The sequence below is a fragment of the Simochromis diagramma genome, unplaced genomic scaffold (genome assembly GCF_900408965.1).
Source record: "Simochromis diagramma unplaced genomic scaffold, fSimDia1.1 OVJJ01000344.1, whole genome shotgun sequence".
In the NCBI taxonomy this organism is placed as follows: Eukaryota; Metazoa; Chordata; class Actinopteri; order Cichliformes; family Cichlidae; genus Simochromis; species Simochromis diagramma.
In genome coordinates, this window is record NW_024387375.1 from 6,195,493 (window position 1) to 6,465,668 (window position 270,176).

General features: G+C 39.7%; 13 protein-coding genes and 1 long non-coding RNA gene across 32 annotated transcripts; 6 read left to right on the forward strand and 8 right to left on the reverse strand.

The window, feature by feature from the left end:
- Window positions 1-3,457: 3,457 nt before the first annotated feature.
- gpr184 (G protein-coupled receptor 184) lies at window positions 3,458-10,931 on the forward strand. Of its 8 annotated transcripts, none has more exons than XM_040009215.1 (4): window positions 3,458-3,957; window positions 4,055-4,094; window positions 4,174-4,275; window positions 8,229-10,931. In XM_040009215.1, exon 4 carries the CDS (start codon window positions 8,272-8,274, stop codon window positions 9,307-9,309), a length of 1,038 nt encoding a protein of 345 aa, XP_039865149.1. In that variant the 5' UTR covers window positions 3,458-3,957; window positions 4,055-4,094; window positions 4,174-4,275; window positions 8,229-8,271; the 3' UTR covers window positions 9,310-10,931. The 8 variants fall into 8 exon arrangements, with proteins under 8 accessions (XP_039865149.1, XP_039865150.1, XP_039865151.1 ...); XM_040009216.1 differs by having other exon boundaries at window positions 4,055-4,089; XM_040009217.1 differs by having other exon boundaries at window positions 3,458-3,860.
- Window positions 10,932-12,107: 1,176 nt separating this feature from the next.
- Window positions 12,108-13,185, forward strand: LOC120719425. The gene is made up of 2 exons (XR_005692686.1): window positions 12,108-12,409; window positions 12,487-13,185. It is a non-coding gene; the product is annotated as an uncharacterized LOC120719425 (long non-coding RNA).
- A 4,355-nt stretch (window positions 13,186-17,540) lies between these two features.
- Window positions 17,541-33,582, reverse strand: si:dkey-202l22.3 (7 transmembrane receptor domain-containing protein). 2 transcript variants are annotated; one of them, XM_040009640.1, is made up of 4 exons: window positions 32,862-33,582; window positions 19,924-20,402; window positions 19,249-19,646; window positions 17,541-18,424 (listed from the first exon to the last, which is right to left on the reverse strand). In XM_040009640.1, the coding sequence occupies exons 2-4, from the start codon at window positions 20,384-20,386 to the stop codon at window positions 18,206-18,208; spliced, it is 1,080 nt and encodes a 359-aa protein (XP_039865574.1). In that variant the 5' UTR covers window positions 20,387-20,402; window positions 32,862-33,582; the 3' UTR covers window positions 17,541-18,205. The 2 variants fall into 2 exon arrangements, with proteins under 2 accessions (XP_039865574.1, XP_039865575.1); XM_040009641.1 differs by lacking the exon at window positions 32,862-33,582 and having other exon boundaries at window positions 19,924-20,419.
- On the forward strand, window positions 24,689-62,158 carry LOC120720041. Of its 2 annotated transcripts, none has more exons than XM_040009644.1 (5): window positions 24,689-31,705; window positions 59,407-59,513; window positions 59,910-60,023; window positions 61,297-61,339; window positions 61,518-62,158. In XM_040009644.1, exons 1-5 carry the CDS (start codon window positions 31,681-31,683, stop codon window positions 61,715-61,717), a joined length of 489 nt encoding a protein of 162 aa, XP_039865578.1. In that variant the 5' UTR covers window positions 24,689-31,680; the 3' UTR covers window positions 61,718-62,158. The 2 variants fall into 2 exon arrangements, with proteins under 2 accessions (XP_039865578.1, XP_039865579.1); XM_040009645.1 differs by having other exon boundaries at window positions 61,581-62,158.
- si:dkey-202l22.6 (interferon-induced very large GTPase 1) lies at window positions 46,977-57,944 on the reverse strand. The gene is made up of 4 exons (XM_040009637.1): window positions 57,841-57,944; window positions 56,658-56,794; window positions 49,573-54,475; window positions 46,977-49,484 (listed from the first exon to the last, which is right to left on the reverse strand). Exons 2-4 carry the CDS (start codon window positions 56,698-56,700, stop codon window positions 49,340-49,342), a joined length of 5,091 nt encoding a protein of 1,696 aa, XP_039865571.1. The 5' UTR covers window positions 56,701-56,794; window positions 57,841-57,944; the 3' UTR covers window positions 46,977-49,339.
- A 2,579-nt stretch (window positions 62,159-64,737) lies between the features above and the next one.
- On the reverse strand, window positions 64,738-163,832 carry LOC120720036 (Down syndrome cell adhesion molecule-like protein 1 homolog). Of its 2 annotated transcripts, XM_040009635.1 has the most exons (35): window positions 163,077-163,823; window positions 152,467-152,787; window positions 144,402-144,548; window positions 104,435-104,581; window positions 104,046-104,324; window positions 102,746-103,021; window positions 100,375-100,674; window positions 97,858-98,000; window positions 97,097-97,226; window positions 95,002-95,280; window positions 94,164-94,292; window positions 93,815-93,994; window positions 92,228-92,433; window positions 90,969-91,065; window positions 90,671-90,799; window positions 90,278-90,445; window positions 89,928-89,998; window positions 89,505-89,745; window positions 83,832-83,978; window positions 83,579-83,734; window positions 81,305-81,444; window positions 77,635-77,788; window positions 75,689-75,806; window positions 74,853-75,016; window positions 74,608-74,706; window positions 72,814-73,002; window positions 71,855-71,983; window positions 71,545-71,703; window positions 71,263-71,418; window positions 71,095-71,125; window positions 70,832-70,950; window positions 70,538-70,690; window positions 70,087-70,281; window positions 69,608-69,916; window positions 64,738-69,324 (listed from the first exon to the last, which is right to left on the reverse strand). In XM_040009635.1, the coding sequence occupies exons 1-35, from the start codon at window positions 163,117-163,119 to the stop codon at window positions 68,735-68,737; spliced, it is 6,294 nt and encodes a 2,097-aa protein (XP_039865569.1). In that variant the 5' UTR covers window positions 163,120-163,823; the 3' UTR covers window positions 64,738-68,734. The 2 variants fall into 2 exon arrangements, with proteins under 2 accessions (XP_039865569.1, XP_039865570.1); XM_040009636.1 differs by lacking the exons at window positions 64,738-69,324; window positions 69,608-69,916; window positions 70,087-70,281; ... (22 more) ...; window positions 95,002-95,280; window positions 97,097-97,226 and having other exon boundaries at window positions 97,864-98,000; window positions 100,382-100,674; window positions 163,077-163,832.
- Window positions 163,833-164,973: 1,141 nt separating this feature from the next.
- Window positions 164,974-166,792, reverse strand: LOC120720040 (piggyBac transposable element-derived protein 3-like). The gene is made up of 2 exons (XM_040009643.1): window positions 165,637-166,792; window positions 164,974-165,397 (listed from the first exon to the last, which is right to left on the reverse strand). The coding sequence occupies exons 1-2, from the start codon at window positions 166,206-166,208 to the stop codon at window positions 165,115-165,117; spliced, it is 855 nt and encodes a 284-aa protein (XP_039865577.1). The 5' UTR covers window positions 166,209-166,792; the 3' UTR covers window positions 164,974-165,114.
- A 13,409-nt stretch (window positions 166,793-180,201) lies between these two features.
- On the reverse strand, window positions 180,202-193,245 carry fxyd6 (FXYD domain containing ion transport regulator 6). 3 transcript variants are annotated; one of them, XM_040009648.1, is made up of 8 exons: window positions 193,057-193,245; window positions 185,544-185,597; window positions 185,182-185,208; window positions 183,396-183,428; window positions 183,151-183,225; window positions 182,885-182,921; window positions 182,713-182,762; window positions 180,202-181,452 (listed from the first exon to the last, which is right to left on the reverse strand). In XM_040009648.1, the coding sequence occupies exons 2-8, from the start codon at window positions 185,590-185,592 to the stop codon at window positions 181,415-181,417; spliced, it is 309 nt and encodes a 102-aa protein (XP_039865582.1). In that variant the 5' UTR covers window positions 185,593-185,597; window positions 193,057-193,245; the 3' UTR covers window positions 180,202-181,414. The 3 variants fall into 3 exon arrangements, with proteins under 3 accessions (XP_039865582.1, XP_039865581.1, XP_039865580.1); XM_040009647.1 differs by having other exon boundaries at window positions 185,544-185,600; XM_040009646.1 differs by lacking the exon at window positions 193,057-193,245 and adding an exon at window positions 192,315-193,050.
- A 119-nt stretch (window positions 193,246-193,364) lies between these two features.
- On the reverse strand, window positions 193,365-206,025 carry tmprss13a (transmembrane serine protease 13a). Of its 2 annotated transcripts, none has more exons than XM_040009638.1 (13): window positions 205,849-206,025; window positions 200,988-201,162; window positions 200,735-200,842; window positions 200,020-200,190; window positions 199,524-199,650; window positions 198,835-198,930; window positions 198,702-198,745; window positions 196,931-197,093; window positions 196,498-196,691; window positions 195,741-195,839; window positions 194,369-194,511; window positions 194,099-194,251; window positions 193,365-194,016 (listed from the first exon to the last, which is right to left on the reverse strand). In XM_040009638.1, the coding sequence occupies exons 1-13, from the start codon at window positions 205,864-205,866 to the stop codon at window positions 194,002-194,004; spliced, it is 1,506 nt and encodes a 501-aa protein (XP_039865572.1). In that variant the 5' UTR covers window positions 205,867-206,025; the 3' UTR covers window positions 193,365-194,001. The 2 variants fall into 2 exon arrangements, with proteins under 2 accessions (XP_039865572.1, XP_039865573.1); XM_040009639.1 differs by having other exon boundaries at window positions 196,498-196,673; window positions 205,849-206,024.
- Window positions 206,026-211,386: 5,361 nt separating this feature from the next.
- il10ra (interleukin 10 receptor, alpha) lies at window positions 211,387-216,951 on the forward strand. The gene is made up of 7 exons (XM_040009134.1): window positions 211,387-211,722; window positions 212,236-212,359; window positions 212,571-212,740; window positions 212,846-212,991; window positions 213,147-213,312; window positions 213,614-213,732; window positions 213,888-216,951. The coding sequence occupies exons 1-7, from the start codon at window positions 211,635-211,637 to the stop codon at window positions 214,797-214,799; spliced, it is 1,725 nt and encodes a 574-aa protein (XP_039865068.1). The 5' UTR covers window positions 211,387-211,634; the 3' UTR covers window positions 214,800-216,951.
- An 8,810-nt stretch (window positions 216,952-225,761) lies between these two features.
- tmprss4a (transmembrane serine protease 4a) lies at window positions 225,762-240,969 on the forward strand. Of its 5 annotated transcripts, none has more exons than XM_040008918.1 (13): window positions 225,762-225,854; window positions 236,094-236,148; window positions 236,447-236,587; window positions 236,696-236,848; window positions 236,932-237,058; window positions 237,169-237,288; window positions 237,874-237,917; window positions 238,184-238,346; window positions 238,480-238,646; window positions 238,863-238,958; window positions 239,071-239,213; window positions 239,323-239,475; window positions 239,618-240,969. In XM_040008918.1, exons 3-13 carry the CDS (start codon window positions 236,476-236,478, stop codon window positions 239,627-239,629), a joined length of 1,290 nt encoding a protein of 429 aa, XP_039864852.1. In that variant the 5' UTR covers window positions 225,762-225,854; window positions 236,094-236,148; window positions 236,447-236,475; the 3' UTR covers window positions 239,630-240,969. The 5 variants fall into 5 exon arrangements, with proteins under 5 accessions (XP_039864852.1, XP_039864849.1, XP_039864850.1 ...); XM_040008915.1 differs by lacking the exon at window positions 225,762-225,854 and adding an exon at window positions 228,126-228,518; XM_040008916.1 differs by lacking the exon at window positions 225,762-225,854 and adding an exon at window positions 235,626-235,978.
- mre11a (MRE11 homolog A, double strand break repair nuclease) lies at window positions 240,378-252,369 on the reverse strand. The gene is made up of 19 exons (XM_040008913.1): window positions 252,243-252,369; window positions 251,721-251,784; window positions 251,497-251,629; window positions 251,241-251,401; window positions 250,031-250,118; window positions 249,419-249,560; window positions 249,186-249,300; window positions 247,696-247,881; window positions 247,352-247,604; window positions 247,148-247,274; window positions 246,926-247,026; window positions 246,665-246,835; window positions 246,525-246,584; window positions 246,284-246,455; window positions 245,017-245,103; window positions 244,820-244,881; window positions 244,655-244,716; window positions 244,463-244,559; window positions 240,378-242,589 (listed from the first exon to the last, which is right to left on the reverse strand). Exons 2-19 carry the CDS (start codon window positions 251,738-251,740, stop codon window positions 242,557-242,559), a joined length of 2,070 nt encoding a protein of 689 aa, XP_039864847.1. The 5' UTR covers window positions 251,741-251,784; window positions 252,243-252,369; the 3' UTR covers window positions 240,378-242,556.
- Window positions 252,370-252,416: 47 nt separating this feature from the next.
- On the forward strand, window positions 252,417-258,928 carry cep57 (centrosomal protein 57). Of its 2 annotated transcripts, XM_040008919.1 has the most exons (12): window positions 252,417-252,427; window positions 252,569-252,771; window positions 253,127-253,316; window positions 253,595-253,795; window positions 253,928-254,049; window positions 255,700-255,828; window positions 256,614-256,691; window positions 256,772-256,867; window positions 257,074-257,151; window positions 257,251-257,480; window positions 257,586-257,730; window positions 257,841-258,928. In XM_040008919.1, exons 2-12 carry the CDS (start codon window positions 252,724-252,726, stop codon window positions 258,024-258,026), a joined length of 1,503 nt encoding a protein of 500 aa, XP_039864853.1. In that variant the 5' UTR covers window positions 252,417-252,427; window positions 252,569-252,723; the 3' UTR covers window positions 258,027-258,928. The 2 variants fall into 2 exon arrangements, with proteins under 2 accessions (XP_039864853.1, XP_039864854.1); XM_040008920.1 differs by lacking the exons at window positions 252,417-252,427; window positions 257,074-257,151 and having other exon boundaries at window positions 252,496-252,771.
- Window positions 258,929-264,020: 5,092 nt separating this feature from the next.
- LOC120720031 lies at window positions 264,021-268,144 on the reverse strand. The gene is made up of 3 exons (XM_040009629.1): window positions 265,547-268,144; window positions 264,925-265,147; window positions 264,021-264,718 (listed from the first exon to the last, which is right to left on the reverse strand). The coding sequence occupies exons 1-3, from the start codon at window positions 265,875-265,877 to the stop codon at window positions 264,589-264,591; spliced, it is 684 nt and encodes a 227-aa protein (XP_039865563.1). The 5' UTR covers window positions 265,878-268,144; the 3' UTR covers window positions 264,021-264,588.
- Between the last annotated feature and the right edge of the window lie 2,032 nt (window positions 268,145-270,176).

Consider the following 270,176-nt stretch of genomic DNA (forward strand, 5'->3'; position numbering starts at 1 on the left):
AGTAACTCATATGACTGCTCATTGTAGAAAAGGTATGCCGAACAGAATCTGACATGCACCTTAAATGCACCTTATGAAACTTAAAACAGAAGACCACACCGAGTACCACTCCTATTAGCTAAGAACAGTAAACTGATGCTACAATTCACACTTCTTACCAAAACTGAATAATAAAAGATTGGAAAATGTGCCTGCTTATGAGACTTTCTGCAGCAACATTCAAATGGTAGGGTCAGAATTGGGTATAAATGGCATGAAAGCATGGATCCATCCCTCCTTTTATCAATTGGTCAGATTGCTAGTGGTGGTGAGGATATTTTCTTTGCTCACTTTAGGTCCCTCAGTACCAAATTCACATTTTTTTTTTAAACTACCTGAGTGCTATTGTCCACCATGCTGATTCATATATGACCACAGTGTATCATTTAGGAATGTATATTTCCCACCAACTGATGGCTGCCTCCAGCAGGATAACATACTGTCATAAAACTCAAATAATCTCAAACTGGGTTCTCATGATGGGTTCTCTGTACTCAAATGGCCTCTACAATCACCAGATTTGCATCCAGCAGAGCATCTTTGGAATGTGGTGGAACAGGAGATTCACATCATTGTTTGATGCTATCATGTCTGTATGGCTCGGAATTTCGGAGGAAAAATTCTAGCACAGTGTTAAATCTTTTATGGGGGCTTTGAAGGCAAAAGGGGGGCCAGTGCAGTGCTAGAAAATGTACCTAATAAGCTCAATGAGGGTATGTGACTGTTGTAAACAGTACATTCAGGAGGGATTTTTTTTTCTGCTGTAGATTAATATAACACAAAATTGTCTGTCCATGTTTTGGTTGTGAATTAACATAACGTGTTCTCATTAGTGTGCTCTTTTGTCTTTACCACAGACAGTTTTCTTTAGAATTAGTTTGTGGTGCGATAGAGACACGGAGGGTCCAGAGAGTGGCGTAATAAAGAAGCCATCTTTAAATACACACTCATCACACCACAACTCTTCTCTACCCCTGCTTCCCCGTGTTTTTAAACACGGTGGGCGTGATTGCGGATGCCGTGCCGGTGCTTCCGCCTGGCACCGCCGACCACGCCTCACCACATAGTTCTTTTTGATTTTGTTTTTTTTAAACTAAGAAATATATTAACAATAATCACAACTTGATACTTTAATAAAGTACTCAGAAGTGTAATGTGATCTTTGAACTTGTATTATATTAGTGTCGCTTCCATACGGAAAGAGCTACTGATTACTTATTTCCATAGAACGTTTTGTCATCTAAACCTCTGAGACCTCCCAGTGCTCATTTCTTGTCAGCTTTAGTGGAGTCTGTTTTGTTCTGCAGCTCTGCTTGGGGTGCATGCACACGCATGCCAATTGATTTTAGCCAGTGGGTGCAATTCCATTTTCTCTCGGGCTTGTTCAGAAGTTATCTGTATTAATGAAGTATGTGGGAGAAAGTGCTGTTTTTCCACAAAATTCAATTGGCCGTGTGCTCAAAAGGTTACCAGGAGTGTTCATAACTCAAAGAGTGTCATCTTATTTGAACTGCAACTACTCCTAGAACAATTGCAATTTGCACTCTCAGTTTATAGCTGCACCTTATCTGGAAAACACATCAGCTTTTCATTAAATACAAAAGAAAGTAGTGCACGCATGTGGAATTTCTAGATAATGCTACCCAATCAAAATAAGAACTGAATCCCAGAGTTTTCAGTCATTTCCACTTTCTTGTTATTTCGTGCTTCTCGAGATAACGATCTGTGTAAACACTGAGCACAAAGCCCACAAACCATCATCAGCTCTGGAAATGTTTTGTTTGTGATTGTGTAACATGATCACAAATTCTGATTGCACTTTCCTCCACTTGGTATGACTGCACAACCGATGACCTCCAGCTTGGCCATCAAGTACATTAAACGGCTATACCAGCTGCTGAGTTTGCCCCTGCACTTAGGCGTAATGCATTTTGAAAGGCAATAGATCAACTGTGTAGAGCAATTTGCAAAATTACAGAAAATTGCAGAGCATTTCCGGTTGTCATGTAGATGCATGACCGAAAAGGTACTAAATCTCTTTCTATATCACACCACTGTGTGATGCAAAAAAGCTAAACCCTAAGGTAAACCAACAAAATGATTTATTTTAAGGTGATGGAGGTGAAGCACACTATCATGCGAGGAAACAGTTACAAGAAACTGAAATGCACCAAACATATGCCCACTGCCTTGTCTTGTTCTCTTTTGCCAAAATAGCAAAGAATTTTCCATATATCAGTGTCATACTAAGGAATGAAAAAGGGAAGTTGACAAATTTAATATCCACACACTTTTAAAAAATATTCACAGCACTTAAACTTTTTGGCATCACATTATTGGCACCTTGAGGTAGTCGTTAAAAAAAGTGTAAAAGCCACAGCAGAAGTGACAGATAAACTTGTTCTGTATTTGAGTTTAAAAAATAGGTTAGTAGCATAGATAGGTAAAATAATACATCACCAACATGGCCTTAAAAAGTATTTAGACACAATTAATGTGGTTGCTAAGTGATGTAAGCTCTGTAAGACTACATTACAGACGAAAAGCTGGATCTGTTAGAAATGACAGACAATAAAAGCCTGAATTCAACAGAAAAATGTATACATTCATGTAATGTTATTTAATCATTTGTTTATTAGAGAAGAAGAAAATTAAAAGAAAGAATACCAATAAAAAGAAAATTACTCATTCTTACTCATATTCTGCTGAAATGCAGTGATAAAAAGCTGAACTTATTGAACAAGTGTGTGACATCAAAGCATTACAGAGGAAAGAAGAAACAATGCTTCAGGTGGCGGAAAATCAGAGTATCTGGAAATTCCCTTTTTGAGTATTTTATTTCCATACATTTATCGTTTCCTTTTCAATAATCGTCTACTTTCCCTTTCCTTTTTCTTAACGTCATGCAAGGAATGTGTTCTTGCCGTCAACATTCACATCTGTACACTGATGGTTACTCAACACATAACCAGAGCAACCTCAAGGTTTCATCACAGACTCCATTTATAAACATGTGAACAGCCTCGACTGACACCTACACGGTGCTGATACCCAGTGTTAACATCATCTGAAACAGAGCAACGTTCTTTATCTTCTTCGTGTTTTACAGTGATGTGATTGACACATTTTGGTTTTCTCGTACTGAACCAGACTGAAAGTGATCAGCCAAACTGAAAAAGACATTTAGACCAAAAAAAGGAGTGAATGACCCACCCATTAAGAACTACAACTACAATGATGCTATTTAAACACTCACTGTGATGTAAAAGGGGAAGACAGGAGCTATGCAGCTCTCGACCCATAAAGTTACAAATTTCCCTTAAATGGGAGAGGAGGGGGAGGGGACTTTTTTCTGGTCTCATAAGAGCATTAACGCATGATTCATTTCTTTTCTATAACCGTTTAATTTTTGCCCAGCCCTGAACACTTCCTGCACGCACGTGTGCAGAAGCAAACCTCCCTCCTCCTACGTGTGTCTTCCCCTTTCTGTACTTCGCCCTTCCACACTTCTTACTGACATTTCAGCTGTGGCTGTCAACGGGAACTAGCAACGAGAGCAAACTACACAGAACAGAGAAAAACAACCTCTTGCATCTGTAGCTATTGAACTGGCTGTTAATGATCTGGTTCATTTGAGATTATGAGGAACTGCAGTGGCTTGGCTGCATGTCAGCAGCTCTGAAAAGTCTCTTCTGAAGCTTTTTTTCTGATCTTCCTGGACTGAACTCTGCTGAACCTGAAGCAGGTCTGGAATGCGTCTAACACTCTTCACCCACTGGACAGCTTTCTACAAGATACAACTTTCTATCAACAAACAACAGGTGAGGTCATTCATTACTGACTGGAGTTCTGGAAACCAGATGCGGGAATTTATGTAAAACTTTTTATAAACTGCCCTAGAAAAGGACAAGTTCAAAGGTAACTTTTATTATGTTTGCCAAGTTCTTAAATGTAGTAAAGGTATTCATTTATTTTGAAACCGCACTTCATATGCTGGGTTTCTTTTTGTCCCCAGTGGACTGTTGTCAAGGAAAAGATGGAATGCTTGAGGTGATGTGAGTAACCACTGCAAAAATAATTAGGTTTGAAATGTTGATTCTCTGGAGGGTTGAATGTTTTCTGTGATTCTCCCAGCGGTGGTCACCACAGCACGCTGGAGAGGGCAACAGAAAACTGCTCTGCAAGAAGAAACTGTGGACTGCTTTACCTTTGAAACACCACTTTGGTATGAGGGAGGCAAGTTAAAACGCATATTTCTTCTTTTTGTTTTAAAAGGGGGGCATCTGGCAATCACCACATCCCCCCTCTTTAGAGATAAGGCTAAAATGCTGCTCTCTTAACAATTCATAATGACAACCAGATTTACTTCAGCACATAATGCTAACAAACACATAGTTGGCTCAGATGGAAAAAAATGAGTGAAACAAGCTCTGGCCAGCTGTGCAAAGTAGTCGTTTGTTTGGATTTGAAATGTACTGATAGATACAGCAAAAGAACAAAAAGATGTATGCAAGAGGAAAAAAGAAAAAAATATTGTTTTTAAGAAGGACCTGAACAGGACAAATGAACCATTACAGGCATTAGAGGTAAACTCTATTTTTGTAATAGGGGAATATCTGTTTGTTGTTAGTCATGGTATCCTAAGTGGTGACTAACAACTGAAATATTTTAGAAAAGTTTTGATTTATGAGGAAAACTTTCCTATAATGCAGTCATGATAAGTCTCCCTTTTTTTTTTTTTTTTTAAATTTTATGAATAATCCATTAAATCAAACCCATTTCAAACACACCTGCACACAGGCACATGTGCAGACACACATTATCGTTCTCTGAAGACGATCTGTCTCCAAATGGCTTCTCTATTATTGAGTTTTCTGGACGTTAATAGCATTAGATGCTTCCTGAGCCTATAAACACACCAGGGTCAAGCCTGGAAGAGAGAGAGGGAACAAAACAAAGAGAGGAAACAAATATCAGCAAAAGCCACAGAAATAACGAGCAAAGTTTGATCTCCTAATGATAACCATGGGTTCCCATTACCTGGTAAAGTAGTACAGTTTTTTTAATGTGGGTTTTTTCCAGTGAAACACAAACTAAACGTTAACCCCTTAATCGTCACAATGAATGGGTGTATAAGATTGTACTGATGGTGTAAATATGAATAAATACTTTGGTTATTAACTGAAACCAGAGGACATTTTCAAAAAATTCTGTTGTGATAAACTGAAATTTTAAAAAATGTTCAAGGCTGATGACACATTTTCACAGACCAATAGAAAGCCTATAAACAGTCTGAAAGGAAAACCATAACACAACCAGTTGAACTTTGTAACAGTTCCTCTGAAACAACATTCCTAATTATGTAACATTCATGTGTGAGTTCTTTTATACAATCAGGTTCTGGCCTTAGTTAGCCTGTCATAGTTTCGTTGAATTAGTTTTGAACCAAGCTGAACTCTTGCACGGTCTGCCCAGAAATATCCTTCTCAGTCAGAATCTTAACATGTCTGTTTAACCGCACTGTTAGCATCTGTAGTCAAAACATGGCCATGCTGCAGGAAATCCAAATTTACCCCGAATAAACCACTAAACTGTTTTAACTGTGCAGCATCTTTTGTATTTTTAATGCATTAGTCGTCAATTATGACTATATATTCCAAACCATTTTTAGGTTTCATATTATTTATCAATGTGTCAGAATTTAAAACATTAACAAGAACGCGTGAATAGCCTTCTTCTGTAACAGTTAAGCATGTCACTCTTTAACTTTTACATTAAACAGAGTAGATTAAAACAGGGGGACAAAAAGCCAAAAGCTGTGCATTACTAGAAAACAATTAGGTCTGTTATGTTAAGAGATGGTCATGTCCCGTATGAAATGTGTAGGATTTCATTGAAAACAACTGGACTTTAAAAAGTGAAAGTTTAGTGAACTCTATTTATTAGTACTTTGATGAGATGTATAATTGAGTAAAACATATAAAAATATTTATCATTTATACACATTAATGTGTTGCAAGCCCTATGATGTAAGTCATTTTCTGTTAAGCCTGCAACGTGCTGCACAAAATTCATGCGACTCGCCTGTAATGTAACTGATCGTTATGCCTGCACGATAAAATGTATGGGATATATAAACGTCATAAAGAATTAACTTTATTAAATGTTAATAATAATGTTTTGCTAAGTTATGCACTTTTATGGACACTACCTAATTCAAACAAAGTTGACAACTTCATACATCACATATTGACATGAAGAAAGACAATTAGTGTCATGTGATCATCTACATGTGTGCTCCAAATAATATATATTTTTTTAAATCTAGAAAATCTGTATTTCAAAAAAGTCCTTCTGCCGTTCAAAAGGCATTGTTTGCACCCCTTACTTGTCTTAGTCTGCAAAATAGGTATATTTTATTATCTTTTCTGGACATAAAAAACTGAAAGAGCAGGAAATGCAAATGTGATCCATCATCATTTCAATTATATTTTCAGTCATAGAGCCTTTTATTTTTTTCCCCCAGGAGGTAGCTAACATGGCCTTCAGTAAGAACTGGAACCTGTTCATGGCCTTTGCATTGAATTATACTTCTTCTCTACCAAGCTAGTTAGTGAGCCAGCATTACCATTATAATAACAACAACAACAACAACAACAACAACAACAACAACAACAATAATACATTTTATTTAGGAAAGTGCCTTTCAAGGACACTGTACACAGCAGAATAGAGACAAGCAATAACAACAACAAACATAACAATTTACAAATTTATAAGGATAAAACATAAAGCAAATAAAGAAAAGAAATTATGTGATAATGCATATTATGGGAAATAAAATGCAGCTCACATGTTACAAGTCACAGTAAGCTACAACAGATTGTTTGCAGTTATGCTAGCTTGGCCAAAAAACCTCACTCATCAGTGTATTACAAAGAATACCCAACAAAGAGCGCAGAGGTTCTCTCAGATGCCTTGCCCACTGACCTTGTCGTTATACCACAAATCTCTCACCTTTTAAATGTCCAAGTTCAGTCGAATAGTTTCGTAATCTCTCTGAAACTGCACTGCTAGCTTTACTCTCATGGAAAAGAAGACTTCTTCAAAGAGGAAAGATTCATGTCAAAATAACAAAATCAGTCTCACAGCGGATTATTTGACCTGCTCTTTGTCTTTTATCTTTTTGAAACAGAAAGTATTACTGGATTATTATTAAATTCATTTTGAAATTCTTGTCTCTGCTGGGTTACGCTAATCTTTAAGATGTATCTGGCGTGAATTACACTCAGAGCTCTGTGATGGACCAGGTGTGATGGTTCAAATCAGGGAGAGAATTAACTGATTCATTTGTGCATGAGTTTCACATTACTCATTCTTGAAGCTGCAGTAAACAACTACCTTCGTCACATCTGCATTTGTTTGTAACGTCACATTTAAATTGGAAATAACTGGTCCAACTCACTATATGACTGCCAACTTTTTTGTCCCCCAGAATGCAATTCTGTGGGAGCCTGCAAGGCTCTTATTGTGCTGAGAAACAAAAAGTAACCTGTAATTTGTGATTGCTGTAAAATGCAAATAATCAGTTTGCCTGTACATTCTGTGCGATCCTCGCCTGCAACTTAGACCACGCAGGAGAATAAATGCAGCAATTTATAGATAATTTAATAAAAAGTAGCATTAACAACAAGTAATGTTGATCGAGTGCTCAGGTGATCGAGTGCGGAAGGTTCTACATCAAGTTAATCTAAAAGGTATCAGTTCCTTAATGCTGTCTGTTTCCACAACAACGACAGCTTACCTTATGACATGTGTTCTCCATACAGTGCAGCTGAGGCAGGGACTTTTGGCAATTTCACTTTCTATTAAAACCGTGGGTGCAAACTGTTATCATCAAGCAGCATGACTAAACCCATACTAGGAAGCGGAGGACTCCCATCAACACTATGCCTGAACACCATATAGTGTGCAGAATCAAACTATCTCACATTGAGAAACATCAGGACAACCAAATTATTTTTTTTTATCTCTTGAGCTCAGTCAACCATGAAATAGAATAGGGGATACAAAATATCTAAGCTATATTATATGTTTTTAAAGTATTACGGTGAAGTCGTGTTACCATACAAATTGTTACTGTATTTATTTTAATTTCAGGGATTTAATGATGTATTTTTGTCTTGCAGGTGATTTTTTTAATCAGAGGAGTTACAGCTAACTAAAGGAACCATGAACTCCACTTTTAAACCAGAAACAGGCAACAACTCAACATGCGTTAACATTGGAGAGAGTGTTGTCAGTGACTTGCTGATGTCTGTTTACATACTGGCCTTTGTTTTTGGTTTGATCTTCAATGTACTGACCCTGGGCCCCATCATTCAACAAGTGAGGCAAAAAAATGTCCTGGGAATCTTCCTGCTCAACCTGTCTATCTCTGACTTCCTTTTCATCATCACTATGCCCCTTTGGATAAATTATTACCGGTTTAACCACCGCTGGATGCTAGGTTCTGGGTCCTGCAGTGTAGCTGGCTTTATCTACTACTCTAATATGTATATCAGCATCTACCTGCTTTGCTGCATCTCTGTAGACCGCTGTCTGGTGGTCAGCTACCCACTCCGCTTCAAGACACACCGAACTTCTTGCTACGCCTGGATGCAGTGTATCGTAGTTTATGTGGTAGTGGTGGTGATACACATCATAATGCTGGTCTATGATAATCTCACAGATGCCCATGATGAGAACAACAATAATGACCGTTGTTATGAGACCTACCCCATGGAGAAGCCTATTGCTCTATTCAACTTGCTCAGAGTAGGCTTGGGCTTCCTGCTACCCCTGCTAGTGCTGGCAGTGAGCTACTGGAGGGTGTTAGCCACTGTGGGCCGAAGTCCCGGCCTGAGCGCCCAGGTTAAGAGGAAGGTCCGTCTTCTCTCCTTTGGAGTCATTGGGATCTTCTCAGTTTGCTTTGCTCCATATCATATTATTTTGCTCATACGCTCACTAGTATTTTATAATAACAATTTTGATAAGAGTCACAATGGGAGTTACTGCAAGTTTGAAGAACAAATGCACTTCTTCTTCTCCTGTACGCTTGCACTGTCCAGTTTGAATGCTGTGGTGGACCCAGTGCTGTATGTGTTGGTGAGTAATGGAGTCTGGGAGCAGATGAAACTAACCTGGAGATGCCGCAGACGGACAGAACAAGAAGACTGTGCACTAACTGCTTACAAAGGAGGAAAAGCTGCCACTACTAATTTAATATGAATAATAAGCTATATGTGATAGACATGTGTACAATTATATGTGTGTGAGTGTGTATTGACATATTATAGGATTTTGCATGGCAGTTTTTTCAAGTAAAGTCTTCCTCTCATGAGTTAAGTAACGGGATTATTTCCATCCCACTTGTGTATGTTGTTTTGTGTATGTATAAAACAAAAATCTTTGTTGTTACATTTGTATGTTATATCGTGCACAGTGTAAGAAGGAAGCTGAATAATGTATGCATCTCAGTCCTGGTTAATGTGATATTAGTCTCGGGTTCTGCTCTCCCACGAGTTCTTCAGTGTAAGCCACTTCTGGTTTTGTTGTTAGACACTGTTGCCGCAACTTTAGAGCCACTGTATTTTTTTTTTTGTCCAATCTATGCAATCATAGCGTGACTGAGCAACCCTGATATATTTAAATATGCATTACCTCCAATGCATGCCATACAAAGCCTTTGTTAGCATAACTTTGTGTGCCCAGTGTCTGACATATTTAACAAGAAATAAATCAGTATTATGTCCAGGTGCTCAGAGGTTTTTTCACGCAGACAGTATGCAACAATTAACCCATACACCCAGTCTCTTAGTCTTCGCCATTAAACATATAGATAATTATAAATGCAACATAGCTGTGTGCTTCACAAGTGTCAAGTTGAAAAGGAAGGCAATAATGATGGATGTATATAAGTGTGTGTCAGGGGTGTGAGACAGAAATGGAGAAAAAGAATAATAAAGTGAAAGAAAGACAGCAAAAAGACTGAAAGAGGAAGCGTTTGAATCAACATTATGTCTGTTACTTGGTTCATAATTTATACAGCAGCTTCCTCATGCGTCAGCAGAGCTTTTTTTTTAGTAAACATCATTACAATCCAAGATGAACATTGACTGCATAGTATAAACCCTGAATAAAACCAGTTTTGTTTAATTAAAGGTCTATACTGCTGATTTCCTGAATTGTACAATCATGTATATCCTTCCATAAGAAGCAGTTTTGGAGGTTTGCTACTCTGGAGAATTCTGGTATCTGTTCATATGATGCCATGATCTTCCCATCAAATTCACCCTACCATGGAGCTATGCTCATAGAAACTACAAAAACCCCAAGAGCAACATTTCAGACTCTACAGGTCTCAGTTAACCTATGACAAATTGGCCAAAAAAGGGAAGGAAACAAGTGTTACAATAGCCCAATGTCCAGACCTCAAGTCAACTGAAATGCTGCAACAGGAACACAAATAGCTGTGCATAAAAGAATGGCCGCAAACCTCAATCAACTTAGTCAATTTTATAGAGAAGAGTTCACCAAAATTCTTCCACAATAATGTCAGAGAATAATAAATGAATACAGAATGACTCCTTTAGATATTGCTGCTTTGGGTCTAGCAAATTGTTTTGTTTTTTTAAAATAAAAGGATAAAGATAAAGCCAGGCTTTTTTCCTCTGAAGTACAGAAATGTTCTGGTTTCTAAACCTTACTTTATTTTTAAACCCTCAGACACATCATGTTTAGATGCTTGAAAAGCTCTGTTGGCAAAAAAAGAAAGCATGTATCTATTTTTGAATGGAAGTCACAACTGGTGATGCTGAAGCTGCCCCATCAACTTCTTTTCAGATGGAAAAGAAAGAAAAACCCATGTTCTTTTCACCACAGTTTTAAAGCTTGCAGCATTTTGAAGAAGCGTTAGTAAATGAATCAGGTTTAAAGAAATTAATGTTGCAGTCAATCATCTTGTGGCATTAGCTCCAACATCTTAAAGATCCATTTTCTCCAGACTGAGCTTTTAATGAGCTAACTCAGGTTGTAGCCAGACTCATAGGAAAATCAATGCGACTCCATTGATTAGCTGTTATGACTCATAGCATTGTAATGCAGGCTTGGTCTTAATGGACTATACCAACAAGCTATACTTAGATCTTATTTTAAGCATTTGGAGTCTTTGGACATATACAACGTATACAATTTCCTTTTACCCTAATGAGCTGATTAATAATTAATATTTCTACTGAAACGCAGCAGACGTCCTGCTAGTTATGTTTTGTATTTCATAAGAAGGAAGCTCTCATAATGAAACTCTCTCTTTTTTTTTTTACAGTGTCTTTGTGTTTTTGTTTTCTTTTTTAAAAACTATTTCTGCTTATTAAAGAGTGGACCTTAAAGAAAAAAGAACATAATTGAAATAATTTAGAAAAGGAAGACAGCAAAGTTATTAATTGTACAATAAAGAGTTTGCGATTTACTTGTGCTGCATCACATCCACTGAAGCATATTAAATTGAATGACACTTAGGAGGGTTTGTCTCATCAGAGACTTGTTCATGTATATTTGTGTGAAGCAGTGTTGCCAACTTAGCGACTTTGTCGCTATATTTAGCGGGTTTTCAGACCCCTTAGCGACTTTTTTTTCTAAAGAAAGTCGCTAAAAAAAGACATGAAAGCGCGTATCGCTTTTACTCTCAACATGCAGCGGGTGCTGTAACGCAGTCAGTTCTTCTTTTACTCTTTTACTCTTATGCTGTTTTGTGGATCACAAGGTTTAAAACTACTTATAAACACACACACACAAAGTAACTCCACCAGAGCGCCTATTTCGGGTCACTTGCCGGTCCAAGCCCGGGTAAAGGAGCAGGGTTGGAATTGTGACATTAAAAAAAACAATAATTGCTAAAAGAAATTTAATTTGTAGTTCTAAATAAACTCTAAATGCATTTAGGACATCTTTTACTCACTTTATGTCTCTACCACGATGTTATTTCTCTCTCCAACAACGTAGGTTACAATTAGATTAGCATGATCAATTATGCAAATTAGGCGATGACGTCATTTAGCGACTTCTAGCGACTTTTAGGACAACCAATAGCGATTTTCCTTACTGAGGAGTTGGCAACACTGGTGTGAAGCCATTGTCCATATCTTAACTGTAACAACAAGGGTCCGAAAAATTGAAGCACAGCCAGAGATCATACAGGAAATCAGATAAAAGCCAAGCATCCAAACTTTTACATGCAAGCAAAAACATCTTACTTGAGTATTAGTCAGAAGAGCAATTTACACAAGAGAAGAGGCAAAAATGCCCACAAAGGCTAGTTATACATAACAGCGTACAACACCGGCATCATTTTATACACAAGGAACAAGGAAAAGTTTGAAAGTTGAGTGGAAGAATCTGAAAACACAGCCATGCCAGAAGCTGTCTGGGCATACCACTGAAGATGATCTTTAAGGGCTCATTCGAAGAACTTTTTGGTCACACATTGTATACACAGCAGACTGACACTGGTTAATAAGACACAATTAACAGAATAAAAGCAGTTAAAAGATCCTACATACATATGTTCCCAGTCACACAGGTCTAGAAATGGTGTGTTACCACAGTTGCAATGGAAAAATGTGAATTCCCTGACCTGTTGGCAAATGGTTGCTAATGGTTGTCACTAGATAAAATTAATCGGAAAGAGGTACAGGATACTGCAACAAAAAAGTCCTTGAAATTGTTTGGTTTCTAGTGGGTTGCCATAAAATCCCTGTAATTACATGGAAGATACGTCAACTTCTCACTGAGCAGTAGTGAAACAATAGCATTTTTCTTTTTTTAAATGTTGAGGCGAGCAACCTCGTTTTACAGTTTAAACCACACGATTCAGTTTCACTAACGTTCAGAGAGAAGCTGGCAAGAGCTTGCAGATAAGTTGGCCTCTTCCATGCAAACTATGTGCTGCTAACAACAAAAGCAATCACAAGAAGGATTTACTGCACTTCCTTCTTGGCAACCAGTTTAACAAGGTGACCAGCTGGTTGGGGACTACACAGTTAGAACCAGAATTACCCTACAACTTCTCTTTACCCTGTGTGACTGTGGCCTACGGTAAATGATTTAGAAAAACAAAACATAACAGATGACTACATAGATGAGGAAGATGAAAGTCGTGCTGCGAAAAGTGAGAGGTGGAAAGAATTCTTCTTTGACACCAGGAGGCAGTTGTAGGGTTAGTCACATGTGAGTGTGCACAAGAGAGTTTCTCTGGCTTAATACAGTCACATAAATAATGTCCACTTGGCTGCCTGGGAGCTGGGTCTCTTGACACAGTAGATATATTCCAGACTCCTCAGACCAAAAAAGGTTGCCTTGCACCCTCCAGTGCTTTCAATCTTCCAAAGCCAGCACGATAGCTAACAGCTTCCATTTCCTAAAGTCACAGTTACTCTCTGTGGGTGCCAGTTTTCTGCAAATAAAGGCTAACAGATTAATCTTGTTGTCAGCATTAAAACACTGGGGTAGCACTACCCCAACCCACACATTCAAGCATCGACCATGTTGCGTAATTGCTTAGGAAGATTTGAGGATGACAGAAGGGCAAAATCCATGTTTGATAATCTTAAACGCGTGCTCTGTGGCTTTTGTCCAGTCTAAACAGTGCAGCAGAGCAACGCAACAGAGCAGCGGTGATGTATAAGTTAACTGTAACTGTATAATTTAGCAAAGCCCAGTAACGTTTTTTAGTGCACTAACACTATGTGCACTATGTTGTAGCCGATTAGGATGTGCATTGAACTTAGAATTACCTATGCCTCATGAGACAGAAAGACCGAAAAGAGGAACTGTGAATTATTTAACTACAATTTATCTGTTTGTCTAATCTACTGATTAACTAATGTGACACAGATGTTACGAGACAGTGATGAGAAAAATAGCCCAAATCAGCAAGTCAACAACTGTGGATACATGGCGTAAGAGATGTATAAGTAAAAGAGGAAACAACAGCAAAGTCTAAGTGGCAGTGCGGTAATGGAGAAACATTAGAACTCAGTGAAAGTTTTAAGTGCCCAATTGTCATTCTGAAGGAAAAGGGACTTTCTCTAAATCACATCATGGCTAGACTGAAAGTTTCCCAAGTGTCACTACACGGGATGCTAAAATGTTTTGCAGAAACTGGATTAATTATGTCCAACCACAGTGACGCACAACAAAAATGACCACACCAACAGAAGATCAATACACAAAGCTTTGTTCACTGAGACACAGAAAAACAACTTGGTCACATACAGAGAACTTACGAAAGAAAACAATACGTGATGTCAGTTAGCAAAAGTATTCACAAAAGAACACTCTAGTAGCAGTGTCAGTGGATGAAAAGACAAAAAGTAGAAATTTGTGTAAAGGTAGAGTACATGGCAGAGGTCTAGGACTGGTGCCCATGAGCTTGTTGTATGTGTACCTAAGAAAACATCAAGCGTGTACGATCATGTGAAAAAGGGACAGGAGAAAGCACATGCAAATTTAAGACATTTATTAAACTTCACTTCAAGTTGCTGCAAATGAGGTTCTGCAAGATATTGAATCATGGGGTATACTTAGTTTTTGACAGGAGTCTTTTGCAGTAAGTATAAAAATAGTCATACAAAAAATGCACATTTTTTAATGACTAACTATACTTACTAAAAAATACACACTTTTACCATATTTTCCGCACTGTAAGGCGCTCTTAAAATCCTTTAATTTTCTCAAAAATCGACACTGTGTCTTATAAACTGGTACACCTTATGTATGAATTCTGGTTGTACTTATTGACCTCGAACCGATTTTATGTGGTACACGGGCTCAAAAATCTGTCAAAAAATGTTTTAGTACAACTTTGGTAAGGTATGAAGCCGCACCGCTTAATGGATTCTTGGAGCATTACGGCTGCAGTAGTCAGGAGCCTCGCCGAGTAATCTGGGTCCAAAACTCCGTCCTTTTCAGGTCCCAAAGTCAAACAAACACTGCGGCATCACTGAGAGTTACAAACTGTCTAAATTCTTTCATCTTTAATAAAATGATTAGTGTAGCTGCTTTACCAGGTGTAACAATTACGTTTAACATCCAGGCCTTCATGAAAACAGAATTTTTTTAATTTAACGGAGTTAGAAGTTAGCAGGAAGTTAGCTCGCTAGTTTCCACCTAAACATGATATGCCTTGTTCTGACTGAGAGATTTCTGAAAAAATTAAAACGTACAGCTCTGCTATCACTTCCAACATAAATGAATACAGAAAACTAAACAGCAGTGACTTTTTTAGGGTTACTGAAGTTGGGTTAGCTGGTATATAATGATGTGCTACGTGATCAATAGCGACACAGCTATGTTAGCATAACATAAACAGTGAAACTGGAGGATGAACGCTAACCTTTAAAAGTTCCTGATGGTTATGGACAAATGCAATCTCATGGCAGGATGCTGTAAACGGACCAAACTTCAGTCAGGAGAACAACTGAGATAATCCATCCACAATACGAGGTTAGTCATTAATATACTGCAACAACATGGGAATAGAGCAGCTGCGAGAGAATTCAAGATTAATGAATTAATGGTACGGAAGTGGAGGAAACAAGAAGAATAAGTTGAGTAAAGTTTGACTTATCTGACTGTTTTGTTTCGCTTAATGCGCCTTATAACTCGGTGCGCCTTAGGGTCTGAAAAATATGGTCAAATGTGTGTGTGTGTGTCTTCTTAAACACAAATTAATATTACTGTCAGTTCTAATGTATTGATTCTATGAACAAACAAACATCATCCAATGAGCCTTACCATAGTTCACCGCATTTCAGGCTGTTATTTTATAATGTACAACATGTTGAAGTACATAGTTGTGAGAAATGGCACAGAAATTGTCCTTTTTTAAAAATTCAACAATAGCAAAAAACAACAACCATAACATGGAATTTTTGAAATTGGCTTAAATACATAAGACCTGGTTTTCCACCCATTACTCCGCTTGCACATACATGGTTGTTCAGTAAATGAAATGAACATATAAAGCCACAGTTCAGTGTCTTTTTTTCTTCATTGACTTAGTCACAGATAAATAAAGTGGAAATGTTAGCAGCTTTTGCACACTCATAGCTTACCAGCATAATTTACAGTTTACAAGAGAATACTTGAAATGACTCATACTATTCACACTTTCACACTGGTACGTCATGAAGGTATCTTTATGGTTGGCAAGGGTATATTTTTTAATATTCTTTTGTTGTGGAACACTCATTAAAATAATAGATTTTTAGTGGGGAAACCCATGTCCACATCTGATGAAGTACTGTCTTATCATCTATATAACCAAAGTTTACATTGACAATGACGTAAATACATTCAGGTAAGGAACATTGCTGCCATCAACACACAGAGTGGGGGTGGGATCTGCAAGTGTCTATTGTGTGTAGCGGTAGGGCATTTGGCGGAAAGAGATGAAATTCAGTTTAAAAAATACAAACAAGCAAACAAACAAACAAAATCACTTTTAACAACAATAACTATTTTAAACCCTTTCAGAAAAAAGCATCAGGACAAAAATCCAATTGAGTAGGGGTGAATGCAGTCTCAAGGTTTACTTAGAGAGAAAAGCCAACCAAGCTGCCAAGCAACAGACAGCAAAGTAATTTGATTGTTAAAAGGTGACAGTTGGCATCAGCGAGCATTAGCTGGGGAGCTGTGGCTCATTAGTTTGCACTAAAGGTTCACTGGATATGTTTGAGCAAATGGTGTTTGCTATTTTTGAATGGGCTGATTAGATTTGTTGATGGACATTTTACCCTGCACTCTGATGCATTTATTGCATTTGATGCACTCTATCTATCTATCTATCTATCTATCTATCTATCTATCTATCTATCTATCTATCTATCTATCTATCTATCTATCTCATCTTTATTCTATCTATCTGTTTATTCATTTATCTGTCCAAATAGAGAGCTCTAGACAGATCTACATAGACAGAAATTAGCATCAATGAAAATTTTAGCTTTCTAATTAACCGAATGAACCAAATTAATTCTGCTTGCTTGCAATTTAGAGCACATTAGTATGTCCTCTGGTGAGTCTTCATACCCAGCCTATGAAAGCATTAATCATACTTGACGGCAAGTCAATGAGAACGGCATCAGCAGAGTAATGCTTTACAGTTATTGTTTTTGTCTGTGCTTTAATTATCTAATAATTAATTATTGTGCCAGTCTCTTTTGTCAGGTAGAGCCAGAGCACTTAACATTTAACTATGAGCTCTCACTCAAGTAAATCCTTTATTAATTTGGTATTGATAAGATGTAATTGAAGACGATTTCCAATACTGCTGCAAGGTGTCATATACAGTAAGATGCATTTTTATCATTATTGCATATACTGTGGTTTTGACCTGCAGAAAATGAAGAGACTGCATACAGCATGTATGCAAAAACACAAATATATATTTAATTACACATACAACACACTTAGACTGTACCACCTAATTACGTTTAATAAACCTAAAAATAGCCAGCAATTTGTTATCCAATAATATATGTAAATAATTGAATGACATTCAGTTCTGTGGACAACATAAAACCATCATATGTATTTTCCTGATCCACGTCTGGTTTGAGGAGTTCACTGTACGGTCAGCTCCCTGAAGTCAAGTGTTCAATGTTTAAGCAAACCGGTCCATGTAACCAGAGTTAACACCCTATGATCTCAGCCTCAAGCATAAGTCTGCTACAGCTGAATACTGTTTATACCCCCGCTGGCCTTTTCAAAGCTGCAGCGTCTGCTTAGCCTCTGCAGCACTGCCATCTAAGCACAACACAGGGATCCCAGTGGACTCTTCACTGGTCTTCTTTTTCTTTACCATCATTGGATTTTTTTGTAAGCAGTGTTTTTTAGTTGTTTTTTTTTAGCACTGCCTTTGGAGATGCTACAAGAAAGGACTAAATGCCATGACGTCACAACATGCTGGTAAAGCATGAAGAAAATGGTTTAAATAAATTTTGAACAGCCTCATTGTATTCTCCTGGATGTCTCAGACATTAACGCTCATGCTGGGGTGCAGGTGCTAGCTTGCGGATAAGAATGGGCTCTGCATATCAACAGCTGCTACAGTCGCATTGTGGGTTCAACTGGATCTCTCCACCATCCTTCTCTGGTGGTTGTGGCAAGGACAGAGATAACCTTTGAGGTGCATTCGCACCTTGCTGTGCAGTGAGGCATAAATGAAAGGGTTGTAACATGCAGAACTCATAGCCACTAAGTGGCAACATACTTGTAAGACATTTATGTAGCGCTTGCCCATAATATGGAAGTCCGGGTCCAAGTCCAGCAACAGGTTCAGCACCTACAAAACACAATGGAAATAGTTGTTATTGCATCGAATCAGCACTGACTTCTTAAACTATTAGGAACATTTTTGAAAAGTCTGACCAAGCTGCTCCTCTCTTTCTGCCTAGAAAATCACACATTAGAAGGCAGCTTGAACTGTGGTAATGGATTTCATAAATGTGAAATTTGCCAGCATAATTAGATTTGGTTGAATGCTAATACTAAATCATTCCATGTCACAAGTTAAGTTTCGGTGTTTAGCAGCAGGATTTGCAACATGCCAACTGCAATTTATAAAACCAGATCATTTCACTTTTGACTCATTTGGACACGTTTCACTAGCCATGACAAATACCCTTCTCCTAAGTCATGAAGGAGCCTTGCAGAAGCCATGAATTTATCTGCAATTTGCATGCAACATTGACTTTAGAAATGCGACTCTACCAACACTTACGATCTGCATTTAAGCAGTGCATGCAAAGTGCTTTTAGTGAAACAAGGCTCTGAGTGTTTGCAGCCATATTGCAGTGTCAACTTTTCCTTCCAGTTCAATAATGTGACAATGAAATCCTAATCTGTTAGCCTTTTACATGGCTCATTGTGGACATAATATTGGCTTTGTGGACACAAATATCTGATGTTGGGTTTCCATAGTTAATGATGCATAAAATTGAATCATCCTAATAGTAGTTAAACCTGCAGTTTTGCATCATTTTGCTGCTATTGAGGTTATGAGTTTCGAACAGATACATATATAGAAAAATGTTACTTTCTTTGTCTAATGCCTATAGATAAGGATTAATGGAGTAATGGTTAGAATTCATCAATGTCTTGAATCACCTGGAGAGGCAGCCAACACAGGGCAAAGGCCAGCACTGAGGCCACCAGCAGAGAGAACGTCTTCTTCCTCCTTTGGCTCCAGCGCTGCTGACTGTTTGATGGCTCCCCAGGCACTGAATAGCGCTTCAAACTGATAGTAATGGCACAGTAGGATACGCTAACTGACAGCAGTGGGATCATATACGAGGTTATTAAAATGAAGCAAGAGTAGAGAAGCCGCAGATTGCCACTATTTGGCCAGAATTCTTCACACACTACCAGGTCAATGCCCGTGGGCCGCAGGTCCAGGTAGTCTGTGTAGTACGATGGAGGTGCGGCCAGGGCCAAAGATAAAAGCCAGACACCCAAAGTCACTGCACCACAACCCCACACAGAAATCCTCCTCCGTACTGGATGAGCTGAGACAAGGAAAAAATACAGATATAGTATATATTAGGTAAAAACAATAAGGATGTTATTTCATACCGAAATTAAAGTGGCCATGTATAGAAGTGTGTAAAAATTAGAGAAGTCTCTAATTATTTTAGCTCGGTCATCTCAGTATCAGGAGACTAAATCTGTGTGGTCAATTTGCATTTCGCATTACAGAAAACACATTTTGGAATATAGTAAGATTAACTTTTGAACGTACAGTAAATTACTGCTAATCAGTAATGGTAATGTCAAGTCCCTTACCTACAACAATATAGCGGTCCACAGCAATAGCAGTGAGTGAAAGCACTGATGCAAAGACTGTGGCACACTGCAGCAAGGGAACCAAATGGCAGAAAGGTCTTCCAAAAGCCCAGCCATGGCTGTCGAAGGCGTAAGACACTGTCAGCGGAACACAAGTCAAACACATCAACAGGTCACCTGCTGCTAAGTTACCGATGAAAAAGTTGGTGGCATTGTGGAGTTTCTTGTCAGCCAGGATGCAAGCCAAAAGGAAGGAGTTTCCAACAACAGCTACTACCACTACAAGGCAGTACAGAGGCAGGAAGAGAGGCTTGTATCGCTGAAGGAGCTCTATGCCTATGAACATGTCCAAGGGGTCGCTGTGGTTGAGTCCTTGGTCTTTGTTTCCTTCTATTCTTGCTCGTGATGTTTCATGACTTGTGTTGCCAGTCATACTGAAATCCTTATCCATGAAGACATCCATGTCTCTGCACGCCAGCCTTAAAAAAGACACCATCAACAGTTATCCAATAAATACTGCATGGAAAATCAGCCATTGATTTTTGTAGTCTTCAGGGATCCAGTAGACTGACAACATAATAACGCTGAAGTGACAGAATTCGATTATGAGTAAAAATTCATTAACCTAAATAACTTTATGTTTGCAGCAAATTTATAGGAACAATTTCTCCAGTGGCGAAGTATGTGTAATATAAATAGTGTTCATAGAGAGTTTTTTCAATGCTGAAAAGAAGGCACCAGGACTCCTGTACATTTGTGAAGATGTTTCACTTCTCATCCAAGAGGTTTGTTCAGCTCTAAAAACAAATAGTGGAGAATCCCACGTAACCCTGAACACAGAATGTAGATATCTGTACTCTGCATGTTAGTAAGCTAGATGACCTTGTTGCATACTGAATCTTTAATGTGAATGAGCTATGTCTTGTGGCTTTTCAGCTTCTCATTTCACCACATTGACTAATATGTTGTTTTGATCCAAAAGTCACCTGTTAGTGATGGATCTTGATCTAACGTGTACTCCTGTATATTATCTCTTAGTTCTAAGTGCCACGAAGGTGCTTATCTGTGACAGCAGTTAAAAATGGTGGATCTGATTCACCTTAGCAAATATGTCATCAGACTCATAGTTCATGATCTTCATGCCAGTGCAGAGATTTGATTTATTTTGTGCATGAATCAGGATACTAAAAACTCACCTGCATAATTCTTCTGAAACTGTTATAGGAAGAAATGAATAATGTCTAAGTTACTTTCTTGTGTATGAGGTTTGAGAATAAATGGCTTCTTTTGAGAAATGATTTAAAAGATTTACTGAGTTATCCAGTGAGCCACTTTTTTTTCCATCACCTTGGATTTTTTTCCATGTAATGTATCATGCGCTAGAATATTATACACCTTCCTTTCCCTTCGAATAACTGACAACTCCCAGTTCTAGGCACCGCTAGCCCAAATGCAGTCATTAGAAGCGGATTATCCACAGACCAAAAAGATCATAAAGAAGAAATGACTATGTACACCTCTAAAACTTTATTTTGCATGAATTTTATGTCTTAGATAAATCATTAATCTGTGATTGTTATGGATAGATGAGTGGTAATATGTGTTTTTAATCTAATAACAATTTACTACACAACAGGGTGCACGGACATGCCCACACATCTCGGGACTGGTTTCAGGAATATGTCACTCAAGGTATGATCATCATTCAGGGTAATAATAACATATATAATACTGGGTATTACAACTGTGCTTAACGGTCTTTTCACCTTGGGATTCTGTGTATGTGTGTATGCATTCATGACAAACCTTAACATCCTAGGACCTGGCGTCCACATATGTGGACATCACATTTTGGGATGTCTAGACCAAAATAATAAATTCTGCTCTACAAGGGAGGGATATCCACTTACAAGGACATCATGCTGCCACCGTTCTATCGAAATTTTAAACATATGTTCTCATATGTGGATCAAATTTTTCTCAGAAACAAAAAACAGGTAAAAAAAAAAAAAAAATCTGGAAATTTTTTGTTTTTACATTCATCAGGTCCCAACATGCCCAAATATCAAAGAGAAATTAAAAATGCATGCCATGGAAGAGTTCGGGTCTTAGGAGGTTAATCGTGGAGATAATTACTGGAGTGAATGCTAGCAAAAGCGCAAGTGTTTTTTTTTATTTTTTTTTATGTCTGACAGTTTACTCAACACAGTAGTGTCACATTGTTGCTAACTAATTTTAGACCGCACCTTGCCTTGGGGCTTGCATTTTCCTAAGAATGAGGAAGTACATGAATGGACAGTACTGTGCAAAAGTCTTCCCTTATTTCTTTATATTTTGCTTCCAAGCAACCTGAAACTCTTGTATTTTTTTAAAAAAATGGTCTTGATCAGTTGTTTTCCAAGATTTCTGAAGGTCTTTCAGCAATTTGTTTTTTTCTGTTTTTGTTTTTTTTGGTTTTACATTGGCTATTTTTTTCTCAGTCCAGTTCTTATACCTGTTCATTTATAGAGGAATGTTTTTGTGTGTGTGTTAAGCCACTTAACACTGATCTTTGAATGATTCAAACATTACATAAAAAAGGCCTAACCAAACAAGGGAACTAGTGTTGTGTCTACACATAATGAAAACTTATCAAAAAGCCAATTTTTAATTATATCTTTACGCCCTTTGTTACTGCTAAAACACAATTTGTTTCAGTTTCTTTTTGTTTCTTTGATTTTAGAAATAATAACACAGTTTGACATGTGTAAAAGAATATTATTACACAAACAAGGAGACTGCCAAAGAGCAATTGAACAGTACATTAAATTTATTTCATGAAGAAACAGGAAAAATCCATCAAAGAATTTAACACAGGACTTGAAACATGCATCTAGCCTTTAAATTGAGCCATCTACTGTTCACCAAAGCCTCATCAGAAATGGTCTCAGAGCACCTGTGGCTTTTAAGAAGCCATTCTTGAAGAAGGGAAACAGGGAGAAAAGGCTGAAGTCTACCAAATTAAAAAAGAATTAGAGTGAAAGTCAGTGGTAACAGGTCTTATAGGTTGAATACAAATTTGAAATTATTGGTTCAGATTGTTTTTGGTATGCAGGAAGGAGGTCAGGGGAGGTCAACAGTGAGTGTCTACAGCCATCTGTAAAGCATGGTGGAGGCTCTGTCATGGTTTGTGACTGCATTTCAGTCAGTGGTGTTGAGGATCTTGTCAAAATGAAAGGGATTATGAATGTGGAAAAGTAACATCAGCTTTTGATCCACCATGCAATAACATTTGGAAAGCTAGCTTCATTGTTCAGCATGAAAATTATCCCAAATGCTTTTGAAAATGATCCAGGTATGCTTTTATTGCCAATACCATAAAAGCATACCTGGACAGAAAAACTCTCAGTGAACACTATTAGTCATAGATTGGCCTCCCCTGAGACCTCAACATTTTTGAAGCAGTGTGGGGTGGGATCAGGTTGACAGAAAACACAACAAAATGTATCCAACATCCAACGAAGAGCTTTGGATGCCCTTCAAGAAGCCTGGAGACTACTTAAATAAATTAGAAGAAGCCTGAATTGGATTATTGGCATTTTGTTTTTATTGTGTCTCTGTCAACACAATTTCAGAATATGACTTTCTCCACAACCTGCAGATCACATTCTCATGCAGTACCAGGCTGAAATAGCTGCTCCTCATCATCGTGTGGCCTTTTAGCTTTGGCAATTAATAAAATAGCAAACTGCTACTACAGCTCAGACTAAACCACTGCCCGCACTTGAAATAATTTTCAGATGTCTGTGAATCATTTCTGTTAATGTCAGCTTCTCTTTCTTTTGAAATCAAAATTGCGACCTTTATCCACAGATCAGTATTCACTATATTTATACTGACGGTCAAATGGATTTCCTTTCAACCAAAGGATTTTTTTGCTACATTTTTGTTTTTTTCTCCCTCAAATAATACCAGATGCAGCTAAAGCACACATTAATATAAGAAAAGAAATCAATAGATAATTCACATGGAGTTCTATACATTGCCAATCTACTGGACTTCAAGAATTCAAATAGGCAACTTGCTACTTTCAGAAGTTGCAGCTTCCCGTGAGCACATGGTCAACCTAAAAATATGATTTATTCTTGCCTGTAAATATATTTTGGGCCCAATCAACTGGTCTAATGCACTGTGAGAACAGTCAGATTTCTAAGTGAGAATAGATATGGAAAATAATGCTGAAAATCATTTAAAGTTGAAATACTGAATGTCTATAAGCTTATATAGTCTGTAATTTTCTCCTTAGCATATTGCCAGTCTTGATATAACTTAATACAGTGAATTCACAAGTTGTTTAATTTTTTTCAGAGTAATTTCCTCAGTGGCAGAGTGAACTGTCGTGTCTGGACAGGCTTGTATTACAGCATGTCTTATCAGTTACATTACTTTTTCTCTAAAAGACTATCAGGCTACACTGAATGAGACTCAACACTTCCTCCAGAACTTTAACTTTTGACATTTAACTGTCTTGTTTTTGCCATTGGAGTAAGAAGTAAAGTACTGATTTAAATTGATCTGAAAAAAATACCTTAGGACAGCAGAAAGATGAGTATAGCATGTTTTGTCCTGATTAAACTGGAGCTGTGGAAACCACCATCATATCTAATGTGCTATTTGAATTGGCATTTTCAGTCACCATTTATAAAGGCTTTGTGTTGGCTGCGTCCTTGGCTATCATGGAAACTTATCCATGCGTTACATATGAGAATTTACAATATAACGCTGACATTTGACTTTAAAGATATTTTCTTGAACTAATCGGTGTTTAAAAATACAAATTATACTTAATCATCAAAGGGATATCAATCAGTCCAGTTAGGAATCTGACTTCATTTCACCTGCTGTGATGAATTAAATGTGAGAATTGGTGCACAGGAGGGTAAGAACAAGAAAATGCCCCAAAACATATAGATTTTAGCGGGTGGTGGCCACAGATCATTGCTCTCTCTTTATCCATCTCTGGGTCTGTTTTTTTTCTTGTTAGTATGCATTGCAGTAAAGGTAGCATAAGATGGTACTGCAGCCCATTCTGATTGCACATTTTGCCCAGTTGGCCAAGAATGGCACATCCATACATGCTGTAACACAAACATTTTCTTTGTCACCCAGGTCACTCTCAAGCCTGGCAGGAAAAAACCACGAGACAAGGCTTTGCACAAGAAGAGCTGGAAGGGATTGTACATGGGGACTGTGTCAGCAGTGGAACAATAGCTCATCTACATCTAAATCTGGATGCAGGTTGCAGTGTGACCACAGTGCTCTTACAGGTGTCACAGGGGAAGAGGACCTGTGTGACTATGATACCCGATCAGAGGCCTCCTCCTTTATAATAATAGCTCTTTCTTTGTACAGCGAGGAAGAGAGCAAATATTGCCAGAGACCTACAAAATGACCTCCAGTAGGCTGCTCTTGTGGATGCTTCTTACCAAAATTAGACTCCGTTAGGGTGGCATGAAGGCCCATCATCCTTTAGTGTGATAGTCTAGCACCATGTAGTCTGAATGGCAGAGCCATTTGCCAGAGAACACCAGAACTGGCACCTCTGATGCCCCACAGATGGGAGCAGGTCCACACTGAACACAGCTATAAAAGAATCTGGAGACACCGTGGTAAACCTTACACCACATGTGTGGCACCTGTAAAGTGTGTTTTCTTTTACGCCCAAATCTCTGCCAATGTACTTTTTCGTATAAAGCTTTATTTGTTTATTTATTATCCTGTTTACACATTATTTTAGTTGCCGTGAGGGGCCAAAATAAGCTGTCAACGACACATTACTGCCAATTCTGCAGAAGAAGCGAGTGAAGTAGACAGAGCAAGGTGTGGGAGTTAAAGAGAGTCTGTGCAGCTTTACCGACAGCGCACATGGCAACAACTGACTAATGTGTGCATGGACCAAGTAAGTAGTGTAACTTCCTCATCCATGTGGTTGATCTGTGTCAGAAAGTTCTGTTTGCACGTCAGCGTGCCCAGTCTGCTCTGAAAGTATATTAACGACTTAGTTCAAAGCCAGGACCTCCACTCCATCACGGCAAGCTTGTCAAATGATGATGTCAGGGCTGAGATGAGGGTGGAGCTGCAGAATGAGAGCAGTAGTGCTGGATTACTGTTGCTTTGTACAATGAAAGTGAGAGGGCTCTAAAGATTAAAGCCACATACAAAGAACTACGGAGCAAGTTTGAAAATATGGCACAGAGTAAAAAGAAAATAATTTTCTAATGAAACCTGTTTAGATAACTAACTAAATAAAACTGGGTATTTACAAAAAAGAGGAAGGTAATATTGCAGTCAGGGAGTTTACAGATCACTGTTGCAAATATCCAGTGTGAGAGAAAATCCAAAGAAAACTAAGGTGCCTTTAAGGAGGTCTGTCAGCAGGAACAAATTGATCATATTTGGTGGTGATGTACACTAGGTAAAAAGGTACAGAGAAGGATACAGAACCTGTCGGGTAGCTGAAAGACTTTATGAATAAGGGACATGTCATGACCTCAAAAAAAAAAAGCAAAAAAGTCCCAAAATGACCCAAAACCAAGGCTTAGCTCCCCCAGCACTCATGTAAGTCCCCACAAAGTGAGAGAAGGAGTATTAAAAAATCCCCAGTCACAAAACAAAGGGAACGACTGTCTAAATCATACAAGCCTTACACGAAACACAAATGGTACAGCTGAAAATGCCTTGTTTGTAAAGAAGAGTTGCTGGATATGAAAGCTGCCAGTGGGTGAGAAATCCCCTTATCAGTGTGTATCAAGACTAACCTTAAACTTTATGATCCAAAGGCTAAAATAATAGGGCTGATGAGATTCCAGTTCCAGTAATAGTGAGTATGTACATAGTACAAAAACCAGTATTAGTGTCTATGAGGAGATATTGAATGAAACAGAAAAATGACTCGTGATTTTGAAGGCTTAGCCAAAGAACTAGTGGACAATGCTATGGCTAATTCTCCCATTTGTAACATTGAATGACCAAAATTTACAAAATCAATTATATTTTTATTCAGTGTGAAAAGAAAAACAGACTAAGACTATGGATTTGGCAGCAGTGCAATTACAGAGGTCAAGAAAGGAGGCTATTTTCCCATGAACTTGTATAGGACCAGCAGCCTTTTTTCCATTACAGCTATTGCCATCTGGTATTTCTAGCACTCACATGGGCCGTTACAGACAGTTTAGAGGCAGTGATAATAACTCTGTCACTTATGTGTTGAGCACAGCTAAACTGAAGTCACAGGGCATCACTGGTTGACCGAGCTGTGTGATTTTAACAGAACTCTGACATTCTGTACAGATGCAGACTTCCTGTCCTGTAAATCTGTGAGTATGGGCTGTGCATGTAAAGAACAGTGCTCCCCTGAAGTATTAGGTTCCATACTTAGTGCAGTTTAGACTCAAAAGCACTTGGACTTGATCTCAGCTATTACAGCTATTAGCCTACACATTCAAGAGATAACTGCACAAAGCGAGCCAGATATAAAAATAACACAGACTGAGTTCTTGCAAGTGCAGTTTCAGGACCCTGCCATATCCCATGTCCCCCACCTGAAGATGTCTGGGTGGAAACCATACAAGGATTTATGATTGATATGTTCTCCCTTTTTTCTTTATCCTTTGGCTTTCCTGCTAAAAAAAAGACTAGATGGTGAAGAATTTGAGAACCAGCTATTCGGGCAGGTGCAGAAAGATTAAAGCATTGCAAATTAACAAACAACTTCTTATCACTCAGAGTGGAACGCAACAGAAAGATTTAATTGGATCTTGCTATCAATGACGTGGACTTTGTATAAGGAAAAAAGGGAAATTGCAGTGGCTATGTAAACAAAGTTGTACACACCCATAACTGCACCACCAGTGAAGCGCCTGAGTACTCTCCCTTTTATTTGCTTTATGATACAAATCACCATCTGCCAGTTGATCTTATTTTTTGCGATTAATGATGCGGAAGAGTGTAACTCTCAACTGCAATATCCTCAAAAGTGGCAACAACAAATGAAAGCAGATTATGACATTGCATCCAAAAATATCCAAAGGTCTACAGCAAGAGTAAAACTTACATACTGTGATCAAAGGAGCTAGAGTACAGTTCTTTAACCTTTTGACATAGTCCTCATGTCAGAGCATTGTGGGTTTGGCAAAAGGCACTTGTACTGGGGAGATCTAATGCATATTGTGATCTTGCGAATGGGAGAAAATGTGCAGTAAAGGCTTAACATAGCAGAGAGAGAATCTGAGGCCTCCATTGCAACATGAGCTTTTGAGGAACAATTACAGAGTACTATGTACTATGTTGAGCAAAAGAAAGCACATTATGCCAAATTAAATTAAATACCAGAGGACCCTGCGAGCTCAGATGAAACGAAGCATTACTAAGCAGAGGATCAGAGGTTTGGTGTTAGCTTTTTTGGGGTGATTTTGAATCTTGCTCTCAAAAGGTTGATGATTTTGTATTTCCAGTGACATCTTATTGCTCTCAATAAATTACATTGTCTTTTATCAGTAAAGATTTTCAACTTGACTATTTCTTTCTTTAAAATGTGACATATGAGTCAATTGTTCCCTTAAGTTTTTTTAAGCAGATCATGACTTGTAATAGACTGGTCTTCATCTACTAACAAAAACAACATGCCCAGTTCCAACTTAATTGTTTGCTGTGGATACTGAGTGCAAAGTGTTCCAGGAGACAATGCACACCAGTCAGGACAGAGCTTTCACAGAGGAACAAAAACAAAGCATCAGCCTCCTTCTGTGTTTTGTACAGGGAAACACATTACCATTCAGAACACTAACCCAAATATTTATGTGTCATACATTTTATTTGTTTTCCAGGAAGGTGCCTGGATAAACTTAAGGTTTTCCCTAAACAAGACGGAAGTTTAAACATCTGGTAGCTGAATTCTACTCAGTAATCTATGAATAATGCATTTTTCAGTCTTTTATTCTTACTGTAGTCTGCAGCAACTGCATTTAAACAGTATATATGGGGGTAAAACATTTAGCATTTAGCATACTTTTATCTATTGTTCCTTTCCTAACTCTGTGTTCACACATAATGTAATGCAAATTTGTGAGGCATGTTATGGACTTGCACTTAAAGAACACTTAAGACTTGCTGACCACTCACAGCGAGATGAGTGAGTGAGAAAGTGAATGGAGCAATGCAATCAGGAGCAACTTAAAAATAGAATTCACTTCATCCACCGAAAGACATTCATCTCAAGTTCAGTGGCAGCCCATCCAATAGTTTTGGAGAGACTTCCCAAACATGATGGTAACACAAAAGGAAAATTTAAAATTGGAGTACAAAATTCATGGCAATCCAGACTAGTAGCACTGACATCCCCAGAAGCAAACATATCAAATGCTAGTTCTTGCAGTGCAGTTTGTGCAGCTGAATGGGTTGATGCGTTCCAGTCAATAGGTGTCAGACCAATTCAATATGAGCAGAAGATTATAGGCTGACATGTGTGACCTTTCCAGAGCATGTATTACTTGTACCAGCTTTAAAAAAATTTTGCAAAAATTCTTATTTCTGCAGTGCACACACATCCATAAGTAAAAGAATCACCATCACAGCCAAAAGAAATCACAATTTATGAGTCACTTTTTGCCACTGATATTAAATCCTGTCTGACAATTTTTCAAAGGGTCATGATCCCAGTCAGGCTGAAATTAAGCCCATGGCGAAGCTGCTGTAGAATGCTAAGATCCTCAAGATGGAATCTGCCTCTCAGGCTTTTGTATAAAGAATAAAGAACACAATAAAATATCAGTATTTTAATTAAGGCCGAGCTCTGAAAGGTGGGAGCACATCTGAGCTATCTGTCCCTTCGCACAGAGAACAAATGTTTCAGACTGTTGATACAATCGTTAGTAGAAAGATCCACTCTAGTGAATCAGTCAGCTCACTCAGCATGTTTGACAATTTTCCATGTTAAATTCAGAACCTGTTAGTACCATCACTTGCTTAGCAGCATTCGCCACTTTGGAGCTTGCTAGACTCGCTGGCAGACCGCTCTGTGTTACATTTACAAATTTGTTCTGCACGTTCCAATAATCAAGAGCAGGAATATGTTTTCTCATCCCATCTGGCCTCACTCTATCTACCTTATCTGACAGCTTGAAAGAAATCTACCCTTGCCTAGTAACACTGTTGCCATGGCCTTTGTGGAAGCCATCCAGACCCTGCAGCTAATTTGTGAAGCGTGATGGGAATTGAGAACCCTCAAAATGCAAAACAGGAAGAGCAACTCCTTTAGACTCTCTCGCACCCCAGTTTGTCTGCTGTCTTGTCCTTATTTTTCTTTACGTTGACCTTTTTGTGGCCTCTCTGGTTCTACTGACATTTCCTAACCCGGCAAAACTGATAAAACTCTTGTATTTCTGTCATTCTGAGGCTGCTGAGGCATCCTGAGAGAAAAAGAGGCAGAGGTTGGACAAATATGAGACACAAATGAGGTCAAGGTTCAGTCTATGAAATTCTGATGAGGTAGCTTAATGGTGTCCCTCATTATTTGAATTAAGAATGTAGGCTTGCTCCTGGACGACATTATTGCCTGCTGATGATTCCAGTGCAGACCCCTCAGCGCCTGCTGGACTAACAACTTTGGATGGCATATTTTTGTCTCTACACACAAGACGTTCTGTGTGAACTGGTGCTGTTGTGAAAGTCCAAGCTAGATCCTATCTTAAAACATCCTCAAGACAGTAACAGTGGAATTATAAACAGCAGCATTACTGTCTTTCTTAGTATGCAGGGCTAATGATTGACTCCTAAATGTTTATGACCTTCTGACCCTTTAATTAAGAGAGGTCAGAGCCTGCCTAATAGTATTGGCTCTGTCTAGGAACAACTTAAGACTTGTCCAGACCCACACATATAAACATTCAGTGATTGCAAGGGGCAGAAAAATTAACACTTATACCTATGGGTAAGATGAATTAAAACTAAAAGATGTAACCATTTCTTTCCAGTTAAGAAGATCTTTTTAGAAGAAAGCATTTAGAGCATGTTATAGCCAACAAAACAGATTCTTCCTATCTGGCTATTTTATTGCCACATTCATGCAAGGACTTTCAGCAGTTTAATTTCCCAATTTTGTGGTCTTGTTTGCGATCACGTAGTAGTGTTCAGCTCAGCATTTTTTATTTTTCCAAAATCCACACATTGTGAAATTCTTTATCCAGGCTCATATTGGCTGTTTCCACATTCACGCAAGAAGAATTTTAGTTCCTGATTTTGTGGTCTTGTTTGCGATCATGTGTGTGCGCACATGCGTGTGTTTTAACCTAAAAATCTAGTACTGTTCAGTATTTGGCTAGGTAATTGTGGCAGTGTGCACCAACCACTCTGCATCTCTATTCAATTAGACATGCACAGAGACGTGCTGCAGATGCCATGGAGTACCAGATTTTTTTCCCCACAGATTGTGAATTTATGTGCCTACACTCATGTTTAGAGAACGCCAGTGCTGATGAAGTTTTTTTTTTCATCTAATTTTTATTATTTATTTAGTTTTTTTGTTGCAAAAAATTTATTCCTCTGTTTTGCTCTGGATACATACGAGCATTATGCAAACTTGAATGAATACAAATTCAGTAGTGTGAGCTGGATTCCCAAAACAAGCAACACAAAAATGAAGTCACATCACTGAAAAATTCAGTACAGTACATTTTTTACCTCTTCACCCACGACGATGACACTTGCTGCACAGCAATCAGCATGTATTGGAAGATGTCGATGTTTGGTAAGTAGGTGCATCTCTAATTTAATATCTTCAGTTTTTTACTTTGATTGACCATAAATGACATATCTTGTATTCTATGGTTAAAGATATACACATACCTATTTTTTGTGTGTTTTATCCAGAAAGTTTGTAATTGTATTTCTGCAAGTTATCATCATCGTAAATTTGTCATGCCCAAGAGAAATGAGTTTGATTCCGTAGCAGTTCAAAATTATAGTTGGCTCTAAATCTTTATTGGTGTTTTGCACGAGTACATTCAATATGAGACCCTAGACTGTGTGTTTTTGTGTTATGTGGATAATTTCTATCTTTGTTTTGTAAAAATCCCTTGATGTAAAATCAATAAGTAATAATAACGTCATAAGTAAATTCATAGAAATGTCATCAAAACTCTTGTATTTTATAAAATGGAAACATTTCTAGTTTGCACCTGAACACCCTTAAATGATTACTAAATAGAGCACAGACACATTGTTCTAACATGTGTATGCAGTCAGAAGTATGAAATACACCAAGTACCCCACAGCCTGCAGAAATAGTGCGCATGATGAAAAATATACCAGATTATACAATAATGATTCAGATTTGATGGCTGGCTTTCAGGACTAATAAGCACTGATGCGCCTTGTCACAGATGCCTTCCCTCTATGCCTTGCAATTCGCCTCATTCTCCCCTATAAACACTGTTTGCCAGACTTCTTTCAAACCTGACCAATGGTCTTAATTGCGATCATCCTAAAGAGACCCACTTTAATGACAGCGTTATTAAGTGACTACGTTAGTACAGCATTTGAGCCCCTTTTCACAGAGAGTTCCTATGACTTTGTCCAGTATGTTCCCTCTGTGATGACTAGCTTCATGAAGATATTTATAAAATATATATGCTAATAAAATCTAAAAAAAAAATTAAATGACAGCAAACAACTATTAGAATTAGAAGTTCTGATTTTTAGCAAATAAGACTAAGACACATTATATTTATACGCACTCCTTAATTAAAAACAATCAAAAATAAATCTAATAAAAAATAAACATTTCTATAAACATTAGTAAAAAAAACACTATATGTTTTTGTCCGTTTCTTTACTTGTGTGAATCTGTATTTGTAAATGTCAGTGCATGCAACAAGAGAGTGGATAGAGATAAAGCATCTTACCTGTGCAAATTGGAGGCACTTAGAAAATCCTTGTGTGGTATCTCTTCACTTGAGCAAATTAGGTTATTTTCTAGCTATCACCGTTACCCTTTTTCCCCCCCGCTTCACGCCTTTTCTTTCTTGCCACAGCTCTTAAATCTCTAGTAACAAATGTCGTATTGCAACCTACACAGAAGCCCACACTGGTATGAAGAGTCAGGCAGAGAGATGGTGTTTCTCACTCAGTCTGAGAGAGAGTGACAGAAAGAGGGAGAGAGTAAAAGGGACCTACATAACCTATCTCCCTCAAATCCTCAGAAAAAGAAGTGCCCCCTCCCATGTATTCTCCTTTATTGTGTCTGGCTCCACACTCACTTCGCATGTGCACACTTTGCACGCACAAATGTATCCCTTGCAACATGCTGTGAAGACGTGTGTAGCAAGTTTTTATTTAGCCTCAGGGGTGAGGACAGCCTATTCTTTCTGCTTTATGTGCTCTATAAAAGCCTTGATTGCTGACAGAAACTCCGACACCTAAAAGGGAACAAGAAAGAAAATTAGCACCAGTGTAAAAAAAGAAAAGAAAAAAGGGGGGGGGGGGGGGGGGGGATATTTACTGTTTGGTGTTCAGGGAAATGAAGAAGACTCGGTGTCCAGCTGCAATTCTATATATTCAGTATAACCAGATAAGCAACTGAGTTTGATGTAAACTCACATACACTTGCTGCTTCTGCACAGTTTGCCAAACAATCATAAATTCATCCATCTATTGTTTTTTATGCCAAATTGACCCTAAACAAAATTAAAAGATTAAAAGTATTAATACTTCTAAAGTCATGTGCTGTAACTCAATTACCAATTCATCTTGCTTTTGCCTTTTGTGATGCAATGTCACCTCAGAGAACTACCTGCTGACACACCAACATAAAAAACATCAAGTAATCATTTGCTGCCTTTTCTCTTCCTTCATTTCCTGCTCTCTCTCACTCTTACACACGCTCACTCTATATTTCTCTTTTAAAAGCAGCTCTTTATCACTATTGTTGGGTGTGTGATGAGTATCTAACACTTGAGTACTGACCATTTCTCGCTACATCAATTGAGGGCATCAATTCAATACCAGATGGGGGCACTCAGTAGAACAAACTATTCTGACAAACCTATTGAGAGGTCTCACTATAAAAGATTAAAAAAAAAATAGCAGAGTAAAAAGAGACATATAAGGGAAAGCCGTAGATATGGATTGCTATATTTCAGAGGGACTTTATGCAACAGGTCTTTTTGAAGGTGTTGGTAAGAAACAATCCCTGCTTGTTTGGTCTGAGCCACAGCTCTGAAAGCTTGCAAAGAAACAGAAAGGGGAAAAATAAACATAGAGCATCACAAAAAGATAAATGCAAGTTTAGCTGATAAAATGCCAAACATGTAGTTCTTAAAAAGTTTGACAGTTTTGGTTTGCCAGCTCCTAAACGTAACATCTTTCATATGTGGTCATGCATGGCTTTATAATATACTGCTCTGGTTTCTTAGACTAAGTAATTATAGATGCTTCTGTTCTCCACTGATATATGAATAAGCTTTCAGTATTCAGGCTCTGAGGACATAAGCACACATTTATTTAACCTTGTTATCGGTGTGTCCCAGCTGTCTGTGTAATTGAAAGATTGCCTGTGTGTGAAATTACTTTGTTGTAGAGCCATATTGATGTGTCAAGGATTGTATACACATGTAAAATTCATTGTGTGTATACAGTAAACTTTGCTAGCCTATATAACAAGTTTAGCTTTAGGACATGTGGATTTGTCTAATTATAATAATGTTTTCTGCTTCTCAGCTCTGTGAAAAAAGATAGACAATGTTGTTAATTTTAAATGTTGTTAATTGATTTGTTCAAAGTAATTCAGTCACTTTGCCGTAAATGAAGTAGATGGAGATGGTTGAGCATGTGATCCATTGATGACCTGCCTATGGTGTAACCTGCCTATAGTGCAATGTCAGGTGGCTTATGTGCCAGTCTAGTCCAACCTTGTATTGGCTGAGAGGTTAAGAAAATGAATAGATGAATAATATTAATACAACAATTCACGCATCGGTAAAATAAGTGTCATGTATTTGCTCAAGTATGTCCACTGTCTTTATTCCTTTAGCAGAGATTTATTCATTTATTCATCGAGGTTTATTCTCGATGAAGTTGTCCTTGCACTTCCCTACAAAAAGGTCAAGTATGTGACATTGGCGGCCTGATGAATGCATTGACTCAGCATGCTTGCGCAGTGGTCAGGAAGAAAGAAAAAGGAAGTGCAATTACAGTAGGAAAGCAATAATCATTATTTTTCTTTTATGGCTCAAAATGGTTTTATTTTGGAAGTTAACTACACAGAAATGGCAAAAGAAAATACTTAAATCACTATCCCAATATGAATGTAGTTGAAATATCAGTATACTGAACACCAGTTAAGATATTGCTGAATCGATCATATATTAACAAGATTTAACCTTGCAATAGTAAGTAGGGGAAAGTACACAGATTGCACTGTATAGCCTAGAAAAGTGTAAGTGAGAAAATGTACATCTAAACTTTCTTAAATACAAGCTGTAATATAATCCCAGGATTTGCAATTTGTATAAAATTGAAATGTAGTTATTGCCCTGAACAGTATACTCTTAATATGAACGCATCTGTTAATGTTACATCTGTAGTGACACTGGAACAGATTTGAACTTCTCAAAGTAAAATCTTCTTTTCAGTAGGAACTGTGGAGGAACTCTGACATTATTTAGGAGAAAGAAAGCACAGAAAACACGAAAACAAAACAAAATAGCATTACTTCAGGTAACCTAATGGATAAAAAAAAATACAAAAGTGAAAGTACAACAAGGGCGAAGGGAAAAAAAGACTTAAATGCACTCAAATATAAAACTGAACATTTTTCCTAACATGACGCTGCGCTTTGCAGAAATAAAGAGGACATATTTCTGTGATTGGACGGGCTGATGTCAGTTCCCGTTGTTTTCATTTGTGTATCATATAAGCTAATTATGAGAGGATGAAAGAAAAGAATGTGCTAACCATTCTGCCCTATTTTCAACGTAAGACACTAAAAAACTTTGCTTTAGTTTAAGAGGAAGTCAGCCGAGTACTGTGCATATGCGACTGTGGGATTGTGTCATGAGACAGGAAGTGGTCGTTCACCACTGAGAACTTTCCAAAAGTTGTTTTTTTTTGTTGTTATTTTTTGTGTTCTTGTGGTGCAACAATTTTTTTTTTTTGGGGGGGGGGGGGGGGGGGGGGTTATGTTTCTTTGAATTGCTGCTGTGTTTTGTTAAGTACTGTGGTGGTTTTCTTGTAGTTGTTGAGTCTGATGGGTTTATGTTTAGCACTTTGGGGTCCCTGTACTTTACTCATGACAAAGTGTGCTACAGGGAGACACTAAATTGACACCAAATTGTCCACAACAGGAAGTATGTGTGCCTCGCATGACAACTTGGTTGGTAATGGTGTCTGTGTGAAATGTGTGTGTGCTGAAAGAGAAAGACATTGTGAAGCTCTTTGTGGAAGTTTAAAAAGTGCTGTTGAACTGCAGTGTGTTAGTCTGGGCTTCACGCAATTATTTAAATAAAGCCACTTGGGAAGATTGATGGTGAAATCACTTTTCAATTAAACTTCTTTCTCAAACATTTGAAATGTGACAGTGGTCCCCGAGTATAAAAGCTGACCATGGTTGATAATCTCTTTTAATGTGTTGTTTTACATAATTTGTAGGTGTATTTTTAAACTAAATATCATGATCTTGGAAAATTTGTTGAAACGTGGGAAACACATAGGTAAAGCAGCATTTCATAGAAAAATGAGATCCCTGCTCAAGAGATAAATGCTGATTTTCACATTTACAGCTACATTGCCGCTGAACTACAATGTTTCGAGGGTGTAGCAGTGAAGCATGTCTGCCTTGCTAAATGTCACGGACAGTCTAATTTCGATTCAGTTCCCCTTGAGGACACGTTTTGTAACAAACAGTCATGGCAGATAAAATTGTCTTTCATGACCTGTCTCGGTTCTGAACTCTGTATGTCTGTATTCACACTCCACTGAAGAAGCACTAAAGATATGCATCAGGGAAGGAGATTTTAACACATAACTCTTGTGGTTTGTTAGACTGCACCAAATAGGACTGTTTGCCCATCATTATTATTACTGATAGCCCACTGCCTATAAATTAATGTTGCCTCCTGCTGATTTTGTCTTAAAACAAGTCAATGCTGGAGGCTTGGGGACAGAATGAGCAGTGACCTGCCAGGACAAATGAGAATATCATAGTTGGATTTTTGAGAACTGTTGTGGTTTGAAATGCTTTTGTTAGCTCAGGCACTATTTGCTGCTGTTTACTCTTATCTGGGATGGCAGTAGCTGGATGGGAGCTCTCATTTACAAGGACACAAAGCTAATGCCTTATCACACTGGCCATTTTTGACTGACGCTGGAACTGCCTTGTAGTGCCTTATTGCTTTGTAAGTGCAACAAGCTGGCCATCATTATTGCATTTAAAATAATGTGAGACTGCAGATATTTTAATTGTGCTTTGACCTTCGTTTGACCTTTAGAACATGCACAAATTTTGGATGCTTCGGAGTATTCAGAGTGTTTGTGTTTTGGTGTCCATCCATCCATCCATCCATCCATCTTCATCCGCTTTATCCGAGGCCGGGTCGCGGGGGCAGCAGCCTAAGCAAAGAGGCCCAGACCTCCCTCTCCCCAGCCACCTCCTCCAGCTTATCCGGGGGAACACCAAGGCGTTCCCAGGCCAGCCAAGAGATATAATCTCTCCAGCGTGTCCTGGGTCTGCCCCGGGGCCTCCTCCCGGTGGGACATGCCTGGAACACCTCACCCAGGAGGCGCCCAGGGGGAATCCTTGTCAGATGCCCGAACCACCTCAGCTGGCTCCTTTCGATGTGGAGCAGCAGCAGCTGCTCTACTCTGAGCCCCTCCCGGATGGCCGAACTTCTCACCCTATCTCTAAGGGAGAGGCCAGCCACCTTTCGGAGGAAGCTCATTTCTGCCGCTTGTATCCGCGATCTCGTTCTTTCGGTCACTACCCACAGCTCATGGCCATAGGTGAGGGTAGGGACGTAGATCGACCGGTAAATTGAGAGCTTCGCTTTTACACTCAGCTCCCTCTTCACCACGACGGACCGGTGCAGCGTCTGCATTACTGCAGCTGCAGCCCCAATCCGTCTGTCGATCTCCGGCTCCCTTCTCCCATCACTCGCGAACAAGACCCCGAGATACTTGAACTCCTCCACTTGGGGCAGGAACTCATCCCCGACCCGGAGTGGGCACTCCACCCTTTTCCGGCTGAGAACCATGGCCTCAGATTTGGAGGTGCTGATCCTCATTCCCGCTGCTTCACACGAACCGTTCCAGTGCGAGCTGGAGGCCCTCACCCGATGAAGCCAACAGAACCACATCATCCACAAAAATCAGAGATGAGATTCTGAGGCCACCAAAGCGAAAGCCCTCCGCCACTTGGCTGCGCCTAGAAATCCTGTCCATAAAAATTATGAACAGAACCGGAGACAAAGGGCAGCCCTGGCGGAGCCCATCACCCACCGGGAACCAGTCCGACTTATTGCCGGCAATGCGAACCAAGCTCTTGCAACGGTTGTATAGGGATCGAATGGCCCGTAGCAATGGGCCAGACACCCCATACTCCCGCAACACCTCCCACAGGACACCCCGAGGGACACGGTCGAATGCCTTCTCCAAGTCCACAAAACACATGTAGACTGGTTGGGCAAACTCCCATGCACCCTCAAGTATCCTCGAGAGGATAAAGAGCTGGTCCAGTGTTCCGCGACCAGGACGAAAACCGCATTGTTCCTCCTGTATCCGAGGTTCGACTAGCGGACGAACTCTCCCTTCCAGCACCCTGGCATAGACTTTCCCAGGGAGGCTGAGGAGTGTGATCCCCCTGTAGTTGGAACACACCCTCCGGTCCCCCTTCTTAAAGATGGGGACCACCACCCCGGTCTGCCAGTCCACAGGTACTGCCCCTGATCTCCACGCAACATTGCAGAGGCGTGTCAACCAGGACAGCCCTACAACATCCAGAGCCTTCAGGAACTCGGGGTGGACCTCATCAACACCAGGGGCTCTGCCACCAAGGAGTTGTTTAACTGCCTCAGTGACCTCGCCCCCGGAAATTGGCGGGTCATTCCCCTCATCCCCAGACTCTGCTTCCTCCTCGGAAGACGTGTCAGTGGGATTAAGGAGGTCCTCGAAGTATTCCTTCCACCGCCTGACAATTTTCTCAGTCGACGTCAGCAGCGCTCCGCCAGCACTATACACAGTGCAGGTAGAGCACCGCTTTCCCCTCCTGAGACGCCTGACGGTTTGCCAGAATCTCTTCGAGGCAGTCTGAAAGTCTTTTTCCATGGCCTCTCCGAACTCCTCCCACACCCGAGTTTTTGCTTCAGCCACTGCCCAAGCCGCATTCCGCTTGGCCTGTCGATACCTGTCGGCTGCCTCCGGAGTCCCACAGGCTAACCAAGCCCGATAGGACTCCTTCTTCAGCCTGGTGGCTCCCTTCACCTCTGGTGTCCACCATTTGGTTCGGGGATTACCACCACGGCAGGCACCAACCACCTTGCGGCCGCAGCTCAATGCAGCAGCTTCGGCAATGGAGACGCTGAACATGGTCCATTCGGACTCAATGTCCCCAGTCTCCCTCGGAATGCTGTTGAAGCTCTGCCGGAGGTGTGCGTTGAAGATCTTGCGGACTGGGGCCTCTGCTAGATGTTCCCAGCACACCCTCACTACGCGTTTAGGTGCACCAGGTCTGTCGAGCATCCTCCCCCGCCACCTGATCCAACTCACCACCAGGTGGTGATCAGTTGACAGCTCAGCCCCTCTCTTTACCCGAGTGTCCAGAACATATGGTCGCAGGTCTGGTGATACGATTACAAAATCGATCATCGGCCTACGGCCTAGAGCGTCCTGGTGCCACGTGCACTTATGGACACTCTTATGTTCGAACAGGGTGTTCGTTATGGCCAAACTGTGATTAGCACAGAAGTCCAATAACAAAGCACCGCTCGGGTTCAGATCAGGGAGGCCGTTCCTCCCAATCACGCCCCTCCAGGTCTCGCTGTCGTTACCCATGTGAGCATTGAAGTCTCCCAGCAGGACAACAGAGTCTCCAGGTGGAGCACCTTCCAGCACCCCCCCCCCCCCCCCCCCAGGGACTCTAAGAAGGCTGGGTACTCCGAACTGCCACTCGGCGCATAAGCGCAGATGACAGTCAGGACCCGTTCCCCGACCCTAAGGCGCAGGGAACAAACCCTCTCGTCCACCGGGAAAAACCCCAACGTACCGGCAGCAAGCCAAGGGGATATTAGAATACCCACCCCAGCCCGCCGCCTCTCACCAGGGGCAACTCCAGACTGAGACAGAGTCCAGCCCCTCTCCAGGAGACTGGTTCCAGAGCCCAAGCCACGCGTAGAGGTGAGCCCGACTATATCTAGCCGGTACCTCTCAACCTCACGCACTAACTCAGGCTCCTTCCCCACCAGAGAGGTGACATTCCATGTCCCTATTGCCAGTCTTGGCAGCCGGGGGTCAGTCCGCCAGGGCCTCCGCTCCTGGCCGCCACCCGGCACACAATGCACCCGACCCCTATGGCGCCTCCTGTGGGTGGTGGGCCTGCGGGAGGATGGGCCCATGTCTCCTCTTCGAGCTGTGCACGGCCGGGCCCCATGGACTAAGGCCCGGCCACCAGACGCTCGCCCTCGGGCACCCTCCCCGGGCCTGGCTCCAGGGCGGGGCCCCGGTAACCCTATCCCGGGCAGGGTAAACTGTTCCCTCGATATTCTTTTCATAAGGGTCTTCTGAATCGCTCTTTGTCTGGTCCCTCACCCAGGACCAATTTGCCATGGGAGACCCTACCAGGGGGCAAAAGCCCCCAGACAACATAGCCCCTGGGATCCCTGGGACACACAAACCCCTCCACCACGATAAGGTAGCGATTCAAGGAGGAGCCATTGTCATTTTATATTATTATGGTTTATGTTTTAGTTACATTAGCAGTCTTTAGGTTAGTCTGACTTGAGTTTCTCTGTGTGTTCTTGTGTCTTGTTTCCCTTTTCTGTTCCCATGTTCCCTTCCTTGTACCATGTTTATCCATGTTTCCCCAGCCCATCATGTCTGTCATGTGCTCCCTCTCGTCTGCCTTTCTTCCACTCCTGTGTCAAGTGCATGTATCAGCTTTGTGTTCCATATTTTTCCTGTTTTATTGTGAAAGTCTTATGTTCCATGTTCAGTGTGTTTAGTTCTACTTCCCCTGTCAAGTCTGTCTAATTTGTCTCAGCTGTGTTGCCTGTGTACTTCCTGTTCCCTCATCATTCCTTGGCTGTATCCCAATTCAGGGTCTGCAGCCTTAAAGTACGCAGCCTCAACGGTCCTCAAGGGCCGCGTACTCAAAGACCGCTAAGGCCGGAAGTGTGAGGCTTGTGAAATGGGACGGTCTAACCTCCGTCACCCTGCCCAGGTTGCCTAGCAACCATGATAGCTGGAAACGTGTGGTTGACAGAAATGAAGGAGAACATGTTTTGTTCATTTGTTTGTTTGTTTCTACACGAGCTTTGTGTGATTTAATAAGTATCTGAGGCTGAGACCACAGGACTGTAAAACATGATTGTTGGGCTTCATATCTGTACTGAACAGTCATTTAAGATTAGCTAGTAAATAACAAATAGTTAATGTTGTTCATGAGACTAAAGTCAGTGTAAATATGAGATGGCCAATATTATAGTTATTATATTAATCATTATTAGTTATTACCAGAGATGGGCAGTAACGTGTTACTTGTAACGCGTTACTGTAATCTGATTACTTTTTTCAGGTAACGAGTAAAGTAAGGGATTACTATTGCAAAAACGGTAATTAGATTACCGTTACTTTCCCGTAGGAACGCTGCGTTACTGCGTTACTAAAACCGTGATTTTTTTGCGAGAATATCTCATGACAGTGACGTAAGCGAGTGCGACGTTCGTGACAACAGCTGTGTGCAGATCAACAGTGCATCATATATCGAGTGCGGGAGAGAGTATGAGCGTGCAGCGTTTAAAGCGTGGAAGTACTGACCTTACTTTGAGTTTGATTCCATAAAAAGTGACAAAAACATTAGTGTCCATTGTGCGTGGGAAGAAAACGTCTTTTTAAAGCGAAAACCCCCCCCCTAAACTTCCAAGCAAGCACCGGGAATGCGCTACCACGTAATGGGAAACTCACAGAGAAACTCACGGATTCTTCCACTGACCGCTGCGGCACACCTGCACCAGAGCACACCTCCGCCTACCCTACTCCTGCTTTACAGGTGAAAATAGAGCAACAGGACCGCTAGTCTTTGATGTTATTTATTTTCTGCTGTGTTTTACTTGCATCTATTTGAAAGAGTGAGTGTAAACACACACAAAAAAATATTTTATGTGCTGGAATGTGCAGAAAATAAATTTAAATGTTAAACAAATTTCTTCCAGTCAGAGAATGTTGCATATAATTAAATTTTTTGCTTGATGCATAAAGTTAAAACTAATAAAACAAGTTTTAAAAAGATACTTTTCCATTTGATTACATTTTGTATGATGGATTATGCAGAAAAAGTAGAATTGGGCTGAAAGATCTATCGCTTTATCACCTATTCAGGTTGTAAATCGTGTTTTTAAAAAGTAACTAAGAAACTAAGTAATTAATTACTTTTGAAAATAAGTAATCAGAAAAGTAACGGGATTACTTTTTTGGGGGAGTAATCGGTAATTAGTTACTGATTACTTTTTTCAAGTAACTTGACCAACACTGGTTATTACAGCAGTGAGTTTGAACTCACAAATCAAATCACTTCTATTGTCACATCACATGTGCAGGTACACTGGTACAGCACATGTGAGTGAAATTCATGTGAGTGAACTCTGTGTCAAATACTGAGCTTCAGTAAAGATCCAAGTTGCAGCTATTCATATGTCCTATCACCTTAAATCTTCACTCAAAGACACTCAAGTATCCTTGACAGTGTATATATAGATGTATTATATATAAGAGACAAATGTTGTTCCTTCAGTATGTTGGCATTACTAAATTTGGCTCAATACTTACATATATGTGTAAAAAGCAAATGTACGAGCTGTGATAACTGTGTCTGATAGAATGAAGAGTAGACTGATATATTAAATATTCCTTTATTGGGTGAGAAAATCAGACCATGTCAAAACTGCTTTAAGTCATACAGAATAGATATCAGAGCCTTAAACAGGCTGACTTCTGCTAAATGGGTCAAACTGGGCAGAAAGTAAACAAACACATAACATCCTTATAGAATATGATGTAACACTAGATCAACTTAGCTCAGAATATATAAAGCATATAAACAATTACAGCAATATGATGCAACAAACACAGCAGTGCTACTGATCCAAAATACTCAAAGCTTCATAGAACTGGAACAAACATTTATTTTTAGGTCCATTCTGCTGCTGATACATACTTTAGGTTTCTGAACATTAAACTTGTTGCTGCCTTTCATAGTGTGTAACTTGAAGGCCCTGAGTACTTTCTCCCACACTGAAAACACTGGAATGATCAAATTATTTGAACATTACCTAATAAGACTGATTCAGGACAGACAGTTAGTTATTCTAAACTTTCCTAGCAGTCCTTCACAAACAGGGAACAGTCTGTCTATTCTCTCCATCTGTCAGCTGCTGCTGGCTCTTCCGCCTCCTCTTCCTCACACACTGCTGAGTTTGTCCTGGTGGATCATCAGGGGTGCAAAGCCTCACAGATGATGTGCAGCAGTGGGTCCCTCAGTCTGTCCTCACTCTGGACACTTGCAGTTGTCACACATGGAAATCAAATGTGTGATAAGCTGCAGGATTCAAACACAAGTTTAAGTTATAAATACATGTTCATACTTTTATTACACAATCAGAGAGAAAGAAACAGAGAGAGAGTGCAGGACAGACAGACAGGTGACAGTCTCAGGTGTATACACTGCTACAAAACAGCACAAGAGAAGGAGGATTTAGTGTTTGTGTTATTACGAGTGCTAAACAAGAAGAGTTCCCAGATGGTACAGTGGACACATGTGTGACTCCTGTGATTAAAGCATCTTTCTTTCAGCTTAACGAGTGAACCGCCAGCTCGTTCAAACACACGTTAAAGTCCGTTTGGCTTGACACCACCGAACAGAGGCAGCAATATAACATAGCTAACATTAACAGTGCAGTGAATCCTGCTTGTGCCGTGATATTCAGGACTGCAAACCGAGCAGCATCAATGACTTTCAGCCTGTTGTGTTTGTGGATATATGACTGACTTTAATTATCCACAAAATCACCACATTCTCTGTAAGATTAAGGTCGACTATTGTATTATTATATTTTAAAGGCTTTGAAAGCAAGTAAAAGCTGAACGTACAAACATCGCTAATGGCAAATAAGTTTGCCGACATGTGGCCAACAGTAATGTTTTAATGTTCCTCATTATTAAACATTTGCACATAAATAAGTGACATAATATTTAGTACTTACTTTTCACAGTTTACTCTTCGGCCGCTCTGCTTCTGCCGTCTGCGGCAAAATTATCCACACTGACTGCCGCGCTATGAATTGTGGGATATGTTGGGCCACGAAGTCTACACTGCCACAGCCTTAAAATTCAGGGAAATGAAGGATGCATTTGAGGGCCGCATTTCGAGCAGCCTTTGAATTGGGACAGCCTTCGGCGCGCCACTGTGACGTAATCGGCCTTAAAATGCGGCCTTTAAGGCTGTAGACCCTGAATTGGGATACAGCCCTTGTGTATTCAAGGCCTCTGTTTCCCTTTGTCCAGTGTTGTGATCTCCCTCATGGCTGTGTGTTTAGTTTCCTGTAAGTTCCAGTTTAGCTTGTAATTTCTCTGTTCCATCACTAAGGCTGAGTTTGAATTTATTTTTACCAGTGAAACCCTGTTTAGGTCCTATCCTGCTTGCTTTACATGGCTATCCATGACAGAAATACACAGATTCGGCATACTGCTACAATGCTTTGTGTAATGGCGGTGACAATTTTTCAGGCCACATTTGTTTTCATTTATTTTCAGTTTAGTGTAAAAAATCAGCTGGCTGCTACTTTTGTCATTGCTATTCTCAGGTTGGTAGACACTGTTCTGTCATCAGTTAGTCTGTTCACTGTTGACTAAAAAGGTTAAAACTTGTGTGTCACAGGCAGTTTGCGGTCACAGTTGTCAGACAGCTATTTGCAACAAAGTCAAGGGTGAAAATCTGTCAGCCCCATCAACACCATGAGAGGCCTCATATCGATGTCACTTCTTAACCTATTTGAGGTGTCAGCGTGGCAATTAAGATAACTCTAAGTTCCACATCAAAGCTTTTGCAAGTGTTAACAAGAACAACAGTATTGTTAATAAGCCCTAGATTATGCACCTTGCTACTAGCCATTATACTTTAAAAGCATATAACACAAATGACTTAACAGGTAGTTTGTAAGAATTTAGTGAAACAGCATTACACAACCTTATTTCTTTAACACAAATAAATTGCAGATTGGAAAATAAGATGGGTTGCTTTGTAGTCCTTAGTGTATGCTCAGTTTTCACTCCATTATCTCTGGATGTTTGTGTGTACCTCCCTTTTCCTGTTTATGTGTGTATGTGCAAACAGGGATTTAAAATGGCTAAAGCAAGCTTCCACTAAGAATTTTCAGCACTGTTTGGATGATGTAAGATATAAATCTGTAAGCGACAGTGAGGTCTGCTTTCTCTCTCTCTCTTCAAACTCACCCTCGCTGCAGATCTGTATTGCTGAAATATATTTGGAGAAAAAAAAGCTACACACACAACTCCCCCCCCCCCCCCCCCCCCCCCCCATTACCACATTATTTGCAATTCCCTCGGGCTTGTTACCATTTAGTATATGTGCCTAATTATTTATGTGTCTGATTTGGATTCTCCTTTATTACCTTTTCTATTATCTCAGCCTCCTCAGATGTTGTCCCTTTATCCATTTGGATCATGCTAGATAAGGCGCATCTAGGGGAAATTTTAAATCCTGGTTTTGTTTAGTTTCTTCTGGGTTTGACAAGACACCAAACAGAAGGCTTAATCGATCTGGCAGGTAGAACAGAAAAAAAAAAGTTCTCCTGCTGGTCTACAAATTTGCTGCGCTTGGCATGCAGCTGAGTGTAAAGCTTTGTTTTCTCCATCTGGCTGCAAGGCAGATCAGACCATACTGTGATTATTCATCAAACAGGCACAGCTGGAGGAGGTCATTCACTGGCAAAAATAAACCATGATGGCAGTTGGATGTTTATATGTCTGCTGTAAATAATTTGCATGAAAAGAGAGTTTAGATTATGGCCCCTTGCTAGGTATCTGTGTGTATTATAAATCCACACAGAGTTGGGTTTTTATGAAAATCCATTAATTGATGCCATAACTGAGAATATTGTTCATGCTGTTGCATGTGGGTGTTATGATGTTTGTATATACTAAGTTTGAGTGAAAAAAATCTGCTGTGTTTTTATTCAAGGATGAAACAATTTTGACATTTAAAGAAGTTGGGGAATAATTAGTGAAACGTGAAAATTACTTCATCTGTGCTACACCTAAATGTATACAGATGTACAGCATATGAAAAAGAAACCTTTCCCTGTATCAGCTAATCTGTTTCTAACAGGGTTTCTGATACGCTCGTCTTTACAGTGTCGTTTCAGAGGTTTGCAGGCAGCACATCACAGGGTTGTGGTCTGCTCTTTGAATGGACCATTGCAACCATTTAATCAACATTATTGTCCCGTGGCTAGACAATGATTGTTGATTAATTTTAACCAAGGTTTAGCTCTCAGACAGATGAGACCATCTGACATCTGCCTAACTCTAGAACACTTTGGTATCTGCAAGGTGTCCTTGAGTCCTGCGGCATTAAAATGGGCCCAAATAATCATCCCTCCACCAACGTGCTTGACAGTTTGGACAGTTTGTGGTTGTGCTGTTATTCTGTGTTTGGTTTTGTCAAACCTGTTTGTTAGAGCCAGAAATCTCCACTTTGGTCTCATCTGTCCAAAGGTTCAAGGTTCAAGGTTCTTTATTTGTCACATGCAAAGGAGGTTGTTCAAGAAATCTTGTGGTTTGTTTAGGTGCAACTTTGCAAACTTAATGAACTTTACATTATAGCCCTCAGTTAGCATGTTTAGAGTCTGAGATGTTGCACTTGGGTGTTTTGCAATTTCTCTGAGCATTGTGTGGTCTCATCTTGGGCTGAATTTGCTGGAATGTTCATTCCTGTGAAGACTGTACATTGTGTTAACACACAACTGATTATGCAAACTGCCAAAACCGCTGCTTCTATGGAGGCGGTCCTACTTGATGATCAGCTGATCAACTGGATTTGATTAAAGGCACCTGACTGCTACTTACCCAATTAATACCTATGGAAGTAGCAAAGGTGTACTTAGCTTTTTTTTTTTTTTCATATGGCTATAGGCACAGTTTAAAGTGGGTGCCAGGTGGGGGAACCCTAAAATCAGGTGAAAAGAATCACTTATAAATAAGTCACACAATAATTTATTTTGTGAGGCTATGATTAGCTAACATGTGCTGCTACTCTGTTATTCACTGGTATTTGTGGGATCAGCCAGAATTCAGCAAGATATAAGCAGATGTTTCATGGGCTGTATGGCTGATTTCCAACCCTTAGACACTATGGCGTTAGTATAAAAGCTGTAGGTGCATGAAACTCATCAGCATCATCACCTTAAATATAAATTGGTGTCTGCTACCCTTAATGTAACCTAACACTGACCACAAACATGTCTGCTATGGAGTCCAGTATATAGTGAATCACTGGGAACTTGACTGCAACATTGCAAACTAGCCAGTTAAATTGCACTTTACTGTCCCAAACTGCTTACTATGCCCACAGTACTTTCCTCCTGTTTGATTAACAGAAAAATTGTGTGAAATGATTTAGGACACAATTCCTAAATTTCTAGTTTAGCAAATGTCACTTGCTGAGCAGTCAGTGTTATTAAAAATAATCTCTAATCTCCCGCTACTATCCCAATCTTACACCTTTCTCCATCTCTCAGAGTCCATCTCACTCTCCCTGAGAAATACGGTGCGTTTAGCTAACTAGCAGACACTTTTTGTGACAAACTGTGCAGAAAGAATTGTCTGTTTGGTGATATTTGTTGAGCTGCTTGAAAAAAAATGAAATTACCTCCCACTCAAAAAAAAAAAGGTGCCCTGTTTATGCTTGCTCATCTTCTGCAGGGCTAGTTACTTGCATTATGTCTGCGCCTTGAATGCATCACAGGAACGAGGAGAAAAAAAAAACATGGCTTGAGGGTGTATATACATTAACAATATCATGCATTAACCTTTCTATCTGATTTAGCTGAAGGTGCAGGAAAGCTGTTACAGACAGCCCACTTCAAATCCCAGACTGTAGTGGTCATCACCACACATTCTTTACAATGTATTGAGGAGAATATGCAGCAGGTATGTAAAATTAAGAATGAAATATGTTGTTGGATTCCCAGGTTTTAAAGTTTGAACCAAAACATTGTGAAAATTGTTTAAATCTCAGATTGGATTCCTCCATCCTATATTGCCCTCTTGTGGATTTCACCATTTCACGTATCTCTCCATACAATTTTCCCCTTGTGATTCATGTTACCGATAAACAGTAGGGTGTGTACTACACGTTTTTTCTTGAATAGCCAAGAAGGAAGCTGCAAACATTAGTGTCACTAGAGCTTCTCCATGTGCGTCCAGACAAAGAGATAGTGTATGTAGCCTTTGAGATATAGTGCTTGTAAAATTTCACCTGCTAACACTTTACCAGATGACAAAATATTTTAAAATTCAGATGGAGGAATCTACTTATGGGATGCACATGACTAAATTGGGCAAATATCAGCAGGTGCTACCAAAGAGACATTAATTGTTTTTAATTTTTAGTTTAATTTTACATGACATTTCACAAGTTAGACTTTTGTCAGTTACGCTTCACTGTGGTGTGACATAATAATTGACATATCTGCATATTATTTTTATACTTCAAAATATAGGATAAAAAAAAAGTAATAATGGAAAATATATTTGATTTAGGTTGATGATTTTATATGTAAGTATAAAAGTACATTAATAATGTGCTTCCTTTTCAAAATAATGAAAAAAAATTAAAAAGTGTTTTCCTGTTGTTATAATGTTTATACAGAAATGCTATTTACAATATTATATATATATTTCAAAGTGTATTTTTTTAAAGTAATATTGAGTTGAACCTGTTAAAAACAATAAATAACATTCAGCACAGAGCAGTCCTTCTTCTGCATCTATTTCAAATCAGGTGGGAAACCTTAAAACCCAGCATCTAAATTCCATGGTTGAATTATGGTTTTTCACATATGAACAAATGTTCTTTCTTAGCTGAACTGAATGCAGTATTTTAAACACTTGTTCTGGTGAGGAACACCTCCTTCAGACTGTTTAAGGCCTGCTCCTGAGTGATTTTCCTCCATTCCTCAGGAATCTTTGTCGGCTCTCGTTTAAACTCCTGTGCAAACCTCTCATTGAACTTCACCAGCACATACCTGTAACGAAGAATTTGTTCATTTAATAAATTAAATTTAATCTAATACTGTCATTTCTACAATAAAGAGTGTTTAAGTCACACAGTACCTCCAGTAATCACTGGCCTTTGAGCTGTTTGGGTTGTCAGGAGAGAAGCTCCAGTCTGGGTAAAGTGAATGGAGAACACTGCTTGTTGTGGATGTATCATGTGTGTCCTTGTCCTCGCTCATGCTTTCAGGGCAACTGATGCAGGATACAGAACTAGAGGCATAAGGCTGCATGCCTTTAGGTCGATGGAACAAGGCATTGTGACCCTCATGCTCCAAATCCTCCTCCTCACACGGGGCTCTGCAGAGAGGACATTGCTTGTCACAGCCTTTCACTTTTTTGAAGAGGTAATCTTGGGGCTGAACTGGAAGACAGTTAAGAAATTGGGTGGTATCCACATTTTTGGAGAACTCTTGATCAAGGTCCATCTGCATTGCAGTCACTGACTCCAGTAAACATTTAGCAAAACGGTTCCATTCTACAGTGATGCTAAACAGGGGTCCAGTCAGACAGGTCCTGATCACATTAACATCCCCTTTCTCTAAAGTGAGACACACTCTCTCCAGCAGTGGCTTTGTATCATTCAGGACTCCACTGATACCTTCTGTGGATTCATTCACTGCTTCTTCAATTTTTCCTACAATCTCACAGAGTCTCTGATGTCTCCATTGTCCCAGGTTGGTTGATTCAGTGAGGTGAGCTGTCACTGTTTCCTGGATCTTCCTGAGTCTGAAGTTGTCATAGAAGAGCAGATATTCCAGGAAGACTTCAAATTGATCTTCTTTAATCATCTCTTCCAGCAAGCTTTGGTGGAAGGCCTGTGAGGAGTGATACTGCTGAGCTTTCCCTTGGATCTCCTCTGCAATAGATATCCCCAGGGGTCTGTTGATGTAATCCAAGACTGTGGGCTTGATGACCATGGAGATGAATGCTTGGGCCACCCTTTGACACTGGTCTCTTTTCCTGAAGTCATAGATAAACTCTGCCAAGTCCATACTTTTTCTTTTAGTGATACGTGTCAAGAGTTCTGCGTCTTTGGCATAGCGGTTATGCAGGTTTTGAAAGTCTTGGCAAGAAGCATTACAGAGATATACTTTCAGATCCACTTCAAAAGCTGACCTAGTTTCCACAGATTTTTCATTTAAAGATTTTTCAATATTTTGTAACAGCTCTGTAATGTAACCGTCAGAGAAATCTGCTGTTTTGTTACACTTATCTGCTATATACTGTTTGCATTCCTCTATGATATTGTTTGCTACCTGCTGAGCTTCTGCCTTGTGTTGTTTGTTGTTGTCTTCAAACATTTGCTTTAATCTGCTGCGGTATCCAAAATGCTCATCGCAAACTTGGAAGTCAGAGTTCTGGTTCTGGCCAATCATTTCAAGCTTTTTCATGTGTTTCTGGAGGCCACGGCTGATTAGATTCTGTCTCAGAATATCTTCTACTCTTGGAGTTATATCTTCTGTTTCTGAAGGCCTGAACTCAAAGTTGGACAATATCTTATCCCACACAGCCTCAAATTCATCCTCTATCTCTGCATCTTGCAGAAGAATTTTTGTTGTCTTGCTTTTTTCTACTAGTGCATCTACCTTGGATTCTTGCTCTTCTCCCAGTAATGCTTTAAATTTTTTAAGCTGTGTGGAAGAGTAATGGCTCTCATAGACTGCCTCCAACCTTTCTGTCATCTCTTCAGTTACTCTGTCCTGTAGGTTGTCAATATTGCTCATTAGGATTGGCATGAATTTGTCAGATCTCATTTTGAGAGTTTCCTCTTTCATCACATATGTCTCTGCTATTGACCTGAGTTTGTTCACCTCTGCTTTGACTTCCTCACTGGCTTCCTTCTTTAACTCACTGAGAAGGTCATTTTGAATAGATGCATCCAAAGCTTCTCCCTTTGTGGTAAAGTTTTTTTTTGTTGCACCCGTTAGCCAACTTTTCATGTTATCCAGTAAATTGTTTTCCCAGTAGAAAAATTCTGTGCACAACAAAGAAAATGCCAAAGCTATATCAGTGTTTTGGAGACCAATGGAGAATGATTCCTCTTTGATCGCATCCCAAACAGAACACAAACGCCTCATAAATTCAGGCAAAACTGGGGCTTCTGCCTCAGCGGCACTCCTCTTCAATGCTTCAAAAAGGATTTCTTTAAACTTTAAAACATCCCCACTATAATCTGTATCAACTGGTTCAGAGAGGGACATTTTGTTCCATGGTCCTTTGACAGAGACTGTGCAGCTTGTGGTCTTTCCATCTTTATCAATATTGCTAGTTTGCAAAAGCACCTGAGAAACGTACCTTAATTGTGACGCTTGTAATTTGCTATTTACGTTTTCGTTCTGGACAAAGAATTGACAAAATGGCATGGAGCCATATTCTTTGATTCGCAGGAGAGCATTGACTCTGACACTGAGGTTTGTTTCAAAATCAGAACCAGGGTGTGAAGACATGCTGTGCATTAAAAAGTCACTCAGTCCTGTTGCAAAGGTAGCCATTTCATTGTCATCGCCCAGTATATTTCTTTTGCTGTCCAGTGAGACTGAGCAGAGACCTCTGACCTCAATTAGCAACAAAACATCACACTTCATGTCCTTTCTGAGGTTTTCAGGAAGACACAGGGCAACCATGTACACCCCTCTTGAGGTTTGTTTCTTCCATTCAGGGAATTTCACTCCAAATAATGCAGAAAGAATCTCTGCATTCCTTGCATTATAGTCGCCAAGATTTGTCAGCACTCTTGTCCTACACTGTTCTTGTGGTATGCGACGTTTGAGCTCTCCAAAGACACAGCCCAGCCACTGGATGGGGATATTTGAGGCATCTCCATCCATTAGTTCAAGTGGAATCCCATAAAGAAGAAGATCTGTAGCTAAGCTAGGGAGACGTAACACATTTTGGCTTCCGCTGCTGGGGCTGATGTATGCTAGCTCAAAGATTAGCCCTATCTCACGCAGAAAGTGCTCAGGACCTAATGCGCATGAATCAGGTTCATAAGAGGGATCAGCACAATCATCAAGGCTCATTTGTTGCGTGCCAGAAGTTGAATCGTCCGTAGTGAGTGTTAGCTCTGATTCATTTGGTTTTTTCTCTTTGAAGCACAACGTGCTATTTTCTCCTGACCCTAAAAGACAGCTTTGGTCTTCAGAGGCCGAATTTAATTCATTTTCTTTTTCATTTAAAGTGATGGATGTCTCCTGCGCCATGTTTGCGTCATGTTGATGGTCTGTCTGTTGTGACAGTGGTTCTGTGGTCATTTCTTTGGATTCTGAAACATTAAGTTGATGGCTTCCTTCAGACTGTTGCTCAGAAAGTTGCAAATTTAGACCTGCAGATTGTATTTCTGTTCCCTCTTGAAATATTGAACCAGTGTCTCCAGGGGTGTCTTTGACTCTTTGTTCAAGTTTATCCAAATCTACCAGCATGCTGTCTTTCTTTACTGTCTGTAGATTTGTGAGCAGATCTTGCGTCTTGTTTTGTTTTGTAGTTTTCTTAAGTCTTAGAGTGAGCCAGCTAAGAAAGTAAGCTCTCTTCACTTTATCTTTGGTAAAGAGAGCATCTGTAAAGATCTTCATAGCTGGGGTCATTTTGTAGCTCCTCAACTCAGCCATAATGTCATTCTTTTCTTTTTGTAGCTGGGGGTTAATTTCTGTTCTTTCTTTTCTCTGCTTACTCTCTGCTTTTTCTAGCTCTGCTAATTTGCTCCACAAAGGCCCCTGCAGAGGAAGCTGTTTACGCCTATATTCATCAGACCCCTCATCTAAACCCTTCAACACTTCCTCCACTGAGGCCATGGCTTTTTGACAAATGGGTCCTTCGTCCACATTTAGGCCTATATCCGCTGCAAATTGTGCTGCTTCCTCAAGCGTAATAAGTTTCAGTCTGTCTGGTAGCAGATGTTTTAGAGTATCACATAGCTTACTAGCCAGTGCGTCCTCACTCAGACCTCTGCCCTGAATCACAGATTCTTCAGGAAGCCCCATGTACTTTTCAAGGTTCTCATCAACAAAACCAACAACTCTGCTCTCATTTCTCTCGGTGTCTAAAAGGTCAATGAGTATTAGTTTGCTGTTTGTATCCTTACAGGAAGCAAGAAGTAGTTTTTCCTTCTCCTTAAGATTTCCACAGAAAACAATTATAGCTGAAGATGCCTTGCATAAAAAGGTAAGGCATTTCTCATGCGCACTGGCATCACCCCGCAGGTTGGAGAAGACCAAAGGGACTGGGAAGACATCTTTGGTGCTATCTCCAGTGGGTAGATGCCATCCAATTTCTACCAGGCCACCCGAAAGCCTTTTGGGCAGCTGCCCTCCTTCCATCCCCCTGTGGAGAAATGTCTGACAGGAAGATGTGACTCCATGTAACATATGGTTTAGCACCTGTGACTTGGACACACTGCAACAACCAAGCCTGACAAATGAAACTAATGGCATGCATGTGGTTGCCAAATCCCCCTCTTGGATTCGCCTGTATTTATTTAGGGGGTGAGATCTCCACTGGCCCACAATCCCTCTTAAAGGCCAAAGAAGGAAGCAACTAGGCTCTTCCGGATCTTTGTTTGGAAGGACCAGTGGTATAGAAAATTGGCACTGCATCATCCGTTTGGAGATCTCTTGCTGAAGGAAAGTACTAGCAGACATATAGACAGCTGTGATTAGATCAAGCGGGTTGATGGCACCCTGGCTATCTCCTTTAAAACTACTGAGCACCTTCCCGGTAGAATTGTTGTCATCGTTTGTAACAAGATTATGAAGAGACTCACACCAAGGAGTCCGGGCATCTTGCCTGAGCAGCCAAAGGCACTGGAGGAAAGCTTTTGGTAGATCAGAGGGTTCTAGAGGAGATTGGTTCCCCAGAGTCCAAGTTATAATGTCTAGCATTGATGAGACATCCAGTGGTATAGTCTGGTAGGCCTCCAAGCCGAGCTCATGCAGAACCTCTGCCTGGAGATTATCCTTTGGAGATTCTAGTTTAAAAAACAACAACCCAAAAACACAGCTTTATCCATTTAAGTGCGACACAGACTTTGATAAAATAAGTAAGACAGAAAATAGCTACAAAAAACTAGTCCAATTACACAAAAATTTCAAGTACTGTGCAAATGCTCTTCTTTTTTGCTTTTATTTCTATTTAATTTTAAGTTCTTTACATTTATTTTTATTGTTTTCTTTTCTTTTAACAGGAAAAGAACATTATCCTTCAATCTCACTTTTCATTTCATTTGAGCTTGAAAACAGAAAAACAGTGTTATCCGTAAACTGGGCATCCCTTGGTGCAATTAACATCAGAATTTACACTTGCAAACAAAAAGCCAATTATCATTATTAACTAAACATATTGGAAAAAAAATGCTGTGCTTTTTATAATAGCACATTAACTCCTACCCAGTAAATTTTAGCTCATATTGTTTGCAAAGTCTGAACAATAGGAGCCTTCTGCAACAGTCAGAACTCACGTTAATGTAAGACAGCTTTTAATCATACCTCTGAAGATAAAACTTGACAGATTCTTTTTCAAATTATTATGTTTGTTATGAGCACCATTTAACTTTGGCAACTGAGAAAAAATGAGGGTTCAATAACAGTTTTCTATTATTATTATTTTTCACATTTATATAGCGCTTTTCAATTCCACTATTCATTCACTCTCACATTCACACACTGGTGGAGGCAAGCTACAGTTGTAGCCACAGCTGCCCTGGGGCAGACTGACAGAAGCGAGGCTGCCATATCGCACCATCGGCCCCTCTGGCCAACACCAGTAGGTGGTAGGTGAAGTGTCTTGCCCAAGAACACAACGACCGAAACTGTCCAAGCTAGGGCTCGAACCGGCAACCTTCCGATTACAGGACGAACTGCCAACTCTTGAGCCACGAGTTTTTTGCAACAGTATCTCCAAAATCATTGTAGCCCCATACTATTTTAGGTCACCAAATGTGGTTACCAAAGGTTATCAGACTGTACTAATACTTTTATGTCTGTTTGTGGGACTCATAATAATTGTAATAAGAGGTATGCATTCTTATTAATTTAAATTTTACTCAAGAGGGCTCTGGTTATTTACATCAAAACACAAGATTATGCACAGTATTGGGCAAAAGTCTTGTGTCATCCTTCGTTTCTTTACATTTTCTTCCAAGAAACCACACTTAAATTTTTTAAGCTGTCTTGGGCAATACTTGTCCAGGCTTTCTGAAGGTACTTCAAGGGTTTTCTGTAGACAATGACTGCTTTTCCACTTATTTTCAGTCCAGTCCTTGTCCTTTACCATTTTCAAAGGAATGATTTGTTTGTGTGTTAGCCACTTAACAATGACCTATGAATCATTCAAGCATAAAAGAGCAACTAATTCAAGTGCTGTTTTATACATAACAGACAACTTAGCAAAGATTCAATTTCATGATACTTTAGACATTTTGTTACTAGGAGAATGTTTACAAAATGATAATCATCTGTTCCAATATTTTACCTGAAACTAAAATATTGGCAGGCATAAAATGTTATTTTTGCACCAACAAGGTAATTCCCAACATGCTATAATAACTCAACACTTGTCATATCTCAGCATGATGTACATAAAAGAAAACTGAAGAAACTGGAGGACAGGAATCCTGGAGATCTATTCCTGATGACTTCTTCAAAAAATTACAAAAACACTTGCCTAAGAGAGTTCAAGCTGTTTTTGAACACTAAAGGCAGTCATTCCGAACATTGACTTTCAAACTAATCAGAAGTGTACAAAGTCTATTTTTACCTTATATGCTGCTTTTCCATGTAAGTGTGCATATTTTTTTAATAAATCATTGCACCCTGTTTGCCATTTTCCAATCAAAATACAAAGAAACTAGTCCTTTGTTTAACCAGGTAAAAATCTCAATGAGATTTACATCTAATTTTCAAGGGGGACCTGACATCATGTCAGCGAATGACACGTGACTGAGTTCAGTAGTGTAGTTACAAAAAAAGTCTTTGTAGAACATAGGCATTTCTTTGGCGATTGTGCTCACTCACTGACTTTCAATATAGCTACACAATACCCACAGCATGTTCAAGTATTGTAAGTATGAAAAACAATGTTCAGAATGAAACGCATGATAATGATGCACAAACCCCAGACAAACAAAACAGAAGAACAAAAAGGAAACATACTTTTCTTCTTGCTGCTCAGTCTTTTATGACGCTTGAGCGACATGATTGAAACTGATGAGGCTGCTCTCTGCTCTCTTTTAAATGAGTTTTTCTTCAATGGTTCACCACATCACCACGTATTGGTATTGGCTGGAACCCTGTGAACAAAACAAGCAACAAACAATAACAGCAAAAATCATTACTGGTATGTAACCTGCAATGCAACATCTATATGGTCTAATACCGCAAATACCACACGAATAGGCATTGTAAAAAGCTTTGTTGTCCTAGCAACAATACGAGGGAAAATCTCAAAAGATGGATCATTTTGATCAGAATGAATGTGGTTTGTCATGATTTCTATCTCCCTGAAATGCTTCACTGAAGCAAGACTCTCTTCCCTGTTTCATTTTTTCATTTTACTATGATAAAATCTGAACCTTGCCAAACTAAATGTGATAAACTGATATAATGGCTCCGCCTCAGACAGATCTGTACAGTGTCAGGAAGATAAAGCATACTGCTCATAGCTCTTCACTGCGAGATTATTGTAAAAAGCTTACAACATTAAGCTCACAACTCTTTAGATTTTGATCAGTTTAAGTTTGAGCTACCTTGCACATCTGAGAGCTTGAATGGCAGCAGAATAATGGTGATATAAGATTAATAACAAACTAAGGTAATATAGTATAGCCTGCTACATAACATATACCAAGTGACTGCTAAGACTAATAATCGATTACCAAGAACAATTGATAATGAATTATTATATAAGCATGCCATCATCTGTTACTAAGTTTGTGATTTACATATGAGATATATATATATCAGTTACACACGGGTAAGTAAATACAGATTTTTAAAGAGTTGTCACTCGACAGAGCATTTAGCAATATGTTAACTCATCACTGATTTACACATTCATTCTGATTCTTTGAATGCTGAATCAGCTGTAAGCTCTCATCAGAGAAAAAAGATTTAAGTAACAGAAGAGGAATATATGAAATACATTTTGGATGTAGTTGCTGCTCTTCAGCTGCACTCTTGCTATTCTCAACAGCCTAGATCCAGTTTTGTAATGCTGCTCTTCTTCCTTTATTGCTCTTCGTGCAGTAAGTATGCTTTTTTAATATGTAATCCCTCTTAAAGCAGGAAATATAAAGAAGTCTTTTGTTAAAGTTGCGAGAAATCCTAATTTTCTTACCAATTTCTCGTCACACGACTGCCTCTGTCCTGTAGATGTGATGTGTAACCAGTTTGTCAGTGTCAGGAGCGCTCTTATACCCGTCTGTTCAGTGGTAATACACAGTGATAACACATTCCTGCACCTTTATGTAATTCCACTACTACAAACTGAACATTCGTTTTCATTCAGGCTCATGCGACACGTCGCCAAGTGTAAACAAAGGGCAGATAGTTATTAGTGATATAAAAATTCTTTACACGACAAGGTTGACACTTGATCTTGATAATAGCAGTGTCTTTCACAGTGCAGGGCCAGGTGAAATGTATTCACAGACACATGCCTAAAGGATTATCACTGGCCTTCAGGGGTTAGAGGCGACACTCCAGACAGTGACGCACACAGACCTTAGTCATGTGTGATCTCACAGATAGGTCTATCTCATTAAGATAACCGCATAACTGGCATACTGATGCATCCGTTTATTTGTAGAAAAACCACAGTTTCTGAATTTTAGTGTCGACGTCCTATCAGAAATCTCTGCCTGATGTACAAACAGTGCAACAATCAGTAGAGGATGGAGGCGATCAGCATTTTGAGTTTAATATTTTTTTTCCCATTTTTAAAAGATTGTTTAGGTTTGTTGTTTTTACAATAAAAGCACAACTGATCAACTTGATCTTGATAGCAAGTAAGTAAAACCAGACATTTCATATATTTACCGATCTTGTTAGTAACACTGTCCAGGATTCTGGATTAAAGTTGAAGCTGAATGAATGACTTGCAAGTCAATAAAGTAAATCTGCTTGGCATCTTTCTTGGCCTTCAGACAACAATTCTGATGGCTAAAGATCCAAACGGGACAGGCAAAAAAAAAAAAAACAACAACCCAAAAAACAATAATAATAATAATAATAATAATAATAATAATAATAATAATAATAATAATAATAATAATAATAATAATAATAATAATAATAGGTTTTGATTACCAATCTAACTGATTGATTGCTTAATTTTATTATTGCTCTTCGTTCTACAATGTATTAAGCATTAATTAAAAGATTACCTACATAAGAACATTATAATCATGTAAATAGGACAAATACCAGGAAGGGGATTCATCCCAAGAAGGTCAGATATGATCTTTTTATTTTTTTTTTTGTTTAACACAATTTCATAACATTTATTAAAGCAATTTGCTATAAAGTATAAACCTTTCTTTAAAAAATACCTCATTAGGAGGTAACTCTAGTATGTCTCAGTATTAAGTTGTTGTTGTTCGGCTTATTAATAAGATTGCTACACACTTAACTAGAGGCTAAATTAAATTGTATGCATCCTAAATTATCAATAGCCTTTTTCTTTATTGATAAATAAATGCACGTCTGCTACTGGAAAGGTGCAATGCACACCTGAGGGATAAGTGTTGTGCATAGGAAAAGATTACTGCTTCTCTATTTCTGTCCTGCAAAGCTCTTTAGCAGTCTTACCCTTATGTGTCAGAGACTGAGACAGTGAATTGAGTGTGTTTGTTCCTGATTGCTCAGACCTGTGCCTGTGTGGATTTTTATTTTTGTTCAACAGAACTGAAGACAGCAACTGTAAACGAAGAAGGTCCTAAAGGAATAGCGATCAAGATGTTGATAACCATGCTAACAGCTATGTATATGGTGGTCAAAGTGGTAGAAACGGTAAGGTGATTATAATGGTAGCACTCTACTGTTCAGATCAGAACAACAAGAATGATGACGTTGATTATTAGCACAAAGTAAGATGCCTTTTTTTTCATTTATGGAGGATATCAGATATAGTATAGTAAGTGTTTGTAGGTAAATGGCATTGACAATAGCTTTATAAACTAAGAATGTACATGTGGATCGTGCTGCAACAGCTGGTTAGTGTAAACCACATTTATATTTACAACTTCTAGATGTATTCAGGCAAGTTATGTTAGAGCCAACTGGTAAATGCTGCCCTGTCATTGTTCTCTGTTTTCTCGTTATTCAGTGTTCACATTTAGAGCTGAGCCAGTTGTTGACCTTTGACCCATATTCATATGTCTAAGCAAAACGTCTTTTTATTTTCAGATAGGGGCGCGATTTACGCGGGAACAGGATCCTTTGCCTTATGTGGTGTCTCAGCCTTTGCCTTGGCAGGTTCACTCAGTGTCTCTCAGCCGGAGGAGCAGCAAAGCAGATGAGGTTAGTTATAGCAAGATCGATACTGCAGATCATAATTTACATTATAAACCACATCAGTTCTGTTCATATAGCTTCATTCTCTGTATGAGAAAACTGTTGGGTAAAACTACATCCTCTATTCTTAGTATTTCTAGCCTGTATAAATATCGTCATAAGATTATTATGATCTCATGTACATTAATAGTAGTAGTATTTTTTTAATCATCAATACTCATAAATGATCTTTTCTTATTCTTTGGTAATTAGTAGAAAGAAAGTCCAGAAGCACAGGACATAGAAGCAGAGGAATGTGTCTTAAAAAGGCAGAGATGGTTTGCCTCTATACTCAGAAAGTAGCAGCAAAATAATATATTTTTAAAAATAAAGATGACTTTTGCATTAGACTCAGTTAGAGAACACCCTTTTGGTCCTTGATGAATCAATGTCTGTGAATCAATTGATTCTAGTAGAGAGATAAACCGCCTCTACATCTTCACAGTTCACATTTGATGTCTCCTGAAGGTTTCAATATGTATCCCCGAATAAAGGAGCACATTTCAGCCCAAGTTGAAAGTGCGCACATCTTTCTGTAAAAGTGAAATTTTGGTTGACAGGCTTGCATTTTTCTTGTACCTTTTCTATAGTTACTTCTGTCTAAAACCTTTATACAACTGAAACTTACAAATGCATCGAGGAGAAATAGCTGGAGTGCTTAATGTGAGCACAAGTACTTAAATGAAAAGGTGCAACAGTCATACTCAACAAGCAGCTCTATACCCTTATGTGCTTAGACTGGCTACAGTTTAAATTTACCTTAGCTTGTCTGGTGAAAGGAGGGAGCAGACCTCATAGACAGGGTTATAAAGCCAACACATGAGACTGAACATAGGCACGAAACACACAGTCAAATTGGCAGGTAAGCATGATAAGCTGGTCCTCAGACTCTGGATTCCCTGCCGCTGCTCCGTTTGAGCTATAATCCCAATCAAGGGGATTTGTGTTTGAGGTCATTACTGTGAATGTATATAGAAAGAAAGCACAGTCATAGACACACATGTACTTTGGCCATTAGTTCCTTAAGTGTGGAACATACATTGCAGTTTAGTATTTTAGTAGTTTTGCATATGTTTAACTCTGAATGTCAGCCAGAGAAGATGGCACTACTGATTATTCTTACACATAATCTGTATGTGTTACATCTTGTGCACTAAACCGATACTTACTCTCCTTCCTGTGTGTGCCTGCACATCTATTAAGAGTTTTATAACACAAGGCTGTTCTGTTTCATTTACAGTATGATGGCCTCAGGAGAAACAGCATAGGCGTGTATAGAAAGAGTAAGTAACATTTGTAGGTAAATATTTTAAATGCAGGCTATTATTCTGATGAGTGGCCCTGGAAAAGTTGTTCTGAATAACTATGAAATCCAATTTAAAAAGATTTTTTTTCAGAAAAATAGCCTGCTTCAATAAAGGCTAATATATAAAATGTGCTTGAACTCAATCATTGCTACAGAATTTCTCTACATGGCTATTTCCTCTACTTCCCTGGCTATTCCCTGTGTCCTGTCGTGTTCAGACTCCAATGCCAGTAACGGGACATGCACAGCGCCTGCTGTTCCTCCGCTCAGCCCTGTTGAAGTTGAGAAGGCCGCCTCTACCATCCAGAACCATTTCAGGAAATTCCAGCAGAAGAAACACAAGAACGGCAAGTAGATGGACCAGGAGAGTCTTACTACTCCAGCAAGTCTGAGAGACAATAGCAAGCAAGCTGTGATTTCATGTGATTTCATCAAAGGCTAGATGAACGCTGTGATGTCATGATTAAATTCATATGAACACTTATATTTAAATATACATACATTTAAACTTAGTAGAGGTCCCAAGATTAGTAATCCAGATTAACATACAGCAGCCTACATCTCACACAATGCTTATAAGACCATATTTTAATTTCTATGTGAACAATAAATCTTAATATTCTGTAATTCTGAATGAACAGATTTGCTGTGCTGTGATGATTGATGTGATTTTAAGAGTGCGTGAGTGAGTGTGATTCTCTAATTTGTATATGACTGTTGTTTCCTGTATATAAATGTGTGGAAAAACACTGATGTCTCTTAAGAAGAAAAAAAACCCCCAGTCCATTTCAATAAACTCATCATCAGATTATGTTGTTTCACTGCCCTCTAGTGTTTAGAGGAATTTCTGCCTCACAAGTTGTATGAATTTTAAGGTGCTTATTTAATTTGATGTTTTTAAAGGTTTTAAAATATTGTAAAAGTTTGCAAAACACAATTAAAGTTATCAACAGTTATTATATGTAGTAATGTGAAAATGTTCAAATTCATCAAACTGAATGTTCACTTCAGGTTCAAAGTGATCTTCAGGCCAGCGATGCTGCCAGTTGCCCAGTCCACTCCTGATTGTGTTGAAGGTGTATGATCTGACACAACAATGGAGCCAGAACATATGTTAATGCAACCAATTTATATCAAAAGATGGTGTGACGAGTCGATGTGCAGTCAAACCTGAGTCCCACATTAGAAGAAGAGGAAATCCTGATAGAGAAGCAGAGGAATCGCCAATTCTTCTGTGGAAAGACAGGTGGTTATTCTGGTATTCATCGGTATTGGACAATGGCTAAAGCACCTGGAAACCAAATCCTGTCAACACCACTAACAACTCTCAAAAACAACATAAAACATGTTCCCTTTCAATGAGAAACAGGAGCAAAACAGGAGCTTTATTCTGGTGTAAATAGCACTTGTAGAAAAATGTGCCACAGGCTGTTGCATCCAGCAAAAGGCTAAGTTGTTGTCAAAGAGATAGTTTAAGTCAATGAAAGCAGACACTAATGTGATGAGCTTCTGTCAGCGTGGCTGCCCTGAGGTGAACTTAACCTTAGTGTGATTGCTTTTCTGCTCATGAGATGTGATTATATGCGGTTTCTGTGTGTCTCCTGGAGAAATTTTGGCTTTAAGGCGGAAGTGCATTGCACTGCCCATCTACCCGCAGAGAGCGTCTGTTGTAAGATTGGGGCAATGTCAAAAATATGTGGTTTAGCTCGTCTTTCGACTCTTGCTTGTGCTCTTGTCGGCCCATCCGCAAGCTGTGGAGAGGACCTGTAAGTTATAACATGCAAAAAGCTGAAGTGAAACCAAGTGTTAAAAACAATGAAAAGTATCTACGGTCTGTGCTTTTCATACTGTATTTTTTATCTTTGTGGGGTTTTTTTGTTTTGTTTTGTCAATCCCTTCTCTGCTCTGGCCAATCAGCATTCGACCAACGTACAGCATCATAGACATTGAGAAGTCAAATACCTCCACAAATGTGGAAGTGCAATAACATAAATAAAACGTGAAGGAATCAGTGACAATGCTGAATATTAGGCTGGTCAGTTTCCCAGGTCTGAAACCTACAGGTCAGTTTTCTACCACAGAGACAACCCAGAGAGACAACTATGAATAAATCCTTCTGGTTGGATGGTGCTTACATTTATTATTAACATGAAAACACTAAAATGTTTCAAATCTGTCAAAAACTTGTTGAAAAACTTATATAAAAAATGATATTGTTATTTATTAGGCAAACAAACAGAATTTATGTTTTTATATTCAAATTTGAGCCTGCTCGCTTTAAATTAAGCATCTTAATAAAAAAATAATAATGTAATTGACTATATTTTTAATCATATTTTTATTTAAGATTAAATATGACAATTCATAGATAAGAACAAAAATTATATTTCAGTATCAAAAATATCATTTTGATTAAAGAGCTTGAGCGTACTGGAGGATTAATGATTACATAATTTAAAAGAAAATAATTTTTAATGATCAGATTTTAATTGTGTGGCATAAATCTTACATTGGGTAAGGTATAAGGTATATCTTGTAAATTTTTTAAGCACTACACAAAGTGCAGTACTAGCTGTAAAAGCTAACATGCATGACTCCATATAGTTTAAAGTGGCTGTATGGAGATGCTGACGAAAATAAGCATTTAAGTACACTTAGATATCATGAAAGTAATTACTCAGGAACTGCAAAATATTCCAAATATTAATAATTACTTGTTCAGAGCAACGTAAAAGCCAATCATATTACCTTGCTGTGTTTTTTTTTTTTTAAATAAAGTTAGCTGAAAAAAGTGAAGCAAGATGATTAAACAATTTGGGCAGTCTTAAAAAATATTTTATAGGTTATATTTTGTCTATAATAAAAAAAATGTACTTTTTACCTCATTTCAAACTCCTTGGTTCTCTGAAGAGTTGAAGACAATTTACAATTTACAGTAAAGTTTCTACTACTAGTTTGAGATGAGACAAAAGAGCACAGATTTCTCCAGGCTTGGTTCACATTTGACCTTTTTCACACGTCTTGGGGCTTTGCAAAGGTTAAATTTGGCTTTTAACCTCCTCTATCCACAACAGCATACATGTCCCCATGGCTGAAAAATTCACACTTCTTATGATTTTTCATTAAACAGAAGAAATAGTTAAGATTCAACATTCAACAGCAAGTCGCCAATAAACAATATCATCACAGTTTATAAAAAGATAGCTTTATTGCACAAGGTGTTGAGTACTCTTTTTTTCCCATTTTTGTTTTGTTTTCATAGAAAAGAAAATGTAGAGTTAAACGCAAGCAATTGCAAATTGAAGCAATGTTTCCCCATAAAAGTTTAAGGAACAACCTCTAAATTTTGAAAATGGTTTCAGTAATCCCCTTTTAAATTGGTCAATTCACCAATTTCCTTTTTCTTTTATAACCAGCAAAATTTTCAGTACATGCAATGCTGCTCCCCTCCCACAAATGTGGATTAATAATTTATTAATGATTTTTAAAAAAGCAAACTCTAAATTTTGTGACAAAGTAAAAACAAACTAAATTACAATAATATTAAAAAATCAACAAAACAAAAAAAAAAAAGGAGACAACTCAACCAAATGCCCTGTAAAAGAAGAAAACAATATATTTTTTTTAATTATGCATGGTCCACTCTGACACGTTTTAACTGGTCCATAAATCAAGATAAAGCGGTGTCTGTATAATTTTATAGTCTTGCCGTTAAGTCCTCTTCTGTTTCATTACAATAGCTTCAGTTCAAAGTTTACATTGTGCCCTGGTTTCTAGTGAAGATGTCGAAAATAGTACTCATTTATACAAAACACTTTCCTATGTACACAAGTCTTCTATTATGGAGTAAAACATAAGCTGTATAAGTGGACAACGGGGAACAGTGGGGGTGGAGACGGGGTTCTGATTGATTGGCAGGTGGGGAAAACGTTGGGGAAGTGGAACGTGTGAAGTTGGCCTTACAAACACAGGCAAAGTCAGTTTGAAAGTATGTTGTTGTATTTTAAGGAAAAATCCACCCCAGATGTTTCGTAAGCTGAAAAGCTGTCCAAATATAATAAGAGAAATAAGAATAAAATATGAGGACCACTTTATCCAGTGGATTGTTTTTTTCCCTTAATAAATGTTAGTGATTTTATCTTTTCTATACTCGCTATTTGGTACATAAACTTCTAAAACTGATGTATTATCATTAATATTAAAATGGAAATTTGAGTATGATTAGCATTTTCCTTATTATGTGAGTATGCTTTGTTAAATGCATTGAAAGCAATTCAGTGTTCATATGTTTGGGTGGACAAAAAAATAAAGAACATCTGCTATGAAGTATCAAAATAAGCTAAATGTTAAAACGCATATTATATGTAATGGCAAAATGTTACAAGGACATTTATGGCCTACTAGAATTCTGGAAATGTTTGGAGGGTGGAATTTTCTTTAAAGACAGACATTACATTTACTTTAAGCAAACTGACAGAGGATCGGTGTTATACGGTAGAAGCAACTTCACTGAAGAACTGGGGAAAGCAGGTTGGACAGAACTTTATTTCATCATTCCAACCAATATCCATACAACTGGAGTAAGGAAGCCCCTTGTTGTGAAAGCAGGCCTGCCCCATTCCCAAACTCTTGTTTTTCTGAAGACAAGTATTTGCATAACTTGAAATGTAAAAGCTAAAAGAAAAGGCATCGAAACCATTAGCAACAAAAAGCAAAAATACATATCTCTCCTGGCTAGTTTTCAAACGAAAGGGAGCATGGATACATTTAGAAGCAGTTTTTAAACGCCACTGTGTGGTATGCTCATTGGACTGCACTCCTGGAGTTTGGGAATGACTTGCTGTGACACAGATAGGAAACAGAAATACTTGTTGGTTGTTTGTTGTCATTAATTATAATTATAGGTAATGGCATTGAGTTTGTGAACACACCTTCAGAAGGTACAATACAACATAATACAAGATTCTCACTGTATAGACTGTCCTCATTATACTGTTTTCTTTTTCAACACCACACTTTCTGCACTGAGCCATAAACCACAGTTAACCAGCGACACAATCTCACACTATAATTTGACTTTACTGTGCTTGTCCTTTCAGCTGCTACCTGCTGCACAGGCGGTACAGCTTTGAACATTTACAAAATCACAAGGGGTTCAAACCTCAGTTTCACCACTTAATTTTCTTTCACACAACTTCCTTTCGCTCTAAGATCTTCTGCCCATGGTTGTGCTACCCGTTTAAACTTCCCTCTTCTTTTTCCTTCTTCTCTTCTGGCAATTTTTTTTTCACTCTGAGCGATTGTCTTGTGATCTTTTATATATATTTTCAATTAGAACGGCTTTTATATTTCTCTGCATTTTTTTCAATATTCATATATTTGCTATATATTTGAATAGAAATATATATGTACATACTTTTGAAAACAAACATATATCTTTTTCTTTTTTCTATTGCGAGAGCCCTGATGTTATGTTCGACCACTGAAAAACATGTGGAGCAACTCTTCTTTTTTTTTGGAACGATCTTTGTCATGGGATTAAGCTTTGGGAGAAGAACTAATAGTAATAATAAAAAAAAGATACAGTACCATGCATAAAGCTAAAAATAATTTCAGCAAGGTGGAGGGACTTGAAAATACTCCTTTTAGTTTCAAAGACCACTTATTTTTGAAGAAAAATCTCTCTGCTACTTCACATTATATTGACGCTCGATCCCTCTGATTATACTCTTAAACATTACTGTCTGTTTATAAATTCAAGATTATGCAAATATGATTTTTCTTCATAAATCTCCATAAATCTGCTGCGACTTGCTTCTCATTCAAGCTGACACTACACATCAAATAGCATTTCTGCCCGTCTGTGCATATTAGACCTCTTCTCTCAGTCAGTCTGTCTCTTTGACCTGCCAGTAAGCTAGCAGTAGATCACAGTGACACTGTATGGATATGATGATGGACCGGGTGGGTAAAGGTGAAAGTGGGAAAGGACAGAAAGGGAGGAAAAGGGCACAGGTAAAATGGCTTAAAACAAAAAACATAATGGATATTGTGGCGCCATGATGAATCATATAATGGTCGCTTCCTTCTTGAAGAAGTTTAAGAGAAAAAGAGGGACCTAGTTCTTATAATCTGTAATAGCTCTCTTCTGAATCCACTTCTTTTCCTGTGTTTTTCATTTCCTAAGCCATGTCGTCAATCACAAAACAAAGTTCAAAATGCTGGACCAAATTAGGGTCGTTGCGTTACATCATCAGCATTGACCCATTATCCCCTTTCACAGGTACAAAATGAACATTTGTCAGTTTTGACACAGATGTCTGCCCAAGAGGTCAGCATACAGACTGATTTTAAAAAGGTCCATCGTTGGTGTGCCTGCCACATGCATACATTTATATACACACATATACACCCGCGCAAACACGCTTGCACGCGCGCGCACACACACACGCACGCACGCAGGCTGTCGAAGGTTTCTTTTACTTGGATCCATTCTAATTTTCTCTTAGTGCACATGAGATTATATTTCCATCATCTGAAAATAAAGAGAAAACTGATTTAAAAGAAAAAGTTTGGATTCATCTTGCACTTCATGATGCTTGAATTTTTTTCCCCATCTTCTCTGCTTTGAGTCTGTTTAGAAAAGCATCAATTAAGACCACTATGCTGTATCATCCATTGCATGTATATGAAAATCCCTTTGTCTCAAATCTGATATTGAGACGACGGTCCATCCATTGCCTCTAATGTACGAATCCACGATGGAGTAATCTTTCAGAGCCAGTGTAACACCAAGGTTGGTGGTTAATGCATACAATAAAGCATCCTGCCATGGCACAATGCTGTGATATGAGCTCCTTTCCATCAGAGGCCAAAAAAGCAACATTTTTAAAAACCTAAAAATCTTAATACACATCTCTGTGAAACTCAAGCAACCTGGTTCATTCTACAGCTGTCTTGATCCAGAAAACAAGACAGTGCACGTGGAAAGCATTTTGTGCATAAGTACTGTGTCTTTGCCAGAAAATCAAAATATAGAGTTAACAAATGTGAATAAATCATCTATGTTTTGGCAAAGGTGTTTCCCAGGGTGATGAAGTAAGAGATAAAAATGACACAATAATAACAGAAAGCAATCAGGCAGAAAGAAAGGCAAACCCCTGTGCTGTGGAGACCCAACTCTGACCCCATCATATAATATTGTCAGTGGGAACCCAACCAGCCCCCTGCAGCCTGGCACAGCACAGGCACTGACAGGTAAGCTGTGCATCTGTATGTTTCTCACCCCAATTTTTCATAGAGGCTCTAGGCAAGCGATGGCTTGACCAGCATTCAATGAAGAGTTACAGTGACAGGCCGCAGTGATGACAGGCTACACCAGTGTGTAGGACTTGGAGTAGGCCCCCGCCCCTCCATCCCTTTGCTTCTGTAGTCTGCCTAAGCCCGAAGAGCTGCTCTCCAGGAGAGAGTCTCTGGATCCTCCCATCTTGGAGGAAGATGAAGATGCACCTCCAGGGGTCCCTCCTGTGGCCCCTACTGCCCCACCTCCACCGGAGGATGATGATGCCCCAGAAGCCGCAGCAGAAGCAGCAGCTGCCGCTGCACTCTGGGCTCCTGCAGCAGAGGAGCCAGGCATTGTGAGAGTCCTCTGGGGAAGTGTGGAGCTGCTAGAGCTAGCAGATGCCCCTCCACTCCCACTGCCACAACCACCGCCTCCTGTTGCCCCTCCCGAGGAAGCCCCAGAGGATGTGAGATTGGACAGACCAGAGTGGCCCATGGTTAGGGCCTGCTGTTTTGCAGAGTCCATAGTCACATGACGGCCCTGGGTGTGGTATGCACGTTGGGCCAGGCCACGAATAGAGGCTTCACGTGGTGGGACCACTGGACACGGGTCATGACGCTCTGCCTGCTTTCGAAAAAAGGGATCTGACTTCATGTAGAGGGGTAGGTTGCAGTAGTCACCTGGAAGGGAAAAGTAAAATTTATCATCACTGCACAAGCTTATAGGATATAATGGATAGTATACTGTGCACCACAATAATTGCTATAAACTCATCTATTAATCAGAATACATGCATACTATCTACAGTCTACAATGTTTGAGTTATTTAAAGAAAACATTTACTTACATGAAGTCTGATTTTCACAATACAATTTTAAGCCTTTGGCCATACTTTTTAAATTTGTTTTCAAATTAAAAATCCTAACAGACAAAAAAGAATCATGCTTAGAGGTGACGACTCACTCTTGGCACGATGCGGAATGGGAACAGCTACATTCTTGCCACGGTCATAGTCTTGGGGTTTAGGTGGCGAGGCAGTAAAACGGCAGATGCCGGGCTCTGACGGTGTGCTCATGGACGTCATGCTGTCTGCATTGTCGTTGGTACCTGTAGTCATCTGATCAGATGAGCTGTCAGAAATAAAGCACTCTGTAATCTCAAATTTAGCATGTTGCAGGTGTTCCTCCAGCTTGGCATGCTCATATGCTCTTGCCAGCTCCTCGTAGGTGGAGGAGGCACTCTCTGTTGACACCATGCTGTTGCGCCCTTTATCTGTTCAAAAAAATAAGGAAAGGATATGAAGGCAAGCCCCTTTCATCCAGGTTTATAAACGCTGCTGAGATGTAGCCTACTGCAAAATCACATTTGCTTCCTGCAGATAAATAGCCTTAATTGTATGTACATGCTAATGGCTGTAAGTGTCATTTCACCCATGTACTAACCTGTGTCCTGCGAGAGGCTGGCACTGTAGCTGTCACTCTCTGTGACAGTGATGCCATGCTGGGAGCCAACTGTGCGCCAGTCTGAGGTGAGAGTACGGGCTGGCGTAGAGGCCTGGCACTTGGTCAGAGTCCACTGACTAGAGTAGCGGTTCCTGATGCTGTGGGCTGACTTAACACTCTTCCTTGACACTGGATCTGATGGTAAATGGATGAAGAAATAAGAAGGGTTGGCATATGCACACAGGATGTTCACAGCCGGAAAAAATCAACAAGAATTTAAAAATAAGAAAGATTGGTCTTCATATTTTGGTCCAGAGAACATTTGAATCATTCATGAAAAAAATAATACTAATAACTCAATTGAACTGAGCAGAAATTGTTGCATTTAATGAACATATTCAAGGTTAAACATTTAATGATATAATGGAGAGTGAGGAGTAAAAGCACATACTGGTTCCTGGCCGGATGTCAGACATGTCAATCAAAGGGCCAGTGTTCTGAATGAGGGCAGGATGATGGACAGACACACCAGTGCAAAAGCTCTGAGGGTTCCCAGTTTGGTTAAACTCTGTGTCTGTCACAGGGATAGTGGCCTTGTCCTCACCTATGACAGGCAGAAATATTGTGTGTCAACAAAATAACAAATAGCCTAACACCGCATTTCATGTAACGGTCATCGATCCGGTCCTCGGCATAGTTGTGTGAACATATGCGACAAGTCTGTCTTTCTCTCTCCTCCTCTCACCGATTTGCTTGATGCCTTCTTTGTCCTCAATTAGCAGCTGCACTCTGGGGATGTCGATGTGCAGCCGTGGGCCCTGAGGAGGCCCTTTAACCGGGGTGTCGAAACTGCGGTTGTTTTTACTAATTCATAGATACAAGACGAGCACACACACAAACATGCATAGTTTGAAGAAAATGGGAAAAAAAGTTGATTTTTGAGTGGATTTTAGGTTACGCTTAATAATATTTCAAGCTTAATTTGCTGAGAATACATTCCAGTCTTACCTGATCAGCATCTCTGCTAAGCTTTTGGCATCTAACGAGAACAGAGGATATAATTAATTTTTCATTTTTTTTTGACAAACAAGTATTCTTAGAATAAATGCTCTGCAGGCTGAATGTAATATTCTCTCTCATTTTCACCACTTATCTCCTCTCTTCTTCTTGTCTCACCTCTCAGTCTCTTTAGTCTCTTTTCTTTGCGTTTCTTGCGAATGATGAAGAGCAACGCAACACCAAGTGTGACCAAGATCACAGGACAGCCAATAGAAAACAGCTTCTTGACATCGTCGTTCTTCTCCAGAGGGGATTTAATTGGCGGTATTGTGCCTGTAGAGATCAGTTTAATGTGCTTTCATAAGACAATATCATAAGGTACCCATTTTAATGGATTTCTCATTAAAACAATGCCATTTATCCAAAGTAAATGGCAAATGAAGATCATCTTGTACTCACTGCCATCATAGTCTAGAGTGGCAAACTGGGAGCTCTGGTTACCACAGCCAGCACTGTTACAAGCTTTCATCTTTAACTCATACCAGGTGGCCTCACGCAGCTCTGCCAGGAACACATCTGTGGTGGCGTTGGTGCGCACGTTCTGCCATGTCCAAGTGCCTGCACGAGTGCACACGACTCTTAATTATGATCATGTTTTTTCAAGCAAAAATAATATACATGTCTAAGTTTGGTCACTTTTTCCATTGAATTTATATCAGGACATCTCCAATATTACCAAAAAATGAAAAATGAAAAAGGAACCACTCACCTTTCGGTCTAAATTCTAGCGTGACAGCTGTGATCGGACAGCCTCCACTGGCCCAGCCTTGCAAGTTGAGGCGAGCATGGCTGGAGTTAATGTGGGTGAAGACAGGCTGGTCTTTGTTGAACTGGGGTTCTGTAAAGGCAGCAACGGTTTGATGCAGAATATGCTCAGAATATTAAAACAATATTTGGAATGGCATTTCACAGGTAATATGGTTAACACAGATCATCAGCAGCAGACCTGCACAAAACATTCAGTTAAATAAACTAAATAATATATTGATGCAGTTACAGCAAAAACTGAAGCAGCAAAGTTTAGTATTGTATGTAATATGTTTGTATAATCTCTGAGAGGTTAAATATGCATTTTGTAATGACTACCAAATTTGAAACTGGACTGCACTATAAGAAGTTTAATGACAGCATAAACAAAATATGTTCAGATAGTATACAGCACACCATCCCGCTGGTCAGTCATATCACTGACCATAAAACAAACCTTTCCCACTGCATTTTGAGAGCAGTGTACATTAATTTAAAGCCTTACTAATGACACGTAACCTTGCTTTGGAGCCATTTGTAAATGAAAAAGCATTAAATGTATCAAATGTTTTAATTCTGATATTTAATATTGAAACTAATTTGATATCATTTGAATAGACTGAAGCATAGATGAAAGAAAATAACCCTCCTGTAATAAAACACATGATCTATTCGTATATCATCTATTCATTCACATTTTTCAAAAGTCAATTCAAATTTTGAGATTGCGGAAAAGATACATTTAAAGGTGCATTAAACACTTTCAGTTGACGTTTTTTGTTGACCTCCTCACATGTGACCTGCTGTATTTTCTGAGTGTTATCCAGAACCCCTTTTCAAAAATAATTCCATTGTGTAAATTTTTTTTTTTACTTGTCTGCTGTATATATTGTTTAAAGTCCTTTTCTGCCAGCTTCTCACCTCGCCCGTGAGTCTTTGCCTCAATGATCTCACTGATACGGCCGGCACCAACGCTGTTCTTGGCAGCCAGCTTGACTTTGTACCAGGTCCCACAGCGCAGGTTGTCCAATTTGAAAGAGCGCTCGCTAGAACTGATGAAAACATCTTTCCATTCCTCTGTGTTGTCTACAGAGTACTGCAGAACAAAACCTGCATAAGAAATGAGACATGCACAAAATAATAATTCGTTTTTTCTCAGTTTGATGCAAATCCCACACTAATATTAAGTTTACTGAACTTTCAGACATTGGTACCACTGCTGGCCACTAGATGGCAATGTATGATTGCACTTCCCTTGTCCAGTTAAGCCTCAATTGGAGGATGGTGTAGCTGCTCTCTGTCTATGCCGCCATTAGTTACCTACAAACCCCAAGACTGGGATGGCGCTGACTGAGCATCTATGCAAATGAGGGCATGCAATATGGTGACTGTTTTTATAATCAGCTGCCTTGAAGAGCCAACTCCCTCCCACTCTGAGACACCTTCCATCTAATCCTCTGTCTGTCTTTCCTTCTGCCTGTATATGATTACGCATATATGACTGTCTCACTCTGAGTGTTTCCTTGTACTCTTTGTACCATCTTCATTTCCTTACTCTCTCTCTTTCTCTAACAGATGGTGCGATGGAGTCCAAAACGTTAAAAAGGGTTAACATGCAGATCGAGCAGTGTCTGTAAGTTTTATAGTCACCCTCGGTCTGTCACAGAACAGAAGAGGACACAGCAGAACATAACAGAAGATAGCACAGTGAACAGTACAGAACAGCACAACAACAGGCTGGAAGAACACTATGACTGACTGCTGTTGTATAGAATATAAGATTCTCAGTGTATAGGATCAGTCTGCAACATTTGGCGATTTGTCTATTTAGAAATTATTTTATTTTTGAACAAACTGGAAAAAAGTCCTCATTACCAGCTGAAAATGGCTCTATTAGTGCACACTAGCATGCTTTTTCTGAAAGGGAATCATATACAGACATCGGGGCAGTGATACTGCAAAACAGGTGCGTGACAAGGAACTATTGCTGACAATGAGCCGATGGCTTTAGCGACGGGACCTTCCGCTATCACACAACTTCTACAGAAAAGATTTATGGACACATAAGACTAGATGCTGTATGCAAATACTGGCACATCCCTATTTGAATACTAAGCTGCACATCCAGTAGAGGCTGTTTAAGTTTATGCATTATATCCTGTTTCAGTTTTGCATAATGCATGCACGCAAGTCTTTCTTGGGTCATCTTGGCAGCACGGTTTCCAAAAGGAGTATATTCTATTCAGTTTTGGAGGCCTTCATGTGCTGATTGCAAGAAGCTATTACTAAATGTCGTCTACTGAAATTTCTCTGGTTTTATTTGTTTGTTTTCATTGTCATTTATTCTGTAATCACATAAGGTAGAATAGCGGCTTTACCAAAACCATATATGGTGCTTGAGTGTGTCATATAGAGCAGTAATAAGTTAAACTGCCACAGCCTGACCAAAGGGAGAGACCCAGTCACGCACACTGTGGCCATCTTCACATACAGATCATCAATAATCAGCTAATCAAACAGACACACGATTAACAGGGAAACATAAAACCAAGACACCATTCAATAAACTAATAGGTCAATAGAGACACTACCAATAATGCCAGGCAGGAGACAAGCTGAGGCAAGACAAACATGTCAGCTATAGACAAGAGGAAAGTAATGTGAGTACACAAGAGGAGAGACAGATATACGGCTTTCCTCTGAAAAATTACGCACCTCTTATAGAGCTGCCGCCATTGTCTCCTGGTATCCAAGCCAGAGTGATGGAGGAGGTGGAGGTGGTAGAGACGGTTAGACGTGGCTGGTCTGGAGGTACTGAGGACGAGGCACAGAATCTTATAATACCATGACTTATATTATCAAAGACATACTTTTGATGAGTTATGTATTCATTTTGGCAAATCTTAATGTTTATTACGTAAAAAAAGTTTGCTAGTGTGTCATTATAGCCATTCGCTTACCTTGCACCAAAAGGTTGACTATAATAGTGTCAAAGCCAAGCGTGTTTGTGGCTGTGCAGGTGTAGTAACCAGAATCCTCAGCTTTGACAGAGCGCAGCACCAGAGTCCCATTAGCCAAAATGAGACGCTGTCCATCTAGAGAAACTGGTATGGCTGTGTCCTCACTATTGAAGAGAAAGAGACACTGATAAGAGGACCTTCAGTCTATTATTAGGGTTAATTAAGTATCAGCAGCCACTTTGAAACACCTATGGTCATAAAAAATATTTAATATAATAAAAGATTAATAAAATTGAATTAATTCTAATCTATTTCTCTGATTAACAATGTTAATGATTTATTAATTTTTGCTATATCGTTATATGTTCTTTTGTCTTAGTTTTACTCATGAGGATGGACTCCAAGGGGACACAAGAGAAACTGGGACTTTTGTGGAGAGCTGCAGCAATAAGACAAACTCAGTTCTGTTCAATATTAACTTTATCTCATTATACTGGTGGGCCCTCCACAACAGTCCCAGCTTCTCTCGTGGCCCCTGGAGAAAATGAATTGCCCACTCCTGGTTAAGGTGGATCACTTGCGTTAAGATGTAAGTTAGGATCTGACTTGGTGTTTTGCATAGTTTCTAGTCTGAAGGTTTTCATAATAATTTTTAATGGCTCATCCAACCAGGACTGCAATGAAGCTGGAGGCTATCCCAAATGAAATTGGCAAGAAGTGAGGTACACTGTCTGCACATTACCTTAGCATGTGCACTTAATTGTCTGTAATCAATTCTCAGAGGAATTACAGCAGCAAGAACACTCTGCTTCAGTATTTCTAGTGTAGATTCTCACCTGTCTTTGGTCCATTTTATGGTAGGTGTAGGTTCGCCTACTGAGCTACAGGGCAGTCGCACCTCTTTCATCCAGGGAGTGGTCACGGTACCGCCAAATGAGAGGATTTTAGCTGGGGCTGGTGCACGAGAGGAAAAAAGTGAAAGGTGTATAGAGACAGAGAAATTTAATAAAAAGACCTTTAGAGCTAATTGCATTAACACTCAAGCAGCCCGTAAGACCAGCTGAGCAATAGACTAATTAATATGCACCAATCGGATGATTTTGCTGTTGTCAAATAATTTTCAAATCCAATTAACAATCACTTTGTTTTGAACCAATACATCGCAGTGTTAATGCATGTGCATACATTGATTTATGTTCTTGCTAGAATTCTTTTAATAAGCACAATTAACTGAGAGGAAATGTGTACTCCCTATAATTCACATTAGAATTTCTGACACTGGCTGGAAAAAAATAGAACATATATATATATATATATATATATATATATATATATATATATATATATGTATGTATGTATGTATAAAGAATATAAAGAATGAGAAGAGGGGATATGAAAAAAAAAAGTCTTTCCATTCAGGCACATAACCCTCTTATTCTCTGTCACTCCCCTACCCTCTCTGTCTCGCTTTCTTTCCCAAGCTTGGCGTCTTAATGCTAGTGCTCTGGTGCACTTATGTTAAGGTTGAATGAAGTATTGAGTGAGCAAGCCTGGAGGACACTGTCTATTACAGCTGCCGATCAGCAGCACACTCCAATATGAGCACACATTAACAAACCTTTGCATCCAAGTCAAAGGAATGAACAGATAAAGAAAAGGCACTCTATTCATTCTTACGCCTTTATTCAACCTGGCCTTTAATCCAAAGCCTATTGATTTAACTGCCATTTTCATTTTCTTAAACACTTTGCCTCTCTATTGTCTTCTATATTAGTTAGCTCAGCTCTTTTTTCCTCCACCTGCTGTCCACCTCTGTTGCTCCCCTCTTATCATTTCCTGGATGAGGGCAGTTTATCTGATGCCCTCTGAACTCTAAAATTAATCGTGCACCTCTGTAACGTCAAAGTGAGCAGTAACACAGAAATAAAGAACGAAACTAGGGGCTGTGGAGTAGAAAATATAATATTGGGAATAATTACATCACATCTACTATCAAATAAAAACACATGACATGTGCTGCAAGATTACAGTCCTTTATGGCGTAGTGTGTTACCAATGGTATTCTTGGTGACTGCAGTCCCAAAATGCCTTTAGATCACTAACAAGCTTCTGCTGTGTAGTTTTCTCATGATCATTCTCACCCCATGAGGCAAGATCGGGCTCACACAGATTGGCTTGCCAGTCTGTGTGGCTGGGTCTGGGATCAATTACTTATTTATATATATACAAATTTATAGACAAATCAGTTTATAACTTTCATGTAATGTGCATTTTTCCTGGATTTTTTTTGTCTCTCTTCATTAAAACGAAACTTCCATAAAAATTAGAGACTGTTCATTTCTTTGTAAGTGAGCAAACTTATAAATTAAGCAGGGGAGCAAATAATTATTTCCTCCATTGTATAGCAAACGTAATGCAGTAAGAAGATGATGGGGCATGTAAAGCAAAACATCCTTTAAAAATGCTTATTTTTAGTTCATGAGTGGTGCAGTGGGGTGAAGAATAGTCGGAGAGAAAACGAGTGGTTTGTAGAGCAGCACCACTCTAACAGCGGATGTATCCTAATAGTTCCTGAGAGAGAGGACAGAAGCAGGGGAAAAATAAACAGGAAAAAGAGGGCACTGTTTGTTTCTTCCACCAAACAAAAAGTCGGTCAAAAGATTACTTCACAAATTTAGCAGTGAACCTCGATAAAATTATCAAACTTAAATTTTGAGGGTCTTTTATCAACAGTGGGCACTTCCACTAATCATGGGTCTCCCTTTCATATCGAAGGACTCACCTTTGGCAGCTGGCTCCACAGTGACCTTTTCGCTGAAGTTACCTCGGCCTGCAGTGGTGACGGCTGCAGCCCAGATCAGGTACTGCTGGCGGTGGTTGAGGTGTGTGATTCGATAAAACAGCAGCTCTGGATTAGCTTCATACTCACTTGGGAGCTAGAGAAAAATGAAATGAGAAGAGAGATTGTTGATTTGGAAGAACAAACTTGATAATGTCCTAAAATCATTTCACTTGATTAAAACTGTTCGACTACCTCTTACTGCAATTATCTAATCAGCCAATGGCACAAATTAATGCATTTAGATATGTAGACATGGTCAAGAAGACCTCCTGAAATTCAAAAGTGAGCATCAGAATGGGGACTCTGAAAGTTATATGGTTGTTGGTGCCAGACAAGCTGGTCTGATGATTTCAGAAACTGCTGATCTACTGGAAAGGCGATGGTGTAATGGTGCGGGCTATTTTCTTTGCACACTTTTTATCCTTTTGTACCAACTGAGTACCGTTTAACAACACAGTCTAGCTGAGTGTTGTGGTTGACCGTGTCCATCCCTTTATGACCATCGTGTACCCATCTTCTGATGGCTGCTTCCAGCAGGATAGAGTGCCATGTCACAAAGCTCAGATAATCTCAAACTGGTTTCACTGTACTCGACTGGCCTCCACAGTCACCAGATCTCAATCCAATAGAGCACTTATGGGAAGCAATAGAACAGGAGATTCACATCATAGATGTGCAGCTGACAAATCTGCAGCAACTGTGTGATCATGTCAATACGCACCAAAATCTCTGAGGAATGTTTCCAGCACCTTGTTGACTCTATGAAGAATTAAAGTCGTTTGAAGTCCAAAAAAGTGCACAATGAGACAAAATGGGCAATTACAATAAAAAGAGTCTGGATTGGTTTGGAAACATGTAGCACTTTAACGGTACCTTTTCAAAATTAAAAAAAAATGTTTTATCCGAAAATTTAAAGTATATTCAAGGTAGCATAAGGTAAAATGTTGGGGATTAAATACAAATACAAGATTGTTTGGAGAGGCTGGAGTGATGTGATGAACTGAGTGAACATCATTTTAACGTGAACCAATTATTTTCTTCCTCATTTTGTATCAGTAAAACAGAGACTAAGATGGGCTAAAAGTTAGAGAGGTTCTGAGGCTTATCATAATGTGGTAAGGCAAAACGGTATGAAAGGATGACGCTGGAGGGAGGGAGGGAAGGAAGGCAAGCGATGCTTGAGGAGAGAGAGGCGAGAGGGTTGGATTGGGGGAGTGAATCCCACTCCCTCGCCTTCTCTGTTCTCCTCGGGGAGGGCAAACAGAGATATGAGAGAGGAAGACAATAGGGGACAGACAAATGAGTCAGTCAGAGATATCATGAACAGTCATACACTAATGAGGCCTATCTACTGCAGGCATCAGCAGTGATGGAGAGGAGAGGAGAGGAAAGTAACACAAACAGACAGAGGAAGAGGAATGGTTACCCACAAGCAGTATGAATACACACCAATACATATGCATGAATGTACTGAAACACAGGCACACACACACACACACACACACACACACACATAGAGCCGCATACATGACCTGGAGGTGGATGTGTAATTGCAGTGTGTTTAACCCAGCCATGTGTCTCCTGTCTAGACATATACGCATCACTGTCCCCTTAACACACACACACACACACACACACACACACACACACACACACACACACACACACTCACACACACAGAATCTTTCATTTTTACTGCCTGCCAATCGCTATTCACCTACCCACCAATTATACCTGTATTTCCTCAACTCCTACTCTTCACCTACTCCTCAGGTATCCCAGCAGTCAGCTATATATACACACACCTGCAACTCTGGCTGTTGCTGTGCTGCTGGCCTCAAGTAATAAATAGTATGGAAAAAAGAAAGAAAGAAAGAAACAATCAAAAATCAAAAATTCAACACACACACATACACTGCACTGTAAGGCAGCACCTAACATTCACTCGGCACCCTCTAAATCATATTTTACTACACCCAAGCTTGACACCGTCTTACATTTGTGACTGACAGGCACACATGCACGGATGAAATGAAGACTGCGATACAAGTGTCAGATAGCATGAACAGTCAGCGAATGTGCCAGACCAGTAAAACCTGCGAAGACACTGCAGCGTTACTGAGCTCTGTCCTAGCCTGCTGGGTTGTTGTCTGCAGAACGGTTTATTCTGTGCAAACAGATTCCAGTATTCATGTTGTTTTTCACATTTATGAGCAGGTCGCCATGAAGGAATCCACTGAGCTTTTTATTACTTCACTATGTTCCCTGTTCATCATCCATTCCTCTTGCCTGTGACGCTCTCTCTATTTTTCTCTTCGACTATTCTTCACCCCACTGCACCATCCTTCTGTGCACCCCCGATGCCATCACTGTTCTTCATTTCTTTATCTTTACATTTGTCTGTCATCTGTGGGCCCACTCCTTGCTTTTTCCTGCATCTATCCACCAATATACCCCCCCTCCCTTCTATTTTACATTGTTTTAGCCCCCCGCCCTACTCTCACATACGCATCAATATCTTCTTCTGCACATTTGTCTCTATACTCTCCACTGCAAGCTGAAGCATGGATGGAGAGATGGATAGATAGAGGGTGGGATGGATGTATGGGTGGGTGGGTAGATGCTAGGAGGAAGGGAGGGAGGGAAGAGTGACAGAGTGTGTGTTGCTGTAACGGATATTAAAATATTCCTCCGGCATGGAAATAGCGGTGATCCGGGGAACGATAGAGCGAGATAATGAAAAGAGGAACAAAAGTACTCCCCGCGCGGTGTGTCTGACCCCCCCATCCCTCCTTCCTTCTCTCCAGTCGCACTCATTTACATAGTAATCATGCCGAACTCTGCATGGGGGCTTCAGAAAGAGATAGATAGATAGATAGATAGATAGATAGATAGATAGATAGATAGATAGATAGATAGATAGATAGATAGATAGATAGATAGAACGTGTGAGTGATTTATGAATGAAGGACATTAAGGAAAAGATGTAAATTTCTCAAAGGGAACATTTATATAGTACATGTGTATGCATGCGTGTGTGTTCAAGATTGCAAGCAGGTTATATTTCTTGCCTTTAAATTCACACTGTTATAGAAACATGAGTTGCATATATGTATGTACCTCTATATCGCTCATGTAATACATTTATGAGTGTGTTTCTGTGTGCGTATGTGTGTGTGTGTGTGTGTGTGTGCGTCTAAGCTAGAGTGTGTATTTGCTCTTGGCTTGTTTTCTGCCCTCGTTGATGAACAGATGAGGTTGTCCTGGCAACGTGATGAGACGCAGATATGTAAATGAGGCTGGAGGGTGAGTTTGCACGCACACACACTGCAGAATGAGGAGAGCTCATTTCACACACGTATCTCGCTGAGACTGCAGCACTAGACCACACACAAAAACACACCCCAACACACACACCTACACACACACACACACACACAAGCACACACGCAAACGCTATAATTAAGTCAAATGAGTTTTATCTCAGCAACATATAAAATGTTTAACAGAAGCTATTTTTTGCATAGAAAATAGGATCTTGTCCCCTTCACTTTTCCACTTTAATTCATTTGTTTATCCTGAAACTCTCTGCGCCCCTCTTGTAACTTACCGGTTGGCCTGACCCGGGGCTGGAGCAGTAAATGGTGTACTTGCGGATGATTCCATTTGGCTTGTGAGGGGGCAACCACGACACTACAACACTGCTGGCAGAGGAGGGCACAGCTTTGATGCCAGCTGGGGGTCCAGGGTCTAAAAAAAAAGAAATGGAGGGCTGAGTAAAATGTGAACCACTTATATTTCAATGTGGTTACAGTAAACGGGAAGTAGTTTTCCCTTTCATCTTTATTATTTGCAGTAAATTGAACATCTTTGGGTTTTAGACTATTAGTTTGACAAAACAAGCAGTCAGAAATTCAATTCAACTTTCTTTTACACATCATAATAACAACTGTCTCGAAGCGCTTGTTAATATTATTAGGTAAAACCCTACAATATTAGAGAGAGAACTCCAGTGATCAATAGCCTGGCTTATGGGAAAATACAAAAGGAATATTTCAGTATTTTCTGCCATTTAATAGAGCACAGATAATGATGTTAAGAACATGACTAGCGGTATACCAGCTGCTCTATATGCATACTAGCCTGCATATAGTAGTGTATTATTATACATTCTAAAAATCTATTGGTTCTTTATTATCATTTATAAAGCCCTAAAAAAGGCCTTATGCTGCATGACTGTATTCCTCAACCTCTTCCCAAATAAAGATTTCTCCTCATCAGCCCCGCTAAGTATGAAACTACTGGTGAATTAATTTAAGACCTCACTTCATTATAAACAACATCTTATGAGAAAGTCTTCATTTGGACACTAGTGACACCTGTCGCTTTACATACATTTAGAACAGACAATATGCCTTAAGTTCCATAAAGAGAAAATGATTATTCTCTCTTTACTATCACCATTTAAGGCTCATACTGAGCAAAAAATTTAAAAATGCGTGATCTATAACAACAATGTATGATATGACCAACAACTCCCTTACTCAGTGATGTCAAGAAATTAGGCTGTTTTTGATGGAAATTTGTATTTGGCCGAGCACCAGCAGAATATGACATTAGGATTTATTAATATGAGAGGTATTTGTGTAATACTTAAATATTATTAAGAGATATGAGTTTATTTAGAGTCAAAGGTCAGAAAATCCTGAGAGAACTTGACAACATTGGAATTTATACCAAAATAGTATTTTTAACATAAAACCCACAAATGAAGACATGTAACCACACATTCAAAGAGCCAAATACTGTGGTCCCCTAGATATAAGGCTGAAAAATTAATCCCGGTCTTCAATATTCTTATGCTTGCTGTCTTCTATGTTTATTCATGTAAGAGACAGAGGCAGAGAACGACAGACTGAGAACTGGCTGTTTGCACAATTGCACAGCAAACACTTTTCCATGTGCTGCGGACAGAACCGAGGGCAAAGGGAAAATACAGAAAACGCTGAGCGTTTGTGAAGAGGTTGCCCCTGGACACAGTGTCAACCCGCATCAGGGAAAAAAAGACACACTCAGTTTGCCCCTGATAAACACGCACACTCTCACACACGCACACACAAAGACTAACACAATAGACATATTTGAATAGCAATTGCAGTGGGGCCAGCTCATAAAATGGAGATATGGTGGTGAAAAGAGAATAAAGGCCTTTTCTGAAATGACACATCTTAGAATCTCTGCTCCCCTCTCTTTCCTGCACTCCCTCTCTCCCTCATTTTCTTCATCTCCAGACGCCTGCCTTCTCCTCTGCCTGGCCCCAGGGAGGTGGAGGAGAGGCGGATACGGATGTAATCCACAGCACCGCCAGTGTAAGCACAAAATTAATTCTCTCTAAGCCACAAAGAATTAATCCCTCTCCTTGTGCTGGGTGCCAGGGTAGACTTGCACACAAACAATAGCGCATGTACACACACATGCACTCGTGCATGCACGCCAACACAAAGCCATATACACCTGCAAACAGACAGACTTAACCCCCCACCCATCTCCACACACACACACCTCCAGATACCCGCATGCACAGACTGACACCCTTAGGGTCCTTAACCACACACACACTTTTTGGCTTCTTAATTCTCATTAGCACTGGTAATGGCACATCAGAGCACAAAGAGGTTTTAATCAGCAACCTCAGCCTTACAAAGACCCCCTCTACCCCCGCTGGCTCTCTGCCTCCCACATTGCTGCCTAAACCAAGAAAAAGAAACAAAAAACCTTAAACCTGCCCCAAAGATGTGAGGAAAGTAAATGACTCCTCCTGACTGGAGGTCAGCTCTTCACTTAGTTTATCTGTTTGGTCAGAGCTAGTAAAATACAGACTCACAGTCTTCACGGGTTTGGATATAAAGGACGTTGCTCCGGACGCCATCCCCAGCCTGGGTGTAGGCCAGCACTTGGATGCTGTAGTTAGTAAACTTTTCAAGGCCTCTCAGCTCCACTTGCTCTTTGGTGGTTGTGATGTTCTGCATTTCACCCCACTCTGTTAGACAATAGGACAGAGAGAAGATTAGAATGCAAACCTGAGACATTTAGTGATCGCGATTTAACCTGGATATAACAAGACAAACTCAACACACCTCCATCTGGGAAAACAGCCCAAAAAACAACACGATATCCCTTCAATACACCGTGAAGTGTCAGTCTTGGAGGCTCAGCCCATGTGATAACTGCTTCGTCAGATGTTACAGAGATGGCTCGCACATTCTGAGGAGGCTGACTGGGTACTAAAGACAAAGACAGAGGACAAAAGGTCAGATGAGTTATCCAAGCTGTGAATCGTCAGGTATATAAATATGTAGTGCACCTTTTCAGTAATGAAGGTCTGATCATTGAATGTTGGAAAAACAACTAATTTGACTGATTGCACTACAAAGATAAAATGCGGAAAATCCAGGAATTATTTACTCTTAAATATGTGGTTTATCATTAGAAGATAGGTTTCTTTCCATGCTGTGGAACTGGATTACATTAGGGGAGCGGTTCTAAAACTTTTGTTGTCATGTCCCAGTTCAGAAACTGAAAAATAATTCATGTCCTTCACAACACAAATTTCACATTTTATTTTATGGAGTAACCATAAACAGGATGCAAATTGAGTTTGACTTAAATAAATGCCACTGTAACAGCGTGAATAAACACTTTTTTCCCTGAAAAAATCATGTTGCTTAACTTATTTTCATTCCATGCTTTTTGTCCAAATGCCACAGTGCTCAATGAACTTAAGAAAGCTAATGGAGATGTAGATTTTTCAAAATAGTTGAACTTGTGTGTGTGTATATATATATATATATATATATATATATATATATATATATTAGGGGTGCAACGATATTCGTATCGATATTGAACCGTTCGATACAGTGCTTTCGGTTCGGTACGCATATGTATCGAACAATACAACATTTGTAATTTATTTTTATCAACTTTCCTTCTGATGATGCTGTCTGTGTTGAGCGCTCAGTGAATCTGCGTTCGACTACTCCGCCTAGGCTGCACTGTCGAGCGCAGATCCACTGAGCGCTCAACACAGACAGCATCATCAGAAGGAAGAGCGCAGGGCAAGCTAGCAAGACAGAAGTTAAGCTCTCCTTGCAAGATGGACCTCCCCCACTCTCATTCAGATCTGGCGTTTGGAATTATTTTTGGTTTTCATGTGACGTATGACCCTGAAGGTAAGCGAGTCATGGACTAAAGTAAAACAGTATGTTGGATGTGCCACGCAATGCTTAATTACATGGGTGGGAACTAGTGTGTTAGCGCAGTTAGCTCGTTAACGTGTTGGCCGTCTAGCCCCATGCACGGGGCGATCGGCGGTAGCTCGTTAACGGAGATTTGCCGTGTTGTGGCGTTAAGGTCATTTCAACGAGATTAACTTGAAAGCACTAGTGGGAACACAACGAATATGACTGCACATTTACGCTGACATCATCCTAGTGCAAAGACAAAAACAACAAGCATGCTACTAACTTTAGCCGAGTCATTTAGACAGCTGTTAGCACATGATTCTCCTTATGCTGCTGAGAATATAGCCCAGAAGAAGCGGATAGTATAGCTTTTATTTTGGAAAGAGACATTTCTCTGTAATAAACTCTCTTTTCCAAAGATGAGTAATTCCTCAATCAGATACAGGGCTCGCAAAATCGCTAGCCCGACGTCCTGGGGCTAGCGATTTTTTTCAGACGGGCTACCCTGCCCGTCGGGCTATTGTAGGAAGGAAAATATATGTAAATGCTTTTGCATTCTTTCAGAAATGTAGCTGGGTAATTATGTCATTGGCATCGGTGAGCCACTGTCAATATGTGACATATTGAAATCGCGTTTGAATTTGCGCTTGTTTTTTTGCTTTCACTTTGCAATGTGCGAACTGTGTATAGAGAGCGACAGCACTGATCTGTGAGTGATGATAATTTGTGCACCAATTCCTCTGACATCGTCTTATTAATCGTTAGCTTACTATGCAAACATGACAAGTGAAATCTCCCGCAGCAAGCTTAAACATGTGAGAGGTTGATCGCGCAGAGAATCGCTGACCGTTATATGTGCGTGTGTAAAAGCAGCACGATATATATTTTAGTTCTGCTGAGCCAAATAAGACAGGTCGGGGTGAAGAAGTGACAGCCAAAGAAAAGCTTACCACAAAACGGAGAAGTTATGACAAATGAGACTATAAGGCAAAAAGAAAGTGCAGCTTTATGGTTTCATGGACAAAATAATTTCTGTGGCTGCAATATGACGAGCTAAATAACCAGGGCTGCACATAAGTGGTCCGCAGGTGCGCATTCGCTGTCAAAATAAAAAACGCGCACAAGGGTTAGGGTTAAATTTAAAAACTGTACTTTTGAGTTAAAATATATATTTATAATTTTAATAAATGACAAATTAAAAAGGCATGAACATTTTTTTTGTATCGAAAAAATATCGAACCGTGACACCAAAGTATCGAACCGAACCGAACCGTGAATTTTGTGTATCGCTGCACCCCTAATATATATATATATATATATATATATATATATATATATATATATATATATATACACATATATATGTTTCATAACAGCAGGGTGCAAGATGCTAGCAGGCAGGGCATACATGGAGCGCCATAACCAAGTGGCCGGCAGTGTACAGGAACATCTGTGCCGAGTATAACCTGGAAGTCCCGAGGTCAAAATGGGAGACGTCCCCAAGGGTGGTGGAGAATGACCGAGCTAAGATCCTGTGGGACTTCCAGATACAGACGGACAAAATGGTGGTGGCTAACCAACCGGACATAGTGGTGGTAGACAAACAGAAGAAGACGGCCGTAGTGATCGATGTAGCGGTCAAGAATGACAGCAACATCAGAAAGAAGGAACACAAGAGGCTCAAGAAATACCAAGGGCTCAGAGAAGAGCTCGAGAAGTTGTGGAGGCTGAAGGTAACAGTTGTCCCCGTGGTAATCGGAGCACTAGGTGCGGTGACTCCCAAGCTAGGCGATTGGCTCCAGCAGATCCCAGGAACAACATCGGAGCTCTCTGTCCAGAAGAGCACAGTCCTAGGAACAGCTAAGATACTGCACAGGACCCTCAAGCTCCCAGGCCTCTGGTAGAGGACCCAAGATGAAGGATTGACTGCCCGCAGGGGCGAGCGGGGAATTTTTTTTTATGTTTTGAAAGATATATTTCATATATTTTTCAGTTCAACTATTTTGAAAAACCAGTGTCGCCATTAGATTTCTAAAGTTCATTGAGGTTATATGGATATTGAGTTTTCAGGGGTATCTGCAGCCTGAAGTTAAACATTGTGCAGATTATTTTTAAATAAAGATATGACTTTGGTAGTTAGTTTATTAATAAATCTATTAACAGACCTTCCTGGAACTCTAAAATACATTTCCATATCAAACTTAAAGTGAGTAAACAGGTGATAGATGAAAGGCCATGCCATGTGTCAAGCCTGATGTATAGGACCATTTCTCTTTCTCTGTACAAGCCTCCCTCTGTCCCTGCCAGTCCAGGTGTGCTTTCTATTGGCTACCACTGACCACAAGTCATTCAGGCTTTGAATAAAGACCACTGTTGAAGATGAACAGAAGTCAACTTGTGAGAGAAGGAAGCGCAGGAAGAGAGGAAGAGTGCTGACTGAAAGACAGTGTAATGAAAGAGAAGGATTGGGCCAAGTCCACCAGGGAATTTCTCTGCAGCTGGTGAAGAGAAAGGAGGAGGGAGGAGGATGGAGGACTGGAGGGAAAGGAGAAAGGAGGATCAGAAAACTAAAACATGGTTTTGCATGAATAAAAACTTTAGCTTCCATATCTAAATAATGAGAATGCAACTAAACACAACCCTATTCCCACCTTTACCAGAAGCAAAATAAGACTAAAAATGTGATCAAGAAGGTTAGTGGGTTCAAATGGGTGTCTCTAATAGGGCTTGCTTATACAGATATTTTAAAATAAAAAAACAAAACAAATGAACAAAATAAACCTTACATAAATGACTGCATTAATTTGGGGAAAATAACAATGATGAACTCAGGCTATAGGGAGGAGGACACGCGGGTGATGGGCAGAGGAAGAAGGGAGGAAGAGAGTTAAAAGCAAGGGGAGCAAGGGAAGGGCAGAAAAAGATGAAAAGAGGGATCAGGGAGACAATGCGCTCAGCTGTGGATAATTACAGCAGGAAGCTAGCACAGGGAAAGAGAGAGAGACAAACAGAGAGACAAGCTAATTATAATTATTTTTAGTATGCTTGTTGTTATCACTATTATCATAATGGCCATCAATATCACTGTCGCCACGGTGACAGCCACAGGAAAGAACTGGAGGGCTCTGTCTCTTCTAGACCAATGAGGCTAAGCCAACTGTTCACTGGAAGGACAAATTTGTATGTGATTGGTGTATGTGTGTTTGTTTCTACGTGGTACAAACATGCAAATGTAGATAAACGGAGATTGAGAGAGATAGTATGTAACAAAGATGGCTGTCTGCATTTAGCATGAAGATGAACTGCCCAATGCTAAAGAAACAAAGAGTGAGAAAAGACAAATGAGAACACAAGAAGTGCGACAGATGCAGCCGCCTAGTCCAAAAACTGGAGGTGATGCGTCAACCTTAATTCTTTCGAATGGATGAAAGCGAAAAGAAGTCCGTATAGATGTCTATAAGAAAATTACAATACTTCACCTTGAAGTATGTTGCCAGTAAACAGTTTGATCTTAATTGCATAGCTTAATTTAATTTGATGTGATGTTTAACTTTTTTAAATTATGGTCAAAAAGATGATATAGCAGGATACGATTTGCCTACCTAAATAGTGACTGCCATAATGCTAATTATGAGTATAACAACTGTCAACTTGTCGTGACTTTCATTTGTTTTATCAGCAGCCAAAAGTCAATTAATACAGTCGGCATAGAAACCAATGCTCAATATAAAAAATAAATAAATTAATAAATAAATGATAAAATAATTTTTTTAAGAAGGTGTCTGCCCTTGCAATATAAAGTTTAGCCCTTGAATGTCAGGTTGAAAAGCTAAATGAATCAAATTCAATCACAGGACAATAAACAAGGACAAGGATTCATTGCTCTATTGTGATTGCGCCATCAGTTTACTACACCAGCCTCTTCCATCTTTCCCAAACTGCTTTTAAGCTCGTGTTGCACATTTTTGTCTTTTTGTTGGTCAATTTGTGTCATCAGTTTTTTTCCCCCCAAAAGTATCAACAAATCTCTAATGTGTTTGTTTGGTAAACTATGAATCTTGTGCAACACTTTCCAGCCTAAGAAGAGGGTTTTGCTCTCTAAGTGCTTTTTGTGTTTTAGTCATTCATCCATTCAGCATTAACTCTTCTACCCAATAATGATCGGGACGTATTGCAGTATATACACTCTGTCTACACTCACTTTACATGAATCACAGAGGTTATCTGTGTAGATGGTATTTATAAGGGATTGGAATTTCAACAGCCAATATTCATTCTTGCTGAGGCAACAGAGCGAATGTAGTAATTTGAGGTTATACAGCACGGCATGATTTGAAAGAGACCAGACTGCAAAAGCAAGAAGTACAATGGCATGAGAAATAGTGCAGAGGCTGATATTTCATATGACTGACTTTGTCCTTTTCAACTGCACATTTGCACTTATTTGTTTTATTTGTTCCAATATTGCTACAGGTCATTAAGGTAGCCAACATTTACCTTATTATACAGTCCTACAGACAATTAAATCCCTTTACACGTATGTTGACACAGTTGTGTATTGCTCACCGTCTTCTAGTGTTGTAGCATTGATCTCTGAGCTGGAAGGTCCTGTGCCTGCTCTGTTGAAAGCTTGGACAACCACACCATACTGGGCAAACTTCTTCAGGTTGTCCAGTGTGTAGACCTCACTGTCTCCAGTGGCCTTCATCTCCACGATGCTGTACTGGCCATTACTACCTGGGCCATTTTCTCTGTAACCGATTTGGTAACCGCGGATGACACCGTTCTGCAGCTCCTTCCTTGGAGCCTAAAGGTTTCCATTTGAAAAAATGTTCTCACATTAGAATCAATATTCATATTGCTAGATTGTGTAATGACATTGACACCTCCACACATACATTAAGATGAAAAATAAGTTAATCTGAAGAAATAATGATAAAATAATATAAGGCAAAGCTGGTCAGGAGACAGATCCTTGAAATGCATTACCTTCCATGTGACCCTGATACTCTGAGATGTCACAGGCTGCAGGATGACATCCATTGGAGGACCATCAGGCTCTATAACAAGAGAGACAATGGGACTGAGTGGAGGCATTTCACTAATGTCAGAAAAACATTATGCAACATTAACATTTCCACGTTTCGTACTTTTTCTTGAATATTTAGATCAAAAGAGGTTTCTTTCAGTTTTATTGAGACTAGCATTCAAAATGATTAGTCAAGGACAGATGTCAGAGTCATAACAGATTCAAACGCTAATTGCTCATACAACAAGCAAAAAATAAAATATTTGCCTACATTCATGCGAGTAGAAAGCAGTGCTGTCAAAAGACTTACGTGCTTCCTCTGTGCTGATAGTGAGTTCCTTACTAGCCTCGCTTTTGCCTATAGCATTGTAGGAGTACATGCGGATACTGTAGACAGATGCAGGATGAAGATCCACTATGTTGGCCTGGTTGTTGGTTGGAGAGATATTTCGGGTGGCATGCTTTAGTTCCCAGGAATCTGACAAAACAGGAGAAAATAACACATTTTACTACTTCAACACTTTGGATGGACATGGGAAGTTGGGAATGCTATTGGCATTCAGTTTAAAATAGCTTCAAATAAAGAGGCTCAAATAAAACAAGCACAAACAGCCTAGCAATTTTCAGTGTAGAATATACTGCTACTTTTAGGGTCTTTTGCAATACTTTAATAAAATAAATCACCGACTTGACTTTTACTCACCTGTTTTGTTCTTGTATTCGATATCGTATGATGTAATTACGCTGTTCCCATCAAATCTCTGTGTCCACCTGAGATTCATGCTACGATCTTTCACTTCTCGCACCTCTAGCTCTGGAGGGTCTGGAGGCTCTGAGGTTTAAAATTAGACAAAGTGAACAAAAGGAGGCAAGAAAAAGGAGAAAAAAAGGACCACATGAAAGACAAGTTCAAAGGTGAAGAAAGAAGAGCGTAGCTTTGTAGCTTTTATGGTATTAAAGTGAGGATGGTACAGTACATGCTTTTGCACATGGATGCTTACCTTGCACAGTGAGCTGGATAAGGCCTCGTCCCTCTCCGTAAGAGTTGATGGCATGACAAGAGAAGAAGACTGAATCCTCACGCTCTGCTGGCTTGAGCTCAAGTGAGAAAGACACAAAGACAAAAATGTCAACGAGAGAAACAACTCTATGTCTGCATAGACAAATTGTGCAAAGCTTTGTGACGAAGAAGCGCCTCGGTGAAAGTATTTGCTTGACCATGTTTTGTTTGGTATTTAGGCATCTCTGTTCACCTCACTGAAAGGTGTAACAGACACCTGTACACTCGGCACCCACTGCAGTTTGAGTGCCAAGAATTAGTTTTTGCCTAAAAAACATTTGGTTGGTGTGTGAGGTACACATACACCGACAAAACATACAAAACACTTGATCATCGGTGAGGTTGTGACACTCTCTGAATTCAGTGAACACAAAGTTGCTCCTCGTTTATGCGTCTCCTTCCCATTACCTTTTGTTAATATCTGAAAAACATGGCATCGGCAGGCTAAAGAAGCTCCGTGCTTTCATTTGAGCCTGGCCAGTGCAGATTTTCCGTTTTAAATGAATTAGGAGACAACCCGTGGCTGCTATGACTGCCACGGTATGTTAGAGGAAAATTAAGACATAGAGATATTGAGAATTAGAATTTCTGTTTTGAATCTGGGATAATAAAGTATATCTAATCTTGTATTCTGATAAATTAATTTAATAATAAATTAATTTCTCTAACGGTTTGCTAAATTTGTGGCCAGCACAATTTGAATTTCTAACAACCCCAAACACACAAACTGGTTTTGCTATCTTCTTTCTAATCTTAACGCTACGAAGCACAGACAAGGAAGGTACAAAAGTTGACACTGTACCAAATAGTTTGCTTTGCGTGGTGAAAGTTACAGCTGTTTTCACACGTGAACTCTGGAATCTCTGGAAAATCACCATGTGATTTTCCGTTTTGGACTGTATCTGAAGTTGCACCTTCTGATCGGTTAACTGCTAATTTTATGGTAGGGAGCTAGGAGGACAAAGACCGTTTAATGTCTAAATTAAGTCTGTCATTAGTGTTCACACGTACAATGCTGTCGGGTAATATGTTGAAAAATTCAGGGTAGAAGTCTGGGTGTGAAAAAGTAAATCAAAAGAAAAAATTTAAAGCTCATGCATCTGTCAACTGAATAAGAGTCGGTGAGACATTAATGTCTCATTTCATCAGAAATGATCTAGATCTTCTACTATATATAAGTCTTTTTTTTTTTTTTTTTACCTTGAGTGTTGACAGCACCTCATCAGTCTTTTCATTGGGACTGGTGGTAATGGAGTATCGGGGGTTGCGATCGGGGTCGATGACGGTGTCACCCCTTTCCCAGCGGATGATGATGGGCCATTCTCCCCTGGCTGTGCAGTTCAACTCCTTCAAGTGACCCTTCTTAGCCATGGTGGTGTTGGGGTGACTGGTGATCATTGCTGGGACTGGAAGGAGACGGGAAATGGAGTGTGAGATGAAGAGAAGGCAAGAATAAATGGGGTGAAGCAGGCAGAAATGGTAACAGTAAACAGATTGATGAGAGGGATGTCAGATGACAGAAGCAGATAAAAGAGGGGAGAGGGAGGAAGGAAAAGAAAGAGTAAGTGGATAATAAGCAGGGTTTAAGTGGAAAAGCAGAAAGAAGGGAAATAGCAGAGAGGAGAAAGGTGGGATAACTGGCAGTTGAAAAGGTGGAGTTCAGAGTAGCCAAGTTCCATTGCACTAAAGTAATGAAGAGCTGTGGTCAATGAGGTAAAGTCAATAAACCTCCTTCCTCATTCCCCAATAGTTAACACTGGGGTCTAGGTGAATGAGGCAAAAACGATACACTCTACCTTTCGTGTACACTCTATACACAAAATCCCTTTACACACTCAATCTTCTCTCCCCAACAGACACACGGGCACACGCACTCATTTACACACACAAAATATCGATCTGAGGAGGCTTCTGCTGTTTTGTTTTCATCACTTATTCATCTCACCCTCCCTCTTTTCCTCTTTTCCTCCCTCTCCGCTGAGTGAAACAGACAGAATTGAGGGAGGCAGAGGAGAGGAACGGTTCAATCAATAACACTAACACCAGAAGGGGAGAGAGAAAGAGAAAGGGAGAGAGAGGGAGAGGGGCAACCCTGTGATAGAAAAACATGATGAAACTAGTAGATAGATTTATGTGCAGCTTGTTATATGTGTCTGTGTGTACAAGTGTCAAAAGGTGCCAGAATATTAAGCCTTGACATCTCTGTCGTGATTACAGATTTTTGGTCAAGGTCAGTGTACTGCATACTAAAAAATATATTGGCATCATAAAACGCTCTACTAGATACTGACAGTCAATGTGTCTGTGTGTTTGCATACACATTCTCCCTGTGGAGTTTCATATTGCATTACATAGGGTGTTACTGACGTCGAGGGCAGGTTGAAGAGATTGATTGCAGATAATGGTTAAGCTCAAAGTCATTTTGATCGTCAGTAGACAGATCCCGAGAGTCAAAAGATCAATCACTGAGTTGCTTGCTTTGTCAATGTCTACCGCAGATACACACACGCACTTTTTTTTCATTCTATACTCAATGTTTTTTCACTTATGTCCACGGTCACCTTTGCTCTTCGAGTCTACGATGGTGCATGTATGTGTGCGTACGGTTGAGCCCGAAGAGAGAGTGTTGCGAGCTGGCTCATTGGTTTGACACGGTTAGTGAGTGCATGTGGATGAGGACCGATAAAGAGGGAGTGCTGGAGCATCCCAGATAGCCTCACTGCAGTCGTCTGCGTAGCAAAGAAGTCATACCCTGCTACATTAACCAGTGCAAGTTTGTATACTCACTCTTAACTGTGAGGACCATGCTTTTGCTGATGTCTGAGCCCACGCCGTTGGAGGCCTGACAGAGGTAGAAGCCCCGATCCTCTTCCAGGACATGTCTGATAAGTAAAGAGCCATTATTCATGATCTGAATACGGCCCGTCAGAGGCACAGGGTGGTACTGCTGTGGGTTCCCAATACCCGCTGGACAGAGAGAGAGTGAGCAAAGGAACATGAGATTATGATGTAGTTAACTGCCGGCATATGCATTTTACTTTGCACAGAATAGATATGACAATGTGCAGAGAACAGCTGACGGAGGCACATCGCAGTACATAAATAAAGAATTTAGGATCGTATAAAACTCATGTACCTAATGCACCTTTGGCATGCTTCCACATGACCTTAGGAGGAGGGTATCCATCAACAGAACAGTTCAGGATAGCTGACTTCCCATAGATCCCATCCTGGTTATTGGGCTGCACCACAAACCGAGGAGGCACTGGAGAATATTAAACATGAGATTGATATTTCTGTTATTATTTCAATAACCTCTAATGTTTAGTGAGGAAATGGAGATGAGTATGAATTAAAAAAAACAACATATACTAAGAGTTATCCTCAGTTGAAATTTTGATAGCTGATGATGATGGAGAGCACTGTTTAACAAGTTAATCAACTGAAATGAGACTGCAAAGGCCATGGAATATAATTCATATAGATTTTCAGTCACCGTTTAAAAGTATCCCTGCATCCTCTCATCGTGCAGGTTACACTTTTTACCTTAATGTTTCAAGCTGTTCAAAAAAAGGCTTTGTATGAGGTGACATAGACTTCGCAAAAAATAACCCTTTCTTCGAGTGTTAATGTGCTGATAATTAAAGAGAGAAAAATCTAATGTTATTTGAGGGATGTGGAGATGTCCTGTAATACTTCAAAAATCTCATCTTTTTTGTGTTGTGTTGTGTTTTGAAAAATGTGGCATTAAACCAAAAAGGTATTGGAATATCAAAATTAGAAGTTAAGGATCCAGTGCAAAATCACTTCTGCTGTTTGATTTTTGACCATTTTTATTTCTATCATCCAGGTCCTCCATCTTTATTCAAGTGGAACACCAAATCTCCAAAGTGCTCCTTTTTCCTCCATTTGTCCTTCATCCCTTTCTAAATATCTCTTTCATATTCTCTGTTTTGTGCTCTTTCTTTTCTTACCTGTAACCGTGAGCTGCCTCTCTGTGCTGACAGTGGCAGCATCATTGCTGGCAATGCAGGTGTAGTTGCCATTGTGCTTGAGCGACACCTTCGATATCTGGAGGGAGCTCATGAACTCCTTCGTGTCGATAGTGATGCCCGAAGAGGGCACGATCTCCTGGCCGTCCTTGCGCCATGTGATGCGTATGGGCATGTCCCCAGACGACACCACGCAGGCAATGTACATCAATTTACCGATGGAAGTCGGAGGAAAGTCAAATGGCTGGATCAGTGGAGGAACTGAGACAGGTAGAAAAGACAGAGAAATTGGATGAAAGAGTCCAAAAAATAACCAAAACAAATAAGAGAAATACAAGGTCCAAGGTATAGTGGGAGGGTGAATAGATATGCAGAGACAAAGTATGGGAGAAATAGTGAAATGAAAAAAAAGAAGATAAGTAAAAGAGATAGAACGGTTAGATGAAAGAGAGTGGAAAATGGAAAAGGCAAGGGTACATAAAAAGGCAAGGACAGGCAGCGGGGTGAAATAAAGGGTATATAGAGAGAAGTCAGTCTAAGGCAAAGAGAGAATGGAAATAAAGAAAAAAAATGAATGAAAACAGTTAGAGGGCTGTTTAAATGAGCAGGGTGAGTAAAAGGTGAAGACACAGATTTTAGGCAGATATGAATAAATGAAGTATAGAGAAGAGAGACCGAGTCAGATGTGAAGGCATAGAGAGGATATGGGCAGACAGACAGTTTTGAAGATTCAGGGGCATCTCGAGGACATGGAGTGGGAGAGTGAGTGGTGCAAAGGGAGAAGAGGTGAAATGAGAAAAACAGTGAAGAGATAAAAAAGACTGTGTTAGACTGGGCATGGTTCAGAATCTATCATTTTCAGCTGACAGTCTGATTGGTAAACTAGTGGTCCAACTGTCTGTGAGACTGCGGGAGATCAAAAACATGATTTCTTGAGTCTTTCATCTAAGCCTTCACTCCCAAAAGCTTCTGCAGCCCGGCCTACTAGCCCACTACCCACTCTGCAGCCGCCTGTGCCCCCTACCAACCCCTCCACTCCACCCTACCCTGCCCTGCTAAAACCAGCCCATAATAGCTGCTCTAATTAGAGCCCCATCCACAGGGGGAAGAAGAGTGTTACCATGGATACCGGCAGAGGTGATGGTGGTGGTTTGGAGTGGGGGATGAAGTAGAGGTTGTTGTTGGTGGAGGTGGGGGGGACTACAGCTGAGACATCTGGGGGATTTAATCTGGGCCTCGTTAAAATTCATCTAATTAAATCAAAGACATGACAAGCACACATTCATACAAGCACATACCTAAACCCGGCAAACGTGTGCATGCACGCAAATGTGCCTGTATACTCACATGTGCAAGTATGCACAGACCACTGAGCCACACAAATTTCACACATCATGCCAATGTCAAACAGACACGCACACACACAAACACACACACACATACACACACACTGCACGCTTATACTCGACAACTTCCTAAAACAAACACATTGTTCTGTTGCAGCTGAGGGCAGAGACAAACATACAAGGTGACATGCAGAATACACACTCATAGTCATCTTTCTCACACACACACAGACACACACATATTATATATATATATATATATATATATATGCATGAGTATGATATGCACACACACAAATCGTATACAATAGCTCTCCTGCTCTATGTAATTGCTGAGTGGTTGAGAGCTCACACTAGGCCACTCCGCCCCTTAATCAGGGGTTATTAGAGGCAATGCATACAGCATTGTTCTGTCTTCTCCCTCTGCTTCACTTACACCATCTTGCTCTAAACCAGTTTTGCTCCCCAACATGTCTCTTACAATCACTCTCATTAGCATTCATAATTTCTTTTTTTTTGTGACACAGTAAAACAAAGTCAGATTACTATAAATTCTGGTTCTATATAATTTTGCTTGTAGCATATTCATCTCTTTTCCCTTTACAGAATTTACATCACTGAGAGAAGATTATGTGCATTCTCATGTCATAATGCCGCTACTGTATGCAGCTACCCAAAAACAGATACTGACCAGCAGCTACTGTTTCAAAGCTGTGACCTCTGTGACTTACCTTTGACAGTAACATAAACAGTCTGTGTGATAAAGAGCTGCGGTTGGATGAGCACGCTACAGACATAGGCCCCCTCGTCCATCCCTTTCTGAACATCGCTGAGCTTTAGAGTCCCATTCTCATACACCACCTGGACAGACATCAGCAGTATTGAAGTTAAATAAGAGGATGCTCACACATATGAGACATACTTTGCTTTGCAAATTAATTTATTTCCATTTTTTAAGGATTTTCGAGATTCCATACAGGATTTTTTTCTGTACACTACTAAATCAAATAGGACCAAAACAGTGTAATGTAACAGGCCTGTATCATACAATAAAAAGTAACAGCGATGCCACTGATCATTAAGTCAGTGTTTCAGACAGCAGAATCCCTTTTTATGGTTAAACACTTGCTTAAGCTTTCATTATAAAATGGATGTATGAAGATCACCTGGTCTATGTAAAGCCACACTGTCTAAAAATAAATTAACGATTTTAATATATATACATACAAATTTTTGTAATTTTGTCCAGCTATGTTATTCTAAGTTATGAGATTCATTATGTTTTTTTTTTACAGTAAATATACAATATTTCTAAATAACAGCTGTTAAACGACAAGAACACAAGCCTCTTACGGATAATCTATACACACAGTGAGAAATATGTGTATAGATTAAATGCTTTATAGTGCTGTATGAAAAACCAATACCAAGATATATTTTTATTCATTTTATTCATTTATTTTGGAGCAGAAATGGAGAGCACTAACTCTACCTGGCGATGGTTGTCAGGCAGTAGAAGTCCCTCCTTGTACCAGTTTATTGAGTAATAAGGGTACCCAATCACACGGCAGTTTATGAAAGTGTTTCTTCCTGCTACGGCGGTGATATTCTTCATTGGCCGAATCCTTGGAGGACCTGATGGAGAGAGCAAGCAAATGGGGAGAGAAATGGAAAAACAGAAAGAGAGATGGGTTGATCAAAAAGAAGAGAGGAGGAAAAAAGAAGTGTATTAATTGACGGTGTCAGAAGCAGGTCACGGGAATTTTAGGAATAACGGGGAGGGTGGTAGGGGAGGGGGGCTGGGGAAGGCTAGTGGACAGAAGAGGAGAAAAGCTTGCAGAGGAGAGGGAGAAAGAGAGGTTAAAATGGCCTGCCTTAGTGTTAAGTTTCTTTTCTGGTGGAAACAGTTTCTCACCCACCGTCAGATGTTTTCTCTGGAAAATATATTCACCTCATTTCTCACCAATGTGGGATCTTAAGGAATTTTTTTAGGTTTATGGAGATTACATATACTAAGACGTTTACTAAAATAACCTTATAAACATGAACTACATTTTTTTTTTCAGGTTTAGGCGGGGCATAAATTGGATAAAAGTGGCTCATGTCTTTCTACTTTTGATAATTTGCACTGTTTCTTTTAGGAGCAAGCGGAAACTAGAAGAAGAAAACACCAACGTTCATGTTGTTGTTTACAGGTCAGACTGGGCTAGAGATGGTAATTTTATTTAATGCTACTGACATTTAAACGCACCGGGATTTAATATAATTGACTGCATGACATCTCTAAAAAGAGAGCGTGAAATACAGAGAAAGGGAAAGTGAGTGGGTGAAACCAATGGGAAAAAACCCCCCTGCTAAAATGACACTTGACTTTATTCTGTACTTCATTTTGTGAGAAGATAGCACTTTTACATGCCCAGTAATAACAGAGTTTTCATTCATGCTGACCAACCAATTCTGACGGCTTCAAAGCAAATCTTTGGGTGTAAAAACCCTCCCTTGTTTGTGTCAGTGTCTGAAATGCGCTTTATCTTTTCCACAGTTCTAAATTATGACAAACATGTTATTAAAATGTTGTGGTCCAATAGTGACCACAACAAGCAACTAGTAAAAAGCTCAACTACCTCAGTATAAAGTATTGCCAAGAGGCAGAGAAAGGCTGAGGACAGGTAGACAGGCAGTCAGGCCGACACAAAATGTGTTTCTCTTTAGCATCATTGGAAGACACTGTGAGCTATCACTCAATCATCTGTCACTTCTTTGTTGACCTCCTCGCCACTGTTCGTCTTGTATCTTTGTTTTTGTCTCTCCTTCCCGTCCCCCTACCTCTCACTTCGCTCTGTCTCTCTCCCCTCCCTTTCGCAGCATGTGCCAACCTTTGAAGTCGCAGCTCTGACGAGTCAAAGATGTATTATTCAGCAGCACCGTCACACACAAACACAGATACCGTGTTTGTGTGACACGCGTGTGCTCAACTATGTCTGTGTGGCTCAGAATGCTTGCTGTGGGTCCCTCGCTGAATGAGATAAGTTGGGCGTATCACATTTGAGTGAGTGGATAAGCATAGCGCTGTGCTGCTGTTTCATTTCTGAATGTCTGTGTCCATGTACGCGTCGTGGCTGTATTTGTGTCAGTTTGTGTTGCATGTAGGCTTGAAACTCTCTGGCAGCGGGGCTCATTCTCACTCCAATGATCGTTCTGGCATGTCTGCTTCGGGCAGACTCACATGTCACAACTACACATCTCACCAATGGACAATGAAAGCAGAGAGAGTGTGTGTGTGTGAGAGAGAGAGGGAGATGGAGACAGTGATACAGCCCTGTTCAGTGGTGTCACTCCTCATTCTTGTTATCTCAGACGACAGTGACATCACCTGTCCTGTCACCAGAGTTTACCATCACTCCCTCAACATACATTGCCACTCCCCTTCTCTTATTCTTCTCCCATTTCATGTACTCTGCCTCACCTACATCTCTGTCTTTCTGCGCCTTCTTAGGTTTCTTCGTTCAAGTCTCAGATTACCTTAATGTCACGTTCTCTCCATTAACAACTCACAGTATAAAGTTGGAAAGTTTCCATTTGAATATTCTATCTCCCTGCAAGCATGCTTATGTGTGTACATATTGATGTGAATACAATTAGATAGACTTGATGGATGACTTGGTGTATTTGTCTTATCTATGCATGAGTTTACACCAGCACATATGCAGCTGGAGGACCCAAACTGCACAGCAAAGAAGACAGAACGAGACAGAGTATATGGGCTAGTGAAGAAAAAATACACTCCCTTGTAAGATTAATGTGTAGATAGAAAGATGGACAAACAACCAAAAATAAATAAATTTAAAAAAAGGAAAAAAGGAAATTTTGAAAATATACATATATACTAGGAAGCAAGACACACATACAGAGAAAGAGGGAGAGATATAGAAGGGTACAGGAGAGGGTGGGGTAGGGGTCAGGCTATGAGAAGCCTCTGTATGACTGATATTGAAAAGTAGACAGGCACCTCTTACGTTTATGCGCGCTTGGTACTCAGCACTACCGGCTGAGTTTCGTGCGGCGCACCGATACACTCCACCATCACGAATCTGTGGGTTGCTGACGTTCACGTGGCTCACGGTGCTGCCGTCAGACAGGGTGTACTGACTGGCTCTGACACGCGACAGATCTCTGGCCACGGGCTCGTCGTCCAAGGTCCAGGTGATGGTGGGTGGAGGCGCTCCTTTGGCAGCACACATCAGGGAAAACGGTTCACCCGGGACAACCACCCTCTCACTGAAGGAGGCAACAATACGGGGTGTGCCATCTGGAAACAATCACAAGAGATGTGAAGTGTGAATTTGGAGGAAAAATGTTACTTTTGCTCCTCTCTAAGCTAATTTCCCGAGTTCAATCTTTAAGCCCACTCTCTTCTGATTTGCCCCTAGCAAAGAGAATTTGAACAGCAGGTAGGCGGGGCTTCTGTGTTTGTAGCCAGAGGTGTGTCCCTGAGATGACCCTATTAACAAGTTCCTCTTTCGCTGACAGAGCAACAAAGTCTTTAGAGCAGAATGGAGCCTGTGCTGTTGGCTCACATATACTACTTGTAAAAATATTGTGCCATTATATTTTGCTAGAAAAACGGGAAGGGGGTGGGGGGCAGTGGAAACACAGTGTATACAAGAACAACAGAGTCAACATCTGATATGACCACCTTTACTCCTCAACACAGCATGAACTCTCTTAGGCAAGCCCATTCTGTCACCCATTCTCTGGGTCAGTAATGTTGAGGTCTGAGCTCTGGGGAGGCCAATCCACGACTGGAAGTGTTCCACTCTGTGTTTTTCTATTCAGACATTTTATTGCATTAGCAGTTTGTTTGGGATCAGTGCAGAAAAATCAAGACACCTTCCAGATGATATTGCATGGCGGATCAAATTCTGATGGCACTTTTCTGCATTCATAATTTCATCAATTTGACAAGATGCCCAACACCACTGGCTGAAAATGCAACTCCACACCATAAATCCTCCACCGTGTTTCACAAATGGCTGGTACCTGGTACCTCTTTTCTGATTTCATCAAATAAATTTGGAAAATAACTTTAACAGAAATGTCAAACTTGGATTAACCCCTCCGTAAGACCTGTTGCCACTGCTTTTTAGTCCAGTTCTTGTGGAATACCTCAGCCTTTTCTCCCTGTCTCCCTCCCTTAAGAACAACTTCTTGACAGCCACCTTTCCACTGAGACCATTTCTGATGAGGCTTTGGCAAAAAGTATATGGATCAACTAAAGGGCCAGATGCATCTCTCAGGTCCTATGTCATGTCTTTGCTGGATTTTTTTTCTTATTTCATAAGAACATGGTTTTCAAGTCTTGTTCATCTGCTGTAAACAGTTTTCCGAGCCTGCCACTTCTTCTTTTATAACCCACTTTCAGTCCAGTTTCACATTGCACACCATACAAAAATATGACACTTTTTCTATGCTGTTATTTTTGAGCCTCTATTCTGAGTGCACATAAAAATATTTGCAAGTGCAAATGTTGCATTTTGAGGATACAATTATTTTGAGCAAAGAAACGCTTAATTTGAGCCAACAAAATTCATTGCTTGGGCAAGAAATGCATTTCAGTGTTTGCTATTATCCATATACACATACAATAACAGTCCTCTCACTCAGTTGTTGGCATTTGCTCTTGCTCAGATCTCTGCTCTGTGTGCTGACGGACATCTGCAGACCTGCTCAGCGGAAAACGGCTTAACCCAAACATACAAAACACATTCTTCTGAAAATGGCCAGGTACAAGAACTGGTCTGAATATGGATGAAAACGCAGCAAACAAATCTTGAACAACTGTTGCTCAAGACCACTTACAAAAAAATAACAATTTCAAGTCGGGCTCCTTGTAAGGAAAATATAGGGAAATAAGGAGTAGCTCAGGACTTTGTGCAGTACTCTACGTTGAGATGATTATGTAAAACACCGGCAATATTTAACCCACATAGGCCCATAATAGTCATAGCTGGTTACTCCAACCCTTATGGAGGAAGGCAAAGTAGACTTTTTTGGGAAAAATATGGATATGTCTTCATGCTTAAGTTGGAATGATTACTTTCTTTGACTTTCTGTAAGAGAGCGATTTGATAAAAACTAAAATGATATATTCCGATTTGCTAGGATTAAGTATGGTTGTGGTTGGGCTGGGATGGTCAACAATGACTGCTTAGACTTCAGAGGGTTAATATGAGTATAGACCACTGTAACAGTATATGCATAATAGTAATCAACAAAAAGCTGTTTGTTGTTTATTATTTTTTCCTTTTCTATATGTGAACAGTTTTGAGTAATAGACATAGACAATTTCTTACAAATATTAGAAGCATAATTTTCCATACCTTCTAGGAGAATGATGGAGAAGTCCTGGGCAGTCTGGCCTTTGCGTGTGGCAAAGCACTGGTAAGCACCCGAGTGTCTTTTTTGTGCAGCAGAAATGAACAGCGTCTCATTGTGAGCACCCTGGATGGAAAAGTGCTGATCAGGCAAAACAGGTTCTGTGTTGCGGTACCAGGACACCATATAGTGAGGAGAACCTTGAACAGCACAGGAGAGGATGACTGTACTGCTGATCCCTGTCTTCAGATTTTTGGGAGACAAGGTAACCCGCAGTGGCTCTAAAGGTGGTAGAAGGAACAGGTAAGACAAAGTAAATTAAAAAATAAAAAGGGATGAAGCGGTAAGCAGCAAGCAAGCACAGAAGCCAGTTACTACCCAAATATTGAAGGTACAAAAACTGGTGCGTGTCCCTCGGGCACTAAAAGGTGTATTATTTGCATTGTTGCACAAGAGCAATTTTTATTGAGCTATTCTGTGCTGTTCAACACAAATAACATGTTGGTATAATAAGTCTGCGCTTTCTGTATGTATATCATTTTTTCTGTCTTTTTGTGTTTGTGTGTGCGCGCACGCTCTAAGCAGCGAGGAAAACCGAGACAGAAAGACGAAAAGGGGAGAAAATGTCAGTGAGCAATAAAGCAGCTGGTGTTAGGTGCTGGAGGCTGCTGAATGTGTGTGAGCATGTGTGTCTCTGTGACAATGAATGTGTAAGACTTTCTTCATGGGCACTGAGTGTATATACTGTATGCTTGTCCAAATTTGTGTGTGTGTGTGTCCCACCTTGCATGCCCTGTCACTTGAGGTTTGTAGGCTGTGCAATGATGTGCCCTGTGGCCAGTGTACTCAGCGTCCACTAACTCGTCTCAAGCCACCCTCAAATTTCATCTCTTATCTTTACCAACTCCATAACCTCCTCTAAGTGTTCTGTGTCTTCTATGTGTGTCACCTTTTAACATCTCTTATATTAACATTAATGTTATTGTATATATTCCATAACCTTCTCCTCTCTCTCACACACCCATCGGAAAATGGAGCGACAGGCCTGCATGACCACTGTTCTCTGTCACTGTGGAGACGCTTCACTGCGGTTTGAGAACACAGTGGGGGAGCAAGCCATCCTTAAATATCAAGCTCATGCTCGACCTAGACGAGGGTGGCCACGGCAGAACCGACAGAGCTTAAAAGATGTCTCTATTGCGGTTTGTGTCCTGATGTCACATTTACTACTTCTGCCTATTGCACTCAGTTGCTATTTGAGGGGGACACTGGAGGACAGGAGAGGCAAATTAAAAATTTACCCACCTATCACGTTGAGGTGACCCGTCACCTCTTTGGAGCCAAAGCTGTTGGTGACCTCACAGATGTAGTTGCCGCTATCCTCGAGTCTCAAGTCTGAAATGGTGAGACCAGTGATGCGCCGTGTCCAGCGCGAGTCTGCTGGTAATGGTCGACCATCCTTTAGCCAACGGATGGTCGGGTTTGGATATCCAGAGGCGATGCAGGGCAGCTCCACATTATGCCCCACCTGCACCTCACCGGACTGGAAACTGTCCAGCACTGACGGGGTGGACTCCGTAGGGTCTGTAGGTTATAAAGGTCACAAAAAGGTTTTATTGATTTCAAACACCAAAAATCTCAAAAACTAAAACTTAAACACAAGTCTCTTTTTCATAGAGTAACTTGTTGCTTACCCAAAACAGAGAGCCTGGCTCCGTTGCTCTGACGAGTCTCTCCACTGTACTTGTGCTTTGTGATGCAGCGGTAGGTGGAAAGGGCATCTTCCTTCTGCACTTCTGAGATGTACAGCGCGCCAAATGAGGTCAGGAAGAATCGATTGCCTGTAGAGGAGAGCAGAACAGGAGCAGGTCAAAAAAACATACATGCTGTTTATGTATATCCTGTTTTATCTTTTGTAGGGCTAAATAATAACAGCATGTTTTCCATTTGATCATTTAATTACACATGTATAAGTTCTCACGATTCACAAAGGTAACCCTATAAGCACTATATGGAAGTATCGGATCCCAACTCTTAATCTTTGAAGTCGATGTTTTCAGTCCCATTGCCACTGCACAGCAGTCTACCTTTAAAAACGTTTTTGTGAAGGAACGGGTTGTTCCAAAGAGCTCACTGAATTTGAGTGTGGCACTGTAATAGGATGCCACAGTCCCAACAAGTCGGTTTTCCACCCTAGATTTTCCATGATCAACTGTGAGTGGTATTATTGTAAAGTGGAAGTGTTTAGGAACCACTTCAAAGTGTCAGCATTCAATTATAGAGTAGACAAAGTATTTAAAAGTCACCAAATCAATAACTGCAGAGATCCAAACCTGCTCTGGCATTAACATCAGCATTAAAAACTTTGCACTAGCAGCTTCATGCCAAGGGTTTTCATGGCTGAGCAGCTCCTGTAGGTGTTAAGGGTAGGTGGCCCAGAGCTTTTGTTCATATAGCATATGTGCGCTGCTGAAGAGTTGGGGCTACTAGCTTCATCAACACTGAGCATATTTGTAAGGAAAAAAATCACAGTTTTTGGAAGATAAAAAGCACTTCTATAATATACATGTCATCAAAAGACCCGAACACATGGGTGCTTTTAACTGACTCTGTTCCGTTCTTTTAGTGAGATGTACACAACGGGAAAAAGACATTTGAGAGGAACAAGAAAGAGAAAAGAGAGTGGGGAGTTATTGTAAGCGTTAATAATTGATGTGTCGGTGCGTGTTATGGTAACAGCAGATTAGCGTCATTTTCATGTCACATCAGTGACTGCTTGGACTGGCTGTGATTTATCTGCATGTCAATAGACAGAGTATCTGCACATGTGTGTATGTGAGAGAGAAGAAAAAGAGAAGGAAGGAAAGGAGATGAGGAGAGTGTATTTCAGTGTTTCATTCTTTCCGCTTCTCTGAGTCTTTTTGTATTCTGTTCCCCCCAAAGGGTTATTTTAGACAGTGTGCACTTCAGAGTTTGTAGTAGATTGCAGATTGTTTGGTTATGTGAATGCTATTACAGTGTGTGTGCGCGCATTTGTGCAAGTGTCTGTGTGTGTGAGAGTGTATGTGAGTGTAAGAACATGGTGACTGTTGTTTGCCGTACACGATGTTTCAATGTCTCTTTGCAGTGTTGACAAGAGAGAGCTTTAGTAAAATGCAGGTGCATTGAATAGTTGAATACTAGAAATATGTGCCAAGCACAAAAAACACTCTTACTCACTCACACACACACACACATACATGCTCCAAGCAATAGGTCAGCGCCTAGTCATAGCACAGCATTATTTTTGTTTTTTAGGGGTTTTTTTTAGAAACTCTTAGGGTGCAAGCAAATCAATTGGTTTATGGAAAACAGCTAATGTAGTGTTAAAACTTTATTGCTACTGTTTGTTTTTTATACATTTAAATTGTAAAGTTTTAATCAGGAATATAGCTAATAATCATTTTATTGACAAGATGATTTAAATGATTATTTGTTTACATTTTTATTCCTTTATTGTGGCTGGCAAACGGTGAAAAACTGTGTATAATACGTATATGCATATGTTTACTGTGTATTAAGTATCAATAACCAGCTTTGTATCTGTCTATGTGTGTGTGAGTGTGTGAGTGTGTGTGTCTCCTACCACAATGTGTGCAACAAAATCAATGCATTTTATGGCTGCACAAGTCCATCCAAAGGAGATTTATAAAACAGAGAAGACTGACCTGGCTTTCTGCCACACACACACTAACAAGACTGAGATATGGCGGAGAGTCGCGGCTGTACTTCTTCACCACAGTCACACCTTGGCATTAACCTTTGGTAATAAATACAGTCCATGGGGCCTGTTTGCAATTGTACATCAATTCTTTTTTGTTATCTTGATTGTTAACACAGTTTAAAAACATAAGTTAAACACGGCTCACAGACTTGTCAACAAACATTTTGTTAGAGTTGTTGAAGTCTACAAGAAGACTCAGATGACGTTTTAACTTGTTTGGTGTATTTATTCATTATTTGATGAGCTATATTCACCTGGATGAAATCTGATCACAGTACCTTCCATTACAACTCAGAGCACTTTGTGTTTTTTACATAGAACAAATTCCTTTTACATAAAGACTTTTTCTTCTTTAGGCCTCAGTCTCACATATCTAGAGACGTATCAGTGACCCTCTCCAACCTCTGGTCAGTAGGTAAGGTGTATTCCCTGATGCTTACTAGCATATCACTATGGCCGCCCTTAGTTTTCATGCAAGATGCTGACTTGCCCAAAAACACTCGATCAAAGCAATCTGCTACAATAAAGACTGCTGCAAATGCAAGTAGGTGCACAGCATACTTCTTTGCTAACAATTTCACCTAGCAACTGACAGCAACTTCCAGGACTACTTGCCCACAAGTTGGAGACTACACTTTTTTCTCTAATAACAGGGGCTTGCCAGGTGGTCGGTTGGGAGGGTGGGGATTGCTTTGCTGACCTACGTCAGTAGGCCTGTGTGTCTGGGGCCTTATACACTGTCATCCAATTACAGATTGTTTGTCAATACCGGGCATAAATTGAGTGATTTATTTAAGACTATTTTGCAAAGCCAAATAAGACATCATTATAAAAGTTGTTTTATATAACCATTTTCTTAACTAGGGTCAAAATGCCACAATACCAGCTGATAATGGGCATAAGACAGCCTGGAGAAGTCATGAGTCTATCACAGAGCTTACACAGAGAATGAGAACCATCCAAACTCACATCCACTACAACCAATTTGGAATAATCAATTATAGTGACATTTAGGTCTTTGGTCATGAAATGGCAGTTAATTCTAAAACAGGATTTAATGCATTTGAACTAATCGTGAAAGAGGCATTACAAAATCTTTGTGTGTGTGTAACTAAGCTGTCAGAGTTCTGAATATGCATACACACGGCAGTGTCATCTTGTGCATCTGCATGGATATATGAAGTTCACACACGCGTGTTTTCATGTGAGTCAGACTGTTGTGCTGAGTGCTAAGCGACGTAAGCTATAATTTCCAAGCCTGCCCTTTTGTTCCAACCTAGGTATTAAGCCTTACAGGATAATATGCACTTGGTGAGTAGAACCCTGTATAACACACTGCTACACCCTGTCACAACATGCCTGGAGAGAGGAAGACAGACCAGAGGGGGGTGACGGGAGGGAAGAGTGGTGGGTAGAGTAAGAAATGGCTAAGAATGGAGGAAAGGAAAGTGATGCAGGGGACCTTAATGAAAAGGAGCTTGTCACTGCTGACTGTGAAGGAAACTTATGCCAGCCTTCTCACAATTTTTCTATACTCTGTTCTTATCTTGTGTTTTTTTCTCTCTTGTTCAAACTGCATAAGGATCCAAGGAAAAGAATTCATCCTGCATCATTTTTTTTCTGTGTAACCGATTAATTTATTCTGTAAATTAATAAATATCATTAAATGTTACATTAAAGCTGTGGCTACAACTGTAGCTGCCTCCACCAGTGTGTGAATGTGAGAGTGAATGAATAGTGGAATTGTAAAGTGCTTTGAGGGTCTCGAAAAGCGCTATATAAAATGCAATCCATTATTATTATTATTATTATTATTATTATTATTATTATTATTATTAAACATCAAATTACACCAAAACCAAAATAATAATTAGAAATCAACATAGAAAAAAATCATAAAGTCAGTAAAATGCATATTTTACACTAACTATAGATTGTTTTAGCAGTAATGATGAACAGTATTTTCTATTCTTATTAATATGCAGACATTTTCTATGTTTTAAAAACTATTTAGACAAATAAAAAACCTTCAAAACCAGAAGTGACTTTAAACAGCAAAAACCTCAAGGACATATACAGGATGCTAACAGATGGCTTTTTTGAGAAGCCTAATTTACCTTTTAATCCCCTTAGATGTCCAGCTGTAGCATCTTCCATAAGTAGGGCTGCAGTGGTATACCAGATTAAAAGCGGACATGGTATAAAAACTGAGAGTTATCATTCACTATGCATCTTATTATTAATATGCTTTTTCAAGCCAACCTGCATGCACATATCTTCTTTCCTTTTCAACTGCCTTCCAGTCATGGTCATTGTAGCTGGTAGCATTAAAAAAGATTTTTTTTTATATACATGGTGATCATGGCTGACATTTGGTCCTTCAATGCTGTGATTTAAATGCGTATCCAGTGTGTAAAATTAAGATAAAAACAGAAAATGTAAAAAAAAAAAAAAAAAAATGCTCTATTTTCCCCTTGACTGCACTGACCAAAGCTTTCTACCACTCTTCCTCTTCTTTCACTAATGATATTTAATTTCTAGCCACTCTCTGCTTCCCTGCTGTCTTTGGAGATGTGACACACCTAAAACAGGCAGCGACGGCGAGAGGCAGTGGAGTAGCGGAAGGGTCTGGACCTACAGGGAGGAAGACGGCAGATGGAGATTGATGGAGGGAGAGATAGGGAGATAAAGAGAAACATGCCACTGGGAGTGACACAGGAGGGAGTGAGAGTGAGAAGGATGAGGGGCCTACAGGCCTGAGAGCCATACATGGGTAAAAACAATTCTTCTACATCTTTCTCCATCTCCCGTTCTCTCTCTCCCTCCTTGCAAGCCTCTCCTTGTGGGAGAGGAGATCAATTCTCGTCTAGTCTGCCTACGCCTCCAGGAGTTTGTTGATGTTGTTTTTGAGTGTGTGTTTGTATGTGCTTCTGTGTCTGTATTTTATTTATTTATTTTACTGTAGGAAGCAGGATGAGAATTTTGAGGTCTATCCTACACCCAAGGGAGGTGCAAAATCCTCTCACTTCCTCCTTGTTTTCCAACCTTTTCTTCCCTTTTTTTGCTCTTTTTTCCCTTTTTCTGCCTTCTGTATGGCATCTATTCTCCATCCCCAGTCTCTCTTCCACTCATTTCCCCTCTGCCCTCCACCTCTTTCTGTCTCTGCCTTTTTCCCTCTTAGTCTGTGCTCCTCTCTTTCAGGGGGGTCTGTAAGTAATGGAATCAGTTCAGCTGATCAGCCTGAGGCATCAAGTCAAGCCAAGTGCAGAAGCTGCTGCTAGATCTCTGTGTGAGCGTATGCGCACGTATGCCAAAAATTCCACAGGCAGACACATACATGCAAATAACGAGATGCTGAGACAGGGGGGGCAATGAAAAAAGGATTAAGGAGCCCTGGAGCATCACTTGTCTTCCCCAAAGTTCCCCCAGAGAGAGGACACTCCTCTTTTTTTTAAGATATAGTGAAAAGGGGAGAGGAGTTGGAGGCAGAAGATGAAGGGATGTAGGAAAGGTGATGCTAAATATATTCCAGTAGTATATGGCTGCCATTTTCAACAAATTATTGTCAAATAGAGGAGGAAGGAACGGTAGCATGAGAGCTCATAAAAAAGGAAAGCAGCGAAGAAAAAAATGATAATGTTAATGTAGTGATGTTGTAGCCACAGGGGAGGCTCGGAGAAGGAGACGAACAGATCAGAAATGAAAAAAAAAAGATTAAAAAGTACCTAAGAAAAGGTATACATATTTTGAGATGTTGACTAGACCAAGGAGATGAGGAAAAGATAGAAACAGATAAAATGGTTCAGGAAAAAGAAAAAAAAGTGACTCGGAGAGATACAGAGCGAGAGAGGAAATGGCGTAAGTAAAGGGGTTTGTTCTTGGTGCTGCCATGCAAATGAAAGCGGCGCTGCAGCAATGCTAACTAACAGCAATTCACACTGTTGGACTCATCACTTATTAATGCTCCACAGCTCCCCCCTCCCTCTCATCTCTTTCTCTCTCCCTCTCTTTACCCATTCCCCTGTCCCCTGCTCTCGCCAGGATCTCTCTTTTTTGTTCACTCTCTCGCTCGCTGTTGCTAGGGCCCGTGCACTCACGTGATAACAGCTGGGTAGGGGGCGCTGCGGTAGCACACAGCGACGTGCAAGTGTGCGTTTCATGTGAGTTTTGTGTGCACGTGTGTCTATGTGTGTGTCTTTGTGTGTGTGTGTGCATGCACAGGTACCCTTCATTAGAGGTAAAAACGAAATCAGCCATTTAAATGATGGCAAACGAGATCAGAGGAGAGGAAAGGAACTGCTGAATGGATCTGTAATTGATTCACAAGTCTAGGCTATAGGCCACAGAGGAGTTCACCACATTTCTCTGTGCATCCTGTCACTTTATTTTTTAGGCTGCACTAGTTAACAAAAACACTCATAACATCGAGGTTTGCCTTTCAGATTTTGGGCTAAATGGATTGCAGATTTGGTACAATGCAGGCCAGTAGTTGCACAAATGGACTTCTCACAAATGCATGTGCTCACAGACACACACTAACACACACACACACACACACACAGTGAGAGACACTCACAATCTGTCTAACGAGCTACACTATTCTTACTCCCACTGTCTTACAATCCACATTTGCAAAGTGCACTCAACAAACTGTGAGTGTGTGTTTGTGGTGAGTATCCTCACTACAGCGTGTTGCAGCAATGAACAGACAGTGGAGTACACCTACACATTCCTTATTTATTCACCTCCTCCTGATTTACCTTCTCGTTTCTATCTTCCTTTTCTTTTCCACTCCCTCCATTCAATTCGTCTCCATCTACCCTCCATCATTACAATGCTACTTTTAATGGTCGATCTCTCTTTCAGACACACATAAGCTGTCACATATGCTACAGTGACAATGAAAGATGTCTACTTTGTGTGTATGTGTTGTCACAGCCAGGGATTTAAGTGTGTGCTTTAAAAAAGCCATTTTTATACAGTCCTCCATTTTCAGAGGCTACAAATTAACTGGACAAACTAGCATAATTTTAAATATAAAGATTGCTTTTAACACTTGCATGAAAATCTTTTGCACTCAATGAACCCATGAGCATCACAAAATTCTGTGTTTCCTCACTTGCGATGCTCTGCTAGGCCTTTGAAGCGACTGCCTCCATTTGCTTTTGAGTCTTTTTGCATCCAGTTTTTTCTATTTAATAACTGAAAAGCATCATCTGTTGGGCTGAGATCAGTTGTCTGACTTGTCCATAGAGGAATATCCTATTTTTTTTTACCATGACAAATTCTTTGATTGCTTTTGTCTTATGGTTAGGATGATTATCCATTTTGTGCTGTTGAATCAGTTTTGTAGCATTTGGCTGAATCTGAGCAGAGTGTACTGCCTTGTACACTTTAAAAGTCATACTGCTGCTTCTATCAGCAATCACATGATCAATAAACACTGGTGACCTGGTTCCACAGGCTGCCATAAACGCCATAACATTGCCTCCTCTATATCTGACAGATGATGTGTTGTGGTCGCACAACTTGTACAAGTTAATCTTGTCTTCTTTTCTTTTTTTCAAAACTGTACAGAGTCCTTTAGATGTTTTCTGGTAAAGTCTAATCACGCCTTCCTGTTGCTGAGTGTAACCAGCGGTTTACACCTTCTTGTAAGTCCTCTGTGTTTGCATTCATAAATGCAATCGACTTTGACAGTGATATGCCTGCTTCCTTGAGCATGTTCTTGACTTGGTGAGATGATGTGAAGGAGTTTTTCTTGAAAAGGAGATAATTCTGCGATCATCCACTTGTTGTTTCTGTGGTTTTCCAGTCTTATTGGTGTTCCAGAGTTGATTAGTGCTAAAATGAATGTAACGAATGTATACTGGTTTATTTTGCTTTTGCAGCCTGATGATGGCATCATTCTCTTGAACATGATTGGCATATAACTGGCCTACTTTGGGGCCTGGAAATGGGGGACTATAGATAAAAATGGCTCTAGGGTTAATTCAATATGAAGTGTAAAACTCTGCACACAATCATATATTGATTTAAATAATCTTTTTTGAATGCAAACCCCCTATTAGTGTACAGACACAAAAATATATAACCATATTTTAGTCAAAAAACTTATGGAGCTATCCAGGTTTGCAGACACATCATTACTGGAGTGAAAAAATTCTTATGTTCCAAAATGTAGATATTACTAAGCCAGTGCAGTGTTGTTACCGTGAATCCATTACCACTATTAAGAGACAGTGTGTTATTTAATTTGGTTTGATGCCCTTTAGTCCCAACTGCTTCACTTGGAGAAGATGTTCTTTATTCATCTAAACAAGCAGAAGTGTAGAAGTAAATATTCTCGAGTATAGTAAAACAGGAGTGCAAAAGCATGCAAAGGCTAAAACTGCACCTGTGTGAAAGGCCTCCTCGGCTTCCCATTAAGCCCGTGATTTTATGAGCGCATGTATCTGTTTCTTGCAAACTATGAACTATATATTTGTGTTACGATGGAGTAAAGCCAAAGGACGTCTGTCTAAAATATGTTTAAATGGGTTATGATTAAGGCTAACATAGGGTTTTCTCACATTGTGCACCCTTCAGTGTGTAGAGACTTTTTAACAAGCTAGAAATCCAATTTATTTATACACAAGTCAGTGCGAATGGTATCTTCAAGAAGAAATATCGAGACACTATATCAGATCAGAACCATGCATACTTACATTTTGCAATGCTCTCAAAAAGTAGCTGAAGTAGCACCATGGACAGCTCTGTTGCTAGAGCCCAAAATTGTCACAATCAAACAATGTGCTTTCCTTTGATAAACCTAGCTATAGTGAATACAATCTCTGAGCAATAAAATAATAATGTACAACACTGTCCATTGATATTGCCCAGTTCATCTCCAAACACTCATCTCATGACCACATGATTCTTTAACCACCCATCCACATTAGAAGTACCATTTAAGAATCAACACTTCATCCCTGCACATGCGTATCTATTTAAATATTATAAGTTCTAATAGGTTTGTTGAAATGTCAGGTATTTCTTTAACCTGTTATCCTACTGGAGGCGTGCTAATCCTTAATTTATCAATCCATCTCAGCTGATGAACACCATAATAAAGAAAGAAAACATGCCCTAAACTACAATAAAAACCAACATGTATTTGCATAACAAAAGTATTAAATTACACCAAGATGCCTGTCTGACAAAATTATATAAATTTAGGTAAAGCGTTTTAACAGGCAAAGACAGCTATGAGAATGAAAAAGAATGAAAGGAGTCAGCCCTGATCCCTCCCTCTTCCTCCCCCTTCTCCTCCTGCTCTCCCACTCTTTCCCCTGGCTAATTTATTTGATAATTACCAAGGGCCCATTATGGTTGATTTCAAGGAGGCACTGGGAAGGTCTACTAAAAGCTATTTCATTTGAGCTGCTCATACTGTATCTAAGCTTCTTCCTTGTACACACGCACACACACGCAAGCACACATACGCACACACACAGAGCCCTTATTGACATGACATATTTTTCCTAGCCCCTTACGCCTAATAATAACCATAACTTAACCCAACCCAATTGAAATTTATACTCTAAAACCAAGAACCCTCAGCCAGCTCTTAGAAGCTGGGTTAGAAAGTAAATCAATCCATTTCCCTCCAGTTATCCAATTCAAAGTCACAGGGGCTGGAGTCTGTCCTAGCTGTCACAGGGCAAGAGGCGGAGTACACCCTGGACAGGCTGCCAGTCGATCACAGGACAAACACAGAGAGACAGACAAGCACTCAGAATAGGAAACCAGAATACCCAGACAGAACCCATGCAAGCACAGAGATAGCATGCTGAACTCCGTACAGAAAAGCTCCAGCTAGCCAGTGGATTTAAACCCAGGACCTCCTTGCTGGCTATGAGGCAACCACTGTTCCACCGTGCTGCCTGGGTGAAAGTAAAGGCCGCTAAAATTGTCCATATTTTCTACTAATGTCCTCACTCCTGCTACCTAAATCTCAAGTAGAGCTAGACATACAAGAAAACACAACCATGAACACAAAATAAAGCATTATTTTGTCCATTCACACCCAACATGTAACTACCACCCTGACCCCACTTTCACTCACATTTAAAAGCATTATGTGTCGGCTCCAACAGCCATCCTTCAGTATCAGTATCTTTTTAGATTAGTTAGTTATCTCTCACACAAACATATTTACATAATAACACATAATGGCACATAGTCTTGTTTTAATATTACCTTTATTTAAGAAATTTATGACCGTTGTTTTCCAATATTAGGGCACACATGTAATAAACAGCTCTGTCTTATGTTTTGTGCTAAAAATACTTACTCCTTGTTTTTACACTGAGCTGAGGGCTTTTACACAAGGCAAACATGTTCCCTTTTGTGTCTTGTAGGGAGGTATTTGGGAAGTATTAAAATGTTACTTTTTTCACCCTGACATGTTTGTAGATGCATGTGGTATGTGCACATGTGCATGTATGCAGGATGGTTTTCTGGTGAGCAGAGGGAAAGGATAAAAAAGACTGAATTCTAATAAAATGCTTGCATCCTCCTAAATCCCCTCCTGCCCTCTTCCCCTACCTGCCATATTAACACACCCATTACAAGGGCAGATAAATGAAAATGAACAGCGCTGTGGTGTGATTCCCTTAGTGTCAAATCAATACTGCTCCCCTCCCCTCTGTTCTACTCCCGCCTTCCAACCCGCCCTTTTTCCTTTCATCTTTTTTCTCTGCTGCTATCATTCTCCTATTCTCCTCTCTTCTGTTGGGGCTTAAGAATTGGCATGTGTTTGACAAAGGGAAATCTACACGTACCAACAATAGGCTCTCTCCCTATCTGAGCCCCCCCTTTCTCCCTTTTGCTCTCTCTAGTATGAAATGAATGATGGTTGCTCCTATTTCCTTTCTATTCACATTCAAAGCAGTCTGTAATAGTTAAGTGCTATGAGAACAAGCCAGACATAGAAAGACCTACAAGGACGACATATTAATGCCACTTTTTTTTTTGAGTCAATCATTGACAAAAATTTAAAAAAAAGACTGGGGAGAGGTTGTGTCAAAATAGCAGAAGAAGGTTATTAAAGAAGAATTGTGTGAATTTTTATAGAGTTTGCCTCTTTGACTCTGCATGAGTGTAGGACACACACAGTTACTAGAAGCAGAATAATTGAAGAGGAAGCACAGATACACATTTACTCTATTCTTATCTCTCTACAAGTGTTCTGGTTTTTCAGCCCCAACCCTTGACCTTCGCATCCTCCTCTCTTCCTTTGTTCAGTCTGTTTTCCAGGTTCAATGTGATGCAGTGATCTGAGGATAGGTATTCAGAGGACTAATGCACTCATTAAAAAGGCATGCTTCACCGTCAAATGCCAGCTGCTGCCCTCCCCAACACCACCACCACCACCAAGTCTCCTGTTTTCTTTGTCTTTCCCTCTCACAGTATCTGTTTCCTTGGTTTCTCCATACTTCTCTCTTCCTGCTGCTGTCTCTCTGTTTCACTCTCTTTCTATATTTGTTGTTAGAAGGTGACACCCCATACGCCCACACACCCCTCACCCTCTCTGAACAACTCATGCTTGGGACTAAAGAAATAGAAAAAGAGAAAGGAAGATGGAAAAACAAATAAAGGAAATGAAAATATGCATTCATCCAAACCGAAAGAAACAGAGAAGGAGAATCTGTTTTATCATCAGCCCACCCCCACATCTTTATCTCAGACTACCCTCTGCAATGGTTAAAGGCCTCTAACACAGTTAAGAAACCTTAATTGGAATGGCCATAAATATTCAAGCAGCAAGATGGGAGTAGTTACGTATGTCTGGATGAAGAGAAACAATAAAGGAATGCAATGCAAAAGTCAGACTAAGACAAAACCATCGTCATATTCTCAGATTGTCTTTTCCTCTTAAAATGATGGTTCTGTATGTCAGAGCACACATGCAAACACGGCACACACAACCACAAAAAAGACTTCATCTGCATTTATCTTAGATTAAATTCGGTCACTGACACTCATGCAAACACATACGCTAGACTTGTCAACATGTGGTGCTTTGTGTTGCTTTTGTCTTTAATTATTTAGTCTCATAGATAATAGATTGAGACAAGCTCACCAGTCATGAGAATGATAACAGGACATATCTAATGCATTATAAACACACATACAGCAGCGCAAAGTAAACTACTACACCGTGACCTTATTTCTGCCGTGGAAAACACAAAAACGACAGTGCATGAAGGGTCTAATTTCACACGCCGGTCGCTTTTGTTTGATTGTCATACATTATGAAAGGGAAGACAAGGTAAACAGGGAAAAGACTGATCATGGATCCTCTGAAAGCACCACTTGGACTTTCTGTTTAGATATTGAACTTGATTCCATTGTGTGCTTGTGTAAATTCAACAACAATGTACTGTATATTCATATGTGTATCTGGACACATACGGTACTGCCTGCAGTGTTCCCTCTGTATACATGAGAAGGGGAGAACAGCGAGTGTGCTGACACACATGCGATAAACTCTCTCACACAAATCAATAAAGCCTTGCCCTTTGTAAAGCCATGTTGTCCTCAGTGGGAGTACTACAGTGCCACAGCGTGTAAGCAAGCGCGCAGTGACACATACTGAATCTCAGGGAGCAGGGGGGTCACCGGGGAGCAAGGCCTGTGTGCGGATGAGTGCACCTTGCATGAGGAACTGGAGAGGGAGGGGAAGGAGGGAAGGAGGCAGGGAGAGAGATGGCCTGCCATTCTCCTAGGCATGCCTTTCCATGGCCTCCAACCCCCATCGTTTGCCCGTGCCACCGTGATGATGCTCCCTCACCACTGTTGCTGGGCATCTTGGTGACAGAGACCCAAAAGAGGATGTGGAGGAGGAGCCAGAGCAGGAGAATGACATAAAGGATGATAGGAGGCAAAAGAGCTGCAGAGACAGATGTTGCAGATTGGAGTGGAGTAGTGGTGACATGCTAAAAGCGGGTCCCCCAGACGTCGCGAGGAGGCCTGAGGGTCCAGGAGTGCCTGAGGTACGTTCTCGGAGGAAGCGGCACTAGGGGAAGGTGTGGGGTGAGGGCACAGCCACAGCAGAGCAGCAGCGGTTCTTCCTGCCTCGCTCCCTTCATGACTGTCTCTCTGTCTCTTCTGCCTCAATGCCCCCCTACACTCTGTCCCACTTAAGCCCAGTGTCACTGTCTCAGCAAGGGGGAGGGGACATGAAGAGAGAGAGAGAAAGAAACAAACAAAAAAGTAAAGACAAACTGGGGAAAAGAGAAGAGAAATAGCTGAAAGAAAGATCACATTAAGGATGAAGATGAGGAGGATGCTCACAGGGAGTATTGAGAGTCCAGTTAAGATTCCATCACTTGCCGCTTTCATGTATGAAGATGTTCTCTTTCCTTCTCTCCCTCTATCTCTTCCTTGGGAATGCTTTTGTCTCTTTGCCACACAAACATTCCTCACTCAGTATATGTAGAGCTACACACGCAACCAAGTAAAAACATGTATGTGCAGACACACATCTGCACACAGCCTGCACGCACACTGAAGTCAGCTAGCCAGCTGATCCAGCATTTCCTGGTATGATTTTTAGATATGAGCATGCTTAACAGGAAAACAGTCCAAAGTCGCTGTGAGAAGATGGTTTCTCTGAGGCTTTGCTATGGTTAAATCACATCTGCAAGTACAGAAAGTGGCAAACAGCTATAGAACGGTCTTTACAGAACAACGCAGAGGTAAAGTAAAGACAATTAAGGTGTAGGATGGGGAACAAATATGGATCTTATTAAAAGAGGACACCCCAAAAATTATACTTACACTCCTATAACAGAGTCATGATGATCTATATAAAAAAGCTCCAAATCCAGGTGCCTGTGCAATTTAAGCAGTAGCAGCTTAATTATAGATTCAGTTCAATTCATTTTAATTGATAATATGACAAAACAATAACAACAGTTATCTTTGGCCACTACAAGATCCAAACTTTACAATTGTATAGACAAAAGCAACTATTTTCCCTCTGTGCACCAGCCGTTTAGAGTGGGAAGGAAATATTTCCTTCGAACAGGAAGAAACCTCTAATCAGAGTTAGGGTTGAGTGTTTTCCTAAGGGATAAACAGAAACCATTTCAGAAACTAGCAATAAATTTAAGGTCTACTAGGTTCACACCCCCAAATTTTCCATATTCAAATTTGTACCCTTCAGCACCAACTGACACTGACTCATATGACAGCTCCCTTTAGAGGTACAAGTCTTTGCAAAACACATTTTGATAAATGCAGAAGCTTTCACAAATATCTGTAAACTGACTTTAATGTGCAAAACAAGGGATTAATGTCACAGGTTTCACAGTGGTGCAGTGGTGAGCAGTATTACTGTTCATCTAACTGATTATTCTAAATTAGCCGTAGCTGTGGATGTGAGCGTGAATGGATTCTGTGTTCCCCCACTAATCAGGGCTCGACAAGCAAATGTGGCCTTTCTAAATCTAAAGCAGGAGAAAGATTAGACAGATAGAGCATATTCGGTCACTCTGAATATGCTCTATTAAGACTCAGAAATCAAATCCACCCTGGAGGCCTCTGCAGTCTCAAACAGAACCTAGAAGTGCTAAGGACTTCGAGTTTGGGGATTATTGAATGTAACAGATTTGGCACAATCAATGTGCTGTTGCTCTCATGTCTACACAAGACCAAGAATGTATCTGCTAACCTTGCCATTTACAAACATTTTCCTTAGCTTCTGATTTGCTCAAATGTCAGGGGGATCAATAGGCTTTCTTTACACTGTGAGGTGTAAACTGGGGTAGTCTATTATAGCACTTTACCAAAGAAAAATCAGGGAAAGGGCAACATTTATCCTGACTCAAATAATGAGATTATGACGAGCTGAAATTAAGTGATACTGGAAGATAACTGACTGCTGATTGTTTTAATTGGGAATTTAACTTATTGTTCTTCATGGCAATTAGGTGTTTGCTCCATATTTGGTAAAAAAGAGAAGCACAAGGGACAAAGACCCATCAACCGTAACGAATTCTGATTAATTTTTGTATATATGCACAGAATTAAGGAACATGTTTAAATTTGGCATAAACTCCACTGTTCACAAGGCCTGGTTACGTTTGATTCTATTATCAAACTGAAAGGTACAGCTTGAGGTGGAGTTTGTATTGCATGACTGAATACTTCAACACAGTGTAGTCACGCAAAAGTCCACATGGCTAGAAGAGGCCGTGATCACTTTTGAACATTTTCAACCAAAGACAAGTTCACACACTAAACCGCAAACATTTTAAATATGAATTTAAAACAATGAAACAACTGTAAACCTGTAACTAGTGCTACAGTAAAAATCTATTTCTATTTTTATAATTTATTCCTCCATGTTTTAACTTCATATGTTTCTCCACTCTGTCCATTATCTTTCCATCCTCTGTGTCTCAGTCTGGCTGATATAGCCTGTCTTGCAACTCAAACAAATACTGTTAAATCCCATCATCTCTGAAACCAGACCCTCTAATCTCACTTGAGACCAACTTAACAGGTGCTATCACATCATGACATTGTTTTTTTTTTCCTCAGTCCAGCTCAGGATATAACAACGCAAACACACTCAAAATATTATGCTGACATGGGTTTAGATTACAGCTGCTTGTGTTTGAAATGGTTGCAGTAATGGTTGGGAAATTCTCCTGTAAATGACGGGCCAAGCACATCAGCAGATGAACTTTGATTAAACGTACATATTGACCCAGCCTTACAGAGCAGAGCAAGATTGTGAGAAACACCCCAGAAATCTCCAGATCCCTGTCCGTACACCAACATGTGTGTTTTACAACAGAACCCCTCTCTTCCCCTCAGTCCAGCATCCAATCCCTGCGCAGCCATGTAGCACTCTCCCTAAAGAGTGGGAGGCCTCATGAAGGGCTGGCACTGAGATATGGCAGTTTGGCAAGAGGTGGCATTTGCCAAGGTCATTCAGCATGTGTGTGTACCACCATCTCTGCTGCACGACCATATTTAAACATATTATACTGGAGTATAAGAACAGCACAGATGGGCAATTTTTGTAGTCGAGCTTATAATGCAGTATGCAGAGCAGAGGCCATCTTATGAGGCTGAGTGGAATATAAGGAAAGGCAAGGCTTGCTGCTGTTGTTTGTTTTTTAATGGGCCAGCAACTGAAGCTGAACCTCAAATCATCATAATGAGAGAGAATGAGGTCCACATATGCAAGGGGGAGGAAAGGAAGGTAGTTAAGGAAATCAAGTCAAAAGAGAGAGAGAGAGAGAGAGAGAGAGAAAGAAGGGAGACCAGAAGAAACACGGAGGGTGGAGAGGAAAGGAGAAATAAGGGGAGAGGAAAGAGGGTGAGAAATGAGAGCGAGAGAGAGATTCCTCTGCATCTCTGATTTGCTTGGGTGATATTCATCAGAGCGACAGAGCATAGGGAGGAATAGATGGAGTGAGGCAGCAACAAGGGTGAAGGGAAAAGAGAGAAAGAACACAGAAGTATTTTTTGTCTCTATAAGCCATTTGTTTTTATTAAGCCTGTCCTTGTAGCTGTTTCATGCACTCTTCACTGGTTTGTATTTGTTTATGTTCGGTTACAGGAGCATGAATATAGTGGTATTACAAGCTTAAGGTAAAGTGTTGCAGTCAAAACGTCTAGATTTTTGTATTTGCTGTACAAAGTAAAGAAAAAAGGAGAGGACAGGATGCTAAAAGAGACCGCAATTGGAATTTAGCCTGCCTAAATACTATTACTTTTAAGATGGATTTTATTGCTCATGGAGGAAGTCACATATTCCTCCACAAAAATGACACATTTCAGTAACGAGGCCTAAAATCTACAGCACATGCCTCCTTGGGCCACTCAGTCACCAAGTATTAAGACATATGATCACATTTTTTTTTCTGCTGGCATTTAGAAAAAGGATAATGCCACAATGTTTAACGTAAAATGTGACTTTTGTTGTTTTAAACAGAACCCTCTCACTGCCGTCGAAACAGACTGGTCATTTGGAATAACAAGAGCTTCTGAGTAATATGCAAGATGAATGCGATCATAATAAATGTTGCCCAAAAAGCTTCATGCTGTGAGAAAAAGCAAGACTGAAGAATATTAAGAGCCTGGGCGCAGCACAGTGAAGAGAGGAGAAGAAGCTGGGAGAGAATGAGAGGGATGCGGGGAGGGAAGGAGGGGGGATGGAGGCAGAAGAGAGGGAATGTGACAGAGTGGTGACAGAGAGAGAGAGTGGAGCGCTGTGTGTGTCAGGACTGTGTGTGTCTCTGTGCTCGTGTCCCTAGGCGCAGGCAAACATTAGCTGCATTAAGTGAGCTGACAGGTCCCTCCCCATTACCACTACTGGTGGCCGAGCGAAGGAGAGAGAGAGAGAGCAAGAGAGAGAGAGAGAGAGAAGTGTGTGTGTGTGTGTGTGTGTGTGTGTGTGTGTGTGTGTGTGTGTGTGTGTGTGTGTGTGTTTGTGTGGGTGGGTGGGTTGGCTGTGGTTTTTACCAAATGTCTGTACAATTCAAAACACATGATGTGCTTCTCCTTTCTGTGCACATGGACGATATTATCATGACACATCTGCATATAAACGGTGCCTGTACACAACAACTTTCATACGTTTCTGAAAGCACACCACAATTACACAAAAACTACACCCTGACACTCTGATGTGGAAAAAATCACTTGCAAAATAAACACATTTTACACAAAGTCTTGACCTCTTGGATGTACACACCACACACACACACACATATGTATTCCCTCGCTACATGCAGAAAAGCAAACTCTATATATCATGCACAGTGACATCCATGCCCTGTCTCTCATAAGAAAGTGTCACTGAGTTTACATATAGTGCACGCGGGCCTCTGTGTGTGCATGTGTACAATGCATCGTTTCTTTTCTGCTTAAATATTGATTGTTGTCTTGTCTGGGGTTCAGGGTTAAAGACCATCTGCTGCCTCCACCCTTCAATTATTCAGTCACAGCACCACCAGCCCCCTACTCCAACACGTACACATACACAGACACAAATTAGTCCCTGGGGGCATATTTTCTGTTTCTGTGTGTCATGATAGCCTAATACTGTGTGCTTCTGTGCCCTGAAAAATGGCTGAGTTACCGGTTACTGATATTCGCATTCATTCAGTCTCCTTCATCACATGGCACAACTAGAATAGAACTCACAAAAGCACAAACAAACAATTCATAAGTCCACAGTGACCGTCAGTTTAACTGCTCACGGCTGAAAGGCAGGAAGTCAGCCCTTGCACTTTAAGAAAGCAGTCGTCTGTGGGGGGCTCGGAGTTAACATTACACTGTGGTAAGGCCAATTCCTCTGCCTGAAGAAGAGCACTGAAGACAAATTATAAGATGAAGTAGAAGATTGACTGCAGGATGTACAGAGAACAATGCAAGGATAGTGTGTAAAAGAACAGACGGGAACGATAGAAAAAGTTGTGCAAAGGAGTTAAATAGTCGTAAAGACCAACTGTGAGGGAGAGAAGCAGTGAAAGACAGAGAAGGCAAGAGAGGTTGTTGACCTCTGGCTATGAAGCTTGTCGCTATAGTGCAGGCGGGGTGGGTGTGAGAGGTAGAGGGGTGGGGGGTGGGGGCTGTTTGTTAGCAAAGATGTTTTTCCTCAAATACAATGTCTCCACGCTGTGGTCTGTGAACATGCACGTAGGTATGCCTGCGTCTGTGTGTAATCTCCCTGGGCAAATCCCTCTTTAGCCAAAGCAGGGAAGAATAGAGAAGAAAAGGAAAAGCCATCTTTATCCAAATCCAATTGCAGCTGGAAGGAGATAGTAGAGTGAGCGAGGTGGAGGAGGAGAAAGGAAGAGGAGGAGAAGACGCTGTAATTTGTCTGAGGGATTACAAGAAGTGCTGGCAGAACATGACTGCTCACTGTGTGTGTGTGTGTGTGTGTGTGTGTGTGTGTGTGCTGTGACCTAACCCTATGAATTCAGAGTACAGCCCCATCAGAGACAGTATTTTGTAACAAAAACACATTTTTTTTGTAAGACAAAAACCATGTTCTGCTAACTCAGGTAAACATCAAACCCTTTGTTGACATAGAGGGTGACGACTGGCCCTCTGTTAGTTCAAAGTCATTATCATTTATTTTTGCTTCTATAAGAGATCGGGGTTTCCTTGACTTGACCTCTTTCACATACTAGTAAAAAATTAATTAAAAAATTTAAAGTACATAAAAAGCATGTAGTTAAACATGTCCAATATGTGGCTCTGCTCCATTGTGCAATCTATATTGCCAGTTTATATATATTTTATTTTATATTGTTTTTGTTTTTTCATGTGCAGGAGTAAAATTATTTTTGACTAAACAGTCCAATGAGTGCTGGATTCAATACTGAAATCAGATAAGACCAACTACGCCTTAAACCCACCAGGTGACTCATGTCAAAACAAATCAATATAAAATGACCATAAAGCTTTTAAATGTAAGTATTTAGTAAGGTATTTTGATGAAACAGGGATAGGAGAGAAGAAAAAAATGAGGGCAAATATGGTGGGAGAGCCAAAAAATGTTGTGGAGCAGAGGAATGGGCTGTAGGCCAGTGTTTGGGTGCCAAGGTTTGATGTGATATGACTGTACGACACACAAGAACGCAGATATCTGCCTGGAGCAGGGTAAGAGTTAAGGACAGTGGAGTCAAATAAGTGTCAGTGTGAACCAACATCAGTGTCTTTCTCTGTCTCTGTGAGTGACAGCGATACGAGGCAGTCTGCCCCCCCACACACACACATGCACACACACAGGTGCCCAACGGCTCTGTGCAAGAACAGCTGTTTTGCTGTGACACACAGCATACACTGCACATCACATCTGATACACAGCAGCTCCTTACCCAGAAACTCATAGGCTACAATGACACACACACACACACTGCTGCTTGTTTCACCAAATACTGACACACTTTTTTAGGCGTTTTTTTACTGTCAGGTTACATTTACAGGCTACGTCTATGTACAGTATTATCCTGCAGTTTAGATGAAGTAAAATGGATGTATGTATAGTACATATCCAAAGGCATAGTTACAGCAGCTATGGCTGTTGCTAATAAGGCAATGAGTGCCTTGTGCCATGTTATTGTTACGCCCCCCTTAACACTCCCAGCGCTCTGAGTGACTTTATGGTGATGAGACATGGGCTTCATTGTCTTAATTGTCTTAACCAATGAAAGCCTGTTGTAGACACCACTCTCCTGGGGTTTCCTTGCCTTTAAAGCCCATTTTTTGCTTAGGGATATCCTATGGTTTGATTTTTGAAACAACACCCAATAGCAAATGGTCAGTAACTATCAATTTAAGATCAACAAATCTCAATAATTTTATCTCCTTCCGTTTTTTCAACCCTAATCTTATGGAGGTGTTGGTGTTTTAATTGGTTTACTATAACTGGCATAAATTGGGCTCAGTGTAGTAACCTGATACTTACATATCAATAGCAGCTCACTGTACAACCTGATATATATCATGACAAAGCGTGTAACAGACACGCCGATCCACGGTGTCCGTTTCACGCTTTGCCTCTCCAAAATGTGAAATGTGCACGCATGCAGAAGTTGCAGTAACCTGCAGTAACAGCAGAGGGAGATTTGTTTTTCAAGACAACATGAAAATAAAATCACGATAAAGTGTTTAAACAGAAATTATTAACACATTTACATGTATATCCATATCAGTCCCCTAGCTTAATCGATTCATTTTGGGGAGACAAAGCGTAAAATGCCTACGGTGGATCAGCGTGTCTATTACACGTTTTGCAATGATACCTGGTTGCACTGTAGTTAGTCACCATGACATCTCGATACTCTCCATGCACTAGGAGTATAAGACTTGAAAGCAGCCTAGATTGCAGTGAGCAGTCATAGTCATAGTTGAAATAAGGGAGATTATGCCCTCCCATAAACCAAAAGGTTCTCTATTATTTAATCATATATGGGCTTATGTTTGCACATGGATATAAAGTACACACGTGCATGCAAGTCATATCACGCAGATGTGTCTTTGCAGTGTCAAAGCACTATCTGGTTTTTTAATCAGGTGATGAATTTATGCTGCGAAATCCTTCACTCCTTTCTTTCCTTTTGATTACCTGCCTTCACTCCTATGGACTAATTCTCTTCTTGTATTGGAACTTAATTAAGTGTAGTCTCTCTTTAGACGTGTGCTCTTACACAGCTTAAAACGAGTACAACAATTAGCACAAGCTGCAGTACTGGTTTCAGTATGGTAAGAAACAGCTACAAATATCTTCCAATAAAGAAATTCCCTGGAAATATTCAGTCAAATGAAGAGATAAGAAGTTTAATAATAGGATAAATGACAAGGTAACGTGAGGTAGGTCATCAAAAAGGACATCGTTAACATATGATGAGAAGTTGAAGACAGTCGTAGACAGTGTTACTTCAGGCAGGCTGTGAAATCAGCTCGGCCTGGTCCTTGCATAAAGTATAACATTTCTTGTGTCATGAGTCTAGAAAGTACTCTATAATCTATTGCCAGATCTACATGACAGTTAGAGCTGCATCTTTTGAAGATAAGATTAAAAAAAAAATCTTATGCCACAGATGATTGTGTTGCTGCTTGAGCCCAGTACATAACACACACACACACACACACATTACAGAAACCATCTAGCTTAAGCAAAACTCAACCTAAAGAGTTGAGTGTGTTTCTGCAGGACAGCAGATCACTAAATCAGGAGCCCAATAATGTAACTTTTTGGCTTGTAACTTAGGAATATGTTATATCTGTAAAAATCATGTTTTTCTCTGCACACTTAAAAAAAAAGCCTTATTTTTTTGTGTTTGAGTAGAGCTGCTAAGCTGATTCTTTTAGTCAAAACACAGCAGGTTTGAAAGAATATTTGCCTTTTCTCCCACTTTTCAATCAATAATAATAATTTTTCATAAATCAAAATCTGTTTTAATCTCCTTTTTTGTGGTTCTCTCCTGTTGCTTTAGTAAACCCATGCTTTTCACTCACAAAGCCACAGGTAGTCCTTGAAAGACCGGAGGAGGTTCTGAGTGCTTTTCGAAGTTTTCCCTCTCTGCCTCTTGTCTTCTATCGGATGGAAGAATGGAGGTGAGGAAAGAAGTGAGGGAGAGGGTAGAACAGAGGAAAAAGACGGAGAATATAAGCCCCCAAAGCAGCACTTAAAGTAAGTCTGCATTATTGATGTGGAGACAAAGCGAAACATTTATTTATCATCAAGGATGTGCAGAAGCTAAGCCGATCCCCGCAGAGCTGGAACAGAGAGAGAAAGAGAGAGTAAGTGAGGGTCAAAAGACAGAAAGAGGCCATGCTGAAAGAAAGATGTCTAAGGAGGCTTCAGTGTGTTTGTGTGAGGATACAGTAGAAGGTCAAGTCTAAGATGTGTCCTGCGCATTTTATCTAGTCTGCTGTGGGATTTCCTCTGGGCTGAAGGATCAAGACCAGGCCAGAGAATTATTTATGAGTCCTAAGCATGCTTCCATATCACACTGTTTAACTGCTGCTGTTACCCCCCCCCCCCCCCCACACACACACACACACAAAACTTGATGTTGTCGCAAGCCCATTATTTTAACATCTTTGTTATTTTAAGACTACAGCTGTGTATAAGTGTCTTATTTGGGATTTAATTGACTACTTTTTCAATTATTGATTCCTCCATTGTAAAGGATTCGAAGAGAAGTGCCCATAAAATGTGCATTACATGCCCCCATGTTACCAGCACAAGTGCACACATACAGTATTAGAGATGTTGACTTTCTCCAAAAACAGAAGGGATTGCAGATTTCCTGCACAGTAGGTAAATGAGAAGCAGATGATGAATGAACAAAGCTTGCGTTGCGTGCAGTAGTTAAGACAACTCAAGCATTAACACTAGTTACCATAGTGATTAAGCTTTGTATTAGCAACTCAAATTGTCACCTGTCGCAACAACGGGGAACCCTTCACTGCATGTCAGATTAGCCATAATGTTTGGCTTAAATAACGCACATTGTTCGGCTGTGACTGATGGATTTGCAGGGAACCGACGTGTGAAAGTGGCTGAGCACTGCATGAATAGTGCGATTTCATCGGCATGGCTGTACATTGTGTGCATTTGTGTACGTGTGTTTGCGTGTAGGGGAGGCCGTTAGGGGATAAGCACTCAATAACAGCTGACACTGAGCTGCCCTCTGCTCTCGCTCACACAAAGGACTATGATTATATTACTGTTTGACTGCCTATCCCTCTCTCCCTCCACCCCCCCGCCCCCCACCCCCCCTTCAGACCCTATACTGCCAAGCTCTCTGTGCACTCAACGGCTAGGATAATTACCACTATTGTGTCTCTCGCGCTCTCTCTCACACACACACACTCCCATGCAAAGTGTGCCACGTGCTTGCCAGCTACCCCATCTGTCCTCTACTCTCTCCCCCTTTTTTTCTTTCTGCTCCCTCCCTCACTTTTTATCTGTTTATGTTTCTGCACCCTGAGACATTTGTTGTTCGGCAGAAAAGGGGAAATCCATTATTGGAAGGGAGGGGTTGGAATAAAGACATGTAATTTTTACTACTTACATTTCTCTCAGCACTATACAGTGGACAGCAGGTTCTTTTCGAGTGGCTAAACACCGATTCAGTTGTGTAAAATGTGGAATAGAATAATGCATCATAGCGGGACAGACTTATTACTGAATATCAATATTCTTCCCAATACCTGATCGTCTCCTCTCTTTATCCCTTTCGAATTCTTCAGCCTTCTGATTTAGCAAAGAAAAAGAAAAGTGAACCGCAGAGAGTGAGAGGGTAGCGAGGGAAGAATAGCGTGTGTGACAATACTGTCCCCTTTATTCCTTTCCTTCCTCCTTATTTCCACAACGAGTTAAACTTTAATGTGTTTTCCCACTCAAGTACTCAGGGAAACTCCTCAGAAATGGCTTTAGTTGCAGAAACACCAGAGTGGTTGTAGTGTGGCTTCTGTGTGTGTGTGGTGGTATTGTGAGAGAAGTAGATTTAAGTGGTAAGTGGCTGTGTATGTATGTGTGTGGCGGTAGATGAGTGGGGTGAGGTCACAATATGATGCTGGAGTCGTGTTTACACGAGCAAGCGAAGCTGCAGACAAATGTAGCCATTAATACCAAAATCCTTTTCCACCATTTCTCCATCTGCCTTTTCTTCATCCCTCCATCCAGTCTCCTCTGCCTGCAGGAACAAATGCATACCTAGAAAAATACTTTCTCACCCTCTCTCTCTCTTTGTGTTAAAGGTTGAGGTGACCACCTTGAGAGTGTATAATTGCTTAATAGCCTGAAAGCTCCCATGTCTACTCCAGAGGCCTTTGCTCAGTGAAGATCGATCAAATACTCTGGCTGCCAGTGACAACTTCGAAGATACATGCACACACACACACACACATGAAACATAGGGGCTAACAATGAGTGCGGCTCAAGAAATGGACAGAGACAGTTAAAGGAAAAGAGAAACAGAGAGTGAGAGGAAAGAGGAGTACCTCCCTTAGTGGCTGCCATGTGGCTTTAGCCATCTGTTGGCAGAGTCTAAATTAATTAGCTCCACTCATTACTAGTTTGCAAGAGGCCTGCAGTCTAAACCAGACACCAGCTCTCCAACTTCCCTTTTTTCACAGTATCTTCTTCTTCACCCTCTCTTGTGACTAAAAAGCTTCCTAGCATAGATTGGACCTTGTGCTGAAATGTTTAACATTATAATGCACATATTAAATTGAACTTGTCATCAACAGACTCACTGTCAGTGTTTTATTTTTAACTTAATCACAGGGATTGGCCAGGCTTGTCTATCTTAAAGTGAAAGCTGATGGAAGAAACTCTTGATCTCATGAGTTTCACTTTCTGGTTAAATAAAGGCAAAACGTTCAAATGTGAGAAACAGTGATATGATATACAAAGTCAAAGGAAAACATTTAGGTGGGTGTGAATTTGATCATATTTCATGGTGAGGCATTATGAGTCTTTTTCACAAATGTGCAGATCAGACGAAATGAAGGAGGAGGATATCAGAGAAGAACTGTAGTTCCTGGTGAGCTGTGAGATCAGTCACAGGCTAAACCAAACACAAAAACACAGCCACAGTTGCACATTCATTGTTGTTGGATCACAGGTAACGTCTGTACAGTTGGAATTCTTCCTATTTGGGTAAATGAACAAAAATCACTGACATACACACTAATATAAATACTATTTTACCCCTAAATTTCATCTCTATTCACTGAAAAATTAACAACTCTTGCCCATCATGTTCCTTGTACCTCCTACACTTCTCTGCATGTTTAGGAGACTCAAAAATGAGAGCTCAACACATTGAAGTTCTCTCTTGAGAGAGAACTGTCTTTGCAAAATATGAACTTTTCTTTAAGCATCAGATTTTTTTGGTCAGGTTTCCTGTAAGTTTTACCTCTGAAAAAAATCAACTATCCCACTATAACTGCAATAATTATTCTCAAATAAAAGACTGGGTATTGCCCAAATCGGGTAAGTTAAAGAAACAACTGTGTGCTGCATGTGAAAATGAATCCAAAACCCTCAGAAATCTCTTGGACCTGGAATCCAGGTCTGTAGTTGGAGACCATTAAAGCCCACAGTGTAGTGATCAGCTGTGATACTAAATTCAAATGTGTAAAACAAATCTTCTATTCATACTGAAACAAAACCACAACCACAAAATCTCAGCGATGCTCCATCTAGACACACCTTCTCTCACCCTTCGCCCTCCCCTCCCTCCTTTTCTCGCCCTGCCCTCTTATCCCACTTTTCCCTCTCATCCTTGGGGAGTGCTCTGTGCCACCGCAGAGACGACAGATGGGGCTCAACATCATCCAGAGAGTGAGAGAGATGGAGGGACAGAACAGGGGAAGGTTGCATTCATTATTTACATCACTTGGTATTGGAATATTAATGCTAAAAGCAATCGGGTAACCCTTCATTAAATTAACTGAAGATGTAGGGAAAGAGAGGAGAGGGTGAGATGGAAGGATGGGGAGTGAGCGAGGCAGAGACAGTGGGAGAGTAGAAAGAAGCACACTCTGTTAAATGGGCCTTAAAATTAGTGAAGCAAAAACACCTCCATTAAGAAAGCCTGCATCTCTCTTTCCCCTCTCTTCTTCCACTCTAACTCTCCCCTTTTCTGCTCACTCCCTTATTTTAAACACCTCTTTGTCTTTCATAAAAATCACTGCTTTACCCACAAGCGCCTGTTCCGAACCTCTTTGAGAAATATGCATTTCTGTGCTGTCCCTCTTAAGTGCCTGTTCAAAATTTAAACATGCTTATGGTGGCAGAAAGTGTCTTTGGTCCCCATGTGCAGCATATCTCTGGAGAGTACTCCTCTGCCTTTTATTCTCTCTATCAATCTCTCCTTGGCAACTTCTTTTTTTCCCTTTATCCTGCATCTTTCTTTCATCACTTATTCTTAGCTCTCTTCTTCCTATCTCTCAATTTCTCCTTGAGTCTGTATCTCTATTTCATCTTCTTTCTCTCCCCAAAGTCCAAAATTATTGTCCCACATACACTTTGAGTGTGCACACACGGAAGAAAAAGCAGACGAAAGCGTAAGTACACAGATGCACAACCATGCATATTCATACTTAAATGTACAAATTCAAGCCCACAGATAGGACACACACAGCACACAAACACACACACACTCTAAGCGTGGCAGAATGCTTCTGTCCTGCACAGCAACACATTGCGTATATGCAGAGCCACTCTCCCTATTAGTGGAACACTGCTACATGCTGTTGACTTCTGGAGAGGAAAACATACAGTCATATTCAGAGGTTATCAACTGATGTTACAATTACCCACCTACCTCCTACACTGAGCATGTGCAACATGCACGTAATAGGTAGATGGCTTCCATACAGTAGGTCAAACTAAAATAATGGCTAACACTGAAAAATTGGGTCATTTTCTGTTGATGGACAAAGAAATTTTAGATTTTTTTAGATGCAAATGATGCCCAGTTGACATCCAATTTTTTAATATAAATTAATAATATAACTTTTTAAATTAGTTATAACTACACTAATCTAGCTAATCTAACTATTTTCAGCAGCACAACTGACTATTTCTATTCATCCATATCTTGATCCATTCAAGCATCAATGCCCTCTTAATTATGGTTTACATGAAGATGTACTATAAAGTATTTCATTTATTTATGTCCTAAGAAAACAGCAGCACAGTGGTAATGGGGCAAGGCACTTATTGACTGCAGGACTCAATTAACAACCTTATGTTTAGCAACCTTTTTACCTGGCTTAGGAAAACACAATAAAGATTTTATTTTGCAGATAGGGTGTTATCTCCAACGACACTTCGATAGGAGTCACTTAACCTGATACAAATGCATATTTTTAACCAGCTTTTACATTTTAATTTTATTCATTTGAGAGAAAATGCTTAAACTGTTACTGAAGATTTAACTTTCTTCATTGGTGACTTGAAAAGAAACAGAAGAAAACACGATGCAGCAATGTACTTCTCTGTATGAAGCAGAATTCTTTCAAATCTTTTGTGGTGGGTAAAATATGCTTGTTCTGGTTCAGTCTGAATTGCAGAAAAATTGGGGCTCTGACGTTGGTTTTGAACCACTATTAATTAGTTATGTCAGTGTGTCCAGGCTACTCTTCCATAATGCTCTTTCACAGTTTATGCATTGATGTTATTGTGAATTAAATATTATTATAATTAGAGAACTGCTTAATAATATTCCGATATTGTGAACTAAAGATAGGCTTAATTAAATGCCTTTAGATAGCTACAGCTTGAGGTTACATGAAAGTTTATGCCGTTTCCATAGCAACAGAAACTAACCTGAATCCGGGATGCCAGGCATCAGAGCAGCAGTTACTTGGCTAATCTGCACCTAACTACTTGTGCAAACACACTGTGTATCCACATGGTGGTTTTAAAAATGTGTGTTTTAAAAATAACAGCAATCACATTTTTGCATGTTATACATTATCCTGCACTTAAAAAACTGAACAGAATTTATTGCATGCCCAGTAAAGTGATGTCAAGTTCCACTTATACCCACACCCTCTAGGGTGATACCAAATGAATTGGGGGATCAGTTTATCAGGTCAGTGTATCAGGCGGATAGAACTGAATATACTGTTTTCATCATACATTCCATAGTGCCACATGACTACAGTCTATATAAGCTGCCACAGCATGAAGATACGTTAATGTTAATAACTGTGTAATAAAAATGAAACTCTTTTTTTTTTTGTTTTCTCATCTGTCCTATAGCTGATTACTCTATCATTCCCACCTATGTTAGTCTAAAATTGCAAAAAAAAAAAAAAAAAAGATGGGTAATGAGAAAGAATTGTAGGTATAAGGGACCAATAGACATCTTTTTTCCAGTCAACAGAAATAAACAAGGCATTCACTTGTCAGCCTGCAGGAAAAGGGAACGCTGTTTATGCAGAGGAAAAGAGACATGCTTACACAGACGCACACACACAAAGAAAATCGGGGGATGCTGGGGATGGATGCCATTGGCGAGTGAGAGTGCTTAAATCAAAATCTCTCTCTACAGTGTTGACATTGCAAGAACCGCCTGATATGTAGCCTTGGCAGGTTTAAGTCACAACAGTGTCATTAACTTCCTGGTTTTCCAAAATTGCACATATACTCTTAAAAGGCCAAAAAGTTAAGACCACTGCCCAGAAAGACTAAAAAATCAAACTTCTAAAGTTTTTCACTTGGACACCTAACACAGTTTTAAAGCAGCTGTGTTTTTCTTAGGATACATGTTTTGGAGGAATGTAAACGCAAAAATAAGTTTGTCGCCCACAGGTTGTTTTCCTTCCTTTCTTTCTTTTTACCAGCTTTTAATGTTGTATTTGTATGCAAGCAATTGTAGCTACAATAGAAAACAATATGTTTTATTTTGTAGAGAGGCTGCATCTGACACATCATTCATTTTCAACTTGGCTGCAGAGATGTAGTCAACAAGGATGAATGAGCTGTAGTGTGAGCACTCAACTGTCAATCTGTGCTCATACACAAGAGCTTTGTCCACAAGTGTGGGTGGGGGAGTGTGTCTTTGTGTGTGTGTGTGTGTGTGTGTGTGTGTGTGTGTGTGTGTGTGTGTGTGTGTGTGTGTGTGTGTGTGTGTGTGTGTGTGTGTAAAGCTGACTCCAGGGAGAATGTACCAAGGCTAAAATGACTTTCAACTGAAATGTATATGAGATTCAAATTACATTCTCTTTTTCCACTATACTCTCCCTTCCCGCACTCCTCTCACCCTTTCTTTGTCTTCTGGGAGCCTTAGTCAGCTAAGCTTAGATGTAAAAAGATCGCCTTCTTTCTCTTGCTCTCTCACACACCAAAACATACATTCTTTGTCAGAGGGCAGTTGGATGTAGGAATAGTACTGAAAGACAAAATATAGTCAGGTTATAAGAAAGCTTCCATTAAAAAATGACCTGCAGTATGGCAGCGTGTTTCTCCGTGCTGCATTCAGTGACAACTGGTAAGTGAAAGTCTCCAGTGTCTAGGAAAATTCAAAGAAAAAAAGTTCAATGTAATGCTCTTTCTAAGTCTTGATGTTATTCCACATAATGGAACCTTGGACAATAAAAATAAAGTAGAGCTTCTCTACGTATGAGTTCGGCTGAATGATAATTAATTTAGTCCTTTAGCTCACTTGAAACTGTGGCTGTATTGTCATAATTGATTCAAGCTCTCACTACTAGCTTAACATTGTTAACTTTACTTCATGCGCAACAAAGCAAACCTGGAGGTGGCAAGGTTTTTCTCCTGGCTTTGTGCATTGAACACCTGGAGGTTGAAAAGGACACAATTTTGAGTTGTGATTTCCCACCTACAAAATGTGTCACTGCATTGAAAAACAGATGAGAACGTTCTTTTGACTTGGCATAAAGTCTAAGCCAAGTCAAAAGCTGTTTCAGTGACTGCTCAGACAGTCGCTGTCCAAGAGAAAAACATTGCTCACAAAACACCACAAAATTGCAAAATTTGCCAAAAAATAAAACATGAGAAGAGGCTACATTCATTTTGGCACCACAATTGTTGGCTAGATGAAGCATGAAACATGAAATATGATAGTGTCCACAACTTCAGCATAGCGTAGGCTGAAATACAAGGGCATGGTGTCGGCCGTGAGCTGCTAATACACCTGGGCTGCTACTATAGATGGTGCTGCGAATGCAAGTTTGTAAACCAAAGCACTAAAACAGAAACTTAAGGCTTAGCCTAAACTTTGTCTCTGTTCTGTCACTTTAACGCAATAAAACTCAGGAGTTTTGTTTGAAAAATCAGATACACCCATTACAGTAAAGACAAATTAAGCAGAATGACTTCTAAGAAACGCATAAACATTTCCAAATATCTGCACAACACTGCAATCGTGTATTCCCATTAACTGGGGGTGAATTCTGGGGAGGACTGGGTTCTGTTTTGGGGACTTAGTAGAAGTTTTAATGACTTTATGTTATGGATAAATCATTATATTTGAATAAGGTGCATTTTTAACTTTTTTAAAAGTGGATTTTTAAAACAAAATGTTTAATTTTGTTTGTTGACCACACCAAAAATCGGATTATTAATAGCAGTATCCTTTATTTAGTTTGGGTGCTTATAAATGAAAAAGCAAAAAGTTGGAGGATTCCTCCAAAGACATTTGAAACTCACATTTCTGTTTTCAAACAATGTCCCCAGTGAGTGAGAGGAACAAAAACCCAGATTGCCCTGGGCATCGTAAAACAATGGCTATGCACATGAACAAAACAGACAAAAAACAAAATGGAAAAAAGAAAAAAAAACAGGCTGCACTTTCAAAATACCAACAGCTAAGGTACAGAAAGTGAGCGCAGAGAAAATAGGTAGGTGAGGGAAGAATAGGAAGAGGGCAGACACACTGAAAATAGCAGAATGTGAAGAAAAATAATGATGCAAAACAAGAGGCGATCAAGTGGGCCTGATAAGCGCTTGAGAGGAATAAATGTCAAGTCAAGCAGTAAGAGAACCCTAGGAGGCAGAGGTAAAACAGAAAGTGAGAAAGTGAGAGTGCATTTATGACACAAACAAACCAGATATGGAAACATGAAGGGCAGATGTGAATCGGTCTATAATGGATCTGAGCTGCTTGCACCACTTTGTTGCTGCAGCTAAATTAAAATACGAACCGAAAACTTGAAAAAAAAAAAAAGGTATTGACAAAAAAACAACAACAACACCAACTCTAAATGTGTTATATTCCACCGACTTCTATGAGCTATTGATGTGTGTGCGCTGATACGGAGGCATATGTCTTATGGGAGTCCTCAGGCCATCTCATAGATCCCAGAGAGCTCATTGATTAGCTATTAATAAAACACAGAGATGGCACTGCTGACAAGGGAGATCAGTGGGCTCACACACATGCGCTCATGTACTTAGACACACACAGGCAGATGCACATCTGAATTTAACAGATATGACAGAGGTTATGTGAGGTTAGAGGGAAAGAGTGGGAAGGGCGGGAAAGTCCAGAAATCCAATAAAAATGGCAAGTGTCAAAAAGGGTAAAATAAAAATTGAGAAGGACTAAAAAAAAGGAAGTGCAGGCCAAATGTGCAAACCTGTTTCACCTGTCTTCTTATTCTACGGCTATCTCGCTGTCCTTTTACTTTAAAGCTCTCTGTCTCTCCCTTACTGCCTCTGCTTGTGTCCACTGTGGGCTGCGTGTCATGGGTCTGTCGGCTGTCGCCATCCTGACTTTGATTAACTGTGATCTTTCAGCCCAAAGAAAAGAAGTGGATCCAGAAAAGTGAGAAGAGTGCCAGAGGCAGACAAAGAGAGGTAGGAGGAGGAGCTCCTCAAGCAGATGGACACGACGCTGGTCAGACCAAGACGTGTTCCAGAGAGAGAAAGAGACTGGAAGGACAAAGAAATAGAGAGCAATGCATCAAGCAGAACACATTTTCATCTCTTTTCTGCTTTATTTGCTCCAATTTTCATCCATTTTGTTCCCGGTCCAACACCCCTCTGCTTTCCTCCTCCTCCTCTTCCTCTTCAGCTACCCTGCCTCCTTGCACCCTCCCTCTCTCTTCTCCTAGCATGTACATCTTCAGGTCATGGGTCATTAAGTCAGCTCCAGCGGGGATGTGTTGGAACAGGATATCTCTCATATTGCCCTGCCCCCAGCGCACTACTAAAAACACAAATACACAGAAACACATGCATGTCTACAACTACAGATGCACATAGGAATGCTCTGTTTTCTTTCTTTTCCTTTGCTTATGTAGCCTTTTCTTTAACACAAATGTAACGACTAGACACATTTTTCGACCTGCCGACACTCAACTTCAGCATTATCTGCTGCGATTACAGTCGTCAAAGTCATCATATTCTTGACTCCGAATGAAACATTTTCAGTGTTTAATGGCAACACTGCACTCTGTACACAGCAGGGCTGAACTGAAAATGATCAATAATGATAAAGCCTCACATTTTATCATTAACCAATTTGTCCACAAATGGCAGAAAATTGTCACAACATCACAACTTCTAAAAGTCGACAATGATGCAAAGAAGAAGCAAATCGTCTTCTATAAAACCTGTTAGGAATTTGTGGTATTTTCATTTTTTCTCAAGAATGACTTAAACCATTAATCAATTAATTCCAAATCGTTTTTTTTTTTCTTTCTTTAGTTTAATCAGCCGGTGGTGTTTATGGAAGCTTATTTCGGCCATTAAAAAAGAAAAACCTGAATTTTCAGTTATTATCTCCAAATTTTGACTTACTTACTTGAAATTTCAAGTTATTTTAGTTAGTTGAAATTTTAAGATAATAGCTTGAAATGTTTACTTAAAACAGGCTTCTGTATGGTTTCACCAATCATACACTATTTGATTTTTTGAAGAAAACAATAAATATTGGCCCACAGCACAGTTTTTTTTCTAACTTTAAACAGTTCCAGCTCATATTTTCTCACCTACTTAAGAGTGCAGTTCAACCATTTGAAGCCAATACATGATGCAGTTCTCTTTTTTCAAATAAAGGTAAAATAAGTAACTCGTGTCAAACACAAACTATGGTGTTTGTCTACTTAAAATGAGCAGCAGACCAACTTAAGCAAAGGTCACACAAAGTGAATTCACCCTACAGCTTAAGCACATGTGACAAACACTGTCACTGCAAATTCCTGCTTGCAGATTCCAACGCACGCACTTACACACACACACACACACACACACACACACACACCCAGCACACACACACATACACACAAATGTGCATACAAGTGCAGCTCTTCACCATGGTTTTTGTGCACTGTCAAACAACATTAGATCGCAAGGAGGTGTCAGTGGGATAATTAGAATAACACATCCACTGCATTCTTCATTATGTGTGTCATCTTCACTTACTGGCTCTGCTTCCTCACTGACACCACCCATACTCCCACCCCTGACAAACACACACAATCCTAACCAATCTTACAAGTGACATGCTTTTTTAGGCAAGTTATGCTCCCCATTAGTGATGATCTGAGGTAAAAATCTAATTGTCTGAACCTCTATTATGTATTTTTTTCCCCTAATTAGCTTCTTGGGATGGAAGAGGAGGAGAAAGGCAGCAGCGATATACAAAGTTAAAGCTCCGGCGTCACTACTTGAGGAAGAAGTTGTTGGCGAGATCACGGTGGGTGATGAGTAATGCTCTGACGTCGGCTCTGCAATTGGCACAATATCTGACAGCAATTCTGTCTGCTGGCATGTACCTAGTCAGTATTGTAAGGATATACGTGGAAAGATCCAGGGCACGTATCCAGTCAGTCATAAATATGCAAACCTCATGGGAGGTAGATCTGCAACAAAGCCTATATAACAAGAAACATACAGTGTAACATGAAAGGCACACCGGTCAACAGGTCACAAACACACACACACACACACGGATGCATGAGAAATTCGCGTGAATGTGCTTCTGAACACCTTGTGCTTAATGAATAACTAACTAGCTGAGAGGAAAAGGGAGCCATCTTCTCTGAGTAACGCCAAATGAATTCGCCGAAGCGCTATGCAAATGTTCCCTGGGCTAACGAGACTGCCTGCATGATTGGAGTGCCATTGAAATTCTCCTCGTGCACAACCCTCTCTCACTTCCTACCTCCCTCTCTCCCTCCTTCAATCTCCCTCCATCTCTCCCGCCATTTCAATCTCTATGCAGAACATCCATGTTCCTGAGCATGTACTTTCTATCTATCTATCTATCTATCTATCTATCTATCTATCTATCTATCTATCTATCTATCTGAAATCTACAAAATAGAATTTCTTTTCAATATTCAAATCATGTTATCCACAAAGACAAACACAGCGGCCCTATCAGTGCCTGGACAGCAGTGAATGCCCCTGTGTCTGACTCTCTTTCTGTCTGTCTCACTGACACAGCTAGCACACACACGCACGCACACACACATGCGCACACAAAGTCCGCTCAAACAGAGCAAGCTCAGAGTCACTCTGCACCTGTTCTCTCTGTAAAACATCCAAACACGAGTGCTGAATAAATAACCCAACCTAACATGCATCACTGCCAGAATCGGACACACACACACACACACACACACAGCCCATAAACACACATCAATAAGTAAACAGCACCCATTTCCCCTCCACAGTTACCCCCCTGCCTGCCCTCTTCCCCCACCTTTACCCTAGGTATGAATGGTAACCATTCTAAAGACAAACACACATAGATGTGCACCATGTGTGTAATGGTTAATGGTTAGATACTAACAGGAACAAGTAAAGAAAGTCTAAAGAAAAATGAGAAATGGAGGGGAGAGGGGAGGTAGGGGAGCATTAAGTACTTGTCAGATGCATCTTTAATGGTAGGCCCCACTGGCTTTAAAGCCCCTGGCCTTCTCTCCCTCCCTGGGGTGCTGGGGACAGCAGGAAATCTCAGCGCACACACCTCTTTCTTTGTCCATCTGTCCAACCCCTTATATGTCCTCATACACCTACCCACCTCATTCCATCATCCCTGCATCCTATGCCCACTTTCCCATCTGCATAATTTAACATGTCATGCTTTTGTGCCACTTTGTCTCTCTCTTTTTCTGCCTATTCTGCCATTTTTCAGCCTATCTGTTGTTCACTTTCAGGCCTGATGGAGTGGAAGAAAAAAAGACGATGCTTTGTCACTTCACTATTTCCTAATAAGTGCCTCTAGAAAAAAAGGGCGGGAGAGGGATAAAGTTAAAAGTGGAAAGACAGAGGGGTGGGAAGAGTACAGGTCCTCTGCGGAGTGGCTACAAAATGGAGACTGGGACAGAAGCTACTGCAGCTGTGGTGACGCTACACTTCACAGAGAGAGAGGCAGTGTGTGTGAAAGAGAAGGGGGATTAAACAGCCTCAATCAATGCAAAAAAACACAGACGTCACACTTTTCCACACCCTCTTCACCCTCGATGTTTACGCTTTCTGTTGTTATCTCCCGCGATATCAACTAATCAATCACTTAGTATTGTTCTGTGACTCTATTTGCTTGTTCAAACTATTACAATTTTCAAAAATATTGTAACATTGCAAGTGTCTTCTTTCTCATACTAATAAAGATTGTTCTTTAAGAAGCCATACATTGTTTAAGATAAACGAAAACAACTTAATTGTGTGTGTTAATCTCTTTATCCCTTACCCTGGTTTAATGCTGTAATATGACTCACAATGTTCTCATTAACATTTAATGAAGCATGCTACTCAGATGCCACCTGAATAGTTCATTCAACCACAGTATGTAAATGTGTAATTCAAATAAGCTGTAGTTTCTTTGGCTCTAATGAAGCAAGCGCATTATATCTAAGTGTGTACAGTTTGCAGAACTGACTCAGCTGCCTCACAAAAGAAAGGAACATTAAAGAGACTACACTGACTTCATGTGTAGCTATTACATAAAATAAAGACCATTCCTGTAAATGTCTGTTGGCAAACTTTGATATTTCTATTTTAACTTCAGTATTTTATGGTGACATTACTAAAAGCAGGTCTATAAGAAACATAAAATCCTGAAGTTTGGGGTTATGTCTATCATGGTCCAATCACAGATGCTGATGATATTGTTGAATGTGTTGCTTACTTTTGGACATTTCCTTTCCCACAAATACAATTAAACCCATGGCAATCATTTATTAAAATTAAGAATAAAATTAACATCTAAGTCTGCACATTGCATTTTTGTTTCCTTGGCCCTTTCGAGTGCTGCAACAAGTGTTATGCCCCTGACACACGCCTGATGTAGAAATCAGGGACACATTCTGGGATTATAGGAAAACATGCACAAGTGAGAAAATACATATAGTTACAGGATGGCAGGAGAAAAACTGATCATCTTTCAAAGGAAAAGTATGATCACACCATATAAAACCCAAGCTTTTACAGTGCAAACGTGTAAAACTTTGGCATGCATTTCCAAAATACTTAAAGTAAACTGACATATGCTTGACAATTCTGCTGTACGGTTTTAGGTCAGTTATTAGCTATTCTCGATAACAATACATGCATAATATGTATCCAAGGTGTGTTTGCAACTGAACCTCTAATGACCAATCATCTTTAAGCGGGGTTTGATTGCATGCAGGTAGAGAGCAAAATTTACACAGCTTTGTTAATGTACCTGCATTCATAAACTCTCTGCTGGACGGATTAGGAAGTGTTGGCTCAAATATCTGTCTTCTACACTGGAAGCTCCTAGATATTGGCTGTTGTCCCTGTTAACAGAGTGGCCAACAGGTTTATTATAATAATATGTATATCACACAGGCACATAGTGTCACCGACAAGTCACACACAGTGCTTCATCATCCTAATCCAGACCATGGATGATGGACTATATAGTTTGTAATGCAGGAAATAAAGAAAGAAAGATGCTACATATGCTGATATGTCCTCTGTATGTGTGTGCGTGCGTGCACATGTGTGAGTGTGGTGGAGATGAACCGTGGTGATGCACTTATAAAAATCAGGCAGCGATGCATCCTCACACCTTCCTCATTCCGCCCGCCGGATCGCACCCGTTACCATGGCGACCAGATAAAACTCACAATGTTTTAAGCTCCAACTGGAGGAGGAGAGCGATACTAACAAAGTGACACGCAAACACTCACACATACACACGGATGAAGTTCCTTCGTACACATCGCTGTCAGAGCATACTCTTTCAGTTCCCTAACTGACAAGCAAACAAATGTTAATTTTCTAACCGACAGCAACACCAGCAAACCATCAATTAAAGGGAGAGGCATGGCTAGATAGAGAAGTAGCACGAGAAGGGGAGGAATATGACAAGGGAGTAAAATCCACGATAGCCAGTCAACACGCAAAGCTTCGCACTGTTTGACTGTCTGCCTGTCTATCTATCTGTCTACTCCCCCACAAATCGCTCCACGAACAGGCCTCAACGCAAACAGATTTGGCTGTCAAATAGTGACATGACACCCAGGCAGGGTCGTCTCACAGTGAGGCCAGCTGTCAGCAAACACCCTCCTGCCTCTTCATCAAAGCCCATTCAAACTTAGCTTTATTGACCAACACAGCCGTCTGTTTGACATGTATCATCCTGTCAAGCCAATACCTTGGCATACAGTGTCCCTAATAAATGGCAAACCACTAGAGCATCTCGAGCGCTATCGAAAGACTGAAAGCTGTACATGCCACCAGGAGCTGATAGATGAAGTGGATGGATAGATGGATGAGGTGTATGGTGGAGTGCAAGTGGGGTGGGTGGGGCCCGCACATGAATCCTCTGTGTCTCTGTTTGTGTGTGTGTGTGTGGTTATGATGCTGACACAGGCCACCAGTCTGTACCAGGGTTGAGGAGGCGGCGTCAAGCCAAAGATGGACAGAAAGAAGAAGAGATGCACTGTGTCACCAATAAAACATATTCATCAGGACTGAGAGGAGAAGAAGTAGAGAAGAGAAGGACGCGAAGGAAAAAGGGAAAACAAATACTCTCAAGTATTTTGAAATGCCAGCTCAGATATTTCGGGATTATATTACTTAGTAAACAATTGGAAAATCAATTAACCATTTTGTTTAAAGATGCCTTATTAGACATCTTCATATGTGCGGAAATGAAAAAGTGACCATTTATAATCATCTAAAAGAATAAGAACAAGAAAAATCCAAGAAGAACAAATATGTGATTGAAAGTTATGATGGTGATCATTGAAATAGTGACAACTGATAACCTGACTGATCATTTCACCTTAAAAATTGTGTTTCAGTTATTGAAAATGAAACAGATTATTGTAGTTCGTGCAGTGATAATTCACTCAAATGGAATCAATGGAATGTATAGTTTGTTTCTTAAAGATTATGGATAACATGAACTGGTCACAGCTGAAAGCTCAAAGAGCTGCTCATTCAAATGTGTGTGTGTGTGTGTGTGTGTGTGTGTGTGTGTGTGTGTGTGTGTGTGTGTGTGTGTGTGTGTGTGTGTGTGTGTGTGCATACTTTTGCTTGTCTATATGTGCATGCTTTACCAAAGGCGTCCATCACGCGATCAATAACATACTCCCACTGAGCTCTTGCACACAGCCATGATACAGTGGCTTTAGCAAATACACATACACACACACACATACAAACACACACACAGAGCTATGAGTCAAACAGACTGGCCCGGTCTCACCACTCTCACACTGAGGGATCCGTGACAAGAGAGAGGGGAATCCAACAGCAAGCTTTATCGATCCAGACTGGAAACCCCCCTCAGGCCACACACACACACACTTACTATAGTTATGCTGGATCAATGAGTGCTCCTGTGTGAAGGACAGAGCAATATAGAGAGGCACACAAATACACAGACACCTTTATAGACACACTCACACACAGTGTTGAGAGATGAAACAGGCAGTCTGTATCAGAGAGCAAGATAAGGGGCAGAGAACAATGCGTATCATCTGACCTAAACAGTCTCATCTGACACCCTGCAATTTGCCATTGCTCCATGGAGCAAATGTTAACACTGCAACACAAGCCTGAACACATACTGTAGATACACACGAGTGCCAATGCACAAGCATAGCAGCACGCAGGAGGCCCATACTGATATTTTCACTCTTCAGTTAGACAGTGAATGATTTGTTTAGAGGATCAGATGAAACAGAGTGAACAACACCAGACATAAGAGAGCCCTAGAGGTGTTGCTGCTCTCTTTTAGGTGACTGTGATAACATCAAATTAGACACACACACACACCCCAGTCCACACACACCCCTCGGTCCTCCTCTTTCTCTCTCTCTCTCTCTCTCTCTTGCTTTCTCACTTTCTCTCTCTCACACAAACACAAATAGCACATGTCTGCTAATGTCTGATTTATCCACAGAACACAGCTCTGAACCACAGCAGTGACAGTGACTGAGCAGCCAGGAATGTGTCAGGCAAAGGCCATTTCATCAGCCTTATTTTTGAATGAATGAAGCATTCTGTCATCTTCTCTCACTGGGACCAGTACCAGCAACACAAATAAACACAAATAGATTGATTATTATTGATAAAGAGAAATCAACAATCACAAGAAAGTCCATTACGTTCTGAAAGCAAACCACATTTTTTTTTTTAAAAACAAACAAACAGAAAAACATCCCTAGATTTAAAGCTTGGACTTCATTTGCAATAACAGAGAAAATTCTTATTTCTCCACCTGCAAATATTCCATTTATGTAGTGGAATGAGATTAGATCATTTGCTTTCCATTATTAACCACAGACACAAACAGAGTGAGCATGAACGTGGAAAATGAACCTGAAGCTTTTGTCTGCAGTCTTAGTTTGGGCTTTTTGATGAATCATTGATTATGAGTGGCTGAATCTCCTACCAGGGACAATGGCGACGGTGTCTTTCTCCCAGGAAACAACGCTGACATACTCCTGGACAGCTGAGGGGATGAGGCACTTGAACACGGCAACATTACCCCGCATGGAGCGCTGGTCGGCCACACGGACTGTGTAGGGCTCCCTGAACACTGGTATGTGAAGAAAAGAGCTGATATTAGTCACTAGATGTACACTGGGTGAGAGTGACAGTGGACACTTCAGTTTAATAAACCTCGATCTGATATTAATACTGATATTTAAAAATTACAGATGAATGCTGATATCATAAATTGGGAGTCTGCACAAACTGTGATATGAGAGGTATAGTTTACTTTTATGCTTTAATTTAATCAAATCTACATCTCTCAAATAGCGTTTTATATACAATTTAGTCCACAAAGGCTGTCAACAGCCCACAAAAGTCTTTAAAATGTTTAGTCAAGCAAAGTACCACAGGAGGGCTACCATACAGCCAAATCATAAAAAGATTGGGATACTCTATAATAGAGTTCAGACACGTAAAGGCAATATGTAATTACAATGTAAGAACACAAGGTAAAGATAATCTGATAATAATGTGTTACATTTTCATTGAAAACATTTATTCTTCCTTTTAAATTAAGGAACTAAATTCATAAAATTACATATTTGTAATATCATTTGTTGTGTTTCTCTTTACTTTCTACCGTACATACTGGTATTTAGTGTAACATGTTACACAGTAACGGGCTACTGTAATCACATTACACTTTTCAATAACATGTTACTGTATTGCATTAAATTCAGTAATTACATTACATTTGCAATTATGTTGTTATAAAGGTTCTTCAGTTCTCTACAGGATGCATCAACAGAAACAATAAAAACACCAAACAGGACTTTTTCTTCCTGCACTTGTACTGAAATCCAGAGTAACCATAGTTTTTTTTTTTTTTATTTCCTAATTAGTTTTTTATTTTTATTTTCATTTTTAATTCAATTTAACTTCATTCAAAGTAATTTTTTAAAATATGTTTAGCCCTATGACAGCTGGGATAGGCTCCGGCAGCCCCCGCGACCCTGAAAAGGATAAGCGGAAGCGAATGGATGGATGGATGTTTAGTTTAATTTAGTTTAGTCTCTTTAATTATTATCTTATAGAGGGCTTATGTCAGAGGTAAGATTTAGGAAAATAAGTATCAATATTAAAATAAAAACACTTAAGTTTTTGAAAGCATTACCTCACAATCTTGTAAACATCCAGAGTTTCAATAAACACATCCATCAATGTCTCATTGGGAATGTTGTAATAATATTTTTTTAGAAGACTAACAGATACTAAAACTCACTTCTATTTTGGTTTTCCAAATTCACAATATCATTTCAGTTAGTTTGCATTTGTTTTCAAAAGTCTAGTTTTTACTTTTATTTTAGTTAACTGCAATGTTTCTCACATCTAATTGGAGTATCGGAATTTCATGAGCGGGACCACGCCTCTAAACACGCTCCTTCCGGTTGTCATCTAGGTTCCCCCAGTTCTACGAGCTGTTTATTCTCGTTTACATGCCCCACCCTCCCTCCCTCTTTGTTTTCAATTCTTTAACTTCTTCACTTCTATTTAGTGCACGGGTATCTGCCAGGCCCGGGAGCCATCGCCAGTCAAGGCCTTCCCCAAACCGCAGCTCAATTCATGTCCAAGCATTCACCTTTACCTACTAAAACGCTGTCAAACCTAAAATGAGGACGTTGGCCCAGCTGGTGAATTTTAGTTTTTAGGAAAAGGGTGGCAAAGTCTACATCTTTAGAGAAGTAGAGATTCGGGCATTGCGTTGGTTTTTATTGCCCAAAAAATAAGAATGTAGTAGTAAAAGTACAAACTACATCCAGAAGTCTGTATTTTTACCTGTTCACGTTCCTGCAGGAGAATTGCTGTGATGAACATGGGGACGTCGCTTTCAGATGGTTTTCAACTTTGAATGTAAACACTAAAAGTAAGATTGTATGATTGTCCTTACTAGGATATTGTTTTGCCTCAGTTTATAGAACTGTAGGTAATTATGCGCGACAAATAATATAACAAATTACTTATTTTGGAGATTAATTAAGGTGAATGAATACATTTTAAGAAAAGTAACAAGGAATGTGGAACACTGAGCTAACAATGCTGGCGGTGAATACTTTTAGGTATTGGAAATTACAACCTAAAATATATCTTAAATGTGTGGATATTCTTTATTATAATATTCTTTATTCTATATTATTCTTTATAGTTGCTCTCTATAGAATCAGAATTCATTAACTGAACTTAAAAGATAATTTTTTTAGTCATTATTATCAAGAATTGACATTCGGATATAGTGATAGTCCTGATTTTAAGCAGTGGTATAAAAAATAGTAATACATCTAAAACAAACAACAACAAAAAAACACAAATATTTTTTTCAAATACTTTTTTCACATGTTGACAATTCACAGCTGACAACTGTCCTTTTCGACAAATACTTATAGCAGGGTGAATAAATAACCTTGTCTGGTGCTCTGTTCAGCCACATTAAGCATGTTTTTCACTGTTCAGCCACAGCTTTAAAAATCACGGGGCGATTGTAAGGAGGACCGACTCGGAGCTGTGTTGAAGGGGATACGTAGCGAGTTGCTGCTGGCCTTTTAAAGAACAACGCCACAGATGCTATGAGACGGCAAGGAGTGGAGGGTTGCACAGAGCCGATGGAACTGTCACATGCAGGCGCCAGGCATCAAAAACACACCCTCTGCACATGGCATGCAGAGCACTAAACTGTGAATCTGTGCCAGTGTACAGAAAGGATGGTGGCGATTAAGACAGGCTTAATGATGAAAACACTACCCTGTAGCAATAGCCTGATTGGTGAAAAATGTGAAATGCTGAATCAGAGCATAAATTTTCATTAAATAAATTAAGTGAAATTAAATTAATGGATTATTCTGGTAAGAAGGACAGACAGGTAGTTCAAGGACATGCTAGCTCAAGCGAATAAACAGAGCTGTTTTATAAACTGAACTGTATGGCCTTGGCTGCTATCTTCATCTCATTTGTTTAAAGGTATGTTGCCAGATTTTTCAACACAGACAATTCACATTGGACACTATTTGACTTGAATAAGACGAACAGAAAAACAAAGTTACAGAAGTCAGAAAGGGTCTCAGAAAGGCTGATATTAGGGAGTGTTTCCAGCAATCTATCAATGCGGGCTCTCTTTAGAAATGAGGGCAGTAATGACTTAACAATGTAAAACACACATACACACAACAGAGGGAGTGGCCCTGCACTCCTATGTGTTCGCTCTCCCCCAGCTCTCCAGTGATATAATTAACGCCTAGCCTGAAGGCCAGTTTCCTTGGTCATTAATAATGCTTTATGCCAGCCGCCACTGTCACTGGAACCCAGTGGAACCAAAGCCAGTGTCCTTGTCCAAACGGTGGGGAGTCTTTCACCTTAAAGTTCGATGTTTAATTTCCTGATTCTTTGTCTCACCCACAATGTCTATTTCTTTCACACTAGCCTACTTTATCCATGTTCATCTAATCCTTGGGCCTTGTTAAGGAGTTACGACTGGGGCAGACTGTGTCAACACCATGGAAATGTCACTTTTTGACATATATATGATCCTGCCAAAAACAGATGATGCATATTGGCTATTGAGCCTTGACACTGACAATTATGGCACTACCATGCCACTTTGGACCTTAATTATGCCTGGTTATTGTTTCTCACTTGGTCACCTAACTCATGGGTGGCTAATGTGAATTGAAGCTTAATTTGTAAATAAATCAAAACTAAAACACAATTAATTCCAATCAGGTCCTAATCTCAGTTTTTCATTTAAACAGCCCTTGCTTTTCACTGAAGCCATCTACCTCAGATCGATACCCTGGATTGACAGAGTGGCCTCGGCTGTTGTGGCCGAGCCAATTCTTTCAATCATTTATTTACTCTCTGACTGACCCTGCTGCCTCTCGTCAATAGCAAGTAAAATCCCCAATGCCCACTGAGCCTCTCATAGAGTGTTTAAAATCGGCTTGGCAGATTGTAAATGTTTGGCGTGATGATGACAGTGGTCACATTTTAATACAGCAGAGGTGCTAAACCAGTCAAGGTCACCTCGGGTTTGTACTTCCTGTCAGTGATCCCACCTTGCCCTACACTTGATTCTTTTTAAGAAAGTGTTGTTTAACCACTCGTTGCCCCATTAAAATCTGTCAATCAAGCCATGTATGGCGACATGCCCTTGGACCCATCTATGTAACCGACCCCACTAAGAGGCAGCTGTTGTGATAGCATTGTCATTTATCACACGTTTCTCTTAGAAAATATGAAAGACACAGAGAGGAAAAAAACCATTACATATTCATCCTCTTAAGCCTTGTGACATGATGCAAATGGTACCCCAACTGATTTGTGTGTAAATTGCACTCCCCCTCATCGCATGCGCAGCAGAATCATTAGGATGTTACTGATGCCTGACTATATGCAGCCTGGTTGCCTAGATACGAGTTAAAACATGGGTCTGGGCGACTGGGCGCACTGGGAGGCAAGTCCTGTATCACTGTCGCTTCAATAATTAACGACGGAGAAACCAAATACTGCATTTACTTATTCATAAAGCAAGCATTAAAAACACAGCAAAGGGAAAGGATAGAAAAGGGGAAGTATAATGAAATACAAGAGAAATGAATGGATGCAGGTTGCATTATTGAATGAAAAGGATGAAAAAAAGCAGTCTATCAGGTTCAGGTTCAGACAGATATGAGGAGGGCAGATAGAAGAAATAGATCTAAACACCTGCTGCCTTGGCCCTGTCCTACGTAGGTTTGTGTGTTTTAGGTGGAACAAAGGGGAGATAGGGTGGGGCTCACCGAACAGGTCTACCCAAATCATTATACCAAGTTTTTGTAAAGATGTGTTATGTGAGCAGAAAACAAAACTCTCAGATGTTTTTTTGCAATTTTGTTTTAAATTTCTATCCTTCAAATGTCCTTTGGGTCTTTTGTTTATTAACAGACAGAGAAAAATGCTCAATTTGCTTTATGAGAAAGTCCCTTGATATTTTTAAGTTTTGAACTGAAGCTAAGGTAATGCTAGGCGGATAGACAGATAGATATACAGTACAGTCATGAAAAAAGGTTTTCTTTTTTGGTCAGAGTTGAATTCAACAAATTATACCATTTATAATATAATATTGAAATTTTTGTTTAGTTAACTGGTGATTCTAAATTGGTTGTCGGTGTGGATGTGCATCTCTCTGTCTTGGGTAGGGTGTACCCTGCATCTCTCCCTACGACCGCTGGGTTAAGCGCCTAACCCTCCAGTAAGTACAGATCAAACTGAAGATGAAACTCAAGTTGCCATGCACACTCCAGTTTAAACATACGTATATCAATAGCCTTTCAGTTGCCTCTGGATATGAGAATGTATCAAACTGTTTTACCAAAAATAGTTGCGTGCAATAGACTGGTGTTACACTCGAGTGAAAAAAGCACAGAGAAAACTAGATTTTTCAAAATGAGATACCCAAACAAAAACATATACAGGAAAACAAGCAGCCCACATACTGATTTTCATAAATGTAGAGCTATCCAGACAGGTGCTTGAGCTATTATTGGACCACAATCAGCATGCAAAGAAAAGGGTGAGAAAGAGGGGGAGGGATAAAGAGAGAGAAGGAGATGTGAAGATGTGAAGAGAGAGAGAGAGGGGGAGAATGACGCAGGGGGAAGTGGGAGAGGATTTTTTTAGGGGGGGGGGGGGGGGGTGTCACACTGTGAGCTGTCAGCTGTCATCATTCTCCTGCACCACCTGAGACAGGGCATGCCACACCCTAGCGCTCACGCCTCTGTCGCCCATGGCAACTACAGGATTTTGTGTGAGTGTAACCGAGCCTGTGTGTTGTGTACAACTCTAGGGGTAATGAGGCACACACATGCATGTGAGCTCTGGTTATGGAGCTGTGGAGTTGTGGTTGCCTCAGCATTTAATTGATTAATTGTTGTAATTATTTGGGAGGGAAGGTCATCCCAGCACAGAGACTGGCTGTAAGGTCACTCTCACGCTGAAGGGACTGTCATCCTCTGGGGACCACACGGGCCATATGGGAGTGTTTGTGTTAGTGGTGGCGAGGAAGATGATCCAGCAGCATTTTGGAGAATGATTTTGTTGGTATACGTGTGTGCTAGGGAACTGCTGACTCTCTCTTCAGGTAGAATTGATAAACACAGTCAAAATGCCTCACTGGCTATTAGCATGACCTAAAAATCTACTTTTTTTTTTCAGGATTTCTTTTCACATCTTTTCATGTGTCTAGCTCACTCCAAAATCTTTCCTGCCAAACACCCTTACAAAGAGCTGGCGACTAAACACCATGAGCCAGCTTGAGGAAAATGGCTGAGCCTGTGTTTCAGTGTGTGTGTGTGTGTCTGTGTTAGCCTGTGTGTGTGTGTAGTTAGGGGACTTTCCAGTTCATGGACAGATGGAGAGACTGGGAGACAGGAGGCTTGCTGGCATGAGCTATTCGCAGGCTGGTGTGCATGTTGGTATGTGTTTGTTTGTGTGTGCGCGTGCATGTGTGGGTCCGTGTTTGTGTACATGTGCATTAACATGCAAACGTGCATATCTATTGTATAAAGTGTGTATCACATGAGGTCATGTGCATGTGTTTTTTACTTTTTGTGGTGTGTGTGTCTCTGTGTGTGTGTGTGTGTCACCGTGCAAGTGTTAAAAGATCAGTAACACCTTTCCTCGGTGTGTTCAGCACCTCTCTCCAGCTTTGACCTTGGCAGGGAGTGTGGACAGGTCACCAAACCAACTGTCTCTGTGCCTGCATGTGTGTCAGGGCACTCGGAGCTACTTAAGCCCCACCGAGAAAAGTTTTTGGTTTAAAATGACAATATGACTGTGGGCTGTTTGTGTGACCATATTTTCAGATGCTGGCTGTGGCTATGTTGTTTTTGTGATCACTTCAATGTGTGCCAAAAAAAACTGCCTCCAGCTTGGCACTTGGACATTTTTTGGTAAGTATTTAGTGAAGTGAAAATTTTCAGAATGTCCACATAATATTATTTTATTGATAACCTTAGTGGTCTCCAATGGGCCCTCAACAAATTTAAAACATGAAGATCAGTTTTCTTGTCATATTCCAACGCACTGCACTCGACCAGTTTGGTGGCACAAGAATTTGTTTTTCAAAACTTGAAGTACCTCTCCTGAAAAAGTTTTGCTACCTCTCTTTTTTTTTTGTTACAGAAAATGTATCCAGTCACTGAAAGAGTCCAGTAGTGGCTTTCTATAGTAAAGCTTAAAAAAAAGTCAGTCTAGAAATGAACGAAAAAGTCTTTTTGTTATGATGGTCATACCATGGTCATAACAGTGGACACAAAATACTTCTATCTCCATGTTAGTTTTAATAACGGTAACAACTACCGGGCCAGAAAAGCACGAAAAGGTAAGGTTAGTTAGTTCACCTGCCCTGAACATACATGATATGACAAAAGTTGCACCTCTTAATCTTTGAATAGGAGCTCACTGAATTGAAATGTGGTACTATAATAACATGTCACCATTACAACAAGTCAGTTTGTGAAATTTCTTCCCTCCTAGATATCACATGATGCTACAAAGTGATATTTTCACAAAGTGGAAGCATTTAGAAACAGCTGCCACTTGGCCATGAGGTCGAAGGTCATGTAAAGTTACAGAGCAGGTTTGCCAAGTGTTGAGGTTCCATAGTGTGTCAAAGCTGATACCACTCCACTGACTCAGTAACTGCAGAGCTCCAAACCTTCTTTGGCATTAACATCAGTACAAAAACTGCACGCTGGGAGATTCGTAGCATGACTTTCCATGAGCAGCTGCTGTATGTGTAACATGTAGGTGGACCAGTACTTTTAATGTACATTTAAAACTGACCTTAAATACAATAACACTGACATCAATAATATATTCTAAATACATATAAAGAAGAAAAAAGGTAATAGTCTGCTGGTTTGGTAAGTAAGAAACATAGTAACATTCCTGAATTAAAGTGTCCTTCTGGCCATTCAGTTTTAAGCCCTCACCTGCTTTGATGTGGATGCTGGGGCTTCGAATCTTGCCCGCTTGGTTCTCAGCAGTGCAGAAGTATTCGTTGTCATGGATAATGCTGTTATAGGCGGAGGGGGAGAAAGGGTAGAGCTGGAGGGTGCCGTTGGCATGCACGTGGCGGATATGGGGCACGTCGTAAATGTCGTCTCCGGCAGCCAGGTACCAGCGCAGGACGGCATGGGGGGCGCCACCCGCGGGGCAGGGCAGGGACACCCCCACCGAGCTGGAGAAGGTCACCCGCTGCAGGGAGGCGTTCACAAAGTACAGCCGCGTAGAGACAACATCCTCACTGTTGACTGTTAGGATGAGAGAAGGGGAGACAGAGTTAAATAGCTGATATGTGTCAGATATAGAGACAACATTCACGCCCAATATAGAATGTGCACAATCAAGGACCAAGGAGACTGAATAAAGTTGCATAGCATGAGAAACTGCAACGGACAGCCAGTGCATTAATAATGAAATATATAATATATTAATTGTACTTATTCACTTTGCAACTTAAACTTTGACTTTAAAAAATTATAATTACAATTATTATGAAAAACTAAGCAGATAGATAGATAGATAGATAGATAGATAGATAGATAGATAGATAGATAGATAGATAGATAGATAGATAGATAGATAGATAGATAGATAGATAGATAGATAGATAGATAGATAGAGATGCATCGTGAACATCCATGTTACTCTTTCAGGCCTAATGCATTCTAGAGATGTATTTACAATATTTTACAGGTCTGTTAACTAAATCAGTGTGATACAATCAAACATTAAACATAAACCTACATGCATTCGCATTCAACCTATAAGAAAGCATCTACAGGCTTCTAGGTCACCTTAACTCAAAAAACTTCCTCACTGTCTGCCAAAAGGCAGACATAAATCTCTTCCAATACGAAATCCTCTGAGATCTATAATCGAATATGTGTAAACAGGTAGTTCTTTAGAAACATGCCTCTCAACAGGAAAAAAAATGGGTTACATAAGATGACCCCGCCACCACTGTTATCTTTTCTGGAGGGAAAAATGTATAAACATTTGTGGTGTGAAAGCTAAGTGCTGCATATGTGTATGTGTGTGCATTTATGCTGGGTAGCATAGTAATTTGCTGTATATCAATACTTTTGTGGCACAGATGAAGAGTTAAGTTTTCCTAAGGGGAAGCAGACCACCAAATATCCTCTTTCGCACAACACCCTCGTCAGCTATAAAGCAATGAGGCATCCTTTAAGATCTCTGTTTCTCTGTGTGTTTGTTGGAACTGGGGAGAGGGGTGTAGAGGAGTGTATAGAAGTGCTGAGCTCGGCTTGGCTGGAGGCCAGGGGAAGACGCTATGCCCCAAGCCAGAGTATTTTCTTCTCAGACAATGATACTTAATTAATCCCTTTTCCTGGATTTTGTCAACAATGCCTGGATTAGCCCTGTCTCTTTAATTCTCTGTGTGCTGGGAGAAAATAGGGTGTTAGCTATCAATGGAGATATAAAGACACTATCCAATGTCATTTAGGTTCTAATTTTTACAGATCCTCTATATCAATGGATATCATTAGCAGCCAGCTATAAAATGAAACACAAAGGCTGACTAGCTGCCTTTTTAACATCTGAATGCATGGTAAGAACAAAAAGGAATGGATGTTATAAAGGCTATTTTTGTATCTTTTCTGTCTAGTATAAATAGTAACATGTAATGACATTAATAACATGACATAAATAGGATGGGTCACATGAGAAAAGGCTCAAAAGTAAAATGCAGGGATTAGCCTAAACTGACGTAAGGTGATTTTCACTCTCAATTGTCTGCTGCCTGCCACCTAATGCACCTACCTGCCTTCCTTTCTCTTATCTGAGCGATAACTCCTCCTTTTCTTTCTGTTTCCCATCATTCCTTTCCCCCCTCCAGATACCCCTCAAAAGACATAAACCTTGTCTTTTCCTGCCACATTAGAGAAAGGCGATGTTACGTGATTGAAATCTGTATGCCAGACACAGAGAGTTAAACCCACATAATCTCCTTTCACATTTAACACACACATAGTCTATCCACTCTGTAATCGCACTGCTGTGGGAGGCTGATGTCCGACTTCCCTCTTTTCCATGCGTGTGTGGGTGTGAAGCGGAAGGGAGCCAGGCAGGAGCGCAATATTGTAGACAGGATATGGGTGGCTGGTTGGGGGAAAGGTTCTCAGGTGCAAAGGTGTTCGGATGCAACTGAGTGACCGAGCGTGCATCTCAGTGTGTGGTAAGGTGAAAGGGATAGAGAGAGGTTAATGTTAAATGACTGCCTCCGCTCTTGATGCCAAATTCAACCAACAGCAGAAATCTACGATCACTTGTGCATGTGCAGAGCGTGTGACTGTAAATGTATGTGTGTACGAGCACGGCAGAGAGGAGATAGTCATTGTTGGAGCAGATCCTCTCTTCAAAAATCTGAATTTAGGTCAAGTTCAATCCATGCTACCGTTTGAATCCATGTCAATCACTTTCACAGGCTGCTAGGCTTACTGATCTGCACTTTCAGCACCACGGAGAGCACCACAATGTATTTCTGGGGATAAACACAGAAGTGCTGCCATACTTGGAAAATAAGGAGAAAACTATTAGCAGGTGACACTATTTGGAAGTAAAATATTTTCATGATAAAGTACTAAGTATTGGTTAAAAAGTATTCATAATTACACAATTGTTCACTATTGCCATCATAATATTAATGTTGTCCTTCAGCTCACTTTAAGTTTATCATAGCCTGCTTTGCGTGTCAGTGCTTTTCTACTTACACGCCTCGCACTTCACAATTGTAACATAGTTGTCTTTAATCTTAAAGTCTTACCAAATGAACTCAAACAGCGTTTGAGTTCATAGCTGCAGGGATGAAGTGATTTTAGTGGAGATGTTTGACAGTATGTGTTGCATATGGACACTATGTGGACAAAAGTACTGAGGAACCTTTACATTATCTCTACAGGAGCTACTCAGCCATGGAAACCCATGCTATAAAGTTCCTCCCCACAGAGCACCACTTTTCAACAACAGGTGCTTACTAAGCAGGACAATCCACTATCCATGAAAAACTCACAACAGAGGTTTGATCTGTCTCCCAAACTCCTGATAACAAGCCAGTTTCAGTGCACATGAAATGTTTACAAAATATTTATATTCTCATTTAAAAGGCAGTGTCCTTAGGAATGTCACTGCTGTTTAAATATTTAATACAAAAATCCCTAAAATGCAAAGACTGTTGGGCTAATTTATATCACGTAAAAAATAGCTTTCTTCTTAAACTTATCAGAATATATCTGTTTGAACACATGAAGGCTATTCCATGCAGGAAATTGCAAGAAAACTGAATATTTTATACAACAGTGTGTATTTCTACTTTCACAGAAAAGAAAAAACTGGCTCTAACCAAAGCCAAGAAAAAGAAGTGTGAGGCTCTGATGCACAGCAAAGCAAGAGAGCAAGTACAACTTGTTCTGAGAATCAAGAAACTCACACATCCTCAAATGCGAGATTCATTGTATAGTACCTGCAAAAAAAAAAAAAAAATCAACAGTGAAAGACAACTCTAGGTTTGTGGCCTTGTAGACAGAGGCCATATGAGGCTGGCCACTAAATGGAAAAGATTAGGATGAGTGAATGAATTTGGATCTAAAAATGAGGTGTAGAACAAATAAAAGATGCTGGAAGATTGACTGCCATGTAAAACAGTTTTTGTAAAGGCTAAAATAGATCTAAATGACTGGAAGACTATTCCTCCATTTTGAAATGCCACGCCTAACCTTGTCAACACTGTTTGTATAAAGTCTCTAAACTCCTATGACTCCTGTAGTAGAGCTGTTTCACTGAGCTTCACCTCTACACCAACAAATTACAGCTTGGTGGCCTTCAGGAAAAACGCTAGTATTCAAGTTGCTTTAAATATAATAATTCTAAGTGTCATTTGGCATTGCAATAACTTGGTATTAGCAGCAGTGGGCACCAAGAGAGAACAGTCCTGACTGAAAGAAAGCAACAATGCCAGATAAGAGCAGTGGCACTGGTGCATATCACAAAAAATCAAAGGAGACAAACAGTTTGTGCCCTGCTTAATTTCATTTTGTTTTTTTCTTGCTCTTTAGTTTTGTTGTTGTTGTTTTTATTAATATTATTGCCGTTTACTTTTGCTTTCAAATATTGGTTATTTCATTTTAAGCACCAAAACTTTGCTGGATTTTCACAAAGATGGTGATATAGAATACAATATGAGTTGGAATCTATAACCTTTCCTTCTGTTCAGTATATTAATTTTACTTATTAATTACTTAATTAATCTGGGGAAGCTAAAAATAGATAGATAGATAGATAGATAGATAGATAGATAGATAGATAGATAGATAGATAGATAGATAGATAGATAGATAGATAGATAGATAGATAGATAGATAGATAGATAGATACCCAAACTGCCAACAGGTATACTCTCATATAGTGGTGGTTTTCTTTGATTGCTGTATTTGAATCATTTCTAAAGGGTCAAAGAGGTAAAAATTTCCAAAAAAGGTGCCGCATGAATAAATGAACACATGAAATGAAGCCCTTTAAAGGCATTTATTCCTTTTCAAGACATTTATTAACTTCCCAACTTCTGAGATTTGGTATATGAACACTTATGAGCTTCCTGAACCCCAGGCAGTGAAGCTCTGATACAAGATATCCTGTTCAAGTATAAACCAACCTTAAAAAATCAAAATCATGATGAATCAACAAAGATGGCTTAATTTTTTTTAAACAACTCACTTAAATTTAGAGGGAAACCTCTTAAAATTAGTAGCATGGGATGAACGGGCTAATTGTTTTATTCTATGGTATAAATCCAGGTCACTGAGTTCACACACATTCATGCACACGTGCAAAAACACATGAAAGCAAGCCCAGGCCTTCACTGCAAAAATGACAGCCTCCAGCAGAAAAGACCATCAAGATGATAGTGGCAACCAAGGGTCTTATGGCAGTAATGGTTTAAAGCTTAGTACAGAACAGTAAAAACATACACATAATAGCTGCCAAAATGAAGCGTCTGCTTTAAACTTATCAAAAGTAACTCTGTACTGGTCATGGGTATCACACAGATACATTAGACATATGGTGAAGAGCTCTTGTTTGCTGTTGGGCAATAGTAAAGTCTTCCCTGGAGACTTGACCTCTTTAGGATATCTGACAGGTGAGATGTTCAAATTGGACAGGAATTACAGGAATTATTGTGATCTAAACAAATAGCAGTTAGCTGCATTATACTGCACGATCCATGACATACTATATACTAACTTCCAATTCAAAGCTTCAATGAAATGTCAATGAAATGCAGACAACTACTGGAAAACTAAAGAACAATATCTTTCTATCAAATATTATAACAAACTGTTAATAATTTGTGTAAAGTGACATATAAAAACATGGGGTACAATAATCTTGCTTTTCCTCTTTATTTAGGTAACATCTAACCTCAGATGTTATCTGAGTCCTTTCACTGCCCCAGGCTCTCTTTTTCTTTTTCCCAAGCAGAGGAATAAGGAGCCAGGAAGCAGCACTCATTCATTCATGAACAGTATTTTGATTTTCTTCTTCAAGCCTCGATGCACTGATTACAATGAAGAAGGTCAAAGTGATTTTGGGTGAAAAATCTTTCCTGCTGGATGAACCCTTCAATATTTTCCTCATTTGTTCTCTCCTCTTGCCCCCTTTTTAAATTCTTACTTTTCTTTTTGTCCATGTATCCCTTTTGATGGTTCTTTTTAACTCCAGTCCATCTCAGCAATAGACTTAAATACATTTTGCACATTCCTTCCATGCTTTTGCAGTGGATATAAAACTGGTGTATGAATATGTATGCTGGAGAAGCAAGAATATTGCCTATGGTGAACTGCTATGCATAATGCAGCCTTTTCTGTCTCGTCTACATTTATTCAGACACACACATTCATACCATCACGTGCACAAAGAAACAGGGCTATAAATTCCTCCTTCTCCCTCCCTCTTTAACTCTTTCTCCCCATAAAACAGACACACGCAGAGACACATAAATACATTCTTAATTGCAAGTAGATTTTCAATATTGCGATCCATGCAGCACTACAGATAACGGCCCACAAAACCCATTCAGGTCAAATAATAGCCAAAGCAAGTCTTTGCAGTGATAATGCATGCAAAAAGCAAAACATAAAAGACATAAGATATGATCGTGTTTGATGGAGAGGAGGGTCTCGTTTAGATTAAGATATCCATTATTGCTGCATGGCAATGTGTCAGTATAGTTTTGTGTGCAGTCAGAAAATTAACAGTGTCTCATATAGTTTTATTAAACATTGCAGTTAAAAAAAGAAAGAAAAATTCTGGATTGAATATAGGTGGTGTGTGTGTGTGTGTGTGTGTGTGTGTGTGTGTGTGTGTGTGTGTGTGTGTGTGTGTGTGTGTGTGTGTGTGTTGAGGTGCAGGGTGGAGGGTTAAAGGCCCTGCATACAACTTATGCAGTGTCAGTGAAATATTAGGCAGCCATTTCGGTATTTGAAAATTCACATCTCACACTTCAAAAAGATGATTTCCGCTGTTGAAGCGAGTGTCAGAGTTGTGGTGATGTGTTTTTTTCTCCTCTCCCTCAGACACAGGACCATAAGTTGTTTGATAGTAAGCAGAACACAAGAGAGAGGCGGAGTGAAAGAGAGTTGATTGTTACTATGGACTGTGGTAGTTTCACTGCTTTTTGGGGGTTGGGGCTTACTTATGTCCTAAGACATGAGACATGGCTTTCTGTGGGAGAAACGGGCTACCGGACACTACTTTGAGCAACCTGTGTAAGCCGTCAAAGTCGATCTCTGTGTGACTTGTTTACTTAAAAAAGACCCTCATCATCCTTAACAGAAAGCAAAAATTACCGAAATCATTTCGATTGGAGTCCAGACCTCACTTGTCGTAATGCTGAAACTATGACCTCGCACCAACTTGTCGACGAGGTTCATGTGTTTCAAAGTACACAAAATGGCACAATGTTCAGACTGAATATGAGGCCGAATGGCTCGTTCGGATGGACGTGAGCAGAGCGACATTTGACAGTGAAACAGCCAAATATGACACGCAGTCCTACAGCTTTAAACTTAAACTGTTGAGCCGTGTGTCTCCGACAACACTTTAAAGTTGTGTAGGCAGAGCCGGGAAAATTAGACGCGGAGCTCTCAAGTGTGACTTGGAAGAATTTAAGTGATATTTGACATGTGCGTCGCAGATAGACTGGAAAGTGAATTCCAGCCATATAATTAAATCCAGTCGGGCAGGACTGCAATAACCTCTGATGTTGTGTTTAGAGGGGTTTAAAAAAAAAACAGAAGGGGTGCCAAAGGAGAAGGTCACCTTTGAATGTCCTTCATTACCACGATTCTGGAGTAATATATATATATATATATATATATATATATATATATATATATATATATATGTGTGTGTGTGTGTGTGTGTGTGTGTGTGTGTGTGTGTGTGTGTGTGTGTGTGTGAAAAAATCAATCGATAAATTAAAACAGAATAAACAACTCCAGAGATGGCGTCTTACTTCTATCAGCCGCTAAGTTTTCCAGTCCAGAAACAATACATCCGAGTCCATCGTGCGGGTGTAGCCGAGAAGCCACCAGAGTCTGACTCATACCGCAATTACAGGGCTCCCCCTCCAAGCACTTCTCCACTAGTCGGTGACTGTTTTGTTTCCAAATTTACACACAGCCCCGCGGTGTGCGCACATCAGCGGGTCAGGCCGCTCTCAAGAATATGAAGGTGTCCCAAAGGAAGGCGAGAACACTGACAGGTGATCCTCTAGCAGATACCCAGAGGAGATACCCAAACTACTCTCCATACTTAACTTGTGTCGAAACACTCTTTATGTGTCGTACACCAAGTCAGAATGTAAAGACAGTAAAAGTGTGGCATCATTTAATATCACAGTGCTCAGACACAGAGCAGATAGGGACACACTGCATTCGAGTCTCAAGGTTAAGAAAGAGAAACACACACGTTTAAATAAAGTTCTGAAATAATATATAAGTCAACGTGTTTTGTAGCTATGTGGGAGGAACAGCATGATGCAGACGGTTAATTTTACGTGTGTGTTGCAGGAGGCCTGTCGACCAAAACTGGATAAAACCGGAATGATGTTAATTGATGAAATAATTATAGCAAGAGCTTAGTCCGCGTCCATGTCGATCACTACATGGCGTTTTCCTTGAAAATTGTATAAATACTGATCGAAATTCCTCGAATTCCACTCTGTACCGTGTGCCCCATTTCTAACAGTTCTTTTTAAATGTGTTAATTGCAATATGGCTTCCCTTTTCCAGTTTCCCGGGCCCTATTATGGCCTGTCAGGCCTGACAGAAGATTCCCCCACAGCCCTCAGCTGTGTTTGTCTCAATCTTATTTCCATAAAATGACAAGCAGCCTCCCAAATCATGACAAAGAAGAATGGCTGTACTCCCCCTCCCTCTTCTGCCTCTGTCCCCCCATCCATCCATCCATCCATGCATCTATCTATCTGTTTATCCCTGTTCTCTCCCCCTGCTCTCCGCACTCATGGGTGCAGGTGTGCTGGGGGGGGGGGGACGCCAAACCAACAGTCAAGAATGACTGAATGAATGTTTAATTAATGAAAGAAAGAAACGATAAAGTTAAACATCTCGCAAAATATCATAACACATAGCGAATCCTCATAATCATGTTTATAAAAAATAAAAAAGACAAATTGTGTGTCATTCTAGGAGGCGCGGCCGAACCAGCAAAATACGCAGTACTAATGCATATGCATGTATGATAATAGACCTACCCTTTCCCTTATTTTATAAAAATCAAACATATATAAAACACTCAGCGACCCCATAAAACAACAAATCACTGTTGGATCGTGCAAAACGATGGGAACATGGCGTAGGAAAAACAACGGAAAAATTGAAGTTTGTTTTCCACCGCGTTATCTACATCTCTCCCATCTCAAGCACTCTTTCCGCTCCAGTGGCTGTTTGCAGCCCCCAACCCTTCCTCCCCTCCCCTCCACCATACACACAGACACACACTCACATCTCGTTCAGTCACGGGACAGGGCGATGTACAGTCTGTATAATCGAAATAGACCCTGTAATCCAATTACATATAACAAAAACAGCACAGAAGCCCTCGCCGCAGCTGCAGCCTGAAAGAGGGCACTGCCAAGGCCAATCATGGCGACTGGCATGAGCATGAAACAGGCGCACTGCCCACAGTTATAAAGACATTTTTGCAACTTCTCTCTAATTTGTGAGATTAAAATGGTTTAGAATCACGTGTATTCGGTTACAGACCTGTGCGTAAAGGAACGAAAGAACATTTAGTGTAAACACTAAACACATTATTTCATTCTGTGGCTTTCATGAAGTGTTTGGAAATTAGTAGACAAACAACAGAAGATTTTTTTTTTAATTTAAAGGGGAAAATGAATCATTACTTCGTATCTGCAGTATTTAGAGCGAAGCCAATCAGTGAAATCTGGTGCCACAGAAAATGGTGGATGAATAATTAGACCAGGGGTGATAACAACCGAGCCTGCACACGCTGACACTCCTATATTTTGCCAAAGAAAATAAACGCTAATATATGGCATCGTATTTTAATTATCCAACTGGGGCAAATTATCTGCAAATTAAAGGCCAGTGGTCAATACCCAGTTCACACGTCTATTATAAAACGTATTGACCCTTGTTGCCTCGCACCCGCATCCAATCAGCACACAACGATGTTTATGCAATAGTTCAGTGTTCATTCAAAAAGAAACTGAGAAAAAAGATTCTTTAACCTCTAGGGACCCGCTTCTTCCCCCCTCCCATGTCACCTAAGCTCCCTGTGTGCGCATTCTCGCGCACACAAACTCACACCCTATCATCTTATTTGTGCTTCGACGGGACAGCAAAAAAAAAAGTCAGCAAATATATTAAACTCCTCTGCCTCCTTGGACTTTTGCGAGTAAACAGTCTACAACTGTGTCCAGCAGCAGCGCTCGAGGTCGCCCCTTTATCCGTGCGCGCGCCTGCAGATCCTTATCAGCCTCTCCTCCTATTCAACAGCCTCCATATTCACGACACCTCCACATATTCATCATGCAAAATGCAAATGCCGTTATCTTTCTCATCTCAACGAAAGGCAGTGTTCACTTCAGAGATCTTTGTGCTTTTTCTTTACTGTCATCCGACGGCAGGGCATGTTGATTTTATTCTCCGATTGAACCAATTTTTTTTATCATTTTAATAATATCATCAGATAATCACAGTGAGGACGTGCGATGAATCAGCCATCATGTTCTCTTCCAAAAATCATGGCTGCTCAGGAAAACATCTTCGCCAAACATAAAAAAAAGTTACAATTCTTCCTCTAACGGCAATTTTGGAGTTTGAGCAATTCGTTTTAGACGTTAATTCGTTTAGTCCAGCACAATTCATCACCCGGACAACGTAACAAACATGCACAGACAACTTCAGCATTGCACTGGTAAGGGGGCAACATGCAGATGAGCAACACTTGAAGAGAGACAATTCAAGCCTACCTTCTTGCAAAGAATACAGCAGAAGTAAAGTTACAAGCCACATGCCATTAAAAGCAGTTATATTTCACAGGAATTTTGTGCAGTCCCCAAGAAGAGTGCACGGCGCAGCGGTCGGCCAGGCGAGGCTCCGTGCTGGACTGGTTCTGCTGATGCTCCCCGGCGGTCTCTCCAGCCCTGGTCCCACACTCTCCAGCGCCGAGAAAGAGGCAGCGGAGAAAGTACCGCCTCTGTTCCCTGTACTCTCCTCCCCTTACCGGGACAGGCTGCCGTTGCCCCACCCCCGGTATCCTAATGATGCGCCGTGGTGGAGAGGTGAGCCATAAGTACTAAATGGGGACCAAACGAAAACCACTGGCACCGCTGTATTACGCGCACTGAATAGATTCTTTAATCCGGTGATGGGATGGAGCTCCAAGTGCAAATTTCAAAATTCCCCGACATACAAGTCATTCAAATTTGGTTTTCAGGCAAGGGATTTCAAATAGAAATGAAAATGCTCGTGATTTCCCATGCAAATCAGCCTAAGAATTTCCATAAATCGCTTTTTTTGTCGTTACACTGGTGCACTTAGAAAGTAAAAGTAAATTCTCCACAGGATCAGTTGTGGCATTGGGGAAACAGAAAACTCCATTGGCAAGCGCAAATTCCACACCCGGAGGAGGAAAAAGAGAACAGAGAAGCTGTAGCCTCCATATCCTTCTAGAGGAAAGTGGGAATGATGTGCGCTGCGCACCTGCATGTAGCTACCAACAGTGGTGGCGCTGAAGTCACATTTGATACTGAACAGCAGACTGATATTATTCTACACCACACCTCACCACAGCGTTGATGGATATCTCATTAAAAAACAAATCTGTGTACATGCGCCTTTCTCTCACTGTAACACTCAGACACACTGAGGAGCTGCACTTGAAGTTGGTGTTATTGGTTTGTGACAACAGGTGTTTCTGAAAGAGGGGTCCAATGCTTTCATCTATCTTAACTACAGCTATTAAGCTGGTGTATTTAGCAAAAAAAAAAAAGTTGTGAAAAAAGTTGTGACCGGGGAATGTTTACCACTGTGTTGCATCACCTCTTCTTTCAACAACAATCTCTAACTGAGGAGACCATCTGACGCAGTTATGAAAGTGAAATGTTTTCACATTCTTGCTTGATGTAGGGCTTCGGTTGCTCAACAGTTTGGGGCCTCTGTGGTATTTTCTTTTCATATTTTTAGCAGTTTTCAGCTGAACAGCTACAGTCAGAGCGGTTCAGCTGATTCTTTTATTAAGAAGCCAATTTGTCTACCATTGTCTTAACCTGGATGGATGAATAGCATTTATATAACACCCTACATTCACGGCACCTTTACACATGAGATTATTATCTATACCATGTTTGTGTGTGTGTGTGTGTGTGTGTGTGTGTGTGTGTGTGTGTGTGTGTGTGTGTGTGTGTGTAATTTATTGTTACTTTTTCTCTGTAACACTGTAACAATAAAATAACAGTTTAAAGATACACATGTATTTAAACTGTGGTATTCCAGAGGACCCAGAGAAAATCAACCAGCCACATGGAATCACAAAGGTGATGGTTTATATGTGTATTAACCCGTTTGTGCCCAGATTTTTTTCAGAGTTGTAAGGCATATCATTTTATCAGTTGAGTCCCTCTGAATCATGTTATGTATTTATTTTTTCCATTTTGTACTTTTTTTTGAAGAAAATAGCATTTTTATGACTGGCAACAATTGTTGCCAGTAGTCACACAGCTTGTCACTAGGTCAAATGTCACCTAATAATAATAATAGAGAAGTAATAATAATAATATAATAAGAACAAAATAATAATATAGTCATAATAAATAATAACAAAAAGGTGGAGCCTCAGGTTCCCCCTGTATAAAATTCAAAACATCAAACAATTTGAACTGATTTCTTTATTCTCAATTTTTTTATACTCAAAAACTCAACAAACATTTTTTTCTTAGAACCTCTAAAAACATATATACATATATAACATATTTCTTCCCATACATTCCATCATCTTTCATGCATGTTCTACTCAGTGTGGTACTTCTTGAAGCACTCCACATGTAGTGGCACATCACACTTTCCACACGCAAATGATGTGCGTCCGCCGCAGTTCTTGCATCGCTTGTACCTGCTACCAGTGTTGCAGGGCCAGTGGTTCAAATTATCAAACCTGGTGGCATCAGTTATCGCCACCGCCATTGAAGATCTTCTGCCCTGCCTACTTGGCTTTGTTCCATGGCGCAGGAGGAGGGTCTGGGCTACCAGCCTCTGGAAGGAGAGGAGATCCTTCTCCCCGCTTTTCCAGGACCTAAATGAATGACAAAACAAGCATGATAGATGCATGAATGTGCATCGTTTCATCCTTTCTACAACGTCATGCCCCATATGTAGAATGTTCTGTAAAAGCAATATCACACTTGAGTTTGTGATGTTGGTCTGGATATCATCACTGTTGCTCTTGTCGACCGAAGAGCACTAGCGATGACCTCGAGTCAAACATCACCAACTCGATTGTGATATCACTAAATAACATACAGCCTTGTGTACCTGTAATAGCACCAGCTGTTCACCATGGCACTGTTCAGGGCCCAGCTGAAGCATGGCCACCACCACTTCTTGGACCGGATGTTGACTCTGTAGCGGCTGACAAACTGGTCATGCAGGTCCACTCCTCCCATGTGTGTGTTGTAGTCCTGGATACACTTGGGCTGTCTGACCTTGTCCATAGTCCGCTTCTGTTTATTCCATCTCTTCGCCTCAGTTTCGGTGAACTCCCTCTCCATGTTCGACACCACGGTGACCACGCTGTTGTCATTCCACCTTACAATCAGCTTCTCTGCCTCAACCAGATACTCAGCATCTCCTCTGGGTGTCTTCTTGAAGGTCTGGGGTGCTGTGAAGGGAACGTTATGGAGCTGAGTTTGTCGCATCGTGCCACAGCTGCCATAGCCTCTCAGGGTCATCTCATCCACCAGGGACAGGGTTGTGAAGAGGTTGTCGTGGTAAAACTTGACTCCAGGTGGCACTTCAGCTTTCTCTGCCAGGCCAAGAACCACACTTGGACCCTGACCAAGTCCAGTTTCCACCAGATGTGTGTGGCTTCCTACATATGGCTCCATCTGATGGACAAACCCGGAGGAGGATGCTAAGCTCCATATTTTATACCCAAAACGAATAGGCTTCCCTCTAATAAACTGTTTGCACCCATGCCTTCCAAAATACTCAATCAAATAAGTAAATTAGGAGCAATCCTGCAGACAGTGTTTTCCTTTAGTTAGCGACATGCTATGTGCCCACTGGCAACTTTTGTTGCCACTCACAGAAATAAGCCCATGAACAAAAAAATATTTATCCTAGGTACAATTTTTTTGGGGAGGGTTACTCTAGAGACTTGAATGATTAAATAATTATAAATATGTTTGGGGGGAAAGTCATAAGAAATTTATGAAAATTACCTCTTTCCAGGATGATTTGCATCCGCCATGTCTTCAGCCAGAAAGAGCGGGAAGCAGATGATGTCATGCGATAGGAAGCACTTGGAAACGATTTTTTAAAAATCAAAACCTTTGTCTAAGTTGTCTACTAGCATATAAGTGGAAAAAGTTGCATTAGTACCTTTGAGATTTTTTATTGTGAGTCGAAAATGACAGTGATAAACTTTGGCAACAATTGTTGCCAGTGGGGCAAAACGGGTTAAATACTGTTTGTTTAACTGAAGTAAAGTAAAATCTTTAACTCTGAGATCTTATCTCATTTCCTTTTGTATTTGACCAAACATAGACACTATAAAGACACCAACTTTTTGGCCATCAAAAAACTGCACAAAAGTAACTTTAAGTTATTGCAGTAATTAGTCTTAAGGTACAGATTATAACTGTAGAAATACAAAACTATTTCACTGTCTCTATGTCTCTGACAGGCCTAAAATTCTTGTCCATTTAGTACTGGTTTTTGGCCTTGCTGCTTGCATTCAGTGACTTCTCTGGATTATCTGAATATTTTTATGATAAGTAATGGAAATGATGAAGTGCCAGCATTCATTCCCATTTTATATTAACATGTGTTGTTCTTAAATTGTTCAACTATTTACCCAGGCAGTGATTCACAGAGCATTGTGCCCCTCACCATCTGTATTTGTGAAAGACTCTGGATTTAACCTCACTATTCATGAGACATCGATACCTTCAAATTCAAAAACTGTTTTTTAGAAAAAGGAAAGTTCTTAGTTTCAACATTTGATGTAACCTCTTTCCAATTTTCAGTTGAACATGTGGTTTAAATGATTTGTAAATGATTAACTTCTACTTTTATTAACATTTTAGCTACACTTTTTGTAAAACAGGGTTGTATTTTGTCATATTAAAATCACAAGTAAAACAGAATTATTATACATATGCCATAACCAAGTTGAGCAACTGTGTCTCAGGAGGTTGCACTGGTCGTGGGAAGGTGGCTGGTTCAATCCATGGCTCCTCCACACTACGTGTTAAAGTACGTGTCATTGGGAAAGACACTGAACACAACCACTGCCCCTCAATGTTTTGCTCCAAAGAAAACTAAAAAATGTTATATAAATGCAGCCCATTTCAAAAATACGATTACCATTGTTCAGCACACTATGACTTCACACTACTTTCACCAGCAGATATGAAAAAGGATAAAGCCGTGTAAGACATTTTGCAGTTACAAAACCATGTTTTGCATAAATTTACACTGAAGCTCAGCACAACCTAAACATACAGCGTCAGAAATTTGGTTGTCCAACTAAATGGATCCTCTGCTGATGTAGTGTCACATGCACTGACTGATTTACTGATAAGTGTTATTCATGTTTTGAACCACATTCTTTAGTTGATATTCTTAAAAAAATGTTCAAAATAATTTTAGGCCATTATGTATTTAATACTTTAAAAATTCTACCAATATGCATTCTCATACAAGATTTACTTCATCACCTGACTAGTCAGCACAAGCTTGGCTTACTGTTGTTTACCCATTTCAGACCAACCACAGAGGCCCCACTTGAGTCCACTCAGTTGTCCTACTCATCTAACATCAATCACCTTCTACTTGACGTGAAGAACTCCCTTCTAACCTCTGCCATCACTCTTTCTGTGTCTCTCGGTGGTGCAATGTGATGTTCTTAGTGTCTTAACCAAAAGCAGTGCTACTTGTGGAAGCTGAGGAAAGCTGTGGCCTCTCTCCCTCCCACTGAAGAGCCGCTGTAGTGTGGCAGGCAAGGAAGCACACTGTGCCTCCACTCTCTGTTATGTAACAGGTGGAAACACACACCCACGCAACCTGTCTCTCTCTCACACACAGACCCACAAATATGAACACACAAACACCACACAACAAGAAGGAATTTTTGTTGAGAGCGCACAGTGGCACTTTTATTTCATATTCTGTGTATCCCGATATGTCCTTATGTGAGTACATTTTCAGCTTTATGCATTTCGCTAGTTGAACATTTACAGCCTAGAGTGCACTGTGAGTGAGATGGGCTCGCTTGTTGAGAAATCCGACAGCCCTCAGAAAACAGGATCTGCCTCTGGATCATGTATTCTGAGCCTCAATACTCCTGCTGTCCTAAACCAGCACCTAACACATTAACACTTCAACTAAGCTTTTTGTACACACGTCTCACCCAGCTGCCCTATCCTAACATTTCAAGTCTCCGCCAGGACTTCAAAAGGCAGTGTGGCAAGCTAGTTAAGGGGCTGATGTGAGCTGGCCTGACAACACCAAGCAGGTTATACTGTATGTCAGCCAGTGATCATCATGGAGACTGACAGGCTGAGGCGGGCCAGCCAGGCCAGAGAAAAAGCAAGCAGCTCCCTGACAGCTCTAGTGGCTGTCACTGTGGACAGGATCCAGGACAGGCTGCCACCACACCGCTAAAAACCACAGCAGAATGTGACTCATCTCCATCACTCCTCCATCACTGCCCGGAGATAGGGAAGAAAATGGGAAGCAAGTGTATTAAGAGAAAGAGAAGAAGAGAGTTTGGGCGAGGAGGGTGGACGAGAAACAGAGAAGGCTAAGGGAGGGGCAAGGTGCAGACAGAGAGTGAGGCAGATGAGTTAATGTCGATGTTAATGTTCAGACAATCACAGCTCCCCTCAGGCCCTGACTACATGCTAGGATCATATTAGCGTTAATGTATCCAGTATTAATGCACAGCCCCTCAGCCCAATGAAACCTTAGAAAGGCTAGAATTAAGAAGGGAAGAGGGTACATGGTATTGCTGCTTAAGCTTGATGCAAGGTCACAGGGATCAAAATGAGCAGAACTGCAGGAAAACAGATGATGGGGTTAAATTATGTTTTGAGGATCAGGGAAAAGCTGCATTTGGTCATTTGTTGATGGGTCAGTTGAAGGAGTTATCCTTTAGAAGAGTGAAAATAGAATTTAAAAATACCAAAACTACAGTTTACATTACGAGGCAGTTCAGAATATGGTCAAAGTTAACGGGCGTGCTAGAGCAGGATAACTGGATCTGCATGCATTTTTTGTGTGAACAAGCCTCTGCATTAGGCTAATATGAATCACACACCACCATGCTGCAGTACATTAATAGGAAGCTGCCAACCAATGGAGCCTTAAACCGAGCATGCGTGACTGTTGTAGCAGATGCGTTAAAGTGTATCAGCACATCAGAGGATGTGTGCGTACGTGACCATGTGTCTGCATGACGGGAAAGCACAGGACATAGAATTCTGGCTGCCATTCTACCGTACCGCGCTTGCATTGCTAAGTGTTTGCATGAGTGTGAATGTGCGTGCACGTGTGTGTGTTTTTGCATGCGAGCACATGCGCATGCACAAAATACACCAAGGGGTGCTAATTTATTCAAATGAGCTGGGGAGGATAACGAGACGATAGGGTGCAGGGCGGAGGACGTGTATGTGCTATAAGGGGGGACAACTTCTTTGGCTGGTGGTTCATCTCTTCAGCCCCCACCCCTCATCCACACACTTGTTTTTTTAGGTTTGCAAATGAGACTATTTGCATGGCTGAGACAGGGGAAGGCAAGAAAGATGGTGGGGAAAAAAGGGAGAGACAAATATCGGAGACGTGGAACGTTGCGATTCTGAAGCAGACGGAACGCCTTCAGACAGAAACATACTGTGCCAGGGCGATACCACCACTTTCAAGATGGCTGCCGCTGGAGCTGTCCTCTGTGGGAGCAACCCAGAGACCGACTACTCTTGCTCCATAGCGAGTGACATACAAACACATTTACTAGCTTTGTGTTCCGGAAGCTTAAAAAGAAGGAAATTTGCATAGCTCGGTAAAGGATTAACATCATCATTTGAAAGTGAATACATTAAAGACTTCAGAAAGTCAGCTTTAACAGAGATATTGATCAGAGATATCTAGTGACACCCAGTGGTCACAATTAAAGGTGTTATCATTAGAAGATCATATACTGCTCTATTTCCTGTATAGGCTGCTACCAGCAAACAGTATAGGACCAAACTAGTAAGTAACTCAACCTCAGAATGTTGGTCCACAGATCAATAACATGTGGCTCAGTGATCCATGCTTTTGGTTACGCTTACTGTACAAAAATGTAGTTATTCAAACAGTTTAAAAAGTAGTTACTCTAATTTAAATTAGAAAACTTTAAAGTAGCAAAATTTTAATTATGGCAAACATTAAAGACACTAGTATTCACATACTGCTTTTATAGTTTTACAATAATTTAAAGCTCGTAAACTACAAGCCACATTTCTCCATTCGCATACATATTCATATGGTAGTTTAATAATTTCAGATACTTTATTTTTCCAAACCACTCAATGTTGAATGCAGCATCTTTCCCAAGGACACTTCCGACATGCAGACCAGAGGAACTAGAAATTGAACCACTGACTGATTAGTGGATGACATGCTCTATCTCCTACCCAAAATGTTAAAGTCAAAAATCATATGTTCTAAATTTTCTTCAAAGTGGTCATGCGGTGGATGTTTTTAAATTGACTTTTTCATCAAATTGCAACAAAGTCACAAACAGAAAACCTTGAAATAGATGGTACAAGTCCGTGACTGGTATATAATGATGATTTTGCTTGGCTAATGAAAACCTTGAGGTTGTAGAGTAAATACATAATACACAGAGTGCAGCAGTTAGGCTATCAGGAAACTGGTGAAACTGGTTAACCTAAAAAAAAAAAACCCAACATACTTTAAAACTGTAAATATGAATTTTCACTTAAACATTTGCTGTTTTGGTTTGTTACTTCAGATCATGTCAGCAATAAACTGATGCATAGCACAGAGAAAATGAGTGGCAGAGAGACAGTGAAAGAAGACAGAGACATAAAAATAGATATGGCAAGTGTGCATGTGAGAGCGGGTGTTGGTAAATGTAATGAAGTTTACCTAATACAACATTTACCTTTAAGAAACATATTTGTTGGTATGGTGACCATGTGAGCTTAAGACATGTGCTCACTGCGGCCAACTGGGAAAGAACCATTGAGAGTACTGAGAATATTCTGATAATATTCTGCTTCACTTATTTTCATTAGATATCAGTGGCAGAACACAGTACTATTTCAAACAGGCTGTTGGGAGACCTGAAAACAGCTGGAAGTGTTGAAGTCTTTAAATGTCAACATAAGCGTTGGTCTAGCTTTTGCATCCTAACTCCAAAAAACTCGAGACACTGTGTAAAATATAAATAAAAACATAAGATTTGCGAATCTCGTAAACCTGCATTTTATCGACAACAGAACATTGAAAACATACCAACCGAGAAAATATGCAATATTGTAAGTTAAACGGGAGTTATCCTGTTGGGACACTATCTCATTTTAGATAGTGTCCCAACTGTTTTGGAGCTGGGGTTGTACTTTTTCTTTTCTTTTTCTGTTGCGTTTGTTTTTTTTTCCTGTCTTCAGCATGTCACTCATGATTTAAGCTGTTTAATTTTGAGTAGATACTTCCTGCAAATTAAGTACCTTGCTCGTGCCAGCTTGAGTCTGCTTTTGCTTTCGGAACTACCTTAATTCTGCATGGCATAAATTCAACAAGGTGCTGGAAATGTTCGACAGAGATGATCACACAGTTGCTTCAGATTTGTTGGCTACACTTCCATGATGTGAATCTCTTGATTCACTGTATCCCAAAGGTGCTCGCTTGGACTGAGATCAGATAGCTGTGGAGGCCATTTGAATACAGCAAAGTCATTGTCATGTCTATATAGAGGCCTTGGAGCTTGAGGGTCCTGCAAAGTATCTTAGCTGTTCCTAGGACTGCGCTCTTCTGGACAGAGATCAATGTTGTTTCTGGGATCTGCTGGAGCCACTCGCCTAGCTTGGGAGTCACTGCACTGAGTGCTCCAATTACCACTGGGACCACTGTTACCTTCACCCTCCACATCTTCTTGAGCTCTTCTCTGAGCCCTTGGTACTGTGCTTATACTTATACGAACTTATACGAGCTGTGGGTAGTGACCAAAAGAACGAGATCGGGGATACAAGCAGTGGAAATTCGCTTCCTCCGTAGGTTGGCTGGCCTCTTCCTTAGAGATAGGGTGAGAAGTTCAGCCATCCAGGAGGGGCTCAGAGTAGAGCCGCTGCTCCTCCACGTCGAAAGGAGCCAGCTGAGGTGGTTCGGGCATCTGACAAGGATGCCTCCTGGGCGCCTCCTGGGTGAGGTGTTCTGGGCATGTCCCACTGGGAGGAGGCCCCGGGGCAGAACCAGGACATGCTGGAGAGATTATATCTCTCAGCTGGCCTGGGAACGCCTTGGTGTTCCCCCGGATAAGCTAGAGGAGGTGGCTGGGGAGAGGGAGGTCTGGGCTTCTATGCTTAGGCTGCTGCCCCCGCGACTCGGCCCCGGATAAAGTGGAAGAAGACGGATGGATGGATGGATAGATAGATAGATATATGTGTGTGTGTATATACATATATAAGACAAGACATAGAAGCAAACAACAATTAAAAGCTGGGGAGCAAAATGGGCCTTCAGATGGGTTTTAATAATGTTGGGTGTTGGAGAGATCCTAATTTGACCTCACAGGAAAACTGTTCCAAGGTTTCGGCGCAGCAACTGCAAAGGCCCAGTCTCCTAGTCTGCTTCTAGGAACAATCAGAAGCAACTGATTAGCTGACCCCAGATTTTGTTTGGAGTATGTTTAGTTAAAAGTTCGGAGAGGTAAAATCTTAAAACCAATTCTATAACGTACTGGCAGTTTAAATGAGCCAAAACTGCTGAAATATAGTCACGTTTACGTGTGCCTGTCAAGATTTGGGCTGCCGAAATTTGAACAAGTTGGAGACAAGAGAGCAGAGCCTGGCTGATACCAAAATAATGGGCCTTCAGCTGGAAGAATGTGGCTTTAAAATGAGAATTTATTTGTTTCTCAAATGTAAAACTGCCAACAAAGATCATCCCCAAACTTTTCGCGAAGAGAGTTGTGGAGTTTTCCAAAGGGCTAAGGTAACCCTTAAGAGAAGAACGACGGTCAGGAGGTCCAAATAGTACAACCTCTGTTTTTTGATCATTCGCATTTAAAAAAAATTAATGCCAGCCATGATTTTATGTCAGCAAAGCAGTCCAGAAAATTTTTTTAAGAGGCTGTAGAATACTTTTTAAGAGGAAAGTAAATTTGTCAATCAGCATAACAGTGAAATGAGATTCCATATTTCATGTTCAACAAACCAATTTAAGTTGGTTTCACCTTTATGACATAGGTGTGTTATTTTGCTGACAGTAGTCATCAGAAGACTGGTGCACTATAATCATGAAGGGAGGCGCATGATCAGCAAAAGCACTCAGCTAGGCTGTGGCGTTTAATTCATGCTCAATGGTACTAAGGTGCTCAAAGTGTGGCAAGAAATATCCTTTACACCAGAGATCTCAACCTCCCGGACCACGCACTTACTTTGTTCAATTAAGTAAGTGCAGTTTTTGATGCGATCGGGGCAGATAACGTGAAGCAGGACAAGAAGAAGAAAAAGTAGTACTAGCAGAACAAAAAGAAGCAGAAGTGGATGAAGAACACGGACAATTTCAAGAAAGATGCATACTGCAGTATTTTTTGTTGAATTTTATGGAAATGTGATCTGCCTTATATGCAAGCAGAAAATTGCTGTGTTGAAGGAATATAATCTCAAGTGTCATTACGCAACTAAACACAAAGAGCGTAATGAGAATAACAAGGGAGAAGACAGAAAACAATAGCAGCTACAAAGACGACTGCTATCCCTGCAAGAACTTTTCCACAATTCAGTAAGGACGTTATGCGGTTAATGAATTAATCGCCAAAGCAGGAAAGTGATTCACCGAAGAGCAGTTTCTGAAGGCCTGCATGTCGCAAGCTGCTGATATTACATGTCCTGAAAAGAACAGCTTGTTCAACAACATCGCTCAGTTGGCAAATACTGTGGCAACGTGAATGCATTATCAAGTAACATATCAAGTAACAGTGGAGTTACTGTCAGTCAGCTCAAAGCATTCCTGCCCATTCTCCTGAGAAAATCTGAGTAGATCAGCAGTTTCTAAAATACTCAGAAACCAACAAGGATCAACAATCACTTTTCTTTTCCTTCTGATGCTCAGATTAGACTTTATTAGATTCAAGATTCTTTATTTACCTATTCTTTATTAGGTCTTCTTAATCATGTCTACATGGCTAAATGCACTGAGTTACTGCCATGTGATCGACTGATTTGCTATTTGGGCTAATGAGCAGTTGAACAGGTGTACCTAATGAAGTGGGTAGAAGAGAGTAGGAACATTGCACCAACTAGAAGAAAAGAAGTTGCAGCTTTAGTTGAAAACAGCCAGTCTATGTGAGATCATAGGGTAGCTTGGTGCTAGGCGTTTATCGAGAATAGTTCAGGTTACTTTGTCAACACTTTCCCTTAAACTGTTTTGTCAAACTGTTCCACCCTCTCTCAGCAGTCACCCCGGAGTGCTGTCTCAGCAGTTACTCTAAACGCTTATGTGAACAGTATCTGATCAGCGTCAAACACCTGTCCGGCATAATATGCATCTGTATGTGTGTTGTTCTCCAAACCTCTTCTTGGTGCAGCGATATTATCAGTTCTAGTGAAGTGTGAGATAAATGGCTGCTCATGCTTACCTCAACCGAAGCCCTTATGGAGAGCAGCTGAACCAAGGCCCGGGGGATCCAACTGTTAAAACTGCCTTCCTCACCGCTTAGCAGTAAGGGCGGTAATTTTTACAGCTCGGTATTTTTCAGCAATTTCTGGGGCCTGAATGGGAAAAGAAAGGGAAAAGGGAAAGAGAGAGAAAAAAGAGCGCAGGGGGTCCTTGAGACTCAGCTGGTTGACAGCTCCTGTCTCTCTCTGTAACGACTTATTTATTCAGGGATAATTAATCAGGCGCAGTTTTATGGCGGTATGATTAATGCGCTTTGTCATTTGTGCTGCAGCGATGAAAATACAGTACCTATGATGCCGCTGCTCGAGTCTAACTGGCTCAGATGAAACGGCAAACAGGGGAAGTCCTGTTTGCCTCCCAGCAAGGAGCCGTGAAAGCAGGCCTAACTTTTGATGTGTGCATTCTCTTTCTGTAACAAAACAAAAAAGGAAAAACAACCACGTCAGGGAAATTTTTTTCATATACTGCACTATTTAAATGCAACCTCGGGGCCTCTATTTATGCTTTGACGTTGGCGCTGATGTAATCTGCAGAATTAACGTTCCTCGAAATTTACAGTTCGCGGTGTTGTGTTTCAGTGTAGTGCATTTTTCCCACACTTTGAATTTCTTCTCTTTAGTCAGCAGCTCCCTCCTCACGGCCCGACTCCTTTAATCGCCATGCTGATCCGAGGGCGCCACCTTGTGGTTGTTTTTGTTACAAGAAGTACATATGAAGTTCACACGAATTACAAGTGGAAACCTGAACTATTGACCTCTGTCGAAAGAGGGATTTTAGCGGCTCTCTTACGGGACTTTTTGATTGCTCAGTTTTTGGATGCCGCCCACTTAAAAGGAAGAGTAACTGCAAATCAACACAAATTAGTTTCAAGTGAGAGATTTCCCGTAAACCTATGAATCACAAGCAATTACTAAAACAGAAGAAATTTCGAATGACGCTCTTCTATCTCTCCACCTGGGGTCCTTGTGGAAGCGTCAGAGCTGTTTTTGTGCTGTTTATTTGTGTATGTTTCATCAACTGTCAGGAGGTTTATGCAAAAAAAGAAAAAAAAACTTGCGAAGCTTGTTGGGCGGGTGCCTCATAGGCAAAGGGAGGATTTATTACAGGTTGGTGTGAGTCTAGATCATTTCCTGTGGACTCTTTAAGGCTAGAAAGGTGCCGTACAAACACTGTCCACTTACCATTACCATTTATCAAAGTGTAAACTTCATACAATTCTGCATACAGCCTTTTATATTATGATGGGGAGCTTGTAATGCAAACCACTTCCAGGTAGGCTACTGAAAAGACGCTGTGCCAGGGTTGGGCGTTTCCTTTCCGAGCAGACTTGTTTTTGTTCTTCAAGGTGTCAAATGTCAGGGGATTCTTTTAACTGGAAGGCTATCATCCTCTGGATACCATTTACTTGTTTTTATTCAGTAACTGCCTTTGTTGTTCACTTTAATGCGTATGAACACTTTAATACTGTCAGATTATACATTTTACTGTTATGTTATTTTTTTTAATTGTATAATTAGTTACTTTTATATCTTCTTCTTATATCAAGCACAAACAAAGCGTGGTGGAATACACTTTATTTTTACAAAAGCCTTACATTTTTACACACATAACAGCTCACGGCAATGCCATGTATCGCAGGACATTGCCACAATGGTTCTTCTCGGATCAGTAATCTTCCTCATCGCCACGTCTTGGCTGTTGACAAGAAAACAAATGAGGTCATTTTTCATGTAGGGGTTGCATCCATTAATGCCTTTTTCATATCATGTTAACATTAGCTTTATGAAGATTTGCACTATGCAGAAGTTAAAACAGAGTACTGTTTCATCATATAACGAGTTATTGTTTCATAATGACCAGCAGATGTCACTATAAACCCATCCGGCAATATCTTACCTTGGATTTGCCACAGTTTCTGATCTTGTTCCCTTGAGAAAAAAGCAAAACCAAGTGATAGTTAGCTCCTATCAAAACGTATGGATAGTTAAACTACTCCATTATTATCAGGATGTCCTAAAAACTCCCTGAAAAGCCTTCAGCCAATCCAAAATACTTCAGTGAGAGTACTGACAGGGACTAGAAAAAGAGAGCATATTTCTCTGTATCTTCATTGGCTGTTCACACTCAGCCAGCCTTTCCAGCCATGTCCTCGGCAATCCTCACCTTAGGTGTTCCATTTGTTAGGGCCTTTGTTTCTATTTTCCTTTCTTTTCCATTGAAACACATAGGAAATCTTATACAAACACAAAACATAGCACATATAGGATGGGAATGCTGTCTTACCTGCCAGCAGAATGATAGAAAGGAACACAATGACCCCGGCAAAGATCAGACCTCCAAGACGCAGCTTCTCATAATCTGCAAATTCACAAAGCGCTCTGTCACTACACCATTACTTTCCACCCCCTCACCCCCCAGACCCCTAATCCTAACGACAGAAACTGACTGTATCTTGCTTTCTACACACTATGATGAGATACACTTTTTTAAGACGTAGTTGCTTACCATATACAAAGTCTGCATCAAGGTCAACATCTGCACCTATTGAAGGACAGCGAGTGGAAAGAGATACAGAGCCAGTAAAAACTTTTTTCTACAGACACATAACTGCAAGCTGCATCAAGCTTAAATATTGAAGCTATTTTTCACTGTGTTGTGATTTGGACACATTCAAGGCTCAATTCAGTGTTTTATTTTGTGCACGTTGTGAAAACAGGGTGACAGTCTAAATTGGTCCATTGTCTGAAGTTGTGCACAGACAACAAGCTCTTCTGGCAGATCGTAAGTGACTTTAAAAGTCCAAATGTTTCTTTAAATAATGATTCTGTATTCCATTATCAGCCCCTAAATTTGTTCTTATTTTACTGCCTCCACAAATGCACTGTCATATAATTTATTTTATCACCTTATTACCAAAAAGCCAGAGGCATGACTAGTAATGCAGAAATTCTAAGTAAGCATGATTGACTGTGAAACAATGCTTAAATGCTAGAAGGTCATATTTTCCATGACCGGTGCTAACCTTTGTATTGTTGTTCATAATATTAATAGCAATATAAAAGGGAACTTTGCACTCCCCTGATATATGACTAACATGCTCAATTGTGGTTTTGACTCAGAATCACAACAGTAAGTTTAGTTATGACCTTGCAAATGTTATGTCACTCGAATGCGTCTGTTTCCTTGCCCTGGCGTTTGTTCATAATGAGCAGTTCAGCTGCTGTGTAACTCACCTTTAGGAGAAGACATGTTGTCTTGTCTTGTTCGTGTGTTCAGCTGGTCAAACTGCAAAAAGATAATACAAATACTTTTTTTTTTTATTTAAAGTGTGCGTGTGTGGGGCGATGGGGGGTTGCATCTACCAACCGGTGATCCACCAAGGTCCACTGTTTTAAATTATTAAACACAAACCTTTGTATTAATAGTATTCCCACCATTGGGTCTGGTATGTGAAAGCGTGTGTGGGTTAAAAAGTTTGTGGGCATTTTGTTTCTACAGCCCTTCTCTTGTAATAAAGTTTGACTGTTCTAGTAGCTAATTTAACTGGGCTTATTCACTTTAGATGAGAGGCAGTTGAAAGGCTTGGAAACTTTATATGTCCTGAACAAATTGCCCTGTGGGTTGCCTACTGCAGTCTTAATGGCAAAGCGATTGCCTTGATCTTCACTGAGAGGTTAATGGCAGTATTGATTCTTCTTCCGCACCCATTCTGCCAACATCTTTCACCACCCATCCCCACCACCAAAACCACACGCATTTCTTGTTTGATCTCCAAGTCTTTAATTGTTAACTTAAACAGATTAAAGAACTGAGACTTTCCCTGGCTCTCTCCACTTACTTCAAGCATGCCATTGTGTGCATTGTGAACTTCAGTTCTTTAATCCTTTATGTGCCTGGGCCTTTTCAATGCACCACTGAGCATAAGGGCATACCGGGCAGTTACTCATTAATGTATTACAGCTCCAATATTCATTAACCTTGAACCTTGCACAGTCTGATAGAGGTTATAGATAGAACATGGGAAAGAAGCTGCTGTGACGACTGCCTAATTGATATATAGTGATTTTGGCAAATAAAGACAGCACCCCTAAAGTCAAGCACTACATCACTGCTATGAGATTTCTTTAAAAGTGGGCATCTAGCAGGATATTTAGTAAACAAACTACTGTCCTCTAAACCCAGCTTTACAACACATATTAACTGAGCCATGAGAACATGTTTTGGACTATTGTTTACTGGACAGCCTGCATAGAAAGGTTAAACTTTTCATTGCAGGAATGCCGGTAATTCACATTTAATACAGAAATAAACACAGAGATTAACTTAAACCTATTAAAACATGTATCTTCCATACATGATCCAGCTCTAACATTTATTTAAATAATTTTAAGGTAACAGATTTTTGTGCCACATTTATTTTAATATTTATTTAAGAGAGTAGTCACTCACCTTAGCTGCAGAAGGCTCTTAATCACCACTGTCCAGGTGTGTCTGCGGGTGGCCCTGTCTGCATTTCCAGACCAGACTCCCACAGTAGAAATCCCCACCCACTAAACCACCCCTCCACGCTCAGGCATATTTTAGTTCAGCCGCTCAGTTACATATTTATAGTCTCATAAAATTTGCAAGCTGGTGCCAATAAACAAAAGCTGCTTCAACCTTTGGAATCGTAACAGAAAATGCGGCATGTTATAGAGTCTTCAGGTGGAGAAATCTTTCCCTGACACATGGTTTCATAGCCCCAAGTGACAGTATTATAACCTTGACTGACATTGATTGGAAAACAGCAGAGTGATTTCAAATGCTGTTTGACGTTTGCATGTAAATGAATGTTTATAGAAAGTTCCCTGAAGAAAACAATAAGAATCCAAATTCTACAACAAAATCAGGTTTTCAGCAAAATGAAAACAAAAAAGAAATAAAAGAAATAAACATAAAAATACACGTTTTGTGTTCAGCCACTTTTATTTATGCCAAAGCACAACAGGTTGCCACACAACAAGGCTCTTGTGTGAAGAATGAACATATTTACTTGTTTAGCTGTCATGTTTAATTTCAGACTTAATACTGGTTAAAACCCGACCTGGCAGCAGGGTGACAACAAGGACTAGTCATCTATACTCTCTCTATAATTTGGCTTACATTAGGCTACTATTAATGTAGTCTGGCAAACAAATAATATCAATATCACGACTCTCAAACTCCACAGACAAACTTAATCTCTCTTCCGGCAGTGTAATGCATGTCTAGTTATTTAAAACATCATGAGACTGACTAAACAAATAACAAAGAGAAAAGAACGATACCCTGGCTCGACAGATTTGTGGCACCAGTGAGTGTGTATGGGAAAACTAATTATAGCCTGCTGGAGACTAGCTAATCCTGACGGAGCCAGTGACAGAGCAGTGGAGTGGATATGTGGAGAAGGTGGCAGTGAGATAGCTGATGCAGAAGCTTCCTCCACTATGAACTGTTAAACACTGCGGTGGAGGGGCCCATGCAGGCACCTGCACACTACTGTGCTCCCTCAAGAGAGCTGGCAGTTGAGATTGTCTTATATAAGGCTCATCACACTTGCATGTAGAGATGCACATGCACTTGTGATGTACACACAATCATACACATACAGGATATGCATGCACACATAACTACACTCATGTGGCCACACAAACACACCCAGCCATTCACACTTAAACGTAAATAAAGATATTCATATTTCTGTGAACTGTCAGTACTACTTATACACATATCGTATTGATACATATATATACTGTATATATATATATATGTATGTGTTATATTCTAACTGTGGCAAAATATGACGCTGGACGATTAACAAAACAATTAGGAACAGTAGGTCACACAAGATTTGAAAGTCTTCTTTTCTTTTAAAGACAATCTTGCATTAAAGGTGCTACTGGCTACGACAATGAAGTGGAGACACGGTCACAGAAAGGCACAGGAATGGACAAGAGCACAGGCAGCGAGGGAGGGACTGGCATGATCACAACGAAGAACAGCAGGCACAAGAATTATGTACATATCAGCATTACTCCTCTAAACATATACCTCCCCTCTTACCCTATCGCATGACCGGTTATAATAATCACCCACACCTTCACTATTATTGTAGACAAGTATCAAATAAAATCTTCATTTCAGAAGGTAGTTCTTTAGAGTTGCCTCAGTTCTCTGGTGGAGTCTCCTTGGCAGCTGCTGCAGCTGAAAAAGGTCAATGATGAGTGAGTTAGCTGAAGCGAACATGCAAAACATTAAACTTGCCCAGAGTTATTTCTTGTTAAATATTCCTCTCCTGTGCCAAAACATTCACTCACTTGCAATCACTTGAAGGTGAAGGACAATGCTCAGGGCTCTGCTGCTAATTGAGGGCCATTAAGTATGCAAGGAGTACATGGATTTTGTACTCGTGACCTTATAACAAAGAGCACTACTGTAGAGTATATGTATTCACTCACTTAATGTACAAGGTATGCGCATTTTAGAGTGGAAGATACTCTTATAACTCACACAAGTTAACTCATGCAATTCAGTAAAAATGCTATAAATATCATATCAAAATATTCAATTAAAACACATAGTCCATATGCTTTCTTGAAAAGGTGTACTTTAATTCAAACCTTGATTGTTCCCCAAACCTAAAGTAGTTTTGTTGCATAAGTTTAACCAATTTTCACTTTAAAACTAAAAATAATATCTTAAAGAAAAACTTTCTGGTCTAAAGCCTAAAGACAAACTTTCTCCCTGCTACCTTGTGAATCACTGAGCTCTTCTTGAAGACGGCATGAAAAGAAGCTAAGATTCACTAAGATTCAAAGCAACAGGTGCTGAAACATCTCTTTAAAACATGGGTTATATACAGTGGACTAAAAGCCATTTTAAAGTGAAAAGTCTAAGCAATATTTCTAAGCTAAAACTTGAAAACCACATAATGGGGAAATACACGGTATACACCAACTTTTTGTGGGGTGTAAGAATATATGTCCTCTTCAAGATGTTATTTAAAAATATCTTGAAATATATCAAGCACTGTTATGTAATAATGACAGTAATAACACTGTTTATATTTGCACTTTTTCTTTTATCGTAAAGCATATTTTTTGCTGTGATGTTACTGGTTTTATGTGACCAAAGGATCACAATGCATCTTCCATCAGTAGCTTTAGACAAATGGATAACATGAGAGCAGAAACACTGCAAAAAATGATCCCACGTTTCACTGATTGTTTAAAAGCCTTTTAACTGTAAAAAAAAAAAAAAGAAAGAAAGAAAGAAAAAGAAAAAGAAAAAGAAAAAGAAAAAAAAGCAGATATTGCAGATATTCTGAAATGTAGCCAAAAGGAGCAGATTTCCCAGTTCCTGTGTTCTATGGGCTCTCTCAGAAGGAAACTTAATTATGGATGTATGTCAGAGGGTGAGCTTGAGGTGAGGAGGAAATGACAAGAGTTAAAATGTGCATCTTACCCTTGGAGACAATCAGATTCTCCTCCTGTGCCTCCTCATCTCCGGGGGCCCTGAAGAGAGGATCCACAGGTTGTCATGGTAACTAAATCAAATAGTATGACCCAAAAAAGCTCTTCATGCAGCTTTTTAAAAAAAAATCATTTCTGTAAATCAGAGAGGGACACTGACATACCTGGGCTTCTGGTTAATACCACAGCGGCATCGCCGACCTGGAAACACATTAAACTGTCAGCTGTATTGTTCTGTTGTGAACGAAACATCTGTGTCATCACTATTAAAGTGTTACTGGATTGTGAAACAGCGTGTAAGAAAGGTCATGGAGTAGAATGATGTGAAAATTCTATGAAAATGCAGTTTTTTATAATTAAATTGTAACATTTGATTATAGTGGAGAGCGCGTGTAGACATGATGAAACGACACACACAAGGTTAACTTACTGAGGATTAGAAGAATGCCAAGTGTAAACAGCACCACTGCAAACGCCAATCCCCCAATCCTCAAGGTCTCATAGTCTGCAGAAGAAAGAAAGCAACAGCAGGGGTGTAATTTAATCATTGTTTATCGCAAATAATGCTTTATAAAAAAATTTAATTTATTTATTTTTAGGGATTTACAATGAGTCTATGTCTATGTAATTACTTTCAATGTGCTAGTTATTTCAGAAGGTTTTGCTTTAACTTACCATAAATAAATGGGTTTTCAGATGTATTAGTTTCTGTAAACAGGAAAACAAACACATTTATAAAACCACAATGAGAAATCAAAACACATTGTCTCAGTTGCAAGCCTGTATCACTATTATCAATACACTTTTTTGAGTGTTTTGTGACAAAATCTGCAGTGGTAAAAACCAGCTTCTACCAACTACGCCAAATTTCGAAGGCAATGCCTTACCTACGACACAAGGACCTTGAAAGGCTCATTCATGCTTTCATAACCTCTAGACTGGACTATTGTAATTCTCTTTACTTAGGCCTCCAACTCTCCCTCATCCAACGCCTACAATTAGTCCAGAATGCCGCAGCACGCCTTTTAAGCGGCACTAGAAGACAGGATCATATCACTCCTATTCTAGCTAACCTCCATTGGCTTCCTGTCAAGTACCGTATTGTTTTTAAAATTCTTCTATACACTTTTAAAATCTTAAATAACTTGGCACCCAGTTATTTGATTGACCTTCTTAATTTATATATCCCTACAAGGGCACTCAGATCCTCTAATCAGGGGCTCCTAATGCAACCAATGTCTCGACTAAAGACGAAGGGGGATCGTGCCTTTGCTTTTGCTGCACCAAAACTGTGGAACAGCCTACCGGTTGATGTCCGTGCGTCGGAAACTATTCAATCTTTCAAATCACGGTTAAAAACCCATTTGTTTAAGCTTGCCTTTCAAACTACTTAGCTTAATTTCTTCCCGGTTCATGCTTGTTGCAATAGTACCATCCTATAACTGTATTTTTGTTGTTGATTGTTTTCTTTTGCTGTAAACCTGCAAGTATGGCTCGTCTGTGAAGCACTTTGTTGTACCTGTGACTTTTAAATGTGCTATAGAAATAAAATTGAAATTGAAATTGAAAATCCATGTCTTTCTTCTTTTGTAATCTATATAATTATTTTTATGACTCATCTTGAAAATTAGTCAACTAAAATCAGCTTTCCTAAGGGTATTGGTAGTCATTCAGGAAATTATTGCTCTGTTAATGAAAATGAAATGGATATAGAAGACCACTAACTCAGTGATCTGTCTCTCTCCTCAGCTAATAAAGACTGGAAGAGCGTGTGTTTAAAAAGATAAATACTCTTTGTTTGTTTTTTCAGAAACAAAATGTTATTGTGAACAGGATGTTTATCTCAATAACTGTATCTCAGGATATCTCAGTATTTTTGTTTGTGCTAAAATGACTATACTAAGCCTAAGTCAGTGTGTTTCTAGTTTCGGTCTGGAGTGGCACTGTAAGCTGAAACTCTAATGTAATAACGAATTGTAACTTCACACATTATCATATCCAACTTACATAAATATATACACAATACACATGTACAAATATTTATAGCTTTATATGTCAATAGGAGATAAGCTGGGGAAAGCTGGCATGAAACAATATTGCATATAATAATATCACATATTAAATAGATTTCATATAAAATGTCATTTACTTCAAGCAGTGATTTTTCAGTAATAGCATTATGATGGTTTGACTTTGAAACAGTGGTCTTTAAATGCAACACTTTAGATTTCATGGATTTTGAAATCCTATATATTTATCCTACTTTATCAACTCTATTTCTTGCCAAATTACTGCTCATATGTCTTCAAATCTAGAATCTGTTTGGGTTAATAACTTGGTCTGGTAATTTTAAGGCTTTATCAGTACATCCGAAGAGTCTGATCTAAACATGAATAGATCATCAGTAAAGCACTTAAGATCAACGTTTGACCCCATTAGAGACCACAGGAAGAGTACTCACCCCCCTCTGTATCAGTGTTTGTTGCAGCTGCGAGGCAGAGTGTTAAGTGGTTAAAGTGAAAAGGTGGAAAGAAAACAGAAAGGGGGGAAACACAGGAAATTAGAGGGCCATAAGTGAAAGATGAAAAGCATATCTTTGCAAATTCAGTCCCACACAATAAGAGACCAGGCATGCAATCAGTAAAATCCACACTTAAACTGATGTTTTTCTATGGATTTGACTTGTCCACCCCCAGTCCTTTTCCATGAAATGTCACCGCTTGCGCCAACACTGCCTCCCTATGGACAATCGGCGAGTGTGCATGCATGTGTGTTTGTATGCATGGATGCACGTGTGTGTTGCATGAGTAGGGTTGTACTTACCAGTCATATATACAAGGAGTGAAGAGACGATGAGCAAAATAGTTTCCATGGCAACTGCTGACACAGAGTAATGAAAAAGAAAGTGGGGGGTGAGAGAGAATTGAAGAAAGACAAAATAGACAGTCAGGGGGATTTTTGTTGTTTGTTTGTTTGATTGTTTGTTTTCCCCACTCCACTCCAGCACATTCATGTCTGCAGTCTGGGACAAAAACAGCGACAATGAACATGCATTCAAGGTATACTGCGCAAGATGATGACCACACAATTACGCACCTATTGAGTGAGAGGAAAGAGGACTCACATCACGCACAACACTTGCTCTGTCCAGCCTTTTGGAGTATAGCAGATGTCAAATGCTTGTGGATACAGCTTTTATCTTGCACAATGATCTGTGTTCAGAGTCATACATGTTCTCTTTTTCTGGCAGAGACTGCTTCTTCGTCTCTGTGGGCATCACACAACCTTGACCTATTTTTATGCAGGCTATTCAGTGCGCACCCACGTGCAGACACACACCATGTCTGCTACAGAGATATCTCTTATGTTCAGGCAACTATAATGTTGTTATGTCCAGGCAAACTATAATGAGCTAAAATATTTTATGTATTTATTAATTTTCAGTTTATTTAATTAATCATTTTTTAGACATCCAAGGTATATGGCTCCACAACTCGCTATGTTGGAGTGTCAATCAGCCAGTGGGTTCCCCACTTTGACCCAGATTAAAATATCTAGGGCGTTATTACGTGGGTTGTCATGACATTCTGCACAGGGAAGGGAAGTTTGTTTTTCACAATATCATTAACACAATTCACGGTAACATAGAAATGAAAGGTATTACACATATGTATGTATTTATGTATGTATGTATGTATGTATGTATGTATGGATGGATGGATGGATGGATGGATGGATGGATGGAAGGATGGATGGATGGATGGATGGATGGATGGGAAGTTTTAGCAGTTTCTAGACATTAAATGCTGCCTCATGTTGCTTGGTTTAAATCCACTAAGAAAAACTTGTGTGAATAACATTGGGTGTCCCGAAACTTCTCAGTGTTAAAGTAAGATTTTAGAAAAGTTGTGAGATTGTAAAATCTGTCCTTGGACACAGTGCAGTAATCCAAGGACTACAGAATTGGGCTCAACTTTCAAGTGCTGAAAAAATATGCATCAAGTTGTTCTATACCCTCAATTGACAATATTTTTTTTTTTACAACAAGTCAATTTATGAAATTTCTTCCCTCCTAGTTATTCCGTGATCAGTTGTAAAGGGAATTATAGTAAAATTGAAACTCAGTTAGTCAGTTTGCATTCTGACATCATCCAGACCATCTGGTGATAAAAATTCAGGTCTGTGAGAATGTGTAAAAGGAACAGATTTGGTCTTTTTTTGGCTGTGTTTTAGCAGATCGGTGCATAATGAATGAGTCTCACCTTTGACCTCTAGTGTTTGAATCTCTGAGACCAACTTAGACCACTTTCTTGATTTTATTTTGTAGCATGTAAACAAACAAAACATATGGCAGGTTCAGTTAATCTGTTTCTGTTTTTTGTCACTCTAATATCATGATACCACTGTACATGGCTGTCGAATGCAAATACGTGTCATGGATCAGTGTTTAGTGAGCAGTCCAAAGCCCCATCAAATTAGCTTGTGCAAATAAAGTGTCTGATAGATTGTTATACATCAGCTGACAGTGACTATTGACTATAATACTTCACTCTAAATGAATATAGATGGGAAACACAGCATGACAGCAATGGATTTGATGGAGCAGAACAATGCTCTGTGTAAACTAATAAAACAAAACAAGTCTGCAGTTCAACATGCATGATCTATAAACAAACCATGGGATGTCTGCACTGCACCTTCCAGAGGTTTTATAACCCATACTTTAGTACTGTTAACTGAGAGTATCGACTACTAATTCTAAGAGAACTGAACTGGTCCTCTGATTGACTGGGTCTATTTATGTCCATCTAGCCATCTGTCTATTTGCCTGTGTTCAGCTGCATCACTTGTATAGGACATAATGCATTTAAGCAAACAAATTATCCCATTATGGTCATTAGCTGTAGTATGAACAACAGCATTCCTGCGCACTTGCAATTTGTATGTTGTGCTCCACTTATTTGATTTGTGAGCTATAAACAGATCTAAACAGCACAATAGTAACTGGGACATTTCTAAAATGATGTGACATAAGATGACGATGGAGGAACAGATGAAGCTGTCCCATCCAATAGAATGATACATCTGAAACAAAAATCCTTGCATGTGACCTTGAACAGAAGAAATATTTTTTGTTAAATGCCTGTTTCACACACAAGTACATTTCTATAGATTCCACCTTATGATTCTCAAATCATAAGGTGGAATCATCAGTTAAAGATATTATCAGTTAAAGGTAGTGACATTTGGAATAATATTCCAGCTGTAATAGGAGAATGTACTACCTTCAAATCATTTAAAACTCATCTCAAATAATGGCTAAAGGGGAATCAGATTTGTGATCATGAATTTGATATTAATATATGTTATTTTTTAATGTATTTTAAAAAATTACAACATTTGTTGTTCTGCATTTTCTTACTGTCCTATGAAATTTTATGTTTTAAATTTGTTGTCTGGACTAGATTGGTGTACATTGTTTGATGGTGTGTTGAATTTCTTATTTATCGTTTTAGTCTGACCTGCCAGGGACAACAGATGAAAAGTAGCCTTTTGGCTAACTCTGTTTATTTACATTGATATATTCAACAATATGCACTGTCCCTTTTAAATAAATAATATCAATGTATTCATTTATATGTTGCATTATTAAGACCTTTAAAGTTCTATGTAACATCCCAGTGATAGAAAAGAAAATAGCTTCCTTTAGCGCAGGACTCTTTTTTTTCCACACCTGTTACTAAGCAGACAAGACAGAAAGCTCTGTCCTCTTTTCTCAAGGTGTGCATGTTGAGAAGATTAACATGCAGTTCAGCTTTATTAATAAACACTGCATCTGCTCACGTGCAGCATGCAACAGGCATAAAAAAATAGGTCATTCATTAGCTGAGCAAGTCATCTATGTTTATTTTGTCAAACACTCCTTGTTTCATGGACAATTGTTTAGTTGATTTAGTTTCTTTTTTAATTTTTAATGCTTCATCTTTCATGCTAGTTTTACTGTGGCTAAAATCACAATAATCAAAGAGCTGACAGCCGTGATGATGGTTACAATAAAGGAAGGTATTTGACCGTGAGCCACCTGCAACTCCCTTTTCAATGGTCTTTCACTTTCATCTTTCACTCTTCACATGCTGTTAAACTGCTGTTGGAAAAACACTATCCAGGATGATATGGGATAAATAAATAAAAAAGGCAGATAGCAAGAAGCAACTGTGCTCTAAAAGATGTTGGCTGCTTGATGAGCCTTTATCAAAAATAATCAATAGTCAGTGAAAGCCCACCCACAGATCAGATTTCCACTAAGCCTTTAATTGGTGATGACATCACAAAAATTACATTTATGAACATGATAGAGGGAGAGTGACCTCAATGTTTTTTAAAAGGCTTTTTAATTATAAAAGGGGAAAATGGGTTTTTTCAATGGTTTGTTTTTTTGTTTTTTGTTTTTGCAATACCTCAAGTGGCTATTAGTAAATATTAGCACTTACAAGGTGGCATCATTCCTCCCTGAATATGTTACATTTGTTGATGTATTACCACCGGCTGTGCATCAGTAAACATTATGAGGAAAATGTATCATGTCACCTGTGTGTGTGTGCATACACAAGATTGCTTTTCTATCAAATAGCATAATCTGAGGTCATACTGACATGGGGAATTGTTCACTTATTCATGTGAATAATGTCTTGGCATAATATGTCTCAACATAATACAGCAAGAGCAATATGGCGTAATGTGTGTCAGCCAGCTGCTCTCTTGCACTGGTAATCTAAAGCTCGATCTGTCACTTTGGTGCTAATGGAAGGAGAGAATTTTGAAAAAGTAGACAGAACCATACCAAGGCTGATGGAGAGAAGTTTGATGCTCTTTTGTGTCCTTCTCACTCAGGCACTTGCTAATGGCATAGATATGACAGTAAGTGCCCAGGGTTAAGTGGCCAGCCGGACAACCTCAGCTGATTTCAGAGTAGCCAAAGATAGTCTGAGGTTAAAGGGCACGCAATCAGTGTCACACAAAATATAGCAAGTTTATTCAGACTGCAACACTCATCCCTCTTTGTAAGGACATAGACAGCTGTCCCTTGAGCAGTAAAAAAAATCATCTTGGAAAAAGTTCTGTAACGGTTTCAGCAATTGAGGCATTGATTTTAGATTGATTTTAGATTGCCTGCAAAAAGTCTTGATTTTTAATGGCTGAAAAGCAGAAGAATATTTATTTAGAGTGCTAGACATTAAGATGAGATGTGTAGAAAAATGATTGATGCCTGTTATTTTACACTACCTTTTTACGATATTGTGTTTGAAGGAATGAAATTCCTTAGATTTGAGTGTTTTATATATAACACTATATATAATCTAGTCAGTAGTGGAGTTTTTATACTTTGCTGCTTACTGTTTCTTTTCGGTTTCAGCCACTGTTCAGTTTAACAGTTTACTCACTGTTAGGTAAGGTTTAGGCACTAAATCCCATATGGAAAAGAAATAGTAAAAACTTATATGATTTACTCATGAAAGTGGCCACTTTCTCATTACTTTCATACATTGTTTTAGTAAGTATCCAAAACATACAAGTTTCATTATATAATTTTTCAAGGGATCTTATATCTGTTTTCACTCTTGTATGCTTTTCATACAAGTTTCACACAAGACAGATACAAACTTTATAAGATTTATATATATCTTTTCCATATGGGATAACTTGGTTATATTTAAGAAAATATCATAATTTGGTTTACAATGTACTTGTATATGACATAAACCTGTAATCTACCAAGTCTTATCAAATATCCCACAAAAGGATGAAGACAAAACATTTATACACCAGTACTAAAATATCAGCTTCATAGGTTTAGCTTAAAATTACTTACTTCTCTGGCCAATATCCATGACCATCAGATGAGTACAAAAATTACAATGACTTTTGTTTGAGTTCAATTTGGCTTCCTTCTGAAGTGTAGAACTTTTGACCTTGGGTGGGTCAGTGTCATATTTTTCCTGTGAGAATGAGTTAGAGATTTGGCACAATTGTACTTCCCCATATAATGTATCATTTGATTGTTTCTGCCAGCCTTTTTCTCCCTGTGTGTGAACATGACACCTGAGCAGTTGCCTTTCCATCTTTCCTCTGTCTAATCTGCACCATTGTTTGGTAATATCAAGTTCCTCAGCCAGGCTTTCTATTTTCTGAGAGTACAGAACTAGAAAAGGGCAGACGTGGTGATGATATCTGTTTGGAAAAGGCAACAACATTGAATGGAGGCTGTTTCCGGTAATGTTGGGACGAGGAAAGGGCAAGCTGAAAGCCAGTGAGACTGGGAGACAGGCTGACAGGGTTAGACATTGTCTGGTAGTACAGGTGAAGGGCATGCAGAAGAGACACTGTCTGAGGGGAGAGGACTGTGGTAGGGCAGCCTGTTGTACTGTAGTGACATTTACAGTATAACATGCACAGCTTTAAAAACAAAGGCCAAGGAGGGACAAAGCAATAACAGCAGTGAGATAGTGAAGTACACAAGGGCAGCAGAGTGCTCCAGAATCACAGAGACATGAAAAAAAATAATGGTTTAACCTTTGACATTATACTGCTTGGCAAATGTGTAACTCTCATGCAGGAGTTGTGGGGAAAAAAACAACAAGGTCATGAAGGAAAATCCATCCTAAAATGACAGTGTGTGTTTTTACAGATGACCACACCCCACTAACGCCAACACTCAGTCAATTCAATTCAATTTAATTTATATTAGTGCCAAATCACAATAGCAGTTGCCTCAATGCGCTTTATATTGCAAGATAGAGACCCTACAATAATAGTATAGTAGTTCTATCAATAGCCTATCATGTACCAAATGAAACAGTGGTTAGGTGATATTTGAAATTATCACACGACAGATGTTTTTGTTCTTGTTGTTGTTTTTCCCCACTGGCATTTCCTGTGTGCTTCAAAGCCAGGGAAGTGCAAATTCATGTAGTTTTCATTTGCACCTCAATTTGCATTTCCCTGACTGATACCACACTATTTGCTTTGTAGATCTATTGGTTAGATATCAGGCGTACCTTTTAACACAGTTTTAAAATATTGGCTGGGATAACTGGGCCATATCTTCCTGTTTCACTTTACACTTTGGAGTAGTGCGGGTGTCTGAAGGAAATTAGTTTGGGTGACTAATAACCCTGAGGCATTATCTAAACCCAATAAATCCAACTAAATATGAAAAGAGCCCTATATATTAACATCAATACAATGTGGGGCAGCTGTACAATACATGAATCCAAAAAAACAAAACAAAACAAAACAAAAAGCAGCCTTGACCTCTATATCTGCCATTATAATGATGTTACACCACTATGACAGCCATCGTAATTTAGTGTCCAGTTATCGCCATGGTAACTGTCTCCAACTGACAATTGTGGCGCCGAAAGAGAAATGGGTTAAAGCAGAGACAACACTGACTCCACTTAAATAGGAATAAGGGGTGTGGCGTGCATCTTTAAGGTCGAAATGTCTGGCCTACTTTGAGACGATTTCTAAGATAAGTGATTTATAAATAAATAAGTAAATAAATAAATAAATAAATAATGAGCGTGACCGTACATTCAGCGGTTGTTTCCAGATAAAGTCGCATGTCGGGGACAAAGGGAGACCTCAATCACACACACTGATAACCTCTCTATTACTCGTGACGATCCATCAAGGCTCTGAGCTAAGTTACGTGTTGTTTGGTTTGACTGACATAAAACAACAACAAAAAACACCTTGCACAATATGCCTCAATATCTGGTGCGTGACGTCTTCGCACTGATCCACTTTTGCGTCTCTCAACCTGTGGATTATCTGATGATTGAGAAAACCCGAGCCATCATCCGCCTGGTGATTTTCCTTTTCACGGAAACAGCTAAACAGCAGTGTCATAACGAACGAGTTCATTTTACTTGGAAATGACAAGTGGATTAATCATGGTTTTTATCCCGTTTTTGCAATATCCGCGTAGCCAGCGATTAGTGCCAACAGACACACCCTCGTGGTACATGTTCGCGTGGTAAATAACAAGCAGCCTTGAAAATGCCATCTCGATTAGTTATTGTGACCATGTACACCAGACAGGTGGTTATTATTGAAAACAATAATAATAATAATAAATGACACCGCACGTTTGCCTAAAATAATTCCACAAAGAAGTTTGCACGAAAGACACAATTTATGCACACTGGAGAGGCATTATGAATAAAATTGCCTTGCCTTACAGTCTTATTGCACTCATATTCTTTTTAGACCACTGGATCCCTTTTTGTCTTTATATGAATAACACAATCAAATATGTCGCTTATTAACTTACCTTTTGTTTCTCCAGCGGACCGTTGGTTAACAAACTGATATCCACCCGCAAAAATCAATCAGTTTGTCTCACAAGGACTCTGCTTCAAGTATTCTCATCTGTCAATATGTGCAACCTGCTCATATGTACTTCCCCTGGAAAAATAGATGTGATGACGACAACAGTGTGACTCCTGGAGTGAGTGCTTATTTAGTGCGTGGAATCGTCCCTGCCGCTCCCTTTCTGCATCTCTCCCTCTCTCACACACCAGACTCGCTCACCACAGACCCTCCTGCTCACAAAATCATTAAACACCACAACAAAGGGGAGTGGATGGTTCCTTCTTTATCTGATATATGTTGTGTTTGTTATTCGCGCAATCCTTCACAAACTTATGACATGAACATAACAAAGAATACGGAGAAATGGCATACAATCAAGAACAATTTCAAGAAAAATCCCAACATGAGTAGTGGCTTAAGTGCACTGCTTAGTGACTCAAGTGCAAGGTAATGCACAAAATATTTTGATTTTAATATGGTACACAACAGTTAAAATTGTGTTCCTGAGAGAAAAAAACACCTTCATAATAATTAATCATACACAATCATACATTAATCAACCACAAACTGATTAAGGAAATCTCAGTAGAACCTCAGTAAAGCCTTTCATTGAATTACAATAAGATACAATTGAAAAAAAAAATCTGCTTTTAAAGCTCACTTAAATTAAAAATAAGCTTTAGTACACACAAAAGAATAAAATCAAAATTGAAAGACTGAAGTCAGTGCACTGATTAGCTTGTATACATGTGGGTAGTGTAAAATATATTAAATCCATGTGACCTGGGATGAGTATAGATGATGAGCACAACATTAATGAATGTATGTGGGCATTTCTGTCATGCTGCTACTCCCTCAAGACAACTTCATTGGGAGGAAAACACCAGCAGGAGGCAAAGTGATGTCACACCATAGCTCTCTGCAAGAGGCAAAGGAGGAGTTAACATAGAGAAAGCCTTCCCCTTCTAGTTCTTATTTATTCTTTTTGCTTTCACTCTTACATGCATGCTTGTGTAGATCCAGGGCAGAACACTACTGACTCTGGTGTAAACCCCGGGTTTGTTTTTTTCACCACAGCCAGCTCCCCAGCTGGTAATCCCCACCAGGTAAAAGCGACTCTCTCCCTGGCATACCAGAGGTCCACCACTGTCACCCTGGAAAAATATATTATACTTGATTAACAGAAATGTTACTCCAAAGTTTGCTAGATGGTCAAATCCATGCATACTTATATGATTTCTGTTAGCTGTTCCTTAATACTGACTGCTCACCTGACAGGAGTCTTTGCCTCCTTCGAGTTTCCCAGCACAAAGCATATTATTGTTCACCAGACCTCCATAAGCATCACGACTGTTACACACCCGTGTATCAATGATGTCCACACTCACTTCCATCAGATCCTTCGAGACAACACCTTTAAAAAAAAAAGAAAAAACAAAAAAACGTCATTGTTTCCTTTCCATGGCAATATAATACCCCACAATAGTAGCTTGATGTAAATATTATACATTATTGTGAGTTGCACCGTCTAAGCAACAGAAATTGTGCATTGTTTGTTTTCTTCATTTTTCTTCAGTTTTTATGATTAATAATTTCGCAGTCTTTTGTTTATTGATTGAGAGTTGTCACCCACCCATCAGTCGTTAACATTATTTTTTCAAGCATATTTTTCATCAGATGATTATATAGACAATAGATACTGGTTACTTCCTCATCATTCCCTGATGGCATTGTTGTTGCTTTCTTGTAATCCTTCCCCATTCTTTCTCAGCTTGCAGATTTTTGTTTTTTGTTTTTGTTTCTTATTGCATCAGCAATGTTTAATAGTTTGCCTTTCACTGAGGAGTGGCTTTCTGGTCATTCTGCCTTACAGGCCTGACTGGTGTAGTGCTGTAGAAATGGTTGTTCTTCTAAAAGGTTCTCCTATCTCCACAGAGCAAAGATGGAGCTCTGTCAGAGTGATCATTGGGTTCTTGGTCTCCTCCCTGACTAAGGCCTTTCTTTCCCAGTACCTCAGACTGGCCAGACAGAGCCCTGATGGTTTCAGACTTCTTCCATTTATGGATGATGGAGGCCATTATGCTCACTGGAACCTTTAATGCTGCAGAAGTTTTTCTTTTTCTATTTTTTCTGCACCTTTCCCCAGATCTATACCTCCATACAATTCTTTCTCAACAATTCATTAGCACCAGCATCATCAATAATGTCCAATCTACTGAATTTACCACAGATGGACTCCAGTCATGTTGTAGAAACATCTGACATATTTTGAGTGCCATAGCAAAGGCTGCGAATATTTATGCTCATTTTTTTTTTTTTTGTTCTATCAATGCGTTGGGTGGGTGCTAACTTCCTACAATTTAAGGCTTTAGTTTCAGTGAGTAAAATGGCTAAACGTCACTCATAGACCAAACCTAAACTTTTAAAGCCTTATCTACAGTAAAACAATCAAACACTACTGGAAACAACAGCACTTAAACATGTAATGCAGACGCAAGGCAGACTGTATTGCCCAACACATTAGTATGGAAATCATGGGAATTCAGTAAAATAAATTACATTCATGAATAACTAAAACTTGGTCATTTGCTAGATTTCTAGTCTAGATTTCTAGATACTTAACATTTCTGAATTTCTGCTTACCTGAACCAGCCTGTGTGGTGCCAAAACCCGAGGTCCAGCACTGAGTTCCTTGGACAAAGTTCTGGTTATATGCTGGCAGACAAGCAGGCTGAACTTTATCTGGTTAACACAAAAATATGTATTTAAAATTTTGCCAACACATCAGCCGCCTTGTGTGCTCAAAAGGATAGTATTGTAGATAGATCTGTACATATACGGTAAAACAACTTCACTATGTAAAGCAGATTAACTGTGAACTCACAGGCTTTCAAAGCTCAGACTGAGCAGCAAAGGAAATATTTTCATTGCTATTACTATCCTGCATATTGTTTTAGTGTCCTGTTTTTGTTAATAATCTACATAATCTACTGTAGACTATATACAGCAGAGAGTAAGAGAAATACTTATTTGATCCCCTGCTGAATTTGGAAAAACTTTATGTGATGTGTATGGTTGCTTAAAATAAAGCTACCATAAAAATTAAAGACTGTTCCTTTCTTTGAGCAAATTCAGCATGGGATCAAATAATTATTTCCCCCACTATACTGTGCAGAATATATATGCATAACACTCTCCATAGTGCTATTAAACACAGGTTTCATCATCGAAGGATTTCTGTGCTGAATATTTCCATGGAGGAAGCAATTAAATCCTTCACACACTCTGCTTTCCAACATGATGCCCACACACATGCTTATGTGATTATTAAAATCTGAACACAGCTATAGAGGTTGGATGACTACACACATTTTTTAAAGAATGTAAAGATGCAACTAACCATTGAAAGTGACTGGGGATGTAAGTTTGAGAAGAACAACATCTTGGTCATTTGTTTTAGTGTTATAGTTCTCATTGACTATGATCTTCTCAACAAAGTACGGAACAGGCAGGTTGTTCAGCGACACCGTTCCACCATATACTCGCCAGTTCTGAGGGGATAGAGCTGAGTTGTCTCTGAAACCCCGAAAGACACTCTTCAATGGACAGCAACAGATTAATGTAGATTTCAGCACAGAATAATTGGCATTATGGTTTTTAAAATGTATGAATTTTGAATTGTTAACTGCAGCTGGACCTTAAAATATCTACAATTACAATGTACAGACTCTAGGAATCAGAGAGTTTATTAAGGTAGACTATGGTCAATTTAAGAGAGTGTGATAAAACATTTACAAAGGTATGTTTGTTTTATTTTCTTTTTTTTTTGTCACCTTGGGAAACAGTGGGCAGCAGAAAGCACAAAATTAGGGGAGATCAGGACTCCTCCGCAGACATGGGATCCTCTGAACTGTAGTGACAACTGCCAAGGCCAATGACCTATTTTAGCTATGGTGCCACCAATGATCCGGGACGTGGCCTGCTGCTTACCACAATCTGGACAACAATGCAAGGTACCATGCAAAAGAAAGAAAGGGAAACAAAACTATTGTCAGCATACAGTTTTATCCTTGATGAATGCAGAAAAAAATACATTGTATGTGCCAGCGTTGCTGCTGCAGTGCTGTTAGATCTTCATAGGAGTCACAATGTTTTATGTTATCAAGGTCACCTAACAAAACACCTTGTGGCCATAACTTAAGAACTCTTTGAGTAATTTTTACACAACTTTAAACAAGTCTTAAGATTTTATGAGGCCAAATTTTAGCCAGTTAAGTAGCAGAGGGGTTTTCTTAACTGCTTTGATGAGGTCCTAACATCCGCTATTGGCCCTGTGCTCACTACCAGAAATTGCAGACCCACCACTGGCACCCTGTGCTTTTCGCAGGTAAGAGCAGGTTCACCCTTACCATATCTGAGAGACATGAAAGGGTCTAGAGAAACCTGTATGTTATGGTGATATGATGGTTTGGGGAACCATATCCATGAGAGGATGAACAGACTTCTGCAGGCTAGACTATGGCCCCCTGACTGCCATTAGGTATTGGGATTAAATCATTGGATCCACTGTTGCACCCTACGCTGGTGCAGTGGGTCCTGGGTTTATAGTTCATCATGATCTATAGAAATCTATAAAAATCCGGAATCGAAGGTATGGCAATCTGGAGATGTTACTGAAGCTCAAGTTACTTTGCTTTGGCCTTCAGGTCATCTGTATTTTGGGGGTTTTCTTCCTCTTAAATGTCTAATAGATTCTCTTTGGGATTCAGATCAGACCGGTTGGCCAAATGCAGTAATGATTATCAGCATTCTGATCATGATTGGTAAACCATTTAGCAGTAGTTATGGCATTGTAGATAGGTTTTTATTCCGTTAGGAAAAGGAATCGCCAACTAGAAATCAAGTCCTCATGAAGTTCTCTCTCCTGGTATATGGCTGCATTAACTTTTGATATGATAAAATATCACTGACATGATTTGGTGCCCCAAATCATCATAGACAGCAAAAGCACACAGGACTTCAAACACTTTGGATTCTGTCTCTCTGTCCTCTCTTTCCTCCAGACTTCAGGACCTTGATTTACAAATGAAATGCAAAATGCAATTTGATCTTTTAAAAGGACGTTGGACATAAAGTCCAGGTAAGACATTTTTGATATTGTTTCTCACATTCCTAATATCAAGATGTATTTGGTGGCTCTTAATGCTAAAATAGCAGCCTCTTTCCCAAATTCAAAGCTCTGCCAAGTTCTTTGACAATCCTTTCAAAGCTTCATCTTGCCTGTTAAAGTCAGCCTTTTCAGCAGTGACCTTCTGTGGCTCACCCTTCTGGAGGTTGTCAGTTATCATCATCTGAACAACCGTACAGCCAGCAATCATCCCCATGATTGCGACCGTGTGTACTGACCAAAGCTATCAAAAATTCTAACAGAAAAATGCTTGAACCTTGAAATTTTCAGAAAATGATTCAGATACTTTTGTTAGTATTGCACTGGCTAATAACTGCATTTCAGTCATAGGTACTGGGTGTAACATAAGGCAGACATAGAAAAAGAAATAAAAAGTGTGTGACATATGACTGTAGGAACAGATGGAGGCTCCTTACCCACACACTGCAGGGAGACAGTCTGCTTGTTCGGACAGGGAGAACTGCATGTTGCCACAATAAGGGAAACATGTTAAAATGGGTACATGCAGTCAACCAATGCTAATGTTGTTAACCAACAAATCATATGTACCTGACATTTACCCGAGCCTGGATTGGAACAGATCTTGTACTGTTGTTCAGTGTTAAACCTGTGGAATCTGATTGAATTGGAGCTGTCATATAGACGCTGGAGACAGAGAGAAAAATGATTAGATAAACGTGCACATATAGAGACCATTTTCTGCAGTCAATATCTGAGTGAATCTGTAAACTAATTGCGCTTCTATCATACTGAGATGCCCCACTGGTAGTCATTCCTGTGGAGAATCAATTCAACCCTAAACACAGCAGCAGATCAGGTGATGTTTCATGAACCTTTGTGGGTAATTACAGGTTGGGGTTTGAAGCCCACGTGTTTAAGGGCTGTTGTTGAAATCGACCCTTCCAAATGACGAGCTAAATCACTCATTCATGAAGCCCGTGCTAGGTCTAAATGATGATAGATAATGGTAAGATATATTATGAAGATTACCTTTGATCCAAATTTTTTCTCAGCTGCCTTTAAACTTTTTAGCCTTTATTTATATAGGGCACTAGAGAGAAGACAGCTAGTAAAGGGCCTCAGGGTGTATGCAAACCCAGGCCTCTGCAGTGGTCTGGGTTGCCTGTTCTACTGAACTATACCAGCACCCAGCTATCTTTAAACTTTTTTATACATGATGTTCAATACATTTTAGGTGAGCTATGACAATAATAGGCAGGTTAAAGTGGTGATCATACTTTCTGAATCCTTGCCGCTTGCAGATCTGCTTGGCTTCATTGTCATCCCACCCTTGGTTACACACTGGTAGGAAGCGGCCATCTGTGGCTGTTCTGACCTGCAGACTGTTTCCCTCACCAAACCTCACTGGAGAAGAAATAACAAGAAGGGATAACAAAAAGAATACACCTTAAATCTCCTAAGTCCATTATGTGCATATGTGACTATTAGGCAATTTTAGCTTTCATTTTGCAGAAAATGTTTAATTTGCCAAGACCTTTCTTGTGCATTCTTCTAATATATTTACCTTGTTGTTAGGCATTACATAGAGTGTATAATATGAATAAAGCCAATACAATTATACATGATTCAGATTTAAGTTGGATCCCCTAAGAATTCTTACATATATTGATACATATTCCTTCCATAGATTATTATTGTTATTTTCCAATCCTACTTCATCTTCTTTCCTTGTATTAGCCCAGTCCTGGTAAGGTTATGAGTGTGCTGATTTACCACAGTATGCTTCGTCAGTGCCATGTTGGCAGTCCTCTTTTCCATCACAAATTACAGTATTGTTTGGGCAGTTGTCCTTTGGCAAAACTGCACTTTGGGTTTTCTCATCATCGCTCCCATCATGCTCATCGTAGTGGATCGCTGATGTTGCTCTCCTGGTGCCGTACACAACTGTGGTTGGAGAGTATGTAGTAATGATTTTAAAGTAAGTAGAGGTAGAGTGTGCCATTATTGTTATACTTCACACAAACAAAATAATGAAATAAAATAAGAACAGTAATATGCATCTTAAAATTGACTTTCCATCTCACTTAATAAATATCAGCAACTATTTATACGTACTCCAGTTAACATAAATGATTTTCAAAGTGAGCACCGCATGCAACGGACCACACAGAGAAAACATTTTGTCAGTGCTAACAAATCTCTGTGGAAGTAAAAAAATTAATATAATTCCATTCCATTTTTATTTATAGTTGCAAAATAATGTGTTATATACTGGTAATGACATTTAATAACTGAGTTTATGCTTCATACTGTTTTTAAATACCAACATACACAAAAATGAGCAAATGAAAATAGATAAATTCTTTCACTCTTAGGACCACAAGGGCACAAAAATACTGTAAGTAACTGAGCTTCACATGCAGATACAACAGGTTCAAATAACTTAGTTCACAAGTTTTGATGACACTGTTCAGTGATCAAAGTATACCTCCAAGCCAAATGGCCACCCCCAGCAGAGCAAGCAACAGTAGGACTGACACCGACACACCAATGCACCTTTTCTTGCTCTCACAGCATCCCTTTTTCTTCTTTGGGACTAAACACAGTCAGAACAAAAGCATATAGTGACACACATATTAATGATCGTTGGAGCGACTCTGACTCAACATTTATTTTGTTTGTACATTTGCAATACGTGGATTTTATTCCTAGAAAATCTGGGAGGAGCGGGTATAACTCACTTGTGATGGGCTGTGAGACTTGGGGAACAGCCACAGATGATGGATACCGAGGGATGTAACGTGGCTGGGTTGGGGGCATCATCCCTGGACCGAAGCCATACACCACCTCTTCATAAGACCTGAGGGGTGGCTGCGTGTGGACAGCAACAGAGTAGTAGGGAGGAGGGGGGGTGCCCTAAGAGAAAAAGACAAAAACAATGAGGGCAAAACAAATACTCTGCAAGATTTCATAGATAAAATCTCTAACTGGAATAACAAACAATGTCATGTGAAGTCTATGTCCAATATTATGTGATCACTCCTTGGGCACAAGATGTTGTTTGTTTGCTTTCTATGTTTGCTCATCTTGAGAGTAGTTTTATTTTAATGGGGAGAACCTGAACGTTCTGAATTTCAACCAAATTAAATCAAAGTTATAAATTGTTTTGCATGTCAATGAGGGAAATTAGTATTTGGTCCTCTACAGCCTAGCTAGAAACCTGACTCTGACCACCACCATCTGCAAGACCATGGTCAAGGTCATGCAGGGGCATAGCCAGAACTCACTCATATAGAAAATCTGTGGAGAGAGCTGAAGTTTCAAATTGCCAAGCAGCAGCCAAGAAAACTAAAGGATTTGATTCTGTAAAGAGAAGTGGGCCAAAGTGGGCCTTCCTGAGATAAGTAAAAACCTGGTGACCCCTGTGCTTGCCAACAAGGATTTTTCCAGTACTAAGTCATGTTCTAAGGCATATATATTAGGTATAATATATACAATTAGACATACATGAGCTAGAATGGTAAATCATCCATATGTGTTTCTTGTTGTTAAGACTCTGCACATTTGTGGTTGTCAAGAGTCTGCATGTAACCTATTGTCCTCCATGATATCCAAACACTGTTATCAAGTCTACACCAGCTCAACAACCTTATAGGCACAAAGAAAGAAGTGATGTATCCTGGCAACAGTGTCTAACAGATCAGATTTAGGAGTATGTTCCTCATTTCTCAGTGATATCGTCTCTGCCAGTAGCCATATCAAGAATTTCAAACAAAGGTCTTAATCCATATTTGGAGACTTGCATGGGATAAGTTGGTGCAAAATGATAGTGGGAAAAATGCACCTAAGAACAAGTTTGTTCACTGGGTTTTTCTTAGAGGAATAAGTGGCTCAAATACTTTAATCCACATGGGTTAAAGGTTTACCATGTGTTCATTGGGAGTGACTCATGGCACAGACTACTGACTAGTTAGATAGCCACCTGTCAGCTGTAGTGCGTTTCCCTACTGTATCTACCAAATAACTGGTTTTGGTATCACTTCGTTGTTAGCAAGTCTTACTTTAAGTTTTCCCAAATGTGTTGGAGGTTAATCTGGGCAAAACAAGGATGTTGCAACACTTTCTAATGCATTTTTTCTTTTTGTTTGTTTTAAGAGGGTGTGGTATTGTTTTTGGTTAACAAAAAAGTTCCAGTAAGCATTTGTCAACCTTAGGGTGTCATTGACTGGGATCACTGCATATAACAATATCTCTCTGATTGCCTTTCTACTACGGAACAATCCAGCAATCCAGCACCCTAACACTGACCCGGTGTCTCGTTTTCTTTTTTCCTAAGATGATAGAGTTAGTCTGTGGGCCATACCTCCCCATTTTTATCAATTATTAACAATGATCACCCCTGGCCCCCATCCCACACTTTGAAAATCACTGCACCAACACATGCTGTGTTTATTCTGAAAGGAATTTGGCCTGTGCTGCTAGTGTTTCAGTGTCACATGCACCATTTCCTTGAAATAGTGTGCAATGGCATTTTAGGTATGTTTTCTCTTACTGGCTAGGTGATTCAGGTGATTCTGCTACCCAGTCAGGAGCAGTAAAAAACCCTGTGAGTGTGCACAATGGACTATAATTGCCATAGGTGTAGCACTTGTGTAACATAGCATGGTGTTCATTGCCCATTGTTTCGCTTTAAAAGATGTTTGTCTATTTTTTGTCAGGGATAAATCTGAATCTGTTGGTTGAAGAAAACCCTTTTTTCTTTGTTATTTAAAATGTTATTTTTTTCAATTGAATTCGGTCATAAATAATGTTGAATCTTAATTAAGCTTTAAAATTAAGATACGTTTATTTATTAGAAGACTGCACTGGTTATAGACTGCAATTTTGTTTTAGAGCAAACAAGTTAAAGAAGATTCATCCTCATGTGTTCACACCAGTTATGCAGATAGAGTCAATCTTTACCTAGTTATATGGTTACAAAGTACTTAAAGTCTTATAAATTATGTCCACTGTGCTAAATCAAATTTGGGCAGAAAAATGTGAATTTGATTTGTTATTTTCTTCATCAATAACAGCATGATCTTTGGTTTTAAACCAAGTTTTCTGCTGATTTCTTCAATATTCATGTTTTCTTGTTTTAATGACAAATGGTCTGATTAATTTATTAGATTAATTTCACCAGAAATTAATCTAATAAGAATAACAACACTGGTCAACAAGCATTTTCCTTCTGAGACTCTTTCACCTGTATTTTAGCAGATTTTACTGGCTGACACCAAACTGGAAAATTATGTTCCAAGTACTCGCCAACTTGGATGATGTTTCAGCATTTAAGAAGTAAGTTTGGTCTCAAGAAAAGTAAAACCAAAGTTAAGGAAAGCATTTTTGTTGGTCCTGAAATCTGTGAACGGATGTTTGATGATTGGTTCCGAATGAAACTGAAGCTCAACTAGGTTGTCCAGAATTTTCTTAGCAGTCACAGAGGAAAAAGTTTTACTGAGCTTGTGGATAACACACTGAAAGTGTGTGAACTACTAAGTTTTTGCCATGCTCATTGCTGGAGCATGGCTCATGGATTTCATCAAAATAAAAAGCCAATATCAACTCTTGGTCCCTACAAAGACAAACAGATATGCTGTACAAGTGAAAAACCAAGAGCTAAATTAACAGAGATTTGCTTTAACATATCTCTAGTATTTTCTTCTGGTTTGCTTACAAAGGAAACAAATTAAAACAGTCTTGGCAGAAAATAGCTACAATTCCAAACATTGTGTTGATATATTGATGTTCAGCAGTATCAAAACATGAGTGATGTGTATGTCACAAACCTGACACGCAAGCTTTAATTTGATTACATATCTGAAATCACTGTAAAACAATGGATAAAGACCTGGAATTTCCTACCAGCAAATAAAAATATATTTTGTAGATCAGTCTAATGAGGCAAACCTTCTACTGGTGCCTGGTTGTGTCTAAAGGTAACAAAATCTACCAACCAACATGTCACTAACTTACATGTGAAACTATTTTCAGCTAAACTAAGCAAAAGTATTTTTGTACAGCAATTAAAACGTGTGCTAATTTTAGTACTGTGCTCTTTATGCGACATGTGGGAACGCAGCTGGTGATATCAACGTTTGCAAATGCTAAATGCTCTGTGGCTGTACCTGTTTGAACACAGCATGCCTTAATCACCTGTTTCCATTATCAACTAAGCCTCTGTAGAAAGTCATACAATGTGAAAAAACAAGTTTCTGATGAGTCATTTGACCTCCTGACATTCTTATAGCATGAAAGAGAAACATTTGTTTGTTTTCACATACAGTACATACATTATTTAAACAGTTTTTGTCACGTTGTAAGTTATTTCAATCCTGAAACTGCTGCTATGAGCAGTTTGCCGTTTGTGTATGAACCGCACCAAGAAATTGAGAAAAAATAAGATGTGCTATTAGTGTAAGGGTAACTGATAAATAACCCTTAAAGAAATACTTTCCTTTATGCAGTCTAAATTTTGGGCTTGACCATTGCCTTTCCTCAGCTGTTGAGACCTTTTTCTAATATCAATGTGATCACACTTCCATAAACTGGGGAGACGAGCATATAGTTCTCAAAATTTAGATTTGCTATTACACCTGTTTCAAGTTAAGTTCAGTAAAAGTGTGAAACTGTGAAGACAAGCATTACTCACCAACAAAGATGTATAGTTTGTTGTTTTTTTTGTTTTTTTTTAAAGACCTATAGGCAGCATAAACCTTACTTTATTGTAATCAAATGCCTTAGCAGAATTAGGTGGAGGTATAGTCATATTTCTCAGCATAGTGCACACGGTCATATTTCACAGTTTGCTCTCCAGCTATTATTATAAATAAAAGGTGGAAAAATTAGAGGATCTATGCAACACAAAGGACAGCATCACTCACACAAACCATGTCATCTAAAATTACAAAATCCATCCATCCATTTTCTTCTGTTAGCACAGTTCAGGGTAAGCTACAACATAATCTGATATAAAATGGTAAACTAAAACTGTCCCCCTTTTTTAATCTGCCAGCCTTGTATGGGCAAAATTAATAATTCTAGATTCAAACACAACATCCAGAACATACAATGAAATGCAGAAAGCTGCAATTACAGGTATCTCTCTCTTTATTTTATCTAAAAAGACAAGAGTTAGTACAATGAAAATGTGAAGTTTAATAACATTATTTCCTCCATCATCACATCAGGAATATACACAATTTCACAGACACAGGGATTTGTTTATGTGTTCGTGCATCTATACCATATCTCTATATTACACAGTCTAAAATTGAATAAAGAATACAAATAATTGCCCATATAGACTAGATAAGCTAAGACAGAAAGCCTCTATAACACCTGAAGGGAAGTGAAGTCAAATCTTTCGCTCTGTAATCTCTATACTGAACAACATTCTTCAGCCTTCTGAGGAATGCAACATATACTCACAAGCAACACAGTTCTCTAAATTCAAAACAATGCAAACTGAAGCAGAAAACACAGCCATCATTCAGGTGAACAGTAATTAAGTGGGAAGTTTGACTATTGAGTGAAGACACGCCAGCAAGAATCAGAACCTACCGGGTCATGTTTATCCATTGGATTCAGGAAAGCAAAGTGTGTAGACTGGAGGTGAGAGCAGGTGGGTGGAGCTTTTTCAGTGCAGGTTTACACAGTCTGGAGCATGGTGGTGAAACATTAAGCACGTTTGTTCTCCTTCCTTTCGTCTCCCCTGCTTTCTACTCAACTGTGTTTCCCACTCAACTTAAACCAAGCAATAGGTAGGTAGGCCTATCTTCCCCCTCCCATCGTAATACCTCCCATGTAAATCCTTCCTTCTTTGCTTCACAGAGACGGGCGTGTCCAGTGCACCAATATCCTACCTGTCAGACCAGTTTTGTAGCAGCAGCATACTGAGATTGATTCACAGTATGAAGCTCAAATAACCTAAGCTGAGCTGTCAGGGCCCTGGACTCAACTGGCCTCTTCTTCCAAGAGTATGACATGATTTCTTTTTCAATCTGGAATTCATGGATGTAGAATTCACCACAGTGTATTTAAACCCTGGAGACAAGCAGACTGCCCGGCCCCACAACAACAGAGCAGCCCATCAGTCTGGACCCCGAACCGACGACCAGCTCCTCCTGGCTATCTGGTCGTCTGGTCCATGACTTCTCTTGGAAGACGGCATCTCGTTCTTGGCTGGGGAAGAGAAACTCTGGGCCTTCTTTCTGACTATAGCGTCGAAGCACCAGTCAGTGTATTCCTTCAGAGCATCCAAATTCTCCTTGTTGTCCTCCAGGGTGTTGGACATTATTATGCAGATATGTGTTGTTGTCTGTCAATTGTCTGGTGTGTTTTAAGCTTCAAAAAGTGTCTGTTTAATCTTTATTCCCCCAAGTCTCCAGCGTCTGACCTCACCTAGCATTTCCGTTCCACCTAGCATCTACCCAGGAAGACTTCTACATTATTAGTGCGATTTCTCCCTCTGAAAAATAGAGGGGGGTGGATCGATACAAATATTGATAGTTTATTAGTATTGTTATCGGATCAATATGATATGATATGATATGATATGATATGATATGATATGATATGATATGATATGATATACCTTTATTAGTCCCACAAGGGGAAATACTGGCACGATAGGATTGATACTTTGTTTCTATCATCGTAAGATGATTCATCTCATAAATCATGACACACTGCTCTCCCCTATGTATCTGTATCGCTATTGGCAATACTGGTCCAGTATTTACTTGGTATCAGGTTGATATCAGAATTTGCAGTATTGCACAGCACTTCTTAAAAACAAAAATAAATTGAACAATATAGTTTACATTGTATAATACATGATAATTACTACATTGCAAAAAAATGGAAATATGATACAAATTAAAATTAAAATATCCAAATTCGTATTGAATTCATTTTTTCGGAAGGTTAAATAAACATTCCACTTTCAAACAAGAATAAAGGTAGCACTTTATATTGATGTCACACTATTAAGCATTAGTATTAAGGTATTATTAAGGTATAAGCAAGTGCTTAAATCATCATTTATGTTGAATTAGTCTGTCATTCATAAATATAGATGTGTTTTTATCTGTATTAATATTATATTTATAAATATATCTGTTACAGTTACTCCATGTACAGCTATCACTACTGTACATGGTGTAACTGTACAGCTATCACTGCTACTACATTACTGCTAGTAATAATCATAATCATAGTCATATTAATATCTCTGTATTTATAAATGTCATAATAAGGAGGGGTAATGCTATACAAAATTATGAATTAAGTACATGTTAATGATTTACGCTATACAAAATTATGAATTAAGTACATGTTAATGATTTACTAATATCTTAACAGTAGTTAATACTTTGACATTATTATAAAGTGCTACCAATTTGAATTTTATGGTAATTATTTCATTGTTTGGGCTTTAAAACATTAAGCAAAATGAACTACTGGTGGCAAAATCACAAGGAACCAAATCGTGGTAATACAAGTAAATTTGGATGTGCAAGAAAGCATTTTTCTCACGAAATTGGTGCCTTTCTGCACAGATGTGGCTCCTGGGTATTTCTGATTTGCACCTGCCAGATTCACTTTATATATGATCTCTACTTCCTCTTGCAGCCACACATTTCTTCAGTTGTTCTTTTTAACCCCTTTCAATTTGAAACTAAAACATAATTTTCATCGCTGTTTTCACTTTGACCGTGCAAAATGTATAACTGACAAGTCAAGTCAGGTCGGAATTTATTTCTATAGCAGATTTTAAACAACCTCAATTGTTGTACAGGTTATAAGAGATATACGCTACGCATAAAAATCACTAAATCAAAAATAAATATACACTAAAATCATGAAATGAAAAATACACATAAGTCTGTGTTTGCATAATAAAAACTAGTGAACTCTGCTCAACTAGAACTAATAGCAAGCAAGAATAAGTAGGTTTTAAGCAGTGTTTTGAAACGACTAAGAGAGTGGGTGGCTTTTATGTGAAATGATCGGTTGTTCCTTCAATTAGGAGCCACAAATGAAAAGGCTCTATCACCTCTGCTTTTAAGGTTTGATCTAGTAATATCGAGGAGCAGCTGGAAATGCAGCGACGCAAAAGTCAGTTGAATAAGGTGGTGCCAAACCATTGAGACTCTTGAAAATCTGAAAGTCCCACCAGGCTGATCATCCTCAGTATTTCCCACTTGGTTGGGAAATACTGGTAGGTTGGTGAAAATTAAAGAAAAAACTCAAATCTTCCCTACAGTGATGGAATCCAGCAAATGTTTTGCTTTGGGTGGCATTTTGCTGGAGTGTCTTTTGAATTTTTACGCTCTTTATTACCCTCCCAATGAAATATCTTTTAAGCAAAAAAAACCAGCTTCTTTTCACCTGTGGAGTTCCAGAGGCTTATAGCATCAATACAACACGCAGTGAAGTTGTTATGGCAGCACATACTTGTCTAACACAATGTTAATACCAACTTTGTCTTAGTTGTGGCTTTAATTTTCTCACTCATCTGTAGTTTAGTGTTGTGGATACTATTTCTGCAAACTCTTTGCATCTCTGTTGCTCATCTTTGCTGAACCGTTGTTGAGCATGTTGCATAATATGTATCTTACAAACTGTAAACATGAATGTCTTCACGTATCCTCAGTCATCCAGGCAAGGGAATCCCAGGAAGCTGATTCTGTTCATCTGGACGTTGAATTTCCTTCGGGATTAATAAAGTATTCTGATTCTGATTCTGATTCTGAATTTACAGTTTCAGAAATGTTTCATGATTCATCCAGGTGACTTCTTCGGGCTCTGAATGCAAAATCCAGATGAACAGAATCAACTTTTTGGAAAACATGAATGTGGGACATTCGCAGACTGTAAACACAGTTTTAGATCTGAATCTAGATGATTTGTTATACGTCATCTGCCTGTTATCTTCCCCCAAGTTTCCCTTGTTGTGACTCTGCATGACTGTAAAACTGATGCATAAAAGATAATGACCTTAAAGGAAATGTGCTTAAGTGTAATCCAGGTGTTGTAATGTAGATCTATATTATGAGACCTGATGTTCAGCATTTTAATTTGTCTGCTCATTAGTGGTTTATTCATGGCTGATATTAATGAGATACTTAATGACGCATTGAGTCTGTGATACACACTAGAGAGTATATTCACTGTTATGATGCACCTTTTCACACCACTAGAGGGTGATCTTATTGTGCATGAAGCCAAAGGGCACTTATAACTTAAAAAGTGACTTGCAAGAAAGTCCCTGTTCTGAACAACAGCAGTTGATCTTGTGACCTTTTAAAAAAAGACTCCCTCCCCCAAAGCTCACATTTAGTCAGCGGCTCTCTGTCCACCTGACATTATCAAATAGAGATGTGGTGTGCTTTGCAGAGACCCTGTTTGCATTTACTGGGAAGTAAAACTAAAAAGAAATCACATGAGAGGAGGAGGTGAGAAAACATGGGGGTATATATGGCTAACTTTAAGAGAAAGCTACTTCTCAGAAATGGAAGGCACTCTTTACTAAAGTATATCTAGATAAAAGCTCCTTGAATAAATCAACATCCCAATGTATTTCTCTTTGGTATAATTTAGATATTGAGGTTTGTGCTAGATCCAACCAATCCTCTTTCTCATACAGTTTCAGTGGACTAAGCATAAGTCACATGCAATCACAATAAAGAAAGAGTGTGGTACTCCCATGGGCACCAGACTCGTTCTCTTGTTGGAAAAACTGGGTAAAGCCTGAAACAGTTTAAAAAGATGAGGAAGGCTAGATGACATTGCAGGTTCAGCAGTCTATGTCCTATTTGTTTTAGGGAACTTATGTTAAGCGGTAAATCAATAGCCTTTACACATTTACAGTAACAAATGAGCAGAATCCAGCAGACAGAGGAAGAAAAGTAATTTGTATGTGACGCTTTTAAGCCTTGATATGCAGCAGAGACAATGATGGACACAGTGAAAAATCTGAGAATCGTGCAGGAATAAGTGATTGTTAACGGTTTAACAAGGGGTATTTTTATGAGTCATTTCTTAACCAGAAATCGATATATATCTACCCATAACACACATTACGCCGTCAGCTTTCTTTGTTAATCTGCAAAACAGGAGTAATGAACTGAACTACTGAAATTTTGTGTAGGATGAGGTGTAGAGATAAGGCCTGATAGTCACTGTGGTTTCTTGCGCACATAGATAAAAGTATATACTTTATTCATGTGATATTTAAAGATATAGGTTGCCTTGCATCCCTCATGTTAGATAATGCAAGTTTCTAAAGAACATGGAAAAATATTGCTGCCTAATCACACATAATAACTCGCATGCTGGCGACATATTAATATGGCTTAATGTATGATGAAGCTATATGCCTGTTATCCACACAAGCTAATGATTTATTCTTATCATCAAGTGAAGTCTGACTTTCAAGACCTTTATTTTTGATTTATTTAAGTGTTAGTACAGAAAAGTAAGCACATTCACCCAAACTGGGGGTATAATTAACATATATCTTTAGTTGTCTCTGTTCTTCTATCTTCAGCCATGGTTAAGTGCAAAAGAAAAAAAAGAAACAACATATGCAATGCATCAAACCACAAAGGAGGTCGTGCTGAACAAAGTGTCACAGGAAAAGGTAGACAAAGCCTAAAAGAGGAAACCAGTGATAAGATGAGTTTCCTGAGTTTAAATTTTATATTTGTCAGTGAAAAAACAGAAATTACATAAACAAAAGAGTATACAAAGTGAACTGATAAACACCAGAATGAGTCTTTGATAGTAACTACTGCCTACATTTTAGGGGGGGAGGAAAGTGAAAGGGGAATTCCTGAAAGCTTCCTCTTCTCATATCTGGTGTAGACACACTCCAACTGTGTTTTTTTCTGATAGTGCTCAACACTAATTACATTATGAGCCCGGTGAGAGCATGGAAAGGGGAAAAGAAAAAACAAAAGAGGAAGAAAAAGGCTCTCTTGTTGAGAAAGGCAAGAGCAAGCGAGAGATGAAACTAGCAGCAGCGTCACGGATATAGTCACAACAGGAAACTCATCATCTGAGAGGGAGGGGAGTTAGGCGAGCGACAAAGGTACTTGGTGAGAATTATGTAAATAAAGTCATTTTCGAAAAACAAGGGGCCTCTTCTTCTTCGTACCGCAGATGTGTAGGCAGCACAGTATCAGCAGAAAACAGCTGCTTCCTCCTTGTTAATATTAATCAACAGTTTAGTTTAGCTCTTCTGTACAGTTACACAGAGCCACTGTGGAGGCTGGATGTTTCTGTCGGTGATGATTGGAATAAGGGACTCTGTTGGCGACTACTAACCGGATTCTAACTAAATGGTGTATTTCAAGATACTTGAAATGGATATCAAAGCCAAATTGCTGGGTTTTGTCTTCTTAATGATCTACATGAGCCTTGTGTCAGGTAATTAAAAGCTTTTCTTACGCTCTATTTGTAATCTTACTTAGTATGTCCAGTTACGGAAAAAACTCACAGTTGATCATTTACTTAAATAACGATTTAAAAAGTATTTAGAAGGTACTATATTTTTCCTTCATGATCATTTATAATATTTGTATTATTTCTATGATCAGATGAAGCCTCATACAATCATACCAGTAAATGAGCTGAACGGCAAGAGTGGAAATTCTGTTCCCTTTCCAAAAAACCCAGAGTCACTTAGTTGGAGATCCCATAAATCAAAGCTTGTCAGCATCTTTTTCTTCTTTTCTTGACCACAAGTTTCACACAAAAACGTCTGGCAGTAACGGGATATGTTCACAGGGTTTTACATTACCATTGACTTTATAGCTCATTCCCCATATACAGGAATTCGAAGCTTCATGTTTGAAAAAAATATGTGTATATATATATATATATTAAACTTCCATTATTGTAATAATTAATGTACATCTTAACCTCTTTTTTCTATATCAGGAGCCGATGGCATTCCTGGTCCTGCCAAAGTGATGGTGAAAATTTTGGATGGCGAGGTAATACTACATTGGGACACACCCGAGGATGCACCTTCAAACTATTACTACAATGTGGAATTGGCAAAGTAAGTTTAACTTACATATCAGTAAGAATCATTTTACAGACTTACAATATGTCAATTTCTGAACTTCCTTATCCTTATTTTTTTTTATTAAATTTCTGTCTTCAGTTTGTTTTTCAAGCATATGATGCTAATTATTTTTCAACTAAGAGTTACTAAACCTTTTTTTTTTAAGTTCACATTTTTTATTTTGGTGACTGTTTTCTGTCCTTAGGTACAACGATGACTGGGCCATGTTGGCAAGTTGCACACAGATTAATGATACCTACTGCAGCCTCAGCAGTTTTATAACTCATTTTCAGACTAAATACAAGGTCAGAGTTCAGCTGGTAGCAGGGGGTAACGAGTCTGGTTGGGTTCTTAAAAGATTTCTCCTGAATGAAAGTAAGTACTGATTTTCATTTTGTTGTGTTATTTTAAGGTTAAAATGCTGTAATTAATAATTCAGACACATAATAAGTTTTTTTTCTTTCCCTTCTCTGATCATAGGCAAACTGCAACCTCCCTCCTTCACATTGTGGGCTACATCCAGCACTATAACCGTCTCTGTTCACCCAAAACCCATTCTGAAGAAGATTTTTCCTTTTGGTTTAATCTACACGATTTACCTAGAGGAGAAAGGACAAGATAATAAGGTAGGTTAGGATTAGGTTAAAGGAATAAGGTTTTTGTACCTTTTCCAACAACTTCACAATTTAAGACTGGAAAATATAATGATGAATTGCCCTTATTTTCATTATTTAAAGCTTATTTAAAGAAAAAAACAGCTGACTATGTTCTTGCCCTACAGAATACCACGGCATACTTGAAGGATGACATGGAAGAGGATCAGAAGACTACTTTCACTTCTCTCCATTGGGGTAAAGAGTACTGTGTCAGCGTCAAGTTAGAGGGCAGTGGAAATCTCCCCACCAGCAGTGTTTCCAAAAAACAGTGTCTGCTGTTGCCAGAGCAAGGTAAAGAAAAAATGGTAGATTATTTAAGAAGATTATTAAATATGTCACCTATAAATCACATTTACACAGGGCCTGAAAACAGGGATGGCAGCTAAATACCAAACATTTGAAAATTGTTCAGCTTTAAAACAAATCTTAATAAAGCATCTATCGTCCACTGCGTGTGGTAGATTTGATTAGATTTAGATTACACCTTTATGAAGTATCATTGTTAGTATGATAAAAGCTCAGCTATAGCCTTGCTTTTTTTCAGCAAGACACTCACATTTGGTAAATTCTTTGGTGCTTTTGCTCTTTTCAGAGTATTACATTATTGCCATATCATCCTTATCATTTGTGGGTGGGCTGGCATTAATTGCAGTCATAGCAGTCTTCCTGCTGTGTTACCTGAAACGTCCAGAGAAAACACCTGCTGCACTGGTAAGTACAGTAAACTATAGACAACTGTGCACACTTGTAGTGTCAACTATTTGGAAAACAGAAAAACAGTATTTTGAAAAGAGATCTTACAATGTGCACTAATCCAATGGTTCATAAATCAAATCTAATTTTCTTTTTTCTTTGACTCACCTTAGAAATCCCCTGCTAGTGGCTGGCTTCCACTCTATGTTGAAGATGGGACTGTGGAGGTGGTTACAGACAAAGGATGGTTTCTGTCACCATACAGAAAAGACATGAAAGATGGTGTGAAAGACCCAATCAGTCATCTTACAGTAACAGAGGACAATGAAGAAGAGGAGAGGAGGACCAGCATGGATAGTGGGCTCAGTATGGAGTCTAACTCAAACATTGAAGAGAATCCACCAACGAGACAAGATGACAGTGGCTGTGGAAGCATGGGAGGACCTGAAAGCACAACTAGCAGCCAAACAGATTACCCACTTGAGAATGAGCGGGCTGATTCCATTCGGAAAAGAGAGGACAGTGGGGTGGGTCTGGGCTGCCAGATGATTTCTTGCATTAACCTGGATGGGCAGGACAGTGGGCCTCTAAAAGAGTCTGCTGCTGGAGGCAACTATCGCAGCCAGAGTCCTTCAGATGTGCAGATGCAAGCTTCTGATGATGAGGAAACATTTAAACAGATGCTTCCCGACTTGGTTTTGGCCGAGGTGGTCACGGGCTACAGAGCTGGGCCTCAGTCGTGTATCTGTTCAGGAGCTGGTCAGTGCATTTGGTGTCATCAGCAAGGCCACGATGAAACCAAAGTCATCAAACAATATAGAAAAGTGTCTATTGAAAATGGACTACTTGTAAGCCAATCTGATTTAATAGACTCTTACAAAGGAGATGTTACACATCCAGGTTACTCTAGAGAGAAACAAACTGACACACACATGATGGATGACTTAGAATCAAATTTTTTTCCACTGAGGGATTTTCCTCTGCTGACCTCTCTGTCCCCACTGCCCTTAGTGAAGTGTGGGCAGGACTTCAATATGAACAATGTGTCCCTTTCTCTCTGCGATGTACAGCTGAAAATTGACTGATAGACTGTGAGATGTGACAAAACACTTTATTTAAAAAGAAAAAAAATCATGCCACCGCATGTTACAGTGCAATACTGGAGCAATAAACTCACATTTTCTACTTAATGAAACAGAAGCACTAGAGTGAGGTAAAATGTTCCAGTGCCAGAAACTGAAAAAACATGCGGAAATCTTGGGGATAAAACCGAGTGGTTAACAGGCAGTTACTGAACATACTGTAGGAAGGAAACAGAGGTTAGATTACAGAGCTACTGACTGGTAACTGTTGGAAGGAGTCTTGGGAGATTATGAAGACTGAGAAGATTCTAAGAAACGCCCTTTTTAACCCTGTTTCACTGAGTCTATTTACAACTGACTAATGTGTTGTCTGCCGGAAGTGAAACTGTGTGGGGAGCACTGAAGAGAAACGGCTTGATAGTTATGTGCTCTTGGACATTTTGTGATTTCATCGCCGCCAACAATGAACTTTATTGCAGTTGCCCACATGAGAATGTTCTTATTTCTCAGCAGTGTGTTTAATTCACACAGTTTCGTGATACTTAATCAATCCACAAACTTTTTACAATAACAAGTGGTTTCACCTTACTTAACAAGCAACCTTTGATATAAAGAGCATTTTGTGTCTGATTCTCTTTCATGTTTTCTTACATGGCAAAATATTTTCATGTTTGTGCTTATAAGACCAGCTACTTCTTTGTTCAATCTATTTATTAGTCTATTTATTTAATGCCTTTGTTGGTACATGTGCTACTCATGATTAAAATTTGGACTAGTCTGTAAAATTCATATGTTGTCAAGATTCCTAAAAACAATGCCTAAACCTAGCTAAACAGTGAGTGAAAAGTGGAAAAAGTGAAAGTGGAACATGAAAATATTTTTTGAAAAGAATTATTAAATTAAGTTAAAAAGTCAAACTCTTTTCATTTGAATTTAAGTCTTATCCAGTCACCTGCAACTTTATGTAGCATTGCAAAGTATTTTGTTGAAAGCAAATGTTTTATCCAATTTAGATTTAAGCAAAGATTATTTTTAGACATTCACAAGTCAGTGAAACCAGCTGACAGACGACATGCTGTTTTCAGAAACTATGACTAAAGAAAACCCAAGGAAAACCCTGAGACAACAAAATGATACCTTCTTTAAAAAACCATTACACAAGACAATCTGTAGGCTACTAGGGATCTCCATATGCAAATTATGTACAGGAACCAGGTCAGTGGTTTTGAAGCTTCTAAACTGAGAAACAAACACTTCCTCTGTCAGGCCTTACCCCATTTCTAAAAAGTCCCGAGAAGAGAATGAATATTGTCAATATGGGTTGATTTCCATACACCAAACACAGCATTAGGGAAATCCTGTGACAAGTATTCTATGTATAAACTGCATACAGGGAAGTAAGACAGTTTCATGCAACTTATCATAATATTTTTACATATACACTGATGATTATTGTAGAACGTTAACATGTTGGGAATTCCTGTGGTAAAACGTTCTTTTTGCGCTCCTACTGTTCCCCTACTTTTTTGAATGTCTGTGCATTCTCCAGGTTGGTAATTGAACTTGAGGGGAACTCCCGGTTCAATTACCAAAACTGGAAAAATATTTGGCTAATTTTAAGACAATTAAAATGCAACACAAAACTTCCAAAACTGGGTTTTGTCCTCTGTATGATTTCAAAATATGCCTACACCCACATTAGTTAACAAGGAGAAACATGTCACTTTGTTTTTCCCATTATTGCTAGATTAAATCCTTCTCTGTTGAGAAGTGACTGTACTTACAGTACTAGAGCAAATGCATAGACAAGTTATGGCAGGTATCACAAGAACTATAGTGCAGCTTATGCTTTATCTTATGTTGCCAGCAAAGACTAACATCACAGAAATAAAACACATTAAAAGAAGAGTTTCAGTTTTCATCTTTTCATCAAAAAAATGAAAAGGCTTCCTCACATGATCGCCAGCTTAATTCCCAATGAAATAACGAAAATATGGAACTGTTCTCCATTTAATAATAAAACACTGTCACTTGAATCACTGAGTCAATAAACTACTATCCTACTATAGAAAATCCTTAACAATACAACTGTTCAGTGCTGAGAATCTAATATTCCTGCAATAAAACAACAGCAAATCTAAATCTGAACCCAAGTAAAAAAAAAGAACAACTTTTATTTACCTATTTTTGGTGGTGTTTACCAATAAAAACAATAAATATTAAATGTTAAATGTTAACCAGAGTATTGGAACTGTTTCAGAATTACTATTAGAAAAGCCAGTTTTGCATGTAATCTTATATTTACTCTTTGCTGACTCATTTTTTGAGACTTGTTAAACTACGTGAAACATCTTTGTCTTAAAAAAAAATATCCGAGTGATGTTGTGAAGATATAAGACCTCAATGTCTAAAACCAGAAGGTTTATGCATTGCCCCGGGGTTTCATAGCTGATTTTTGTCAGTTCAGTAATCCATGCATATCCAATGATCAATGACTGCAAATATCTTCACATGCAAATTTATGTGCAGCCAGTGAAATATTTTGGGCACTGAAAAGTTAATACATTATATTTTCTATTTTAGAGCTTTAGTAGAGAATGTAAGTGTATTGTTGTACAGATATGAAGGTTTGTTTTTACAGTTTGAGTTAAAAACCATCTAAAACTATTTCAGTTGTGAAAAACCTTTGTCTTTTGTGAGATATGACTCATTTTCACTGAATTCAAAAGATGACATTTATTCACCCCCACCTCAGAGAGGTCATTGTTTTTTCAATACATGAGTTAGACAAGGTTCAGTTTCATTATGGGAAAGAAAATAATGAGACTATAAGGACTCTACCAACTATCACAAGTATCAGAAAGGAACCATTATGTGCATGTGCATTAGGAGGGAAGTCACCTGCAGCTTACCAGAAAACTGCCGTGTTGCTGTGGTTGAGTTGTTGATATTCTGCCTTCAATGCAAAAAAAAAAAATCTCCTCTGCAATACAAGTGTATATATGCTTCCTCCCATTGGTGTGTGTGCATATGTGTGTGCATACTCAAATCTGTATCACGGGACACCGCAACATTTTGTCAGTTTCTCATGACACATAACAAAACTGCCAGTGCGAAATTGGACGCAAATATTTATTTACATGTATAATTTTATATTCTTAAAATCACATGATATTAACATAGTTCGGCATATACAGAAAAAAATGCAACACCTCTCCTTGTTTTAAGAAAAAGTTCGCATTTTCTTAAACATAACTATAGAATAAAGTTGTTGCATGATACAAATATAATCAAAAGGAATCAGAAAGTAACATGGTAAACAAACTCCTCAGTCTGGGTTTTCCTCAGGCTTTTACACCAACATAAAGCAGCAAATAACAAGCAGCAAATAACAAGCAGGAACAGAGCCATACATGTTGAAAAAAGGTAGGTGGTGTGTAGGAAAGTGACAAACGACTGAATGCCTTCCATCAAGGTGATGATCGAAACACAGACAAGATGTTATTTCATGCTTCTGCTAATGGAGAAGGGAGGGGGAGCCTTCTTCAGGCCGACTTTGCTGTGAAGCATAAAATCAAAAGCACCCATGTGATCATGAAGCAAAGGAGGAAATAAAACTTTTAAAATGATGTGAAAGGTTTACACTCAAAGGTCATTGTGGAAAAAATCTACTTACGTGAGCACTTTGTCTTTCACCGACGGAGCTACAGAATAAAAGGAGACATAATAAGTAAGGTTTCTAAAGCACAATAGTGTGGTGGCTTTATCATGCTGTAGCATTACTGCCGGGCAGTGATGCAGTCAAGCATTTAACCACACATATGACAGTTTCAGAAGGATATTTAGAGAGTTGTTTCAGTCAAATTATTACACCATGTGGATAGTTTCTTTTATTTTCCTTTTTTGTGCATGTTGAAATCGATGTTTCTGAAAAATAAGCGGGTTCATTCCACTTCTGTGGAACTGACTCTCTCGTGACTTCCTGTACATACTGACTTTGAATAGAACCAAAAATTTCATATTTGGAAAGTTTAACTTTTTTGTTGCCACTGATCTTCAGTCTCGCATACCGCGACCTTTTCTCCCTTTTTCCCTTCCTTAAGAATGGCTACTTGAAAGCCACCTTTCCACTGACACCATTTCTGATTAAGCCTTAGTGAACAGTAGATCGATCAGCTAAAGAGTCAGATGCATCTGTCAGGGAACAATCCTTTGCTGGATTGTTTCCTCTTTCTTTAGAACGTGACTTTCAGATTCTAAATTTATGCTATGTCTCCATACAACACTGGCTCATCCCTTGAGTTAGTTGCCTTTTTTATGCTTGAATTACTCAATGTAATTTACTTCTGTTTGAAGTGGCTTAACAAACAAAACGAACAAACAAAAAAATCTGAAAATGGGAAGGTACAAGGACTGGAGCTAAAGAGCGGACATTGTCCAAAGAAAAACTTTGAAAATTTTTCAGAAAGCCTGGGGAACTATCCCCGAAGGCAACTTTAAAAAATTACAAGAAATTCTGGCTCTTTGGAAGCAAAATATAAAGAAATGAGAATTGGCTCAAGGCTTTTGCACTGTGTGTATCTTTGCTACAAACACAATTTGTGATGCAAAAAAAGTTGATTTGTGTTATGAATTTAATACCCTTGTTGCTCATAGTCAGCAGTTAGTTTAATGACTTATAATGACTGTTAGACTTGACTAAGTGTACGTTTTTTAATTGGGGAAGCAGCAGAGATGCTGTAGACACAAGCTATATTCTCCGTGACCAAATGGAGACAAGAAGTATGCTTTTGTTATCTCACCTTTTGTCTTGCAGCATTTTTTACACTTTTTACATTTGTACTTGCAGCAGAATTGTACAATGCCTATGGTGAATAGAATGAACAGGATTCCAAAGCCAACAAGAATCCCAACGGCCGTTGAGTTTACTCTGCTTTCTGCAAATAGAAAATTAGTTAATTAGATCAATACTACAGACTAATACATTTTCCAATAGCCTTACAGGCATGTAAATAATAATAAACAAGGTTTTAAATGACACGGAAATTGAATTTCATGGGGTATTTCTAACAAAAATGAATTACCAAACAGTCTGTCTGGTTTCTTGGGCCTAATTAGATCAATATATATATATATATATGTATATATATGTGTGTGTGTGCGTGTGTGTATGTTTGTTTTGAATGAATATTGTCCCTGATTCTAATTGGAAAATCAATCTGTAGCAAAAAATAAAACTGGCCATTGCCATTGTGGTTCTCTTTGATGCAAAACTGAGAGACCAAGCGTACAGACAGTTAAGAGTATTGCTTTCAATAAAAACAAGCATCACACCATAAGCTCTTTATAAACTTCCAGAACCGTTAACAGCTTTCATGAAAGATCTCTGTAAGTTAAAAGTTGACAGCTTGTAATACATAATGCATGTAAAACGCTTAGTCACTGTATGAAACAGAAAAGCAAAACCAGCAACACATTTAAAGGCAGTGTATCTATAGAAAAAACAAGAAAGAAAAGAAGTTTGAAGAAAACTTTCTGCGAAAGTCCAGTACGTGACAAGAAAGATAAATCTGACTCATTACACAGAACAGTTTTTGATACTTTCTCGCGTGTGTCACATTTACTGTAAACAAAACTAAAAAAAGGTATCTCAGCTTAAAGAGTCTTACCACCATTCCCCATAGTTGATTTCTCAGGATGACTGTTGTTATCACTTTTCTTTCTTTGAGTCTCCCCTGTCTGTTTGGAGTTGAGCTGTGTCACTCACTTTCTTGACTTTACATCAGCCTTTTTTAAGTTATTTGCCTCAACTGTGAACTAGACCAAAGGTTCTCTGTCGTCTGCTCTCTTCGCCTGCGTCTGCTTTTCCATGTCCCCATACCAGTCATGCTTTAAAACCGGTTCATCTTCTTTCTATATTCTCCACCTCTTCTACCCTACCTTCATTAACAATTGCTAGAACAATAGAAGTGGTTCTACTAGCCCGTCATTCCTTTTGCATTGTCACTCTTCGAGCAGGGGAAAACCTTTTAACAAATCAGTCACCAGTTTGATGATTAAATAACCGGACACACAAACTCAAAAATAGAAAGTTAAGCTTTAAGAATACTATGTTGAACATAGAGCCTTACATTTGTGATGAGACTATTTTGTGACTTTAAATCAGGACATAGAGCAATCTACTAACTGTAAGATTGGTAGTTAAATCTCTGGCTCTCTTTGCCATTAAGATAAAGACTGCAGTCCCTGTATTTGCCCCTGTATCAATATCTTAGGCATGAGACTGAACCCCAGGATGCTCCTGATATAAAGTACTTAAATGTAGGAAAAAGTGATTGTATGAATGGGTGAATGAGGCATGTTATACAAACTGCTTTAAGTTCTCAAGTTGAGTAGAAAAGTCTTCTACATAAAATCCTGTTCATTTACTATCCATCTATTTGACACCTGAATTAGGCGGTGCATTGGGACTCCTGCTGGATGGCTGAGTTATCACACATCTTTGTGACAGCAAACAGTAAGTGAAACCAAATTTTACCTGGGTGAAACAGCATATGAATAGATCTGAGTCAAAAAGCAGTATTGGTATTGAGTCACAAGTTGCATACAAAGAAGTCTGAAAATACAACATGCTGCAAAGGTTTTGTATAAGTCCAGCCAGAAGATAATTTTTTGTTATTGGCTAGTTGTTTTTTTATTTTCTGTTTTTTCCCTGTGAAAGTATCACATAATAGGTGGGCTTCTGTAGAATATACAAGGAGAATCCAGTGCAGTGACCCACCAGCTCCAGGACTTTATTAACATTTATGCTTAAAGTGAACCTTTTGGGATTCATTTTTATATTTTTTGTCCTTCACAAGTTTTCTTGATACTGAGCCTAATATGTATATTGTATGTTGTTGTATTATATTGTGCATATTTTGTCTATCTGTGTGTTGTTGTACATGAGAATAGAAAACGGTTGCTATAAACTCACCACAATTTAACAAGTACTGTGCAAAACAAGTCTAAAAGACGTGCTGACACTTATGCATGAGCCATTACCAGTGGTTAAATGTTTCCTGTTATTAAAACTGTCTGAGTGAATCATATTCTGACATCATGAGCCTAATCACAAAATGCAAACCACAACGCTGCACAGCAAGTTAAATGCCTTCCCTAACTGCATATCTTAAACTGATAAATGTGACACATTCTCTTGCTGCTGACAAACCCAGATCAAAATGTCTTTAACACCTCCACATTTATCTGGAATTTGAGCTAAATGTGTTACCTCAGTAACACATTTAGCCCTTTTATTTTTCCTTCCGTTATTCAACTTTTCTACCCTTAATGCTGTTTCATCTCCAGGTATTTATGACGTGGAATCGTAGCATTTACTTGTGGGAAAATCCTGCTTATTGAAAGGAACCAAAAGAGAGCAAAGAAATTGGTGTTGCAGTTGTGCTCCACTTTTGAATTATTAGTTTGCGTATTATTTATCTCGCTTAGCCAGTCTAGTTTGACTCAACCAGCCACATTAACAGTATTTGCCCTCAGTTCTGTCTCCTGGGGGTTTTTGTAGTTCACTGACTTTACTTGCGCAGCATCATAAGGTCACAATTTTAAATCATCCAAAATTTTAACCATAATGACATTTACTTCCTGTTGTTCTTAAAATAAGATAATCATCACAGTAAGCATTAGCTTTTAACAGTTAAATAAGTATTGAAACTATAAGACATTCACCCTGCACTTCTTACCATCATTGATCTGCTGTGGAGGGGTGACAAAATATCTTGCTCTACTGGCTTGTTGCTTATATTTTTTTTGCACAAATGTATTTGTGGCACTTTGCATGTGAACAGTAAACAAGAAAGTTCACATGTATCGAGACTAACAGTGTAACCTGTAGTCCCAAACCATCTATATGTGCACAGTGATCCTGACTGACTGCAGTTTTATCTGTTTTTGACCTCTGGCAACGTAGGCCCAGTCACTGCATTCCTGTGGCTGCACGTTGCTGATGTGCTGCTGCTTGCTTATTAGAAGCTTGGCTCACAGAGCAACGCTGCCGGGTGCAGTACCTACACCCAAAGCCAGATGTTTGACTGAAATATGCAGGCAAAACTAAACCTGATATTTGAGCACTTAGCTTTGCAATTTCTATCAAACAGAAAATGTTAGTTTGATGTTTATTGTTATTTGTAGTAACATGATTAACAGTATTTTTTATTTTGAGCCTTATTTTTTTATCTTTCTTTTTTTTTCTTTTTTTTTTTCTTTCAGTAATCTTTTTGCAAAACTGTAGTGCATATATTGGTTTTCCTAACAACAATATGGTGACTGTTGAGGCCTTTCTTAAGTTTTGCATCTACAGGATGGGCCATTTATATGGATACACCGTAATAAAATGGGGATGGTTGGTGATATTAAAGTCCTGTTTGTGGCACATTAGTATATGTGAGGGGGCAAACTCCTCAAGATGGGTGGTGACCATGGTGGCCATTTAGAAGTCGGCCATCTTGGATACAACTTTTGTTTTTTCAATAGGAAGAGGGCCATGTGACACATCAAACTTAATGTCACAAGAAAAACAATGGTGTGCTTGGTTTCAACGTAACTTTATTCTTTCATGAGTTATTTACAAGTTATTGACCACTTATAAAATGTGTTCAATGTGCTGCCCATTGTGTTGGATTGTGAATGCAACCCTCTTCTCCCACTCTTCACACATTGATAGCAACACAGGAGAAATGCCAGCACGGGCATCCAGTATCCGTAGTTTCAGGTGCTGCACATCTCGTATCTTCACACCATAGACAATTGCCTTCAGATGACCTCAAAGATAAAAGTCTAAGGGGGTCAGATTGGGAGACCTTGGGGGCCATTCAACTGGCCCACGACGACCAATCCACTTTCCAGGAAACTGTTCATCTAGGAATGCTCGGACCTGGCACCCATAATGTGGTGGTGCACCATCTTGCTGGAAAAACTCAGGGAACGTGCCAGCTTCAGTGCATAAAGAGGGAAACACATCTTGAGGAGTTTGCCCCCTCACATATACTAATGTGCCACAAACAGGACTTTAATATCACCGACCATTCCCATTTTATTACGGTGTATCCATATAAATGCCCCACCCTGTATTTTAATATCTATATATATGAACATGATGTTGACAAATGATACAATGGCCATCAGTAAGTTTCAGAAGTTACAGAGACTGTGGAGGCCATTTGAGTACAGTGAACCCATTATCAGATGTAGCCATTCTTGTATTTTGCTTGTTTACATTATTGTATTTTGCACAACTCTGTTGCTTGTGAAGCTCGCACACAAGAATTTCACTCACATGTGCTGTACCAATGTACCTGCACATGTGATGTGACAATAAAAGTGATTTGATTTGATTTGATCAAGTTCAAGAAACAAGTTTGATACAGCCATCAGAAAATGGGTACACTGTAGTCATAAAGGGAAGGGTATGATCAGCAGTAATGATCACATAGGCTGTGGCATTTAAATAACACTCAGTTGATGCTAAGGTGCCCAAAATATACCAAGAAAATATCCTTCATAGTATTATACTACCACGATCGTGGCTCAAGAGTTGTAATCGGAAGGTTGCCGGTTCGAGCCCCGGCTCTGACAGTCTCGGTCGTTGTGTCCTTGGGCAAGACACTTCACCCGTTGCCTACTGGTGGTGGTCAGAGGGCCCGGTGGCGCCAGTGTCCGGCAGCCTCGCCTCTGTCAGTGTGCCCCAGGGCAGCTGTGGCTACAATGTAGCTTGCCATCACCAGTGTGTGAATGTGTCGATGACTGAATGTAATGTAAAGTGCTTTGGGGTTCATAGGAACCAAGTAAAACTCTACACAAATACAGGCCATTTACCAGTCCGATTCATGAGTTCATGTTGTTTATTCTTAATTCTGACATCTGAATGCTGCAGCAGAATTGACGGTCATCAGACCAGGCAATACTTTTTCATAAATTTCTGAAAAATTCCACAGGCATCAGCAATCCAAATCTTCAAATGTAACCCTTCTTTCTGTACTGCAGGAAATAGTTGATAGAGTGGGAATCCATTCGTTTCTTGAAAATAATCTTTTAAAAAAAAATTATTGGAAATAAGTTAGCAAATTTACAGTAAACTATTTTCCTTTACTATTACATCACACTGAGAAGTGTCACTGATCCTCTGCAGTGACAGTAATCATAGGAAACCAGGCTGCGCCACCCTGCGTCTATAAAGATATAGTCTTTCACAATCAAGACTACCTGCTTGCGGCACACATAAGTACCGTAAAAGAGTACACTTCTGGGCATAAGGCAGTAGTCCTTATACTGCGGGTGGGTGGCAGGTGACACAATAACACAATTGAATGTGTTCCCGGTAGAAATAGATACCAGAGTTATGATCATAGTTTCTGGAAAATCTCCACAATTAAACCACACAGCATATTTTACTTTCCACGGCTCACATATTTAGAGTTTTGTTGAGATAGACATTCATATTCCAATAAGAAAATTATTTGTCTATTTGCTTTATCCAGTCCACTCATATTCCAAAATAGCACTATTTATCTTAAAATATAATAAATATCTAAACTGATTTATCTGTTTGTGTCTTTTCAGTAAATTTTCTCTTGAGCTAAAACAAATTTCAGTCTTATTTAATGATCCTATTTTTACAAAAGGATTGATTTGAGATGAAAGTGGAGAGACCCGGGAACTTGAAATGTGAGATTGTTAATCATTAACGGTTTATTTTTTTGAGTCTCGCAGGTTTCTTGAGGCCGTATCAAGTTTCACAAAATACACACCTGTGTGGACAAAGGAGGGCTTGCGCTAACTGGTGGGGAGGTAGTAGTGAAATAGCTTTGATGGTACATTGACCAGGCATGTGAGGGCGAGAGAGAGTGAGAGACGGAGAGAGAGAGGGAACATTCAAGTAAGCGGTCTACAGAGTGGAAGTTTGCATACCAGGTGTCACTTCCAACCAGGCTGCTCCCTGTTCTATAGATGCTTTACTGAGAACTTCACTGAGAAAGACTGACAGCGACAACCATTTCTCAAGTAAGGAAAAGCAATATATGTTTATCTGTGTTAAGGTAATAAATTCTCTCTTTTTTTCTTTTTTTACAACTTTGCAATCGTGATGGCATCTAGGTCATGTCTACGTCATTATACGTGTTTTATTGTATTCATCCAGAAAAGGGAGAACTGAGGAAAGAACAGCATCCTGTATGAGTTACAGATATGGGGACCTTCACCAGCTCAGAGAAAACTTTCATAATTCTGTTTCCAAGTTTCGACTTTACTAAACTCTGATAAGAGCATGCCTGATAAAGATGTCTTAGCTTTAAAGGGGATTCCCAGATTTTAAATTTCTGTAGTCCCACACATTTTAAAGTTCTTCATATGAACAATCTTTCACTGAAATTTCACTGACGTCATTGAAAAGAAACGGAAAGCTGTGCGGAATTAACGTGTATGCGTTGCGTCCATTCGTGATGGGCTAAAGTTGGACATAGTCAAATACAACATCATCAGCTGTTTTAACAGGAGATTTTTGGAGTTGTTTCTGCAAGCATATTTTTATTTAAATTTGTGCAAATTTGGCATTGTAATACTCGACGTCATTAATATGTTTTTAAACGACCTAATATGTGAAACAAAATCACTCTGCTTAAATTCTTCGGAGGTTTGCACAGAATTCAAATGTGCTGCTAAAATAATTGTTGCTCAACAATGCTTTCGTAGAATAAGCGATACAAACGCTTGAAAATAGGAAGTTCTCTTATTTGGTTCATGTTCATCATCATTACTTTTGAGTCTCAGCAGAAACACACATGTATTTAAGTTAATATGTAACTTATTACCAAGATGTTCATGCCATCCTTGAGCTTTGCACACAACTAGATTTAAAAGAAAGCAGAAGATACAAACAACAGGTGGCTTCCACAAAGAAGTTAATTAATTTTATCTGCATTAGACTGGATGTCACGTCACAGAACTGATAGGATCATCAAACAAAAACAAAAGAAGAAGCAGTCTTTTAATGGAATCAAACAAGAGCGTACAGTAGCTTTATTAGATCCCTGGCTTTCTCTCGTCTTCTCTTTTATTGTGTGTGCAAACATTTTGTCAGCTATTGTTTAATCATGTCAGACTGTTGGAGAGGATAAATATTGCGACTGCAGCATTCACGCAACTTACATTGTTTGCCTGTGAGAAATGTAATATAGCAAAGGGGATATAAATGATGCCTGATTTTCTTTACAAACTGTGGTAAAAAAAAAAAAAAAAAAAGTGGCAGTGTGTAATGCTGCTTGATGACAATTTTCCACAGGCTTCAATGGGTAAACTCACAAAAAGAATTCATGCATGTAATTCAGGGTGGAGGCTCTAAATGTCTTATTAATTCTACCCCAGCCTGAATTCCAACAAAGTAACAGCAGTTATTGGCTGAAAGAGACCTAAGCAAAAATGATTTGCTTCAAACTGATTCACTCCGGCAAGTCTACCTGTATACTGTAGCAGCACACCTGAAGTACTATCAGTCCCTCTATTTTCTTATATAGTGTATCCTGTGAGACAACTGATGATACCATATGAGAGTCCAAGTGATGAAGGGTTGTTTCTTTTAGTAGACCTGGTCAAACAGCACAGTCAGCTCCTGTTTATTTACAATGGTTCTTTCTCTTCAGATGACCTTATCAGTCTTCTCTCTCGCACACTCCCAATGAAGCTTTTTTTCTTGCTCTGCCGTCTATGCTCAGTGTCCCATGACATTCACAGTGGCTTCATTTTTAGAAACTCTGACTTAGTGACCAGGTCGGTCACTGAATGCACCTTTAAAAGATAATTTAGCTCTTCAGAATATTAAGAAGAGATATTCTGCGGCATGGCTGAAACAGATGGGGATGTTGGACCTTTAGTCACAATCTCAACAGTCACTACAACTGTGGTGTGCTTGTACATATAGTATTACAGTAATCTAAGTAATCAAAGTAATCATTAAACTGTCAAAAAAAACAGATTGGAGACACACCTAAACCTCCGAGCGTACGCCGCGCCACTGGAAAATTCAAGTTTTACTCGTTTGTGTGTTACGTTTGTGTTTTTGCATCCATTTGTATACATGGAGATGGTTTGCCACATGAATGTGTGTTTGCGTAAAATTTGAAAGCCAAAGAATGACTGAAAGGGGGGGTAAAGAACATGACAGGAGAAAAATACAAAGAGAGCATGCTTTGTGTCGCAGAGGCTAAAGAAGTTTAGATATGGAGGACGGTGTGGGAGGAGGGACAGAAATGAAAAAAGCGCACAGGTAGAGAGAGAGACAGAAAGCAAGGGAAAGAGGAGGGTTAAAGTGTCAGGTTACCTGGACTTTAGTTTTGTTTTGTCAGTGGGAATCGATCGTTTAAAAGAAGCTCTCCGTGTTGATTTGAAAGGCTACGTATTATCAAGCTTCATTGCGGCCTTGGGGTTTTGAAGAGGGGCATCTGATTAAGTTACAGTAATACAGAAAGAAAACAGGAAGGAAGAAGGAAGACAGTGCGAGACTCAACTGAGCCAGGTTTTGTAGCATGACGGTAAGAGGAAGGGGACAAAGATAGCCAAGGGACAGCAAAATTTCTGAGGAATCCCACCTCCTGAAAGGGAGGGCAGTGTTTACTCTGTACTCTGTGACAAGCTACATCAAGCCTTACCAAAAGAGACACCTTCACCATGTGGGTAAGTGCAACTGGAAGTACAATCAACATTATTTACATCGTGTAGGTATATAGTCAATGGCTTGCCTTTAAGAAGTGATTTGAATAATGACCTCTGGATATTACGTGGTAATAAACTTGATATTTAACGTAATATAAAGACACTGGATAGACCTTTTGCATTGATATTATTTACAACAGCAGCTATGTTGAAATGATAGCTCATACAAAACCAGAACAGATGTTGTGTAGTGACATATTTTTGAGGACCTTATCAACGGTCTGTGACAAGTAGCAGTAACACGCAGGAACATTTCACATTCATAATTTTGCCAATAGAATTTTTGATATTTGAATGTAGAGCACGGCCGTATGAAGAATACAATACTTTTCATAATAACACAGCACGGAAAAGACAGCCACTAATGTTGGACCCACAAAACTGAGTAACACTTAACGCAAACATGGGTATCCAAGAGGTGTGTACGTTTACTCATTTCAGGGTTCATAAAGAATAATTCCAGTCAAGTCTTTTTTTATAGAGAGAGAGATCTAGGTATTTGTTATCTTAAAATTAGTAGCTTCACACTCATCCCAAGCAACAAGCGATGCTCCACAATGGCTCTACAGGAAAGATCAACATGCATTGGCTATTGCATAGAAAACTACATATTATATCAGCCTTATTAACATCAATAAACAATTAATGGTCTTATGTTAAAAAGGAAAAATGACAAAGTATCACACACGTTCCCAGAGGATGACTCTTGTGTGTGTGTATGACTGTTACTACAACAAAGCAGTAAAGGAAACATACTTGAGCTTACCGTATCAACGGCTTTTTTCTGTTAAACTTGACCCAATTATACTTTTTCCCTTCAAGGCTTTTTGGCCGCAGTCCACTGTATGAATCAGCTAGGCTTATTAAAACTGGAAGCTTACTGTAGGTGGCAATACAGAAGGAATCTCACCTTATTGCGATCGCAAGTTATACCCTTAGAAGGAGTATCCTTAACTCCAAATACAAAGCTGTTGGTTTTTGTTCTGGGGTTTTTTGTTTGTTTGTTTTAAATTCATGTATAAAGGACATTTATATTTACATACAGTATTTTGGTTAACAGCCAAATAAAACCAAGGACTTCTATTCATATCAAGTCATTGTTATCAATGACTTGATATAGGCTGTCATTGATAGAGCCTTGGTTTTATAGGCTGTCATGTTTTTTCACCACTGGCCTTTTGACGAGCAAATATTACTAACAGTGTTTTTGATCCAGTGCAGCACTTCCAGTGTTTTTCATAAACAGGTTAGTTGTTGCTCTGAATAACACATGACTAACTAGTACTACCAGGCTGTTTTGAAATACTGCCCTGACTCATAAAATCGTTTATATTTGTCTTGGTACCAATGACAACATCTAAGTTTCCAAGTACACTGTCGTCATATCTCATGGCATGACAATGCATTTTTACAGGAAGGGCCACTCAAGGCAAATTTCTTTAGCCGGCTTCTTGGTTTCCCATGTTGTATGGCCTGCCCACTGTTTTGTTTATCCTGCTTTTATTACTTCCCGAAATAACTGTAATTTATACCACAAGACGATAACCTACTTTCTCCTACTGTACCTACCTATTTCCCCCCATAAACATTTCCTCCAGTTGGTTTCAGGAATGGGTGTGTCTGGTTCTTTTGTGACTATGTATTGACTAACAGTGGTTAAAAATAAAATAGTTAATTAAAATGGTGAATGTTTTATTTTAAATGAATAAGCCAGCCAGATGAAACATGGTGAAACACAGTGTTTAAATCTCAGAATCACCTTATATTGCTTTTTTTGTTTCTTTATTTTTTAAGTATATGGATGTAGACTAACTACAGCTTAACAGCATATTTACTGTAGGAGTGTAAAATTCTCATGTTATTTGCAAAGTGCCACTGGATACTGGATTTCTATGTAAAGTGAAATCTGAGAATTCTGAAAAGTCAGTAAATGAAACAAAGAGGAAGGTGTCACATTCTTTTATACACTGTATTCAACTCTTGTACTTTAAGATGAAAGCTGAATGCTGAACATGAGCACATGAGCAAAACCAGCACAGAGCTACTGAGCTACTGTTCAGAAAAAAAAGAAAGAAAGAAAAACCTGCCCAACAGCATTCTTCGCCCCTCTCTCTCCGCAACTTGTATATTTTCACTGACAGACAGTGGCAGTTATGGGATCTGTTTTCAAAATTTGCCTTCATACTTCTCTGTAGCTCTACCAAATTAAGTGACACTAGTGACACATAAATGTGCAAATAGAAGGGTGGATTACCTGATACTTCTGCATCAAAAATAAGCAGTAGTGAAAATGAAAGAAAATAACTCTTCCCAGTTTTAATCTTTGTCTTTTGTTTTTTGTTTTGGTTCTGGAAAGTCCTCACTGGTTAGTGACCTGCATGTTGTGTTTTTGTACCAGCCGATCTGAAGCATACGTGCTACGCTAAATGTATTTGTAATCTAGCGGTTGAAGAGCTTTGAGGACAAGACAAAGGTAGAACAGCAGGCTGATGAAAAGTGTTCTTCGAGCTACCCCTCTGTAACAAAATATACCGTATACTAAAATCTTCTAATAGGCCAGTCAGCAGCCACATTGATGTGACACTTGATCTACAGTATAATGCTATAGGTGAAACCACATGACTAGCATAATGTGTGCCAAATGTTGGAAATGCAGTGAGACTAATAGTCATAATTGAGCATAGTACAACACAGATAACCTTTGTTTGTGAAAGGCATAAAAGTGGTTGAGATTCAAAATGTTGACATGTGTTGTTGAGATGCTGGGGATAAGCAAGTAAAGGTTTGCATTTTTCGAGGGGGAACAACATTACAGTAGCATTTTAGGAAGTTTAAGAGGGAAGTTGAAAATGTAGTTATTATTTCACACAGCACAGTACAGAAAGAGATTTCACCAGTTTTGTTCAGTAAAATGTTTATTTAATTCCTATTAAAGACTATAGAATTTTACATTCATATTAAGAACACAACTTGCAATTTTAATTGCAAAGGTGACTGGACTTGAGGAACAGTAATGGCAGTCAAGCATGACAATTACTCTAACAGATACTCCGAGCTGAAGCCATGGGAATTTTTCTGTGTTGTACACTTTCACCACGGTATTTTGCTCGCTGCTGTGTGAAATTTATGAACGCTCTACATGCTTGACTGAGCAGTTTACACCAGTATGACAGAAACACCATACTTTTTAAATAGATTTTTTCCCAGTCCCTTTATTGCACAAGAAATAAAGAAGCTAACAAGTTTATCAAGTGTTTTTTGAACCTAAACAAAGCTAAGATATTTTACCAGTATATACAGTGGTGTGAAAAAGTGTTTGCCCCCTTCTAGGTTAAATTTTGTTTTTTGCACTCTTTTTTTTTTTTGCATATTTGTCGCATTTATATGTTTCATATCATCAAACAACTTTAAAGATTAGACAAAGGAAACCTGACTAAATACAAAATTTATGTTTTAAATGATGATGTCTTTGATTAAGGGAGAGATGTTATCAAAACCTACCTGGTCCTGTGTGAAAAAAGTAATTTTCTCTCTTCTTAAATGATGAATTAACTACATTTCATGGAAATCTGAGTTCAGTTCCAATAAGCACACCAAAGCCTGATTACTGGCAGACCTGTTGAATCAAGAACTTGCTTAAAAAGAACCTTTCCAACAAAGTAAAGCAGGCTATCATGCCACAATCTAAGTTACTGTCATCTACAGTATCAGCCTGGAAAGGATTATAAAGCCATTTCTAAGGCTTTGGGACTCCAGTGAATAATAATAATGGATTGGATTTACATAGCGCTTTTCATGGCACCCAAAGCGCTTTACAATGTCACTATTCATTCACTCTCACACTGGTGGAGGCAAGCTACAGTTGTAGCCACAGTTGCCCTGAGGCAGACTGACAGAAGCGAGCTGCCATATCGCGCCATCGGCCCCTCTGGCCAACACCAGTAGGCAGTAGGGTAAAGTGTCTTGCCCAAGGACACAACGACCAGGACAGAGATCCTGGGGATCGAACCGCCGACTTTCCGGTTACAGATGCGCTTCCCAACCCCCTGAGCCACAGTCACTGTGAACCACAGTGTGAGCCATTACACACAAACTGAGAAAACTTGGAACAGTAGCGAATCTTCTCAGTAGTGAACGGCCGACCAAAAATGCAAAAAAAGCATATATGACTCATCCAGGAGGTCACAAAAGACCACCAGTACAACTTTAAGAACCACAGGAACATAAATGTTTCTGGTCTATCAAGACATGGAGGAGAATGTGCAGCCATTTGTTTATGTTGAACCCAAGTGTGCTCTGCAGCAGGACAATGATCCAAAACACACCAGCAAGTACACCTCTGAATGGTTTAATAAAAACAACATGAAGACTTTGGAGTGGCCTAGTCCCGCTGTGGTATGACCTTAAAAAGGTGGTTCATGCTCAAAAACTCTCCAATGTGGCTGAATTATAACAATTCTACAAAGATGAGAGGGCCCAAATTCCTACACATCTCTGTAAAACACTCATTGCCTGCTATCATAAATGCTTGATTGCAGTTTTTTTCTGCTAAGGGTGGCCCGACCAGTTCTGAGGTTTAAGTCCAGTCATCTTTTTACACAGGACCATGAAGGTAATTTTTTCCCCCTAAGTAATAAACACTTTCATTTAGAAACTGCATTTTGCGTTTACTTGTGTTATTTTTGCCTAATATTTAAATTTGTTTGATGATCTGAAACATTTAAGTTTCAAAAACAGGAACTCAGGAAGAGACAAACACCCCTGTTACTCTCAGATTATGAACTATAGCCCTGATAAAACCCGTAAATGCCAAACAACATATCACAGTTCTCCTCTTTTTCTTCTTTTTTGACTGTTCATATACCTCCATCTCATCCTGATGCAATCCTCCTCCTCTGCAATGTTGGCAAATCATTCTTCACTACTGTAATCCACTGTGATATTCATTTTCCTCTTGTTGATTTAATAGTTAGTAAATTATTACTTGAATCTGAAATCTGTAGGTCCTGATTCTTCAAATAATTTGTTACCTGAGTTTCTTCACAGATTAGTTGTTCTTGTTGTTTTCTAAAAGTAGCTTGTCTTGTCAACAACAGCTAATGAGGGCCAGTGAGGCAGGAAAGGGACTGGTTAGATGTAATGAATATGCACATAATAGCTTAATGGTATGAATGTGAGAGACACCTCAGAGCTGAAGAAATGACTGAGTGAATGAGAGAATAAAATAAGCTACTCTGACTTATAATTGAACAAGAGACACGCATCTTGGTAGTGACTGACTTTCTGGTGTAGTACAGGCAACGAATGAGTGAAAGAAGAAAAATGTGTATATTAACTCGCCTGCAAGTTGAGTAATAGCTTTGGAGCATCTGTTTTTAACCACAAAGCTCTGTAAAACTCTTCAAGCTCAGCACCAAATACCTTTTTAATGTCTTTTTAATGTGAATGTAACCATTCGCTGGCTAAACCCCAAATCTCTCCCATGACACATTTGATAATTAGCACATGTAGCACTCACTCTACCTTTTGGAGGTACACTGATTGTCAGTGTTGCCTGATTGTTTGCTGTTTGTATGATGTAAAATCAGAAGCCAACTTCTAACTACCCCATAGAGCTCATTTGGAACCAGCCTCATTAGTTATCATTACTGACCATCAGAATCAGCTTGATATAGCAAATATGTGTACATATACAAGAAATTGATCTCTGGTTATTTCTTTGCTCTCCGTGTACACAACAGACAATACTGACAACATGGCATCAACATGACATAGACAACACATAACAACATATTTATGGTGCAATGGTGCAGAGTGGATAAGGAATGGATAACCGGTTACTATATATACAGTAACTATGCCAATAATATTACCAAAAGTCATCTTTGAACAACTGTTATGTATGAGCTAAAGTAACATCTTGCTATGCCGCGGCTAATGTAAGCTAGCCAGCCACTTTGTGTGTTGTTAAGCAAAAAGGTAAGCAGGAAAAAAGGATTATTCAAACAACTTATGTCAGAGTCAAAGACCATCTGCTCCTATTACCCCTTTGGTGTTACCGATCTCCACTAAAGAGACCAAAGTAAAATGAGCTTACTGAAAAAATATTCATGTTTCTAACTGCAGTCTGTGTAAGGTAAACATTTTTAAAAAGACACTGCAGGGCTTTTTTCAAGCACAATTCAACCTTATGAAAAATCACAAAATCAAGGTGTCATCAGTCATCAGTAAGTGTACTGATTTGAAATCATGGATCTGCTGCTGTCTTAAGTCTTCTGTAGTTAGGTCATTTAGACACATTTCCTAATCTGAAAGCCAAAGTATGAAAATGAAACAAAAAGAATATAGGCATTACTCGTGACTGAAATTTCGTGACTGAAATGGACTGTATGCACTTACACAAGCTGTTTGACTTGCATAATATGGGCCTTTAACCTGATACATTTTATGTGAAGGACACTCACCCTGATCTATCAGTTTATACTGTTTCCACAGTATCAGCTTCAGTTAAACAGAAATTTCACTGGGCCCAAATACAGCCTGTCACAATACTCCTCAGTACACAGGACACTTTGTACTGCTGGTGTATTTTGTGCTTGGGCAATTATTCCAAAAAGACACAGTTTTAATGTGAACAACACATTCTCTGCCATGTTTCCATAACTTGTCTTTTTCTGTGATCCTCCACTAGACAGATTGTATTTTATGCACTGATCTACAAATGCAGACCCATAAAAGACAGATCCACCGGTTTACTGTTAATACTTAGAGAATTGAAGAAATGGTAAAACCATGAGTATGCAGGGAGGAGATGTTGGTTACTGGCAGAAGGGCTAAGCGAGCTGAAATGGCAGCACTTGAAAAAGCTGTGAAAACAGGTGGGGCAGGCCTACTGTGGTTGGCTTAGTGAGGGCTGAAAGAGGAAATGGGTTAGAGGTTGATTGGCTTTAGCACTGTTGATTAATTGAAACATACTGACAACATGGCAGATCGTGCTGAATTACAGGAATGATGTTAATCAAAAAAAAAAAAAAAAACCCTAGCTAAAGCAACAAAAGGTAACCAAAGCTAATTAGTCCGGTGGCCTAATGACCACTGATACCATCATGTTAGTAGACTGAACAATATAACAGAGAGGAGATGAAGGCCCACCTTTTATTCACAGCTGTCTAGATGGGCAGATGAAGGGCAGGTGTGATCAGTCACAAGTAGACTAGGAAATTGGGTCTAGTGTTTCACACACAAACATCCCAACTCAGACGAAGACAAGACACAATGGAGAAGAGCAAGGCACTGTAGGAAACTTAAGTTTAAGAGAGCTATTTTTTACACATATTTAAACACTTATCTGGAACTAAACACAAAAAAGCTCTGCTGAAAGAGTTTGTGCAAGCTCAGCTACTTACACTGACATTTGCATGGTAAATAAAGCATGTCCATGCTCAGGGAGTTAAAGGAGGTATAACCTAGAGACACAGGCACCTGATGTGATTACACCCCAGTTTTCACCTTTGCTTTTGTCTCTTCTGTCCTCAGACAGCTGCTCAGCTCCCTGAGGAAACCTCAAGGCCATTAAATCCTACAAACCCAGGTAAGCTATAAGTTTGTGTTGGTTTGGGATCAATATATGTATTTTTGCTGCGCTGGAATAATGTTTTTATGCATAGTATGATAAATACTTGGAAACAGCCAGGCCAGGCAGTAATTAGAATTTGCATGTGCACACTTCTTTTTTTTTTTTTTTTTTTTTTCCATCTTGACAAATTTTCTACCCTTTTTGGTCTCTGTTCTGCGGTTTCTATTCTGCTATCGCAGTTTCCTGTTGATTGCGTCCTTACATTTCTTTTTAGATTCTGTTATCTCACTTCTAATTATTCTTCTTTCTGCAGTTCCTCGGCCAGGACGCCACAGAAGGCCCATGACGGCTCCAAACACCCCGAAAGAGAAGAGAGCGAAGATCAAGAAAGTGTTGATCACTACACTGACAGTTATGTTGATACTGGGCATACTGGCCATTGCAGCATACTTCAGTGAGTTACAATTCCTAAAAAATGTACTTCCTCAAAACACACTTTACACGCTGCAATATGTAAAACTGGCCACACCCTTGTGATCCTGTCCTTCTCTTTTCTTTTCAGTTAAAAACTTGATTGAAAGCAAATACTTTTTTTGCACACGGTCTGTGAAATTCATCCCGTTAGACAAAACCTGCGATGGGCACATTGACTGTGCAGGAGCAGAAGATGAAATTACCTGCATGACGACCTTTAAAGTAAACACTACATTTCCAGGTAGAGTGCACTCCCCACTCTTTCTTTGTCATCATAAATAAACGAAAAACTGAAAAATGCCTCCTCCTCATTCCTCTCTCCAGTGCGACTCCAGTCGAATGATCAGGTCTTGCAAGTTTACGGTCCAGACTCAGGTTGGCGGACTGTTTGTTCTGACGACTGGACCCAAGCGCACACACAGACGGCATGTACACAACTGGGATACACAATGTGAGTTTACAATCACAAGGTGTTGAAATTTGAGGAATACCTTGCAAATTTAACATCCCTGTTATGTGATCTGAAATCAAGCATAAAATCCCCCCCCCCTGCTTCCACAGGAAGCCTACTAGCAAAAACATCTTAGTAAGCTCCTTAACGTCACCGATGAAAACTGGACCATTTACAGCTGTCAGGCCAGGGACCTCAAACACACCTATACAACAAGCCACTGCTGACCGGTAAGGAAGATGTCATCATATGGAAGCCAAATCATGACTTCATATTTTGCCATTGCAACATAAACTACACAAAATAGAAATGCTAATAAGGGAACTTTCTGTGTGTCACTTTCTGCTAAATGTATTCTTACAAAGAAGCACCGGCTCCTTGCGAGTTGCTTCTGCATTTAGCTAAAAACAGGATGTCAATATACACTTTCCATGCTTGGTATCCCTGTTTGTTAGGAAACTGTTCACTTTTTCTCTCCTTTTCTTTTTTAGATTTCACTTTTTTTTTTTTTTTTTTTTTTTTTTTTCCCCTTTTCATATGCAACCCCTTCAAATGAGTCTTTAGTTTCTATTCCTGAAAGACAAAAAGTCCCACAGTTTTTGTTCCTTCTATCTTATCCTTTACGAAAGTGAACAAAACAAAGATTTTACTTTGTATAAAACCCCAGCAGAAATGCAAACGAAATTCTGCACGAGGGTGAAGACAAATTAGCAATTGGATGTGTGTTTTCTATATTTGACTAATTGTGAGGCTGTTTTGTGATCATATGAATAATGTCTGACATCTGACCAACTCCTCTTACATCTCTTCAACAGTAGTGTATGCCAGTCTGGATCTGTGGTATCTTTATCCTGTTCAGGTGAGTTTTATTTTTACAAAGGCAGCACCTGCCACTAATATTGTTTACAACACCTAACAAGGCAGAGTGAAGTTCTTGGCTTTGTAAGTGGAAGACTACTTGTTGTGTGGAGAGTTTCACACTAACAGGCCCATACATGTCTCCAGGACACAGCAGAACTATTTCCTAGCGACATATAACAAAGTAGCAAATAAACAGACATAATATAAAATGCAGTTTGAAATGAACCACGGGTCCTTGCAAATAACAATATTATATCTTATCAGACTGTGGAAATGTGGGTGCTGATGATCGCATCGTTGGGGGCACTGATACATCCATTGACCGCTGGCCATGGCAGGTCAGCCTGCAGCGGTCTGGCCAACATACATGTGGAGGCTCACTGGTGTCACCGCGCTGGGTAGTCACTGCTGCCCACTGCTTCACTGGGTCAGTATAGTTACCATACTATATCATTTCCACTAAATTTGCTTTGTCTTATTCATTAGCCTCATGATCCTGCTTCCTTCTTGCTCTCTCTCTCTCTCTCTCTTTTTTTTTTTATTTTTTTTTTTTTTTGCAGAAGTAATAAGGAGTTGAGGCAATGGGCAGTGGTGTCAGGCCAGACAAGCATAATCACACTGGGAGGCTCCTCTGTGGACAGAGTTATAGTGAATGCAGACTACAATGCAGAAACAAATGACTATGACATAGCACTGATGAGACTCACTAGGCCGATCACAGTGTCAGGTTAGTTTAAATTGTATTCAGTATGTTTGTATTCAGTAGGCTCAACCACCTCTCTGTTGCCCTCTAGTGGCTATGTGTCAAATATCAAGCTTCTCACTACGTAGTAACTTATATTCAGTCTGTGTAATTAGCTTATATCTTTATATGTATTTTCAAACTCTCAAAGTTACATAAAACAAATAAAAATTTCCACTTTATTAAATGTTTTTCCTCCAGATGTCAGAAGACCAGTTTGTCTGCCTCCTAAAGACTATAGCATTACAGCTGGAACCTACATGACTGTGACAGGGTGGGGATACCGACGGGAAAATGGTGAGAAATCCTACATGCAACCTATTCTTTATCACCTAATAATGCAAACAGAAAAAATACTTTTGCCTGTCTATGAGGTTGCAAACATTGTGTGCTTGTGTTCTGCCTTCAGGTGCAGTTGCTGACATACTGCAGGAGGCCAATATCCCTCTGATAGCTCAGTCAGTATGTTCCAGCCCCACAGTCTATGGTAGCATCATAACAAATAGGATGCTCTGTGCAGGCTTCCCAGAAGGGAAGGTTGATGCCTGCCAGGTAACAGGCCTCCAATTTATTTTCTAATTTACATTAGATTTTGTATTCTGGGTATTATAGTTATTTTTGGTGAACAAACTTCATTTTTAAAATGTATTTTAAATGTCAGGGGGACAGTGGAGGCCCTTTGGTGCATATCAGTGACTCCAGTTGGAATCTGGTAGGCGTAGTGAGCTGGGGTGTTGGCTGTGCCCGGAAGGGAAAGCCAGGTGTTTACACCAACGTGGAAGTGATGCTCAACTGGATCCAAACAGTCATTGAGGTACTGCATATGTTGAAACAAAGTCACATCACAACATGTTTGTCACTTCACTGGCTAAGAATTTGCCTCAAAAATATTAAAAACATAATATTGTAATTTAATATATACAATCCTCAAGATGATTTCTATTTCATCTCTACAGAAAAACCCATGATGTCATCCACTGTGATAAACAACCACCATGAGAATCCAGTGCGGTCTACCTCTGATAGACTGTGAAACTGTCAAACCTGGTTTTGTTTTGGTTTTTTGAGGGGTTTTTTCCATTTTGGTTGCCAAAAGGTGAGAGAAGGTTGCAGAGGGAGGAGAAGTTGAAGATCTCAACAGCAAAATGGAAACAGAAACACAGCCATATGCATAAACAAAGTGCGCGCGTGTGCACACGCACACACTTCATCAAACACACACGTCAGGTGCAGCTTGTGCCATTTCATATTCGTTATCTCAGGGTACAATTGTATTTATGCCTGTAGCTGTGTGAACTAGTATGTTTGGGATCTTTATAGCAGAGTGTCATACATGTTTTTTTTTGTTTTTAAAGCATTTTTGTGTTCGTATGTGTCTTTGTCACACCCAAGTAATTGACTTGTGTTGTTGTTTTGTTTTCCTTAGAGAAGAACCATCAAAGTTTATTTTATTTATATTGACACTAATTGCTGCAAATGCTTTTTTTTTTTTTTTTTTTTTTTTTAAAGTGTCTTTTATTTTTGGAGTTTGTCCTGCAAGCCTCAGATATAATGTACTTGATTACTGTGTGCCTTGACTTTTGGTTATGAATGTGTGGTTAGGGTTAATATGTCCAACTGCTACAGACAAAGGTAACATACCTTATTATCAGGTATCGGTAATATTTTAAAAGTGACAAAAGGTCTGAGTTTAATGCATTTATTGTGCTATTTTAGATGATGACTCTATTAAAGGGCAAAGGCCCTTTCTTTTTTTTTTTTTTTTTTTTTTGTAGGACTGCAGGTGTGATATTTCTGACCTCAACATGATTTAGCACTTTAAGTGGAACGTGAGAATTAAAGGACCTCACTTTATGCGCAGAGGATTTAAGTCACGAGTCTACACATAGATTTAATACAAATATTCATAGCTCACACTGCATGTTGGCTCCATCATGAGTAAGCAACTCATATTCTCACTATAGCCAGAATATTTCAACTAGTGTTCACCAAGTTATTTCCTTCACTGCAAGGGAATTTCTCCCAAAAAATACTGCAGAATTTGTTTTTGTCAAATTTATTGCAGTTGGTTAATTTTTGCACTCAACCAAAACTCATTCAAACAGGAAATCGACCTGAATTTGTTATAAAACTGTTTCTTTACCAAAAAAAAAAAGTACTTTATTATATCATATATTAAATAGAGTTGGACATGAGTATGAGTGCCATGGGGATTAATATTTGTGAATATTTTCCATTTTGTTGTTCTTGTTGTTGATGTTTAATATATGAGACGTTTGCAAAGACAATAAAAACAATGTTAACTTGGTAACTGGGACAATTGTTCTATTCTTAATTGCGTGTCGTTAAATGTTTGTGTCATCCCAGCCTCAAAGAAACACCCACAGACCTTAAATTAAAGTGACGAAGAAATATTTTTTTTATCATTATTTACATTATGAACAAAAGATGAAATATTAGATCAAACTTTTAATTCAAACTTTTTGCACAATCAGATGATAGCCCACCTTGCCAGGAGAAACAATCATTTGTTCAGCATGATTGAAGATTAAAGAAATACTGCCCCCTTATGGTCAACAAAGTACAGGGACTTTACTCCATTAACCCTTTAAACCCTAACCCATCTTTAAAGCAGGGGTGCGCAACTCCAGGCCTCAAGGGCCGGTGTCCTGCAGGTTTTAGATGTCAAACACCTGAATCAAGTGATTAGCTCATTAGCAGGCCTCTGGGGAACTTCAAAACATGTTGAGGAGGTAATTTAGCCATTTAAATCAGCTGTGTTGGATCAAGGACACATCTAAAACCTGCAGGGACACCGGCCCTTGTGGACTGCGATTGGGGACCCCTGGTTTAAAGGGTTAATACCTGACTTCTAAAATGGTGTTATTCAGAATTCGTAGAATATGGCTAGATTGTGTCAAGCTGATAGAAAGGCAACAGTAACTTATATAAACACTTGTTACAACCAAGAAATGCAGAAGAGCAACTCTAAATGCACAACATTCAAACCTTGAAGCAAATGAGCTACAGCTGCAGAAGAATCTAAGGAGGCAATGTCTCCTGCAGAATTTAGATGGTTGGGTCAGCCTTCCTGCCTTGTAGCAATGGTTCGAGCCGTTGCTGCTGGTGTAAAGGTGTCGAAAATGGTTTCTTGTTATACTTTATGATTACAGTACACCCATCTTCTGGTGGCTGTTTCCAACAAGGTAACACTCCATGCACCAAAGCTCAAACTGTTTCGTAAACATGAAAATGTGTTCATTGTACTCAAACGCCCTCCACAGTGACCAGATCTCAATACAATAGAACAACTCTGGGTTGGAATGGAATTAAGAGACTCGTCATGGATATCTAGCTGATAAATCTGCAGCAACTGTCTGATGCTATCATGTCAATATGGACCAAAGTCTCTGAGAAATGTTTCCAGTATCCTTTTTGAATCTATGTCACGAAGGAGTAAGGCAAAAGTGATTATCGACCTTGTACTAGTTAGGAGGACCTAATAAAGGGTCCACTAAGTGTATGTGTGACTTTGAGTTCTATTGCAAAAATAAAACACTTGATTACATATCAAAAGCAACATTTATTTTTCAAGAACTACAAAAGTACTACAAAAGCCAGAGATAAACCCCATTAGTGGTTACTGTTGATGTACAGATGCAGTCCACCACCAACTGACAGGCACAGTCTTACTGTGCAAACCCAGGACAAAACCTCCACCTTGCCCATATGTACCCTTCAATCTAACCTTTCACCAGAAAATAGACTGATATGAAAATGTTAACATTAAGAATGAGTGATGAGGAAATTGAATGTGTATGGACCTTGAAATCATTCAGAATAATACCGGAGCAGCTAACTTGCAACTTTGGAAAAAATTAAGATGGACTTATGGTTATCTTCTGGTCGGGGCTTTGAATGGATCATCCTGTATCAAAAAAAAGAGAGATGAAGAAAAAAGGATTAAGGCACGAGTCAGAGAAAACTAAAAGATGTAACAATGTTGGATAAATATTAGGGGTGCAACGATACACAAAATTCACGGTTCGGTTCGGTTCGATACTTTGGTGTCACGGTTCGATATTTTTTCGATACAAAAAAAATGTTCATGCCTTTTTAATTTGTCATTTATTAAAATTATAAATATATATTTTAACTCAAAAGTACAGTTTTTAAATTTAACCCTAACCCTTGTGCGTGTTTTTTTATTTTGACAGCGAATGCGCACCTGCGGACCACTTATGTGCAGCCCTGGTTATTTAGCTCGTCATATCGCAGCCACAGAAATTATTTTGTCCATGAAACCATAAAGCTGCACTTTCTTTTTGCCTTATAGTCTGATTTGTCATAACTTCTCCGTTTTGTGGTAAGCTTTTCTTTGGCTGTCACTTCTTCACCCTGACCTGTCCTATTTGGCTCAGCAGAACTAAAATATATATCGTGCTGCTTTTACACACACACTCACATAAGCTCAGCGATTCTCTGCGCGATCAACCTCTCACATGTTTAAGCTTGCTGCGGGAGATTTCACTTGTCATGTTTGCATAGTAAGCTAACGATTAATAAGACGATGTCAGAGGAATTGGTGCACAAATTATCATCACTCACAGATCAGTGCTGTCGCTCTCTATACACAGTTGGCACGATTGCAAAGTGAAAGCAAAAAAACAAGCGCAAATTCAAAAGCGATTTCAATATGTCACATATTGACAGTGGCTCACCGATGCCAATGACATAATTACCCAGCTACATTTCTGAAAGAATGCAAAAGCATTGACATATATTTTTCCTTCCTACAATAGCCCGACGGGCAGGGAAGAGATAGATTTTGGTAGCCCGACTGAAAAAATCGCTAGCCCCAGGACGTCGGGCTAGCGATATTGCAAGCCCTGTATCTGATTGAGGAATCACTCATCTTTGGAAATGAGAGTTTATTACAGAGAAATGTCTCTTTCCAAAATAAAAGCTATACTATCCGCTTCTTCTGGGTTATATTCTCAGCAGCATAAGGAGAATTATGTGCTAACAGCTGTCTAAATGACTCGGCTAAAGTTAGTAGCATGCTTGTTGTTTTTGTCTTTGCACTAGGATGATGTCGGAGTAAATGTGCAGTCATATTCGTTGTGTTCCCACTAGTGCTTTCAGGTTGATCTCGTTGAAATGACCTTAACGCCACAACACGGCAAATCTCCGTTAACGAGCTACCGCCGATCGCTCCGTGCATGGGGCTAGACGGCCAACACGTTAACGAGCTAACTGCGCTAACACACTAGTTCCCACCCATGTAATTGAGCACTGCGTGGCACATCCAACATACTGTTTTACTTTAGTCCATGACTCGCTTACCTTCAGGGTCATACGTCACATGAAAACCAAAATAATTCCAAACGCCAGATCTGAATGTTGCAAAGAGAGCTTAACTTCTGTCTTGCTAGCTTGCCCTGCGCTCTTCCTTCTGATGATGCTGTCTGTGTTGAGCGCTCAGTGGATCTGCACTCGACAGTGCAGCCTAGGCGGAGTAGTCGAACGCAGATTCACTGAGCGCTCAACACAGACAGCATCGTCAGAAGGAAAGTTGATAAAATAAATTACAAATGTTGTATTGTTCGATACATATGCGTACCGAACCGAAAGCACTGTATCGAACGGTTCAATATCGATACGAATATCGTTGCACCCCTAATAAATATATGTGTGATGTCATGAATTCAGATGCATTTTTATTGCACCTAAAATTATATGATTTAATGTTAATCCCACTTTACACGACACATCCTATACATGAATTTGCCTTGTTTTACCTCATCATCATCGCTGTCCTCAAATGCAATTCCTCTTGACTGGCTCTGGCTCTGAGAGCCGTATTTAGAGAAGGACGATGATGATGAGGACGACGGTCTGGTGTAGAAAAGAACAAAGATTTTAAGAAAAGCCATTGCTCTAAAATACAACACTATATAACACTTCTACAGTCTAGGTTTAAACAAACATACTTTGGAGGCGGCCGGGCAGCTTTTGTTACAGGTATATCTTCATCTGAGTCATCAATGATCACCTAAAGATGGATAAATATGAGATTAAATGTTAGTGGATGGTATGCTTCACTTAAAAATGGAGATTTGTGAGTTTATGAGTGTTATTGTTTATCATTAACTCACTTCATCTGTGTAAGATTTGGTGGCTCTAGTCCGAGAAGGCTTTTGAGAGGATGCCTGAAATGCTGAAGAGCGAGGGAGGAAACATACAGTGGACGTGGGACAGATTTCCGTGAATTTTCTGTGGTTCTTTTTGTGGATAGACAAGTGCAACATGTGTTTACAGACAGTCACACTAACAGAAGTTTACATTCCCCTACCCTGCAAAATGCTCCTGCTTTGGGATGTTGTTGAGGACTTCTGGGACCGACCCCGACCAGCTGGCTTTGGTTCAGAGGCAGTCGCACCTGAACAGCCCGAAAAATAATGGAACAAGTCATTGAAATCATGGATTGATATTATATACGTTGCTTTTTCTGTACTATCACATTAGCCTATAATGTCTATAATATTTATGCGAAATGTCATCCCATCATGACATCATGTTATCGTCAATGTTCATTTCAGAATTATACAAAAAACTCCTTTTTCATGCAACACAAAATGGGTTAACAATTTAAAGTTGTTCTGCAGCAATGGAAGTCAAAAGCTGGTGCTACAATTCCTACAGGTGTTTCAGATTTTCTAGATTACTTACAACCTCCTTTGTCTGTATAAAGCACTGTGGTACCATACCCTTGTGAGCATCAGTTGAACAGTACTGTATTGCAGAAACTAGTGTGTTGCTACACAAATGGTGAGAAAAAAGCAATTAACAATGGAAGAGAGACAGAGCATCATAACACTTAAAAATGTAGGTCCTTCCTACAAAGAAATTGCAAAGAAAGTCAAGGAGTCATTATAGTTTCTTTCACCATCAAAAGCTACTCAGAAATTGGGACAAACTCTGACAGGAAGAGCTCTGGCAGACCCAAAGCCACAACTGAATCAGAGGGCAAATTTCTGAGAGTTAACAGCTTGCGTGATAGGCGGCTCACAGGACAAAAGCTTCAAACACAGCTTAATAGTGGTTGTAGTAAACAAGTCTCAGAAGAGAAGACTTTAAGCTGCAGGTTTGACAGGACGAGTTGCAGCAAGAAAGCCACTGCTAAGATGTCAGAATAAGACAAAGAGGCTTGCCTGGGCTATGAAACACTGTCATTGGACTACTGAGGACTGGAAGAAGGTATTATGGACTAATGAATCAAAATGTGAAATCTTCGGTTCATCATGCAGGGTTTTTGAATGCCGTCAGTAGGTGAAAGGATGATTCCACAGTGTGTGGCATCAACATGAAAACATAAGTCCAAGCTATGCCAGAACTCCTCACGAAAAATGAACAAGATGGTAAGCTTGAAAACATGGAGTGGCCAACACAGCCTCCAGACTTAAACCCCATCGAGCTGGTTTGGGATGAACTGGACATAAGAGTGAAAGCAAGTCAACCTACAAGTGCCACACATTTATGGGAACTTGTACTTAGTCACTGCACTGTTGCATATCAAGATTTTTAAATACACCTTTACTGCTTCTCTTTATCGCCCTCACCTCTGCCCCTCCCTCGGCCACCACGGCCTCTGCTTCCTCGCCCTCTGCCTCGTGTAGGTGCAGCAACTGGAACCGAGCCTTCGTCAGAGTCCATATTAACATCTGAAACATCCAGATCTGCGAAGTCACCATCACCACGCTCCAACCGGTGAGCCTTGGCTCTGTTCATAGCCTGAGAAAGAAAGAGACAATTAACCAAACACAGAAATGAATTTCAGGCTTCAGTGAAGTCATTACTTACTTCTTGGATGTCTTTCTCCTCCTCAGCTGTGTTCTTTTTGGAATCTCTGAATAGCCGAACCTGAAAATATAAAAACATGAAAAATATATAATATGACCACAATAATTACTCCACTTCCACTACATGCCACGTTCTTTTACCTCTGCATCTATATCCTGTTCTGTGGTTACTCCTCTAGACTTAAGATGGAGCTGTGTCTTCTGCAACTGGTAAGTGATAAGCTCCTCGATGGCTTCCTTCTCATCTTTGTCAACAAACTCCTGAATGGCCTTACCCATGCCTTGTTCAGTCAGCAGGGACAGCTGTACCTTCTAGACATACAGAAAGAATACAAAGATCAAATGCCACATGAAAACAAGAGATTCCATACACTAAACATGCCGGTTTTAAGATGAGCACACCTGCTCTGCTGCCTCAAAGTACTGCTTGACAAGGTCCTCCACTCTCAACCCTTCGACAGCAGTAGGTTTGAACAGCTTCCCATAGTCAATACTGCTCTCATCTAAAAAGCAAAATGAATTAAATCAGAGGGCTGAATGGTCAGTTTACTCTCTGAAGCAGAGCTACATTATGGGATTTATTCAGTGCTGAGTTAATGGTGTAGAGATTCACAGCAGCCAAACCTTTGATTTCCTTCTGCTCACGGCGTCTGATAAAGTGAATTATGTCTTTCGGGTTGGCCACACGATCCACAAACTTCTGGCTGAACCGTGAGGTATTGAATGCCTCAAAACCGCCACTGTAGTCCACCTGCAAAGAGAATTTCATATTTAGATTTAAATTAAGCAGCAACATTAGGATGTATGCACACAGTGTATCCATCTTACTCTCAAGCGAATAAGAGGTTTCTCAGGTGTAAGCCGACATCCAAGTCTTTCCCTTTCTGCTTTGTCCAGCATCTCTGTGACCTTTGCAAAACAATAGTCCTCCACCTTCTTTGTTACATGAGGTGTATCTGGTGTAAAGCAGTCCTGATGATCAGCCAGCACCACATCCTCAATGAAGAACTGACGCACAGTCTTCAGGGGGATCTCTTGCAATTTCATTTTACGACCTTTCACCCTCAACAGACCAATTTTCCTAGATACGAATAAACAGACAAACAGTGTTTTGAGAACTGACATTAAAATACATTCAGAATGTGATTCATTTAATGTGTGTGCATTCATACTTCTTGGTGGCTTCTCCAGGAGAAAGGGATGTAGCTACAGAGCTTCCAGGCTGTGACACATAGAAGAGCTGCTGTTCATTTAGGGTGGGTTTAATCAAACACTCATGTTCATGACCCCACACCACCAGGTCAAGGAAATCATCCAGGAACTGCTCAGGAATGTAGTTTGTGGGACCATGTTTACTCCTTGACAAAATACAAACACAGAAAAAGTTGTTGGTATTTTTACATAATTAGGTGATCAAATAAAAAGATATTTATGAACAAGTTATACTAATACAAGATTTTTTTCATGTCACAACTTCCCTCTCATATACACTGTTAGGTTTAATGTATGTGTTGTAGGTTGCCATTTAAAAAGCTAGAATGCTTCTATTTGCTCTTTATGTAACCCGCGCATATGAGTACGTGCACGACCTCGATAAGGGGAACAAGCAGCCTTGAGAAGAACAGATTCTATTCAATGAGGGAAGCCACCTGGCTGGGACGAGATACCAACAACATCCTGGGAGAGCTGCACTCCCATCATATAACCACACATTGTATAACCATGCTTGCACAATTACACTTTGTAACCAGATATAGTAATTTCTCTTAGGTAATACAGCAACAAGCTTTATGAATATTTATGTGTGTAACCAATAAAAACAACCTGCAGGAGGAAAGCAAGTTGAAGTGGGTTGGAGACAACTGCTTCCCTCTTGCAAGTGAAAACTTGAGCTCTGTGTGACCTCGTTCCTGAGTGAGTTTCTGTTTATCCAGCAGTATCAGAGGTAAGACTCTGACATACACAACACCCTGTATTTTTACTGAGGAACACTTGGAGACAGACTTGTTTAGTAAATGAAATAAATGAATGCACCATTGTGTGTTTATTTAATTATTGAATTAATTAATTATATCACATATTAATAATTCATGATAAGACATCATTATTTAACTGTATGACTAGTTAACTAAGATAGGAAATAAATTCAACAAATTAATAAATAAATTCAAAAGAAAATAATTACTTAAATGTGTCATTAATTAGTTAAAAACATAAAAACATGTTTTACTATTTCACTATTTATATATTTTTATTTCATTGTTCCTGGATCATGAAGTCATTTAAACTATCACAACAACTCGTCAACAGACCCACACATCTGCTTGGTTACCCTGCACAGCAAATCAAGATGGCCCAATCCCAGATTATGGATTATGGATTGATGCAGTGTCAATGTCAATAGGTGGCTATGTGGATTTGGAGTATCCAGGTATCCCAGAATACATTTCAAATTAAATCGCCAGTAGCATTGTTTACTTAATTATGTACTTTGTAAATTATTTATTATGTATTTCAAAATGTAATTATTATATTAATGACCTGTTTAACTGATTACATGATGAAGTATTTATTTATGTATTTATTTACTACTGTTTGACACTTTCAGCACTCCATAGTTTGACACAGCTGCATCTCAAATGCTTTTAAATGATGTAGTTACCTGTTCTGATGGATGGTGAAGAGGTTAAACCAGCCATCTTGGTCTTCTTTCGGGCGAAGCATGGATACCTGTTTGTTGACAAACATCCTGTACAGGCGCTCATCTGGGATAGAACCTTGAGACATATTAATACAAAATTAAAATCAATCGTTGATTGATTGACAAATCTTAGTGAAACAACAAGATTATTTTAGGAATGGACACTACTGATCCATCTGGAAACATGAACCTACCAAGACCATATAAGGCAAGCTTGGTGATGCCTTTCTGTATTAAAATGGGACTGATTTCTATCTTCTCCACAGATTGGGAGTGGCCAAAATGATTGACAAGTCCGGAAGCACTCAGCAGATCCAATGCACACAAGCCTTCAGCCTTGGAGAAAACATACAGAAATCCACATACTTGAATATTAGTGCATGGGTGTCACAGTCAGGTGTATGAGAATGGAAAGAGAGGACCCAACTGCAGGACTCACAGATTTATTACACAAACAGGATGAACTGAACATGAAAGGTTGACCTTAACTACTGAACTAGACTGTAAACACACACGATGAGTTGACGACAACAAGACAAAGAACTGAGGGAAACTGAGGGCTTAAATACACTGGATAACGATGATGAGTGGAAACAGGTGAGAACACAGCTGAACTAAATCTGATTAATGACAAAGAGGAAGTAGAACTTAACAGAATGCACACAGACAGAAGACTAACAGGAAACACACACGTGAAAACAAACAATGACAAAAGGTCCAGAACTGAAAACACTGGGTCAAAGGAACCCTGACAATGGGTGTTGTATCTGAATTCATAACTTCCTTTGTCACCAAAAGCAACTCACTCCAGTCGGGTCATCATGGTTCCCATGAATGCTGAACACGGGAATAGAGATGTTCAGGTTTTCATCCTGATAATTAACCCAGGGGAACCTACAAGATATCAACACACACATAACATTTATACATAACAAATAAAACAGTGTGTTATAGAAGTTTAGCACATGTTGGGATTAAATAATTTGAAGTTCCTCAATAATGCTATGCTTTTTTATTAATAAGGGTTATAAAGTTATATAGTATAGTATTAAGTGGACACGGCCCTGAAAATAAAGGCATTAGACTACGTGTCTTTGGGGGGTTGAATGCTGCAGACTCACGCTTGCCTGGGAAAAGGTAGATAACAGGGGACCATCTTCTAGTGGAAAGTTACTGAGACACTGTTTTTTAGACTAGAATGAGAGAGCTTCTATAATAAAACTATTGGGGGCACCACCATTTTTGAGATCCGCGGCAACGTGTCATGCAGGACGCATCACCCTTCTAGAAGTCACTGTGTAAGTGTGAAATGGTCTACTGAGCAGTGTTTTGTCTTCCATCGGATGCCTATGAGGAATCAAAAGAACTCGGTGAAGTGTTGATATTTAACACAGACACGTGACCGTTTACCATGTGACACTAACTTGTTTTTTGGGCTTGTAATCCTGAAATACAGTTACAAACCTACTAAACATTCCTTAGATGAGTAAAAGAGTAAAGAAACCAGTATATATACTCTCTCAGAGAAAGTAACACACTTTCATAACAAGCTTCTTGCTGTGTAACCCTTGCATTCCCCCTGACTGCACACCACATGATTTAGATCATTATATTGTTTAAAACGAATTATATTGGACAAGATATGAAGGTGTATAAAAGTTTAAATAATTATCAGTATTATGTGTCAAGATGGGTAACAAACCCCAGTTACTGGCCTGGAATTGTAATCACTGGATCAAGTGGACCACAGTTATTGCTCAGGTATTTACCTGATTTTTATTGTATTTATTTTATAATGATACTGACACATCTCTGTACATTATCTCTTACATCGTCAATGAGTCAGCATAGCTCATTTCTCATTAATATCAGTGATAATTTGTATGTTAAGTGTATATGAGTGATTGGATGTGATCGCCACCATTTATCAGATCCAATATGGCGAACAGTTCTTAAGCGACCTGTACATGACATTACGTGCAAAACCTCTACAGGATGACACCAAGTGAAACTGACTGTGTTGTGTTGAAGTTGACTTTCTGGTCACTGAGGATTTCGAAGCGTACAGGCGAGTCTCCCATGCAGTATTTTCGCAGCATAGTGAGGCACTTGTGAAGGCACTGGCGTGAAGGTTTGTTGTCATGGAATAAATCGCCACCAAGGAGGATGAAATCTACCTGTTAGCAAAGAAACAAGCAAAAAGAAAAGAAATGGATACTTGAGACATGCGGAGGTAATGGTCCATTCAGGTCCACTTACAACAAGCATGCACCTCATTTTGCTTGGCACATTGCAGGATTTCATCTAGTGTGGTGTATGTGTCATTTCCACGAATGGCATCCTTCTCAAGGTAACCAAGGTGAATATCTGTAGCAATCAGGATCTTGAAAGTATCCTCATCATCTCTAGAAAATGGAAACATATGTGTACATATTACATGGATATAAACATTACATTCAAGAACACGTTCAAGAGGAAAGACTTAAAAGACCATACGAGGTATTCTCTGAAGACATGATGATGTGTTTACAGCTGGCAGGGGCTCAGCAATAAGGCTTTTCTGCAAAAAATACAAACAATAGAAACAATTCATATTTATTTTAAAAAATATCTTAAGGAAACTTACGATATTAAGAAACTTAAGAAAATGAATAACAAACAATAACAATAAAAATAAGTGGATATTTGTAAAAAGTTCAGAATCAAAAATAGCACTTTTTTTAAGAGTTCCTATGTCCCAAAAACATGCTAACGACACACTATGTATGATGAACCGCCGACCTAACTTATTATTATGTTAGTAAGACGGTAGCTACAGCTAAGAGTAACGCGTTATCGGAAAGACAGCAGGTTAGCTTTTGCCTGTGTTGGAAAGCGGTGGGTGAAATGTATTAATAGCATGACTACTACAAATCTATCATGTGTTCGTAAATTTGTTGAATGTAGCCTACAGTTAAGATGCCCATACGGCCTAGGTAACGACCCAGTTTGGAAAAATAACACGACCATCCCACTTACCTTCTCTAAAGTCTCTAAACTACCCAAGTTGCCATAAAATTCCCGGCAACTCTTGCAAACCCTTGCTCCACCCCTCAAGGGTGTCTGAGAGTTATTGTAGTTTCATTCCTAAACATCTCGATTCTTCAAAGCGGAATCTCCGCTGAGGAGAAACTACATTTCCGGTAAGCCCACCGTGTGCGCTTGTTTTATTGATATTGGCACTCCGGTCCGCGTCTTTTATATGTCCTTAGTGTCTAACAAGTCATAATGTGATTTAAACCATTCGTACCCTTCAGAAACCATGGACTGTGTCGCTTGTCAAAGTGGTGTTTTCTTTTGCACAGCCCATATTAGCACAAACGGCTGTACAAACTGTGCTTAGCTAGTAATCTGTCAGTCGTAATTAAAAAGCGATGTGCTGTAGTTCTACTCTCAGCTAGCATTGCGTCATTTGCATTTCTTTAACACATGCGAGACAGGCTGGAATGGTTGCATTTCGATGGAGACGCTGCCAAAAACACTCGCAGCTGATGCTACGCGGGAAACGGTAGTATTACCAGATTTGGGTGAATTTCAATTGAAAGAAAAATTAAAAGCAGGTTGCCACCGTTTATCTTGAGTTAGCTAGACTGCACAGGAAGCTGCCTAGCAGCAGTTGCTACAACTCAAACTAAACGATGTTGCAAACCTAATAGTGGGCTGAAGTTATTCTGTGTTTGACGTGAACTGGACGGAATGAATATAGTTTTTTTCTCACGGTCATTTCACTTTCTGTACTCCATTTGTTGTTTTTGGCCCTGTTCTATTCGCTCACTGTAAAAAATGTAGATGCCAGCAGTTATCTAAAGTCTAATATGGAAAATGCAGATAACTAAATAACATTTAGTCCTGTTTCCCTGCAGGAATCTTATCCACCACCACCACCAACCTGTGGACCGGTGCCTGACAGTCTGTCTCTGCCATCCTACAAAGACTACCCAGCTCACCGACCTTTTATCAACACACTTGTGCATCACAGACCTCAAACACACACTCATCAATCATATGTTCCATCATCACCCATCAAAGCCTTCCCTGAGACCAACAGTACTGGTACAATTAACTTGTGCATCTCTTTTGTTGCCTGTGTAGAGTTTCCATTCAGGCATTGTAGTGTTTCAGAGCTCCATGGTTACACATGCAACATGATGCTGCACTACTTGAATGTCTCAGCTTCACCAACATCTATTCATTCGTCCAATCATCCTTTCTTAGCTCCTGTCATGTTATCTTCTTTTTCCTTTTAGACCCCAAAAATATCTTGTTACACCAGATATGTCACCATATGCAGACCCTTCCTGTAGCTAACTTATATTTTTATGTCTGTGTAGTGATCTTATCTGCCTTGAGAAACCTACAAGAAAAGATCAGGAGGTTGGAGATGGAAAAAGGACATGCAGAGCGGAGTCTGCATGCACTGGGAAAAGATGCTTCACAAACACTTCTACAGAATGAAGATATTACATCGAGACTCTTAAATGATCAAAAAAACCCAGAAATACAAAGAAGTGCCCATTCCAACTGCAACCAAGGTGAGTATAGATAGATATATGGTGATAATAATTTAATTACCTTTTCATATACTTTTATTACTGTCTTGTTTCAAGCTATAGTCTTTTTTTTGTTACCTACATGTCTTCTGCGTATCTTCTCTCTATTTCTAGTGCTGATCAACCACCTTGCTGCCGCAGAGTCTCGCTGTTTGAAGCTGGAGCGACAGCTGGATCACATGAGGAGGATGCTGCGCAATGCCAGAACAGAGAGGACCAACCTGCTTAAACAGCAGGTTAAATGTCATAGCCTGTAGCTTTTCATTTAAAATATACAGTGGTCCCTTGTCTATCGCGGTAGTTACGTTTTAAAAATAACAGGTGAAATCCACGAAGTAGTCAACGTTATTTTTTACAATTATTATAGATGTTTTAAGGCTGTAAAACCCCTCACTCCACACTTTATACACTTTTCTCAGACAGGCATGAACATTTTCACACTTTTCTCTCTTGTTTAAACTCTCTCAAAGTTCAAACCTTCACAGCAAAATAAGTCCAGTATTATAGAATGAAACCAAAGTCACCCGCGGTTGCCTTTGACGGTGCAAAATGTTTTGTCAAAATTGTTGTGTTTGTTGGGGAGAAAACTTAAAAACATACAGTACAGCACCTCAGAGTCACACTGCTAGCGATAGAAAATTAATGTAAATTTGACAAGTTGAACGCATTCTGTACTGTACAGGAGACACAGTACAAGATTGATTGACAGTGGTCTACAGCCAATCAGGACGCAGAACACAGTGCACTGTAAAAAAAAAAAAAGCATGCAAAATTGTACAAAAAAAATCGAAACAGTGAGGCCGCGAAAGATGAAAGATGAACCGCGTTATAGCAAGGGACTGCTGTATTCATTTAAAAACTTGAAATCAGTAGTCAGTAGATCCATATTCTTGACGGAGGCGGTCGCACTTTCTCCTTCTCCCTTATCTTTCCTGCTTGGCTTCTCATGTCTTTTGTATAGTCTCGCTTATTCTCTAACCCTAAGTGAGTCTCCCAAACTTGTTCTCTAAAAACCTAAAGAAGAATTATGGATTTGATCAACTGGTCCCTTAACGAAACTGACAACTCCTGGGCTTGGGAGAGCCTGATTGTCCTGCGGAGACATTTGCTGCTGGATACTCGATGGTCGGCTGTGTCGTGTGTCTAGCGACACTCTCGATGGAGGACATTGAATGACATCTACCAATTCGGAACCATGATAACAGAGTTCTGGCTGATTGGAGCTGGCTCGGACCTGGCTTATCGAAAAACAAGAAGCGGCTACAGCTGTTCAAAATTCCACAAGGCTGGCTGACATGATAGAGGATGGGCAGGGCTGTGAGTACTCAGACTGCTTTTGAACACAATATGGATAAGATCTTGGAGAAGCTCATGGCTCTGCTATATGGATAACATCTTGAAGAAGAACAAATGGAATTGAGAGACCTGGTGACCAGTGACGGACATTAGACCAACTGTAAAATTGGATGGAGTTTGTTCACACTAACCAAACTAACTACCCTCTTCACCTCATGCGGCCCCCTGGCGGCAGCTGGATGCTCAAGGCAAAAGCTGACAGGAATAACAATCCTCCTTTAGATAATAAGACTGTGTTGTGACTTTCTCCCTCCTCATTCAAGGCCACCCACGTCGACCGAAGATTGTTGATCTCCCTGTTGGAGCTCAGTCTGGGGGGAGTTAGTTTTTTCTCCTCGTCTTTCCTCATGTTGTGCATTTTCCATTGTTATACCTCTCTGACCTGTCTTCCCCATGTGATGTTGTAATGTATGTATGGTCAGAAGGGTAAGATGGCACTGGCGAAGGTCGGTAGCTTTAACACAACAAATTTCCCACATGTGGGACTAATAAAGGTTATCTTATCTTATTAATTGTTATCTTCCTTTCAGGACATCCTGCAGAAAGCCAAATCAGCTGAGTGGCAGTCTGACACAGCATCACAGTATGCTCAGTTTGACAAGCTGGAGAGACTTGAGCAGGAGTATCTCAGACTGACACGCACACAGAACATTTCCGAGGTAAATATACAGACTTGTTGACGTAGTGTCAGGTACACTGAAATTATCTACTGAACAACCCATGCTCTTCTGTCATAAGGAAGAGAATATTGCCATTAAACATCATAAAATCCATGGCAGTGGCATCAGGCTTCCCCAGATTACCCACAGCTTGTTTTTCTTCAAGCATGGCTTGATAAATCAAAAGTATGAGTATCAAACTGCTGTCCTGGGGGCTGTAAATGTCCCACTAAAGGGTCTGATTTTGGCCCACAGTTAGCTTTGCAAATTGGGAAAATTGCAGTGAAGCAGTGCATAATTTGTTGGCTATTTCACTGTACTACTTACTTAAATATAGATGAAGCAAGTGGTTCACAAAACATTTAATCACTAAAATAGGTTGTTTTTTCATGTCAGAAATAGGACTTTAAAGCATCTCAAGCTATTCATCACCTGGTGGTGTCTTTTCTAAGATTACTGAACAACAGTTTTAGTGTAATTTTCAGTTGAATTTCCCACAGCTCATATTAAAGAAAACAGATAAATGTTCACAAGAGTTTACAAGAAGTCTTTAAACAGACCAGAACAAGACAAAAAGAATACTGGTTCTTAAGGGGAGCTCAGAATTTAAAATCCTGTATGCTGTCATGGATCTGGATTAATCTGCACATTAAGAAGCTAAGAATTATTTTCAGGTTTGTTCTTTATTTGTCAGTATTTTCTATTTTTACTGGACTTAAAAGTGGTAACAAGTAAAAGTTAGTGTTTTGATATATTCATCGTATGATGGGTTTGTTTGTCTTCAGATGAAGATCCTTGAGTTGGAGATGAAACTACAGGAAGAGGAGTACCAAAGAAAGCTCATCCAAGACAAGGCCAACCAAGTAATGAGACATGAATTATAATTTTCATCCTTGCTCTCTCTGTTACTCACTTTACATACTTTCTTCTTTCCAATGCTCAGCTACAGACTGGGTTGGACGCCAGTAGGATCCTGCTGCAGTCTGTGTCACCGTGCCGATCCGCCAAGAAGCCCAAAGAGAAGAAGTCCAATACAAAGGTTAAGACCTTCACATGCTCAGCTCATGGTTTTACTTCTGTTTGAGACTGCTAAGGTTCCTTCTTTATAAGTAGATGGTAGAAGAGACAGTTTTGCTCACAAGTGTAGATTTTATTAAAAAGGTTAAACATGTTCATCAGGGAAACCAGATAAAAACATCAATCCAAATTCCATCTTCCCTAGTTTTATTTCCATTTCCTTTCCAGAAATCATCGCAGCAATATTCCCACACAGAGCCACATTATAGACTGAGCCTGAGAGATGTACCCTTTGTTGCTGGAACGGTATAAAAAGACGTGCCCGTGTGATGGAATACAATGGTCTGCCATATTTAACATGCACTTCCCTTATGCTGACTCGCTCTCTTTCTCTCTGACGTTTAGTCAGTAGGCTGCAGCCACTCGGTCAGAGCCAACGTCCAGTCAGTTTTGTCTCTCCTGAAGCGACACCAGCCCCACCTCTGCAACAGCCGCGTCCTCTCACGCAACACAAACGGTTCCGGCACAGACGGCCACCGGCATTCAGACAGTTCCTCTTCTTCCTCTTCGGCTAGCGGGGAGGAATTATCGGAGCTGCTGCAAGCCCTGCAGGAGGAGCTGCGACTCATGAGCTTGTGAGCAGTGTTTCATTTGATCTCGACACAAGGCAAGTCACAGACGACGATTATCAAAAGTACTTTGGGGGTTTTTTTCAGTGTGTTTCTGCGTGTGTGTTGCAGGGAGCATGATGAGTTAATGAGGCAGGTGGAGGATTGTGTGTTTGAACAGGAAAGAAAGGAACTTCGGAGGGTGCAGGAGAGGCTGTTGTTGAAAATGGAGAGGAAAGGAGAGCAGATCAGTAAGCTGTACAAGCACAAGTCGCAGGTGTGTTTTCACATATGCAGTCACTAGTTTTCTTTCTTGTTATTTATTTTTTATTATTATTATAATTTGTTAAAGCTTGTGTCTCTTATCTTTTCCTGTCTCTCTGCCAGATAAAAAAGTTAAGAAAAGAAGCCAATTGCAGGCAGAGCAATGGGAACGAGCTGAGGGTGTCTACCACAGTGTCCACCAGAGGTCACTCTGCGGCAGCAGTCAAGGCTAGACCAGGAGACAGAAGCAAGATGAATCTGAGGCTCCTGAGGGACATGAAGGCTCTGCAGACCTCATTACGGACCTGACACTTGCCCACACTTTAGGTCACTCTTGTTGGTGCTATTTACCTCCCCTCAGCAATTACTTCAACTTCAAAACAGACACTGGCTGAAAAACACTAGATGAACACGAAGAACCAGCCTGTGTTTACCAAGCGTCTGTTTGATGAGCAGGTTCAAGAGCATATGACCTGAAATTCTTTAATATGTTTTTACTAGAATATTTGAAAAGACTGGTATGAGTCAGATTTTAGATGTCACTGATGATCAACACTAACTTACTTGTTTAAAAGATTTGTTGTTTTTTCTTAATAATTTCTCATATTACTGTCTGACAATATGTTGAGAATATTTTAAAGAAAACTGGGCTTTAAATGGTACTTGATTTATTATTTACAAGTACTATTAAAGAGACAGTGTCTTGGTTCACGGAGCATTTTACCCCCAACATTTTCCTCTTATCTGTTTTTATGCAAGTAGAGACCATTGAAGTCTCTCTACATCTGTTTTAAATCCTGCAATTTGTGTATGTAAAAGTTACACTTTTATATTTTCTATGCAGTTGTAAAGTCCATGATCATTTCTAGAAATGGCCCAAATGTGAGGGGATTTCTTTTTACAATCAGGAGTAAACTGGATCTTAGTGAAGACACGTTTATGTTTTTATGTTTGTGCAGTATTGGTCCAGTACATGGTTTTGGGTGTTGATATTTTTTTGTGGGGGTGGGGCCTGGATACTGAAAGTTTCCTCAAACCCTCATGTGCTTGAGGTGCTCCTCTTCCAAAGACTTGTCCTTCCTGCGTTTGATGCTGGTGTCTGACTTCAGTGAAATCACAACATCCATCAAATAAATTCTCCATTCCTGATTACTTTTTCCCAAAATTGTGTGAATCATTATACCATTGCATTAAAGGACCATTTAAATATCTGTTTCTGTTTCCCTTTTTTCAATCCAAATTAAATTCTGTTATGATTTCCTTCATTATCAGCAATGTAAATAACAGTACCCTCTAGCTGTTATTGATTAAGGTGGTCCAAATACAAAGAATTGTTTATCTGCACACATATACAAATATATGAATCAAAATTACTTAGATGTGACAATAAGAATACATGTTTTAACCCTCCTAAAATGGGTAAAAAAGAGAAATTTGGCTGCTACAATTGTAACTCATTCTCAGTTATGAGTTACAGTGATTTTCGAGTCCCTGTTATCAAAGTGTTATTTATAAGAGGCTGTATGTCACCCAGACCCCAGGGGGGGTTGTTAGCACCAGGCTGCACTGGACAACTCCTTTGTGGAGATGAGACTGGGAAGTCTCTTAAACAGGCTGGATTTTCTTGTTGGTTATTTTATGAGAGAAGAGACTGGGTGTGGTGAGAGAGCGGTGTGACGATAATCCTGAAGGGGAAAGCTGCTGGTGGACAAACTGCACAGAGACATGGTATGCTGCTTTTCATGGTATGCTATCTTTTATTATCTGAGTTTCTCAGCTGGCCTGATTTGTTTGTTGTATTCCTGACAGTATGGATTTATTAATGCCTGTTTGAAATCGCTGGTAGTGGAAAAGTTTGGCGAGGAGGCGTGGGTCAAGCTCAGGTAAAAGACAAATTTCTCTTTGAGAGAGTTGAATTTTTCAAAATCTGTTTGCTTTATTAATGAATTTTTACAGCAGAAACACATTTCTGTTACATTCTTAAAACATATCAGGAAATAAACATATTGTCTTCCCAAAATCATCATCGTCATCATACACAGGGATGAAGCTGGAGTCCAGGACACCTTCCTGACACATGAAGTCTACGAAGATGAAATCACTTTGCACTTAGTGGCAGAGGCCTGCAAGCTTTTAGGTGTCTTTCCATTCACGAGTTGTTTCAATATATGAAATTGAAAATTCCAGTCATACATATTTTTATTTATTTATTTATTGATTTACTTTCAGGAGTAAAACCAGAGGTAGTCTTGAGGCAGTTCGGAGAGTATTTCTTTGAGTTTTGCAAACGCTCCGGCTACCATCACATGCTGCGGACTTTAGGAGGAAATCTGTCTGAATTCACGGAGAATTTGGATGCACTTCACAGCTACCTGTCGCTCTCCTATAAGGTACTTGCTTTCACATCTGTCTCCCCCCCCCTCTTTTTTATTGGAGATATATTTTATTATTCCCTGCTTGATTCTTGCAGGAGATGAATGCACCTTCTTTTCGAGTGGAAAGGAACCCTGATGGAACCATGCTTCTCCATTATTATTCTGACCGCAGAGGACTTTGTCACATTGTTCCTGGTTTATTTGAAACATTTCCTTTAGAAATAACAATTTTGAGCTACATTACTCTCATTCTTAATATGGAGTATTTGGATCTAAATACCAAGTGTTCTCTTTTGTAGGTATTATTGGTGCTGTTGCTAAGGATTTTTTCAACAGTGAGATAACAATGGAGATTGTTAACCAGCTAGAAGAACTGGAGAGAACTGGAAAGAAGGAGCACGTGGTTTTCCTAGTTAGCAGTAAAACTGATGCTTCCTCAAAGGCCCAGATCCTTCATTCTTTGACTGATGAACCTAATACCACCGTCGGGATCAAAAAGGTTAGATTTTAGAAGTGGTAAATTAAATAACAATTTTATTTTACTGGAATTCTAACTCTTTTCTGTTTATGCAAACAGTCTGATCATGAAAAGAAAACAAAGATCGGTTTCACCATGCCCAGGAGTCACTGGCAGACATCAAAGGAGTTGGTTCACATCGGAAAAGGTACAGTTAACATAAAGCCTTGGAGCAATGGGCTGTGCCCAACGACTCCTATAAGACATTTGCATTTTTACATTTGCATGTATAAATAAATATTTACAACATTTATTTTGCTATACAGGCAAATCATTGAAGAATTTTGAACCCGTGTATCCCATGAAGCTCAAAATTGACCTGCAGACTTTCTGCCATGCTTTCCCTTTCCATGTAGTCTTTGATGAGCAGGTAAAATTTACAGAAATATATACATGGTTTAGATTAGCGATGAACAGTCTCTGCAGAAACCAACTCAAGAGTCATAAATAATTAAGTCATATAATATTAACGGTGAAAACCTAATGGTGGTGGTGTGTGGTACAGCTGGTGGTGCATCAGGCTGGAGTGAATCTCCAAAGGACTGTCCCTGGGCTGCAGATTGTGAATATCCATTTAGATGAGTACTTCAGCATTGTGCATCCTGAGGTGACTTTCACAATCTCCAGCATCCGGAAGTTCATCAACAGCCACTTTGTCATGCAGACTCGCAGGGAAATGATGCCTGAGGCATGGAAAGGCCGGCCTATGCTTCAGCTCAGAGGTAAAAAGAAAGAAACATTTTCTTTTTCTTATGTGTGTATTTTTTTCCATCTTCTGTTATTTGTCTTCAGGTCAGATGATCTGGATGCCTTCTCTGCGCTGCATGTTATATCAAGCCTCTCCTTTGCTGAGAAGCCTTCAGGAGCTGGAGGAAATGCACATGCACATTTCTGACATTGCACCCCATGATGTCACCCGGGACCTTATCCTACTCAATCACCAGCGACTGGCTGAAATGGAGCTATCCAGTCAGCTGGAAAGGAAGAAGGAAGAGCTCCGCATCCTGTCCCAGCACCTTGAGGAAGAGAAGAGAAAGACAGAGAACTTGCTGTATGCCATGCTGCCTAAGCATGTAGCCAACCAGCTGAAAGAGGGCAAAAAAGTAGATGCAGGTTAATAGATAGTTAAAAGATATAAATACTGGATAATTTGTTTGGGCCTATCTGATGTGGCTGTTTTGCATCTTAATTTGTGTGTATGTGTCCTACAGGAGAATTCAAAGAATGCACCATATTGTTCAGTGATGTAGTGACGTTTACCAATATCTGTGCCATGTGTGAACCCATTCAAATCGTTCATATGCTTAACTCCATGTACCTGCAATTTGACCGACTCACCACTGTGCACAATGTCTACAAGGTAAATATGAATGGTGTAACCTGGTTTTTTTCCATGTACATTTCACTGGAAAAGAAAAGAACCATTCATGCATTTCCATAAAGCTTTTGGTTACGGGTTGGGTTTTTTTCCATCATGTCATCTGTTTGAACCTGACAGAGTATTTTTCGGTTTTTACCAGGTTGAGACCATAGGGGATGCCTATATGGTGGTAGGTGGGGTTCCTATACCTGTCTCCAGCCATGCCGAGAGGGTGGCCAACTTTGCTCTGGGCATGATTATAGCTGCCAAGGAGGTTATTAACCCCATAACTGGAGGACCCATTCAGGTGCAAGGAAGTTTATAGAGCACTTCTTAAGTAAATGGTTGTGAAATGGGGGGAATTTTACTCAATTATTGTGCTACACCATTACGGTAGTTCTGCTGTAAGCAGCAGTGACAAAAGCACACTTTTGAGTGGAAGGAGTCTTCTTTCACTCCCCCAAATGCACCTGTGCCAGCGTTTGAATCCAAATATACATATGTAACTCCATCTGTGTGATGTTTTGTATTTCTATAGATCCGTGTGGGTCTCCACAGTGGTCCTGTATTGGCAGGTGTAGTTGGGGAAAAGATGCCACGCTACTGTCTTTTCGGAGACACTGTCAACACTGCCTCTCGTATGGAGAGTCACGGCCTCCCCAACAAGATCCATTTGAGCCCAACTGTATACCAGTGAGGAGACACATAATATTGCACAAGAAAACCTGCATCCATACACACTTTCATGTGCTATGAAACCTGTGTTATCATCAGAATGATTACTGCCTCTATTTCTAAGTCTTGCCTTCATATATTTCAGGGCTTTAAAGAACAAATGCTTTGTCATCCAGAAACGAGGAGAGATAGAGGTGAAGGGAAAGGGGAGTATGGCCACTTACTTTCTTGAAAGAAACACCGGAGTGAGCGAGCAGCAGATTATGGGTCTCTGTGACCTGGAGGCCACAGACGGAGAGGACAGCAGCCAGGGAAGCTACCAGCCAGGTCTGTATAGACCAAATGTAGTGATTTGTTGTGTGTCTTTGAAATTATAACTGATGGTTGTTTGACATTTCTGTCTGTACAATTCCTCCATCTAAAGCACAAGTGCACACTGCAATAGATGCACAGCCTTAGTATCACATCCTCTACAGAGAAAATAACAAAATCAATATGATAAGAGGGGCACCTCAATTTCAACTGTATATAGAAACAGTCTTGGAGCAAATGTGACCACATAAATTCCTCTAGATTGAATAAAGTATTCTGATTCTGACTGTGTTTTTGTCCTCTTTTACAGGTTTTGAAACAAAGCATAAAGATGAGCCTTTCTTGATCCCAATGAATTACAAAGACAGTCCAAGTGAATCTCTGCCATCATCAAATATGTCTGAGATTCAAATCCGCCCAATTCTCAAGCCCTCCGACTCAGAAAGCTATGGAAGCCTCGACACTGAAAACCAATCAGAGGATGGAGCTCCTGACCAGTTACAAGCTACTGCTAAATTTGGCCAAACAGAATACACAGAGAAAAACGTAGAGGAATTAGACAGTGATAGCCATGTGGACATGCAGGAGCAAAACTTGATCAGTGATTCTTTGGAAACTAATATTGAAAGAAAACATAGCCAAACCCAGTTCTGTGTAGTTCTCTGAGCTGCTAATACCATGCATAATAGTTTACAGGCTGTAAATGGTTTATCAGCAAGAGTGGGTGTAATGATGAACCCTTGCAGCTGACACCAACTCCTGACAAAACAACTTTGCTGCAGAAATTATGTTTTGTACTTCATCAGTTAGAGTGATTCGCTGCACTGTACAAGGTTTTCTGTTAATGTGTCATTTATTGGATGTTGCAGATCAAATGTTGAAGTTGCAGGTGAAGTTCAAGTAATGATTATATGCTTTGGTTGTAGCTCATGCGTCTTATATTAGAAGTTTTAATTGTGTCTGCCCTGCACAGTGACAGTGGCACAGTAAGCAAAATGTTTTCATGTTATTGAGAAATGATTATCTATCTATCTATGGAATAATAAAACAGTCTCCTTTAAACATGACTTTCATACCATTTATATTTAATATAAATAATCCAAACACTGGATTCTTTTAAGAAGACTTTTATACATGAAAGCAAAGATTGTGATTTGGTTTTGAGAAAACAAAATACATGCTCAGGAACAGCAGGTCATCTTCAGGAGGTCCATTGACCATCTTCTTCAGTTTACATTGTGAAAAGAAACCAAGATGAATAAATAATGAATAAAACATCGCTCATGAGGTCTGAGTCAGCGACCACAGCTGTCCGTAAAAGGGTTGTCACCTGCAGGTGTGTGTGTCACTCTCAAGCAACACCCGGGGTCAGGTGAAGAGACCAGATATCTGATCCTCGCTCCGGAGGGCTCTGTGCTTCATCACTGTTGACCATGGTCACATGAAAACAACACCTGTAACCAGAGTCTTCTGTTTGTGTGGTCAGGTGTGATAAAAATCGGTCTGCTGGCTCACTCACTAAGAGCCCAGTCTACGTTGGCCTAGATGAAGAGGCCAACCTGTCACCTGTCGCAGGCCACGGAGGCTCAGTTCATGTCTGAATTTTGCCTCGTTTAAAGTCTGGTTGTTTTCTCAAGAATCCGTCTCAGTTATGGAATCCAGGTCAGACAGTTTAGGATCCCCCTGGTGTTTGGTCAGAGCTGGTCGACTGGTGTAAATGTCATCCACAGGTAGAAGGAAGGTGACAGTTTTCACCTTGGACCTTAAGGTGCAAAGAAAACACAAGAATAATTTTGCTGCAGTTTCAGAGATTCTGTATAAAGACTAGCCTTTTGAGGCAAAGCAATGAACAAAGTACTTTGAAATTAGCCATTAATGGAAACAGCAGTTAAAGCCTCTGTGAGGTCAAGTTTAAGATGAATTTTTGTTTAAGGCTACAGTTGGGGCATTTATAGTATTTATCTCTACCTGTTTTTATGAACATATTCCTGCAGGGAGTGCCGGTTGGTAATTTTTCCCACATCTTCCTTTGTTGAGTTACCAAAGACACCTTTCCCATGTTGGATTTCTTCTTGCAGTCTTTCCCAACCAGAGTTGCTTGGCCGGACCCTGTTAATCCTTCCATCCCGTACAGTCACACCAGACAGGTTGGAACTTGTAGAGTACCTCCGAACAGTCATCACAGTGTTTTCTGTGAAACAGCACAAACATGATGGATTGAAAGATTTTTAGTTATTTATTTATTTTACAGGGCAGGGATGCCTATAGACAGGAAACAGTAATGTCATGTTCTCGGGTGTCTCTAAATATTACGTTTTAAAGTTTATATATAATTTACGAATATTATAAAAGGCTATAATTAACATATTTTGATTTTTCCTTAGATACGTTGTTGGCATTTATTGTGAATAAGGAATCTCCTCAAATCTCCTTACAAAAGGATGACCATTGAATCAGAACGAGCCTATAATGAGCCCTATTTCTAGTTTTAAAGTAAATTTTTATATAATAAAGAACCCTAAGAGATAGCCTATCATACTATTTCATTAGTTTAAACTCAGTCTGATGCCCCACTCGACTTCCCTCTTACCCTTGTATTGTCCCTCCAGGACCGGCGCAGACGCATTTCGCCTCAGGTTCACATAAGGGTTATCATCCTTGTCAGCCTGCTTCTTAACTGCTGATGACACGGGACTAGCTTCTCCTGGCATGGCCGCAAGTGAACGCTGACCAAAGTCTCCCCGCAGCTCCCGGTTCTCCGCTTCCAGCTTCTTGATTTCGTCCCGCATCTCCATGATCACCTGCGCCAGGCTGCGGGTGCTCTCCATGGTGCTGTTGCTGCGTTGCCAGTACCACGGCTTCCCAAACACCGGCAGGGAGTCGCGCAGTAGAAGCTCACCGTGCTCCTGCGGCTTTATCATTGCGGCCCCCAAAGCTTTTGTGGTCCTCCTGCTTAGAGGCTTTCCAGGTTCTCTGCGTCTGTCAATCTCGGTCCAGATCTTGTTATGGGGAAGATTACATCGCCTTTCACCACTTGTACACCTGAAAGCGCTCCGGTGATCATCCAGCAGCACACAAAGAATGTTTTATTCATCACACCCGGCGTCCAGTTTCAGGAAAACTAAGCAGGGGTCGGAAATGAATTGTGCACTGCACAAAAGCTAGAGCGGCACTTAAAAGGAGTTTTTGACATCGTTTTTGTGCCTATAATATTTGTAGCAACTATATGTTTAAGGTGTAGGAATGATTTTGGCATCCCAGCTTTACTGTGTGGGGGTCATTTCTCTGTTGGGATTACAATGTCCTCCCCCTGAAATATTAATTAAATCTGTCAGCCAAGACAAATCTTGGAGTGAGACTGAATAGGGGCCTGTTCTGTTTTTTTGGTGTGTGTGTGTGTGTGCATGTGTGTGCCCTGATTTTGATGCATAAGATCATTTAGAGCAGAGCATTTAAAAAAAAACAAGTGTAATTGATTATTTGCACAATGACAGTGTGAGTGTTTTTTCAATATGAACAAATTCACTCAGAAGACAGATATTAATTAAAGTCTATTTAATAGGCTATATGATCCTCTGTCTCATGAATATGCATGTTTGATGAAAGGGAGGAGGGGGGTTAAACCAGAAATTGCAGGCAGTTTTGAAGAAAAAGACAGTAGAAAAAAAGCAGGTGTTTGATGATAATAATAAGAGAAGGAACAAACATGAAATGCAACAGGATGCACTCCAAAGAAAATTTCAGCAAATTACACTCAGTGGGACTTCCATAGTCAGGATGAATGGTCCGGTGTGCCAGTAGAGCTCATGTGGCAACAGGTTGTGACCCCTTATAAATAGACCAGAAAGTCTGTGAGTGCACGTGTACCCTAGCTGGCCCGACTCAAACAAAAACCGAGGTTACCCACATAATTTAAAATGGCATAATCCATAATATACAAGTGGTGTAAGGAAGGGTGTTTAGCTAATTAACAAATTAAAATGGAGCCCCAGTTGGTTTTCTCATGTGTGACTTGGACTGAATGGTGGTGGCTCAGGGCAACCCGAGCCTCCCAGAGTCTAGGCCACTGGGACGGAGACAGGCACACATAAACTAGTCTGTGGAGGAGAGAAACCCAATAAGCTCCCCTTTCTGGTTCACAAAATAGGCTACAGAGAAGGCGGGAGGTGAGAGAGATGAGACTGAGGATGGGAGTACTGCCGATTGGCTGGCAGAAAAACAGTTTGTGTAGAGGACTTATTGTAGAGGGTCAGTGCAACTCAATCTGCTGCACCTCAGGTGTGGAACAGAGGGAGTGTGAAGAGACAGACATAAATGTGTCAGCTGTCTTGTCAGACTGTGATAACAACAACAGACAAGTGTGAGAAAGAGATGGAGAGTGAGTGAGAGAGAAATAAAGGCCATATTTTGTTTTTTACCACCAACTGCATTTTCAGAGCCACTTAACCTCTTTTTATGTGCCGTGTACAAACCCCAGGCTTAGCATCAATTAGTAAAGAACCACTCTGCTGCTTTATCTCTGCATGGTCAGTAATTATACCCAACAAGTGGAAAAAAACTGACATCAGATCCGTTGGAAAACTGGTCACTGTGGGAGCACACTAAATTTTAATGCCATGTCACTTTCAATGAAACCTCAACCACAATTTTATACCCTCCACTGTGCTAAAGTCAGTGCAACACACTCTACTGACAGATTCATTTGTGAGAGTATGTGTCTATGTTACTTAATTTCAACTGCCTATGTGGGTATAGCTTTTGAGTGTCCTTATGAATTAAATCAAGGAATTCTACCTGATGACAGTTGTCTGATATCAGGCTGTGTTGAAGTATTATATACTGAATAATAGTTTTTTAAAAGGTCTGCAAAACCATCTCTAGGGTTTATAGAGAATTATTCAAACAGACAAAACATCCTATGAGTTGCAGCTCTCTGCAATGAAAATGCTTTGTTGATGGCTAAACTGCTTTGAGCTGATAAAAAGGCAACAGTAACTCAAATAACTACTTGTTAGAACCAAGGTATGCAAAAGAGCATCTCTAAACATGGCAAGGTCAAGCCTTGAAGGAGATGAGCTACAACAGCAGAAACTGGGTGCCGCTCCTGTCAGCTAAGAAAAGGAAACTGAAGCTACAATTCACTCACCAAAATTGGACAACAGAAGGTTGCTGCTGATGGTATAATGATGTGGGGCCTCCCTGCTGCTGCGGAGTCGGGGCGGTCTGCCTCTCCCCACCGCAGGGAAAAGGGTAACACCACCTGGGTCTGGGTGCAGTTCCCCCCTCCAGGAGCAAGGGTACCTAGACCCGGTTCGTAGAGTACGCTTGGGGAGTGTGATCGTGTGTACAGCGTCTCTTTATGTCTGTCTCCATGTTGGTTGAGTGTGGAGTAAGTGCATATGAGAGCATGAGGGTGGGAATGGATATTTGTGTCTGTGTGTGCCTGTATGTCTGTGTCTATATGTCAGGTTGGGTATCAGACGCCACCTCTCTGGGGACATCTCAGGCCCTCCAAGGTTTGGAGGCCTATCTCCACCCACCACCACTTCCCCTGCCAGTGGCGGACTCCCTCAGGTGTCGGTGCGTTGGTGGTTCTTTGTGTCTGGGGGTGGGCGTCCGGGTACACACCGGCTCACTCCTTGGCGGCCGCTTATCGGGGCCTGGAGCCTGGGGCTCGCTCGGGCCACTCCGGAGGTGGGGTGCCCCCGGCCTCTCGGCCTGGGGCTCGGTCACTCAGGCACAGCTGGCTGCCGGCGGAGCTCACGGGCGCGTCACTGCAACTCCCCCTGGCTTCTGCTCCGCGGCTGCTGAGTGAGCCCTCATCTGGGACTCTCCTCAGCTCTTACTGGGACAGTGGCGCGGCTGCCCCTCTGTTGGTCTTCCTTGGTCTCTTGTGTTCTGGGGGCCTCTGGATGTCTGGAGTCTTGATCTCCTCCATACCTGCTTCATGCCCTGGAGGACGGGGCTGTGGCTCCCCACACTCCCTAGCAGATCGTTACATGGAGAAACCTTTGGAATGCAAGCATGCTGATCCACACAGGTATGCACACAGGTGTACACACGGGTATTCACAGACGCGGACTACAGCTTTCTTGGCTGCTGCCTCAAAGCACATTGTGCGCTGTCTATCTTGCGTGCTGCACAATATCGTTTATTATTTAGTATCTACTGATATCTACTGCTAGCTAGTTTATTGTGATGGTGCCATTTTTTTTATTTATTATGTTGCTCTTTGTTGTTTGCTTTCTCTTCTGTTTTTTTTCTCCATACAGGTGACCCAGGAGTTTTGTTCTTTTTTTTTTTTTTCTTTCTTCCCCCCCTTCTCACCGTCTCTTCTCCCATTTGGTTTTCTTTCTCTCCCTCTCTTTCTTTCATTCTTTCTCCCTGTCCTATCCTCCAGTCATGTCTGTCCCGTTTGTAGCAACTGAAAATAAAATAAATTCATAATTATAATAAAGGTCAATCAAATGGACCAATATGGCAAGGCCATGACGATCCACTTGGTAAAATAAATCCGCTTGGCATCTTTCTTGGCCTTAAGACAACAATTCTGATGGCTATAGATCCAAACGGGACACACAAAAAAAAAAAAAGAAAAGGAAACTGAAGCTACAATTCACTCACCAAAATTGGACAACAGAAGGTTGCTGCTGATGGTATAATGATGTGGGGATATTTTGTTTGCACACTTTGGGCCCTTTCAGTTCAATTTTATTTAGATAGTGTCAAATCACAAAAAACAGTTGCCTCAAGGTGCTTTATATTGTAAGGTAAAGGCCCTAAAATAATACAAAGAAAACAGAGAAAACCCCAACAATCATATGAGCCCCTATGAGCAAGTGCTTTGGCAACAGTTGGAAGTAAAAACTCCCTTTTAACAGGAAGAAACCCTCAGCAGAGGGAAGGCCATCTGTCGTGGCTGGTTAGAGTTAGGGGAGGAAAATAGGACAAAGACACACTGTGGAAGAGAGACAGAGATTAATAAGAGCCAATTACTAATACTCTTTGGAACGAAAACCTTTTGTACCAAAGAGTATTATTTATAGACCACAGTCTACCTACCTAAGAAGTATTGTGGTGTACCATGTCCATGCCTTTATGATCACAATGTAGCCATCAGTGTTAGGGTACTTGGGTCGTTGACCCAGTGTTTTGTGTCTTTTGATTCATTATGTTCTCGGTGTATTTTATATTTCCTGGTTTTGTTTACTTATTCTATT

What these genes read in the sequence shown, in the direction of transcription:
- gpr184 (XM_040009212.1), top strand. Translation starts at nt 8,272, where the DNA reads ATGAACTCCACTTTTAAACCAGAAACAGGCAACAACTCAACATGCGTT.
- si:dkey-202l22.3 (XM_040009641.1), bottom strand. Translation starts at nt 20,419, where the DNA reads ATGGTGTCTTTTTTAAGGCTGGCGTGCAGAGACATGGATGTCTTCATG. An exon ending in GGACCGCTATATTGTTGTAG is followed by an intron (nt 19,647 to 19,923) that starts GTAAGGGACTTG and finishes TCCTTGTCTCAG; the next exon opens with CTCATCCAGTACGGAGGAGG. An exon ending in TGTGTTGGCTGCCTCTCCAG is followed by an intron (nt 18,425 to 19,248) that starts GTGATTCAAGAC and finishes TGTGTTTTGTAG; the next exon opens with GTGCTGAACCTGTTGCTGGA.
- LOC120720041 (XM_040009644.1), top strand. Translation starts at nt 31,681, where the DNA reads ATGTATTGGAAGATGTCGATGTTTG. An exon ending in TGGTCAAAGTGGTAGAAACG is followed by an intron (nt 59,514 to 59,909) that starts GTAAGGTGATTA and finishes TTTTATTTTCAG; the next exon opens with ATAGGGGCGCGATTTACGCG. An exon ending in GGAGCAGCAAAGCAGATGAG is followed by an intron (nt 60,024 to 61,296) that starts GTTAGTTATAGC and finishes TTTCATTTACAG; the next exon opens with TATGATGGCCTCAGGAGAAA.
- si:dkey-202l22.6 (XM_040009637.1), bottom strand. Translation starts at nt 56,700, where the DNA reads ATGTCGCTCAAGCGTCATAAAAGACTGAGCAGCAAGAAGAAAA. An exon ending in ACTGAGCAGCAAGAAGAAAA is followed by an intron (nt 54,476 to 56,657) that starts GTATGTTTCCTT and finishes TTTTTAAACTAG; the next exon opens with AATCTCCAAAGGATAATCTC. An exon ending in AAGGCCAGTGATTACTGGAG is followed by an intron (nt 49,485 to 49,572) that starts GTACTGTGTGAC and finishes TCTTCGTTACAG; the next exon opens with GTATGTGCTGGTGAAGTTCA.
- LOC120720036 (XM_040009635.1), bottom strand. Translation starts at nt 163,119, where the DNA reads ATGTGGCTTGTAACTTTACTTCTGCTGTATTCTTTGCAAGAAG. An exon ending in CAGCATCCACATCAAAGCAG is followed by an intron (nt 144,549 to 152,466) that starts GTGAGGGCTTAA and finishes TTCACATACCAG; the next exon opens with TGTTCAGGGAGCCCTACACA. An exon ending in AGCGCGCATAAACGTAAGAG is followed by an intron (nt 98,001 to 100,374) that starts GTGCCTGTCTAC and finishes TCTCTCCATCAG; the next exon opens with GTCCTCCAAGGATTCGGCCA.
- LOC120720040 (XM_040009643.1), bottom strand. Translation starts at nt 166,208, where the DNA reads ATGGAGCCATATGTAGGAAGCCACACACATCTGGTGGAAACTGGACTT. An exon ending in AACAGCTGGTGCTATTACAG is followed by an intron (nt 165,398 to 165,636) that starts GTACACAAGGCT and finishes TCATTCATTTAG; the next exon opens with GTCCTGGAAAAGCGGGGAGA.
- fxyd6 (XM_040009646.1), bottom strand. Translation starts at nt 192,345, where the DNA reads ATGCGACTTTATCTGGAAACAACCGCTGAAT. An exon ending in AAACACTGATACAGAGGGGG is followed by an intron (nt 183,429 to 185,181) that starts GTGAGTACTCTT and finishes TCCTGTTTACAG; the next exon opens with AAACTAATACATCTGAAAAC. An exon ending in TGGCATTCTTCTAATCCTCA is followed by an intron (nt 182,922 to 183,150) that starts GTAAGTTAACCT and finishes ATGTGTTTCCAG; the next exon opens with GTCGGCGATGCCGCTGTGGT.
- tmprss13a (XM_040009638.1), bottom strand. An exon ending in AGTCTCACAGCCCATCACAA is followed by an intron (nt 200,843 to 200,987) that starts GTGAGTTATACC and finishes GACTGTGTTTAG; the next exon opens with TCCCAAAGAAGAAAAAGGGA. An exon ending in GAGGCAAAGACTCCTGTCAG is followed by an intron (nt 194,252 to 194,368) that starts GTGAGCAGTCAG and finishes ATATTTTTCCAG; the next exon opens with GGTGACAGTGGTGGACCTCT.
- il10ra (XM_040009134.1), top strand. Translation starts at nt 211,635, where the DNA reads ATGGTGTATTTCAAGATACTTGAAATGGATATCAAAGCCAAATTGCTG. An exon ending in CTACATGAGCCTTGTGTCAG is followed by an intron (nt 211,723 to 212,235) that starts GTAATTAAAAGC and finishes TTTCTATATCAG; the next exon opens with GAGCCGATGGCATTCCTGGT. An exon ending in AGAAAGGACAAGATAATAAG is followed by an intron (nt 212,992 to 213,146) that starts GTAGGTTAGGAT and finishes CTTGCCCTACAG; the next exon opens with AATACCACGGCATACTTGAA.
- tmprss4a (XM_040008914.1), top strand. Translation starts at nt 235,990, where the DNA reads ATGTCCATGCTCAGGGAGTTAAAGGAG. An exon ending in TGCTCAGGGAGTTAAAGGAG is followed by an intron (nt 236,017 to 236,093) that starts GTATAACCTAGA and finishes TTCTGTCCTCAG; the next exon opens with ACAGCTGCTCAGCTCCCTGA. An exon ending in ATTAAATCCTACAAACCCAG is followed by an intron (nt 236,149 to 236,446) that starts GTAAGCTATAAG and finishes TTCTTTCTGCAG; the next exon opens with TTCCTCGGCCAGGACGCCAC.
- mre11a (XM_040008913.1), bottom strand. Translation starts at nt 251,740, where the DNA reads ATGTCTTCAGAGAATACCTC. An exon ending in GCTTGCCTTATATGGTCTTG is followed by an intron (nt 249,301 to 249,418) that starts GTAGGTTCATGT and finishes ATATGTCTCAAG; the next exon opens with GTTCTATCCCAGATGAGCGC. An exon ending in AGGAGAAAGACATCCAAGAA is followed by an intron (nt 246,456 to 246,524) that starts GTAAGTAATGAC and finishes TTTCTTTCTCAG; the next exon opens with GCTATGAACAGAGCCAAGGC.
- cep57 (XM_040008919.1), top strand. Translation starts at nt 252,724, where the DNA reads ATGGAGACGCTGCCAAAAACACTCGCAGCTGATGCTACGCGGGAAACG. An exon ending in GCACACAGAACATTTCCGAG is followed by an intron (nt 255,829 to 256,613) that starts GTAAATATACAG and finishes GTTTGTCTTCAG; the next exon opens with ATGAAGATCCTTGAGTTGGA. An exon ending in TACCCTTTGTTGCTGGAACG is followed by an intron (nt 257,152 to 257,250) that starts GTATAAAAAGAC and finishes TCTGACGTTTAG; the next exon opens with TCAGTAGGCTGCAGCCACTC.
- LOC120720031 (XM_040009629.1), bottom strand. Translation starts at nt 265,877, where the DNA reads ATGATAAAGCCGCAGGAGCACGGTGAGCTTCTACTGCGCGACTCCCTG. An exon ending in CCTGGAGGGACAATACAAGG is followed by an intron (nt 265,148 to 265,546) that starts GTAAGAGGGAAG and finishes GCTGTTTCACAG; the next exon opens with AAAACACTGTGATGACTGTT. An exon ending in GAATATGTTCATAAAAACAG is followed by an intron (nt 264,719 to 264,924) that starts GTAGAGATAAAT and finishes TTGCACCTTAAG; the next exon opens with GTCCAAGGTGAAAACTGTCA.